General features: G+C 48.8%; 1 protein-coding gene across 1 annotated transcript; it reads left to right on the forward strand.

Annotated features, from left to right (window-relative positions):
* The first annotated feature begins 19,259 nt into the window (after positions 1-19,259).
* Positions 19,260-229,477, forward strand: SLC35B2 (solute carrier family 35 member B2). Its single transcript, XM_086925858.1, has 4 exons — positions 19,260-19,504; positions 111,377-111,570; positions 187,978-188,138; positions 226,634-229,477. The coding sequence occupies exons 1-4, from the start codon at positions 19,473-19,475 to the stop codon at positions 227,570-227,572; spliced, it is 1,326 nt and encodes a 441-aa protein (XP_086781984.1). The 5' UTR covers positions 19,260-19,472; the 3' UTR covers positions 227,573-229,477.
* Positions 229,478-288,358: the final 58,881 nt, after the last annotated feature.

Here is a 288,358-nt window from a genome sequence, read left to right on the forward strand (position 1 = left end):
AGTCAGATACACATACCAGCAGAGGCGGGCTGAAATGGTTAGGCAAGCAAATGCTAACTTTCTAAAAGTAGCATTTGCAAACACAGGATACTAAAATAAACTTTACTAAAAGAAATATTTTATCATCCTGAGTTCAGGCATACTAAACACGACCCTCTACCATGCTCCCTGAGCCTGCTGGGATTATAGGGTGTAATAATTCCAGCAGTCCATTCTGGCCTAACGGAAGCAGGTAGCCTTACAATAGTGAAATACGAATTTAGTTGTAAGTCACTACTAGGACATGCCACACACATCAGGGCTTGTCCTACCTTACACCTACAATGCACCCTGCCCGCAGGCCTACCATAGGGGTGACTAATATGCAGTCAAGGGAAGGTTCAGGGGCTGGCAAGTGGGTGCACTTGCCCAGCCGGCATGACAGTACGAGACTGCACGCGGGTTCTGCGGTGGCAGTCCCCAGACACATCTTACGGCTGCTTCTGTGGGTGGTGCAACCAGCGCTGCAGGCCCACTAGCAGTATTGGCATTCACAAGCCCTGGCACTCCTAGTGCACTTTACTAGGGACTAACAGTAAATCCAATGAACCAATCATGGACATCAATCACATGTACAATTTACAGTAGGGAGCACTTGCACTGCGGCACGGGTCGGCCGTGGCGCAGTGCCCTGAGTATCGGAAAACCAGCAAAACATCGGAGGCACACCAGCAAAAAGTGGAAGGGAAACTCACGCCAAGGTGCCAGGTCTAACAATCTTCAATATCAATTAGCATTATTTGAGCTACTTCTTTATGAAGCATTATTTTATCGTGAGCAAGAGCTCGTCTTGATGGTATGCAAGCCAATAAGCACATGGAACATAAGGCTGGGCCACATTGTATACATAAGCATACGGAAAACAATATCCCAACAATAATACAGAAAATCGTTAGCAGTTTCCAACCCCAAGTGGTAAGCATTGACCAGAACCACCCTGAAAGAGTCCAAGTTCCATTGTCCGGGTGTATTTCGGCAGCTATCTTGTGCAATTTCGAAATAGCATCATAAACAGATGGTGAATTATCTGGTACGTATACACAACAGCTACTTCCGATGATTCTACATGCCCCCCCACGGTCAGCTAGGACCACATCTAGAACGATTCTATTCTGGAGCGTAACAATCCTAGAAATCTGAAGTTCTTCGGTAATATTTCCTAGGGCAATAGCAGTATCATTGGCTACAGCCTCAACAACACGGGTCAGTCGTATTTTCCGACTATTCAAAGCAGCCCCCACAAAGGAAAACAGTCCCAAATTGAAGTCCACATATTGTTGTAAAGCAGTATCAGTCTGATCTATTTCATCTAAAACGACAGTACGCTTAACACGATTCAACACGAAATCGTGATAAAGGACATAATCATTATGATACATTGGCGGGGCGATGAATACAGGGGGCAATACAAAGGATACATAACAAGTGCCTAACCATCCCAACGGGAGCTGATGATAACCCTTCGTTCCACAAATAAAATAAGTATTGCGAGATGCTACAAACGATATGCCATTTGGGCTGTCAAATGTAAGTGTAGTGTTGCATTCACTTTTCCCCACCGGAATTGTACCTTTATTGCGTATACACAAATCAGCTTTAGTGGCAATAACATTAATAACATGTGAGCTGGATACATTGATGTTCCTCTGGTTGCTGTAAACACGTGGGGCAGATGCATTATCGGGGCGGTACTCCTCCCATTCAAATCGAGTACCCTCAGCTCGTGGATACCCATCCCGGTCATGGTAACAAATTTTATTCAAACGGAAAAGCACCCCCCCTTTTGTTGGCCATCTCAAAGTGAAGAGAAGAGTGTACCAGGCATTGCAGGATCCATTATGTGAGAACGGGAGTGGAATGAGTGGAGTGCCCCCTTTCTTCTGGTGCCCAGGCAACATCCCGCACACCCAACAATTAGACGTATTTGTCATGTAATGCGTATGATGCAGGATCTGAATAAAACTATTGTTCAAATAAGTCTGTCGATGTCGTTCTTCATGGTAAGGCAAGGTAAAGTGGAAATGTTCAGATGGAGCCGGGATAGTCGGCAGCAAATGTTCACGTGCAGGCACCACAAGTTCAACTACCCACGCTATTACCGCTATTACCACAATTGTCAAGACAAAAAGGATGGCACCAAGTATTCTTTTGTCTCGTGATGCAGAAGACGCCATAGTTCAAAAGTTCTTACTGTCTCAAATAGTTCAAAAGTTCACACAGTCTCAAATGTACATATATATATATATATATACCTAAAAAGGAAAAATACGGTGCTGAGCTCCGAGGTAGCCGTTGTTTTCTTCTCCGGGGTCAAGACGGGTGTCGCTACTCTTGGCAGAACTGATCCCCCCCCCCCTTGAGATTCCCGGTTTCCGTTTCACAAACCCCAGAGCGGTAACCAACCAGTCTCGAAAACCAAAAAAAATCTTCTCCTTATCGTGGCCGCAGATCGTAGCGCTGTTTTCCAGAAGCAGTGTGGTCCGGGAAGGCTCCCTCGACTTCGGCCGATGTCACAGCTGGGCTCTTTTCTTTTTCCAGAATCTCCTTGTAGTCAGTCAGCACGGCAGGATTCACCAGGTCCGGAGAGACACGCCGGCAGTGAGTTGAGTGCACCCACCGCTTTCTGTTGGTCACTCGTACAGCTGTTCGAGTAGCCAGGAGGACCTGCTCAGGGCCACGCCACCTCGGTTCCAAGCTGCTCGCCCTCTCAAACGATCTGACCATGACAAAGTCGCCAGGGCGAAGATTGTGAGCCTCTCCAGTCGAGTTGTCAGGGAGCGCTTCTCGAACCTGTTGATGAATAGAAAGCAAATCATTTGTTAATCGTGCCAAATAGTCATTCATCATTATACAAGGCACATCATGTATCAATCGCGGCTTAGGCACTCCCCAAATATTCATAGGCCTTCCAAACACCACTTCATACGGTGTGAGGCCTGTTCGAGAGTGGGGCACTGATCTGAGAGAGAGCAATGCTAACGGTAAAGCATCCGGCCACTTCAATGACGTAGATGCTACAATCTTAGCCAGTTTTAGTTTCAACGTGGCATTGTACCGCTCAACAAGACCTGCTGACTGAGGGTGGAACACAGCATGAAACTTCTGCTGGATCCCCAGTCCCTTTAGCACATACTCCACAATTTTCCCAACAAAATGAGGCCCATTATCGCTCCACAAAAATTTGCAAACTCCAAAGCGTGGGAAGTACTCCTTAAGCAACACCTTAGCTGTTGTCAAAGCAGTATTGTCTTTCGTGGGGAAGGCCTCAACCCATTTGCTAAAAGCACACACCACCACTAGGACATACTTAAGGTTATTGCAGCGCTCAAGCTGGATATAATCCATTTGGAGTACCTCAAATGGTGCAGAAGGTGGAACGAACCCTCCTTTCGGAGTATGGGTCCCTTTCGCAGGATTGTGCTGTAAACATATCAGACAGGTCTGCACTACTCTCTTGGCTGTATTGGCAATCTCGGGATGCTCCCAGACTCGTGATAACAATCGAGTGATCGCAAGAGCTCCCACATGTGCTAGTCCGTGAGTCATCTGAACCATCGCTTGCAAGTAAGCTGCAGGCAATTTCCATTTCTCCATGTCTTTGCTTCTCCAACAACCCTCGTCATCTAGCACCCCATCTGCTGCCCATTCCGCAAGTTCTGCTTCAGTCGCTGATTTTTGGATATCTAATATCTCCGCTCTAGCATCATACCATCGCTCAGCTTGTGATTTTGTTACATACATGGGGGAGTCAGTTCGGGACATAGCCGTTTGTCTCGCTATGCTATCTGCAAAGGCATTTCCTTGACCCACTTTATCAGTGATCTTTTTATGGGCACTGCATTTAATGATCGCTACTTTCTTTGGACAAAGCAACGCGTTTAGGAGATCACGCACCAATTCTCCGTGCATAATGTGTACTCCATGAGAAGTCAAAAACCCCCGCTCTCTCCAGAGTAGCCCGAAGTCGTGTGCTACTCCGAAGGCGTACCGGCTGTCTGTGTATATGTTCACACATAGGCCAGCACTCAATTCGCAGGCTCTCGTCAAAGCTATCAGCTCTGCTGCCTGAGCTGACTTTTGTGGTATTCGTGCTGTTTCTACCACTGTTCTAAGTGTCGTGATCGCGTATGCTGCGGAAGTCGTACCATCTGGCAGCCTCAAACACGATCCATCAACCCACAGCTCCCCGTCCACATCTGGAAGTGGCATATCCTGTAGGTCAACACGACCCTTTGTCTGTTCCTCGGTCAGGAAAACACAATCATGATGTTTTTCTTCCTGACCCTCCTCAACCGGATAGGGCAATAAAGTGGCAGGGTTCAGGGTAGCGCATCTTTTCAGTGTGATATGTGGCGCCAGAAGTGTGAGCTCATATCCTGTCAAACGTGCACTCGTGAGATACTGGGTTTTCGTTTGATTTAACAGGGCATCAACTGCATGAGGAACTAACACCAATAATTTGTGCGATAACACTATTCCCTCACTCTGCCGTATAGCTACCGCTGTTGCTGCAACTGCTCGAAAACACCCAGGTAACCCTCGTGCTACAGGATCAAGAATGGCTGAGAAGTACGTGCATGGCCTCTGCTTGTCCCCGTGTGCCTGCACTAACACTGATAACGCGCACCCATCTTTCTCGTGCACGTATAATGTAAAAATCTTTGAATAATCTGGTGTACCTAACAGGGGTGCAGAGCAAAGGGCCTGTCTCAATTGTTCAAAAGCATTCTGACATTCATCTGTCCATTCAAGGGGCATTGGTGTAGTTTTGGACAGCAACGCTAACAAAGGTTTGATAATATGCGAAAACCCCATAATCCACTGTCTGCAAAAGGACGTTAAACCTATAAAGGCACGTACATCTCTCTGTGTGCGGGGGCCTGGTGTATCTAAAATCGCCTGAATTCGATCTGATGTTAATGCACGCCCCTCCTTAGACAAAAGATGACCGAGGTAGGTCACCTTGGGTCTACAGTATTGAAGCTTTTTCTTAGAAACTTTATGATTATTCTGAGCCAAAAAGGAAAGTAAAGCAAGCGTACTTTCCTCGCATTGAGCATAAGTATCAGCAGCCAACAAAAGATCGTTGACATACTGAATAAGGGCAACTCCCGATTGCAATTGAAAGGAATCAAGCTGTCTTTTTAAAGCCTGGCTGTAGATACTCGGACTCTCAGTGTAACCTTGAGGAACACTACAAAATCTATACGATTTATTATTTAACGTGAAGCCAAACAAATATCTGCTATCAGGATGTACAGGGATAGAAAAGAACGCATTTTTCAAGTCAATAACACTAAAGGTCGTTGCCGTCGGTGGCACCAGTGTCAGCAAAGTCGTAATGTCGGACACCACTGGGTATTGGGGAATGACAATTTTGTTAATTTCTCTCAAATCAATAATAAACCGATAGACTTTGTCGTCAGTATTTTTCTTAAGGATCGGGAGAATAGGGCTATTGCAAACATTATAGGGGACTTCCTCCACTACCCCTGCAGTGATCAAATCTTGAACAATGTGTGTCAGGGCAATTTCACCTTCCCTAGAGATCTTATACTGTGGTACACGTGGCAAAAGTACTCCCTCCTTTACAGTAATGCGAATAGGTGGAATAAGCATCTGTCCCACATCCGTATCTGAGGTCGCCCACAACGTGTGAGGGAGGGAGGCCAATGCTTCACAATCTTGTATAGAAAAAATCTGTCTGAATCTGGATAGTTATCATTCAAAATAACTCGCACTCCCTCCGGAGCACAACGTATCGTCGCTCGAAAATATTTGAGCAAATCAATGCCCAGAATATTATCAGGAGTATAAGGCGACAACAAAAATTGGCCAAAACTGAAAAATTTATCAAGACAAAGTGCAAGAGGCTTTGATAATGGGCTAGGAGTGGGTGTGCCATCAAACCCTATACATGTTATCATATCGCCAGACAGGGGAGCCCTCGGAACCAAGTTTTTAGACAAAGCGCTACGAGTAGCTCCTGTGTCGACTAGAAACTGATCAGTAGAACCCAAGATGCCCGCTGATACATATGGACCACTCTGATCTACTGGCACTTCAACTGATTCCGTACCCCATCCTACGCAATCCTATGCATGTACATAATCCTGATGTTCCACATTCTCACCCTCCGATATCTGATACTGGTTCCGTCTATCAAAAGTATTACGCTCATCCTGGCCACGGCCCCTCTCTTCAAACCTACTACGGTCACCTCCGCTGCCTCTCGCCCCCGAATAATTTCCTCTCGACCGTCCACCTCCACGACCACGCTGGCTACGCTGCTCACGAAGTACCGGACAATCATCAGCCCAATGTCCAAACTCCTTACAATAAGCACATTGATCCTCCGCTATATCCGTACGCCCGTACGACGCATTGCCCCCTCCTCGCCTGCCTCTATCATTCCCTCTAGATTGCGTTCCACGAACCTGTGCCAACATCACCTTCGTTTTCAATTCCTTCGCTTTCTTATCAACACTTTCTTTAGCCTCCAATTCCTGCCGCTCATAATACTGAGCCATAGTTAACAAAGACGCAGGGGTCGCCGTGGTCCAGGAACTTTCGCTCGCTTTCAATCGCTTGGCAATCTCCGGTAGGAGATTAGCCACATACTTATCGACAAACAGATGCCTACCCGTATCGTCCGTTAATGATTGCCCACTATAATCATGAAAAGCTTCTTCAAAACGTGTAAACAAATCAGATACCGATTCATCCGGCTTCTGTTTACATGAAGCCAACATGGTCCAATCAATCTTTTTAGGAGGTACCAGAGTTTTTAATTTAGTCAAAATAGCCGTCGGGAGATCTAGAATCAAAGCACACGGTTTACATGCAGGTTCCCTTTGTAAGTCAGCCTGCTCTAAGTCCTTCCAAGCAGCCCCAAAAGTCGTTTGATCATTAGTTTTACGAATCAACCTCCACATATCAGGGGGAAGAATTAACCCAAAAAACAGATCTATATCAACAAGGGTCATAACACAAGAAGAAATGGCCCCCTCAACCCCTTCATAGAACGCAGCGGGATTTTTACGAAGATCGGGCAGGGAGTTCTTTAACGCCATAACATCTGCTCTATTCCAAGGCGTATATACCCAATTATATATAAAGTACCCTTTCGCATCCTTCGACATTTTATCGTCATCCGTACCCTCTCCCTTTGGAGGAACATACAAAGGCGCAGCTTCACGCATAGGCATAACATGCATTTTGGTATTCTTATCTGAACCCCGGAGGGAACACTCTTTAGATTCCTCCATCGACCCCGGCACGGACCCTGTAGCATTTTTCTTTTCATCCCGCAATCTGGTCGCCTCATCCCGCAGATGAAGTAGTCGTGTGAAAAGGTTGTCAGTATCTGAAAGAGCAAATAAACCTTTATCCAAGTTCTCACAATAAACTGACACAGCTTTGGGTTCTAAAGTCTCCGAATATTTACGAAAACGAGCAACAACTTCATGCGCTAAAGTATTTATAAAACACATTAATTCTCGATCTGACCACAATTTCCTTTCAGCTAAAATCGTTGCTACAGTTACATGGTTCAAATTTAATTTTCTAGCAAGACCACGCAAATCGGCGGCTCTGTCCGCAGATAACCTGACACTCGAATGGTCCTTTCCATCTGACTTATCCTGACCTTCATCACCAGAGTCCTCGAACGGAGCCGTAGGGTGGGCTTACGGAGGCGGAGAGCGATCTAGTAACGAAAAATCATCAATTTCATTATTAAGGACAGGATAAAGCGGACGATGAATAGGAAATTGACCGGCCGTTTGCAAGTTACGTTCCCGTTCCTCCCTTTCTTTCTTCTCCTGCGCTCCCTTTTCCTCAAGCTGTAAAGCCTTATCTCGAGCAGCCTTGCGCTGCTCTTTGTCCGCCAAGGCAATTTCACGTTTCATACGTTCACGCACTGCTTTCTCCCACATTCGTACACAATCAAACATATTCTGTCTAGACCTGCGTTGAAACAAACACTGTTCCACAAATTGAACCTTTCGCAAATCGAACGACCCATGTAGTGGCCATTGCAATTCAGGATCTGTTTTTGTATATTTATGCCATAATTTACTGTACATTATAGGGGGAAGGCCGAATTTGATATACATCTCACGGTTTGGAGTTCCTTCTGGAGGAGCCGGCTGTGATTCCGCTAACCTAATTGAGGTACCATTTCCAAGACAGCACATCCCTCGGAGTGTGCTTAAAACAGGCATGTTCGAAAAGTACCACGAAAGCGTGATACCGTATAAACTGGCACTTACAGTACTTCACACAAATGTGCCGCTCAGAGGAAAAAAAACAAAATTAGAGAAACATCTCTACATGCCTGCCTATGTGGAGTGCACTACACATATAGATTCAAAGTTCACAAATTCACAAATGTTAGCTAACTCAAATCAAAGTCATAGGTCATAGAACTTCGGCAAGCGTCCGAGGACTACCTTACCGATCACAAATCATAGAACTTCAGTAAGCGTCCGCAGACTACCTTACCGATCACAAATCTTACCCAAAGTCTCAAAGGTCCAGATTCCAACTGCCAAGGTCTTTTAATCGAATCAGCCAAACGGCACTTTATCCAGCAACGCAGACGATCAAGAACTCAGTCGGAGACCGGCGCCACCTGGAAGGTCAGATTGGAAGGAAGGGAAGAAACACCGTGGGTGCCAAGACTCGGGTCACTCGGTGGCAGCGTACGCGTCCATGGCGAGTTTCCAAACCTTCGTCACGACCTCTCCTTCGGGCATCCGAGTCGCCGATGAGTCCCTTCGTGGTCGCCAATTTGTAGTATCGGGTTCCCAAGGCCTACATGCTCCAAAGATAACCCACTTACATTGAAAGAACTGTTGGCACGGAAGCTGAAAAATTCAAAGAACAAGTTTATTAAGACCCCATGGGGTGGTGGTACATTCCTACAGCACTCTTCGGCAATGCAAGAAGTATCACACCGAACATCGGTGTGACCCGTTCTTTTATACAATTTGCAGGTAATAAAAAGATAGGTGGTACAGAGTTACAGAGCGTTATGTACATATATGGTCATTTTTGGAACACAGCCAGCTCATTGGAGGGGTTACAACCCCGCTGGTCAGTTTGGCGGCACATTCCTGAGGGACGACTGGTCAGTTGGGACTGCGCATGCACAGGCTTGACCGTTACTAAAAATAGCCTGTTGCTGGGCAAACTCGAGTGGTCAGTGACACGAACAACGGACTAAAGGGCACGCTGGCCACGAGGCCGCTCATGATCTAAGATGGCCGCCGTAACACACAAGATGGCGTTTCCAAGCATAGCCAAGTTAAGCGGAAAAACATGTAGCACAGCTAAGCGCTAACCCGGCCATTGTCAAATTACGACACTAGCATGTTCTCTGTACTTCTATGTGGTCGAGCAATTTCTCCTAATCCGTAGGAATTGTCCACACAGTAAATTCTCGCTGAGGGATTTCGGATGGTAGCTCTGATACGAAAGCAGGGAATTCCTGGCCATTGGTTTTCTGTACAGTTCTGTACCTAGACCAGCACCTTCATGAAAAATATGGATGTCCAGAAATGGCAAGCTGATGTTAGTGAATTCCAAAGGGTTTTATTAAAGATTAATTTCTGGTGTCCAACCACATTTCTGATGTGCCTCTCCATATGACGAACACATCGTCAATGTAGAGTTTCCAAACACGAGTATGTTCTCTGTACGGATTGTTCTCCTGCAGGATCCCAGTTTGTTCAAATTGACGTACGTAGAGATTAGCCAAACTAGGGGCAAAAATGCTGCCCATAGATGTCCAAGACGTCTGTGGGTAGAGGTCTTCTTGAAACTAAAAAAAAATTATTTCATGGCTAGGCAAGCACAAGCCATGAAAAAATGCCCTGGAGTAATGGTGTCCATAGTTCTGGTATTCAGTAAGGCCTCTATTGTATTCAGTGTCTCATCTTGAGGTATGCAAGTATATAGGGACTCCACATCGAAGGAAACAAGGTAGTCCTGGTTCACATCAAAAGGAATCTCTGCGAGGAGACGCAAGAGGTCTTTGGTGTCTTGAGTGTATGTCGGCATCTCCAATACCAAAGGTCGAAGGAAGAAATCCACAAAGGTGGAAAAAGGTTGAAGAATTGAACCAATGCCAGAAATGATAGGTCTCCCCGGTGGTGGTCGCTGTTTTTTATGGATTTTCTGCAATACATAAAAATAAGGAGTGACAGGGTAGGAAGTAACCAAAAATGAAGCCTCCTGATCGGTGATCCGCCCTTCTGCCTTTGCTTCGTCGACCATCCTTTTGATTTTTGAGGATAGTCGTTTCGTGGGATCCATTTTCAGAGGTCTGTAAAACCTCCTGTTCTCTAATTGATTTAGACATTCAGCTCTGTAGGTGGCGGTATCAAGAATAATAACTGCTCCACCTTTGTCCGCTGGCTTAACTATGACTGATTCATCATCCGCCAGTCTTTGTAGTGCAGATTGTTCCCGTTTTGAAAGATTCTGGAATGGTCTAGTATCGTTGTCGAATATATTCATCACGTCTTGTAAGACAGCTTTCTCAAAAGTGCAGATTTGTGAAGGGATGAGATGTGTAGGTAGATTAAAAGTGGACCGCACCCTTAGTCCAGTGTTCTTCGTCGCATCGTTTTGTTCCGTCATAGGTTTATCCTGAAAGAACGCCTGCAGGCGGTTCTTCTGAAAGAATGCAGCAAGTTCCTGTCTAATGTGAGAGGTGTCCCCTTTGTAAATAGGCAAAAACCCAATCCTCTTTTGAGAACTGTTGCCTCACCTTCTGTCAATCAGCAGTCCCTCAAATTAACCACTAGTTGCTTCTCCCAGGTTGGGCAGGGGGTTTGGTCATTCTACGTGTTGTCCTGGGGGACGGTGGCGGACTCCAATGCACATGTGCCTGCTGGTTTCTTCTGGGTCCTCTTGACCTCCCTCTGCCATACCCTAAACAAGCATTTGCAATACAATTGGTCTCGCATTCACACAATTTTGAGCTATTGGCATTGTAAATGACACTGCCTTCTATTTATGTTTTGGGTTTTAAAACATAAATACAAGGCATTGTTATTTCCAATACTGATAGCTTAAAATCGTGTGAATGCGAGATGTACTGCCTTGCAAATGCTTGACAATATTGTATGATAAAATAGTGAAATACAACGTCCACAAACTGCACCTCATATTTGTTATTTTCTCCCCAAATAATTTAATTTACCCTGCTGCATAACTTGTTCTTCCATTGCTGCATAATTTCAGTACCCTTGCATATAAAGAGAAAGCGAGACAGGCATCTCAAGAGATAAGAGTTCTATTTATGTGCTGACTAAATCACATCCACATCACACCCATGCTATCCACCCTCCGCTGGCTTCCCATCGAGGCAAGATCTATCTACAAGACTTCTTGTATCACCCACAAAGCCTTGCACTCCTCCTCTCCTTGCTACCTGGTGAATAAACTGAAACTCCCTGGAGGCTCTAGACCATCACGTAATGCGGAAAATTTTCTACTTGAACCTTCCACTTTCAAGAAGGAAAGATCGATGGCCCAATCCTTTTCTGGCAACGCGGTGAGAATCTGGAACTCACTTCTGCCTCAGTTCAGGACCACCACCTCCTTCCAGGCCTTCAAAACTGACCTCTAAGTTCTTCTTTCAAAGACACTTCCAAATGTAATTCACGCCCTCTCTATTATCTGAAGGAAGACCCTCCATTGTAGAGAATACAGCATTTGTATGAACCCCCTGAGCTATTTTATTAGGAATGAACATCGTGGCGGGCGCTACAGTGCCATCATTCTGCATGGACAGACATGCCTTCCCAGTGTGTTCTGCCAGTTATTGCAGTATTATCCTATTACCTGTGTTTGGTACTCGTTTGTAACTTGCACATGTCACTTTTCTCTTGTAACACACTGTTTGCTACCTCCTACATTGTTTGCTTTAGAAACTTGCACAAGTGCCACCATTGCCTACGTAGCGTTTGCTCTTGTGCTTGAGTGTCTGCCATTTATTGCAGTATTATACCGCTACTTGTACTTTGTACGCTTTTGTAACCTGCACATGTCACTTTTTCGTCCTGTAACGCACCGTTTGCTACCTCTTGTATCTTGTTTGCTCACAATTGTCACTTTTGCCTCATGTAATGTAAGGTTTGCTTTTGTAATTTTTCACTTTTAATGTTCTCCTCATGTATCAGTTCTGTTCCTTTTGTGAAGCGCTCTGACATCTTCGGGTAAAGTCTGCTTTATATAAAAACGCATAAAATAAATGAATAAATAGCAGGTCATGCATTCAAGCGTGGTCTAAAGGAGGCTCATGCATTTCTGCAATCATTGTACAGCCGTGCCTCCCCCAGCAGTTCTCCTCCACTCTTCAAAGGACCACCCGAGCGGTGGTCCCACCGGATTATTGTGGAGCCCAATAAGTACTCTCAAATTCACAAATAGAAACGACACTAACACCAAACCCCAGTCAGAACAGGAACTGGAACAAGCATTAGAAATGCAATAGGTCTCGCAGCATTAGAGTTAGTGCTTTTAGAATTGTTAATAGGTTTTTTGTTGTAAATCTTTTGCATTTTATTTTTTTGTAGGCAATGCAAAAGAATTACAAATCAAAAAAGCAATAAGCAAATGTAAAAGCTTTAACTAAAAATCCTGCGAGACCTATTGCACTGTGTGAGGGTGAGGGGTTGAGGGTGAGTGAGGGTGGGGGTGAGTGAGGAGTTGAGTTTGAGTGAGGTGTTGAGGGTGAGTGTGAGTGAGAGTGAGTGAGGGTGAGGGTGAGAGTGTTATTGTGAGTTAGGGTGAGGGGTTGAGGGTGGATGAGGGTGAGGGTGAGGTGTTGAGGATGAGTGAGGGTGAGTGTGGGGTCGAGGGTGAGTGAGGGTGAGTGAGGGTGAGTGAGTGTGAGTTATTGTGAGTGAGGATGAGTGAGGGTGAGTGAGGGTGAGTCAGAGTGAGTGAGGGTGAGGTGTTGTGGGTGAGGTGTTGAGGGTTAGGTGTTGAGGGTGAGGTGTTGAGGGTGAGGTGTTGAGGGTGAGGTGTTGAGGGTGAGGTGTTGAGGGTGAGGTGTTGAGGGTGAGGTGTTGAGGGTGAGGTGTTGAGGGTGAGGTGTTGAGGGTGAGGTGTTGAGGGTGAGGTGTTGAGGGTGAGGTGTTGAGGGTGAGGTGTTGAGTGTTATTGAGTGTGAGTGAGTGAGGGTGAGGTGTTGAGGGTGAGTGAGTGAGGGTGAGGTGTTGAGAGTGAGTGAGGTTGAGGTGTTGAGGGTGAGGATTTGAGGGTGAGGGTGTGAGGTGTTGAGGGTGAGTGTTTGAGGGTGAGGGCGAGTGATGTTGAGGGGGTGAGGTGTTGAGGGGGTGAGGGTGAGGTCTTGAGGGTGTGTCATTGAGCGTGAGGCTGAGGTGTAGAGTGTGAGTGAGAGTAAGAGTGAGGGTGATTGAGTGTTTTAGTGTTAGTGAGGGTGAGGTATTGAGGGTGAGTGAGGGGAAGGGTGATTGTGGGATTGAGAGTTAGTGAGGGTGAGGTGTTGAGTGTTAGTGAGGTGTTGAGGGTGAGTGAGGGTGAGTGAGGGGGAGGGGGAGGCGTTGAGGATGAGTGAGGTGTTTAGGGTGAAGTGTTGAGGGTGTGGGTGAGGAATTGAGGGTGAGGGAGGGTGAGTATGGGTGAATGTTTGAGGGTGAGTGATTGAGGGTGAGGTGTTGAGGCTGATGTTTTGTGGGTGAGTGAGGGTGAGATGTTGATGGTGATTGAAGGTGAGGTGTTGGGTGAGGCGTTGAGGGTGAGTGAAGTTGAGGGTTGTTGAGTGAGGATGAGTGAGAGTGAGGGTGAGTGAGTAGTTGCGGGTGAGGTGTTGAGGGTGAGTGAGTGAGGGTGAGATGTTAAGGGTGAGTGAGTGTGTGGTGTTGAGGCTGAGTGAGGATGAGTGAGAGTGAGGGTGAGTGAGCATTTGAGGGTGAGGCGTTGAGTGTGAGGCGTTGCGGTTGAGTGAAGGTGAGTGATTGAGTGTGAGTGAGTGTCAGTGAGGGTGAGGTGTTGAGTGTGAGTGAGGATGAGTGTGAGTGATGGTGAGTCAGGTGTTGAGGGTGAGTCAGGTGTTGAGGGTGAGTGAGGTGTTGAGGGTGAGTGAGGAGTTGAGGGTGATTGATGTTCAGGGTAACTGAGGGTGAGGGTGGATGAGGTGTTGAGGGTGAGGTGTTGAGTGTGAGTGAGGGGTTGAGGGTGACTGAGGGTGAGTGAGGGTGTGCAGTTGGTTGAATAAGTAAGAGAGCCTGGTAGTAATGCAGGTTATGGCTTCCGGTAAGCTGGAAGCTTTGAGTAACTCTGCGGGTCCCTCTTTGGTATTTCGCTTCCACATTGGTCCTAGGCAGGCACATGTTGGAGGGAGAGAGGTGGGAGTGGCCAGCCTTGTTGACGTTTGGTGTCCAGGTCTGCGTTCAAGTGAAGAGAGTTTATCTGCGCTCCAAATCAGCCACATTCAGCACCAAGCAACAGCGCGCGCCGCCTCCGACGACAACACTCAACACGTCTCTGAACAATAAAAGCAACAACCATCCTGTGCAGGAAGAGGTTTCCAGGGCAGACCGGCTGCGCCCGAGCACGGCCAGCGCCGACATGTTATCTACGGCTGCTCCCAATGTGGTTCCAATCAGGGCTTGAATGAATCACGCCAGTGTGGGAAACCGGACCCGGGGGCTGTTTCTTTCATTCACAGGGAGTCCGGCCCTGCTGCCGCCTGGACAAAGACACCCCGCCCACCAGACCCCCGGAGCAGGACCACTGGGCGGCAGGGAGGGAGCCAGGAGCAGCACGAGGGAGCGTCTGCAGTAAGGGAAGGAATGGGACGCCCTTTGTGTTCACTGGGGGCTGAAAAGCATTAGACAGCTCCCCCCCCCGGAACATAACCGGGGAGCGGTGTAAGCAACAATCACAGGCAAAGTGTGGTTATGGAAAAAAATGCATGTTTATTATACACAAATCCCAGGATGGGAGGGGGGGGGTGGATTTCAGTGAACACAAATACACGTGAAATTGTGCCGTCTATGGGCTCATACATAATTGAGGCTCAAGTATAAAAAGAATTCCATAGCGCGTCGCCCCTCTGTTACAGTTCTGTCTCTAGCGCCATGAGGCAACTGAGGCATCTTGCTCCGCTAGATATGACTGAACTAATTCAATAACCTTGACGAGTTCGTCTCACATGCGGCGATAGTTTTAATATAGAGGTAAAGAAGACTATTGCAGAGCATGCGATTCGATGTGTCCTCGAGGGAATGAAGCGCTAAACACTGATGCAAAGCAGACCTACGAAAATGACGGCGTGACATGCGATTCGATGTGTCCTCGAGGGAATGAAGCGCTAAACACTGATGCAAAGCAGACCTACGAAAATGACGGCGTGACTTTACGACAACTGACAGGATAAAAACAAGAAAGGGTGGAGGGGGCAGGGGAGGAGGGGTCCGGGGAGGAGGGAAGGGCCAGAGGGACTTGATGGGAGTGTGAATCACGCCAGTGTGGGAAACAGGACCCGGGGGCTGTTTCTTTAATTCACAGGGAGTCCGGCCCTGCTGCCGCCTGGACAAAGACACCCCGCCCACCAGACCCCCGGAGCAGGACCACTGGGCGGCAGGGAGGGAGCCAGGAGCAGCACGAGGGAGCGTCTGCAGTAAGGGAAGGAATGGGACGCCCTTTGTGTTCACTGGGGGCTGAAAAGCATTAGACAGCTCCCCCCCCCCGGAACATAACCGGGGAGCGGTGTAAGCAACAATCACAGGCAAAGTGTGGTTATGGAAAAAAATGCATGTTTATTATACACAAATCCCAGTATGGGAGGGGGGGGGGGTTGATTTCAGTGAACACAAATACACGTGAAATTGTGCCGTCTATGGGCTCATACATAATTGAGGCTCAAGTATAAAAAGAATTCCATAGCGCGTCGCCCCTCTGTTACAGTTCTGTCTCTAGCGCCATGAGGCAACTGAGGCATCTTGCTCCGCTAGATATGACTGAACTAATTCAATAACCTTGACGAGTTCGTCTCACATGCGGCGATAGTTTTAATATAGAGGTAAAGAAGACTATTGCAGAGCATGCGATTCGATGTGTCCTCGAGGGAATGAAGCGCTAAACACTGATGCAAAGCAGACCTACGAAAATGACGGCGTGACTTTACGACAACTGACAGGATAAAAACAAGAAAGGGTGGAGGGGGCAGGGGAGGAGGGGTCCGGGGAGGAGGGAAGGGCCAGAGGGACTTGATGGGAGTCTCAGAAGTGGTTTGATACCTTGAATTACCAAGTTTGGTAGTCCCATTCAGAAGTTACCACAGCTGAGGTGTTCAGCGTGTAACTCTGTACTCGCTTATGGGGCTAAAAATCTCCCAGTAAAAACGACAATTGCAGACTTTTAATGCTAGAATATGTTAAACATGTTCGACTATACTAATATGCTGCACCCTGACATAAGACTCTATAGGCTTAATACATAAGACTGCTGTGGGGGTGAGTTACACACATTAGAAGGGGAGTTTGGTCTTTGCCATTGCTTAGAATAACAAGGTCGAGTTAGCAGTTTAAAACACCCCTTCCAGTATGCAGTGGCAGACTGGGAGTCACGTTTTACCTTATCCCACTCAGGGTGGTACAACAAGAGCTGCAGCCCCCGAGGGTACACTTTAACTTACAGGCCCTAGGTACTTCCTGGTACCATATAATAGGAACATACAAGGAAATTTGGCTTTTCCAATTTTGTTTAAGCCAATCAACCATACACTATTTTAAGGGTCAGACCATATGCACTAAATCTTGATTAAAGCATTTCAGGCCCAGTAGAAAAAATGGGGGAAATAGTGGGGGTGAAACCTGCAAAAGCCTGATTCCTCACAAAGCAAAACTGAAATGATGGTAATTAGGTTTTGAAAATGTTGACTGGTGGTATTTGTGTTGGACATTTGAGGTATATAAGTCAGTTATGTTGCAGTTTCTATGTAGCATACGTTCAATTACTTGGCTTCTTATGTATCTCACATAGGCTTGTAAACCACTAGTGTTGCATTGTGGTCTCTTTTGAGTGACGTTAATCGTGGCTGGGTAAATTATAGAGTTGTACAACAGTAAATTAAGGCATACAGGGGGGCGGAACTTTCTCGGGAACGCAATGGCCACCTAGACCCGGAGCTCCGCCGAATTCATGCACATATCCGATTAATTATCATGCCGCTGAGGTGCATGTGCGATAGAAAATAGCCGCAGGACTGCCGGAGATATTTTGGTGACCCTGGGGAGTGCTGGTCCCGCGGTAAAGTGCTAAATTGCAGCGGGAGGAGACGGACTAGGCCGCGAATCCCCGGCCCACTGTTGTTCAAGGGGCTGGGCGGCGTGACGCGATGTGCGGTGGCTGGGGAGGCCCTGTCCCGGTATGTGTGAGGTGGCGGAGGCTTGGCGCTGGCGTTCGCTGCTTCCGTTCGGCCAGAGACGGGAGGATATTGTGACCAAGGCGGCTGGAGAGCGGGGACGCAGCGTGAAGCCTAGGTGGTGGCCTGCACCCCGTGAAGAGATATCGTGTGTGACCCGGGAGCGGTGGTGAAGACATAGGAGCCTAAGGAGGCGAGCGCTGTCCTGGTCTGATCCTGTATTGCTCACAGTCCAGCCCCAGGCTTTGAGGAGAGATTGCTGTGTATATCTTGCATGGCCTCAACTGTTCATAGACGTGCCCTGGATATTTAAGAGACCACACTCGATAACCATTGACAAGTGCAGGGAAGGAAGTGCCGGGAGCGCTTGTGGTCAAGTGTACCCCTCCGGTCTGCTGTCGCTGGCGCACTCTGTGCCTACACTCGCTTGGCTGGCGGTGGGCCTACCCCTAGACAGTGAGGCATTGTTGGTTCCTTATTTGACTGGCCCCTTTGAAAATCGGAGTCCTTAAGTAGTGGCAATGGAGGACGGAGCAGTGTCTGGTGATGTGAGCACCTGCGTAGTGATATGGGCTTATTGACGCGGCCTTGTTCCGTTTCTGTTGCGGGCGCATGAAGAGGTGGACCCCGCAACTAAGTGTGGCGACGGCCCTGTAGCGTGACGGAGCCAGGCTGGAGTTTCACAGACCGGCGGAGGCAGTATAGCCGGGGTGGCTGGGTCTATTAACGGTCCGTTCCTCTTTCAAAGAACTTGCTGGCTGGACACTTGCCTCAACTCTGCTGGTCTTGCGTCACGGGTCTCCAGAGACTCTCCATTACCCCAGACATGGGCAAGGAAGACAACTGACAGGATAAAAACAAGAAAGGGTGGAGGGGGCAGGGGAGGAGGGGTCCGGGGAGGAGGGAAGGGCCAGAGGGACTTGATGGGAGTGGTGGGGAGGAGGGGGAGGGTATAGAGAGAGAGAGGAGGAGAGACAGGACAGGGGGAAGCAGCAGAGACACGGCGGGTAAAATAAACAAACAAGCCTTAGGGAAGAGAGGGGAGGGGGGAGGAGAAATGCGACACGGCGGGAAGGGGAGGGGGCGGAACGGGGGCGGAGAGGGGAGAGAGAGAGTAGGCAAGGGTAAACAAACACGGACGTGCACGCGCCCGTGACTTTTAAGGTCAATGCGCATGCGCATAAGCTTAATGCGCATGCGCATTGACCTTAAAAGTCACGGGCACTGCAAGGAATCGCCACGATTCCTTGCAGTGCAGATAAAGTGTGGATAACTCGCAATACTCTCGCCTTGCTCGATGCGCATGCGCATCGACAGGCGAGACCTAAAAATCGGGTAAAACCGGTATGTATTGCTGTTCACAGTGAGTGTTGGAAGAGTTTGAAATGAGGTCAGCAGCTGTCCTGATGAATCCCTGGCTGAGGAGTAAACAAAGGCAGAGAGGCCAAGCCCAGAATGGGCACGGAGGGCTTCACATAAAGTTGCACTTAGAAGCACCTCGGGCCTTCGCAGCGTCCGCAACACGTGCACATATGTGCCCTATGTACGGGCGGGTGAACATGCCGGGCCCCCCAGGAGCTCCCCTCCACCGGACCCGGTTTCCCCGAAGCAACAACCTGAAGAGCCGACGTGGAGCCTCACCGGGGCAGGCTCTGGAGAGGCTGAGCAGTCCCTTCCGGAGCAGAGAGACGTCGCTTCCGGGGTGGGGCGGAAGGCGTGCTGCGTCGGACGCGTGCGGAGGCGGTACTTCCAGGGCGGGTGGTTTCTCTTATCCAATGGGTGTCTCGGTGGGCGGAGTCTCGACAGGCCCCGCCCCTTGCTGTCACTCCGCGGCGTTCCCTCCGGGCCCTTCTTCCAGTGGAGCCGCCGGAGCCGGAGCGGAGGCCGGGCCTGGGAGGGAGGAGAGCCCCGTGGAGCCGCGGCCGGAGGGAGGCAGAGAGGGAGGCATGCCAGCCCGCCGAGGGCGGGACTGAGGCCGGGCCGCACTCATGGACTGCTGAGAGCCGGGGAGGACGAGGACAGCATGGGGCCCCGAGGAGGCGGCGCCGGGAGCGGGTATGTACCGGCCTCGGAGCGCGGACACCCAGCGCAGCCCCCCCCCCCCCCCACCGGACTGATGCATATCACCCCAGACCGTCAGCTACCCCCCAGGCCCCCTCACACAGCTCTGCAGGGGCCCCCAGCCCTTGACTGGAGGGGCCCCTGTGTGCACTGATAGGTCCAGCACAGCTCTGTTGATGCACCCCAATCCAGACCTGCCTGTCACTGAGACCCTCGCACACCTCTGCCTGTCAATGAGACCCTCACACACACCTCTGCCTGTCACTGAGACCCTCACACACACACCTCTGCCTGTCACTGAGACCCCCGCACACACACCTCTGCCTGTCACTGAGACCCCCGCACACACCTCTGCCTGTCACTGAGACCCTCACACACACCTCTGCCTGTCACTGAGACCCTCACACACACCTCTGCCTGTCACTGAGACCCTCACACACACCTCTGCCTGTCACTGAGACCCTCACACACACCTCTGCCTGTCACTGAGACCCTCGCACACACCTCTGCCTGTCACTGAGACCCTCACACACACACCTCTGCCTGTCACTGAGACCCTCACACACACCTCTGCCTGTCACTGAGACCCTCACACACACCTCTGCCTGTCACTGAGACCCTCACACACACCTCTGCCTGCCACTGAGACCCCCGCTCACCTCTGCCTGTCACTGAGACCCTAACACACACCTCTGCCTGTCACTGACACCCCCCACACACATCTGCCTGTCACTGAGACCCCCGCACACCTCTGCCTGTCACTGAGACCCTCACACACACCTCTGCCTGTCACTGAGACCCTCGCACACACCTCTGCCTGTCACTGAGACCCCCGCTCACCTCTGCCTGTCACTGAGACCCTAACACACCTCTGCCTGTCACTGAGACCCCCACACACCTCTGCCTGTCACTGAGACCCCCACACACCTATGCCTGTCACTGAGACCCCCGCACACCTCTGCCTGTCACTGAGACCCCCACACACCTCTGCCTGTCACTGAGACCCCCACACACCTATGCCTGTCACTGAGACCCCCGCACACCTCTGCCTGTCACTGAGACCCCCGCACACCTCTGCCTGTCACTGAGACCCCCACACACCTCTGCCTGTCACTGACACCCCCACACACCTCTGCCTGTCACTGACACCCCCACACACCTCTGCCTGTCACTGACACCCCCACACACCTCTGCCTGTCACTGAGACCCTCACACACCTCTGCCCGTCACTGAGACCCCCACACACCTCTGCCCGTCACTGAGACCCTCACACACCTCTGCCTGTCACTGACACCCTCACACACCTCTGCCTGTCACTGAGACCCCCCACACACCTCTGCCTGTCACTGAGACCCCCACACACCTATGGCTGTCACTGAGGCCCCCGCACACCTCTGCCTGTCACTGAGACCCCCACACCCCCCCGCCTGTCACGGACACCCCCACACACCTCTGCCTGTCACGGACACCCCCACACACCTCTGCCTGTCACGGAGACCCCCACACACCTCTGCCTGTCACTGAGACCCCCACACACCTCTGCCGGTCCCTGACACCCCCACACACACCTCTGCCGGTCCCTGACACCCCCACACACCTCTGCCGGTCCCTGACACCCCCACACACCTCTGCCGGTCCCTGACACCCCCACACACCTCTGCCGGTCCCTGACACCCCCACACACCTCTGCCGGTCACTGACACCCCCACACACCTCTGCCGGTCACTGACACCCCCACACACCTCTGCCGGTCACTGAGACCCCCACACACCTCTGCCGGTCCCTGACACCCCCGCACACCTCTGCCGGTCCCTGAGACCCACACACTCCTCTGCCTGTCACTGAGACCCCCACACTCCTCTGCCTGTCACTGAGACCCCCACACTCCTCTGCCTGTCACTGAGACCCCGCACACACTCCTCTGCCTGTCACTGAGACCCCCGCACACACACCTCTGCCTGTCACTGAGACCCCCGCACACACACCTCTGCCTGTCACCGAGACCCTCACATAGCTCTGCCAGTACACATCTGTGCCGACCTGCTGGTACCCCATGTCTGTATTGTTAGGGTGTAACTGAGGTTACTCGGCTACATCGGTCAGTCCCCCTTAACCCAGATATACAGGTACCTTGCCTGTGCTGCTTGGAGTGACTTCAGACCTGCAGGTATCTAAAGCCTGTATAACTGAGCTTGAACACGCGCTCACTCCTACCTCTCTCACTGCACCTCAGCCCACACCTGCTGTACACTCCTGAGGTCTCACACACCTTTCACTACACCCGAATCCAGAACTGAATCTCCTGATGTTATTTACTGCTGTAGTTCTTGCACAGCTGTGGACATGCAGCTTTATTGTTTCACTGGTAAGGGTGCACTCCGGCAGCAGCTGATTCACACAAACACTAACAATGCATCACAACAGCTAATGGTACTCCTGTGCCCAGAGCTAGTGCAGCTTTGTCAATGCAGCTTCTTACTGTTCTAGAATTGCCTGTTGTATTTCACCCATGAGGCCACACATAGCTTAGTCAATATTGGCATTTCGAACGTCAACTTAAAAAATAGCTGCTTGTCCATGGGACAGGTTGCTTCATAAATCTACGTGTTCTGTAAACAAATTCTCTTGTCCCTTTGGTACCACGTAGTGCGGCGATAAATTATGGAAGCAATCTCATTATATAAGACCACTTCTAAAAGGTTCTCTGATTATGCTAGGGCTCATACTATAGTAGGGTTTGAATTTTAGCAATTCCTGTATTATGCCACCTTTCTACAGATCTACATACTGGGACTGGAGGTAGTGTTCAGCAATAGTTCCAGGGTTGGAATGCACTTTGGAGTCCCTGCAAATCTGCTAACTTGCATGTTTTAGGGATTTCCCCAGCTTTTCTCTGATCTTTTCCCATACTGAGAATGTTTGGGAATTTACTCCTGTCAAGGACATAAGTAAAACTTCTTCCACGGTTGGGTAAAAAGTGGTTGGAGGGAAAGTGAACTTGCAAACGATCAACAGATGTTTGCATGAGCAAAATCTACCCGTGCATATTTGCACTTACTAAAATGCAGTTCACAAATATTTTCTAGGAGTACGATTTCCATGCAAACTTATTACTCCTAGTTATGGTGAAATCAGGAAAACTGTAAATCTGCTCTAATGCAAGGACATATATCATAGGTGCACTTTTGTGATTTAAGAATTGGCCCCCTAATTGGGGTCTCTCTCCTTCACTGTGAGTGACAGCATTCTGCTCTTTCACAAGTAGCACATCAGCACACAAATAGTTTTGTTCAGTACCAGAGACTACTGTGGCAATGTGTGTTTTTGAAACCCAAACATGTTAGCAGTCTGGGGGAATTATACCTAGCCTTATCGTGTTAAACTTTTCAAACGTGTGTACATGGTTTTTGTACTGAGGCCACTGTCAACAGTGCAGTCTGAGCTTAAAACATTACTTTAGAGTGCTCACCCTAATACTAAAGAAAGTGCATTAATGAACCGAAAATACAAGTTAGAACAGCATTAACATATGGACACAAATATTACCTTAACTGCAGATAATCCCCTTTCTTGAGCCATAATGCGGTACTGTAAACTGGCAGCCAAAGGGTTTATGCTGTGGGGTGGGGGGCGGGGGTTGGGTCTCCTTGTCCCATGGACAAAATAAACATGAAAACATGTTGTCCTTGCTCCCAAAAAATATGTCCTGGGGGTCATTAGGAATCCCACAACCCTGTCTGATGACATACTCCCCTCTTCCTGTGCACTTCAGAGTCAAGCAGTGCCCGACCTGTGCACTTGTCTTCACCTGCTGCACGCCCACTGTTCCAGTACTGAGAGCGAACACATCTCTCATGATGCAACTCTATGCTAACCCCGTTACCCCAGCTTGACCCACACAGTCTGCTCCTGTACCCTTATTCTCCTCTACCTTGCTGAAGTACTACTTGTATTTCTTTATTTAGACTTGCACTTAGCTTTCCTAATGCACTTCCTCCCCGAGCTGTAACAATTCCACTGAGAGGTGGTTTTGACTCCTTTCTAAATGCTGATGAAGTGTCTGCAGAGACCCCTAGGGAGGATACACTAGAAGTTTGGTTTTAGGCCTCAGGAGGTCCCTGCGGAAGCTTTCAGGCAAACCTATGGATGTCAGACAGTACAGTGACCTTGCTACAGTCAGTGGGAGTTACAGCTCAAGCAAGAAAGTACTCCCATGGGTGTAAGTCTCCATCTGTCTGACAAGGGTGGCTTCAGGGTGGATCTACTGGTTTGGGGTATGGTGACGATAGACACCTCTTTGGAACCCTTTTAACATTTGGTCCCGTTTTCATGCGCTTCCATTTTTGTAGCAATTTCTGTTTCGCAGTCAGACATGATTGCCTTATGAGCCTCTGCACACAAGCTGCAGGGAGTAAGTATCTCGCCAGGATAGAACCGCTTCGGTTTCAGCTCGGAGAGATGCCAGTTTCTGCATTTTGTTAATTAACAGCTGTTTTTCGTAGCGATAACGTCTTGACTTGTGCATGTTTCTTTCCAATTTTTGTTTACAGCTTCTTGTTAATTGGGGGAAATGTTGCAGATGCGAACGTTATGTACTAGTTTCACCTCTTGTGCTGTGTCTGTCCTCTGAAGAGTGCCCACGAGTGGCAGTGATTTCAACTGTTGTTTTTAGCCGTGGTTACTGGTGCAGAGGCTGGGCAGACTTACTGTTCTAACTCCACTCAAAGCCAAATGTCGAGCTTGTTGTTCTGGTTGGTGGAAATGAGGACAGGTGAAGTGATTGGGCGCACGAGGATTACATGCATCCTTTCCTTTTATTCCCTGAAGTCAGGCCAGTGGGGCACCAGGGCACACGTTAACTAGTATTTCCTGTTGTCGTTGGAGTCACTAGATCCAAGTACCATTGCGACCTTAGTGAATGGGATTTGGGTTTCAAAAGGTACCGTGGTGGAATGGTTCTGGCGAGAATATGTAGTGAAAATGATCTGTTACGCGTACAATGGCTCCTTTAACTTTCAGTAATTGAGAGCAACAGCATGGCACATTATTGCTACCCAATGGGACAGCAGCATCAGCTCAATGAATGAATGTTGGATTTATAGAGCGCGTGGTTACCCTGGAGCGTCCCAGCACTGTACCACTGGGGAACCCGTCCTGGCTTTCCCTGTGAGATGGTCCCTTTACTGGGCATCCCCAAGGTGCAGCCAGGCATCCCCGGCGGTGATGGGGCCGGAGTGGAGATTAAGCAAGCTATTGCCCAGAGTAGCAGCGTGGGACCCCATGGTTGGAGTGGCACCGAGGCTAGATTTATCGGGCCCGCTGACATTGGTCCTGCACCCGGCCGTGTCGGGAATTGAACCCTGGTCCCGGGCCGACCTCTGCCTCCGGGTCTGCCGCCTCTAACCGTTGAGCCACACTTCTCCACATGATGGTCCTAAGCTCAGTGTCAAGTCTGTATGAGAAAGCAACACATTTAGCACAGCTTTCCACATTCTTACTCGCTTCCCTCCTCCTTGCCGGTGCGTCACTGTCTTCTGTTAGTATCACTTCCATAGTTGGGTGCTCTGTTGTGGGTATCAGCGGTGGCATGCAGCTGGGTGTCCGGGACCTACGGGTGGAGAAGTGCCTGAAGGTAGACTTCTGCACCATTCTAGGTGGATATGCAGGTATATATTATTACTGGTGTGGTGAGTGTTTACCCTTGGCCACATACAAAGGGACAAGTTGGCCACTCCATGGGAGAGTAAGTAATACCGGAAGCGGGCTACTTCTTCAGTTGCCTATTTTAAACAACAAGGGGACCCCAATTAGTATCAGCGAGGGACCTCGGGGAGCTTATCATATAAACACAACAATAGTCCCTGGCAAGAAGATAGAAAAGTGCCAATGAATATAGACTCAATCAGTACTATATTGGTGAAAACGTACCCAGCCGGGCAGAGGTTTTCAAAGTTTATATTTCAGTCAAAAAAATGTCAAACATATAAACACCTTCAACAAATCACGTAGGTGGGGCACAAGCCTGTACCCAACCACGAACATACATAGACAACAACATACACAAAGGGCTTGCAAGGCAAAACCAACAGTCTCCAAACGTATATGGTACACAGTGGGTCGACGACGTTTCGGACCCCCTTGCTAAGGGACTTCTTCAGTTGCAGCTCAAATAAGAATCTTTTAAACTTTTCTCTTGAGGCTGAATTTAATGTCAGTTCTTGTTTTGTTTCATTCTCACAGATTGCAGCTTTCAGATCTGGATCACAGTAACAAGTGTCTGGTCTTGGCATCTCCCCAGAGACATGGGTCTTCATATCAGCACAGGATACAACTGGGCCTGTATTTTTGGGGTAGAATTAAGGCAGTTTTGTCAGGGTATCAACCGTCTTCTTTTCAGGCCAAAGCAATACCGAGCCCTTGTCCTCAGCCCTGGAAAATGTTCCTAATTCCTTTAGGGATGACAGCCATGCTTCCTGCCCCTAGACCAGTCCCGTCCTTTGCATTGGTGTGTAGAGCGCTTTGCAAATTGGATAGCGCCCAATTCTATCTTAAATTTCAAAACAGTGGTATTTAGGCGATCCAACTGTCCTGTTCAATTCAAAGTTATCACAAAACATCTGGAGGAACCAGTCTTTGCCATTGCATCTTACTTTTGGTGGTGTTCAGTTCCATGGAACTTAGTTGAGGTAACCAGATGTCCTCATAGATGACAGGCATCCAATAATGGGCACTGGTGAAAAAATACTCCCCACACAAGTGCTTCTTCATTCAGTCTGCACAGGTTTTACTAGGGAGAGGCAGCAGTGGAGGTAAAAAGACCAATATATTTACCATTAGAACATCGCAGAACAGTAGTCCAGGCAATGGTTATTAGTCGACTTGACTACGGCAACACCCTGTTGGCTGAAGGAGGGGTGACAACCAGGTGATCCAGAACACCGCCAAAAGGATGGTTCTCAGCCGCCCCCCAGGCTCCCCATCCCTGCCCTTACTAAGACAGCTGCATTGGCTCCCGGTGAAAAAAAGATCGTTTTTTAAGATCTGTTGTCTTTCCTTCAAAGCACTCAAGGGTCTGGGCCCCCGCTACCTGAAAGATAAACTTTTCAAACCGGTATCTGAATGCAATTTAAGAACGAATGCCTTGGCCATCTTGATGGTCCCTCGTATCCGGCTAAGTCGCACAGGTGGCAGAGCCTTCTCTTATATCGCTCCCAAATACTGGAATTCGCTTCCAGAGGCCCTTCGTAAATCTACTTCCTATCTGTCTTTAGGAAACAATTAAAAACTTTCCTGTTCTGAATCTGGTCTCTCCTATATAAACTTCTCCGGAGCCCTTTCTGGTATCCCCCAAGAACTCATAACATAACAATATCCCATCCGTCTAAAGCTGCTGCCAGCAACCATTAGGTTGTCATGGTTGCAGTAGTCACCCGCTATGGAGCGAGTTGTACCATGGGTGGAGTCTAGGACTAGGGTGGGCATAACTTGCGTAATTTGCGGTAGAATATTTTGTCAAAATTACAGCAAAATTATGCAAGGCATTGTAATCCAGCATTTAGCAATATTTTCTTAGCACAAAATGTACCCTCACATCCAAAATAGAACTGATGAATCATTTTTCATAATAGTGCCAAATGGAACATACAATGAACAGCAGCTGCTGGCGCTCGTTAAGTTAGTTGATCCTGTGCTACTCTTGTAGGATTGTTTTGGCAAATTACTCCTAATTACACAAGCAGGCATAATCACTTAATTTTTTTTATCATTTTGTGTCAAAGTTACGCGGAATTACTCAGACTTAATTCAAATTTTGCCCAGGCCTATCTAGAACTCAGCTGGGGAGACTCCTAAAATTCCCATCGAGAAGCTGTGACACTGGCCCTCCGCACAAGAGAGCGGACCAGGTAGACAGTAGGATAAACTGAGGCTCAGGACACACATGACTATCACTCCAGGGATGTTCAATCCCACACCGAGGGAGCGAGAGAGAGTTGATCAGTGCTATGGAGGTGACCCCATTTTGTACTGAACACCAGATAATGTGCCACCAGTAGGTAATGTCCTTTCAAATAAATAAATACATATTTCTGTGTAGGACCTCACATCCACCTGTACATGTAGCAGCTGTAGCCGGGCTTCACACAGTGAACCGAAAGCCTCCCTCCACTAACCAGCCAGCACCTGAAACTCCTTCACTAGGGTGAATGGACCTGGGGCTGAGTTTGAGCTCTGAGGTATTCATTCAGAGCACTTGTGTTTTGTAGACCAGTTGTCCTAGCTTATTCTTTAGTCTGTTTAGTTGTGAAAATGACTTTAAGGAGCTGTGAATTTATTTTTGAAACTCCAGCAATACTGCTAGCTTGCATGCCACAGGTAGTAGTGTATATTGGGACCACTAGCTGCAAGTGGCCATCTGAGAGGTGTCACTGCTGGTGTGATTTGGCTGTGAGCCAAGCTTTGTCATTCTAGAGATAGCTTTCACTTTTCAGGGTGTCCTCTAGGGCGGTGCACTTTGTGTAGTGCCGAGGTATATTTCTCTATTTCAAGATATGCGACACATGAATGGTTTGTCTGATTGTTTTCTTGAAGGCATATTACCCTTTCCTTGAGTGTGTGGCTGAGGCGCCTTGCTGATGACTTCTGTCTGTAGTAATATTAATGCCCTTCGGCCCTCGCCTACCTTTGGCACCGCTCACGAGGCGTGAGGATGGGTTGGTGGGCATGCTGGCCCACGACAGACCTGCGCACAACCTCAGCAGTCAGTTAATTATAGATGGAGCGTTGAATTGAAAGTCTATTTATAAGGGATGGAAACAATGACCCTACCCTGCTGCTGTAGCAGTACATGTTTCTCGTCTCTTTGTTGGCTCAGATGGAGTACAGCTGAATACCCTAGGGTGCTCCCCTTGGAGCATCTGGGAAGCAAATGGGGCTGGGCCCTTGTTATGCGGAAGGAGAGGCTGTGGGCCCTTGTTATGCGGAAGGAGAGGCTGTGGGCCCTTGTTATGCGGAAGGAGAGGCTGTGGGCCCTTGTTATGCGGAAGGAGCGGCTGTGGGCCCTTGTTATGCGGAAGGAGCGGCTGTGGGCCCTTGTTATGCGGAAGGAGAGGCTGTGGGCCCTTGTTATGAAGGAGGCTGGACCTCAAAGCTCGTGCACAGAAGAGGTGCCTCGGTCGCTGTCGCCTTGTTTTGGGTCTTCAGTAGTTTGATTATGTCCAAGTATCAGACAGACAGTAGGTCTTCTCTGCCCATTGCCTAGTTCGTTCTTGTTAATGCCCTTTTCTTACCGTGGCTGTGAGTTCTGAATTCAGGTCTTGTATTCCTTCGGTTTGCAACGCCTCATAGAGATGCAAGTGCTGTGCCTGGTCTGTTTGGTACTTTGTAAAATGCATATATAGTTCTAGAGTTGGAAGAAGCGGCTGGCCATTCGGGGAGGCTCGCACTCCAGAGACGTCCCTTGAGTCCAGGCACAGAGGTGACCCTCGAGGCTGACCCTTGAGAGGTCTCCTGTGTGCTGCAGAGAGGCGGGAAGCTCGTGGTCTGCACAGTGCTGTGCCCATGGGAAGTAAGCTCTCACTGGCCAGGGCAGCTTGGGTCTTAGTGTAACCGACCCAGACACAGCCCGGTGCAGGGAAGGGCACGGACGAGCCCTGGGGGGCGTTCCGGAGACCCAGGATTGAAGGTCTCTGGCTCCAGCAGCTTTACAAGACTGCTTCTTGCCATAAGCGTTGACTCTCTAACGGAATCTGTACGACACCCCCATCCCTCCCTGCTGCAGGGAAAGCACTCTCTGTCCCTGGAACTACAGGATGGGTGTAGATGGGGCACATCCCTCCCTGCTGTAAGGGACCACTCTCTATGTCCCTGAATTTACAGGATGAGTGTAGATGGGACACATCCCTCTCTGCTGTAAGGGGTCACTCTCTGTCCCTCAATTTAAAGGATGGGTGTAGATGGTTCACACATCCCTCCCTGCTGTAAGGGGTCACTTTCTGTCCCTGAATTTACAGGATGGGTATAGATGGGACACATCCCTCTCTGCTGTAAGGGGTCACTCTCTGCCCCTGAATTTACAGGATGAGTGTAGATGGTTCACACATCCCTCCCTGCTGTAAGGGGGTCACTTTCTGTCCCTGAATTTACAGGATGAGCGTAGATGGTTCACACATCCCTCCCTGCTGTAAGGGGTCACTTTCTGTCCCTGAATTTAAAGGATGAGTGTAGATGGGACACATCCCTCCCTGCTGTAAGGGACCACTCTCTGTCCCTGAATGTAAAGGATGGGTGTAGATGGGACACACATCCCTCCCTGCTGTAAGGGGTCACTTTCTGTCCCTGAATTTACAGGATGAGTGTAGATGGGACACATCCCTCCCTGCTGTAAGGGACCACTCTCTGTCCCTGAATGTAAAGGATGGGTGTAGATGGGACACACATCCCTCCCTGCTGTAAGGGGTCACTTTCTGTCCCTGAATTTACAGGATGAGTGTAGATGGGACACATCCCTCCCTGTTGTAAGGGGTCACTTTCTGTCCCTGAATTTACAGGACGAGTGTAGATGGGACACATCCCTCTCTGCTGTAAGGGACCACTCTCTCTGTCCCTGGATCTACAGGATGAGTGTAGATGGGACACATCCCTCTCTGCTGTAAGGGGTCACTCTCTGCCCTTGAATTTACAGGATGAGTGTAGATGGTTCACCTATCCCTCTCTGCTGTAGGGGGTCACTCTATGTCCCTGAATTTACAGGATGAGTGTAGATGGGACACATCCCTCTCTGCTGCAGGGAAATCACTCTCTGTCCCTGGATCTACAGGATGAGTGTAGATGGTTCACACATCCCTCCCTGCTGTTAGGGGTCACGTTCTGTCCCTGAATTTACAGGATGAGTGTAGATGGTTCACACATCCCTCCCTGCTGTAAGGGGTCACTCTCTGTCCCTGAATTTACAGGATGAGTGTAGATGGGACACATCCCTCCCTGCTGTAAGGGGTCACTCGCTGTCCCTGAATTTACAGGATGAGTGTGGATGGGACACATTCGTAACTCCTGTAAGGGACCACTCTCTGTCCCTGAATTCAAAGGATGAGTGTAGATAGGAGACATCCCTCCCTGCTGTAAGGGACCACTCTCTCTGTCCCTGGATCTACAGGATGAGTGTAGATGGGACACATCCCTCCCTGCTGTAAGGGATCACTCTCTGTCCCTGAATTTACAGGATGAGTGTAGATGGGACACACATCCCTCCCTGCTGTAAGGGATCACTCTCTGTCCCTGAATTTACAGGATGAGTGAAGATGGGACACATCCCTCTCTGCTGTAAGGGATCACTCTCTGTCCCTGAATCTACCGGATGAGTGTAGATGGGACACACATCCCTCCCTGCTGTAAGGGATCCCTCTCTGTCACTGAATTTAAAGGATGGGTGTTGGGACACATCCCTCCCTGCTGCAGGGAAATCACTCTCTGTCCCTGGATCTACAGGATGAGTGTAGATGGTTCACACATCCCTCCCTGCTGTAAGGGGTCACTCTCTGTCCCTGAATTTACAGGATGTGTATAGATGAGACACATCCCTCCCTGCTGTAAGGGATCCCTCTATGTCCCTGAATTTACAGGATGAGTGTAGATGGGACACATCCCTCTCTGCTGTCAGGGGTCACTCTCTGTCCCTGAATTTAAAGGATGGGTGTAGATGGGACACATCCCTCCCTGCTTTAAGGGGTCACTCCCTGTCCCTGAATTTAAAGGATCGGTGTAGATGGGACACATCCCTCCCTGCTGCAGGGAAATCACTCTCTGTCCCTGGATCTACAGGATGAGTGTAGATGGTTCACACATCCCTCCCTGCTGTAAGAGGTCACTCTCTGTCCCTGCATTTACAGGATGAGTATAGATGGGACACATTCGTCACTCCTGTAAGGGACCACTCTCTATCCCTGAATTTAAAGGATGACTGTAGATGGGACACACATCCCTCCCTGCTGTAAGGGGTCACTCTCTGTCCCTGAATTTAAAGGATGAGTGTAGATGGGACACACATCCCTCCCTGCTGTAAGGGATCACTCTCTGTCCCTGAATTTACAGGATGAGTGTAGATGGGACACACCCCTCCCTGTTGTAAGGGGTCACTCTCTGTCCCTGAATTTACAGGATGAGTGTAGATGGGACACATCCCTCCCTGTTGTAAGGGGTCACTCTCTGTCCCTGAATTTACAGCATGAGTGTAGATGGGACACATCCCTCCCTGCTCTAAGGTATCACTCTATGTCCCTGAATCTACAGGATGAGTGTAGATGGGACACATCCCTCTCTGCTGCAGGGAAATCACTCTCTGTCCCTGGATCTACAGGATGAGTGTAGATGGTTCACACATCCCTCCCTGCTGTAAGGGGTCACTTTCTGTCCCTTAATTTACAGGATGAGTGTAGATGGTTCACACATCCCTCCCTGCTGTAAGGGGTCACTCTCTGTCCCTGAATTTACAGGATGAGTGTAGATGGGACACACATCCCTCTCTGCTGTAAGGGGTCACTCTCTGTCCCTGAATTTACAGGATGAGTGTAGATGGGACACATCCCTCCGTGCTGTAAGGGATCACTCTCTGTCACTGAATTTACAGGATGAGTGTAGATGGGACACATTTGTCACTCCTGTAAGGGACCACTCTCTATCCCTGAATTTAAAGGATGAGTGTAGATGGGACACATCCCTCCCTGCTGTAAGGGATTACTCTCTGACCCTGAATTTAAAGGATGGGTGTAGATGGGACACATCCCTCCCTGCTGTAAGGGGTCACTCTCTGTCCCTGAATTTACAGGATGAGTATAGATGGGACACATCCCTCCCTGCTGTAAGGGATCACTCTCTGTCCCTGAATTTACAGGATGAGTGTAGATGGTTCACACATCCCTCCCTGCTGTAAGGGGTCACTCTCTGTCCCTGGATCTACAGGATGAGTGTAGATGGGACACATCCCTCCCTGCTGTAAGGGATCACTCTCTGTCCCTGAATTTACAGGATGAGTGTAGATGGTTCACACATCCCTCCCTGCTGTAAGGGGTCACTCTCTGTCCCTGGATCTACAGGATGAGTGTAGATGGGACACATCCCTCCCTGCTGTAAGGGATCACTCTCTGTCCCTGAATTTACAGGATGAGTGTAGATGGTTCACACATCCCTCCCTGCTGTAAGGGGTCACTCTCTGTCCCTGGATCTACAGGATGAGTGTAGATGGGACACATCCCTCCCTGCTGTAAGGGATCACTCTCTGTCCCTGAATTTACAGGATGAGTGTAGATGGTTCACACATCCCTCCCTGCTGTAAGGGATCACTCTCTGTCCCTGAATTTACAGGATGAGTGTAGATGGTTCACACATCCCTCTCTGCTGTAAGGGATCCCTCTCTGTCCCTGAATTTACAGGTACCCGTGGTCGGGTGCACCCTCTGATGGTACCAGTGGTCCGGTGAACCCTCTGATGGTACCTGGGGTCCGGTGCACCCTCTGATGGTACCCGTGGGCCGGGGCACCCTCTGATGGAACTCGTGGTCCGATACACCCTCTGATGGGTCCCCGTGGTCTGGTGCACCCTCTGATGGGTACCCGTGCTCCGGTGCACCCTCTGACGGGTACCCGTGGTCCGGTGCACCCTCTGGCGGGTACCCGTGGTCCGATGCACCCTCTGGTGGGTACCCGTGGTCCGATGCACCCTCTGGTGGGTACCCGTGGTCCGATGCACCCTCTGGTGGGTACCCGTGGTCCGATGCACCCTCTGGCGGGTACCCGTGGTCCGATGCACCCTCTGGCTGGTACCCGTGGTCCGATGCACCCTCTGGCGGGTACCCGTGGTCCGATGTACCCTCTGGTGGATACCCGTGGTCCGATGTACCCTCTGGCGGGTACCCGTGGTCCGATGCACCCTCTGGCAGGTACCCGTGGTCCGATGCACCCTCTGATGGGTAACGTACCCGTGGTCCGATGCACCCTCTGATGGGTACCCGTGGTCCGGTGCACCCTCTGGCGGGTCCCCGTGGTCCGATGCACCCTCTGGCGGGTCCCCGTGGTCCGATGCACCCTCTGGTGGGTACCCGTGGTCCGATGCACCCTCTGGTGGGTACCCGTGGTCCGATGCACCCTCTGGCTGGTACCCGTGGTCCGATGCACCCTCTGGCGGGTACCCGTGGTCCAATGTACCCTCTGGTGGATACCAGTGGTCCGATGTACCCTCTGGCGGGTACCCGTGGTCCGATGCACCCTCTGGCAGGTACCCGTGGTCCGATGCACCCTCTGATGGGTACCCGTGGTCCGATGCACCCTCTGATGGGTACCCGTGGTCCGGTGCACCCTCTGATGGGTACCCATAGTGAGATTCCCTCTCTGGGTTACCCACGGTCCCGTGCATGCTCTGATGGGTACCCGTGGTCCGGTGCACCCTCTGACGGGTACCCGTGGTCCGGTGCACCCTCTGACGGGTACCTGTGGTCCGGTGCACCCTCTGTTAGTACCTGTGGTCCGGTGCACCCTCTGTTGGTACCTGTGGTCCGGTGCACCCTCTGTTGGTACCTGTGGTCCGGTGCACCCTCTGTTGGTACCCGTGGTCCGGTGCACCCTCTGTTGGTAACCGTGGTCCGGTGCACCCTCTGTAGGGACCCGTGGTCCAATGCACCCTGTGACTGGTACCCATAGTGAAATGCACCCTCTGGGTATCCACGGTCCTATGCACGCTCTGACGGGTACCTGTGGTCTGATGCACCATATGACTGGTCCAATGCACGCTCCTTTGGTCTCTGTGGTCCGATGTACCCTGCGATGGAACCCGTGGTCCTATGTACCCTGCGATGGAACCCGTGGTCCTATGTACCCTGCGATGGAACCCGTGGTCCTATGTACCCTGCGATGGAACCCGTGGTCCTATGTACCCTGCGATGGAACCCGTGGTCCTATGTACCCTGCGATGGAACCCGTGGTCCTATGTACCCTGCGATGGAACCCGTGGTCCTATGTACCCTGCGATGGAACCCGTGGTCCTATGTACCCTACGATGGAACCCGTGGTCCGATGCACCTTCTGACTGGAACCCGTGGTCCGATGCACCTTCTGACTGGAACCCGTGGTCCGATGCACCTTCTGACTGGAACCCGTGGTCGGATGCACCCTCTGACGGGTACCCATGGTCGGATGCACCCTCTGACGGGTACCCGTGGTCGGATGCACCCTCTGACGGGTACCCGTGGTCGGATGCACCCTCTGACGGGTACCCGTGGTCGGATGCACCCTCTGACGGGTACCCGTGGTTGGATGCACGCTCTGACGGATACCCGTGGTTGGATGCACGCTCTGACGGATACCCGTGGTCGGATGCACGCTCTGACGGGTACCCGTGGTCCGATGGACCCTCTGATGGTACCTGAGGTCCGGTGCACCCTCTGATGGTACCCTTGGTGAGATGAACCCTCTGATGGTACCCGTGGTGAGATGTACCCTCTGATGGTACCCCTGGTCTGATGCACCCTCTATTGGTACCGGTGGTCTGATGCATGCTCTGATGGTACCTGAGGTCGGGTAAACCCTCTGAAGGTACCCTTTGTGAGATGTACCCATGGTGAGATGTATCCTCTGATGGTACTCCTGGTCTGATGCACCCTCTATTGGTACCGGTGGTCCGGTTCACCCTCTGATGGTACCCTGGTCCATTGCACCCTGTGATGGTACTCCCTGGTCCGTTGCACCCTCTGGTGGGTACCTGTGGTCCGACGCCATGGTATGATGCACTCTGATGGTACCCCGTGTCAGATTTGATACTTTTTTGATACTTCTAAATGCTTTACACATTTTTCTCTAAATTAAGCTTGTCTTCTTTGACATCACTTCCAGGGGTAGCGCTCAGGTTTAAATTATTGAAACCTTTGCCTGGACCTAAATGATTAGTGACTTCATTATTTGTGGTAGGCTACTATACACGCCCATTAATAGTTCACTTTCTTACAGCGTAATTATGTGTTTTTCTGGGAAAGCTATTAAAAATACACATAATAATTTGTTATGCAAATCTATCATTTAGCACTCTATTTTAGTGTGAAATGTGTCCTCGTCCATTTTTGACGCAAATAGTCATTCAGAGCTAATTAAAGGAATCAGAAAAACTGTTTGGAGGAAGACAGCTGCTTACTTTCTGGTTGTTTGTGTTGTTCCGGCGCTATATTTTTACTGCGTAGGGCTGTGTATTTACACTACTGGCGCAGCAGCATAATTTAGGACATTTTGTGTAACAAGCAAAATTCATGCAATTGCATGAATTACACTGGCATAATTTCAATTTTGCCTGGGCCTAGTATCCTGTTAATTTTAATGAAACTTGTTGAGCGCATAAGTACCCGGGGGTGTCTTGGCGCTATTGACTGTCATAAATTCCTCCTGGTCACTCAGTTCTGAAAAAGCCAGGTTTTCAACTTTCTCCTAAAAATGGTAAGGGAAGCAGCTCCTCTCAGCTCGGCTGTAAGTGTGTTCCACAGCTTTGCGGTACCATAAGAGAGACTCCGGCCGCCCCAACCCAAAGTGTGTATTCTAGGTACCTTGATCAGTCTAGTCCCTGAGGAACTCAACTGTCTGGCCGGCTGGTACCAAACAAATAGCTCGTGTCCGCTTTGGTACATGCTCTCTCGGGTGCAAACCTGGAGTGACATGTTGGTGTAATGTGAGACTGAGACCGATTAATGGGCATTTTCTATTCATTTTTGGCTGTGTAATGGGGCTAGTACAGCACTGACTGGTCACCAGTCCAGGGTATAGTCTGAAGTTACTACTACAGCCTTTAGGAGCGTGTTTTGTGAGCACAGGGGACCTGGTAGTCCTTGAAATAAAGCTGTTTGCACTCAATGCGACTTGCGCAGCTCCCACTGAACATGGCAGATTAAGAATTAATTTCTACTGGGGCGAGGTGTAAATTGAGTACGTGGTGTAGTCCTAGTAGTACATCTAATCACCATTTATGGCATTGTTCATACCGAAGTGAGTATTTCAGTTATGATCTTAAATGTGGTATCTCTTGGCACGTTTATGCACAAGCGGGTAGATCTGATATGGTTTTGTCTGGGTGCGGGGGCGCATGCAGTTTTATACAGACCAAGACGTGTACATCAGGTCAGCTGCAATTTCATCTCAGGTGGGCTGCAACATTATGTAGTAATTTAGTGCCTAATCTCATAGGTGAGGTGAAGTCGATTCATTGATATAGTGGTAGCACTACAATGGATTACTCATTATGGAGATGGCATTGTATCTACTGACCTGTATTACACCCCAGTTTTGTTTCACGTCTGCCATAGGTTGGCTAATACACGTGTATATCAAAATACCAATCCGTATAGGCCTGGGTGGTGAACTTCGCTCCGTTCGTGGAGTTTGCAGAGTTTTCTGCACTCTGCAGAGCTCGCGGAGTGCAGAAAACTCTGGTTTCTCGATGTGAAGCGAGCGGTAAATTCGTGAACGTTCAGTTCGCAAGCGCGAGCTGCCACTCGGGTAGAATTTCTACCCTAGCGGCAGGAATACTAGCACAAACTGCAGTTCGCACTGCACTCTGCCATTCGCAGAACTTCGCTGAGTTTTTTTGTAACTTCGCGGAGTTCCCCGTAGCAAAACTACGCCCAGGCCTAATTCCGTAATGCTGTTAAAACTGTTTCCGGTCTTCACTGTTGCTCCAGTTTCACACTTGTGGAAGATAGTCCAGACCTTCTCCTCTTGTTTAGGTCACTTTCTCCCTCTGAATCATTTATTCCTTGAGGCAAAGCGTTTTATTCTGTAGCCGGTGCACTGTAAATCTCTGAGATTTGCAGAGTAGTTATCTCACTTTTGTTGACGTTGGCAGGAACTGGGAACCATCTGATGCAGTAACTGCCCAGTTCCTGCAATGTCAACAGAAGTTTGTTTAAGTATCAAGAGTTGCAATAACTATAGCGTCTGCCCTGTGATGTCTATCCACCCAGAGCAGCTTGGGCGTCATGGTCGCTTCTTTCTGTTCCCATGAGATGCATGCGGTTTACCGGATCAGCTCGGAGAGCACCAGGTCCTCCCCAACTTCCTGAATTGCAGGTGCTTTTCAGTGATTCTTGTTTTTGCAGGAGAGGTTCCAGAATTTAGCTGCCAATTTGTTCCTTGTAAGGAGTGCTGGCCATCTGTGGTACCGGACTGGGTGAAGCTTTGTTCGGTGTACATCTTCTGAGATTTGCTCGGACGAAAGCTGGGCCTTTGTCAATAACCGGTGTGTCAATAGGTAGCCCATAAAAGTGCTTCAGGAGCCAGTGTGCTGTGGTTATGTAGTTGACTTTTTAGATGTTCTCTTGCTGTAACGTTCTACAGACTCTGCAGTCAGAGTAATGGGAAAGCTTGTTAACATGATCAGTATGTGACTTAATGAGGCAGGTGGTGACTTGGAGCTTCTGTGGGGATCCTGTACTTGAGAAATATCATCTTAAATTAGGTGTGATGCAGAAGGTGCTCCTTGTGACATGGTTTACGTGGGAAGCCAGAGTCGGGAGTAGATGATCACTCCCAGGTCTCTCACTTCTGTCAGTGCTGTTAGCAGGGCTACAAGTTCCTGGAGCTAGATTGATGAGGGATGTCTGTTATGCCCATCTCCGCATGTCAAGGTCTCAGTTTAAGGCGAGTGGCTAGCATCTCATAGGCGTAATCTTGATAAGGTTGTAACTCCTCCTAAACTCCTTCGATGTACCATTTTAGGAGAACGTTACAAAACTTCTCCCTTCACTTTGGAAAGAGTTTAAACTGAGAGACCTCATACTCTCAAGCCTGGTTTGCAGATCAATGGGAAATGTATCCGAGCTTCTCTGCGCTACATTGTGGGTGTAGAACCACTGGGCGACCAGTTGAGTCTGGAGCTCAGAACTCTGGATCCGTTCTAACTTGTCTTTGGATTCCACCCAGTTAATGTCCTTCACTGATCTTTTATTCCAGGGGTACTCTTAACAATTCACTTTTTTTTGTTGCAAGTCTTCCATCTTCCACAAAGCACCAAGTAGAATATTGAATATATCGCACTGTGTTATAGCATGGTCCGCCTTGAATCCAAAGAGAACAAGAAGATGGCGTTGCTTGACTACTTGACCAGTGACATTAGAACCAGATATCTTCAGAGTACTCTAAAACGAGTCTAGAACTGGTCAGGAAACAAATATATGGACATCTTTTGCCTCTTGCAATATCCCTCTAGGAATTCTTAGATATTTGTAAAGGGTTTTTGGCATTCAGTATAACCTGTGGAGCATAAAAAAAATTGTTCCTTAGTGTGGCAGGCCTTCCAAACAACTAGCATTTTCCAGTTTTCGTCACTTGTTCTGCAAATCCAGCATCAGTAAGAAACCGGCACATACTTGCTCCAGAGTCCTGCTTTCCCCCACAGCTTCACAGAAACATTCATGCCATCTGCATGCTTACTTTTAGATGGTAACAAGACCTAACATTCTCTGAGAAGCTGGTAATAGTTTGTGATTTCAATTGTTCATGTTCAGAGTGAAGACCAGGAGATTTCCTGAAAATATTTAAATCTAGGCAGTCTCCCAATATCCCACAGGCTATTCTGTGGGAAGATTCCCAACTCCTAGGTTGGCTATTTTATATCAGGTCACCAATAAAAGTAATCCAGACGTACGAAGCTGAAGAGACTAATTACTATTTAAGCAAAGCAATCGGGAGTGCACAGAGCGTCCCTAATCTGTTTACCTAGTACATAATCCTCATGTTCGAAATATAGACCAGATTTTTAAAGCATTCTTGGTTATTTCTAACCGTACCTTTAGCAATGTCAGTAGGTCTAGCTTTAATGGGATGTTGTGTGGCAGTAAAGAACAGTAGAATATTATTGGTGCAGGTTAAAAGCTCAAGTGATAGTTGTACTAGCAAGCCAGACCTAAAAATCCATATATAAATAGTCACAGCTGCATGGAGGGCAAGCTCTTTTTTGTGGAAGCACACAACGTTTGCCCAATCAAAACATGTCTTCCTGGCTCCCAACATGTGGGCAGAGCCAAACCCACTCTTTAGTGATGTTCACATAATTGCCTGGCGACAGATGTGCTCTCAAGGCAGACCATAAAAAGTACTTGACGCCAGAATTTATACAAAAAACCTTCCCTTGTATGATTCCAAGGAAAAAGTTAAAGGCTGGCCCATTTTTTTCATCTGGATTTGTTGCTAAAGTTACGTGCTTCTTCAACTGAAAGGCCTAAAAGTAAAACTTAAGTTTGACCATTCCAGCCGGGCTTTTCCTAAAAGAAGGTTCTCAGAACTTCTTCCTGCACAGCCTCTAGCCTCTCCCTTCTCGATGCCTACCCAAGCATGCCTCGGATATTACTTGGACATCTTGAGAAATCAAAGAAAAGGTTGTATTTTTAAGGTTTGACATGTTTTAAATCCGTGTAAGTGATACATTTGGCCATCTTTGATATTAATAGGCAGGCATTTTCACATTTTCGATGTAGTCACACTCCCTAGATACCATATCTCAGTTCAGAGCTGGGGTGGGTCATGGGTAGAGTTTTATGTCCTGACATTTAACTCACTTTACTTGTCATGATACCCGGAGATCCCACCAAATTCGCTCAAAAGCCTGTCCGAACGGGTAATAAAACTGTTTTGAGATATAAAACATTAAATCGTTAGCATAGAGGGAAATTTAAATAAAATACTCTGTATTGCAAATCATATAACGTCCATCACTCGGTGTGCTTGTCGACCTAGTGCCTTAAATAAAAGCGCTTGATTTTACAACTCTCTGTTAAGTTTCCAAAACCTTGGCACATGGGTGATAACCTTAAACGCTGACATTATATGGGCATTAAACAAAATACTCCAAGGCACTCTATAGAAATGTCCACTTGAGCCTATCAAAGTCTTGGTAGCACCAAAGTTGTCTGTATAGCTAGAAGCGCCTTATTATATGCGGCCAAGTTGATTGAACAGATCTATCTAATCTGAGCATGTTGACACACTAAGCTGCCTCTCGTTAATAAACCCTTTGCAGCCATCTTGCATTAGGCTATTGATGCAAGTGTTTACCCTGGCTGCTAGAACATGGCAGCTCTTTGGTGGCACAAGGACCTAGGCCTACATGGGCCTGATGGAGCTTCTTGCCAGGATGCAGGGATCTGGTTGTCACGGGATGATATCAAACATGTTGTGCCACATTGGCATTACATACCCACTCAACGTTTGTAAACCTCCACCAGTATTCCACCCAGACCATCCACCCTCCATTTCTTCAAACTATTGATCTTGACAAAAAAAACAGGGGTTCCAATTCTTCATTTTGTTGGGGATACTAAGAGGGCTAAGTCTCCCTCACCAGGAGTTCATGATGGCTGTATCAGGAGCTAACTCTTCTGCACAGACTCCCTCTCTGGCCTCCCACGAGCTTAAGAGGTCCTCAAGGCCTGCCTGCCTGCCCTCTTTCATGCTGAGAGGACCACTTGCTCCCTCTGGTGTAAGTTGTGCACTTTACCAGCCGCCCATCTCTTCCAAAATTCATTGCTGTCCAGCGGCTTTAGGTTTTCTACTTTGAGAAATATCTGATTGTCGTTGGTGTAACTGCAGCAAGTCACGTTGAAGGATTTAATCAGATCTGGTAGTCACAGAAGAGGAATGATTCGTCCTTGTGGTGATCTGCTGGATGTTGATAAGTAACCGCCATTGATTACCGAATTCCCGCATGTTTCTTACATACGTGTCTATAAGCATCAAACCTACTGTCATTTCACACTGCTTAGAAGACCACATCTATCCAGCTCACGGTTCACACTCCTCACAAGAGAGCATCTATCCAGCACACGGTTCACACTCCTCACAAGAGAGCATCTATCCAGCACACGGTTCACACTCCTCACAAGAGAGCATCTATCCAGCTCACGGTTCACACTCCTCACATGAGAGCATCTATCCAGCACACGGTTCACACTCCTTACATGAGAGCATCTATCCAGCTCATGGTTCACACTCCTCACAAGAGAGCATCTATCCAGCTCACGGTTCACACTCCTCACATGAGAGCATCTATCCAGCACACGGTTCACACTCCTTACATGAGAGCATCTATCCAGCTCATGGTTCACACTCCTCACATGAGAGCATCTATCCAGCACACGGTTCACACTCCTTACATGAGAGCATCTAACCAGCTCACGGTTCACACTCCTTACATGAGAGCATCTAACCAGCTCACGGTTCACACTCCTCACATGAGAGCATCTAACCAGCTCACGGTTCACACTCCTCACATGAGAGCATCTATCCAGCACACGGTTCACACTCCTTACATGAGAGCATCTAACCAGCTCACAGTTCACACTCCTTACATGAGAGCATCTAACCAGCTCACGGTTCACACTCCTCACATGAGAGCATCTAACCAGCTCACAGTTCACACTCCTCACAAGAGAGCATCTATCCAGCTCACGGTTCCCACTCCTCACAAGAAAGCATCTAACCAGCTCACGGTTCGCACTCCTCACAAGAGAGCATCTAACCAGCACACGGTTCACACTCCTCACAAGAGAGCATCTAACCAGCTCACGGTTCACACTCCTCACATGAGAGCATCTAACCAGCTCACGGTTCACACTCCTTACATGAGAGCATCTAACCAGCTCACGGTTCACACTTCTCACAAGAGAGCATCTTCCAGCTCATGGTTCACACTCCTCACATGAGAGCATCTAACCAGCTCACGGTTCACACTCCTCACATGAGAGCATCTATCCAGCACACGGTTCACACTCCTCACAAGAGAGCATCTATCCAGCTCATAGTTCACACTCCTCACAAGAGAGCATCTATCCAGCTCATGGTTCACACTCCTCACATGAGAGCATCTATCCAGCACACGGTTCACACTCCTTACATGAGAGCATCTAACCAGCTCACAGTTCACACTCCTTACATGAGAGCATCTAACCAGCTCACGGTTCACACTCCTCACATGAGAGCATCTAACCAGCTCACGGTTCACACTCCTCACAAGAGAGCATCTATCCAGCTCACGGTTCCCACTCCTCACAAGAAAGCATCTAACCAGCTCACGGTTCGCACTCCTCACAAGAGAGCATCTAACCAGCACACGGTTCACACTCCTCACAAGAGAGCATCTAACCAGCTCACGGTTCACACTCCTCACATGAGAGCATCTAACCAGCTCACGGTTCACACTCCTTACATGAGAGCATCTAACCAGCTCACGGTTCACACTTCTCACAAGAGAGCATCTTCCAGCTCATGGTTCACACTCCTCACATGAGAGCATCTAACCAGCTCACGGTTCACACTCCTCACATGAGAGCATCCAACCAGCTCACGGTTCACACTCCTTACATGAGAGCATCTAACCAGCTCACGGTTCACACTCCTCACAAGAGAGCATCTAACCAGCTCACGGTTCACATTCCTTACAAGAGAGCATCTAACCAGCTCACGGTTCACACTCCTCACAAGAGAGCATCTAACCAGCTCACGGTTCACACTCCTCACAAGAGAGAATCTATCCAGCTCACGGTTCACACTCCTCACGAGAGCATCTAACCAGCTCACAGTTCACACTCCTCACAAGAGAGCATCTAACCAGCTCACGGTTCACATTCCTTACAAGAGAGCATCTAACCAGCTCACGGTTCACACTCCTCACAAGAGAGCATCTAACCAGCTCACGGTTCACACTCCTCACAAGAGAGCATCTAACAAGCTCACGGTTCACACTCCTCACAAGAGAGCATCTATCCAGCTCACTGTTCACACTCCTCACAAGAGAGCATCTAACCAGCTCACGGTTCACACTCCTCACGAGAGCATCTAACGAGCTCACGGTTCACACTCCTCACAAGAGAGCATCTATCCAGCTCACTGTTCACACGCCTCACAAGAGAGCATCTAACCAGCTCACGGTTCACACTCCTCACAAGAGAGTATCTAACCAGCTTCAGTTCACACTCCTTAAATGAGAGCATCTAACCAGCTCACGGTTCACACTCCTCACAAGAGCGCATCTATCCAGCTCACGGTTCACACTCCTCGCGAGAGCATCTATCCAGCACAAAGTTCACACTCCTCACAAGCGAGCATTTGTCTGGCTCACGGTTCACCCTCCTTACAATATAGCATCTCCAGCTCACTGTTCACACTCCTCACAATAGAGCTTCTCCAGCTCACTGTTCACACTCCTCCCAAGAGAGCATCTATCCAGCTCACTGTTCACACTCCTCACAAGAGAGTATCTATCCAGCATACGGTTCACTCTCCTCACAAGAGAGTTTCGATCCAGCACACGGTTCACTCTCCTCACAAGAGAGCATCTATCCAGCACACGGTTCACTCTCCTCACAAGAGAGCATCGATCCAGCACACTGTTTACACTGCTCACAAAAGAGCATCGATCCAGCACACTGTTCACACTCCTCACAAGAGAGCATCTATCCAGCTCACTGTTCACACTTCTCACAAGAGCATCTATCCAGCTCACGGTTCACACTCCTCATAATAGAGCATTTATCCAGCTTCAGTCCACACTCCTCACAAAAGAGCATCTAACCAGCTTCGGTCCACACTCCTCACAAGAGTGCATCTGACCAGCTCACGGTTCATACTCCTCACAAGAGAGCATCTAACCAGCTTCAGTCCACACTCCTCACAAGAGCATCTAACCAGGTCACACTCCTCACAAGAGCATCTAACCAGCTCACGGGTCGAACTCCTCTCAAGGGAGCACCTAACCAGCTCAGGGTTCACACTCCTCACAAGAGAGCATCTATCCAGCTCATGGTTCACCCTCCTTACAATATAGCATCTATCCAGCTCATAGTTCACTCTCCTCACAAGAGAGCATCTATCCAGCTCACGGTTCACTCTCCTCACAAGAGAGCATCTGTCTGGCTCACTGTTCACCCTCCTTACAATATAGCATCTTTCCAGCTCATGGTTCCCACTCCTTACAAGAGAGCATCTATCCAGCTCACGGTTTAAACTCCTTACAAGAGAGCATCTAACCAGCTCACAGTTCACACTCCTCACAAGAGAGCATCTAACCAGCTCACTGTTCACACTCCTCACAAGGGAGCATCTATCCAGCTCATGGTTCACACTCCTTACAAGAGAGCATCTATCCATTTCACGGTTCCAACTCCTCACAAGAGAGCATCTATCCAGCTTACTGTTCACACTCCTCACAAGAGAGCATCTATCCAGCTCACGGTTCCCACTCCTCACAAGAGAGCATCTATCCAGCTCACAGTTCACTCTCCTCACAAGAGAGCATCTATCCAGCTCACGGTACTCACTCCTCACAAGAGAGCATCTATCCAGCTCACGGTTCACACTCCTCACAAGAGCATCTATCCAGCTCACGGTTCACACTCCTCACATGAGAGCATCTATCCAGCTCACGGTTCCCACGCCTCACAAGAGAGCATCTATCCAGCTCACAGTTCACTCTCCTCACAAGAGAGCATCTATCCTGCTCACGGTACTCACTCCTCACAAGAGAGCATCTATCCAGCTCACGGTTCCCACGCCTCACAAGAGAGCATCTATCCAGCTCACAGTTCACTCTCCTCACAAGAGAGCATCTATCCTGCTCACGGTACTCACTCCTCACAAGAGCATCTATCCAGCTCACGGTTCCCACTCCTCACAAGAGCTTCTATCCAGCTCACGGTTCACACTCCTCACAAGAGAGCATCTATCCTGCTCACGGTACTCACTCCTCACAAGAGAGCATCTATCCAGCTCACAGTTCACTCTCCTCACAAGAGAGCATCTATCCAGCTCACGGTACTCACTCCTCACAAGAGAGCATCTATCCAGCTCACGGTTCACACTCCTCACAAGAGCATCTATCCAGCTCACGGTTCACACTCCTCACATGAGAGCATCTATCCAGCTCACGGTTCCCACGCCTCACAAGAGAGCATCTATCCAGCTCACAGTTCACTCTCCTCACAAGAGAGCATCTATCCTGCTCACGGTACTCACTCCTCACAAGAGAGCATCTATCCAGCTCACGGTTCACACTCCTCACAAGAGCATCTATCCAGCTCACGGTTCACACTCCTCACAAGAGCTTCTATCCAGCTCACGGTTCACACTTCTCACAAGAGAGCATCTATCCAACTCACGGTTCACACTCCTCACAAGAGAGCATCTATCCAACTCACGCTTCACACTCCTCACAAGAGAGCATCTCCAGCTCACGGTTCACACTCCTCACAAGAGCATCTATCCAGCTCACGGTTCACACTCCTCACAAGAGCATCTATCCAACTCACGGTTCACACTCCTCACAAGAGAGCATCTATCCGACTCACGATTCACACTCCTCACAAGAGAGCATCTATCCAGCTCACGGTTCACACTCCTCACAAGAGCATCTATCCAGCTCATGGTTCACACTCCTCACATGAGAGCATCTATCCAGCTCACGGTTCACATTCCTCACAAGAGAGCATCTATCCAGCTCACAGTTCACTCTCCTCACAAGAGAGCATCTATCCAGCTCACAGTTCACTCTCCTCACAAGAGAGCATCTATCCTGCTCACGGTACTCACTCCTCACAAGAGAGCATCTCCAGCTCACGGTTCACACTCCTCACAAGAGCATCTATCCAGCTCACGGTTCACACTCCTCACAAGAGCATCTATCCAACTCACGGTTCACACTCCTCACAAGAGAGCATCTATCCGACTCACGATTCACACTCCTCACAAGAGAGCATCTATCCAGCTCACGGTTCACACTCCTCACAAGAGCATCTATCCAGCTCATGGTTCACACTCCTCACATGAGAGCATCTATCCAGCTCACGGTTCACATTCCTCACAAGAGAGCATCTATCCAGCTCACAGTTCACTCTCCTCACAAGAGAGCATCTATCCAGCTCACAGTTCACTCTCCTCACAAGAGAGCATCTATCCTGCTCACGGTACTCACTCCTCACAAGAGAGCATCTATCCAGCTCACGGTTCACACTCCTCACAAGAGCATCTATCCAGCTCACGGTTCACACTCCTCACATGAGAGCATCTATCCAGCTCACGGTTCCCACTCCTCACAAGAGAGCATCTATCCAGCTCACAGTTCACTCTCCTCACAAGAGAGCATCTATCCTGCTCACGGTACTCACTCCTCACAAGAGAGCATCTATCCAGCTCGCGGTTCACACTCCTCACAAGAGCATCTATCCAGCTCACGGTTCACACTCCTCACAAGAGCATCTATCCAGCTCACGGTTCACACTCCTCACAAGAGAGCATCTATCCAGCTCACGGTTCCCACTCCTCACAAGAGAGCATCTATGCAGCTCACGGTTCACTCCTCACAAGAGAGCATCTATCCAGCTCACAGTTCACTCTCCTCACAAGAGAGCATCTATCCTGCTCACGGTACTCACTCCTCACAAGAGAGCATCTATCCAACTCAGGGTTCACACTCCTCACAAGAGAGCATCTATCCAACTCACGCTTCACACTCCTCACAATAGAGCATCTCCAGCTCACGGTTCACACTCCTCACAAGAGCATCTATCCAGCTCACGGTTCACACTCCTCACAAGAGAGCATCTATCCAACTCACGGTTCACACTCCTCACAAGAGAGCATCTAACCAGCTCACGGTTCACACTCCTCACAAGAGAGCATCTAACAAGCTCACGGTTCACACTCCTCACAAGAGAGCATCTATCCAGCTCACTGTTCACACTCCTCACAAGAGAGCATCTAACCAGCTCACGGTTCACACTCCTCACGAGAGCATCTAACCAGCTCACGGTTCACACTCCTCACAAGAGAGCATCTATCCAGCTCACTGTTCACACGCCTCACAAGAGAGCATCTAACCAGCTCACGGTTCACACTCCTCACAAGAGAGTATCTAACCAGCTTCAGTTCACACTCCTTAAATGAGAGCATCTAACCAGCTCACGGTTCACACTCCTCACAAGAGAGCATCTATCCAGCTCACGGTTCACACTCCTCGCGAGAGCATCTATCCAGCACAGAGTTCACACTCCTCACAAGCGAGCATTTGTCTGGCTCACGGTTCACCCTCCTTACAATATAGCATCTCCAGCTCACTGTTCACACTCCTCACAATAGAGCTTCTCCAGCTCACTGTTCACACTCCTCCCAAGAGAGCATCTATCCAGCTCACTGTTCACACTCCTCACAAGAGAGTATCTATCCAGCATACGGTTCACTCTCCTCACAAGAGAGTTTCGATCCAGCACACGGTTCACTCTCCTCACAAGAGAGCATCTATCCAGCACACGGTTCACTCTCCTCACAAGAGAGCATCGATCCAGCACACTGTTTACACTGCTCACAAAAGAGCATCGATCCAGCACACTGTTCACACTCCTCACAAGAGAGCATCTATCCAGCTCACTGTTCACACTTCTCACAAGAGCATCTATCCAGCTCACGGTTCACACTCCTCATAATAGAGCATCTATCCAGCTTCAGTCCACACTCCTCACAAAAGAGCATCTAACCAGCTTCGGTCCACACTCCTCACAAGAGTGCATCTGACCAGCTCACGGTTCATACTCCTCACAAGAGAGCATCTAACCAGCTTCAGTCCACACTCCTCACAAGAGCATCTAACCAGGTCACACTCCTCACAAGAGCATCTAACCAGCTCACGGGTCGAACTCCTCTCAAGGGAGCACCTAACCAGCTCAGGGTTCACACTCCTCACAAGAGAGCATCTATCCAGCTCATGGTTCACCCTCCTTACAATATAGCATCTATCCAGCTCATAGTTCACTCTCCTCACAAGAGAGCATCTATCCAGCTCACGGTTCACTCTCCTCACAAGAGACCATCTGTCTGGCTCACTGTTCACCCTCCTTACAATATAGCATCTTTCCAGCTCATGGTTCCCACTCCTTACAAGAGAGCATCTATCCAGCTCACGGTTTAAACTCCTTACAAGAGAGCATCTAACCAGCTCACAGTTCACACTCCTCACAAGAGAGCATCTAACCAGCTCACTGTTCACACTCCTCACAAGGGAGCATCTATCCAGCTCATGGTTCACACTCCTTACAAGAGAGCATCTATCCATTTCACGGTTCCAACTCCTCACAAGAGAGCATCTATCCAGCTTACTGTTCACACTCCTCACAAGAGAGCATCTATCCAGCTCACGGTTCCCACTCCTCACAAGAGAGCATCTATCCAGCTCACGGTTCACACTCCTCACAAGAGCATCTATCCAGCTCACGGTTCACACTCCTCACATGAGAGCATCTATCCAGCTCACGGTTCCCACGCCTCACGAGAGCATCTATCCAGCTCACAGTTCACTCTCCTCACAAGAGAGCATCTATCCTGCTCACGGTACTCACTCCTCACAAGAGAGCATCTATCCAGCTCACGGTTCACACTCCTCACAAGAGCATCTATCCAGCTCACGGTTCACACTCCTCACAAGAGCTTCTATCCAGCTCACGGTTCACACTTCTCACAAGAGAGCATCTATCCAACTCACGGTTCACACTCCTCACAAGAGAGCATCTATCCAACTCACGCTTCACACTCCTCACAAGAGAGCATCTCCAGCTCACGGTTCACACTCCTCACAAGAGCATCTATCCAGCTCACGGTTCACACTCCTCACAAGAGCATCTATCCAACTCACGGTTCACACTCCTCACAAGAGAGCATCTATCCGACTCACGATTCACACTCCTCACAAGAGAGCATCTATCCAGCTCACGGTTCACACTCCTCACAAGAGCATCTATCCAGCTCATGGTTCACACTCCTCACATGAGAGCATCTATCCAGCTCACGGTTCACATTCCTCACAAGAGAGCATCTATCCAGCTCACAGTTCACTCTCCTCACAAGAGAGCATCTATCCTGCTCACGGTACTCACTCCTCACAAGAGAGCATCTATCCAGCTCACGGTTCACACTCCTCACAAGAGCATCTATCCAGCTCACGGTTCACACTCCTCACATGAGAGCATCTATCCAGCTCACGGTTCCCACTCCTCACAAGAGAGCATCTATCCAGCTCACAGTTCACTCTCCTCACAAGAGAGCATCTATCCTGCTCACGGTACTCACTCCTCACAAGAGAGCATCTATCCAGCTCACGGTTCACACTCCTCACAAGAGCATCTATCCAGCTCACGGTTCACACTCCTCACAAGAGCATCTATCCAGCTCACGGTTCACACTCCTCACAAGAGAGCATCTATCCAGCTCACGGTTCCCACTCCTCACAAGAGAGCATCTATCCAGCTCACGGTTCACTCCTCACAAGAGAGCATCTATCCAGCTCACAGTTCACTCTCCTCACAAGAGAGCATCTATCCTGCTCACGGTACTCACTCCTCACAAGAGAGCATCTATCCAACTCAGGGTTCACACTCCTCACAAGAGAGCATCTATCCAACTCACGCTTCACACTCCTCACAATAGAGCATCTCCAGCTCACGGTTCACACTCCTCACAAGAGCATCTATCCAGCTCACGGTTCACACTCCTCACAAGAGAGCATCTATCCAACTCACGGTTCACACTCCTCACAAGAGAGCATCTATCCAACTCACGATTCACACTCCTCACAAGAGAGCATCTATCCAGCTCACGGTTCACACTCCTCACAAGAGAGCATCTATCCAACTCACGATTCACACTCCTCACAAGAGAGCATCTATCCAGCTCATGGTTCACACTCCTCACAAGAGCATCTATCCAGCTCACGGTTCACACTCCTCACGCTCACGGTTCACAATACTCACAAGAGCATCTATCCAGCTCACGGTTCACACTCCTCACAAGAGAGCATCTATCCAGCTCACGGTTCACACTCCTCACAAGAGCATCTATCCAGCTCACGGTTCACACTCCTCACAAGAGCATCTATCCAGCTCATGGTTCACACTCCTCACATGAGAGCATCTATCCAGCTCACGGTTCACATTCCTCACAAGAGAGCATCTATCCAGCTCACAGTTCACTCTCCTCACAAGAGAGCATCTATCCTGCTCACGGTACTCACTCCTCACAAGAGAGCATCTATCCAGCTCACGGTTCACACTCCTCACAAGAGCATCTATCCAGCTCACGGTTCACACTCCTCACATGAGAGCATCTATCCAGCTCACGGTTCCCACTCCTCACAAGAGAGCATCTATCCAGCTCACAGTTCACTCTCCTCACAAGAGAGCATCTATCCTGCTCACGGTACTCACTCCTCACAAGAGAGCATCTATCCAGCTCACGGTTCACACTCCTCACAAGAGCATCTATCCAGCTCACGGTTCACACTCCTCACAAGAGCATCTATCCAGCTCACGGTTCACACTCCTCACAAGAGAGCATCTATCCAGCTCACGGTTCCCACTCCTCACAAGAGAGCATCTATCCAGCTCACGGTTCACTCCTCACAAGAGAGCATCTATCCAGCTCACAGTTCACTCTCCTCACAAGAGAGCATCTATCCTGCTCACGGTACTCACTCCTCACAAGAGAGCATCTATCCAACTCAGGGTTCACACTCCTCACAAGAGAGCATCTATCCAACTCACGCTTCACACTCCTCACAATAGAGCATCTCCAGCTCACGGTTCACACTCCTCACAAGAGCATCTATCCAGCTCACGGTTCACACTCCTCACAAGAGAGCATCTATCCAACTCACGGTTCACACTCCTCACAAGAGAGCATCTATCCAACTCACGATTCACACTCCTCACAAGAGAGCATCTATCCAGCTCACGGTTCACACTCCTCACAAGAGAGCATCTATCCAACTCACGATTCACACTCCTCACAAGAGAGCATCTATCCAGCTCATGGTTCACACTCCTCACAAGAGCATCTATCCAGCTCACGGTTCACACTCCTCACGCTCACGGTTCACAATACTCACAAGAGCATCTATCCAGCTCACGGTTCACACTCCTCACAAGAGAGCATCTATCCAGCTCACGGTTCACACTCCTCACGCTCACGGTTCACAATACTCACAAGAGCATCTATCCAGCTCACGGTTCACACTCCTCACAAGAGAGCATCTATCCAGCTCACAGTTCACTCTCCTCACAAGAGAGCATCTATCCTGCTCACGGTACTCACTCCTCACAAGAGAGCATCTATCCAACTCAGGGTTCACACTCCTCACAAGAGAGCATCTATCCAACTCACGCTTCACACTCCTCACAATAGAGCATCTCCAGCTCACGGTTCACACTCCTCACAAGAGCATCTATCCAGCTCACGGTTCACACTCCTCACAAGAGAGCATCTATCCAACTCACGGTTCACACTCCTCACAAGAGAGCATCTATCCAACTCACGATTCACACTCCTCACAAGAGAGCATCTATCCAGCTCACGGTTCACACTCCTCACAAGAGAGCATCTATCCAACTCACGATTCACACTCCTCACAAGAGAGCATCTATCCAGCTCATGGTTCACACTCCTCACAAGAGCATCTATCCAGCTCACGGTTCACACTCCTCACGCTCACGGTTCACAATACTCACAAGAGCATCTATCCAGCTCACGGTTCACACTCCTCACAAGAGAGCATCTATCCAGCTCACGGTTCACACTCCTCACAAGAGAGCATCTAACCAGCTCACGGTTCACACTCCTCACAAGAGAGCATCTAACAAGCTCACGGTTCACACTCCTCACAAGAGAGCATCTATCCAGCTCACTGTTCACACTCCTCACAAGAGAGCATCTAACCAGCTCACGGTTCACACTCCTCACGAGAGCATCTAACCAGCTCACGGTTCACACTCCTCACAAGAGAGCATCTATCCAACTCACGATTCACACTCCTCACAAGAGAGCATCTATCCAGCTCATGGTTCACACTCCTCACAAGAGCATCTATCCAGCTCACGGTTCACACTCCTCACGCTCACGGTTCACAATACTCACAAGAGCATCTATCCAGCTCACGGTTCACACTCCTCACAAGAGAGCATCTATCCAGCTCACGGTTCACACTCCTCGCAAAAGCCTGGTTATGCAGTTGAGCCTGTGCCTGTGCCGGCTCCACACCTCCTTCTCCCGAACCGGTCAATGCTCTGCCTTCATGCTTGGAGATTGTGCGCAACAGTTGCAGCTTTCAATCTTCCGCCCGAAGGCTGCAATGTTATCTTGGCAGCCATGTTTCCCCCCCTCCACCAAGACTGTGTAGACCTGGCACTGGAGCAAGTTTGTGGCATGATGTATAGAAAAGCAAGTTGACACCCTTTCTCTGGTTCTTCTGCTTACTCTTTCTCTCGCCCTGCAGGGCTCCGCTTTGGGCACCTTAAATGGCTATCTTTCTGTTATCTCAGCCTTTCTGTGGTTGTCTTATCAGCCATTATTGTTCAAATTCCCTGTTGTAAATTGGATTTTGAAAGGTCACCTGGATATATTTTCACCTTCACCCTTTATCATTCCTCAGTGGGACCTCAATCTTGTACTTAGATTCCTGATGTGCGCTCCCTTGGAGCTGCTCCATAACTGTCCTCTCAGGCTCCTTACCACCAAGACAGCCTCCTAGTGGCAATAAAATCTGCCCAATGGGCCAGTCAGTGAGCTTCAGGCTTTGTCATCTAAGCCCCCATTCCTAACCATCTTTCAAGACGAGCTGTTTTTTTGCATTAGAGCTTCTGCTCTGCCAAAAGTTGTCGCTACCTTTCATGTAGGCCAGTCCATCACCCTTCCTACCTTTTTATGTTCCGCTGCATCTCTCCAAGGAAGAGGAGTAGCTCCATCGACTGAACCCCAAAAGTGTTGACATTCTGCATTGAACGCACAGAAGAGTTCCGGGTGGACTAATAACTCTTCATGGGGTTAGTCGGAGCCAAGAAAGGGAAGGCATTGCAGAAACGGACCATCTCTCGATGGTTCATGCTTTGTATTAAAATCTTCCATGCACTGGTCCGAAGGCAACCCCCATGATGGTTGATGGCATGCTCATTACACCAGAGCCAAGGCTGCGACCACTGCGTTAGCACATGGAGTTCCGGTCCTGGACACCTTCCAAGCAGCAACATGGGTATCTCTGCATTTGTTTACCCAGTAAGACTGCCAGGATAGTTGGGTCTGTTGGGATTGGCCCTTTGCTCGTTTGGTCCTCCATGACTTTTTAGTGTGAAACTCTTTGAAGACCCACTTCCGGGAAGATATCGCTGTGGCCAGAAGTCGCTATCAGATGAACAAATTACTTACCTTTGGAAATCCTTATTTGATGGAAACTCAATCTAACCACAGACTCCTTACGGACCCATTCATCCTCCCTGCCAACACATTTTTAGGGTCAAAGCCATTCTTTCCCTTCAGGGCCTTAGTCTTCCACAACAGTAGTCAATGTTCTTCATGGGTCCGCACTCCTGGCGTGGAAAGTCGTGAAAAAAAACTGACGTCAGTGTGCTGGGGTGATGCTTATATAAGCGCTGCGCACGTCACTTCTGGCGCGGACAGAATGGTGTCACCTACTGGGACACAGGGGTACTGCTCACGAAAGATTTCCGGATCCAGTTTGATACTGAGGATAATTCTACAGTAAGGAGTCTGTGGCTAGATGGTCTTTACCAGATAAGGCATTACCAAAGGTAAGTAACTTGTTCTACATTGCTTAAATGTTCTTGGCAGTAATTAGCAAATTTGTATATGTTTGAAAATAAATGAAAACAGTTGCACATTTGCTAAGGTCGGACGTATTGGCTTTGCCAGTGCTTGTAAGGTCTGTGCTCATATGACCTGACTGCAGCCAGAGCAGGAACAGGAGCCTCTCTGTCGCTCCTCTTCTTGGGCTTTACTGCCCAACCTTCCTGCCTCTGGCTCTGTGTGAATAAATAGAATTAGTGAACGGGAGGGAGATGACATCTAGGGGCCTGGAGTAAAAGGGCACATCTGTCCACAGCTGTGAGGCTGACCTACTACCCTGCCAGCTCCCTCACTAAGCTTCAATCAGTAAAAAAGACCCCGGGTAGGTAGTCTTCAAGTCAGAAAATGGAGTCAAGCTCACTCCAGCTCCCACCCAAGGTTGTGGACCTTCACCCCACTCACGTCCTCGGATTTGGGTCACTTCTCTAATGAACCTCTACAGTACCGGTGCCCTATTAGAAAGCCATATTTCCATCCAGGGAACATTTCTTCCATGCAGAACTGTTCAATGCCTCTCAGACGTCACATGTTTTATTCCCCAGAACAGAGATTACCTAAAGTGCTTACCTTGGGGCCTGGGTTTTAATCTTGGCATCAGGTCTAGGAAAATAGTGTGACTCTGGGCAGATCATGTGTTCTCTCTGCAGTTTGGTACCACGTGCTGTCTGATATTGGTTCCAATGACGCCCTGTTCCCCACCTCCATGGCACCCACGTCCAAAGCCAACATCATACCACATGTACAGCTCTCCTGCTACAAGAAAAATGCTCTGCTCCCACTTGAGCTAAATGTGCACTCTATCCAATGAATTAAATCAGTACAAAAAGCTGAATATTTAGCTTTTTCTCAAAGTGAGTTGTTGGATTTTTATTTGTGGTAGGCGACTGCCCACTTCAAGGAATAATCACAGCCCTTGTGAGGGTGAACCCTCCAAATCACTGAATTACCCTGAGCTGACTCCCTTAGTAGCCAGGGTACAGAGCAGACAGACTCAATGTGTAAGTATTTTCCCATTACCAAAACAGTAATAAAGTCAGATGCAAAACTATATAAATCACAAAACAAATTTGAAAAAACCGAGAACAATTTCATAAATAAAAGTACACCAAAATGACAAAAAAATACCAATAAGGGGAATTAGAGACATAATTTTTAAAAGTTTCAGGTCACTGTGGATCGGGACCTAGGTGCGATTTGAGGCTGACTACAATGTAGCGCGGTTAATATACATCAACCAGATTCTCCCTGGTCAAACATTTTACTTCTTGACTTAGTCTTTTATGTCCCAATGAGCCACAAGAGTACACTTCTAAAGCCCCCCAGCACCTAAGGGAAGCACCTAGAAACTCACATGGTGTCAAGCAGAGGCCACAGCAGGGTCCAGTTCAGGTCCTGGTGCCACTGGTCAGCTGGATACTTCCAGGAGAAGGCCTCTTGCAGTTTGTTGTATCCCTGTTGCCATCCAGGTAGTCAGCCAACTGACCCTCGGAGTCTGTTTTTTTTGTCCTGGGTACAAGAGGGAGCGGCCTGTAGTCCTCCAGGGCTCCTCTTGGGCCACACTCAACAGGTCCAGTCCTCTTCTGATCTACTGCAAGGCCCAGAAAGTGTTATGAAGAGAATGGCTGCGGATGGCACATTTATATCTAGCAGCAGATTGTGGGTGGCGGTAACTCTGAACTTTTACCTCACTGGTTAGTGAAAGGTACAAAGGTCCAGGCTTGCCTTCTTTTGCAGTAGTTCCTGTTTCCCATACTGCAAACAGACCCCCAAATGCTACGTGTTAGGACTTTCTAACATGGCAAAAGTCTTCAGCCACACTAAACTTGGGGTGTGAGCGGGAAGTGTACTAGGTAATCCGAACGTTCTGCAACATCTGACACTAAAATCCAGTTTGAAGCAGTTGCAGTACCCTCAACAAACCCAGAGACTGAATTCTTGTAATACAAAATCAGTGTCTTTCAGCAACCAGACAGGGGATCCATAAAAATTGTCTTGCCATCTGGTTCGCTCCTTTTCAAGTTCTCCCCTGGTGTCCCATGTGGCTCAGCAGACCTGCCAGGCAGGATTTGGCACAGTGCTGTGGGAAGGAGGCCCACAGCTTCCACCCTGCATTTTCTGTTGAGCTTGGAGTAGTCGAGTCTGTTCTTTCGGGTTGGCCTTTTGTTTGCTCCTGGGATGCATTTCGCACGTCATTCACACCTATTCAAGGCCGAGCACAGACTGAGAGCTGGCAGAGGCTTATGCTAATAAGCCCTCTGACAGTTAAGGCAGGTTAAGGATAATGACTTTCTAAATGTTACTTTTCCTTAATAGTTATTAAATATTGGACTTTACTGTTAATTTGGATTTTTCCTTACTAATTAAAATCGTTGTTTATTTCTTTTAGCTGGTCCCATAGCCGATATATATTATTAGTATTTAAGTCTGTACTCTGGTTTTCTACTGCCAGCCAGGCCTGCCACAGTAGCAGTAGATTTTTTGGCCCCACTGCTTGCCTTGCTGGGATACGTTAAACCTCTAAATGCGGGGGTACGCCGCTTTACTGCCATCGCCTTTCTTCTTGCCAAGAGACACATTTCCAAACACTGGTGTTCCCCCACTGTCCCTACAACCAAGGCCTGGATGCGGGACCTAATGTACTGTGAAACTACTACCATTTAAGCCTACCTAAAGGAAGAGCACAGGTACTTTACTGTAGATAGCAGAGCTAAGGTGCAAAGCGTTCCAAAGCCAGCTACATGATGAGGTCCAGCTTAAGGCGAAGAATCTAGGGTGACCATGAAGAAAAGGTGGATTTTCTACACCTAGCTGAGCTCATCGCCTTCCTCGGGTCTGTCCAGGGGGCTTCGGCTAAAGTCTCTCCTTCGTTTGTAGAGAGTGTCAATATTTTTCCACAGCTCCTCAGTGGCGGATGTGTACAGGTGATATTTCCCAGGTTAAATAACTGATCTAGTATTTGTGTAAACTTTGCTTCATGTCATGTTACCACTACCCTGGAGTAAGACAGTGAGATGTGAGGAAGAGGTTACCTACCAGTTCACCCATGGTATATGTGACCCTCTGTGGCCTGTATCTTTCTCTACTCCAGGCATCTCTATTGCTCCCTGTGTAATTCTAAATTCACTCGCATTAAAATACCCACCGTTTGATGTGTAGCGTGCAAGACCTTCCATGCCAAATGCCACAGGCCAGTTCTATTTATAACCATAACTGCAATAATTATATAGTTTCAAGTCCTATTTCGATTCCTAGTAAAACACTACAGTCTTCCACACTCGGAGTGTTCCTGTGTAATGGCTTTTGTGGTAATGTAGCAGCCTGCGGGCGGGTGTTTGTGTGTTTGAGTGATGATTTTCTGTCTCCTCCACAGCATCTCTTCTTTAATTTTTCTGCTTCCTAGAAGCAGTAGCTATTCCTTGTTCCTACATGTGGCCTCTGGTAGTTATCTCACTTGCATCCCAGTTGTTCATTCTTGTATTGACAATGGACGTAAATAACACATTATTGTGATTCTCTGACTCATGGGCTGCAGGACCGTTTCCGGAAGTCTCCAAATCTTGCTGACTTGAATGGTACCTTTCTGGGTCAGCCCTCTTCGGTTGAGGAAAACCTATATGAAAAGGTGCTCCCTTCAACCTGTGAAGGGATACAGACCCATACAGCACAGGGTTCTATCTCATAAGGCCCATTTGATTTCCATGTCCGGGAATCCAAGAGTACCCTGATCCCAACCCCTCCAGAGTACCCCGACTCCCCCATCCACCTCCAGAGTACCCTGACCTTCCTTCTGGAATACCCTTATACCCCCTCCAGAGGACCCTGACTCCCCCACATCCCCCAGACTACCATATCCAGAGTACCCTGACCCCCCAACCCCCCAAATGAGTGATTCCCACCCCCCTTTTTTCTGCGGTACCCTGATTTCCCCCTCCTCAAGATTACCCTGAACCCCTGTGTAGATATCCCTGATCCCTTCAAGACTGCCCCAGTCAGATACCTTCATCAGCCCGGCTGACAACTCTCGCCTCAGTAGCTTCACGTTTATTAGTACAATCCCAAACCACAACCCTGTTGCACAATAACTTATTTTTTCACTGTAAGTTGTTCAAGGAGATTAAGCATGAGTTTGTATGAGCAACTCCCTGCATTGCTGGGTGTATAGGTTAATGGAGTTTATTGAACCACGGCATCTTCCTTGCATATAATCTGTATACATGCGAACATGTTTATTCTGGTGCGCAACACATGCTTGTGATTTATTTATTTATTTTATTTATTTAATTTGTATGGCGCGTTATAACCACAGGGGTCTCTAAGCGCTGATCCCTTCCAACCGCAGCCAAGAGCCTTTATCCAAGATCCGTCGCAGTGGATGAATCCATGATTCTTTGATTCGTATCTTACCGTACCATGTCAAAAGCAGCCAAGAGCCTTTATCCAAGATCCGTAGCAGTCGAACTACTGATTCTTTGTGTCGTATCTTTCCGTACCATGTCAACAGCACCATGAGCTGTCTGGCTTGTGAAATCACCTAGTGACATTTTTCTGAAGTTGATATTTTGGCACCTGACTAGCTCTTGAGAATGGAAGTTTGGAGAACCTTTAATTTTTAAATCTTTCTTATGAGCAACACTGAACACCGACTTATCTATACATCGCCCATGGGTTGAGAGAAGCAGAGCAGGCACTGGTGAGAAATCAAACCGCCTGGAAGCTTGATCGCTTCTTTGAGAGGATGCAGCTAGGGAGAAGGGAATGGCGAGTCGCAAACTTTCGCTTAGCCCAGGTCTACTACGTAAAATATCTTGTCCTCATACTGGACACATAAAGGAGAAGAATGAAGTCCGTATGAGCTACCCTATGCAGTAATCGAGATAGACATTGTTTCTGGTGGTTAAAGCAGGTCCACCCCACCATGATTTGAAAGGGAGGTGCACACTTAGAAAATATTCTGCCCAATAGAGACAATGCACTCTGTTCGATTCCCTTGGGGTGGCAGGAGGGGGAATCTGCTTTATGAAGTTGAACTGTGTGAGCGGGGCATCCAGTACCCGATACCATTCTGTGGGCTGTGGAAAGGAATCTGCAACTTTATACTTCAAAGTAAACTCCATGTGTCTCAAGCCCATTCAAGAGGCCTTTCTGCATCTCCATCACAGATCTGTTTCCACGTATTATCTGTGCATGTGTTATTGGTGATGGGCGAAAGACCTCTGTGAAGATGGCAGCCTTGACCATGGCACTCGTACACTAGAAGCATCCCTCCAGTTCATGCTGAGATCCTTTGAAGGTCCTCAGACCCCCCACGGTGGGCACCTCCCTGAGACCGCTGGATCACAAGACTCTGATAAAAGATTGAAACCAGCTGGACGTCCATGAACGCCCCTATAAAGACATTACAGAGCTTTTGGGACCTTGGTGAATTCTGAGGCTGAACACAACCAGAGATAATGGACCAGAGAGGGAGGGTGAGCGGTCTCCACAAGGACCCGGCTCCAGATGATAGTCAATGCAAGGTCTCTGCTCCGTCTCAGATACCCTTCTGCTTTGACAAACCCACTCCCTGACCCAGTGCTTCTGCCTAGAGTCGGCCGTGCAGTTGGTGTAGAAGAATTGAGTGATCATGGCTGGAACAGAACCACTTTGATACACTTCACAGGAGGTCCGTACAGATGAAAGGAGGCTAACGCAATCTGAGAGACACAACAGAGTGTGTTTTTTGATGTTTACCGTGATTCATTCGTATTTTTTTCACAACAGGTACCTGTACTGGGCTTCCTGTCTAACCCTGATTGGGCATTCACCTGTGTTCAGATGCATTTCTACCTCATTATTTTTTTTTTTTTGTGCAAATTTTTTATTTTGCAATGAACATAAAGAATAAGAAACACAATAAGCCGCACCGGGGCGTCACACATGTTCCCACACAGTGGGAAAGGAAGCAATGTAAGACGGTGGCAATGTCACAACACTAAGAAAGAGATTAGGCAATGAGTCCGAGCACCTGTAGGAAAAGACAAATCGTAAAGAATGCCCCTTAGGAGCTGAGTCTTGCAAAATCAAATGGTCCCTTCAGGCAGGTCTTTGAGCAAACCAAAGATCACAAAAATGCCCCGTCCGATGAGATGAGGTACCTCGGTTGCAGCATTAAAAATAAAGAAAAAAAGAACAACTCCCCCACCCCCCCCCCCCTCGTGACGGCGACACAGACAAACCACAATCATTCGGCAGGCACACTAAAGTTGGAAGAGGTGTAAGGATCGTAATGATGCCGGGCAAACCGCTGAGGGCAGGCCAGTAGATAGGAAGGTTACCAAGGGGCCCCACACATGCTTAAAGTTCTTGTAATTACCGAGGAAGATGTCCGCCATTCTCTCCATGCTCCGGAGTCTCCAGAGCCTCGCGTGCCAAAGGGAAATCGCCGGTGCCTCCTTCCGTTTCCAAGCCGACGCCAGCATAAGCTTGGCTGCTCCCAAGCACAGCCATAGGATTTTCTTATCCGCGCGTGTCTGGTGCTCAAGACCGGGGTCCCGTAGGTCCAGGAGCGCAAAGGCCAAAGAATTCTCAACAGGGTATCGTAGGATATCCTTGATATGGGAAAGAATTTCATCCCAGAACGGCCTGATTATTGGGCAATCCCACCAAATGTGGCGGAAGTCCCCCAGAAGGCCACAGCCCCTCCAGCATTTGTCCGAGGTAGCCGGGTAGATACGATGGAGCCGAGCCGGCACCATATACCATTGCGTGAGAGTCTTGAAATGAGCCTCCCGTAAGTGGATCGAATGATTGAATTGGGTCATATCTCTCCACAAAGCTGACCATTCGGCGTCGGCGATATCCCTCCCCACCATCTCCTCCCACTGTTCCATGTAACGCGGCCTAGGAGACAATTCAGATTGAAGCAGCAGTTGATACAGGAAGGAAATGGCTCCCTTCATGGTGGACGTCCTGAGCAGAAAAGCCTCAAAGTTTGAAGGGGGCCTCGTGGCTGCCTCCAGCACACCTGGCGACGTAGCCCAATGTAGTAGTTGTACATGCTTATATCTATCAGTTTGCGGCACCTGGTAATCCCGCATGCAATTAGCAAAGGTCAAAGGATCAGAGCCGTGAAACAAGTGAAGCAGCGCCCGACATCCACCCTCCCTCCATGCTTCAAAGGGCCCCTCGGTAAGCGCCGGCGGGAAGGCCGGATTAAAATGCAATGGCGTGAACGGAGATGGGAAGGTCGTCCACCGCTCATCGCCAGCCAAGGTGTCCCATACCTTCAGTGTAGTGCCCGTGGGGGTACTGATGTAAGCATTCACGGGGCCATCTTTCTTCGGTTTCCAGGCTAAATCCCAGATGGACCGGCCCGCCACGCTTCGGTCCATATGCAACCAGTGCTTTTTAGAGAGCTGCTGCGACCATTCTACCATGACCCTCAGTTGGGCAGCCTTATAGTAAAGGCGCAGGTCCGGGAGACCAACCCCTCCTTCCGACCGAGGTCGGCGAAGAACCGCGAAGGATAGACGCGCTCTGCCTCCTTGCCAGACAAATTTCAATACCATCGTTTTGAGTTGCCGGAAGTAAGCGCTATCCAGCGGAATAGGCAAGGCTTGGAATAGGTACAGGTATTTGGGGAGAAGGACCATTTTGACCGCATGCACCCTACCTAGCCAAGACAGGAATTTGGGTTTCCACCTTTCTAATTCCGCCCGGGTCTTCGCCATGAGTGGCGGGAAGTTGGCCGCGAATAACTTGCCCACCGTCTGAGTCAGGTGGACTCCCAGATAGACAATCAAACCTGAAGCCCAGGCCAACGGCGTCAGTGCTCGCACCTGAGCAAGATCAGCCTGCGATAAAGTCAAGTTCAAAATGTAAGACTTGCCATAATTTACTTTAAAGCCAGCCACATCCTCAAATTCAAGCAAGATGTCCCTAACCCAGGGCAGAGAACTAGCCGGATCAGCCACCGAGAGCAGGACGTCGTCCGCGAAGAGAGAGATTTTGTGTTGTTCTCCCGTGAACGGTATGCCCTTCACACCTTCGTGCTCCCTCACCGCCATCGCCAGGGGCTCAATGCTGAGCGCGAATAACAAGGGGGAGAGGGGACACTCCTGTCTGGTGCCCGCGAGTGTGCGAAGAAGGCCGACAGGTGGCCATTCACTGCCACCCTCGACCGTGGGCTGCAAAAGTTCGCCTGCACCATGGTAATGAAGTTATCAGAAAAGCCGAAAGCACGCAGCGTGTTAAATAGAAAGCCCCAATCCACGCGGTCGAAGGCCTTCTCCGCGTCCAGACCCACCAACACAGCAGGGATGCGGAATCTGTCCGCCTTTTCAATGAGGTGAACCACCCTACGAGTATTATCGTGGGTCTGGCGACCCTTAATGAAGCTGGACTGGTCTGGGTGTATGATCGCCGGCAGCAGATCTTGTAGGCGGCCAGCCAGAATCGCTGAGTACAGCTTCGCGTCAATGTTGAGCAAGGCTATGGGACGAAACGAGGCACATTGCTCCGGATCCTTCCCAGGTTTCGGCAAGACCGTAATCACCGCCTCCGCCAGGGTCCCCGCGTTCACACCAGACGCCGCCATATCATTAAAAAGGGCAACCAGAAAGTCACATAGCTCAGTAGCATACGTCTTGTAAAAGACCGCAGTGTAACCATCCGGACCCGGAGCTTTGTGTAGCTTCAAATTTTTGATGGCGGAGAGAACCTCTTCTCTCGAGATCGGTGCTTCTAACAGCTCGTTCCATTCCTTAGACACTCGGGGCAACGGCAAGCGCTGTAGGAACTCCCGCTGGGACTCCGCGTCCAAGGCGTCGCCCGCATACAATTCAGCATAAAAGCTCCCAAAAATATCCGCCTTAGCTCCATCCCTGTGGTGCAACACCCCTGCGGCATCTCTGATCCCTCCAATGTATTCCCGTTCCCTCCTGTCTCGCAATTGCCGCGCTAAGTGTCTACCAATCTTGTTGCCGCATGCATACGAATGAGGCCCTAGCCGCAGAAGCGCAGGCTCGGCCCTATTGGCATAGTGTGCCTTCAATTTGCCCCTCACTGCCGTCAACGGGCGGAGAGTCACTCTCGAGGGGTTGAGCTTGTGAGCTCGTTCCAGCTCAACCACCTCAGCCTCCAATGCCTCACGTTCCTTCCTCCGTAATGCGTTAATCTGTGAGTTAAGTCCCAAGCACGTACCCCTGATCGTGGCCTTAAAGGCGTCCCACGTGGTCGACAGCGAGGTGTCCGATGGGGGATTGAGGTCGAAGAATTCCCGGATAGCAAGGCGTAATGCCTGATTAGAGACATCGTCCCTGACCACCGACGCCGGGAAATACCACTTCCTATGGGATGCATCAGGTGGCGACCAACGAAGATTAAGCACCAAGAGACTGTGGTCCGATACCGAGATCGGGAGAACGGCGGCATCCACCACGTCCCCGTGTAGGGACTGACTAAGGAAAATGAAATCCAAACGGGAGTAGGAATGATGCACGTGGGAGAAAAATGTGTAATCTTTCGTGGTAGGATGAAAAAAAACGCCAGCCATCAACAAGCCCTAAGTCCCCCACCCCTTGCTGTGCCGAATCAGAAAACACTCCCGTGCCCGCCCTATGTCCCCCTGAGCTATCCAGATCCTTGTCCCACACCAGATTGAAATCCCCCAACAGGAACAAATGACCTTCTGCAAAGTCCCCCACCTTCACCAACAGATCCTGCAAATACTTATTTTGACCAACATTGGGTAAATACACCACCACGAAGGTGCACAATCGACCTTGCACAAGCCCCTTGACCATCAACCAACGGCCCTCCTTATCATGACGGACCTCCACAGGCTGAAAGTGCAGCGCAGCCCGGAAAAGGAGTGCCACTCCCCTGTGTTTCGTAGCAGCGGAAGACCTATAAATAATGGGATAGGCCCTATGTCGGAGCCGCATCTCGTCTTTCCGCGCCAGGTGGGTTTCTTGCAACCCAACAATGTCAAGGTGGTGGTCCACTACATACTTCAAAACCTTCTGCCGCTTCTGTGGCGAATTCATGCCCTTAACGTTCCATGTCCTTATGCTAATCGGCATAGCCAAGACTAATCCCGAAATCTGCTCTCATCACCCCAGGTGTCCCCCCTCCCCACACCTAGGCCAGCACTCAAACCAGAAACAACCAACACCCACCCTCCAACCATTGCAGTGATATCTACAACGCCATTGTATCCACGCGCCCGCAGCCACACATCAATCATCCCCCCCATTCCAACCGTCACGAGTCCCACACCCCAAACTCCCCAACTCCCACCCCTCCTTCATTGGAAACACAACCAAAAACCAGAGCAAAAGCAACAATATGAAAGCAAGTACAGTACTCATCGTGTCCAGAAGACCGGAGTCCGTAAGAGGCCTTCCTTCCAGGAAGCAGGCCGGGGGGACTAATACACTATCCCCCATGGCCACAGTCGAGGGTGTCTCCTCCAAGAGTACATTCATACCCCCAGACCAGAAGGCCCGATCCCCTCCGGCGCCGATCCATCAATGAGAAGGAGGTCACGCAGCTCCGGAGCTGTGCTGCGTATCAGCCAATGTGGCTGAAGCCACCGAAGCCACAGCGTCGTCCCGCTCCTGCAAGCTGGTAGTGAGGTCCGGCCGCCGCCGGTCAGGAGAGGCGCCCACCCTATGCCAGGAAGACGAGCGGTGGCGCCTCCGAGACGGAGAAGTAGCTGTGTCCTGTTAGGGTGGCACATCCTCCAGGCCCAGAAGGTCTTTTGCTGCCTGAAGCGTGCGAATTTGTGCGAGACGATTCTGCCACCGAAAGATGATTCGAAATGGATGCCCCCATGAGTAAGCGATGCCCCGTTCTCGCAGAAAGGCGGTCACTGGGCGGAACTCCCTTCTCTTCCTCAGGGTGGAGGCCGCCAGGTCCTGGTACAATTGGGGGTGGTGGTCACTAAACTGCAATGACGTGAGTGCTCTGGCCTTGCGGAGGATCCGTTCTTTCACCTGGAAATCATGTACGCACACAAGGATATCGGGGGGGGGGGTGGGCCCCTGCGCCTGGGCAGCCCCACTCTATGCACTCTGTCCATTTGGATTTCCCGTGTATCCTCCTCATCCAGTATTTGGAGGAACAGTTCTTGGACATAACCACGCAGGTCCCCCGCCTCACCATCCCAGGGCACAGCCCGGATACGAATGTTATTCCTGCGTGAGCGGTTTTCCAGATCCTCTGTGTGCGTTTGTAAGTCCAGGTTCTGCTCGGTGAGGCGGATGATATCCTGCTGCAGCAAGTGCACGTCGTTAGCCATACTTAGATCATGGTCTTCCAGGGTTGCCACCCTCTCACCTAGACCGTCCACATCCCTCCGCACCTCCCGCAGGTCTGAAGCCAATTGCGCCCGCAGCTCGGAGATATCTTCCTTGATAGAGGCAAAGAGTTCGGTCATGAAAGCTTTCGTCGCCGGCGCTTCATCGTCCGACTGCTTCGACGATCCACTAGCTCCCGGGGACGCCGGCTGTTGGGAAGATTTCGAAGCGCCATCCTTCCCCAGGCGCCCTTTGCGCTGCGCGTTACACATGGCGGCAAGCAACTCTCCACTCGAGCACCACGTGGTCAAGCAAGATGGCGGATCTTGTCGCTCGGCCTACGATCTCAAATGCCAGGCCTCAAACTATAGTCCGCAGCACCCCTGGCATGACCGGCATGACAGATATGACGTTCACAACATATACTGCGGCTTGTGTCCTAGGTTTCACAGGTGCACGGGGCAAAGCTCAGCCCCGTGGATGAGCAGGGGTCCAAAGGTGGTCATGAACGCCGTCGCTATCCCCCAAACTGCTTCCATCCCACACATGGTCCGGGCTTCGCCGGGATCCGCTGACTCGGCACCGCTCACCACCACCAGTCTCGGCTAGGGAAACCGCTACCGCCCAGTGTCACCGCCTCCGGCCTTCAGTCGCCTCGGTCCACCACACGGCGACCATCACCAGCCGTTGTGGAGCCTTCTCAGCCGAGCTCCGCGGGTCCGCCGCACCTCACAATCCAGGAGACTCCAAGCCACCTCCGCAGCGAGATCCGCCGCTTCGCAGATACAACGCGACTCTCCACCTTCCGCAAGCTCTGGGGACTCCCGGTGGGTTCTCAGTAGCTCCGCCCTCCTCCTACGCCGGCCACCGAGATCAAGAGAGGCCGGGGTCGCGCAGGCCGCGGAGTTCAGTCAGTCTCGTGGGCGATCTCGGTGTTTTTCCGCCCCTCCGGCGGCACCAAACCACTCCGCTACGCTAGGTAGACATCCACACCACTTTTGAAGCGGGGCTGCTCCCTCAGGACCGTGCTATTAGATGCTTTTGCTGGATCGGCGCCGGAGCGGCTCGGAAAGGCGTCCTACTCCGCCGCCATCTTGGCCACGCCCCCCTCATTCTTTTTTTTTTTCTGGTTTTGGTTCATAAACATGCCTTGCTGAAGAAGCCTGAACAGTTTCGACCACTCATAAAAGAATAACCGCAGACCATGGCTTCCCAAAGGGGGCATGAACCCGTTCTGGGGACCCTGTGACTCGACATCACTCCTGGAGTAAAGTATGCCTGCTGTGAAGGTGGTCTCGGGGACCTACCACTCTCCGCAATCTGTACACTATGAATCCTGTTGTAGGTTTACAAATAAGGAGGAGGATATTGTCCTTGTGTCAGAGGGGGGGGGATTTGAGAGCCCCTCATTTCATGTTTCTGGATTATGTTGGGCTATTTGCTCTCAGCTTTGGTTGATGATATTTATAATTTACTGAGTTACAGCCGCAACAGACCATAGTTTGTAGGCCTTCTGTGACAGTCCTACATTTCTTGCTGCCGCATGCTAGACCACAGACCGGACAGTGTGCCAAGTGTGTCTTAATACTGTGCACGGGTGGATGCATGTTCTGCTTGCTCCTCTGCCTTGTCTTCTGCTCTCGGCATTGCCTTTGAGTGTGGTGTGATCTGTGTCCGTGTGGCCAGCAGGCTTCATCCTGCAAGGCTGCTTCACTGCTCCTGAAGGCAGATCTAAAGCTGTAGGCGCTGCTGCAGGCTGCTAACACCCAGGAGAGAGCATAGGGCTCTGAGCATCAGCAGGTGGTGTGGTACCGGGGAGAGAGTGGGCTGTACAGGGCTCTGAACATCAGCAGGTGCGGTACCCGGGAGAGAGCGGGGTGTACAGGGCTCTGAACATCAGCAGGTGTAGTACCTGGGAGAGAGAGGTGTGCAGGGCTCTGAGCATAAGCACACGTGATTCCTGGGATAGAGCGGGGTGTACAGGGCTCTGAACATCAGCACACATAATACCCGCAATAGAGTGGGTGTACATGGCTCTGAGCGCCAGCACGCGTGCTAACCAGGAAAGAGGGGGGTTTGCAGGGCACTGAACAGCCACAGGTGTGGTACCAGGGAGAGAATGGGATGTACAGGGCTCTGAGCACCAGTACGCCTGGCATCTGGTAGGGAGTGGGTTGCACAGGGCTCTGAACATCAGCACAAGCGATATCCTGGACAGAGCAGGGTGTACAGGGCTGTGAGAGGGCTCTGAGCATCAGCAGGCGTGTTACCTGGGAGAGAGTGGGGTGTAATAGGCTTTGAGCACCAGCACACGCAATAACCAGGTTAGTGCATGGTGTACAGGGCTGTGAGCAGCAGAGGCAAAGGGCCGTGATGTGTCACGGTACTGAAAGAGTTGTAGGTGCTGCAGGTCAGTTTTGAGGTGCCTTGGCAGAGAGCAGGAGGTGCTGCGGGTCAGTATAGATGTTCCATGGCAGGGCTCTGTGCTAGTGCTTGTGATGGATTGTTGCGGTACTAAAAGAACAAGGTGCTGCTGGTCAGTTTTGAGGTTCTCTGGCAGAGCTCTGTGCAAGTACCCATGATAGAAGGTTGCAGTACTGAAAGAACAGGAGCAGGGCTCGAAATATCCACTCGCCCGCTCACATTTGCGAGCTAAATTCAATTAGAGCGAGCTATTTTTTGGTCCTACTCGCCCTTTCCGGTGAGTAGGAAGACAAACAGACTTTTGACCTCTGTCTCTGAAAGCAGAGAAAATGTGACAAGATGGCAAGATTTAAAGGCATCTTTATTGCTCACAAAGTGAATGAGTAATAAAAATGCCTTTAAATCTTGTTAACTTGTCAGATTAGCTCCTCTTCCAGAAACTGAGGTCAAGTGCATTTCAGTTAGGTCGAGTACATTTTCTAGGTTACTAGACCTATATGTTTAGTAAAAATTTATTTTTAGAGCCCTGAGGGGATGCTCTGGGGCAGTATGGGCGTACCGTGGCAGAGAGCAAGAGGTGCCCTTGCTCAGCAATGCTAATTGTTGAGTCTGTCCACACTAAAACTTCTTTCCCTTCAACAGTTCACTCAATGGATGTGACATGTATGCAAAGTCCTTCACAAACTTTGCATAGTACTCCAAAAGGCAAATGAACAACCTCCGCCTATACTTGTCATCAGGAATTTGTGCATTAACTATTGCACTGACTATATTTATCTTGGGCCTCGCTCCTTCGTCTGTAACAAGATACCTAGGATTTTCCACCTCCTCCACCAAGATTTTGCATTTTTCTTCACACAAAGTCGCCCCAGCGTCAGAAATTTGAGCTAGGACTTCTCGCAGTGCAATGTTATGGTCAACAGCATTTCCCCCCAAAGACTAGTCTATCGTCCTGGAAGAAGACTATATTCTTAACCCCACACAACAGCTTAGCAATCAGCCTCTGAAAAACTCTTGCCGCTGATGAAAGTCCAAACGGCAGTCTGTTGAATTGGAAGACACCTTCCATTGTACTGAATGCTGTCCAGTGTTTAGAGTACTGATACAACTTCACCTGGTGGTAGGCACTCTTAAGATCCAACTTTGGAGTACTTACACTCTGACAGTTGAAAAATCAGTTAATTGATGTTTGGTAGTGGAAAGCAATCCATGACTACAGCGTGACTAAGGCTTCATAAGTCTATACAAAATCTCAGTGAGCCGCCCTATTTCTTTGTTAGGACAGGTGGGGACAACCATTGTGTCGCTTCGACTGGCTCTATAACTTTATCTTGAATCATCTGCCCCAGTATGGTTTTTACCTCTGTGCATATCGTCAATAGCACCTTCCTTGCTCAATGCCTTACAGGCAAAGCGTCTTTTCTCAGGATTCTTTTGTGCTGAAAATCCTTTGCTTTCCCTATTCTGTTTAAAAAAAAAACTGTTTTTAAATCTTTGAGCAAAGCGTCCAGCTCTTCCTCATCGACCACGATCACCTGGTTGGTTGACCGGGGATTCACTACTATGTGTAAATCATATTGCTGCGACCAACTTAATATCGGTGGACCATCAGCAGTCACATACACCTTTCCGTGTATAGCTCCACCCATGAATTCAATTTTTGCAGAGAATTATCCCATTACTCCAATATCAGCTTCCTGATATCTTTCCAGGATTACATCTGAAGCTTTCAACATACCCCCTGGCCACGTGATATCAAATAGTTGTTTTGGTGTGACATATCTGCCATTAAAACGATATGCTTGTCATTAATTCTGAATACTGCCTTGGGTTGTATGTTTCTTTTTTCATCTTCATGCTTTGCAGGCATTAATCCATCACTTATCGCCAACACCCTATGATCCACTACCTCTTTTTCCTCCTCAAATCCTGAGACTTGCTCGTTTAAAGCCCTGCACACATATACAAAGTGATCTTTTTTCTCACAGATGTGACATTTCTTCCGTATTGCATAACAATTCTTCAAATCACCCAGATGGGAATAGCTGCTGCACCTGTAACATGAGCTGTTGTTCTGCGGTTTCAGCAAAGAGCTTGAAGGTCCGCCAACTTTTTCTTTGCTTTCTTTAACTTGCTTGGCACTTGTCACACAAGATTTTCTCTTCACATCATTAACCAATTCAAACTAGCTATCCACCTTTGCTAAATCACTGTTACCTTTATCTTCTATCTTCTGCATCTCCTTAATAAATTTTTCCAGCGCCTGTACCACTTTAGCTATCCTGATGGCGTCTTTGAGAGTGGGGTTGTTAGCAGTCCAGAGTCTCTCTTGCATCTTTTTACTACTGCACTGAACTATCAACTGGTCCCTTATTAGAACTTCAGTCATCAAACCAAATTTGCATTTTGCTGCCAGCTCTTGAAGCCTAGCCAAACAGTTATCAACAGACTCCTTATGGTTTCTGCAGTTGCGTATAACATTTATGGTGCTACATGACCATATTTATTGTTTTGGCAAATCGATTTTGTAACCTTCACTTAGCTTCTTTGTGCAAGTCTTCAAATTCATCCTCACTTTTCTTATATACTTGTGGCAAGTACTTGAACCCATACTGGCTTTCAGTGCCCAAACAACTCGTAAGCAGTGTCTTTTTTAGGTCTCGCCTTTACCATTCCGCAGGAATGGGAAATGGGGAGAATTCAAGTCGGCAAAATCATCTTCAAACCAAGGGCTTTCAGCACCGCGGTTTTCTTGCAGTTCACGTGAATCACGTGAGCAAACATGCACGAGCATTCACGGCCAGGGCTTCTCCTCCCCTAGCAGCACTCCTCCCACACCAGCAACTCCCCCCTCCCACACCAGCACCTCCCCTCTCTCTCTCCCCGCAAACACAGCCTTGCCGTAGCAGCACTCCTCCCACACCAGCAACTCCCCCCTCCCACACCAGCACCTCCCTCTCTCTCCCCGCAAACACAGCCTTGCCGTAGCAGCACTCCTCCCACAACAGCAACTCCCCCCCCCCCCACACCAGCACCTCCCCTCTCTCTCCCCCCACAAACACAGCCTTGCCGTAGCAGCACTCCTCCCACACCAGCAACTCCCCCCTCCCACACCAGCACCTCCCCTCTCTCCCTCCCCGAAAGACAGCCTTGCCCTAGCAGCACTCCTCCCACACCAGCACCTCCCCCTCCCACACCAGCACCTCCCCTCTATCTCCCCGCAAACACAGCCTTGCACGTACACCTATTAACTACATCCGTTTCCTTAGCAGCATTCGTGACCTTCCAAACTGCCTGCAGCAGTCACTGTTCTTTCCCTTCATTTGTTCATTCTGGTACTGTTCTCATGTACTCGCCTGTCAGAGTATTTCTAACTCTCCCTTCTTTTCTTCCTACATCTAACACCAGCACCTCCCCCCTTCCACACCAGCACCTCCCCTCTCTCTCCCCGAAACACAGCCTTGCCCTAGCAGCACTCCTCCCACACCAGCACCTCCCCTCTCTCTCCCGGAAACACAGCCTTGCCCTAGCAGCACTCCTCCCACACCAGCACCTCCCCCCTCCCACACCAGCACCTCCCCTCTCTCTCCTCACAAATACAGCCTTGCACGTGCTGCGCTTCTCTCGCTCATTCACTTTGTTTCTCCATCGCCTCCCACGACCTCTCTCTGGTTGTCCTCGCTATACACACCCTTACCTATAGACAAACATCGCAGGAAAAAAACCTCGCTACTGACACGGAGCCGAGGAGTCCTATTTAGAGAGCTGCCTCCTGAAAACAAGTATCGAAAGTGGAGCACTTGACTAATAATTAAATATATCTATGGCAGCGCCCCGGTACGCGCACCGGGGTGCGCCCCGGGCGCGACACGCAAGGTGCGCACGGAAATCTGATTGGCTCTCGGGTGTCTGTAAACATTCGAAACAGTCCGGAGCGGCCGCCATCTTGTGTCTCGGTAGGATCGAGACACAAGAGGTGGCCAAAACAAAGGGGAAAATGACCCTAAGGGGGCAGGGTAGACCCCCCAGGTTTGATGTGGGGGCTATAAAAGGGCCCCGCGGGGCAAAACATTTTTTTTTTTTTTTTTCGTTTTGCACGGGGGAAGCGCCCGGTACGCGCACCGGGGAGCGGACCGGGGAGCGTACCATGAGGAAAAAAGAATGACAGAGTTTTTTAAAAATGAAGCCTTTTTTTTTATAAATTGGAGGTAGTTCTGAAATAATTGTTTTTTTCTTCTTTTGTTTTCTATGTTTTTTTAATGTTTTTTGAACATTTTGTACTTTTTTTGGCTTTTCAAAACAGTTTTATATTTTTTTTGTATTTTTTTAGGGGGAGAAACAAAAAAAGGGAATTGAAACTGGCTCAACTGGAGCAAAAAAACAAAAAAAAAAAAATACTTATTTTTTGGGCACTTGTGATTGTCACCTGCAAGGACGATGAGCTTTACGCTCTTTTCACCATAGGCGATAAGCTTGCCACATGCAGTACAAGTGATTTTAAAATCAGCAAATCGTTGCTGAATACAAGGCATCATCTCTGATGTTTCTGGTCCCGAAGAAGTGGGTTCGTTTCTTTGGGAGGTGGTCCTTGATGACTGGGGGGGGTTACTGGCCAGTTCCCTGAGCTCTGCACGAGAATAGTTGTTAGGGTGCTTACGGATCATATGTCCCTTGAGAGTTGTTCCTTACAGATTAGGCAAGTTACCTTGGCCGCATTCACTTTTTTCTTTCCCTCTGGGAGTGAAAAAAACTCCCATACAATGTGTGACTTGGGCTTGTATGGGGTATTTTGTTCAGGCAGCCATCTTCTCCCATCCTTCTCTTCCTCCTCCTCTTCTTGACCACCAATGTACTGTTGTGGTGGTCCTCTTGGTGGTGGTGGTGGTGCAGATGCTCCAGCTGATGCAGCTACAGTAGCCATTAGAAAGTACAAAATAGTTCTCTCTCTATTACTGAAACAGGTCTTCCTCAGTCAAAGGACAAAGTCAGAATAAGGAAAAAAGGTGGGGTCTTTCATCATTTGGAAAAAAAAGGCCTGAACCAATGAGAAGTGTTATTTTCAGGTCACAAGACCTGGGATTTCATCATTATGAAAGTAAAACTGTTCTGCACCAATTAAAAGTGTTATTTTCAGGTCACATAACCGACTCGCTTACGCGACGCGCCCGCGGCCTGCCCCGGGTCGCGTCACGTAAGCGCGTCGGAAGTTTACGTTGCACGATCGTATTCGCTAGAGTGCTTCCGGGTGCGATTACACCGTGCGTATGACGCGGCTACGCGATACGTCACGATCATGTTTTCGTTCGCGACATTGGCGCTAACGGGACGCTTCCCGGTTCGCGCACCGGGGCGCTTCAAACGACTACGCACTCCGGGGCGCTCACCAGGGCGCGCCCCGGGAGCACTCCAGGGTCAAGAAAAAAAAAATTGTTTAAAATACAAATAAAATATAGGATTCAATCATTTTCAAAAATATTACATTTCATAGATATAGACATTTGCTATTAACCAAATTTTGAAATTCGAAGAAAAAAACATAGGTTTGGGGCCTTATATATAGTTAGGAATTAGCATTTAAAAAACCTATGAAATTCACTGAAAAAACCATAGGTTTCACACCAGTTATAGTTAGGAATTAGCATATAAAAAACCTATTAAATTCACTGAAAAAAACATAGGTTTCACACCAGTTATAGTTAGCTGCAAATTTTACTGACATAAAACCATTGAAATTCCACGTTCTAGTTAGTTGGACTCACTATAACTTGCGCGTGTAATGCACTGCTGATGACGTCACATATTACATCACTCATGACATGGTCAGTGACATCACTCATGACATCACTGATGACACCATCTTTGTGACAGAGTGACAGACCTCCTTTCAGTGTAATGTAACCCTTGAAACACGTATTCAAAAATAGAAATTAACATTTTCTAAAAAAAGGAGATATCCATACCAGTTACAACAACCAATTCAGTAATACCACCATCTATATACACATCCACTCATTCACCAACAGTTCTATATAGTCACTCATATGTATACTCACTCATCATATGTAGTGATACACCAATACATCCTGTTACACACCGACAGTCATCCAAAAGTTAATCACACACATACTCACACATGGAAATAAACTATTGAACATCCATTTATTTGCATTTACAACTATACACACACTACCACCTTACTTCTAAGGAAACTTACACATACTTACTCTCTTAAACAATCACTTATAGAAACACATACTTATTTAAACAGGAACTCTTACAATCTCACATATACTCGCTTATAAACATCAATACTCACATATACTAGATTAAAACATATGTCGTTACTGATAAAGACACTAGTGAGACAGTCATTCACTCACTAGCACACACATATACACACTCATCCACCCATATAGTCCTGCACATATGCTGTCTTCAAAACACATACAAACAGTGAGTCAGTCATTGATGCATCTATGTGCTAAGTAACACCCCCACCAAACCATACAGACACTCCTACTGATACTAAAAAAACATCTAATAACCCATATACACACACATGTAGCTACTCACCAACCCATGTAGCCATTTATTCACAAAGTGAAACACTTATACATATATTTAAATATTTTAACATTACTCGCTAATATATGTATTCACTAAGATACACTTAATAAGCCAGTTAACCAATTTTTTTTAAACAAACATTCATTAAAACATTTATTTAAACATTTATTCTTCCATCGACCTTTACATATACATATATAAAAAATATTTATTTTTCAGAAAGATACACATTCACTGGATGGTGTCATCAGTGATGTCATGAGTGATGTCACTGACCATGTCATGAGTGATGTAATATGTGACGTCATCAGCAGTGCATTACACGCGCAAGTTATAGTGAGTCCAACTAACTATAACGTGGAATTTCAATGGTTTTATGTCAGTAAAATTTGCAGCTAACTATAACTGGTGTGAAACCTATGTTTTTTTCAGTGAATTTAATAGGTTTTTTATATGCTAATTCCTAACTATAACTGGTGTGACACCTATGTTTTTTTCAGTGAATATATATATATATATATATATATTTTTTTTTTATTTCAGTTGTTAATTTTTGTATACAGCGCAGGTAGGGGCTCGAACAAAGCACTTCCTTGGTTCTCCTGTCAGTCATCAACGTGCAGTGGCACTTACCAAATTTAACGGCCCACAATGACTGCTTCCTTGTTCACAGCGCAGCGTGACAGCCTCAAAGGGGTGAAATAGGCTATTCTCTGCTCACTCTCCTTCCTCAGGTGTCTGACAGTTCCATCCTGGTCTCCAGGAAAAGTGTTGTAATCACTATCCAACGCTTGTGTAGCTCAGTGACGGCTGGTGCAGGTATGAGTGGTGAGGCGGCGGGGGAGTCGACAGACAAGGGAAAATGAAAACCACTTACCTTGTGCTCGCTGCATCAAAAAAAACCACTTACCTTGTGATTGGCGATGCTGCGAATGCAAGGTATGTTTTTTTTTTAAATTTTATTTTCCCTCGTTATCAGCTGTCCCACCGCCTCACCGCTCTGACCTGCATCAGCTGTCACTGGTTTAGCTTCTTCTAGTTTATCTGCAGGAGAATAGCCGGTGCCTGAAACGCCGTGCACCATAACCAATCTCTCACCCATCTGCCACAGAACTCAGCCATTTCCAGCCCAGAATACCTGCATATCACACATTACCTACATAACGTTCCACCATGACATCACAAACCCTGGTGGATGGATCCCAGATGTAAACCCTCATTGTAATAGTGCTACCTATGATGGTGCTGCTTTTGACCTTCTGACCTGCCTCCAGTATGACCAATCTGGGGATCCCTTAGTGAGACTGACGCCACAACGGTCACCCCGCCCTAAGCCTCTGGCCTATTTAATTGGGCTCCAGGGCTTTGGACATTCTTTGTGTTTTGCCCCTGCGCACTCAATTGCAAAGTGTCCAGTGCAGCTGAAGATCGAGAAAGAGGAAGCTGTATTGCTGCCGGTAGCAGTAGTGGCAGATGCTGTATAGGGGTGGTGGGGCAGTGGGAAGTAAAAAAAAAAAAAATGAAAAAAAGGACTTACCTGGAAGAGCTGGCTGCTGCCTCTCCTCCGTCCTCTTCCTTCTTCCTGTCTCCAGTCGTGTCCGGCAGCAGGAAGCACCCGGGCACACGGGCTCCCCAGAGCCAATCCGTTGTGATTGGTCTGAGTGCTGTGGTTCGGTGCTCAGATGGGGACAGGGAGCCGGTGCATGTTCCTCACCAGCCTGTAATTGAGCCTGGTGGGGAGCATGCAAAGTGTTCATGACTGTTTGGCCGGTCCAATAGGGCAGGCAAAACAATCCTACTCACTTAGGGAGTGCTCTGGCCAGCCCCGCCCCGCCACGGAGTGTAATAGGAAAAATAAAATAATAATAATTCTACGTTTTCACTTTAGTTTTCCTTTTGATTAGTGGGGCGATGCTCCCCTGCCTTAGCGGAGGAGCTGCACTGCCGGAAGGTTGCCTCCTGGATGAGCACCAGGACCTCCACATGCCATCCCCTTGGCTAGCAAGACCAGGCTCTGGGGTGCCCAGTGCCCACAACCCTCCTTAGTCCTATTCTGCCTTAGTCCTACCCCGCTTGCTGCCTTGAGGTGAAGCCCTGCAGGGCTTCCATTTATGCTGACAGTGTGCCACCTTGCTGATACCTGCAGGCTACCACTGTCTGGTATGCAGTGCACCCAGGTATTCTCCACGACCGGTCCAGTTTAAACGGGGAGAGTGATGCTTTTCTGTGGATCCAAAATTATGGGAACAGTGACTACAAAGGGCCTGCACCCCTTACTTCGACAGCACCAGAGGAAGCCAGCCACCTACCATGCATCTTCTCGAAGCCTGTCCCTGTAGTAAGACGGACGGACTCGCCACGATGATGTTTGAACAGGGTTTTATTGTCAGAGTAACGCACCCATGACCGGGAGCGTCCCACACCTATGAGTCTCCTCTGCAACTGGATTAACGTTGCCATGAGTTTTGCAGATGCCGTTTCAGCACCTGAGCATGGAATCCAGGCTTTACAACAATAGAAACCCTTGTGAGAGTAAGTACCTGTGCTGCCTCGTGAGAGGGCGAAGCTACTTACAGCCTGTTATAAGTTCCCTTGTACTTCTGCCGTCACAGCAAGGCGCAGGCATTTTCGATCTACACATGCCCAGGGCTAGCTCACTGCTGTTCTGCAGCCTATGAAACCAGCATTGGCATAGCCAATAGGTCTCGCCCTTGGGAGGTGTGTAAGTAGTTTTGCTGTATGTAGGAGTTCATAAGTTATAATTTGCAGTACCCACCTGTAGCAGTTTTCTGCTTTACTTTTGTTTAGTTGAAGGCCTATTAAAGGGAGTTTGTTTCTGCTACTACTATTATGCATTAATAACAGTAAAAACAATGGACTCATTTTTTTTGTATTCAAAAAGCAAATATACCTTTATTACACACACACTATTAAATACTATGCTGTAATTTCTAAATATTTGCAATACGCAGTTTGAATCACGTTTGGTGACATCTATAATTATATTTTATTATGACAATTTGTTATCATAACAACACGCAGGGCAAGGCTATTGGCTTTATGAAGGAGTTACCATATTAGAATATAAAGCCAGGCAATTGTTTTGTGAAGAGGGCAGAGAAATGTGCCTATTACATAGTGGGGAAAGAAGAAGTGGACTGTTTATTTATTTATTTATTTTTTTTTTTTTTTTGAAGCGGTCAGGCTGAAATGAAATAAGATGAGGGTGTTTCACAGCGTGGAGACAGGGGGTGTATGTGAAGGAAAGAAGAGGGCAGAGAAAGGGGCCCATTACCTAGAGGGGAGAGAAGAAGCGGAGGTCACAAGTCTGTAAGATAAGGGAAAGCTGAAAAAAAGAAAGCCTGGGTCAATTAGTAACATGATCCAAGAAAGCAAAGAATTCAGCTGGCACCCTGCTTGCTCCTGAAACCCAAAGGCCATGGGAGTGAACGTTTACAGAAAAGGTGGGACATGCACCCGTCTTTGGCCATTTGCGCGCTTTCATTGTTGAAAGCCACACGCAAAGGCCAATAAAATGTGACAACCACACACTCGAGCTTTAAGAAAGTGTGGAGTCTTTCCAAGAGGCCCTCTCCTAGAGCAGCGCATGCGTGCGGCACTAGGCTCGACCTAAAAAAAACATGCTCCTGGACACAAACCTCTCTTCCCAACACACGCTATTGAGCCATGAAACTCTCCCTGCCTTCTGTGACTGCCCCGCTCCCTCCATAGCCTACCTGTAAGCTTCTGCCTACTCTCACTGCCCCAGTCTGTCCACCGTGGACCTGTCGGCCCCGTCCTTCTGTGACTGCCCTTCTCCGTCGGTAGTGGACCTGTACGCTCCTGCCTTCTGTCACTGCCCCAGCCCATCCATAGTAGACCTGAAAGGGCCTGCCTTATGTCACTGCTCCAGTCTAAGAGAAAGGAGCAGGGAGAGGAGGAGAGAACACATCTGTTTCAGGGCTCCCAGCCCCAGGTGAGGCTGGGCCCAGCTTTAAAGGGCTCTCTGCCTCTGCTGCCAGCCATATCTAGATTGTGTTGTGCTTCGCTCCCACTTGCAGGGTTTACTATTAGACCAGCTCAGTATTGCTCATGTTATCAAGCTTGGAAGGATGAAAAGCAGATCTTGCACCGCTTCAAACCTGTGACCACCAGTTTGTTTGTCCTTTGGCGGCAGGTGCATTGACCCCCATAGCTCTCGTACATTGGTTGTGTTGGGTGAAGTTTGTCTAAAATATCTCGTATTTCTCTTCACAGCTCTGTAATTGACAGGTTTATAGGCCCACGGGGGTTCTATTGGGTCAATGAAAAGTCTCCAAGACTGCCCTTGCCCCCTCCCATCAAAGTTACTGTCTCCTCCTCCCAATCTCTCTTCTCTACCTGCCCCCTCGCCTGTCCTCAAATACCCCCACCCTCCTCCCCCCTGTAATCGACCTGTCCTGTCATCGGCCTGTACGCATCAGCGTAGGAGCCGAGGGAGGGACAGGGAAAAGATTTCCCCCTGCTCCACCACCCAGATCTTGTAGTCTGGGCATGTGGAGGACACCGAGGCACTGACAGCAGCCGGATAAGACACCGCAGACCCTCGCCTTCCCCCTCCCTCTCCAGCGCCCTGCGCTGACCAGGACCCTGTGATTTCTCATTTTAATGCATGTTTGTAGGTATTTGCCCTTTTCAGTAGCAAGTGGACAAGCAGTTTCAAGTTTGTTGGCCTAGACGGCCCAGCCCCTCTCAGACTGCGTGTGTCCTGTCCCATGCCTGCCCCTCTCAGACTGCGTGTGTCCTGTCCAATGCCTGCCCCTCTCAGACTGCATGTGTCCTATCCCATGCCTGCCCCTCTCAGACTGCGTGTGTCCTGTCCCATGCCTGCCCCTCTTAGACTGCGTGTGTCCTGTCCCATGCCTGCCCTTCTCAGACTGCGTGTGTCCTGTCCCATGCCTGCCCCTCTCAGACTGCGTGTGTCCTGTCCCATGCCTGCCCCTCTTAGACTGCATGTGTCCTGTCCCATGCCTGTCCCTCTCAGACTGCGTGTGTCCTGTCCCATGCCTGCCCCTCTCAGACTGTGTGTGTCCTGTCCCATGCCTGCCCCTCTCAGACTGCGCGTGTCCTGTCCCATGCCTGCCCCTTACCTGCTCTTCTCGGCCTGGCCTGCTTTCCGTCCCTCCTAAGCATGCTCCCTGCCTTCCCTCACCCTCCTGCTCTCTCCACGGCCTTCCCTCACCCTCCTGCTCTCTCCACGGCCTTCCCTCACCCTCCTGCTCTCTCCACAGCCTCCCCTCACCCTCCTGCTCTCTCCACGGCCTGACCACCCTCCTGCTCTCTCCACAGACTTCCCTCACCCTCCTGCTTTCTCCACGGCCTTCCCTCACCCTCCTGCTCTCTCCACGGCCTTCCCTCACCCTCCTGCTCTCTCCACGGTCTTCCCTCACCCTCCTGCTCTCTCCACGGCCTTCCCTCACACTCCTGCTCTCTCCACAGCCTTCCCTCACCCTCCTGCTCTCTCCACAGCCTTCCCTCACCCTCCTGCTCTCTCCACAGCCTTCCCTCACCCTCCTGCTCTCTCCACGGTCTTCCCTCACCCTCCTGCTCTCTCCACGGCCTTCCCTCACACTCCTGCTCTCTCCACAGCCTTCCCTCACCCTCCTGCTCTCTCCACAGCCTTCCCTCACCCTCCTGCTCTCTCCACAGCCTTCCCTCACCCTCTTGCTCTCCCCACGGCCTTCCCTCACCCTCCTGCTCTCTCCACGGCCTGACCACCCTCCTGCTCTCTCCACGGCCTTCCCTCACCCTCCTGCTCTCTCCACGGCCTGACCACCCTCCTGCTCTCTCCACAGCCTTCCCTCACCCCCCTGCTCTCTCCACAGCCTCCCCTCACCCTCCTGCTCTCTCCACAGCCTCCCCCCACCCTCCTGCTCTCTCCACAGCCTTCCCTCACCCTCCTGCTCTCTCCACAGCCTTCCCTCACCCTCCTGCTCTCTCCACAGCCTTCCCTCACCCTCCTGCTCACCCTCCTGCTCTCTCCACGGCCTTCCTTCACCCTCCTGCTCTCTCCACGGCCTTCCTTCACCCTCCTGCTCTCTCCACAGCCTTCCCTCACCCTCCTGCTCTCTCCACAGCCTTCCCTCACCCTCCTGCTCTCTCCACAGCCTCCCCCCACCCCCTGCTCTATCCACTGCCTTCCCTCACCCTCCTGCTCTCTCCACTGCCTTCCCCCACCCTTCTGCTCTCTCTACTGCCTTCCCCCACCCTTCTGCTATCTCCACGGCCTTCCCTCACCCTCCTGCTCTCTCCACAGCCTTCCCTCATCCTCTTGGTCTCTCCACTGCCTTCCCTCACCCTCCTGCTCTCTCCACACCCTTCCCCCACCCTCCTGCTCTCTCCACAGCCTTCCCTCACCCTCCTGCTCTCTCTACGGCCTTCCCTCACCCTCCTGCTCTCTCCACGGCCTTCCCTCACCCTCCTGCTCACCCCCCTGCTCTCTCCGCAGCCTTCCCTCACCCTCCTGCTCTCTCCGCAGCCTTCCCTCACCCTCCTGCTCTCTCCACGGCCTTTCCTCACCCTCCTGCTCTCTCCACGGCCTGACCACCCTCCTGCTCTCTCCACAGCCTTCCCTCACCCTCCTGCTCTCTCCACAGCCTCCCCTCACCCTCCTGCTCTCTCCACAGCCTTCCCTCACCCTCCTGCTCACCCCCCTGCTCTCTCCGCAGCCTTCCCTCACCCTCCTGCTCTCTCCGCAGCCTTCCCTCACCCTCCTGCTCTCTCCACAGCCTTCCCTCACCCTCCTGCTCACCCTCCTGCTCTCTCCACGGCCTTCCTTCACCCTCCTGCTCTCCACGGCCTTCCCTCACCCTCCTGCTCTCCACGGCCTTCCCTCACCCTCCTGCTCTCTCCACAGCCTTCCCTCACCCTCCTGCTCTCTCCACTGCCTTCCCCCACCCTCCTGCTCTCTCCACTGCCTTCCCCCACCCTTGTGCTCTCTCCACTGCCTTCCCCCACCCTTCTGCTCTCTCCACGGCCTTCCCTCACCCTCCTGCTCTCCCCACAGCCTTCCCTCATCCTCCTGCTCTCTCCACTGCCTTCTCTCACCCTCCTGCTCTCTCCACACCCTTCCCCCACCCTCCTGCTCTCTCCACGGCCTTCCCTCACCCTCCTGCTCTCTCCACGGCCTGCCCACCCTCCTGCTCTCTCCACGGCCTGCCCACACCCTCCTGCTCTCTCCATGGCCTGACCACCCTCCTGCTCTCTCCACAGCCTTCCCTCACCCTCCTGCTCTCTCCACAGCCTCCCCTCACCCTCCTGCTCTCTCCACAGCCTTCCCTCACCCCCTGCTCTCTCCACAGCCTTCCCTCACCCTTCTGCTCACCCTCCTGCTCTCCCCACAGCCTTCCCTCACCCTCCTGCTCTCTCCACAGCCTTCCCTCACCCTCCTGCTCTCTCCACGGCCTGACCACCCTCCTGCTCTCTCCACAGCCTTCCCTCTCCCTCCTGCTCTCTCCACAGCCTTACCTCACCCTCCTGCTCTCTCCACAGCCTTACCTCACCCTCCTGCTCTCTCCACGGCCTTACCTCACCCTCCTGCTCTCTCCACGGCCTTCCCTCACCCTCCTGCTCTCTCCACGGCCTGACCACCCTCCTGCTCTCTCCACGGCCTTTCCTCACCCTCCTGCTCTCTCCACGGCCTGACCACCCTCCTGCTCTCTCCACAGCCTTCCCTCACCCTCCTGCTCTCTCCGCAGCCTCCCCTCACCCTCCTGCTCTCTCCACAGCCTTCCCTCACCCTCCTGCTCACCCCCCTGCTCTCTCCGCAGCCTTCCCTCACCCTCCTGCTCTCTCCGCAGCCTTCCCTCACCCTCCTGCTCTCTCCACAGCCTTCCCTCACCCTCCTGCTCACCCTCCTGCTCTCTCCACGGCCTTCCTTCACCCTCCTGCTCTCCACGGCCTTCCCTCACCCTCCTGCTCTCTCCACAGCCTTCCCTCACCCTCCTGCTCTCTCCACAGCCTCCCCCCACCCTCCTGCTCTATCCACAGCCTTCCCTCACCCTCCTGCTCTCTCCACTGCCTTCCCTCATCCTCCTGCTCTCTCCACTGCCTTCCCTTACCCTCCTGCTCTCTCCACACCCTTCCCCCACCCTCCTGCTCTCTCCACAGCCTTCCCTCACCCTCCTGCTCTCTCCACGGCCTGCCCACCCTCCTGCTCTCTCCAAGGCCTTCCCTCACCCCCCTGCTCTCTCCACGGCCATCCCTCACCCTCCTGCTCTCTCCACGGCCATCCCTCACCCTCCTGCTCTCTCCACAGCCTTCCCTCACCCTCCTGCTCTCTCCACGGCCTTTCCTCACCCTCCTGCTCTCTCCACGGCCTTCCCTCACCCTCCTGCTCTCTCCACGGCCTGACCATCCTCCTGCTCTCTCCACGGCCTTTCCTCACCCTCCTGCTCACCCCCTGCTCTCCCCACAGCCTTCCCTCACCCTCCTGCTCTCTCCACAGCCTTCCCTCACCCTCCTGCTCTCTCCACGGCCTGACCACCCTCCTGCTCTCTCCACAGCCTTCCCTCTCCCTCCTGCTCTCTCCACAGCCTTCCCTCTCCCTCCTGCTCTCTCCACAGCCTTACCTCACCCTCCTGCTCTCTCCACAGCCTTCCCTCACCCTCCTGCTCTTTCCACGGCCTTTCCTCACCCTCCTGCTCTCTCCACGGCCTTTCCTCACCCTCCTGCTCTCTCCACGGCCTGACCACCCTCCTGCTCTCTCCACGGCCTTTCCTCACCCTCCTGCTCTCTCCACGGCCTGACCACCCTCCTGCTCTCTCCACAGCCTTCCCTCACCCTCCTGCTCTCTCCACAGCCTCCCCTCACCCTCCTGCTCTCTCCACAGCCTTCCCTCACCCTCCTGCTCACCCCCCTGCTCTCTCCGCAGCCTTCCCTCACCCTCCTGCTCTCTCCGCAGCCTTCCCTCACCCTCCTGCTCTCTCCACAGCCTTCCCTCACCCTCCTGCTCACCCTCCTGCTCTCTCCACGGCCTTCCTTCACCCTCCTGCTCTCCACGGCCTTCCCTCACCCTCCTGCTCTCTCCACAGCCTTCCCTCACCCTCCTGCTCTCTCCACAGCCTCCCCCCACCCTCCTGCTCTATCCACAGCCTTCCCTCACCCTCCTGCTCTCTCCACTGCCTTCCCTCATCCTCCTGCTCTCTCCACTGCCTTCCCTTACCCTCCTGCTCTCTCCACACCCTTCCCCCACCCTCCTGCTCTCTCCACAGCCTTCCCTCACCCTCCTGCTCTCTCCACGGCCTGCCCACCCTCCTGCTCTCTCCAAGGCCTTCCCTCACCCTCCTGCTCTCTCCACGGCCATCCCTCACCCTCCTGCTCTCTCCACGGCCATCCCTCACCCTCCTGCTCTCTCCACGGCCTTTCCTCACCCTCCTGCTCTCTCCACGGCCTTTCCTCACCCTCCTGCTCTCTCCACGGCCTTTCCTCACCCTCCTGCTCTCTCCACGGCCTTTCCTCACCCTCCTGCTCTCTCCACGGCCTGACCATCCTCCTGCTCTCTCCACGGCCTTCCCTCACCCTCCTGCTCTCTCCACGGCCTGACCACCCTCCTGCTCTCTCCACAGCCTCCCCTCACCCTCCTGCTCTCTCCACAGCCTTCCCTCACCCTCCTGCTCACCCCCCTGCTCTCTCCACAGCCTTCCCTCACCCTCCTGCTCTCTCCACAGCCTTCCCTCACCCTCCTGCTCTCTCCACGGCCTTCCTTCACCCTCCTGCTCTCCACTGCCTTCCCTTACCCTCCTGCTCTCTCCACAGCCTTCCCTCACCCTCCTGCTCTCTCCACAGCCTTCCCTCACCCTCCTGCTCTCTCCACAGCCTCCCCCCACCCTCCTGCTCTATCCACAGCCTTCCCTCACCCTCCTGCTCTCTCCACTGCCTTCCCCCACCCTTCTGCTCTCTCCACTGCCTTCCCCCACCCTTCTGCTCTCTCCACGGCCTTCCCTCACCCTCCTGCTCTCTCCACGGCCTTCCCTCACCCTCCTGCTCTCCCCACAGCCTTCCCTCATCCTCCTGCTCTCTCCACTGCCTTCTCTCACCCTCATGCTCTCTCCACACCCTTCCCCCACCCTCCTGCTCTCTCCACGGCCTTCCCTCACCCTCCTGCTCTCTCCACGGCCTGCCCACTCTCCTGCTCTCTCCACGGCCTGCCCTCACCCTCCTGCTCTCTCCACGGCCTTCCCTCACCCTCCTGCTCTCTCCACGGCCTCCCCTCACCCTCCTGCTCTCTCCACGGCCTTCCCCCACCCTCCTGCTCTCTCCACGGCCTTCCCTCACCCTCCTGCTCTCTCCACGGCCTTCCCTCACCCTCCTGCACTCTCCACAGCCTTCTCTCACCCTCCTGCTCTCTCCACAGCCTTCCCTCACCCTCCTGCTCTCTCCACGGCCTGACCACCCTCCTGCTCTCCCCACGGCCTGCCCACCCTCCTGCTCTCTCCATGGCCTGACGACCCTCCTGCTCTCTCCACGGCCTCCCCTCATCCCCCTGCTCTCTCCACAGCCTTCCCTCACCCTCCTGCTCTCTCCACTGCCTTCCCTCACCCTCCTGCTCTCTCCACAGCCTTTCCTCACCCTCCTGCTCTCTCCACAGCCTTCCCTCACCCTCCTGCTCTCCCCACTGCCTTCCCTCACCCTCCTGCTCTCCCCACTGCCTTCCCTCACCCTCCTGCTCTCTCCACAGCCTTCCCTCACCCTCCTGCTCTCTCCACGGCCTTCCCTCACCCTCCTGCTCTCTCCACGGCCAGACCACTCCCCTGCTCTCTCCACAGCCTTCCCTCACCCTCCTGCTCTCTCCACGGCCTTCCCTCACCCTCCTGCTCTCTCCACAGCCTTCCCTCACCCTCCTGTTCTCTCCACGGCCTTCCCTCACCCTCCTGTTCTCTCCACGGCCTTCCCTCACCCTCCTGCTCTCTCCACGGCCTTTCCTAACCCTCCTGCTCTCTCCACGGCCTTCCCTCACCCTCCTGCTCTCTCCACGGCCTGACCACCCTCCTGCTCTCTCCACCGCCTTCCCTCACCCTCCTGCTCTCTCCACGGCCTGACCACCCTCCTGCTCTCTCCACAGCCTTCCCTCACCCTCCTGCTCTCTCCACAGCCTCCCCTCACCCTCCTGCTCTCTCCACAGCCTTCCCTCACCCTCCTGCTCACCCCCCTGCTCTCTCCACAGCCTTCCCTCACCCTCCTGCTCTCTCCGCAGCCTTCCCTCACCCTCCTGCTCTCTCTGCAGCCTTCCCTCACCCTCCTGCTCACCCTCCTGCTCTCTCCACGGCCTTCCTTCACCCTCCTGCTCTCCACGGCCTTCCCTCACCCTCCTGCTCTCTCCACAGCCTTCCCTCACCCTCCTGCTCTCTCCACAGCCTCCCCCCACCCTCCTGCTCTATCCACAGCCTCCCCCCACCCTCCTGCTCTATCCACAGCCTTCCCTCACCCTCCTGCTCTCTCCACTGCCTTCCCCCACCCTTGTGCTCTCTCCACTGCCTTCCCCCACCCTTCTGCTCTCTCCACGGCCTTCCCTCACCCTCCTGCTCTCCCCACAGCCTTCCCTCATCGTCCTGCTCTCTCCACTGCCTTCTCTCACCCTCCTGCTCTCTCCACACCCTTCCCCCACCCTCCTGCTCTCTCCACGGCCTTCCCTCACCCTCCTGCTCTCTCCACAGCCTTCCCTCACCCTCCTGTTCTCTCCACGGCCTTCCCTCACCCTCCTGCTCTCTCCACGGCCTTCCCTCACCCTCCTGCTCTCTCCACGGCCTTTCCTAACCCTCCTGCTCTCTCCACGGCCTTCCCTCACCCTCCTGCTCTCTCCACGGCCTGACCACCCTCCTGCTCTCTCCACCGCCTTCCCTCACCCTCCTGCTCTCTCCACGGCCTGACCACCCTCCTGCTCTCTCCACAGCCTTCCCTCACCCTCCTGCTCTCTCCACAGCCTCCCCTTACCCTCCTGCTCTCTCCACAGCCTTCCCTCACCCTCCTGCTCACCCCCCTGCTCTCTCCACAGCCTTCACTCACCCTCCTGCTCTCTCCGCAGCCTTCCCTCACCCTCCTGCTCTCTCCGCAGCCTTCCCTCACCCTCCTGCTCACCCTCCTGCTCTCTCCACGGCCTGCCCACACCCTCCTGCTCTCTCCATGGCCTGACCACCCTCCTGCTCTCTCCACAGCCTTCCCTCACCCTCCTGCTCTCTCCACAGCCTCCCCTCACCCTCCTGCTCTCTCCACAGCCTTCCCTCACCCTCCTGCTCACCCCCTGCTCTCTCCACAGCCTTCCCTCACCCTCCTGCTCACCCCCTGCTCTCCCCACAGCCTTCCCTCATCCTCCTGCTCTCTCCACTGCCTTCTCTCACCCTCCTGCTCTCTCCACACCCTTCCCCCACCCTCCTGCTCTCTCCACGGCCTCCCCTCACCCTCCTGCTCTCTCCACGGCCTTCCCCCACCCTCCTGCTCTCTCCACGGCCTTCCCTCACCCTCCTGCTCTCTCCACGGCCTTCCCTCACCCTCCTGCTCTCTCCACAGCCTTCCCTCACCCTCCTGCTCTCTCCACGGCCTTCCCTCACCCTCCTGCTCTCTCCACGGCCTGCCCACCCTCCTGCTCTCTCCATGGCCTGACCACCCTCCTGCTCTCTCCACGACCTTCCCCCACCCTTCTGCTCTCTCCACAGCCTTCCCTCACCCTCCTGCTCTCTCCACAGCCTTCCCTCACCCTCCTGCTCTCTCCACAGCCTTCCCCCACCCTTCTGCTCTCTCCACAGCCTTCCTTCACCCTCCTGCTCTCTCCACAGCCTTCCTTCACCCTCCTGCTCTCTCCACAGCCTGCCCACCCTCCTGCTCTCCCCACAGCCTTCCCTCACCCTTCTGCTCTCTCCACGGCCTTCCCCCACCCTTCTGCTCTCTCCACAGCCTTCCCTCACCCTCCTGCTCTCTCCACAGCCTTCCCTCACCCTCCTGCTCTCTCCACAGCCTTCCCTCACCCTCCTGCTCTCTCCACAGCCTTCCCCCACCCTCCTGCTCTCTCCACTGCCTGACCACCCTCCTGCTCTCTCCACGGTCTTCCCTCACCCTCCTGCTCTCTCCACGGTCTTCCCTCACCCTCCTGCTCTCTCCACAGCCTTCCCTCACCCTCCTGCTCTCTCCACAGCCTTCCCTCACCCGGCTGCCCTCTCCACGGCCTTCCCTCACCCTCCTGCTCTCTCCACGGCCTGACCACCCTCCTGCTCTCTCCACGGCCTTCCCCCACCCTCCTACTCACCCTCCTGCTCTCTCCACGGCCTTTCCTCACCCTCCTGTTCTCTCCACAGCCTTTCCTCCCCCTCCTGCTCTCTCCACAACCTTCCCTCACCCTCCTGCTCTCTCCACGTCCTTCCCTCACCCTCCTGCTCTCTCCACGGCCTTCCCCCACCCTCCTACTCACCCTCCTGCTCTCTCCACAGCCTTTCCTCACCCTCCTGCTCTCTCCACAACCTTCCCACACCCTCCTGCTCTCTCCACGTCCTTCCCTCACCCTCCTGCTCTCTCCACGGCCTTTCCTCACCCTCCTGCTCTCTCCACTGCCTTCCCTCACCCTCCTGCTCTTTCCACGCCTGCCCACCCTCCAGCTCTCTCCACGGCCTTCCCCCACCCTCCTGCTCTCTCCACGGTCTGCCCCCCGCACCCCCTCCCTTCCCTGCGCACCCCCTCCCTTCCCTCGGCCTGCCCTCCTCTGGGAGCCCCCACACAAGCCCCCTTTGAGTCGAGGCCCCCATGCCAGGCCTGTGCACTCTGCCTTCAGGTGGAGTCTGTGTACCTGGGCACAAGCGGCCCTGTGTGGGAGGCAGGGCCGCTGGCACACAAGGGGTCTTTGTGGAGCCTGGCAGGACCGCGGGCAACAAGGACTGGATGTCGGACCCCTCCCTGAGTGCCAGACCCCCACACCAGCTCCAGAGGACAGACACATGGACGCACTGAGCCTGTGCACGGACAAGAAGACTATCAGACAAGCCCAAAGACGTAGGCCAGCAAGCTAGCAGGCATCCCGTGCACACAGGCCAGCAAGCACGCAGGCATCCCGTGCACACAGGCCAGCAAGCACACAGGCATCCAGTGCACACAGGCCAGCAAGCACAGATATCCCGTGCGCACAGGCCAGCAAGAACGCAGGCATCCCGTGCACACGGGCCAGCAAGCACGCAGGCATCCCGTGCACACGGGCCAGCAAGCACGCAGGCATCCTGTGCACACAGGCATCCCGTGCACACAGGCCAGCAAGCACGCAGGCATCCAGTGCACACAGGCCAGCAAGCACGCAAGCATCCAGTGCACACGGGCCAGCAAGCACAGGTATTCCGTGCACACGGGCCAGCAAGCACGCAGGCATCCAGTGCACACGGGCCAGCAAGCACGCAGGCATCCTGTGCACACAGGCATCCCGTGCACACAGGCCAGCAAGCACAGAGGCATCCAGTGCACACCGGCCAGCAAGCACGCAGGCATCCAGTGCACACCGGCCAGCAAGCACGCAGGCATCCAGTGCACACCGGCCAGCAAGCACGCAGGCATCCAGTGCACACGGGCCAGCAAGCACGCAGGCATCCAGTGCACACGGGCCAGCAAGCACGCAGGCATCCCGTGCACACTGGCCAGCAAGCACGCAGGCATCCCGTGCACACAGGCCAGCAAGCACAGAGGCCAGCTAGCACAGAGGCAACCAGTGCACACAGGCCAGCAAGCACGCAGGCTTCCAGTGCACACAGACCAGCAAGCACGCAGGCATCCAGTGCACACCGGCCAGCAAGCACGCAGGCATCCAGTGCACACCGGCCAGCAAGCACGCAGGCATCCAGTGCACACCGGCCAGCAAGCACGCAGGCATCCAGTGCACACCGGCCAGCAAGCACGCAGGCATCCCGTGCACACAGGCAAGCAAGCACGCAGGCATCCTGTGCACACAGACCAGCAAGCACACAGGCATCCTGTGCACACGGGCCAGCAAGCACGCAGGTATCCCGTGCACACAGGCCAGCAAGCATGCAGGGATCTGTGCACACAGGCCTACAAGCACGCAGGCATCCCGTGCACACAGGCCAGCAAGCACGCAGGCATCCTGTGCACACAGACCAGCAAGCACACAGGCATCCTGTGCACACAGGCCAGCAAGCACGCAGGCATCCTGTGCACACGGGCCAGCAAGCATGCTGGTATCCCGTGCACTCAGGCCAGCAAGCTTGCAGGGATCTGTGCACACAGGCCTACAAGCATGCAGGGATCTGTGCACACAGGCCAGCAAGCACGCATCCCGTGCACACAGGCCAGCAAGCACGCAGGCATCCCGTGCACACAGGCCAGCAAGCACGCAGGCATCCCGTGCACACAGGCCAGCAAGCACGCAGGCATCCCGTGCACACAGGCCAGCAAGCACGCAGGCATCCCGTGCACACAGGCCAGCAAGCACGCAGGCATCCCGTGCACACAGGCCAGCAAGCACGCAGGCATCCAGTGCACACAGGCCAGCAAGCACAGATATCCTGTGCACCCAGGCCAGCAAGCACGCAGGTATCCCGTGCACATGGGCCAGCAAGCACAGGTATCCCGTGCACACGGGCCAGCAAGTACGCAGGCATCCCGTGCACACGGGTCAGCAAGCACGCATGCATCCGGTGCACACAGGCCAGCAAGCACGCAGGCATGCGGTGCACACAGGCCAGCAAGCACGCAGGCATGCAGTGCACACCGGCCAGCAAGCACGCAGGCATCCAGTGCACAAAGGCCTGCAAGCACGCAGGCATCCACTGCACACGGGCCAGCAAGCACGCAGGCATCCAGTGCACACGGGCCAGCAAGCACGCAGGCATCCAGTGCACACGGGCCAGCAAGCACGCAGGCATCCCGTGCACACGGGCCAGCAAGCACGCAGGCATCCCGTGCACACAGGCATCCCGTGCACACAGGCCAGCAAGCACAGAGGCATCCAGTGCACACAGGCCAGCAAGCACGCAGGCACACCGGCCAGCGATGCCGCAGGCATCCAGTGCACAACGGCCAGCAAGCACGCAGGCATCCAGTGCACACAGGCCAGCAAGCACACAGGCATCCAATGGACACGGGCCAGCAGGCACAGGTATCCCGTGCGCACAGGCCAGCAAGCACGCAGGCATCCTGTACACACAGGCCAGCAAGCACGCAGGCATCCCGTGCACACAGGCCAGCAAGCACGCAGTCATCCCGTGCACACAGGCCAGTAAGCACGCAGGCATCCCGTGCACACAGGCCAGCACGCAGGCATCTCGTGCACACAGGCCAGCAAGCACGCAGGCATCGTTGCATACAGGCCAACAAGCACGCAGGCATGCAGTGCACACCGGCCAGCAAGCACGCAGGCATCCAGTGCACAAAGGCCTGCAAGCACGCAGGCATCCACTGCACACGGGCCAGCAAGCACGCAGGCATCCAGTGCACACGGGCCAGCAAGCACGCAGGCATCCCGTGCACACAGGCCAGCAAGCACGCAGTCATCCCGTGCACACAGGCCAGTAAGCACGCAGGCATCCCGTGCACACAGGCCAGCAAGCACGCAGGCATCCCGTGCACACAGGCCAGCACGCAGGCATCTCGTGCACACAGGCCAGCAAGCACGCATGCATCCGGTGCACACAGGCCAGCAAGCACGCAGGCATGCAGTGCACACCGGCCAGCAAGCACGCAGGCATCCAGTGCACAAAGGCCTGCAAGCACGCAGGCATCCACTGCACACGGGCCAGCAAGCACGCAGGCATCCAGTGCACACGGGCCAGCAAGCACGCAGGCCTCCAGTGCACACGGGCCAGCAAGCACGCAGGCATCCCGTGCACACGGGCCAGCAAGCACGCAGGCATCCCGTGCACACAGGCATCCCGTGCACACAGGCCAGCAAGCACGCAGGCACACCGGCCAGCGATGCCGCAGGCATCCAGTGCACACCGGCCAGCAAGCACGCAGGCATCCAGTGCACACAGGCCAGCAAGCACACAGGCATCCAATGGACACGGGCCAGCAGGCACAGGTATCCCGTGCGCACAGGCCAGCAAGCACGCAGGCATCCCGTGCACACAGGCCAGCAAGCACGCAGTCATCCCGTGCACACAGGCCAGTAAGCACGCAGGCATCCCGTGCACACAGGCCAGCAAGCACGCAGGCATCCCGTGCACACAGGCCAGCACGCAGGCATCTCGTGCATACAGGCCAGCAAGCACGCAGGCATCGTTGCATACAGGCCAACAAGCACGCAGCCATCGTTGCATACAGGACAGCAAGCACGCAGGCATCCCGTGCACACAGGCCAGCAAGCACGCAGGCATCCCGTGCACACAGGCCAGCAAGCATGCAGGCATCCTGTGCACACAGGCATCCAGTGCACACGGGCCAGCAAGCACGCAGGCATCCCGTGCACACGGGCTAGCAAGCACGCAGGCATCCTGTGCACACGGGCATCCAGTGCACACAGGCCAGCAAGCACGCAGGCATCCCGTGCACACAGGCCAGCAAGCACGCAGGCATCCTGTGCACACAGGCATCCAGTGCACACAGGCCAACAAGCACGCAGGCATCCCGTGCACACGGGCCAGCAAGCACGCAGGCATCCTGTGCACACAGGCATCCCGTGCACACAGGCCAGCAAGCACGCAGGCATCCAGTGCACACAGGCCAGCAAGCACGCAAGCATCCAGTGCACACGGGCCAGCAAGCACAGGTATTCCGTGCACACGGGCCAGCAAGCACGCAGGCATCCAGTGCACACGGGCCAGCAAGCACGCAGGCATCCTGTGCACACAGGCATCCCGTGCACACAGGCCAGCAAGCACAGAGGCATCCAGTGCACACCGGCCAGCAAGCACGCAGGCATCCAGTGCACACCGGCCAGCAAGCACGCAGGCATCCAGTGCACACCGGCCAGCAAGCACGCAGGCATCCAGTGCACACGGGCCAGCAAGCACGCAGGCATCCAGTGCACACGGGCCAGCAAGCACGCAGGCATCCCGTGCACACTGGCCAGCAAGCACGCAGGCATCCCGTGCACACAGGCCAGCAAGCACAGAGGCCAGCTAGCACAGAGGCAACCAGTGCACACAGGCCAGCAAGCACGCAGGCTTCCAGTGCACACAGACCAGCAAGCACGCAGGCATCCAGTGCACACCGGCCAGCAAGCACGCAGGCATCCAGTGCACACCGGCCAGCAAGCACGCAGGCATCCAGTGCACACCGGCCAGCAAGCACGCAGGCATCCCGTGCACACAGGCAAGCAAGCACGCAGGCATCCTGTGCACACAGACCAGCAAGCACACAGGCATCCTGTGCACACGGGCCAGCAAGCACGCAGGTATCCCGTGCACACAGGCCAGCAAGCATGCAGGGATCTGTGCACACAGGCCTACAAGCACGCAGGCATCCCGTGCACACAGGCCAGCAAGCACGCAGGCATCCTGTGCACACAGACCAGCAAGCACACAGGCATCCTGTGCACACAGGCCAGCAAGCACGCAGGCATCCTGTGCACACGGGCCAGCAAGCATGCTGGTATCCCGTGCACTCAGGCCAGCAAGCTTGCAGGGATCTGTGCACACAGGCCTACAAGCATGCAGGGATCTGTGCACACAGGCCAGCAAGCACGCATCCCGTGCACACAGGCCAGCAAGCACGCAGGCATCCCGTGCACACAGGCCAGCAAGCACGCAGGCATCCCGTGCACACAGGCCAGCAAGCACGCAGGCATCCCGTGCACACAGGCCAGCAAGCACGCAGGCATCCCGTGCACACAGGCCAGCAAGCACGCAGGCATCCCGTGCACACAGGCCAGCAAGCACGCAGGCATCCAGTGCACACAGGCCAGCAAGCACAGATATCCTGTGCACCCAGGCCAGCAAGCACGCAGGTATCCCGTGCACATGGGCCAGCAAGCACAGGTATCCCGTGCACACGGGCCAGCAAGTACGCAGGCATCCCGTGCACACGGGTCAGCAAGCACGCATGCATCCGGTGCACACAGGCCAGCAAGCACGCAGGCATGCGGTGCACACAGGCCAGCAAGCACGCAGGCATGCAGTGCACACCGGCCAGCAAGCACGCAGGCATCCAGTGCACAAAGGCCTGCAAGCACGCAGGCATCCACTGCACACGGGCCAGCAAGCACGCAGGCATCCAGTGCACACGGGCCAGCAAGCACGCAGGCATCCAGTGCACACGGGCCAGCAAGCACGCAGGCATCCCGTGCACACGGGCCAGCAAGCACGCAGGCATCCCGTGCACACAGGCATCCCGTGCACACAGGCCAGCAAGCACAGAGGCATCCAGTGCACACAGGCCAGCAAGCACGCAGGCACACCGGCCAGCGATGCCGCAGGCATCCAGTGCACAACGGCCAGCAAGCACGCAGGCATCCAGTGCACACAGGCCAGCAAGCACACAGGCATCCAATGGACACGGGCCAGCAGGCACAGGTATCCCGTGCGCACAGGCCAGCAAGCACGCAGGCATCCTGTACACACAGGCCAGCAAGCACGCAGGCATCCCGTGCACACAGGCCAGCAAGCACGCAGTCATCCCGTGCACACAGGCCAGTAAGCACGCAGGCATCCCGTGCACACAGGCCAGCACGCAGGCATCTCGTGCACACAGGCCAGCAAGCACGCAGGCATCGTTGCATACAGGCCAACAAGCACGCAGGCATGCAGTGCACACCGGCCAGCAAGCACGCAGGCATCCAGTGCACAAAGGCCTGCAAGCACGCAGGCATCCACTGCACACGGGCCAGCAAGCACGCAGGCATCCAGTGCACACGGGCCAGCAAGCACGCAGGCATCCCGTGCACACAGGCCAGCAAGCACGCAGTCATCCCGTGCACACAGGCCAGTAAGCACGCAGGCATCCCGTGCACACAGGCCAGCAAGCACGCAGGCATCCCGTGCACACAGGCCAGCACGCAGGCATCTCGTGCACACAGGCCAGCAAGCACGCATGCATCCGGTGCACACAGGCCAGCAAGCACGCAGGCATGCAGTGCACACCGGCCAGCAAGCACGCAGGCATCCAGTGCACAAAGGCCTGCAAGCACGCAGGCATCCACTGCACACGGGCCAGCAAGCACGCAGGCATCCAGTGCACACGGGCCAGCAAGCACGCAGGCCTCCAGTGCACACGGGCCAGCAAGCACGCAGGCATCCCGTGCACACGGGCCAGCAAGCACGCAGGCATCCCGTGCACACAGGCATCCCGTGCACACAGGCCAGCAAGCACGCAGGCACACCGGCCAGCGATGCCGCAGGCATCCAGTGCACACCGGCCAGCAAGCACGCAGGCATCCAGTGCACACAGGCCAGCAAGCACACAGGCATCCAATGGACACGGGCCAGCAGGCACAGGTATCCCGTGCGCACAGGCCAGCAAGCACGCAGGCATCCCGTGCACACAGGCCAGCAAGCACGCAGTCATCCCGTGCACACAGGCCAGTAAGCACGCAGGCATCCCGTGCACACAGGCCAGCAAGCACGCAGGCATCCCGTGCACACAGGCCAGCACGCAGGCATCTCGTGCATACAGGCCAGCAAGCACGCAGGCATCGTTGCATACAGGCCAACAAGCACGCAGCCATCGTTGCATACAGGACAGCAAGCACGCAGGCATCCCGTGCACACAGGCCAGCAAGCACGCAGGCATCCCGTGCACACAGGCCAGCAAGCATGCAGGCATCCTGTGCACACAGGCATCCAGTGCACACGGGCCAGCAAGCACGCAGGCATCCCGTGCACACGGGCTAGCAAGCACGCAGGCATCCTGTGCACACGGGCATCCAGTGCACACAGGCCAGCAAGCACGCAGGCATCCCGTGCACACAGGCCAGCAAGCACGCAGGCATCCTGTGCACACAGGCATCCAGTGCACACAGGCCAACAAGCACGCAGGTATCTGTGGACACTGGCCAACAAGCACGCAGGTATCTGTGGACACTGGCCAACAAGCACGCAGGTATCTGTGGACACTGGCCAACAAGCACGCAGGTATCTGTGGACACTGGCCAACAAGCACGCAGGTATCTGTGGACACTGGCCAACAAGCACGCAGGTATCTGTGGACACTGGCCAACAAGCACGCAGGTATCTGTGGACACTGGCCAACAAGCACGCAGGTATCTGTGGACACTGGCCAACAAGCACGCAGGTATCTGTGGACACAGGCCAACAAGCACGCAGGCTTTGTTGCACACAGGCCAAGAAGCACGCAGGCATCTTCGCGCACAGGCCAACAAGCACGCAGGCATCGCTGCACACAGGCCAACAAGATCCTGAGTGCCATCGACCTTATCCAAGTGACCCAAAAGTTTTGCCTGAACCCCCAGAGCCTGCTGGTTCAAGCTTCATCATGCCTCCTCCTTGAAACTAAACCCCAACTTCACACCTTCTGTATGACTCCACTAGACCCGAGCCAGTTCAAACACCTTACAAATGTACTACTTTTTTCAAGGCAGTGGCGTATCAAAGTATCACTAATCCATCTGCTGCAGACCCAGTTACCTATCTGCTGCCTCAAAGCTCTGACCCCCTCTACTTACACCACCATCTTCAACGCGGGTGTCTCTCACACTGTTCCATTATTTGGTAGTTGATCACGATAGAGAATTTTGTCATCCAGTTAATCTGCAAGGGCTAAACACTACCCTGTGTGTCCCGCCCCCTGGACTGTTCTCCCTTTGCCAGGCTTTGCTTTCTGGCTCTCGCCTCAGTTGTGGGGTCAGAGGGTCTTGCCCTGCTGAACAAGATGGGGGCTGCATCAGCAGCCCTGGAGGAAGGGAAACAGTGTTCCTTTTACTTCTTTGTCGCCAAGAAGAATGGTGATCTGCGACACATCCTGGATCTCTGCCTTCTGAATCTCTTCATTATACACAAGGATCCCAGGAGGAAATCTATCAGAACTAGCCTGCATACAACTCAGTGTGACTTCCTGCAGACTGACTACCAGACTGCGGTGCTGTCTCACACTATGGCTGTTTCAGAATAGGCCTGATCCGAAGCTGCACTTGCCCCCCACTCACACAATCACTTTGTACTTCTCCCAATAGTTCCTATCTCAAGATTTGGCTTGGAGATGACAGATGCGAGACTGGCCTGCTGGTTACCAAACTCTGTGGGTTTGTTGTCAGTTTCTTACCAAAGGAGGCTATTATATTTGTGTTTTAGGATGCCTGGGACCACACCCACTGTGAAGGAGACATTCCCATGGTCTGTGATGTTGGACACGAAGAATCAATCAATCAATCAATCATGGACATTTATATAGCGCACTACTTACCCGGAGGGTCTCAAGGCGCTTGGGGGGGGGGACGGGGTGCTGCTACTGCAAGAATTGTATCATTCAAGATGCTAGACTTGGCTCGGCCAGTAGTGTTTATACTTTGGTTTTTGAGTGACCTTCCTCAAATCCTCCAGTTCAGTTGAAAGCAGATGCTATTCTGTCGGGGGCATTCGAATGTGGAAAGCTACAAGGACGCCTCTGCCAGATTTGTGCTATTTTGGATTCGAAAACTGAAATGGGTAACTTCAATAGTGATATTTATAGTGGCTGCATAATCTTCCTGCAGATTACTCACGGGTAGACTATTTTCAAGGTGTCAGACTGGCCTAGAAAATCCTTCATGGAGCAACGGCTCTGCAGTGCTGCCGGGTGTGAGGAGGGGATCTACTGATGAAGCGGGTCACCCTTTGGTGAGCGAGGGTTCTCGTCCTTAAAAAGGATTCCTTCGATCAATCAAAGCATTAATATTCCATGGAAACTATTTCATCACATCACACACTAATTTATAATTTCTGATGGGGCACATCCCTGGCCTCTGCCCCTTAGAGTATCACTACACCAGGCGTACTTAAGTGTGAATATATGTAATGGTGCCATGCAGTCCCAGACGCAACTTCACCCCCTGGAAATTTCACCCCCATGTTTAATAAGGACCATGCTGACACCAGATTCTCATACCTTATCCACACCTCAGCGAGGCATGGGAAAAGGAGATAGCATCAAAAACTGCAGCAATAAGCGCACAAAACACGTTTGCGCAATTGAGAAATATATGCAGCTCTGACTCCTCCAAGAGGAGGCAGGGTGGTCGGAATCTGCAGGAAGATTATCTATCCACTAGAAATATCATTGCGAGTGTAAGTAACTTTTACTACAGTACGACAGATCCCCAAAGCATTACCCTTCAAGAGTGGACAGTAAGTAGTGCTGATTAACCAAGAAAGTCATGCAGCACAGCCCTGGTAAAGCTGCATTCACTACGTGCTTGGGTTTTGAGGTAGTAGTGTTTGGAAAACTCTTGATGGCCGCCTAGCAGATTTCAATCACCGGAACAACTTTTGACGATAGCTAGGGAAGCGGTCAAGAACCTACAGGCATGAATGACCTCCAGGTGGCCTTTCTTGACCCGAGTGCAGCAGAACTTGATTGACAGACCAACCTAAAGCAAAATGGTGCATTTGGCCACTCCCTTGTCTTTGGCAAAGCCAACAAAGATCTCTTCACCCACTGTCCTGTTTAGTACAAAACTCTCCGATATCCTTCGGGGTCTTGTTCGCGCTATATAAAACTTTATAAATAAATAAATCATAAATCAACCACTCACCTGGAATCCAGTGTAAGCAGTCGCTCCTCCTTGGGGAGATAAGAAGAAGAAAGCAAGTTTGAAGAATGATCGACTTGGCCATATGAAAGGACGAAACCCCATTGAACAAGTGGGCTGAACTGAGAGGGCATGTAGGTATCCACGCCACATGCAAGCGTTGTTACATTGAACAGCTGGCTCCAAAGTAAGAATTCACATTGGACAACTGGGCATCAGATCCAAATGTAGCACTTCAAATCCTGCACAAAGAGTGAGAGGAAACAGGCAAAGCTTAATTTGAAGCCGCGGTTGCCAGAGGGGCCACTGGCACTCATTTTTGGGGATCGCAATTTACTTTTCCTGTGATCTGTGGAGCCCATTTTCTATGTTGGAGTGATGCAAGAATTTTGGATATTGATGGTAAAGAACAATTTGTGACGAAGGCTCATTGTGCGCCAAAGATATTCCTTGACCTGCGTCTTTGATTCCGCTTTTACCAGCTGAACATCCAAGAATGGACATGTGTGGGGTCCAGAGCAAGGCTCGGTCAAGCCACCCCAACAAAACAATGTGCAGGCATTGGCCTGAACTACAAAGCTGCAAACTGGCAGTGTTGGGACTCCGTAAAGACCCTGCGGTGACACCTGTGAGCCGGGAGAATTGGAAGCTAAATGCAGACATCTTGGAATACAGGGGCGCCAACCGGAGTCCCACAGGTTCAGGGCCAGCAGCACCTACTCCAGCAGCAGTCTGAACTTGTCCTGTAGATCCCTGGTCTAATGATGCGAGCACTCGACCAAAAATCCAAAAGCGGCCCACTCCAAGTAACAAAATCGAGTTTATTCCACAATATAGTTCAAAAGGGCTCGATGATATCCTGAATAGAGGGGCCATTTTAAGACTTCTAGAAGAAATTCCAGGCCTACGTCACTTAAAATCAAGCGACCTCGAATGAATAGAGTTCAAACCAAACCCTCTGCAATCAGGCTCAGACTCGACGATAACAACTTGGACCAATCATACCATCACAGATCAAATCTCTCTCACAGGGAGGTTTTCGCTGCATGGGGTATTGAACTAAAAAAAGTGGAGCCTGCACGCTATCCCAGCCCGCTGCGGAAACAAATCACAAAAACAAGCCTTTTAAAAAATGCCAAAGGGCCAGATCCAAGAAGCAGCACCAAAGCGGAAGTGCAGCGACTTAGACAATTTACAATCACTTTCGCTCACCAAGAGGCAGATACGCCTGAAAGACCTCAACACGCTATTCGGGCTCAATCCCATAGGAACGCAGCTTGAACTGTTAGTAGATCAACGATGCGGGAAAAGCAGGGTTGCAAGATCTGCTCATGGAACATCAATGGCTTGAACACAAAGATGGAGGAAGACGACTTCATTGAGTTCATAACTCAATTAAAAATACTACTGTTCCAAGAAACATGGCAGACTAAAAACTCGCCTTTAGTAGGATACAAAGAATTCTTTGTCCCAGCCCAGAAGGAGGGACGTTCCGGAAGGGCCAAAGGGGGTCTATCCATCTTTATATCAACTGATTTCACCTGGTCACCAACTTGCATCGACTTAGATTCAACATGGATGCAATGCATCAAAGTGGAAGTTTCCCCCAACTTGGGACTCCTGATCGTGAACCTCTACTTGCACCCTAGCGGAAAACACAAAGGAAAAAGGATAAAACAACTAGTCGCTACAATTAAGATATTGTAATCAACCTACCCAAGCGAAAACATGATTATAACGGGAGATTTCAATCTGAACCTAACTCGCGGACAGGAGGGAACCCTCCCCGCTCATATTGAGCCACGGCAGGGCAATCAATGCAGACAAAGTGCATTGGGAAGGAAATGTGCCTCTGAATTGGAAGCTCTCCACCTGTATACCCTAAATGGGAGAGGCCATCTGGTCAGACCAGCCGCCCTAACGAGGGTCTCTAAGAACTCAGGCTCTACCTTAGATTATACTCTGGCTGACCCCGACCTATTCCACCACATAAGTGACTTCCGGATACAGGAACGCGTAGAAAGCGATCATTTTCCTCAGACCCTCACCCTGACCATTCAACCCACAAAGTCGGAGAAGGCGGCGCCATTGACCTTGCATACACAAATCTTCAATTTAAAACGGCTAAACTGGAACAAAGGAAATCTCTCCACCTTAATGGCATCATGCCACGATCTGTTCCTACTATCAGAAACATCAAGCGACAAAGTCAAAACGTGGGAAAACTTTGTAATGGAGATCAATAAAAAACGTCAATCCAACAACAGAGGAGGCAAACCCATAAGAAAGGGAGGTGGGGAATGGTACACACCGAAACTGCGTCAACTAAAAAGGCAAATAAATGCTTTCCTCCGGGCCGAACGCAAAAAAGATCCCCAGCTCTCACAACCCGTGCTGAATACAATCGAATCTCTAAAAAAAGAACTAAAAAGAGAGACCAATTTGGCAAAGCAAATGCACAGGGAAAAACTAGCATGTTCCATACTTCACGCATTAGTATAAAAAACAGTTGGTCCTTGACATAGTTATAACATATGAAGTAATTCTAACATTCGATTAAATTAATCTTCTTTGAGAAAAGACTGAATCTATGTCGGTAAATCAATAGGTAATACTAGCCCACATTTACAGGATATCTTACAGTAAGTGCCACCAAACCATCAGAAATGATAAAAATCCAATCAGGTCTATCTGTTTAATGTACAATATAACAAGATTTCGAAATTCAACATATCTTTATACATATATTTACATAAGTAATAAAACAAGAGTTATTTCTATATTCAAAGAAGAACGTGCACAGAGAAAGAGTGAAAGTAAAGTGTGTGCTCAAGTGAATGATCAAGATGATCAGAAGAACATGGTGTGAATCATTTATATACACAGAAAACGAGCCTGCCCTAGATTACGCTTGTAAAAAATGTACTTCTTTTTTACTCGCTTATAAACTATATACAATTCCGCAGTCCTTAGTTTGCACAGGTGGCAAAGGGATTTTTGGAAATGGGGCACGGGACAGGGGTCAATAGGTGCAGGCTCCCAAGAGGGAATGTCGTCGACGTTTCGACCCAACCATACAAAGGGTAGTTTTGATCCTCAACAACGGGTCTTCATCAGGACGTGATGATGGGGGAGGGGGGGGTATACTTTCAAAGTGCACGTCGTTTAAAAACTAATCTCATAAGGCACCCTTTTGTGGTGCATCAATATCGGTGCGACGTTTGGAATGCATTCCAAAACGCGAGGTGTAGCGGAAAGCCGTGCGGCGCACTGAGCGAAGGGATCTATCGAACAGTGCTGGACATAGCGGTACGGGCACTGTGTAAAGTCAAGACTCTTTGGGATTATCACCAAACCAACGTGGTGGTAATTATTTGTGAATTAAAAAACGTCGCACCGATATTGATGCACCACAAAAGGGTGCCCTATGAGATTAGTTTTTAAACGACGTGCACTTTGAAAGTATACCCCCCCCCCCCCCTCCCCCATCATCACGTCCTGATGAAGACCCGTTGTTGAGGACCAAAACTACCCTTTGTATGGTTGGGTCGAAACGTCGACGACATTCCCTCTTGGGAGCCTGCACCTATTGACCCCTGTCCCGTGCCCCATTTCCAAAAATCCCTTTGCCACCTGTGCAAACTAAGGACTGCGGAATTGTATATAGTTTATAAGCGAGTAAAAAAAAAGTACATTTTTTACAAGCGTAATCTAGGGCAGGCTCGTTTTCTGTGTATATAAATGATTCACACCATGTTCTTCTGATCATCTTGATCATTCACTTGAGCACACACTTTACTTTCACTCTTTCTCTGTGCACGTTCTTCTTTGAATATAGAAATATCTCTTGTTTTATTACTTATGTAAATATATGTATAAAGATATGTTGAATTTCGAAATCTTGTTATATTGTACATTAAACAGATAGACCTGATTGGATTTTTATCATTTCTGATGGTTTGGTGGCAATTACTGTAAGATATCCTGTAAATGTGGGCTAGTATTACCTATTGATTTAACGACATAGATTCAGTCTTTTCTCAAAGAAGATTAATTTAATCGAAATGTTAGAATTACTTCATATGTTATAACTATGTCAAGGACCAACTGTTTTTTTTTATACTATTGAATACCCAGGTCCTTTGACTGCACTGGGTCAACCCCTGTTTTGATAACCATACTTCACGCAAGCAAATTGCAGAACTCGAAAGACTTTTGGGCAAAAATAAACTTCATGCTAAATGGCAAACATCGCCAGTTTAACTCAGACATGACTGACAATCTCTGGAGTAGTCACATCGACCAATTATATAACTCCTCGTACAATTCATGTAAGGACAATAACATCGAGCATCTTGTGGAGCTTTCTCGGTCTAGCCCGAGTAAAATGCCAGTTCCAAAAATCACTGGGAATTCACAGATATTAAAGGCTACAGGAGACACGGAATTGTTCTCATTAAAGCAGGTCTCAAACACCATAAAATCACAGATGGAGCGCCCGGTCCAAACGGACTTCCCAACGCCTTATTTAAGAAAGACCCATCATTTTGGGCCAGTCAACTAACACCTTTGTTTGGTCAGAGCCTACAGACCGGGAACATCCCCGAATCATGGAGAGGCAGTATTCTGCATCCAATCTACACATCTGGGCTCAGGTCAGACCCCAACAACTATAGGCTTATAGCCTTAATTGACGTGGAGGCTAAGATCTACGCTTCCAAAGTGTTGGTAGAACTGGAATCCTAGGTGAGCAGTACTGGGATCATTCCCCGGACACAAACAGGCTTTCGGCCAGGCCTGGGCACCTTGACCAATCTATCCGCGTTAACCCTCCTTGTTAACAAAGCTATCTATAACTCCACCCCGTTGTATACTTGTTTTCTGGACCTAAAAGCGGCTTTCGATAAAGTGCCTAGATCAAGTCTTTGGGCAAAAATGAAAGCCTGGGGCGTGCCGCCAAAGTTGCTGGGAGCAATTATTGAGCTCTACACAGATACTTGGGTCCAAGTGAAAAAAGGAGATGGTCGACGCCTGACCAGGAAATTCCACACAACTAACAGTTTAAAGCAAGGCTGCGTTCTGGCCCCAAGCCTCTTTAACATCTACACTGCGGACCTAGAAAGTGTCTTAAGCACCATCCCGGGAGATCCACCAAAATTGGCCCACTCGCCTTTAACAAGTCTCCAATACGCTGACGACATTGTTCTCCTTTCAAAAACCCCCATCGGTCTACAACGTTCGATCTCTAAACTGTCGCAGTACCTTGTTGAACGCACAACTGACTATAAACATAAAGAAAACCAACATCATATGCTTCTGTGGCTCTATAAAAAAAAAATTGTCTTGAGGATTAATTCTACCCCTCTAATCCAGGTAAATCATTATAAATACCTGGGAATCTTACTAGACCACCGATTAAAGTTTAAACAGCACCAAGACCAGGGGGAATCCAAAGCAAAGCAGCTCCAATTTTCCTTCAAAACAGTCCAAAAGCAATTAAAAGGTCATTCCACTGGCCACATTCTCAACATCGTAGCTGCCAAATTTTTGCCATCATTGACATACGGTTCCGAACTACTGGCAACCCGGGACGCTACAGCGTTAAATCTCGCCCAATCTAGGCTGTTCAAAACTCTTTTCTCAATTCCGAGACACATTTCGCAAGCCCAAATTCGTTTGGAGTACGGTCTCACTAACCAGCTCCCAGCAAGACAAGGAGCACTCGTCAAATATTACTGGCGCATGAGGGAGGCAGAAGAGGAATCCCTGGCCCACCTTTGCTGGTTAGAAGTCGAAAAACAGGCCGGGCAGCCAGACTCAATATACAAGATCTTGAGGCAAGCGCTGGAGGCATTAAAACTAGATGAATCTTGGCGTCTGCCCACGACATATTCTGCCTTCAAACTGCTAACCAAGAAAGCAGTCAAACAATCATCACTATTCATGGACCAAGCAGCAGTGGCTGGCAAAAGCCATGCCTGGATCGTCTTGCCGTCATACACCCACCTAAAACCACAGGATTATTTGAAAGAATGCTTCAGGGACCACTATAAAAGGAAACTAAGCCTTCTAAGGTTGGGCTGCTTCTCGTCCAAAGACCTCACATCCAAATGGCTACGGCAGTGGGCAACTCCCGATTGCCGCCTATGCGGCAACAGCGCCAAGTCTTTACTGCACCTCATATGTATATGCCCGGCACTCCAAAATCTAAGAAAAACGCTCCTTCGATCTCCCTTAAGAGAAGCCCAGGTGAGAACTTGCAGGGCGGCGGTGATAAGATGCCTAAGTGGTTCTTGGATAGAACTATCATGTAAAACAATAACATTTTTTAACCTTGCCGCCATAGAGCTGGAAAAAAGAGCACCATCCAAAGAGGTTCCTGGACAATAGGTCAGGCTTTGGCAGACCACAGACTCTTCCTCCCTTCTTTCCAATGGTTGCTTTTACGCAGCACGAGTTAATAGTAACGAGCCTCTTGTTTGAATAATCATTATTTGTTAGACGGACCGGGAGGGTCGGCCGAGGATAAGGGGAGAGGTCTCCGGGGAGAGCCGTCTCCAGCGATCGTACAGACAAGTAACTTCCCCCCCACAGACGAACACCACACAAGGGTAAAGTTCAACAAAACTTTATAGGCAATTCTTTAAGGTTACGATGGAATGGTACAAGGAGGTCTGGACTCAGGGGTCCCCTCGGTTCTGGTCTCTGGCTTGGGAAAAGGGTAGCGGGACAGTCTTGTTACCAAAAGATGAAACTAGCTCTCAATCCTCGAGCTCGGCGTTCTAGATGATCGGGCCGCGGCGGAGCCAGCAGGTCCCGAGATGGACGAAGGAAACGACGGTCCGCGGCGGAGCCAGCAGGTCCCGATGAAGATGGTGAATGCAAACGGTCCGCGGCCACGCCAGCAGGTCCCGACGACGATGAAGGATATGAAGGTTACGAAGGTTGCGGCAGCGCCAGCAGGGCGCCCAGAATGGGCGCGCAGGCCGGCAGTGAATCAGGCCCACGAGGTCGACATGTTCGAGGGTAGGGGTCCCGGAGGGGACGGAGGACGTGTAATGGTGGTGTGTGGTACCTGCGTGACCGGGCTCGGGCCTGGTCGGGCCGGGGGAGAGTGGCCCTTCATGTGGCCTGTCCAACATTATTCTTTTATACTTTTTCTTCTCTTCTTAGACCTTTTTTTTTTCGCCACTCTTGCAGAGTATGTCATTAATTTTTAACTCGACTCAAAGTTTATTCTGTGTTGTTTTTATGATGTAAATATATCTTGCATGGTGGTAAGTCCACCCTTTTATGATTTGTTTTAAATCAAATAAAGTATTATTATACTTATACTGAACTTGTCCTGTAGATCCCTGGTGGGGTGTAGTTACTTTTCTCTTTATTTTTCCAATTATGATTTTGTTTTATTTACATTGCATGTCTTGAAATAGGAGTTGCATGAGAAACAAATGTCCTATAACTACCTGAACCAATTTTAATGATTACAACTATCATGTTCTGGTGTCACAAGTATGGAACGGTTGAGTAGGAGTGGAAGACGAGTGAGAGAGAGAGATACTGATTGATTATTCTGATCACAGAGCTCCTCTCTGATAGATTTGAGCTCTTCCAGACTCTGTTACTTGAGGTGGTAGTCCAGTGCGACACAGAGTGTAGGGAAGACCTCCCTGATTAGGAAGGATATCTTCCTTTTCTTGCACATAGCCAAATTAGAAAGTGTCCTGAGCATCGGGCAGAGTGTGTCCTGATTCGAGCGCCCAGGTTCGAGATCACGCGTCTGGGTCTTGCGATTGGATTATTATTATTGAAGATTATAGAGCGCACGGCTACCTCCAACAGATGTGTCCCTGCGCTGACAGTGCATTAAACCTTTAGGGAGAGGCCAAGACTAGGCCATGGGCTCAAGGTGAGGACAAAGAGCCAGGTTTTTAAAGCTTTCTTAACCCCTTCGATGCTCATGACGAGCTCAGCTCGTCATGAGGCACAGTGGAGCTGTGCTCGTCATGAACAATGGGATTTCCAACAAGTCCAGCACCGGAGGAAAATCTCTCTAGCAGCGATGGTGTTAAACATAGATTCCAACTTGGTCTTCCTGAAATGCTCCAGTATAGAGTTCCATAGTGTAGCAGTTGGATCCAGCTAGTTCAATCATGTTTGACTTACAAGAGCTCAGGGTCCCAGCTGGAAATATAGGCTGGGAACAAGCCTACATTTTTGGGTAGTAACCCTCCTGTGCTTTGAACAAGAAGTTTGAAAGTTATTCTATGTGCAGTAGTTACTGAAGTGCTTTATGTGTGTTTTACTTCAGATATAGTCCGCTATCTCCTTTAAAAACCTGCTTTAAAAAAACGACAACATTTGTGTACAGGCACACCCACACTGTCATACTAACCATTTCTTTAGAGTCAACTTACCCTGTTCTTTTAAACAAAATAGAATAAACCTGCTTACCAGGACTCGGGAGCCGGGAGAGAGAGGGCAGACACGCCGACACCGCCAAGAGTCACCATTTCCAGTCACACGCACACCGCGGCCCCGGGACTGCATTTCCCGGCAGGCTGAGCGGCGGACTGTCCCTCCCACTGGGAAACCGCGCCAGGAGGCGCATTAAAACAGCACGACCCCGGCAGAGCGGGGGGCGCCACTTACCAGGACTCTGGAGCCGGGAGAGAGAGGGCAGACACGCCGACACCGCCAAGAGTCACCATTGCCAGTCACACGCGCACTGCGGCCCCGGGACTGCATTTCCCGGCGGGTTGAGCGGCGGCGCGTCCCTCCAACCGGGAAACGGCTCCAAAAGGCGTATTAAAACAGCGCGACCCCGGCAGAGCGGGGGGGGCGCCACTTACCAGGACTCGGGAGCCGGGAGAGAGAGGGCTGACACGCCGACACCGCCAAGAGTCACCATTTCCAGTCACACACGCACCGCGGCCCTGCGACTGCATTTCCCGGCAGGCTGAGCGGCGGCGCGTCCCTCTCACCGGGAAACAGCGCCAGGAGGCGCATTAAAACAGCGTGACCCCCGCCTCGCGGGACGCGGGCGGGCTAAGCCCGGGCTAAGCCCGGGCAAAGGGCGGGCCCTCTGTGGCCGGAAGAGGCAGGGCAGGGCCACCCCACCTGTCTCTTGCCTGCTTACTGCTGGATAAAGAAGGTACTCTTTTTCTGCTACCATAGATCCCTAACAGATTTTGCCCCGTTTACTTTGGTTGACATTCAAGGATTATCATGGTTGCTATGTAATACGTTGGTCTATCGCCGGAGTCTTTTTATACCACATACGCAAGCCGCATCATGACTGGCAAAGAAGGTATACAAAATGTTAACTCCCAGGGGGGGCCTCGGAAGGGGACTCTGGACAACTTCCTAATCAGGGTTACATCGGACATTCAATGCGAACTAGAGAGAGTTGAACAAAGTCCTTTAATAGAAGCCATAGACAGTTCCCAATCCCCTCTAGCGGTAGCAGACCGATGCCAAAATCTCACCCTATTGGACGAACTTAATCAGCTCTGCAAAACTGCGTATGTCGATGTTGACGAGGGAAACAAACAATCGAGTGCTTCATTCATACCTAAAGCAAGTCTCCCGGGAACCCCCCTTTTTTCTCCTGCAAAAGACAGCACTCATTCAATAACAAACCCTAAAATTCCTTCTATTAAAAGAAAGCATAGAGGTGTCAAACTAAGGGGCAGACTATCAAAAAAACAAAAATTGTATTCTAGTCCCCCCCTCCCCCGCCCCCTAATTAACAGCAACACCTCAAAATTACCCAGGGCTTGCTCAATTCTAAATTCCCCCTTATCTACCTTATCACCTGTCCTACTGGACCAGATCGAACTTCTTGTCAACTCCTTATTATCCCCACTGGTAAAAAGAACCATGGTATTAGGGGATAAGGTCAATAGTATAGAAGAGACAACGAAGGAGAACCTGAAACTCTTAAAAAGATTAGCGGGATCGAAACAGGTAGAACCTCTAGTCACTACTGAAGTTCCCAAGCTTCTGGTACATAGCGTTACTCACTCCGCCAAGTTAGTTGCCCTAAAAACACCAATAATAACAAATACTTTTTTTTTTTTTTTTTTTTTTAAAGGAGTTTGTAAAGCGCCTGGTGACGCCTCCCGGCGTGTCCCCGCGCTGTGGAGAGAGAGTATAAAAGTAGAGAGATGAACCATTCACACTGTAAAGAGGCAGGTTTTCAACTTCTTTCTAAAAGAGGATTCATTACTCTCCAGCCTGATATCCAGAGGCAGGAGGTTCCAGTGCTTAGCCGCTAAGGTGCTAAATGATCTGCCTCCCATTCTAGCTTTTTTGGGGCAGGCAGTTCTGAGCAGACCCATTCCTTTTGATCTGAGAGATCTGTTGGGTTCATACACAGATACCAGACCCAACATATAGGCCGGTGATCTGTGATGAATTATCTTATGGCACCAGAGCATAGCTTTAAAGACAATCCTCTTACTGATAGGTAACCAGTGGAGGGCTGCTAGAGAGGGGCGTGAAGGGGCTCGGCGGGGAAGCCTTAACACCAGGCGTGCTGCCGAATTTTGTAAAACCTGTAGTTTTTTAATGTTTTTCTCCGATGTACCCATGAGCAGCACATTGCCGTAATCTATACGGGACGTTATCAGTGCCTGCGTCATGGTATGCCTGGAGTTGATAGGTAGCAGGTCAAGGGTGCGATTGAGTGTTTTCATCACCCCAAAACCTTTGCCTACAGTTTTTTTTATGTGGCTATCAAAGGACAGCTTATTGTCAACCCATACGCCTAGATTCTTCGCCTCTCGTGTGGGAGAGGGCAGAGATCCCAGGCAACTGGGCCACCACTCTGCCGTCCATTTGACCTCATTGCCTCCAATAATGAGGACCTCCGTTTTTGTCCCATTAAGTTTCAGACAATGCTCAGTCATCCAAGTGGCCAGTTTGGTCATACAGGCATTAAAGTTATCAGCTTCCTTAGATGGAGCTTGGGTCAGAGATATGAGAAGTTGCGTGTCGTCGGCGTAGGAGACAAGCTCCACACCGAATGATTGCACCACCTCTGCCAGTGGGGCCATGTAGAGATTAAACAGGGAGGGACTTAGGGCAGAGCCCTGAGGGACCCCCTGTTCAAGCATCACCCTGTCTGAGAGGAATGTCCCTCTTTGAACTTGGAAGCTCCTGTTAATCAAGAAGGATTTCAGCCATCCCAGTGCCTTGTTGGTAACTCCCGCTTTGTTTAGACACTGTAGCAGGATGGAGTGTGCTACAGTGTCAAATGCGGCACTGAGATCGAGCATGATGAGGGCCATGGTCTTTCCCTCATCTGCTCCCTCTCGTAAGGATTCAGTGGCCCTCAGGAGAGCAGTCTCCGTCCAGAAGCCAGATCTGAAACCCGACTGGGATTTATGGAAGACATTATGGGTCTCAAGATGTTCCATAAGTTGATTATTAGCGATTTTCTCCGCTAACTTGGCCACATAGGGTAGCAAGGATATTGGTCGTAGGTTATCCATTATGTCTTGGCTGATGTTCGGTTTTTTCTTGATGGGTAACACTATTGCCTGTTTCCATTCCTCCGGAAGGCAGGAGGTGGTAAAGGAGATTTGTAGTAAGTGCCTGAGGTGAGGTTCTAATACAGAAAAGGCTTCAGCTAAGATTTTCGGGGGCGCCGGGTCCCGAGGAGATCCCGATTTGATCTTGTTGCACAATTTAGACAAGACTTCATAAGAGGGAACTACAAAAGATTTAAGACATTCAGGTGTATTTACAAGGTTGTCATTTTCAATGAAATCCATGGCCGGCTCTATCTGTTTGGAGAAACTAGTATAGATTTTGTTGATTTTACCTGCGAAGTATTGTGCAATATTATTACAAGATTACAAGAAAATACTCGGTACCCAATACGAAACTCGGTACTACTGCAGAGAACAGTTAGCAGAGTAGGGCTGACAAATGCTCCCACGCCCTTAGAGGGGACTTTTCCTAATCATGGCTATACGCAAAGAAAGTTTACCCACATTGACCTACCGCCGGAGGCCGCCCCTTATGTGAGTATTCTCTCAAGCGTGCCCGAATTAACCAATGGAAAGATTGAAGGTCAAGGGGAACTGGCAAATAAGGTATCCTTCTGGCTAACCAAGAACAGGCCCCTTCCACCAAACATTGAAGGGAAAATTGTAAACGTTAGAAGGGTGAAGTGGTTGGGACCTTTATCTAAAGATACTGTGGGTGATCAGATTATTGTAAACTTCAGGGACCCCCGCGTGGTCCAATATTTGCAAGGCTGTCAGCCACAAGTAGGAGACGGCCCTATAACTGTTAGAGCACTGAGAGATTTTTATCCTAGAACCGCATACTTGCCCCCTGTAAAGAACTATGGTAGAGGCTATAGAAGCCACATATCCACCACCTCTCACATACCCACCTGTAATCATTTTTTCAGAATGGCCCGTTAAAAATGACTCTTAGCCTGGGCTTAGCCTTCACTTAAATAAGCTTTTATGAAATCTGGAATCCCGCATATTCTGAAGCCCATTTGTAATACTGTGATGAACTTATTGTCTACACTAGGAGAACTGTGGAGGAGACAGTATTAAGTGTGGAAAAGTCTTTATGATTAGATCATTCTCAACAAGAGACATTGAGGGTTGCTTCTCTTTTAACTTTATCGTTCCTTGATACAGTATTTCTCTTTTATTATGTATTGTAATGAATGTATTTTAACTTTTGTATTGTGCTTTTATGGTTGTTTTGTTTCAACCGAATAAAGCTTGTTGATTGATTGATTGATTGAATAAACCTGCTTTCAAATAAATGCTCCCAAGCAGCTGTAGTTTACTCTCCACCGCCCAGATGTTGCATTCGAGTACGGCCTGAGAGGTGTACGTCGCTGCTCTGTATTCTTTATTCTTTGACTTTAGTTTCCAGCATTACTCCTATCTATTTATTCTGCAATCATTCTTGCTGTGCTCACCTGCATGTCCTGAATACTGTTTTTCATTCATTCGCTCTTTTTTGCAATATTAAGAATCTGTAGGTGTGCAGACACCATTATCATGATTACTTTAGAAAGACTGCCGCTTCAGCCTGTAATCAGGGACTTTTGTTTGCCTTGGTGACGTCCCATTAGTTTGCAGAAGTCAGCGAGTAAATGAAGTAGTGCTGGTATAGGAGCTGCCTTGTGATTGGCTAATCTCTCTTCAGTGTCTTGTGGGATGACCACCATCGCTGGCTGCCATCTTGTGACTTCCATCTTGTGACTTGCCTCGTCTCCTCCTTATTCCCACAGACTCCGCCTCGTTGTGGTCATGGTGCTGCTCGCTGTCACCTCCGCGGATGAGAACCCACCTCCTGGGGCGCTGGACCTCTGGGGGGATGTCTGGCTCTTCCGCTTCGTCGTCAACATCGCCGGATACATGACCATCATGGTGCCAGGCTTCCTACTCATCCAGTACTTCAGACGGAAGAACTACATGGAGACAGGTGAGCCTGGGGACACCTGCTTATGTATTTAGGTACAGTTTGCACCCACCCAATTTAGAAGTGTGCAGAGGTGGTATCTGCATAGTGCATGGGGGCAGTGAGGGCAAATTGAGTGAGAGTTGTGTTCAGCTTTCCGTGTCTGCAGACTGATCAGGGGAAGGGGGTATGTACTGTTGGTTATTGCTTGGTTGTGTTCATAAGGAGTGCTGGCGGCCCAATGTGTGAAGGAAGGAGAGCTGTCCACGGCTACATATGACTGAGGGCCCCTTATGACATGACTCGGCCAGCTGTCCATGGTACATATGACTGAGGGCCCCTTATGACATGACTGGGCCAGCTGTCCATGGTACATATGACTGAGGGCCCCATATGACATGACTGGGCCAGCTGTCCATGGCTACATATGACTGAGGGCCCCTTATGACATGACTGGGCCAGCTGTCCATGGTACATATGACTGAGGGCCCCATATGACATGAGTGGGCCAGCTGTCCATGGTATATATGACCGAGGGCCCCTTATGACATGACTGGGCCAGCTGTCCACAACTTAATGACTGAGGGCCCCATATGACATGACTGGGCCAGCTGTTCACAACTACATATGATTGAGGGCTCCATATGACATGGCTGGGCCAGCTGTCCATGGTACTTATCACTGAGGGCCCCATATGACATGACTGGGCCAGCTGTCCGTGGTACATATGACTGAGGGCCCCATATGACATGGCTGGGCCAGCTGTCCACAACTACATATGACTAAGGGCCCCATATGACATGACTGGGCCAGCTGTCCATGGTACATATGACTGAGGGCCCCATATGACATGACTGGGCCAGATGTCCATGGTACATATGACTGAGGGCCCCATATGACATGACTGGGCCAGCTGTCCATGGTACATATGACTGAGGGCCCCATATGACATGAGTTGGCCAGCTGTCTACAACTACATATGACTAAGGGCCCCATATGACATGACTGGGCCAGATGTCCATGGTACATATGACTGAGGGCCCCATATGACATGACTGGGCCAGATGTCCATGGTACATATGACTAAGGGCCCCATATGACATGACTGGGCCAGCTGTCCATGGTACATATGACTGAGGGCCCCATATGACATGACTGGGCCAGCTGTCCATGGTACATATGACTGAGGGCCCCATATGACATGACTGGGCCAGCTGTCCATGGTACATATGACTGAGGGCCCCTTATGACATGACTGGGCCAGCTGTCCATGGTACATATGACTGAGGGCCCCTTATGACATGACTGGGCCAGCTGTCCATGGTACATATGACTGAGGGCCCCATATGACATGACTGGGCCAGCTGTCCATGGTACATATGACTGAGGGCCCCATATGACATGACTGGGCCAGCTGTCCATGGCTACATATGACTGAGGGCCCCTTATGACATGACTGGGCCAGCTGTCCATGGTACATATGACTGAGGGCCCCATATGACATGAGTGGGCCAGCTGTCCATGGTATATATGACCGAGGGCCCCTTATGACATGACTGGGCCAGCTGTCCACAACTTAATGACTGAGGGCCCCATATGACATTAGTTGGCCAGCTGTCCACAACTACATATGATTGAGGGACCTATATAACATGACAGGGCCATCTGTCCATGGTACATATGAATGTGGCCCCCATATGACTTGGCTGGGCGAGCTGTCCATGGTACATATGACTAAGGGCCCCATATGACATGACTGGGCCAGCTGTCCATGGTACATATGACTGAGGGCCCCTTATGACATGACTGGGCCAGCTGTCCATGGTACATATGACTGAGGGCCCCTTATGACATGACTGGGCCAGCTGTCCATGGTACATATGACTGAGGGCCCCATATGACATGACTGGACCAGCTGTCCATGGTACATATGACTGAGGGCCCCTTATGACATGACTGGGCCAGCTGTCCATGGTACATATGACTGAGGGCCCCTTATGACATGACTGGGCCAGCTGTCCATGGTACATATGACTGAGGGCCCCATATGACATGACTGGACCATTCCTTCCCCATTCGCTGACTCTGCTGCATGCATATCTAATACATTTGAAATGTTATCCTTAAAACGAGACACTGCTGGTAACCCTCAGAAAATGTCTTGCATTCTGCCCAAACATAGTGTAGTTTTTAGACTCCTGCAGAAAATACTCTCATTGATATCGAACACTCTGTCCTTCTGGTTCATTGATACAGACTTTCTGCAGTCTTGTCATAAGGTGTTCCTAGGTTGGTCCTATCACAACCTTTCCATTCCCTAATGGCGCTTTATTTACTTTGTGGTGCCTTGAATCGACAGCTCTGTTGCATTGCGCTAATACAGCCTTTACTTGGTGGGTACTATAATTACTGGGGTTCTTGAGTGTGAAGCAGTAAACACGGCATTTATCGGAAAATGGATATCTTGTTTGTCGCTTACTATTCGATATCCCTAGAGGATCAGAGTGACTGCCTCCTCTGATTTGAAACCAGCCCTCCTGGCACTTCCAGCAGCCTTGTACGAGGAGTAAGTCTTCTCCTGCGGAAGGATGGAGGGGGACTGGCCTTTCTTTTGTGCTGGAGTGGCCCACCTCTGCCAGTTGGAGGCGGCAGTGGGATGGAAACCAGAGCTGGACCTTTTTAGGCCTCGCAGCTAGACCGCTTGAACATTGTCGACGTTTCGACCCCAAAATAAATATGTGGGTAACTCTGATCCTTACAACGGGGGCCTTCCTCAGGACTGTGTGTAGGGCACCTATGCCACCAACAACTGAGTGGTAATATTTGTAAAGCTGGGCTGGAAACGCCGAACATGTTCTTTATGTCCGTGTGGGCAACAGTGAAGCGCACTGTGTCCGTTCACCATACACAATGGCAATCCAATGATATAATCATTTGGCAGGCTGGACAAGCATTTTCGTTGTAAATATTACTGCGGATGTATATATTGTCACTACCTTTCCTTCTCTCACTTCTTGCACCCACGAACACTTTCCCGTTTCCATTTGGGGCACCATCAAACGGTTTGCTATATATGTTCCAGATGTATACTGGTTTTCCAACATCTTATGGATGTTCGCTATGAAATAAATAATATCGAACAAGACATTTCAATGTAAAGAATTGAATGCACGCTTGCGTAATCTAAATTGTGTATTTTGAACTTGTCCTACTAGGACCCCTCCCCCCTCCTTTTTGTACTGCTTCTTATTGGTCAGCATCATTGTCAGATTAATTTGTAAACTTATTTTGTGGTTTTCCTTCCTCCTCTCATCCTTCCCTAATACCTAGCTTCTAAGCAGGTTCTTGATTGAATGACTTGTCCTTCCACTGCTTTCTTTCAGGGAACTTTATTTTTCTTTTAGCACTCCATGAGAGTGCATGTGTTTGCTTCCTCTCGCTCTCGTGTGCTACTTTCCCCTCCCTGGGTGTTTCATGTGCCCCCCCCCCCCCCCCTTCAGTGTTACCTTCCCCTGTTTTTTTTTTTTTTTTGCTTTGAACTTTTTTATATGTCCCCCAGACCTCATACTTCCCGTTGCTCCCCTGCTCACTTCCCATGTCTCTTCCCCTTGCGTTGACTTCTACCACACCTGCTCCCCTCTGCCCTACCCCCCTATTCTTCATTGTCTGAATGATATTTAAAGTACCAGGGGGTGAAACCCATGTTGAAAAAGGAAACCGCTGATTTTATTTAAAGTTTATCATGTTTGCACCTTTGAGAATCTTAAAACATGAACAAATGACCAGTATTTTTCTCTGGAATGGGTGTCTACCCTGTCCACCTCAGAGCACCATTCCATCTCTGAATCTGTTGTGCCTCTTTTAGGAGTCTCCCCTGGGGCTTTCACAGTCCTAAGAGGTGCCAAAGCATTGTCTAATCGGCACCTCCGTTGAGCCCACAGATGTGAACCTAGCCCAGACAGTGGCAGTCTCACATTCTGCACAGATCCTCTCTGGGGCTAGTGCACTCTTCAGTGATGGGCTGTGAGTGGTGCCCGGGGTGTACCTCTATCGCAGTCTCAAGCTGATGGCTGGGAGTGGTGCCCGGGGTGTACCTCTCTCACAGTCTGAATCTGATGGGCTGTGAATGGTGCCCGGGGTGTACCTCTCTCTGTCTCCTCAAGCTGATGGGCTGTGAATGGTGCCCGGGGTATACCTCTCTCACCGTCTCAAGCTGATGGCTGTAAATGGTGCTCGGGGTGTACCTCTCTATGTCTCCTCAAGCTGATGGGCTGTGAATGGTGCCCGGGGTGTACCTCTCACCATCTCCTCAAGCTGATGGCTGTGAATGGTGCCCGGGGTATACCTCTCTCACCGTCTCAAGCTGATGGCTGTGAATGGTGCCCGGGGTGTACCTCTCTCTGTCTCCTCAAGCTGATGGGCTGTGAATGGTGCCCGGGGTGTACCTCTCATCATCTCCTCCAGCTGATGGCTGTGAATGGTGCCCGGGGTGTACCTCTCTCTGTCTCCTCAAGCTGAGGGGCTGTGAATGGTGCCCGGGGTGTACCTCTCTCTGTCTCCTCAAGCTGATGACTGTGAATGGTGCCCGGGGTGTACCTCTCACCATCTCCTCAAGCTGATGACTGTGAATGGTGCCCAGGGTGTACCTCTCTCTGTCTCCTCAAGCTGATGGGCTGTGAATGGTGCCCGGAGTGTACCTCTCACCATCTCCTCATGCTGATGGCTGAGAGTGGTGCCCGTGGTGTACCTCTCTCTGTCTCCTCAAGTTGATGACTGTGAATGGTGCCCAGGGTGTACCTCTCTCTGTCTCCTCAAGCTGAGGGGCTGTGAATGGAGCCCGGGGTCTACCTCTCTCTGTCTCCTCAAGCTGATGACTGTGAATGGTGCCCGGGGTGTACCTCTCTCTGTCTCCTCAAGCTGATGGGCTGTGAATGGTGCCTGGAGTGTACCTCTCACCATCTCCTCAAGCTGATGGCTGTGAATGGTGCCCGGGGTGTACCTCTCACCATCTCCTCAAGCTCATGGCTGTGGATGGTGCCCGGGGTGTACCTCTCACCATCTCCTCATGCTGATGGCTGAGAGTGGTGCCCGGGGTGTACCTCTCTCTGTCTCCTCAAGTTGATGACTGTGAATGGTGCCCGGGGTGTACCTCTCACCATCTCCTCAAGCTAATGACTGTAAATGGTGCCCGGGGTGTACCTCTATCTGTCTCCTCAAGCTGATGGGCTGTGAATGGTGCCCGGAGTGTACCTCTCTCTGTCTCCTCAAGCTGATGGGCTGTGAATGGTGCCTGGGGTGTACCTCTCACCATCTCCTCAAGCTGATGGGCTGTGAATGGTGCCCGGGGTGTACCTCTCTCTGTCTCCTCAAGCTGATGGGCTGTGAATGGTGCCCGGGGTATACCTCTCTCACCGTCTCAAGCTGATGGCTGTGAATGGTGTGTGGGGTGTACCTCTCTCTGTCTCCTCAAGCTGATGGGCTGAGAGTGGTGCCCGGGGTGTACCTCTCACCGTCTTTTCAAGCTGATGGCTGTGAATGGTGCCCGGGGTGTACCTCTCACCATCTCCTCAAGCTGATGGCTGAGAGTGGTGCCCGGGGTGTACCTCTCACCGTCTTTTCAAGCTGATGGCTGTGAATGGTGCCCGGGGTGTACCCTCACCATCTCCTCAAGCTAATGACTGTAAATGGTGCCCGGGGTGTACCTCTATCTGTCTCCTCAAGCTGATGGCTGTGAATGGTGCCTGGGGTGTACCTCTCTCTGTCTCCTCAAGCTGATGGCTGTGAATGGTGCCCGGGGTGTACCTCTCTCCCAGTCTCTTCAAGCTGATGGGCTGTGAGTGGTGCCCGGGGTGTACCTCTCTCACCGTCTCTTCAAGCTGATGGCTGTGAATGGTGCCCGGGGTGTACCCTCACCATCTCCTCAAGCTGATGGGCTGTGAATGGTGCCCGGGGTGTACCTCTCATCATCTCCTCAAGCTGATGGGCTGTGAATGGTGCCCGGGGTGTACCTCTCACTGTCTTTTTTCAAGCTGATGGCTGTGAATGGTGCCCGGGGTGTACCTCTCTCTGTCTCCTTTAGCTGATGGGCTGTGAATGGTGCCCGGGGTGTACCTCTCACCATCTCCTCAAGCTGATGGGCTGTGAATGGTGCCCGGGGTGTACCTTTCACCATCTCCTCAAGCTAATGACTGTAAATGGTGCCTGGGGTGTACCTCTCTCTGTCTCTTCAAGCTGATGGGCTGTGAATGGTGCCCGGGGTGTACCTCTGTCAGTCTCCTCAAGCTGATGGCTGTGAATGGTGCCTGGGGTGTACCTCTCTCTGTCTCCTCAAGCTGATGGCTGTGAATGGTGCCCGGGGTGTACCTCTCTCACCGTCTCTTCAAGCTGATGGGCTGTGAGTGGTGCCCGGGGTGTACCTCTCTCACCGTCTCTTCAAGCTGATGGGCTGTGAGTGGTGCCCGGGGTGTACCTCTCACCATCTCCTCAAGCTGATTGCTGAGAGTGGTGCCCGGGGTGTACCTCTTACCGTCTTTTCAAGCTGATGGCTGTGAATGGTGCCCGGGGTGTACCTCTCTCTGTCTCCTCAAGTTGATGGGCTGTGAATGGTGCCCGGGGTGTACCTCTCTCTGTCTCCTCAAGCTGATGGGCTGTGAATGGTGCCCGGGGTGTACCTCTCACCATCTCCTCAAGCTGATGGGCTGTGAATGGTGCCCGGGGTGTGCCCTCACCATCTCCTCAAGCTAATGACTGTAAATGGTGCCCGGGGTGTACCTCTCTCTGTCTCCTCAAGCTGATGGGCTGTGAATGGTGCCCGGGGTGTACCTCTCTCTGTCTCCTCAAGCTGATGGGCTGTGAATGGTGCCCGGGGTGTACCTCTCACCATCTCCTCAAGCTGATGGGCTGTGAATGGTGCCCGGGGTGTACCTCTCACTGTCTCCTTTAGCTGATGGGCTGTGAATGGTGCCCGGGGTGTACCTCTATCTGTCTCCTCAAGCTGATGGCTGTGAATGGTGCCAGGGGTGTACCTCTCTCTGTCTCCTCAAGCTGATGGCTGTGAATGGTGCCCGGGGTGTACCTCTCTCACCGTCTCTTCAAGCTGATGGGCTGTGAGTGGTGCCCGGGGTGTACCTCTCACCATCTCCTCAAGCTGATGGCTGAGAGTGGTGCCCGGGGTGTACCTCTCACCGTCTTTTCAAGCTGATGGCTGTGAATGGTGCCCGGGGTGTACCCTCACCATCTCCTCAAGCTAATGACTGTAAATGGTGCCCGGGGTGTACCTCTCTCTGTCTCCTCAAGCTGATGGGCTGTGAATGGTGCCCGGGGTGTACCTCTGTCTGTCTCCTCAAGCTGATGGCTGTGAATGGTGCTCGGGGTGTACCTCTCATCATCTCCTCAAGCTGATGGCTGTGAGTGGTGCCCGGGGTGTACCTCTCTCTGTCTCCTCAAGCTGAGGGGCTGTGAATGGTGCCCGGGGTGTACCTCATCATCTCCTCAAGCTGATGGCTGTGGATGGTGCCCGGGGTGTACCTCTCATCATCTCCTCAAGCTGATGACTGTGAATGGTGCCCGGGGTGTACCTCTCTCTGTCTCCTCAAGCTGATAGGCTGTGAATGGTGCCCGGGGTGTACCTCTCACCATCTCCTCATGCTGATGGCTGAGAATGGTGCCCGGGGTGTACCTCTCTCTGTCTCCTCAAGCTGATGGGCTGTGAATGGTGCCCAGGGTGTACCTCTCACCATCTCCTCAAGCTGATGGGCTGTGAATGGTGCCCGCGGTGTACCTCTCACCATCTCCTCAAGCTGATGGCTGTGGATGGTGCCCGGGGTGTACCTCTCTCTGTCTCCTCAAGCTGATGGCTGTGAATGGTGCCCGGGGTGTACCTCTCACCATCTCCTCAAGCTGATGGGCTGTGAATGGTGCCCGCGGTGTACCTCTCACCATCTCCTCAAGCTGATGGGCTGTGAATGGTGCCCGGGGTGTACCTCTCACCATCTCCTCCAGCTGATGGCTGTGAATGGTGCCCGGGGTGTACCTCTCTCTGTCTCTTCAAGCTGATGGGCTGTGAATGGTGCCCGGGGTGTAACTCTCATCATCTCCTTTAGCTGATGGGCTGTGAATGGTGCCCGGGGTGTACCTCTGTCTGTCTCCTCAAGCTGATGGCTGTGAATGGTGCCCGGGTGTACCTTTCTCTGTCTCCTCAAGCTGATGGGCTGTGAATGGTGCCCGGGGTGTACCTCTCACCATCTCCTCAAGCTAATGACTGTAAATGGTGCCCGGGGTGTACCTCTATCTGTCTCCTCAAGCTGATGGGCTGTGAATGGTGCCCGGGGTATACCTCTCTCACCGTCTCAAGCTGATGGCTGTGAATGGTGCCCGGGGTGTACCTCTCTCGGTCTCCTCAAGCTGATGGGCTGTGAATGGTGCCCGGGGTGTACCTCTCACCATCTCCTCCAGCTGATGGCTGTGAATGGTGCCCGGGGTGTACCTCTCTCTGTCTCCTCAAGCTGATGGGCTGTGAATGGTGCCCGGGGTGTAACTCATCATCTCCTCAAGCTGATGGCTGTGGATGGCGCCCGGGGTGTACCCTCACCATCTCTTCAAGCTGATGGGCTGTGAATGGTGCCCGGGGTGTACCTCTCTCTGTCTCCTCAAGCTGATGGGCTGTGAATGGTGCCCGGGGTGTAACTCTCACCATCTCCTCAAGCTGATGAGCTGTGAATGGTGCCCGGGGTGTACCTCTCTCTGTCTCCTCAAGCTGATGGGCTGTGAATGGTGCCCGGGGTGTACCTCTATCTGTCTCCTCAAGCTGATGGGCTGTGAATGGTGCCCGGGGTGTACCTTTCTCTGTCTCCTCAAGCTGATGGCTGTGAATGGTGCCCGGGTTGTACCTCTCACCATCTCCTCAAGCTGATGACTGTAAATGGTGCCCGGGGTGTACCTCTCTCTGTCTCCTCAAGCTGATGGGCTGTGAATGGTGCCCGGGGTGTAACTCTCACCATCTCCTCAAGCTGATGGGCTGTGAATGGTGCCCGGGGTGTACCTCTCTCTGTCTCCTTTAGCTGATGGGCTGTGAATGGTGCCCGGGGTGTACCTCTCTCTCTCTGTCTCTCTGTCTCTCTGTCTCTCTGTCTCTCTGTCTCTCTGTCTCTCTGTCTCTCTGTCTCTCTGTCTCTCTGTCTCTCTGTCTCACAGTCTCCTCAAGCTGATGGGCTGTGAATGGTGCCCGGGTTGTACCTCTCACCATCTCCTCAAGCTGATGACTGTAAATGGTGCCCGGAGTGTACCTCTCTCTGTCTCCTCAAGCTGATGGCTGTGGATGGTGCCCGGGGTGTACCTCACTCTGCTCAGGTGATGGTTGGAGGCGGTGCCCTCTCAGAGGAGGGGCTGTGAACAGAGCCCAGACTGCCCCTTCCTCACTCTGCCCTCAGGTGATGGGTGAAGGCGGTGCCCTCTCAGGTGAGGGGCAATGGACAGAGCCTAGGCTGCATCTGTCTCACTCTCTGCTCAGGTGATGGGTGGAGGCGGTGCCCTCTCAGGGGAGCGGTAATGAACAGAGCCCAGGCTGCACCTGTCTCTCTCTCCTATCAGGGGCTGGGTGAAGGCGGTGCCCTCTCAGGTGAGGGGTAATGAACAGAGCCCAGGCTGCACCTGTCTCACTCTCCCCTCAGGTGAAGGGTGAAGGCGGTGCTCTCTCAGGTGAAGGCTGTGAACAGAGCCCAGGCTGCACCTGTCTCACTCTCTGCTCAGGTGATGGGTGGAGGCGGTGCCCTCTCAGGTGAGGGGCTGTGAACAGAGGCCAGGCTGCACCTGTCTCACTCTCTGCTCAGGTGATGGCAGGGGGCAGTGCCCTCTCAGGTGAGGGGCTGTGAACAGAGCCCAGGCTGCACCTGTCTTACTCTCTGCTCGGGTGATGGCAGGGGGCAGTGCCCTCCCAGGTGATGGCCCTCAGGCTGGCTTACGCTTAGCACCTGGCACTCTGTACACATTGCAGGCTGGTATCTGAGCCCCACCCTCGCATCCTGTTCCAGCTCCCTCCACGGTGCATCCGGATTCCTCCTGGCCATAACCGAGCGGTGCGTAGAGGTCTCTTTGTCTGCCATGTTAGCTGTCACTAGTAGTTTACAAATGTCAACAAACAGGTGTTTGAACCAAGGCTATTCTCTTGTGTCGTGAAGTACCCAGGTAGGCCGCCATCTGCCTTGTTTGCACGAGGGGTGTGGTGACATTTCTGCCTGAACGTGCAGTCTCTCTATGCACTGTCCGATGTCCAGCCATGTGTCCCCTGAACATGAGGTCTCCTCTCTTTACTGCCAGAGATATACAGCAATGTGTCTTTCTGATTCCCATAGCTGAGATGTACAGTCATGTGTCTGCCAGAACAAGCAGTCTCGCCTCTGTCATTGTGGATATACATGTACAGTCGTATGTCTCCTAAACATACTGCTCTATTCAGTCATAGATATACAGCTATGTGTCTCTTGAATATGCTCTTTCCTCTCTCCAGTCTCATAGATGCCGGATTTGGTGACTAATGCATCCAGTGTAGCGGCCTGTGTTTAACCTCATGGTCACTGCTTCAAATCCCAGCAGGGCCACCCCGCCTTTCATCCTTCTGAAGTCGATAACAATAAACATCTGTTATTCAGCGCCAAGATACCCTTGGGTGAACGTGCGCTTTACAAATGTACACCTTATGTTATGTTCAGACTTGTCTCCTGAACATGCTCTCGCCTCCCCTCCACAGAGAGCAGAGATATTCAGCATGTCTCATAATCATGCTGTCTTTTCACTGAGAGCGGACTTGTGCAGTCATGTCTCTAAAGACGGATGTGTCTCTTAAACGCTGTTTTTTCACCGTGAGATGACGTATACAGCCATGCGCTCTCTTCTTCACCAAGAGTATTAATGTACATCCATGCATCTCCTGAACACGAATGAACGGGTGACCGATAGAGAGAAAAAACAAAGCGCGGATCATAGGCGAAAGCCACCGCAATACATTTGGAGGCAAAAAAGAAAATTTAATGATTGATTCTTCGACTGGATACATATTCGAAGTCCCCCGTAGAACCCATATGCGGGTTGGAATTATCACTGCATTACACTAAAGAAAATACAGATCTGGAAATAGCCTTGAAAAAGTTGTGGGTTACATTCCCAATTACGACGAAACACATGTTGGCTGTGTGAACGCTTTCCAGTGATCAAGAATAAAACTTGGAATTGAATTACGAGAACAAGAACTCTAATCTACTTTTCCTGCAAGAACCGGTGGAAACACTGATACACATGAACTATATTATAACTATACGTGTGCTAGGGAGTGTTGTGTCTCCTGAACATACCCTGCCCCTGCTGCGAGAACATAGGCGAGTCATGGCCACTCTTTCTACGGTTCGGCATGTAGCTTTGGCTCCGGAGTGACGTCACCCATTACATCATCGTCCATTGTGGTGGGTAGGTTTATTTCTAGTCCCATAGCCAAACTCTTTAGTTTAACTGTACAAGTACCACAGATGATTCGAGTAATCTGGCGTTCACGCTGCCTAACACCAGATCAAAGGACTGGGTTAGATGGATGGATGGATGGATGGATGAATGAATGAATGAATGATATGTAGGGTGAGCAGACGTCCCAGATTTCTGTTCAACAGGAGGAAGAAGAGGAGGCACCGGCAGCCCACGAGAAATCCTTGTCCATTCATGATTCGGACTCTGGTTCAGGCATGGAACAATTTTCAGCCATTCTCCAGTCTGCTCAGAAACATCAGACTGTGAGTAAAACTGTCCCAGATCCAAAGACCAGAAAAATTGCTCCATCCTAAAACACTTGTTATCGTTTGGCAACCACTCAGCGAACATCCACCTCCGTGACAAAAGTCTTGGTGCTTTCGGTGCTACTAAACCAAAACTTTCTTTGGCTCCGAAATGGTACACATTCAGACCAAAAATTCCACCTGAAACAGTCCTCGATGTTATGCCGGAACGCCTCGATCCAAAGCAAAAAACATTTCAAATTCAATTGGGAACTAAGAAAATAATTTTTCAGCCGGCTAAGCCTCAGTCCTCTAAAAGACGATTAGCTTTGGAAGATGCTAAAGACATTCCTTTACAACATCTCAAAAAGAAGAAAATGGACATTGCTACTAGCCCTTTCCACATTCCCATACCTACCTCTCCAAACCCACCAACACCTCCCCCTGCTGCCTCTCAACTCCTGATTCACCACAAGATTCTGAAGCGGGCACATGTCCCCTCATTCATCCGTCATAGATGAGGTTGATAATGTACAAGAGGACACACATCCTGGGGATGCTTATGATATAGATTCACAAGGGGATACAGAACCAGACCTTTATCCCACACGTCCATCCCCACTACGTGATGCCTCTGCCTATTAAGATCTAATATCCAGAGCTGCAGCTTTCTATAACAGACCATATTTTTTGAAACACTATACACTGCTCAAAGAGGTTCATAATATTTACCACTCCCTAAAGGAATGCTACGTCATGTGGATGAAATGTTTGAGGACCCTGTAAAAGCACGAATCATAACCCCACGAGTGGACTAAAAATGTAAGGCTACACCTTCGGATCCTATGTACATCAGAGGGCAATTAACACCAGATTGGCTGGTAGAGGCTAATGCACACAAAAGGACTCGCCTCCCCCAGAAATGGAGTCAACGTTGATTGACGCCTCCGGTGAAAGGATGGTACACATGTCTGAACTGGGGTGGCAGAGTGGGCTAAAGAACGGTGATGGATTAATCCCAGATCTTTTGACTGGTGGTGAGTGTTTGATTGGTTCAGATGCTCCGTCCATCACCACCCCCTTTTGTACCACTTTTGGCTGCCATAAGTGTGGCAGGGTATGCTCAGACGTGAGTCCCTTGCTCACTTTGCCACTGGATTCAAGCAAGCCGGGCTGAAAATGGCTGGAATGCCAGAATCCTGTCCTCGGAAGCTTGTTTCCGGTCCAGGGAAGACATGGCTTGGCAGTTCGGGCTGGACTGTTCCCATGAGGCACAGGGTCAGACTGATTTGCATATAGCCATGTCTGAACTGGGGTGGCAGAGTGGGCTAAAGAATGGTGATGGATTAAACCCAGATCTTTTGACTGGGTGTGAGTGTTTTTTATTGGTTCAGATGCTCTGTACATCACCACCCCCCTTTTTTACCGCTTTGCTCGCCATAAGTTGGCAGGGTATGCTCAGACGTGAGTCCCTTGCTCACTTTGCCACTGGATTCAAGCAAGCCTGGCTGAAGACGGCTGGAATGCTAGAAACCGGTCCTCGGAAGCTTGTTTCCGGTCCAGGGAAGACATGGCTTGGCAGTTCGGGCTGGACTGTTCCCATGAGGCACAGGGTCAGACTGATTTGCATATAGCCATGTCTGAAGTGGGATGGCAGAGTGGGCTAAAGAACGGTGATGGATTAAACCCAGATCTTATGACTGGGTGTGAGTGTTTGATTGGTTCAGATGCTCCGTCCATTACCACCCCCTTTTGTACTGCTTCCGGTGAAAGGATAGCAGCACCATTTGCTAATCAGTGTGGTATTGCCAACAGGCAGGCTCTTTTAGCTCCTTACACCAAGGCTAATTGGGATGAAATGGAGGGCTCCTCCAACATCTCCCAGAAAACTACAAGGAAAGGGGTTCTGTAATTGTTAACAAGGGGAAACTAATCCCCAATAACTCAATAAAATGTGCACTACGCTGCGGACACTGCGGCGAGAGGCATAAACACCATCCTTCTTTTACGTAGTCCTGCTTGGCTCCGTGTCTCCTGTTTTAAACCTGAAGCGCAACAAACCATTCTTATTCTCCCGTTGACACAGAGCACATCTTTGGCCCTCAGGAAAACGCAGCCCTTGTAAAATTAAACTAGGAAATAACGCACACGAGCTGCGTGGAATTCCTATGTCCATTTTCAAAACCCCCGAGAAAAGGACTCTGGGCTGCGCGACACTGGATGCCCAGTGTACGGTAGGCCCGAGACCTAAAAAGGACACGGATATCGCTAATTTAATGGGGGCCTTACAAACTACCACATATTGGGGGTCCTTTCGTAGACCCAATTTCAAACACGGTGCTAGCTCTGCCTCCACTGATAACCACAGGGACTTCCAACAAAAATTGAGGACAGCCCTTAACTGGTAAAACCTTTCACAGGGTAGCATACAGAGGAGATGATTTCAAGGGCAGTGGTCACAGAAATAATACCTGGACCGCAAATGCAAACACCAAAAAATGACTTTCTTACCATTGCCCCCCCCCCCCCCCCCCGTCCACTTAACACCTGTCGGTGGACACCTTTAAAAAATGTTATTGTCATGAGAAAACATCACAACAGATCAGTGGGTGTTGGACATTATCCAACTTGGCTATTGGCTGGAGCTCATCACAACTCCTCCAAATATTCCACCACACCAACTATCCATACAACACCAATCTCTCCTCCAACAGGAGATAGCCGCTCTATTACTCAAAGGGGCTATATAACCAGTCCAAAGACAATCGCGTAACAGGTATATTCACCATACTTTTTCATTACCAAAAAAGATGGCTCACGAGCCATTCTCGACCTCAGCCCACTCGGTCATTAGATCGTATCGGAAAACTCCCACATGGCCACTCTCCAGAAGTGAATCCACTATTGCAAAAAGGCGGCTTCATGGCCGCTTTAGACCCAAAGGATGCCTTTTTCCACATACCCATACATCCCTCACACTGGAAATACTTCCAGTTTGTCTTGCTAGGAAAACATAGTGGAGTGGTGTGGCTCACTGGTTAGAGGCGGCAGACCCGGAAGCAGAGAACGGCCCGGGACCAGGGTTCAATTCCCGGCGCGGCAGTGTCGTGGACCAGGGTCAGCGGACTCGATAATTCTCACCTCAGTGCCTACTCTAACCAGGGATCACACTCGGCAACTCTGGGCATTAGCTTGCCTCATCTCTACAACGGCCCCCCACATACGCCGGGGATGCCTGGTTTCACCTTGGAGATACCCAGCAGGGACCATCTCACAGGGATAGCCGGGACGGGTTCCCCAGCGGTCTACAGCGCCGCGACGCCTCAGGGCAGCAGTGCGCTTTACAAGACCACATACATTACATACATTACATTACATTATCAGTTCAAAGTTCTTTCCTCTGTAGTTCCCTCCGCACCACGGGTATTACCAAAATGCCTAGTACTAGTGGTGTCACACCTGCGCAAGCAACACATACATTTGTTTCCTTATTTAGAAGATTGGCTCATAAAAGCAAACAGCTACCAACTTTGTAAACCGCATACACAATAAGTGCTCATCCTATTGCATCACCTAGGGTTTACCATCAATCTACAAAAATCGAACCTTCAGTGATCTCCACTACAGTCATATTTAGGAGCTATATTCACCACACACTTAAGACTAGCATACTCAAATGCGGCTAGGATACAAAACATTCTCTCTCTAATGCAACACCTTCAACCTCTGACCCAAGTCAAAATACTTGTGCAACTTTTAGGCATGATGACCTACTGCATATCAATAGTTCCACGTGCCCTGTTACATACGAGACCAGTGCGAGAATGTCTCTTGCGTCCATGGACAGTCATAGGGTCAACTACACGATCTAGTGTTGGTAGACAGCCACACACATCACTCTCTGCAGTGGTGAAATCCACAACCCTATCCAAAGGGCAGTTGTGTCTAGACCCAGTTCCCCAACCCATTTTTACATCAGATGCATTCCTGACTGGTTGGAGAGCTCACCTGCAGAATCTTATAATTCATGTGATGTGGGACTCCACACACAGGAGTTTCCATATCAATTCCCTAGAGCTTCAAGCTGTTGACCTTGCATTGAAAGCATTCCTATTTCACCTACTGCACAAAGTTGTCCTAATTTGGATGGACAATATGACAACAATGTTCCATCTACAAAAATGGGGGAGGGGAATGCACGCTCTGAAATGATCCCACTTAGCTCAAATCATTTGGCGCTTTGCGATACATCACAACGTTCATATTCAGCAGAACCTGCACCAGGGATAAGCAATCACTTCAATTGATCTCAACAATGAATTGATATTCTTACACAAGCTTGCCTTCGGATACACCGGCTACCTTTACTTCGAAAACTTATAGTGGAAAATCTATTTTAGACCATGTGGTACTGTGAAGTACCTCCATCTTCTTATTGAAAGATCTAAAGGTCTTTAATTCTCCCTATAGTTACCACAAAGTACTAACTCTTACCGTAAATCTAAATTTATCTTCGAACGATCCATGGGCACTAAACGGTGAATCTGTTAGTTTTGCTAAGAAAACAGGGTGATGTCATTGGGATAACAAAGCCATCTTGGGCCTGGACAGTGTTCTAGAGGCCACTGTAGAGAACTTGTCTAGTTGAAATGGAATAGAAATTGCCAGTTTTAATGCATTTATGTTTAAAGAGATAGAAATTGCGAAGAAGTTGAATCAAAGAAAAAGTACTAAAGTAGTCCCCAGAACCCTCCTGCCTCTTAACCCTTTGCAATTCAGAAAAGGGGGTGGTGATGAACAGAGTGTCTGAATTAAGCAGACCACTCTTACCCAGTCCAAAGATCAGGGCTTGATCCATCACCGTTATTTATCTCACTGCCCCATCCCAGCTCAGAACCTGGCTATATGCAAATCAGTCTGTCCCTGGCCCAGTGCATCATGGGAACAGGGCAGACTAAACTACCAAGCCAATTCTGCTCATTGCACCATCAGGATTCAAGCAAACCGGGCTGAAGACGGCTGTAATGCCAGAAACCGGTCCCCGGGAGCTTGTTTCCTTCCCAGTGTAAGAATTGGCTTTTGTAGTTTGGTTTGCCCTGTTCCCATCATGCACTGGGACAGGAACAGACTAATTTGCATACAGCCAGGTTCTGAAACTGGGATGGTGCAGTGAGCTAAAAAACGGTGTTGGATCTAGCCCTGATCTCTTCACTCTTCGCTTTTGGGCTGAGTGGTCGCTCCCCAGCGTGGTATCGTTCTGCAGCGCTTTGCTTTGCTTTTAAAAGTGCCTCGTATTTATTGCCTACTGTTTGCCTTGGTTGCCGCTTTATTTGTATGCACTTTGGTTTTTCCCTGTGTCACTTTCACGCTGATTGCGCGTTTTCCCCCTAGCGCTCCGCTCTGCTCACCCCTCCGCCTCCATTTTATTTGTTGTTGTGCTCCTCTGTAGCCCGCCCCGCCTCCCAGCTGAGACGCCCTCCCACTGTCTACAAACAGCGCTCCACTCCCTGGAAACGCTGTGATTCACTCTTCGCTTTTGGGCTGAGTGGTCGCTCCCCAGCGTGGTATCGTTCTGCAGCGCTTTGCTTTGCTTTTAAAAGTGCCTCGTATTTATTGCCTACTGTTTGCCTTGGTTGCCGCTTTATTTGTATGCACTTTGGTTTTTCCCTGTGTCACTTTCACGCTGATTGCGCGTTTTCCCCCTAGCGCTCCGCTCTGCTCACCCCTCCGCCTCCATTTTATTTGTTGTTGTGCTCCTCTGTAGCCCGCCCCGCCTCCCAGCTGAGACGCCCTCCCACTGTCTACAAACAGCGCTCCACTCCCTGGAAACGCTGTGATTCACTCTTCGCTTTTGGGCTGAGTGGTCGCTCCCCAGCGTGGTATCGTTCTGCAGCGCTTTGCTTTGCTTTTAAAAGTGCCTCGTATTTATTGCCTACTGTTTGCCTTGGTTGCCGCTTTATTTGTATGCACTTTGGTTTTTCCCTGTGTCACTTTCACGCTGATTGCGCGTTTTCCCCCTAGCGCTCCGCTCTGCTCACCCCTCCGCCTCCATTTTATTTGTTGTTGTGCTCCTCTGTAGCCCGCCCCGCCTCCCAGCTGAGACGCCCTCGCCCCTCCCCCTCCACCATCCATATATGACCGGAGTTCCCGCGCGCAGCGTTCACGCGCAGCGACCGCGCCCAATCCGCGCCCAATCCGCGCCGAAGGTGCGCCAAAGGTAAGCCCGTCTACGCCCGTCCGCGCCTGGACCGCGCCCAGCGCCAGACCCCCTGCCCCTCGCGCTGCCCAGCCCTCCTGCATTACCTACGATGCCGCCACCCTCCTAGCCCTTAACCCCGGTCGCGCCCCCAACTGCGTCCAAGCCGCTCCTGGACACACCCATGGACCTTTCTCTTGCTACTCCTGTAAATTCAGCGGCACCGACAACATCTCCGCTACGACCACACCACAGATTCCCGACCCCAACCACCTACAATGCATCCTTCTCAACACCCGATCGGTCCACAGACACGCCATCGACCTATGGAATCTACTAGACACCATCTCTCCAGACGTCGCCTTCCTAACAGAAACATGGATGAACGCCTCCTCCGCCCCAGACATCACCATTGCCATCCCTGAAGATTATAAGATCACACACAAGGACCGTACCGGCCACACAGGAGGAGGAATCGCTATCGTCCATAAAAAATCAATCCACATCTCAAACAGCTCTGACGTCAACCTCGCCAACTCTGAACACCTTCACTTCCAGATCCACATCGACCCCAAGACCACACTCAGAGGCACCCTCCTCTACAGACCACCAGGACCCCGCGCAAAATTCAGTGAGGACATCACGGACTTCATCACTCCACACGCGCTCCCCTCCAAAGATTACATCCTTCTGGGAGACCTCAACTTTCACCTTGAAAAGAACAACGACCGCAACACCACCACCCTCTTGGACAACCTCGCCAACCTCGGACTTAAACAACTGGTCACTTCCCCCACCCACATCACAGGTCACACACTCGACCCCATCTTCACCTCCAGCAATCATGTCTCCTTCAGCCACACTACGGATCTCCTCTGGACTGACCACAGCTGCGTTCACTTTACCTACAACAAGCCGAAACCCACCAACCACCTCCAACCAACTCTGCAAAGAAACTGGAACAAAATCACCATCGACCAGATCTCCTCATCGCTCCTTCTAAACACCCCAGCCCACTCTTCTAACCCAGACCAAGCCGCCGCCAACTTCACCCTATGGCTATCCAACACCGCCGACATTCTAGCACCACTGAAAAAACGTCAAAGCAAACCTGGCAGCTAGAAGGCCTCATGGTTCAACGATGATCTTAAGAAGTCCAAGAAACTCTGCCGCTCCCTTGAAAAGGCCTGGAAAAAAGACCCAACCACTAGCACCAAGGACGCCTTCAAAAACGCCACCCGCACACACCACCAACTAATCCGAAAGGCCAAGAAAACAGCATTCAAGGATCGACTAGACAGCAACGCCCACAACAGCAAGGAACTCTTCAACATCGTCAAGGAATTTACCAACCCCTCGGCCAACTCCAACGACATCACCCCCTCTCAAGCCCTCTGCGACTCCCTGGCTTTATTCTTCCACAACAAAATTGCAGACATCCACAACAGCTTCGACAACCAACCCGGAGACCAACCCACCCAACCATATGCTGAACATTCTCCCCCCTTGAACACCCTCAACGACTGGAACCCAATCTCCACTGAGGACACCATCCGCCTGATGAACTCCATCCACTCAGGATCCCCCACAGACCCATGTCCTCACCACATCTTCAACAAAGCAGACTCCGTCATAGCACCGCACCTCCGAGACGTCATCAACTGCTCCTTCAACTCCGCCACCTTCCCGGAAAGCTGGAAACACGCTGAACTCACTGCCCTTCTGAAAAAACCCACAGCGGACCCCACCGAACTAAAAAATTACCGCCCCATATCGCTCCTTCCTTTCCCGGCCAAAGTCATCGAGAAAGCTGTCAACAACCAACTCGCCGCTTTCCTCGAAGCCAACAAATCCCTCGACTCCTCACAATCTGGCTTCCGAGCAAAACACAGCACTGAGACCGCCCTCATCGCAGCAACAGACGACATTCGAACTCTACTGGACAATGGAGACACAGTCGCCCTCATCCTCCTCGACCTCTCTGCAGCCTTCGACACAGTCTGCCACAGCACCCTTTTACAACGCCTCAGAAACATCGGGATACAAGGAAAAGCACTTGAATGGATCACCTCGTTCCTCACCGGAAGAACCCAGAGAGTCCGCATTCCACCATACAAGTCCGAGGCCACTGAAGTCATCTGTGGCGTACCACAAGGATCCTCACTCAGTCCCACCCTCTTCAACGTATACATGAGCCCCCTTGCGGCCATCGCTCGCCAACACAATCTCAACATCATCTCCTACGCGGATGACACTCAACTGATCCTTTCTCTCACCAATGACCCCAGCACCGCCAAAACCAACCTACACGAAGGAATGAAAGAAGTTGCCGAATGGATGAAACACAGCCGTCTGAAACTGAACTCAGATAAAACAGAAGTCCTCATCTTAGGTACATCCCCCTCTGCATGGGACGACTCTTGGTGGCCGGAAGACCTTGGAAAAGCACCCATCCCGACAGACCACGCACGGAACCTAGGCGTTATCCTGGATTCTTCACTTTCAATGAACAGACAAGTCAGCGCCGTATCCTCATCCTGCTTCAACATTCTTTGCATGCTCAAAAAAACATTTCGCTGGATCCCCACCGAAACCAGAAAAACAGTCACCCATGCTCTGGTTACAAGCCGACTGGACTACGGAAACACCCTCTACGCAGGTACTACCGCTAAAATCCAGAAGAAACTCCAACGAATCCAAAACGCCTCAGCCAGGATCATATTAGACATCCCGCGTAACGAACACATCTCTGGCCACCTGAAAGACCTCCACTGGCTACCCGTCAATAAGAGGATCACTTTCCGACTGCTAACCCACGCACACAAATCACTCTACGACATCGGACCAGAATGCCTCAACTCACGACTGTCCTTCTACACCCCCTCCCGCCAACTACGTTCTTCCAGCCAAGCCCTCGCCACTGTACCCCGCATCAACAAGACCACCATGGGAGGAAGATCCTTCTCATACCTGGCAGCCAAAACATGGAACTCACTCCCCACTTACCTTCGCCTTACCCAGAACCACCTAGCATTCAGAAAGCAACTTAAACGTGGATATTTGACAAGTAATCCTCCTCCCCTCCCTAAGCGCCTTGAGACCCTCTGGGTATGTAGTGCGCTATATAAATTCTTTGACTTGACTTGACTTGACTTGACTGGGTGAGAGCTTTCTGCTTAATTCAGAGACTCTGTCCCTCACCACCCCTTGTTGTAAATATTTTTGTCCACCCTAAGCGTGGAAGGGTATTCTCAGATGTGAGACCCTTGCTCATGGCACCATCAGGATTCAAGCAAACCGGGCCGAAGACGGCTGTAATGCCAGAAACCGGTCCCCGGGAGCTTGTTTCCTTCCCAGTGTAAGAATTGGCTTTTGTAGTTTGGTTTGCCCTCTTCCCATCATGCACTGGGACAGGAACAGACTAATTTGCATACAGCCAGGTTCTGAAACTGGGATGGTGCAGTGAGCTAAAAAACGGTGTTGGATCTAGCCCTGATCTCTTGACTGGGTGAGAGCTTTCTGCTTAATTCAGAGACTCTGTCCCTCACCACCCCTTGTTGTAAATATTTTTGTCCACCCTAAGCGTGGAAGGGTATTCTCAGATGTGAGACCCTTGCTCATTGCACCATCAGGATTCAAGCAAACCGGGCCGAAGACGGCTGTAATGCCAGAAACCGGTCCCCGGGAGCTTGTTTCCTTCCCAGTGTAAGAATTGGCTTTTGTAGTTTGGTTTGCCCTGTTCCCATCATGCACTGGGACAGGAACAGACTAATTTGCATACAGCCAGGTTCTGAAACTGGGATGGTGCAGTGAGCTAAAAAACGGTGTTGGATCTAGCCCTGATCTCTTGACTGGGTGAGAGCTTTCTGCTTAATTCAGAGACTCTGTCCCTCACCACCCCTTGTTGTAAATATTTTTGTCCACCCTAAGCGTGGAAGGGTATTCTCAGATGTGAGACCCTTGCTCATTGCACCATCAGGATTCAAGCAAACCGGGCCGAAGACGGCTGTAATGCCAGAAACCGGTCCCCGGGAGCTTGTTTCCTCCCCAGTGTAAGAATTGGCTTTTGTAGTTTGGTTTGCCCTGTTCCCATCATGCACTGGGACAGGAACAGACTAATTTGCATACAGCCAGGTTCTGAAACTGGGATGGTGCAGTGAGCTAAAAAACGGTGTTGGATCTAGCCCTGATCTCTTGACTGGGTGAGAGCTTTCTGCTTAATTCAGAGACTCTGTCTCTCACCACCCCTTGTTGTAAATATTTTTGTCCACCCTAAGCGTGGAAGGGTATTCTCAGATGTGAGACCCTTGCTCATTGCACCATCAGGATTCAAGCAAACCGGGCCGAAGACGGCTGTAATGCCAGAAACCGGTCCCCGGGAGCTTGTTTCCTTCCCAGTGTAAGAATTGGCTTTTGTAGTTTGGTTTGCCCTGTTCCAATCATGCACTGGGACAGGAACAGACTAATTTGCATACAGCCAGGTTCTGAAACTGTGATGGTGCAGTGAGCTAAAAAACGGTGTTGGATCTAGCCCTGATCTCTTGACTGGGTGAGAGCTTTCTGCTTAATTCAGAGACTCTGTCCCTCACCACCCCTTGTTGTAAATATTTTTGTCCACCCTAAGCGTGGAAGGGTATTCTCAGATGTGAGACCCTTGCTCATTGCACCATCAGGATTCAAGCAAACCGGGCCGAAGACGGCTGTAATGCCAGAAACCGGTCCCCGGGAGCTGGTTTCCTTCCCAGTGTAAGAATTGGCTTTTGTAGTTTGGTTTGCCCTGTTCCCATCATGCACTGGGACAGGAACAGACTAATTTGCATACAGCCAGGTTCTGAAACTGGGATGGTGCAGTGAGCTAAAAAACGGTGTTGGATCTAGCCCTGATCTCTTGACTGGGTGAGAGCTTTCTGCTTAATTCAGAGACTCTGTCCCTCACCACCCCTTGTTGTAAATATCTTAACCCTTTGCATGCTCATGACGAGCTGAACTCGTCATGGCACACAATGCTTGTGTGCTCATGACGAGTCCAGCTCGTCATGAAACATCGCATTTTAAATCCCTCTGGTGCGGGCACCAGAGGGATTCCCTTTTCTCCCCCAAAGCCTCTGGAGCTGGGAAGAGCTTCCCCAGCTCCCGAGGACCCCCCTGCCTCCCGCTTTCCCTGAGATGATGATCTGCGCGCACGTCGCGCTGACGTAATTTCAGTGAAACCTAAACTGATATGAGCCAAGAGGCTCATTTCAGTTTCAGTTCCTACGTGCTCAGGGGGCTACCTCAGGAAAGGTATCGTTGGAAAGGGGAGAATCTTCCCTTTCCAATGGTACCTCCCACTAGTGGATCCCTGCTTGGGGATCGCCCCAGGGGGCAGAAAGCCCACTAAACACCAGGGATTTTGTTTTTGCACCATTTTTTTTAGGGTGGCGGCTGCCTGAAACTGGCACGCCAATGCCCCCACCCCGTCACCATTACAGCCTTTCTTCCCCCCCCCCCCCCAGTAGCTCCCAATCTGCTCCCCCCGGGGGGTAAAAAGACCACTAGACTCCAGGGTTATTTTGGGGCAAATCTGAATTAGGGTTGGGGCTGCCCAAAATGGGCATGCCCATCCGCCTCCCCGCAAAAATTACAGCCTTCGTGCCCCACCCTTGGGCAGAAAGGGCAGGAGCCCCAATCCGCCCCAAAAAGCCCACTAGACGCCAGGGATTTTTTTGTGCAAATTTTCATTAGGGTGGGGGCATAGGCATGCCTGTTTTTGGCAACACCCACCCTAATTAAAATTTGCTCAAAAAATCCCTGGCGTCTAGTAGGCTTTCTGCTCCCCTGGGGGGCAGATGGGGGTATTAGCCCCCAATCTGCAACCCCGGGGGGGGGGGGGGGGGGCAAAAAGCCCACTAGTCTCCAGGGATTTTGTGGGAGCGCAGGTTTGATATACAAGCGAGGAGGCTGTATATATTTGCGAACAGGTTGAGGATTATTTTCAGTAGGTTTATTTTCAGGAGAAATAAATGATCGTGCGTCACAATCTTCTTCAGGTGGCTCTTCCTCTTTTAATGATGGGGTGGAGGGCGATGTTTTCAGCTCCTCGTCTTCGGAGTCCAAGGGGTTTCCCCCGAGGCTCATAAAAGAGGAAAAAGAAGGGGCCGTCCGAACACAAGTTTCCTGAGTAGCTAAAGGGTTAACCAGTCACCACACCTTGAAGTGTTCCAGCACTTTAACAAAAGGAAGTTTCTTTGGGTAAGTGGGTCGTGTCGTGAAGTAAGGATTAGTGTGCTGAGGGTACAAGACTAAGTGAAGGAAACACCAAAAAAACTATAACCGGAGTTAAAACAAGGTAATATCTCCGTTAACAATCAAAGTATAGTACGAAGTCTTTAGGCAGTAACATGGGTCAGGGTACTGCGGGTCACGGTTGAGCTATAGGCTCTCTGGTAGATTCCCCACCCGGAACTGTAGAATACACAACCAGCAGAATACATAACCAGCACTTTGTGTTAAATTTCACCTCTCCCACAACCCTCGGTTACCTACCCGCTCCCTGGTTCCACCCTCCAATTCCCGCGGTACACCCTCACTCACTACTGGCCCTGCCGCAAATTCTCCAGAGTTTGTGGCCGATCTTCAGCATCCTCCGGAGGACTCCACCACTCCTCACACCAAGGCTCGCCGGGTTCCTCGTCCGCGGCGTCTCCTCTCCTGGGCTCCTTCGCACTGGCCTCTCCGCAGGAATTCTTCACTTCCGCATCTCCTCCCGATGTCTTCTCCCCGTCTCCAGCTCCATACGAGTGAACGCCTTCCTCCTCGCAGTCCGCTCCTTTCATTGGTCTTGCCCGATCGCCTCTGGTGTCACTTCCATCTCCTTCCGGGTCCTGGCTGCCGGCTCTCTGCAGAGAGACGGTAAAACGGCATGGATGTGTTTTTTCTGGATCGGGAGTTCTCCGGCCATCATAAGTCCCACGATTACCAGGCTGACCACGGAGAACCTCTGCCCATGGGGACACACCGGTGAGTCCCTCCTCACAGATTTTGTTTAGGCAAATTTGAATCAGGGTGGGGGCTGCCCAGAACAGACATGCCCATGCCCCCACCCCCGCAAAAATTACAGCCTTCCTGCCCCCCTGGGGAGCAGATGGGGCAGGAGCCCCCAATCTGCCCCCCCCCCCCGGAGGGGGCAAAAAGCCCATTAGACCCCAGGGATATTTCGGGGAAAATGTTTATTAGGGTGGGGGCATTGGCATGCCCATTTTGGGCAGCCTCCACCCTAATTAGTAGTTAGTTTGCCCAAAAAACTCCCTGGTGTCTAGTGGACTTTCAGACCCCTGGGGGGCAGATGGAAGCATAAGCCCCCAATCTGCCCTCTAGACAGCAGTTTTTTTTGGGGGTAAATTTGTCATTGGGGTGGGGGCTACCCAAAATGGGCATGCCCATGCCCACACCCCTCCCCAGCAAAAGTTAGACTCCCTGCCCCGGGGGGGGGGGGGGGTGCAGATGGGGCAGTAGCCCCAAATCTGCCCCCCCACCCAGCGCAAAACACCCACTAGACGCCAGGGATTGATTTGGGCACATTTTTTATTAGGGTGGGGGCATTGGAATGCCTATTTTTGGCAACCCCCACCCTAAGTAAAATTTGCTAAAAACAAACCTTGGTGTCTAGTAGGCTTTCCATTGGGGCATTAGCCCCCATCTGCACCCCGGAGGGGGGGGGGGCAAAAAGCCCACTAGTCCCCAGGGATTTTTGGGGGGCACATATGAATTGGGGTGGGGGCTGCCCAAAACAGGCGTGCCCAAGCCCTCACCCCCTCCCCGCAAAACTTACAGCCTTCCTGCCCTTCCTGGGGGGCAGATAGGGGCATTAGCCCCCAATCTGCCCCCGGGGTGACAAAAAGCCCAGTAGACGCCAGGGATTTTTTGGGCAAATTAGGGTGGGGGCATTGGCATGCCCGTTTTGGGCAGCCCCCACCATAAATAAAATTTGCCCAAAATACTCCTTGGCATCTAGTGGACTTTCAGCCCCCAATCTGTCCGGCCGGGGGGTGGGGGCAAAAAGCCCTGTAGATGTCAGGGTTTTTTGGGGGGCAAATTTGAATTGGAGTGGTGCAGCCCAAAACTGGCATGGGCATGCCCCCACCCCCTCTCCTGCAAAAATTACAGCCTTCCTGCCCCCCCCGGGGGAAGATGGGCCAGTGGCCCCCAATCTGCCAAATCTGACAAAAAGCCCACTAGACGCCAGGGATTTTTTGGGGCAAATTTTTATTAGGGAGGGGGCATTGGAATGCCTGTTTTTGACAGCCCCCTCCCTAATTAATATTTGCTCAAAAAATCCCTGGTGTCTAGTGGGCTTTCTGCCACCCCTGGGGGGGCAGATGGGGGCTTTAGCCCCAATATGCACCCACAGGGGGGGCAAAAAGCCCACTAGGTGCCAGGGAAGATTTTTGGGGCACATTTGAATTAGGGTGGGGGCTGCCCAAAACAGGCATGCCCATGCCCCCACCCCCGCAATAGTTGCAGCCTTCCTGTTCCCCCTGGGGAGCAGATGGGGCAGTAGCCTCCAATCTGCCCCCCGGGGGGGGCCAAAAGCCCACTAGATGCCAGGGATTTTTTTGGGGAAATTTGTATTAGGGTGGGGTAATTGGCATGCCCGTTTTTGGCAACCCCCAACCTAATTAAAATTTGCCCAAAAACTCCCTGGTGTCTAGTGGACTTTCATCCCCCCATGGGGGGCAGATGGGGGCATTAGCCCCAATGTGCCCCGCCGGGGGGGGGGGGGGGCAAAAGCTCAGTAGATGCCAGGGTTTTTTGGGGAGGAAATTGCAAACAAAAAAGGTGATGGACCGAATGTGGATCAATGTTACACATTCACCCCAGTCCGAAGATCTGGGCCCAAATCCATCGTTTTTTTGCACTCCACACCACCCTGGGTTAGACAATGGCGATATGCAAATCAGCTCTGACCTTGTGCCCCATGGGAACAGTCCAGTAAGAACTACAAAAGCCATGTCCTTCCCAGAACGGAATCAAGCATCCGAGGACCGGACCGGTTTCGAGGTAACACCTCATCAGCCCGGCTAGCTTGACTCCAGTGGTGTGGAGTGCCTGGGACCCACGTCTGGGCATCCCCAGCGCACTTAGGTGGATTGATTTAGGCCCAGATCCTTGTACTGGGGTGAATGTAAGACATTGATCTACATTCTGTCCATCAAATTGTTTATTGTAATTTTCTCCCTGAGTGTACTGGGGTAGCTCAGACGTGGGTCCAGAGCCTCCACACCACTGGAGTCAAGCTAGCCGGGCTGATGAGAGGTGTTACCTCGAAACCGGTCCGGTCCTCGGATGTATATATTTATTTTTATATATATATATCTCCCGATTCCACTCTCGACGCCGATAGCACCACTGCGTCCCCAGAACAATGAGAGAGACGGACTCTTCGTATAAACAGCAGCCGCTGCAATATTTTATTTTTTCATTATTTTAAAGTGCATTACCGTGCTTCCCCAAACGCGTTTCGGCGTACCTGACGCCTTGCTCGCTGGTGGTAAATGTGAGGTATATATATATAAGCTGTTATTGAACAAAACTTATTTTAAGGTGTTAAATATCTGTGAAAAATTTATTTATACAGTTACTGGTATTTTTTCCATGTCGATCACCTAATTGATGCACTAGCACTTTAAAAATGGGTGATGTAGTATGCATGGTCAGGCGTCCTGACATTCGTGTGAATAATAAAATAATGCTGCACTAAAGTTTGGTCTGCGCCCGTGATTCCGCGTTTCAAGCGGTGAAGAATTGCGAGTTGTTGCTCATATTTACCAGCATTGGATTGCTGCCGGTTCGCAGACCCCCTCCCATGCAAGAAGGCTTCACGGCAAGCAGTCTATCTGCCCGACGAGGCTCCCGTACTGCGGGCGCGTGGTGTTGACTTGGCAGGGACCCCTGGGGCACTGTGTGGAGTTCCTGGAAGGGAAAAGGGTGGAACCCCCCGAAGCCGCCGAACTACTGTTTAGATCCGGGACAACAAGTGTGCAGTGTTGAGGAACGAGGACGGGAGCGCTGCTTCACGTTGGTGGGTGCCGCTCGGCTGAGCAGGCATTCAACAGAGGGACCACTCTGCATCTCTTCAAACTCATCCCACGCGGTAAGGGAGAAACGGCAATTGGCAACATTGTAACGGCTCGGGTCGGGAGGTGTGCACACACTGGAGAGAAGAGCTGATTATTAGTGGGTGTATTTAGTTTTACAGCGACGAGGAGTCCTGTTTGACATTTAACCCGCAAACAGTGTAAATAGTGTAATTTCAGTGTGGGGCAGGCATATTTTAAATTGTATCCACAATATGTCTAATGACGTGCGTAGAGCCCGTGAGCTAGCTGCGGATGAAATGTTTTCAGATGCCTTAGAGAATGAGGCTGCTGCAAATACGGAACCAAATAGGGAGACTGGAGCTGAATCTGCTGGTCTAAGGTACTCTTATAAACTGCTGGAAAAGTACAAAAGACAAGAGCAATCCAAGGTGTGGAATCCCTAGGGGGCTGCGCATTATGCTAGCTCCCAGTTATGAGGCGCCAAATCCCCTGATGATGGCAGAATGGGGTGAGTGTAACCGCAATTCATCAAGACTCTTAGTACAAATCCTGGTTAAATATGCAGAGATTGATGGGGCTGATCTGCAAACAAAGATTGATGCCCTTGAAGCGAGTATAAGACAGCAGGGAGGGGAATCTCGCCAGGAAGCAAAAATGAGGAAAGATATGACCAGTAGATTGGCGAAAGAAGAAGAAAAGATTAAAGCTCGTAAAATCTACAAGTTCAAACGAGATCGAGATGACTATGCCAATGGCCAGATCTTCACGTTCGCTCGCCTCTATGATTCCCTGAGGGCAGCTACAGCGAATAAACGTGGAGCAGGCAATAAAGGGACACAAAAACAAAATGTGGAAACTTCCTCAATATCGAGTTCGGCACCAGAAAGTGAGTCTGATAATGAGGGTGCCAGAAAAACAACTGGAATCAGGCTGACTTTGGGGGAAGAATTGGACATTCTAAAACAAAGCCGGAGGGACACGCTGAGACCGCGCCTTCAAGGAACAGTGGCAAAACAAAGTGCCAAAGGAGAAGGGGGAGACGGCAGGCCCGCAAACAATGGAGAGCAAAAGAAGCGAGGTTGGGGTCGGGCCCGGAAGAACCAGTAACCGAAGGCAAAGAAACCATAAGCCCAAACAGCAAAGTGGAAACCCGGGAAACAAAATCTATTATTAACCTGGGAAATATCGACTTATCGGAAGCAGAAAAGCAACTGCTTTGCTTTGGCCTAAGTTTCTGTCCTGAATCCAGCTTTTCATGCACCAGAAGAAGGGAGAAGGTAGTAGCACGCACGCGCGCTATACTGCTGATTTGTTATCTTCAGCGCTGCTGTTATTTTAAAATACCGCTTTTGTATTTGTGTTCATCTAATTTGCATTTCCCCTGATTTTAAATGCAATCTTTGTCTGCCCTCTCACTTGCACCTTAAATTGGGCCCCCTACCGCGCTTTTTGCGGATCTGTCACACTTTTCCTTCTGCCTTCGTGTTTGGCGCTGGGCGCCATCTTGGGGGTGTTGTGTTGCGAGTGTGCCACCTGTTTGAGCGCTCTAGCGCTCACTTGGAACACAGGTGAGCCCTATTTAATGCTCGCCTCCTGCGCGCAGCGGTGACGCGCAGCGGTAGCGCCGGACTCTCGCCGGAGTCAAGCCAGAGTCCTGCCCGTCTGCGCCCGTCAGCGTCCCGGAGGCGGTCGGAGCGGCGGGTGGGACTCTACCACCAGGGATGTGTCCCCCTGGGGCCCCTGTCCTGCATTATTCCCCTCTTGCACTTCGTTCTCTCAACCCTCAGGGCTCAGGCTGTCGCACTGTCTTTCCCGGACGTCATCTTGGGAAATCCTGCTGCCCGGGCTGTGGTTGGCGCCCGACCCGCTCGGTTATAACATCTTCAGGAGGGATAGAGCCAAGGGAAGGGGCGGCGGAGTGGCACTGCTGGTCAGGAAAGGCACCCCGTGTGCGATCCTACCAGTAACGGACATCCGAGGCTCGGAGACCCTAGCCTTTTCTATTATTCTATCGCCGCATCAATCCTTCAAGGGACTGCTCGTGTATAGGCCACCTGGTGCACCCGGCACTTTCTTTGAAGATCTGGATTCGGTGCTGGTGGGGCTGGCCCTGAAAGCGGAACACTGTATCGTGGCAGGGGACTTCAACTTTCGGATGGATGATCCATCCGACCCTGCTGCCATTAAACTTTCTGAGGCGCTGACCCCGCTGGGGTTGATCCCCTATGTACAGGAGCCTACGCACGAGAAGGGGCACACTCTTGACCAGATATTCTCGTCCTCCCCTCTTGAGGACATAGAGATTACTCCCGTCTTATGGTCAGACCATTTTCTTGCCAAATTTGTGATTAAGGGCATAGTCAAACCATTGCCTATCTTGGCACTTCAACAGGGTCGTGTCCATAGGGCATATCACCGAGTAACCCCAGAGATGCTGGCTCAGGCAGCAATGGTCCATCCTTGCCCCCTCTCTGGCGATCTGGACAGGGATCTGCAGACCCTGCAGGACTGGCTTTTTGACAGGCTAAATGATCTTGCCCCGGAATTGACATCTCGCCCGACACCGAAACGGGTCTCTGCGCCTTGGTTTACCGCTGCACTGTCGGCTACGCGGCAGCAGTGCAAGGTAGCCGAAAGAGCCTGGCGGGCACAATATGATACTGGTGCCAAGCAGACCTACAAAACGGTGGTTAAGGCTTATCACCGGGACATCCGCCTGGAAAAAAAAGCATATTTAGCCAGGAGAATAGAAGCTGCTTCAAACTCCTGCAAGGAGATTTTCTCCATTGTGAGAGAGTTCACTTCTCCATGGTCGAACACCTCGGACGAGAAGCCATCAGGCACCTGGGCTACGGACCTTGCTGATTTCTTTACGAGCAAGATCCAACGCATTCAGGAGGCATTCCTGACACCAGTGTCCACGGTTCAGATTGAACCTGACATCACCGCATCACCATCGGCCAGGCCAGGTGTGACGCTGAGTGTGTTTCCACCGATCTCTGCTACTGACTCCTTAGCTATAATGGGCAATTTAAAATCAGGCTCACCCCTTGACCCATGCCCGGCTAAATTTCTAGCGAAAGTGGCGGAGGTGATTAATCCACTGGCCAACCCGCTGTTAAATCTTTCGCTGAAGCATGGAGTGGTCCCACAAGCTTGGAAACAGGCGATGGTGATTCCCTTGCTTAAAAAGCCTGGCCTAGATCCGAAGGCCCCAGTTAATTATAGGCCAATCTCTCTGTTGCCGGCTCTCACGAAGATTTTGGAAAAACACGTACAAGGTGTGTTGTCCAATTTTCTTGAAACTAACGAGATCCTGCATGCCACCCAATCGGGCTTTCGTCCCCATCTTAGTACAGAGACTGCGCTCCTCGAGGTCTCAGAAACCATTAAAGGAGTTCTGGACACGGGGGGCAAAGTCATGCTGGTAATGTTAGATTTGTCGGCGGCGTTCGACACCGTTCCCCATGATGGCCTTCTCGCCAGACTCTCTGAGATAGGCATACGGGGGACGGTGTTCGATTGGTTTTCTTCCTTTCTAGCCGGCCGCCGGCAAACGATCTGGGCCCCGCCGGATTCCGCCGTGATGCCGCCTCTGGGAGTCGGGGTCCCTCAGGGCTCTATTTTGAGCCCGACCCTCTTTAATATCATTATGACCCTACTGGCGGCGCTGGTGGAGTCATTGGGTGCCCAGATCGTATCCTACGCGGATGACACCCAGCTCCTCTTCTCTTGTAAGAGAGGAGGTGACTTTGATGGGGAGAGTATTCGGGATTGCCTTGGGGCTGTTTTTCACTGGTTCCATCTGAACAGCCTCAAGTGCAATTCCGATAAGTCCGAGGTACTTTTCTTTGGGTGTGACACAGAGCCAGACTGGCAGGCCTGGTGGCCAATGAATATGTTCCCTCCGTCTCGTTCCTCTCAGGTTGCCAAGAATCTGGGGGTCAAGATGGATAATAGGCTAACCTTGAAATCTCAGATCTTGGGGGTGTCGGGCACTTGCTTCGGCATCCTTAGGATGCTGCGAAGGTTTCTGCCCCTGCTTTCCGAGGAACACAGGAGACTGACAGTCCAGGCTCTGATTGGGTCCAGGTTGGATTATTCCAACATTCTTTACCTGGGCCTTCCAGAGTACTTGCTGCAGCGGCTTCAAGTGGTGCAGAATGCCGCTGCAAGGGCAATTTATGGTCTGAATAGGCGTTCCAGTGCCTCGGGCCTGTTGAAATCTTTGCACTGGCTTCCCATCCGCAAGCGGATCGCCTTTAAGACTCTCACCCTGGCCTATAAAGCTCTTCATAAGGTGGGTGCTAAGTATCTCCAAAAGAGACTGGTCTTTTATCAACCGACCAGGTCTCTGAGGTCAGAATCCCTGTACCTGGCAGTTGTTCCACGTGTAAAGAAAGCGCGCCTCGGAGGCCGCTCTTTTGGATTGTTGGCGCCACAGCTGTGGAACTCTCTGCCGCTTGCTCTGCGGGGAGCCACTAGTCTGCTGGCCTTTAGAAAAGCCCTTAAAACTTGGCTGTTCACTCAGTAGTCTGTCTGTTGTGAGTTTTTTGTCTGGCACTCCGGTTTTTTCTTTTATCTGGTGTTATGTTATTATGTCGCAGTTTTCCTTTCTCCAATAAAGCGCCGGGACACTCTTTTTGAGTAGCCGAGCGCTATATAAATGCATAAATAACATAACATAACATAACAGAACAAGAGCTGATGTATGCCAATTTATCCGCAAACTAAAGCTTAAAAAGTTACATCTGCAAAAACCTGCCATGGAACATAAAACAATCTCAACAACCGGCAATGAGGTTCCAGGTCTTGTGATCTCCGACCTGAGTGTATACAAAGATTTGTATCAATTAGCCTCAGGAGAAGAGATCAATACACAAGAAGTAGCTGTAACTCTGGGGCAAAGTAAACCTAAAACCCCGTTTAAGCTCAAATCAAAATTTATCCCTTTAGTTGCACACGATGGGCTGGACACTTTCAGTGAACATGTAGTGACACAGATCAAAAAATTGACCCACGCAAACAATAGAACAAGGAAAAAATATTCGAACTCTGAAAGGAAATATCAATTGATTTTAAAATTGCGGAAGGCTGATTTGGTTATACATAACTCGGACAAAGGTAGAAATATTGTCCTATGGCCAATATCGGATTATCTAAAAGAAGGGTACAGCCAATTGAACGACGTGACTTGTTACAGAAAAAGCACTCCATTGAATTACAAAGCAACGCAGGAGGTGTTATTTAAAAGCCTGCTGGGTTGGAAAGGGTTGGGATACCTGAGATGGGACGAATAGTTTATCAAAAAAGAACATGCGTTGGTACCTTACATCTACTTCATACCTAAGGTCCACAAAAGCTTAGTCGCCCCGCCAGGAAGACCTATTATTGCGGCCTGTGGGGGACTCTTGGAAAATCTTTCTCAATATATTGATTACTTCCTACAGGCCCATATGAAGAACCTTGACTCCTATGTACAGGACACCTGTGATTTCCTTGGTAAAATCAAGGACATACCATGGGGTGCTGATTTACTATTAGTGACATTGGACGTTAGTTCACTTTATACTTGTATAAAGCATAGAGATGGGCTTAGGGCTGCAGAATATTTTCTGAACACTAGACCGATGGAATATGCAGAACATACCAGGATGTTACTTGATATGTTGTTTAGAGAATAACTATTTCCTTTTTAATGGCCAATGTTATCAACCGATGCAGGGTGTAGCCATGGGGGCCAGTTTCTCCCCTAGCTTTGCTCGTCTCTTTATGGGCTGGTGGGAGGAACTGGTCTTTAGGCGAAAGTATGAACAGATCTGCACCGATAATATAGTCTCCTGGCTGCTTTTTGTTGATGATTTATTTATTGTTTGGCGTGGAACTGAAGAGAGTGTACTTAAATTTGTAGAGGATATCAATCACAATGATCTTAATCTAAATTTTACCTTTACCATCAGTAGGTACTCGTGACATTTTTAGATGTACAGGTTTTAATACAAAATAACATTTTAACTACTACCCTTTTTAGAAAACCTACGGCGGGCAATACACTATTACATGCCACAATTACATGCCACAAGTGCACATCCCCCACATTTAATAAGAAGTATACCTTATGGGGAGATGCTTCGCATCCGTCATATATGTAGGGATCCCTTGGATGCGAAGGAAAAACAGATGGAGAGCTTGGTAAGGTTTTTAGATAGAGGGTACAGCCATAAAGTAGTGGAGGCCGCCATGAAAAAAAATCCCAATTAAAACCTAGGGAGGAACTCCTCCAATACAGAGTCAAAAACAGCCAAGGAGTAGAGAGTGAAAAGGTGGAGCCGGTTCGTTTGATTTTAACATTTTCCAAACAAGAAAAAGAATTGAGGAGTATTATAATGCGAAATTGGCACTTTATCCAGGATGATCCTGTGACTGGTGACCTTATGCCCTCAAACACGGCTATTACCTTCCGAAAATCTAAGAGTATGGGCAATACGTTGGCCATCAACAGTAAGGAGAGTATCCGGAAAGAAAGTTGGCTGTCCTCTAGAAAGGGATTTCATAAATGTTTAACCTTTCGTGCATGCCAGTTTGGTGCCAATACTAAAACGTACAGGACCACTTTCTCTGATATCATGAGAGAAATTAAACAACATCTCACATGCAAGACTGAGTATTGTTTATGTCCTGGATTGTGAATGCCGTTTGAAGTATATTGGCAGCACCAAACTGGCAGTACACAAACGTATTCTACAGCATTTAAGAGCAATTCTAAATAAGGACCAGAATTATCCAGTTGCCAGACATTTTCAAACAGTACATAACAGTGACCCCAAATTTCATGGATACTATGCCATAGATTCAATTCCCTCAATGAAGAGAGGAGGGGACAGAGAAGTTAGTCTTCACAGATTGGAGACACGCTATATACTTGAGTTTGACTCCAAGTGGCCGGGGGGTCTCAACGCAACTGAGGACCTTCATACTTTCTTATGAGAAAACAACTATCCATTGAAGGTCCTTTAATTGTAGATTGGCCTTATTTACTTTTTGAAACTGTTTATGTAGTATGTTTGAGTACCAAATGAAAAGTCAGAATCTATCATTTCTGCACTTGTTGGAAAAGGAATCCCAGGTGGAATACTACATTAATTTGAAAGTGAAGCCCGTATGCACAGGTGTCCCGAGGGGGCTGTTTGATTTCGGTCACTGTTTTAAGTATATCCTCTAAGTAAAGATTTCCATGCTGTGACAACAGGGCATGTGAAATAACGCTCTTTCGATGTAAATCTTTCCAATTTACTTCCTTGTCTGTACTGTATAGGCACCAGTCACTTTAAAATTTAGCACTAAGGCATAAGTCACTTTAAATACGTAGTACTGTAGCACCAAAGCACTTTATTCAATGAATTTTCAATTGAATGTTTCTCTAATTATAGGACTGTCTCTATTTGACAGAATTAGTGAAGGTCGCGGGTGCATTAGGATGTGTCTAGTATACATTCTTTAAACTTTGTTGTTGATAATTCACCAAGGATTTGCTTGCAGTTCGATTTGATGGCAGAAAAAATTAAATTATGCAATGTTTACTACGCAAAAAAGCAATTAAGTGACTGTATGACACTGTTTTTAAGCATTTACACTATAAATTTTTTAGATTTAATTTTTTCAACTTTAATGGTGAGCACATAGATTTAAGGATTAAGACAGTGCATCAAAGTCGGCTTAGGAGAAATGAAATAGAAAGCATTTAAGCAGTAATGTTTGCCTTAATGGCAAATTGTTGATATAAATTTTAAACACTGAACTGATTGTTTTTTAAGCTTTTAAGTTGTTATTGAACAAAACTTCTTTTTTCAGGTGTTAAATGTCTGTGAAAAATGTATGTTCGAGGCATATGGGCTGCAGATGGTACATTATGAATAGATCGCCATCTGGTGTTGGGCTCGGATGATTGCACTTTGTTTTTCTCTTGGAGAGTCTTTTGTATCTTGGTGACTCCTCCCTTGGTTGGTAGTGCGCATGGGCATCGGCTCCATCCTTAGATTGTTTTTTTCCGCCATCGGGTTCGGATGAGGATCGAGACGCTCCAGATCAACTTCAGAGAAAAGTGATTAATCAGCGCGTATTCCCTTTCCAATTCGACGGTATTGTTATCGAACGCGTTTCATTTCCATTCCGACGCGTTGCAAATTCAAAATCGAAGAAAAAACTTAGACCTACGTCGACGAACAGGAGAACTTTCTCGACGCAGTCAAGCCCGGAGTCCATGGAAAGGACTCCATTCAAGAAATGTCCAATGTGTGGTGCTAAGTTCCCACACAAGGACCTACACGAGGTGTGCAACCTCTGTCTATCGCCTGAACACGAATCCAGGGACTGCGAAGCCTGCGCAGCATTCTCCTCCAAGCTAACGATTAGAAATCGTCGAGCTCGAAGACACGAGGTTTCAAGAATGCAGTCGGAGGCGATCCCGGACCTGTTCGGAGACGAGCTAATGGAAGAAGAAGAGGATCAGTCGGGGTCGGAAGGGGACCAGTCGGAGGTTGAAGAACTCAACAAGCAACAAACTGTGAGTGACGACGTCCCCTTACCGAAAAACCGACCCCGTGCGGTAACGACCCCGCCTTTGAGCCCGGTCAAACCGCAGAAAAAAGTTTCCGACGCCCTGCCCTCGGGCCCGGCAACGAAACCGAAACTGACACCGAAACACTCGGACTCCCACCATGTCGGATCCGAGAAAAGGGCGACATCGACTTCGACACCGAGGCTACATACAAGGGAAAGCTCGGTACCGAAACATTCCATGTCGAAACATAAACATGGTTCGTCGTCCAAGATTCACTCGATACCCAGGAAGTCGGAATCGAGTAGACACTCGGTGCAGAAAGCACCGAACACTGACGATCGAAAACATAAGCACCTTTCGGAACCAGGGCCTTCGGTACCGATTCAGGAGCAACAGACAGATCCCAAACAAAAGATCTTGTTTATCGATCCGCAAACTGGCAAAGTTGTGACGAAGAAGAGAAAGAATGAACAGACCGAAGATAAATCTCTTCCTTCAAAAAAGAGAACACTGGGGACAAATACAACTCCTCCTACTTCTCCTAGACATAAAGTCACACCCTCTTCTCCTATTCCTCACACTATGCCAAATATTCCTACACCTTCCACACCAAGACCATCTACACCTCAGTCTGATGTAGACAGTGATCTAGGGGAGGGAGAACCTCAAGGGGATGACGAAACCATCCCAGATGAGGAGGACCCATGGGAAAACTATGACGTAGGGTCAGATGAAGACAACGACCCAGAGTTATATCCCTCAAAGCCTTTACCACCTGATGATAACACAGGGTTTGCGCAGCTCATTAATAGGGCAGCAAAATATCATAAGGTAGATATACATACAGAACCCCAAATAGAGGATTTCCTGTTAGAGACACTACCTAATGCACAAAGAACATCAGGTACTCTTCCTATGTTGAAGGGTCTCCTCAGTCACACAGAAGAAATATTCAAAGACCCAGTGAGGGCTAGGGTGTTAAACCCAAGAATTGATAAAAAATATAAGGCGGCTCCAAAGGATCCAATCTTTATTAAAGGACATGTACCCCTGGACTCGCTGGTGGTCTCAAACGCTCGTAAAAGAGCAAACTCATTATCTACAGGAGAGGCTCCTCCACCTGATAAAGAGTCAAAATTAATAGATGCATCAGGCAAAAGAGTAGCATCACAGGCGGCAAATAGCTGGCGTATAGCCAATACACAAGCATTACTCGCACGTTATGACAGGGCACATTATGATGAATTAGAAAAACTCATCACACATCTCCCCAAGGAACATCAGAAAAAGGCAGATCAGTTAATACAGGAAGGTAAAATAATAACTAATACTTCCATTAAGTGCGCCCTAGACGCAGCAGACACTGCAGCAAGATCCATAAACACCAGTGTAATGTTGAGGAGACATGCATGGCTTAGAATCTCAGGATTCAAACAGGAAGTACAAACGGCACTACTGAACAAACCATTTGATCAAAAGACACTGTTTGGTTCAAGCACAGATGAGACCTTAGAGAAAATGAAAAAAGATACGGAAACGGCTAAGTCAATGGGAGCATTGCAACAGCCAACACAAAGAGGTTCCTTTCGTAGATCCACCTATAGAGGGGGCTCAAAGAATACAGGAACAGCTCAGCAATCCACCTCTTTCACACCAACATCACCCAGAGGTAATTCAAGAGGAAGTTACAGAGGTAACAACAACAAGGGTAGAGGCCGCGGAAATAATAACAACCGCAACGCCTCAACCCCAAAACAGTGACTTCATAGAACTCCCCCCAGACCACATAACACCGGTCGGGGGACGTCTAGCACAGTTCCTACCTGTCTGGGAAAACATCACATCAGACAAGTGGGTGAGACAAATTATCCAACATGGTTATTGCCTGGAACTCACAGCTACCCCACCAAACATCCCCCCCAAACAGCGTCCAATGAGTCAAGATCATCTGACATTATTAAGAGAAGAAGTACTAGCACTTCTACAAAAGCATGCAATAGAGAAGGTCCCAAAAGATCAACAGGGAACAGGAGTATACTCTCTATACTTCCTAATCCCCCAAAAAGACGGGTCCCTAAGACCAATATTAGACCTCAGACCTCTCAATGCTTACATAAATTCGGAGCATTTCCACATGGTCACGCTCCAACAAGTACTCCCTTTACTGAAGAAAGGGGACTTTCTTTCTACACTGGATCTAAAAGACGCTTACTTTCATATCCCAATTCACAAAGCCCACAGAAAATACCTAAGGTTTGTTTTAGAAGGACAACACTATCAGTTCAAAGTCCTTCCGTTCGGTGTCACAACAGCACCGAGAGTGTTCACAAAATGCCTAGCTGTGGTGGCAGCACACCTAAGAAGACAACAAATACATGTCTTCCCATACTTGGACGACTGGCTAATAAAGGCCAAGTCAAAAGAGGAATGTCTTCACAACACACAGAAGACAATTCAATTGCTGCACCACCTAGGGTTTACGGTGAACTACAAGAAATCACACCTGCAACCAAACCAGATTCAGCAATACCTGGGGGCTACGATAGACACAGAAAAGGCAATAGCATACCCCAACCCAATCAGGATACAGACAATGGTCGGGTTAATACAAAGATTTCAACCACAACACTCACTACCAGCACGAGTGTTTATGCAACTATTAGGCATGATGTCCTCCTGCATACTGCTAATACCACATGCCAGGCTACAAATGCGTCCACTACAGGAGTGTCTAGCAACACAGTGGAATCAGGCTCAAGGTCAGATTACAGATCTGGTATTGGTAAACGACAGGACGTATCGCTCTCTGAAGTGGTGGAACACAGAAAACATTTCCAAGGGACGGTCGTTCCTAGAGCCAATTCCACAAGTGATAATAACAGCGGACGCATCGCTCTCCGGATGGGGAGCGCATATGGACAAATACACAGTGCAGGGGAAGTGGAGTGTGCAGCAAAAGAAACTGCACATCAACTACCTAGAATTATTAGCAGTATTTCTAGCACTAAAAGCTTTCCAAATACAAATAACAGGCAAAGCAGTCCTGATCAGAACAGACAACATGACTGCAATGTATTATATTCAAAAACAGGGGGGGACACACTCTCTCCAACTATCCAAACTAGCACAGGACATATGGAGATGGGCCATTCCTCAAAAGATCTACCTGTTAGCGGAACACCTACCAGGAGTTCAAAATCAGATAGCAGACATCCTAAGCAGACAGTCAGAACAGGTACACGAATGGGAGCTGCACGACCAAATACTGCAGCCATTCTTCCAAAAATGGGGGCAACCAGAGATAGATCTGTTTGCCAATCATCAGAACGCAAAATGCAAAAACTTCGCATCCAGGTACCCACACCAACGGTCCCAGGGCAATGCACTATGGATAAATTGGTCCAACAAATTTGCTTACGCGTTCCCTCCTCTACCACTAATTCCGTTACTGGTTCGGAAACTGCAGCAACACTCAATGACAATGATACTAGTGGCACCCACGTGGGCAAGACAGCCGTGGTTCACCACGCTGCTACAACTCTCACAAGTACCACATCAAAAGCTAAAATTATTACCCATGCATCTTACACAGAACCATGGAGAAATAATGCACCCAGATCCCAAACAACTGAACCTAGCGATCTGGCTCCTGAGGTCATAGAGTTTGGATATTTAAATTTACCTCCAGAATGCATGGAAATCATTAAACAAGCAAGACGTCCTACCACCAGAGCATGCTATGCAGCACAATGGAAGAGGTTTGCTATACACTGTAACAGTAAGCACATCAACCCTCTGGACGCATCCACTAAACAAATCATTTGCTATTTACTACACTTGCAGCAATGTAACTTAGCATATACCTCTATCAGAGTTCATCTCGCAGCCATAGCGGCGTACCTACAAAACAGGCAACATCTTTCACTGTTTAAAGTACCAGCAATTAAAGCTTTCATGGAAGGACTCAAAAGAGTCATTCCACCAAGAAGACCACCTTCCCCAGTCTGGAATCTCAACATAGTACTTACCAGACTAATGGGGCCACCATTTGAACCTATGCATTGGTGTGAAATACAATTCCTCACATGGAAGGTGGCATTCCTCATAGCTATCACGTCACTTAGAAGAGTAAGTGAACTGCAGGCTTTTACGATTCAAGAACCATTTATGCAGTTACACCAAAATAAAGTGGTTCTTAGAACAAACCCAAAATTCTTACCAAAGGTAATTTCAGCATTCCACATCAATCAGTCAGTGGAATTACCGGTTTTCTTTCCAAAACCACAAACGGTAGCAGAAAGAGCCCTACATACATTGGATGTTAGAAGGGCCATATTGTACTACATAGAAAGGACACAAACTTTCAGAAAGACAAAACAGCTATTTGTTGCGTTTTCTCCTACACATAAAGGCAATCCCATCTCTAAAGCGGGCATTGCCAGATGGATTGTAAAATGCATTCAAATATGCTACTTAAAGGCAAAGAGAACATTAACTGTTCCTCCTAGAGCTCACTCTACACGTAAACTAGGAGCATCTATGGCATTTTTGGGAAACATTCCACTAGATGACATATGCAAAGCAGCTACCTGGGTTACACCGCACACCTTCACAAAACACTATTGTGTAGATGTGCACACAACACAACAAGCTAGAGTGGGACAAGCAGTATTAAAAACCTTGTTTCAAACAGTTGCAACAGACACGGGCGACCACCGCTAGGGAGAGAACTGCTGTATAGTCTATTCATAATGTACCATCTGCAGCCCATATGCCTCGAATGGAATATGCTACTTACCAGTATGCATCTGTTCTTGGCATAGAGGGCTGCAGAGTGGTACATGCCCTCCCAGCCTCCCCGGAAACCTGTGTCTGTTCCAACATTATCTTATTTAGATACACTTACATGGGCATTCTTATCTGTATTCTACTATACTACTCCATCTAACCCTACTATGGCAAAACAATCTAAGGATGGAGCCGATGCCCATGCGCACTACCAACCAAGGGAGGAGTCACCAAGATACAAAAGACTTTCCAAGAGAAAAACAAAGTGCAATCATCCGAGCCCAACACCAGATGGCGATCTATTCATAATGTACCACTCTGCAGCCCTCTATGCCAAGAACAGATGCATACTGGTAAGTAGCATATTCCTTATACAGTTACTGGTATTTTTTCCATGTCGATCACCTAATTGATGCACTAGCACTTTAAAAATGGATGATGTAGTATGCATGGTCAGGTGACCAAAGCCGCTTGGACGGCCAAAACTCGTCCTGACATTCATGTGGATAATAAAATAATGCTGCACTAAAGTTTGGTCTGCGCCCGTGATTCCGCGTTTCAAGCGGTGAAGAATTGCGAGTTGTTGCTCATATATCTCTATCTATCGATCTATCGATCTATCTATCGATCTATCGATCATCAGAAACGGCACCTTCCACAGGATAATATATATGTATATAAAAACAATACCCTTTCAGGGATAGAGTGGCGCATAAATTATGCAACAAAGAAGCAGAGAACTCTGGGTAGTTCTCAAGTTTAGGTGGAATGCAGCTCCTTTATAGAGCACCCCTCAACACCAGCGACACTCTAGATCTGCTCACCTTAAACGTCTGCTTTTCTATCAAAATCTTTAAGCATAGGATTAACACAGTGCCATCCATGCAGAGATAGAAAGGGACAAAGTATTTTGCCATTTCTACAGCAAAGACTTTAAGCACAAGACTAGCACAGTGCTGTTCATGCCGAGCTGCAAAACGAATAAAGCCTTTTACCACTGCAGGCACAGTATTACAGCTTTGAATTGGTAAAATACCAACCAAGCCAACATGAAATGACTAAAAGCAACCCCTAACACGTGTTTCACTCTCATTAGAGCTCTTCAGAGAGGTATAGGAGGTATTGCTTTGTCAAGACACAAGGGAGCACCCAGTATAAGTCAAAACAATACCCTTTCAGGCATAGAGTGACAAATTATGCAAAAAAGAAGCAGTGAACTGTGGGTAGCTTTGAAGGTTTGGTGGAAAGCTGCTCCTGTTTAGAGCATCCTCAACACCAGCGACACTCTAAATCTGCTCACCTCAGATGTCTGCTTTTCTATCAAAGTCTTTAAGCATAGGATTAGCACAGTGCCATCAAGCCAAGATAGAAGGGACAAAGTCTTTTACCATTTCTAGAGCAAAGTCTTTAAGCATAGGACTAGCACAGTGCTGTCCTTGCGGAGCTGTAAAAGGACAAAAGCCTTTTACCACTCCAGGAACAGTATTAAGCTTTAGTTTGTCTCTCTCTCTCTCTCTCTCTCTCTCTCTCTCTCTCTCTCTCCCTCTCTCTCCCTCTCCCTCTCTTCCCTCTCTCCCTCTCCCGTCTCTCTCTCTCTCCTCTCTCTCTCTCTCTCTCTCTCTCTCTCTCTCTCTCTCTCTCTCTCTCTCTCTCTCTCTCTCTCTCTCTCTCTCTCTCTCTCTCTCTCTCTCTCTCTCTCTCTCTCTCTCTCTCTCTCTCTCTCTCTCTCTCTCCTCCTCTCCCTCTCTCTCTCTCTCTCTCCCTCTCTCTCTGTCTGCCTCCTCTCTCTCCCTCCTCTCTCTCTCCCCTCCCTCTCTCTCACTCCCTCCTCCCTCCTCTCCTCTCTCTCTCTCTCTCCCTCCCTCTCTCCTCACCTCCCTCCTCTCCTCTCTCCCTCTCTTCACCCTCCCTCTCACTCTGTCTGCCTCTCTCTCTTCACCTCCCCTCTCCCTCTCACTCTGTCTCCCTCCCTTTCTCTCCCTCTGTCTCCCTCTGTCGGTCTCCTCTCTGTCTGTCGCCCTCTGTCTCCCTCTCTGTCTCTGTCTCCTCTCTCTCTCTCTCTCTCTCTGTTCTCTCTCTCTCTCTCTGTCTCTCTCTCTCTCTCTCTCTCTGTCTCTCTCTCTCTTCTCTCTCTGTCTCTCTCTCTCTCTGTCTGCTCCTCCCTCTCCCTCCCTTTGTCTCCCCCGACTCCCTCTCCCTCCTCTCCTCCTCCTCTGCCTCCCTCTGTCTCTCTGCCCTCCCTCTTGCTCCTCTGCCTCCCTCTGGTCTCTGCCTCCCTCTCTCTCTCTGCCTCTGCTCCTCTGCCTCCCTCTCTCTCTCTGCCTCCTCTCTCTCTGCCTCTCTCTGCTCCTCTCTCTCTCTCTCTGTCTCCCTCTTGCCTCCCTCTCTGCCTCCCTCTCTCTGTGCCTCCTCTCTGTGTCTCCTCTCTGTGCCTCCCTCTCTCTCTCTCTCTCTGTGCCTCTTCTTTCTCTCTCTCTCTCCCTCTCTCTCTATGCCTCTCTCTCTCTCTGCTTCCCTCTCTCTCTCTCTGCTTCCCTCTCTCTCTCTCTCTGCTTCCCTCTCTCTCTGCCTCCCTCTCTCTCTCTGCCTCCCTCTCTCTCTATGCCTCCCCCTCTCTCTCCCTCCCTCAGTCTGTCTCCCTCCTTCCCTCTGTATCCCTGTCTCTGTCTCCCTCCCGCCCTCCTTCTGTCTCCCGCCCTCCCTCTGTCTCCCTCCCGCCCCCTGTCTCCCTCCCGCCCCCTGTCCTCTGTGCGCATTACTTTACACGGCGTTCAATGGAGGAGATTGTGCGCATTACTTTACACGGCGTTCCATGGAGGAGATTGTGTGTATTACTTTACACGGCATTACATGCAGGAGATTGTGCGTTTTACTTTACACGGCGTTCCATGGAGGAGATTGTGTGTATTACTTTACACGGCATTACATGCAGGAGATTGTGCGTTTTACTTTACACGGCGTTCAATAGAGGAGATTGTGCGCATTACTTTACACGGCGTTCCATGGAGGAGATTGTGTGTATTACTTTACACGGCGTTCAATGGAGGAGATTGTGCGCATTACTTTACACGGCGTTCCATGGAGGAGATTGTGTGTATTACTTTACACGGCATTACATGCAGGAGATTGTGCGTTTTACTTTACACGGCGTTCCATGGAGGAGATTGTGTGTATTACTTTACACGGCATTACATGCAGGAGATTGTGCGTTTTACTTTACACGGCGTTCAATGGAGGAGATTGTGCGCATTACTTTACACGGCGTTCAATGGAGGAGATTGTGCGTTTTACTTTACACGGCGTTCCATGGAAGAGATAGTGTGTTTTACTTTACACAGCGTTCAATGGAGGAGATTGTGCGCATTACTTTACACGGCGTTCAATGGAGGAGATTGCTTATACTGCATTACTGGGACAGGTACAGACTAATTTGCATACAGCCAGGTTCTGAAACTGGGATGGTGCAGTGAGCTAAAAAACGGTGTTGGATCTAGCCCTGATCTCTTGACTGGGTGAGAGCTTTCTGCTTAATTCAGAGACTCTGTCCCTCACCACCCCTTGTTGTAAATATTTTTGTCCACCCTAAGCGTGGAAGGGTATTCTCAGATGTGAGACCCTTGCTCATTGCACCATCAGGATTCAAGCAAACCGGGCCGAAGACGGCTGTAATGCCAGAAACCGGTCCCCGGGAGCTTGTTTCCTTCCCAGTGTAAGAATTGGCTTTTGTAGTTTGGTTTGCCCTGTTCCCATCATGCACTGGGACAGGAACAGACTAATTTGCATACAGCCAGGTTCTGAAACTGGGATGGTGCAGTGAGCTAAAAAACGGTGTTGGATCTAGCCCTGATCTCTTGACTGGGTGAGAGCTTTCTGCTTAATTCAGAGACTCTGTCCCTCACCACCCCTTGTTGTAAATATTATACTGCATTACGCAGCATCATGTGAAGGAGTTCCCTTGGATCCGTGCTTTGCTTTCCCCTGCGCTGAAGTATTTCTTTATACTACATCAGGTTACAAATGGAGATTCAGATCTTTATGAATCTCAATCTTACGCACTAGTTGAAGTTTGCATCTTCGAAGCTGGACAAGCTTCCTCAGAGAGAGCGAAAGAGAGAGAAAGAGAGACTGAGTCTGTCTATGGGTGTTTGTGCCTGGGTGTGTATGGGTGTACATTTATATTCCTAAAAATAGAGAGCTGAGTTAGCTACCATCTTTTTCATTCTGACTCGTTACTTAAGTTTTTGCAATTTACTACATTTTATATCTTTCATAAATGATGAGTAAACATTTGTAGCCAGCAACAGATTATGTATCATACTGTTTACACTCGTCTGTGCGAATGCAAACATAATTTTTACGACACTCATTGCAAAACGTTTGCAATTTTATGGGTCATCGAATGGTTGTGATTTCAGTCTAAAGGGAAAATAACTTAATTCAGAGTAGTAAACTAGACAATCACAAGAAGGTGACTCTCCTCAGCACTCGAGAGGAGCCCTGCACCTTGTTTGCATCCACTGGTATTGTTGCACTATTCACTGCTTGAATCTAGCTTGAAAATGTAAAAGCTTCTCAGGCCCTCACCTTACACTCCTGTCATATCACTGCAGTAGTCTGCTGGGGTGCCACAGCGGCTGATCCTTGCTCCATATTGCAGTTTCTTAGGATCCATTGACGCTTTTGCTGATCCGTGTTACTGTAACATCTAAAGTAGTGTGAAAAGTACTGCAAAATCCGGGTTTTATATTGGTTTCTCCATCTGCAGTGATGTCATTTCTAAAATGGTGTCTAGGATGATCCACTGTATTTGTTTAGGTAGTGCGGATCCCAGGCAGCATATTTAGGTAGTATAGTACAGCAGATCCCAGAAACGATCCACAGACCCTGCAAATACATATACACATACATACTGGGTGCTCCCTTGTATCTGGATAAAGCTTAACCTCTCTGAAGAGCTATAATGATAGCGAAAAACATGTCAGGGGTTGCTTTTATTCATCCCACGTTGGCTTGGATGGTGTTTTACCAATCCAAAGCTGTAATACTGTGCCTGAAGTGGTAAAAGTATTTTGGAATTTTACAACTCTGCGTCAATGGCACTGTGCTAGTCCTATGCTTAAAGACTTTGCTGTAGAGATGGCAAGAGATTGTGTCCCTTTGTAGCTCGGCGTGGATGGCATTGTGCTAATCCTATGCTTAAAAACTTTGATATAAAAGCAGACATTTAAAAGGAGCGGATTCAGAATGTTGCTGCTATTTTAGGGTGCTCCAAAAAGGAGTTACTCCATCTAAATTGGTGAACTACCCAGAGTTCTCTGCTTCTTTTATGTATTTGTGTGTATAAATATACATATTTAATGTGTATACGTGTGTGTGTGTGTGTGTATACATATATATATATATATATATATATATATATATATATATATATATATATATATATATATAGCAGCTCCGTCTCTCTCAGTTTTTTCAGAAAGAAAGTACGGCACTCGCAGGGAAAGTGTTCGATATGTTTTTAATCAAAACACTCAGCAGACAAACGCGTTTCGGTTTTCCTTCGTCAGTGTCTACCATTGACACGGAAGGAAGCAAGTTTAAAAGCTCTACAGCGCCTTGTTGCATATACATAGAAAGAGGACTGACGTTTACCCCCGTGATAGACAATTTCACTTAGTACATTACTTTTTGCTTTAACATTCAGAGAAAACACGTTCACGAAAGGCACTGTGAAATACATTTCAACCAATAATTTCAAGTATTTAACATTTCTTATTTACGAAATTAATTACATTTTGTGTAAATTATATTCGCCTTTCGTGTGTGGTGTAAGTTATTCAGCCGTGGATCGGCATTGCTCACGGGGTGTAATGAATTAGTTACAGAGTTTATGCTTTTCCTAAATGGGAAGCTAATTCCTCATTCCTGTTTAATCCCAAAGGGGCCTTTGTCTGGAGGTCTATTATGTAGCGGGATTCAAGTCTTCTTAATTTCCGCAACCTGTCTCCACCCCTAGGGTCCACTGGTATATGATCTAGCGAAAAGAATTGCAGCAGTTCCCTATTGCTGTTGTGTCTAAGGGCAAAATGTTTTGCTACGGGATAGTTGAAATCCTTATTCATGATAGCACGTTGGTGCTCTAATACACGTAACTTGACGTTTTTTACTGTGCTGCCTATGTATTTTAAACCACATGGGCACATTAGGCAGTAGACAACATGGGTGGTATTGCAAGTGAGAAACTTAGATATTCTCTTGCTATGTCCTGACCCTGGTATTTCATATGTAGTTCTTTTCTTACTCTTCTCGCAGGCTTTGCATTTGCCGCAGGGATAGAATCCTGGCATGTCCCTAATTCTGCCTGTCGTTGTGATTCTGTCTGGCAGATGGCTGTGTACAATTTTATCCGATTAAAGGAAAAGCCGGAATCTCTTTTCCAATGACCTGATCCGTTTTTAGGATATGCCAACTCCTCTTTAGGATATTTCTCAGATGATTAGAGTCTTCTGAGAAAGTGGTTATTAGTCTGAATTTTCCTTCATTCAGACTTGATTCTGTGTTCTTCGTTTGTTCTTTTAGAAGTTGCTCTCTAGGGATTCTTTCTATTCTTTTTAGAGTGTTTTCCAGAAGTAGTTTGTTATATCCTCTGTCTTGAAATCTATCAATGCTTTCTCTAGCGGCTTTTGCAAAGTCTGCCTCTCTTGAGCAATTTCTCTTTATCCTAAGAAGTTCTCCGTAAGGGATACTTCTAATTAGGGTCGGGGGATGGCTGCTTCCGGCATGTAAAACTGAATTGCCGGCTGTTGTCTTTCTAAACAGTTCTGTCTCAATTTTTCCACCGGTCAAGTTCACTTTCAGGTCCAGATAATTCACTGTTGATACGCTGATTTCTTTCTGAAAAAACTGAGAGAGACGGAGCTGCTATTTCTCACGTGGGGCGCCACCACGAGAGGCACCCGCCTGCGAGTGACCCGGATCTTTGGTGCAACGGAGCTGCAATATATATATATATATATATATATATATATATATATATATATATCTTTATATCTCTATCAAAGAAAAGCGACCCGTCTACTGAAGTCCAGGGCCTGTTGACAGATGGCGAGCAAACACCGAGCGGATCACTCGGTAATCAATTCCACACAACAATCCTTCACAGGAAAGCTTGCACTCAGGATAAATTTCACCGCAGTTTATTCAAGCAAAGTAACGCGTTTCAACAGCAAAAGCTGTCTTGTTCACACACTTGCATATTGGAACAGGAAGTCCATACATAGGTATACAATATAAAAGAAGGACTAAAAGTTTGATAACTGGTGTACAAGTCCTAATGTGGCGGCCATCTTTGAATGGTATATATATAGAAGTGGTGATACCAAATTAAATATGTACATGGTCATTGTGTATAAAAGCCATTTCACATATGTACAGACATATATACATATATTTACAAATAGTGATAATCCTGAGTGCGAGCTTTCCTGTGAAGGATTGTTGTGTGAAATATATATATATATATATATATATATATATATATATATATATATATATATATATCCAAGCCAGATAGAATACAATCTATTTGTACATTTATATCTGATTACAAAGATTCTGAGTAAATCAAATTTTAATTTACAGGTGAATTGTTAACAACTACCCTAATGCATTTATTTTAACACTTGCTGTCAATCTGTAATTCATTCATGCATTTGGGAAGCTATTCATTATATTTGCCTTTGTTTCGGGACCATTTACTTTAGCTATTTCAAATCTGCCATTTAAATCAAAATGTGTAGTTTTTACCTGTTAATATTTCTTCACTATCGATTGTAATTGTAGTTTTCACTATCACGTGATTGTGACACCTGTGTATTTAATCCCATTCACAAAGCAATGCGGGTATGTGAGCAAGGCCACCCCGCTGGCCGAAATGCGTCATCTTGTCCGTTATATTTGCGCTGATGGCTGAATAAAAAGTCACTGTTGCCAGCAGTGAACGAAAAGGCATTTCAAAGTGTCCATTTTTCTCTACAAGGTGGGTTCAAGCACCAGCTGGTAATTGGATATATATATTACCTACTGGCGGTCGCCAGTAGGTAGTTATAGTTAGGATTTTTTTCAATGCAAAATCTCAAAATTCTATTTGGAATAACTTTGGCGCCGGTTGACGAATCTGCCTGAAACTTTCCTCAAATTTGCCTCGCGGAGCGCCGGTCCTTCCTTGAAAGTTTGGGGGGGGGATTCGTCTAGCGGGGCCGAGATAAAAGGGGGGTCCCAAAACGTGTTTTCCCCATGTTAATTTCCATAGGGCGGTCGAACTCACTTTTAGCCCGAACGGCTGAATGGATTTCCACCAAACTTGGCAAAATTGTAGGGACTTTTAGCCCGATGTGCCTTTGCTATGTCTCAAGATATGTACTCCAGTAGATTTTGAGTAATTTAGGTTCAAAAAAATATATATATCTATAGGCGCGCTCCGGGGAGCGCACCGGGCGTGCAACGCGACTTGCGCACGGAAAGCTGATTGGTTCACGGGTGTCTGTAAACATTCGAAACAGTCCGGAGCGGCCGCCATTTTGTGTCTCGGTAGGATCGAGACACAAGAGGTGGCAAAAAAAGGGGGAAATGACTATAAGGGGGCAGGGTAGACCTCACCCCCCCCCCCCTCCCCCTGACCCCCTAGGTTTGATGTGGGGGCTATAATAGGGTCCCGCGGGGGAAAAAGAAAAAAAAATTCGATTTGCGCTGGGGGAGCGCCCAGTACGCGCACCAGGGAGTGGACCGGGGAGCGAAGCATGGGGAAAACCCAGTTTATTCACTGTGTCACCTCTACGACCCTTTCTTGCGTCAATACGTCCCTTTTGCATACATTACACCTGAAGTAGGTATAATGTGGCGCAGGGGCTAACAAAGTGACCCATCTACCTTAGATGCGTCACTTTGTAAATATGACTGAATAAGGTGCATTATTTACAGCACTAGTGCGTCACAAAAAGTGATGCACCGGTGGCGTTAAAGTAACGCATGGCATCATAAATGAGGCCTTCAGACTTCTACTCATGCGTCAAATTAAATTTATGACGTATTATGTTGGAAGTTCTTACGTACGTATCTGTAAGCGCAAAAGTGATGCATTGCTGGAGTGTGTCTCAAAAATGAAGCAACTCCAGCAATGCATCCTTTCACATGGGGCCAGGCCCCATGTGAAAGGGCCTGCACGCCTGCTGTAAAACAGGCGTAATATTTGGAAGCAACAGCGTCATAAAAGTGACGCAGTGATATCTCATAGATTTCACTGCGTCACCTCTACGACCCTTTCTTGCGTCAATACGTCCCTTTTGCATACATTACACCTGACGTAGGAATAATGTGGCGCAGGAGCTTAGAAAGTGACGCATCTACCTAGATGCGTCACTTTGTAAATATGAATGAATAAGGTGAATTTTTTACAGCACTGGTGCGTCACAAAAAGTGACGCTCCTGTGGCGTTAAAGTGACGCATGGCCTCATAAATGAGGCCTTCAGTCTTCAACTCCAGCAATGAATCTTTTCTTACCCTTCCACACCCCCGTTCCTTTTCAACATTTTCTTTGAATATCCACATTCCCCATATTCACTCTCCTTCTCCTTACTTTCCTTCCCAACACTCACCTTCTTTCAGTCCCCCTACTTCACTTCCTTTCTCCTCTCATACCTTTCTGTTCTTTCTTACTCATTTTCCTTTCCATTATCAATGCACTCCACTTCACTTACTCTTTTTCATTTTTTTAAGAATATAGCTCTTTGATGAGAATTGGAGGTAGTTCTGAAAATAACTTTTTTTTCTTCTTTTTTCTTTTTTTAGAACAAAAACAGGGAATGTAAACTGCTCAACAGGAGCAAAAAAAATTAGGGCTGGGAACGACAGTGATGGTTCTCCAATGCTCGAACCATGAGCAGGACACTTTGCTCCCCATAGGTAAGGAGTTGATCGCAGTATCTGCATTTCAGGACACCTTTGTTGAAAGCAGGTTGTATATTTGGAACCAGCTCCTGCGATCGCCCCCTCACTGAAGTAGTTGCTCCTCCGGTGGATGTAGAGGCCCCATCACTGGGAACCTCTTGTGCCAGAGCCCTGACACTTTCTCGGGCAAAATTCTGGGGGTCCCTCCTCTCCACATGGCGTATCATTGTGGAGTTCCCAAAAGAATATTTCTTTTTGGGGTCACCCCGTGACAGGACGTTTTTGCAGATCCTGCACTCCACTTTTGGAGCATTCACCTTTTTCTGGTCAGCTGGTATTGAAAAAAAATTCCAAATGAAATGCTCCTGCACCTTTGGCTGAGGAGGCTCTTCATTGATGAATTCAGGCTCATCTTCACTGCTGGATGGTCTGGCAGCCATGATTAACCCAGAAAGATGCTAGAGGCAGGTCTTTCAGTCACAAAAGTGAAAGAAGAAGTGAAGGAAATGGGTGGAGATTTCATTCTTTGTAAAAAAAAACTGTTAGCAACCAATGAAAAGTGTTATTTTAAGGTCACATGACTTGACGCGCTGAAGCTGCGTGCACCGGAGCGCTTCCGGGTGCGCATACGCGGCGCGAACGTAGGTGCTTCCGGGGCGCATACGCGGCGCGAACGTAGGCGCTTCCGGGGGCGCTTACGCAGCGCGCCGAAGTGACGTTTTGATAGTTTCACGGGCATGCAAAATCATTTTCTTTTCCTTATTAAAAAAAACTGCTTTTATATGTATGGTACTAAATGTCTTGCGTTATTATTTACTTTTCATTCATATTTTTTTTCACGAACGAAAGTGGCGCTCTGGGTGCGAACGTAGGCGCATACGCGGCGCGAACGTAGGCGCTTCCCGGACGCACACGCGGCACGAACGTAGGTGCTTCCGGGGCGCATACGCGGCGCGAACGTAGGCGCTTCCGGGGGCGCTTACGCAGCGCGCCGAAGTGACGTTTTGATAGTTTCACGGGCATGCAAAATCATTTTCATTTCCTTATTAAAAAAAAACTGCTTTTATATGTATGGTACTAAATGTCTTGCGTTATTATTTACTTTTCATTCATATTTTTTTTCACGAACGAAAGTGGCGCTCTGGGTGCGCTTTCCGGAGAGCTTACCGGAGCGCGCACCCTGAGCGCCCCAGGAAAAAATGATTAAAAAAAAAAATATATATATATAATAATTAATACTTACACAAAACAGTAAATTTATAAATAAAAATCGTAGGTTAGAAACTCGATATAGAAAGGAATTAGCATTTAAAAAACCTATTAAATTCACTGAAAAAACCATAGGTTTCACACCAGTTATAGTTACCTGGAAACTTTACTGACATAAAACCATTGAAATTCCACGTTATAGTTAGTTGGACTCACTATAACTTGCGCGCCTGCAATGCACTGCTGATGACGTCACATATTACATCACTCATGACATGGTCAGTGACATCACTCATGACATCACTGATGACACCATCCAGTGAATGTGTGTCTTTCTGAATAATAAATATGTTTTCCATATGTATATGAAAAAGGTCGATGGAAGAATAAATGTTTAAGTAAGTGTCTAAATGGATGTTTTTTTTCTAAAAAAAAATGATTTAACTGCCTGATTAAGTGTATCTTAGTGAATACATATATTAGCAAGTAACTTTTAAAAATTGAAATATATGTATCAGTGTTTCACTTTGTGTATAAGTGGCTGCATGGGTTGGTGACTGACTCACTGTTTGTATGTGTTTTGAAGACAGCATATGTGCAGGACTGTATGGGTGGATGAGTGTGTATATGTGTGTGTTAGTGAGTGAATGACTGTCTCCCTAGTGTCTTTATCAGTAACTAGCAGCCCGTCCCGACGTTGTCCGGGTATGAATTGCTGCCGGCCAGTAGTATATTGTTTTGTAGGATTTCGTTTTGATAGCATTTCTTATCTGTGACTGGCCTGTGAAACGCTCCGATTCACAGTGCACTGCTGATGCACTTAAGAGTGCGCGTTCAGTAGTGTGTGAACTCGAGTTTCCCTACTTTATTTTTCCTTGCAATATTATATAGCACGAACTCAACAACATGGCATGAGCACAATTTACATTACAGAAAAACACATTCATTTGTGATAGGCACGGGGAGACAAAGCGATTTGCCTGGAATCAAAGGATGTTGAGCTGATGCCGAGATTCGAACGCAGCTCCCCAGCTCTAAAGTTAGCAATTCTAGAACTTGTGGCGGGAGGTGTGTCTAAAAGTGTATGTCGGTGCTGGCCATCAATGAGAGAGACCTGTGCATTTTTAGGTCTCGCGACCTATCAATGCGCGCAAGTGCATTGAGCGGAGCGAGAATTCAAGTGCTCAAAATCCTCGTCAAACCAAGGGCTTCTTGGTGCGGTTTTCTATGAGTTCACGTGAATCACGTGACCAAACAAGCACGCGCATCAGCCTCCCTCCCTCCCTCCTAATTGCATTTTTTCACGGCCGCACAGCACATCAAAGGGCTTCTCCCAGCGTGTGCTGTGCGGCTTCTCCTCCCCTAATTATTCATGGCTGGCCGGCCGGCCGTACTTTCAGTTTCCCGGCCGCTCATCTTCTCGCTTGTTTTTTTATTTTCATTCCCGTTCGCCAATGCTTGTTTTCTCCTTATACCTCCACCCAACTGTTTGCTCTCTTTTCTCAAACCCCTGCTTGCAAATCATTTCTGCCCCACTCCCCAATTCTCTGGCTGTAGTTTGATATTTTTTTTTATTTATTTACATATTTCTTACAAGAAATGAGCTGCTGACAAGTTTTATTTTTATGTCCTTGTGTGCATGTTTTTTATTATAAAAATAAATTTCCATGACGTTTAGCATGTTGAAACGATACATTTAGAAGGCCACCATGTGTCATGAGGCTTGCGCTCAGATGCGTCACAATCCAAACAAGCAAACACTTCACAGCACATGCACGCCTATCAGCAGCCATGCTGAAAAGGAATTCCTAAAGTAGAAATGGCCGGCCGTACTTTCAGTTTCCTGGTCGCTCATCTTCTCGCTTGTTTTTATTTTAATTTCCGTTCGACAATGCTTGTTTCCTCCTTATACCCCCACCCAACTGTTTGCTCTCTTTTCTCAAACCCCTGCTTCCAAATCATTTCTGCCCCACTCCCCAATTCTCTGGCTGTAGGATCGAGGGGATACTGTGAATGCTCTCTAATATTTTTTGTCGTCCAGGTTCCGCTGCTTGTTTTATTTTCATGATTCCTCGCAATGTGAAGCGGCTAATTTACCGATGTTTTTTATGTACAATACTTATGCAAGTACGGTACCCGCATTCGAAGACACGCAGTTGTAAATATAATCTCACCGAATAATGAATGTTCTGTAATTATGACCACGTGTAAAAGCACCACAGTGCAAGTCAGAAACAAAATACCTTTCTTTCCACCCGCCACGTGAAAGACGGTGGGATGTCGCATCACCGAGGTGAAGTATCAGAAGGTAACTGCGTCATTGGTGTGGGGGGATGGAACAGGGTGGGGTTGGGATGTTGCGCTCACGAGCAGGCGCCATGATTCCTCGCAATGTGAAGCAGCTCATTTACCGATGTTTTTTATGTACAATACTTATGAGTTTATTTTAAAGCAGAGCTCGCTCCCATTAACCGCCTTCCTTCTGATACCAAGTACACCATTTTTAAAGTATTATTTTCAGATACCTCATGACTGGACTTTCAGGAAAATATATGTATCTGCCTAGCACCGTCTTACCGGTTGATGCATATTGTTTCATCAGTTATGAATGGTCATTCAATGGAAAATGCAGGATCGAGGGGATACTGTGAATGCTCTCTAATATTTTTTGTCGTCCGGGTTCCGCTGCTTGTTTTATTTTCTCAGTATGCAGCACACATCGTTCTGGCATTCGTTTCTTTCCAGGTTGTGCATCTGAACTGGCTGTCCAAGAACATATTAGTCAGGCGATCACCCCACTTATAGCGCTTAATGGACATTTTGAATAGCCACACGGTGTTCCATCACTTTTACAAGAGCACCGGATTACATTTCACCAGGTCAAATTCACTTTTTCAGATACAGGCAGGTCTTAAGTTACATTTTGCATGGGAATCATTCTTTCTGTTAAAGTGCAAAATGTTCAGCGCAACATACACTCCAAATACCACTCAGTGCCACATAGTTACACGCCACATAATTACACTGCACTCAATGCAACATACACTCCAAATACCACTCAGTGTCACATAATTATATGCTACATAATTACACTGCACTCAATGCAACATACACTCCAAACAATACCACTCAGTGCCACATAATTACACGCCACACAATTACACTCTACTGAATACAACATACACTCCACACAATACCACTCAGTGCCAAATAATTATATGCTACAAAATGACACTGCGCTCAACACCACATACACTCTAAATACCACTCAGTGCCACATAATTACACGCCACATAAATACACGCCACATAATTACACTGCCCTCAACGCAACATACACTCCAAATACCACTCAGTGCCACATAATTATATGCTACATATTTACACTGTGCTCAACGCAACATACACTCCAAATACCACTCCGGGCCACATAATTACACTTCACTCAATGCAACATACACTCCAAATACCACTCAGTGCCACATAATTACACGCCACATAATGACACTGCGCTCAACGCAACATACACTCCAAATACCACTCAGTGCCACATAATTACACACCTCATAATTACACTGCACTCAATGCAACATACACTCCAATTACCACTCAGTGCCAAATAGTTACACTGCATTCAATTCAACAGACACTCCAAATACCACTCAGTGCCACATAGTTACACGGCACATAATTACACTGCACTCAATGCAACATACACTCCAAAAACAACTCAGTGCCACATAATTACACGGCACATAATTACACTCTACTGAATGCAACACACACTCCACACAATAACACATAATTATATGCTACATAATTACATACACTCAATGCAACATACACTCCAAACAATACCACTCAGTGCCTCATAATTTTTTGTGTACAATACTTATGCAAGTACGGTACCCGCATTCGAAGACACGCAGTTGTAAATATAATCTCACCGAATAATGAATGTTCTGTAATTATGACCACGTGTAAAAGCACCACAGTGCAAGTCAGAAACAAAATACCTTTCTTTCCACCCGCCACGTGAAAGACGGTGGGATGTCGCATCACCGAGGTGAAGTATCAGAAGGTAACTGCGTCATTGGTGTGGGGGGATGGAACAGGGTGGGGTGGGGGTGTTGCGCTCACGAGCAGGCGCCATGATTCCTCGCAATGTGAAGCAGCTCATTTACCGATGTTTTTTATGTACAATACTTATGAGTTTATTTTAAAGCAGAGCTCGCTCCCATTAACCGCCTTCCTTCTGATACCAAGTACACCATTTTTAAAGTATTATTTTCAGATACCTCATGACTGGACTTTCAGGAAAATATATGTATCTGCCTAGCACCGTCTTACCGGTTGATGCATATTGTTTCATCAGTTATGAATGGTCATTCAATGGAAAATGCAGGATCGAGGGGATACTGTGAATGCTCTCTAATATTTTTTGTCGTCCGGGTTCCGCTGCTTGTTTTATTTTCTCAGTATGCAGCACACATCGTTCTGGCATTCGTTTCTTTCCAGGTTGTGCATCTGAACTGGCTGTCCAAGAACATATTAGTCAGGCGATCACCCCACTTATAGCGCTTAATGGACATTTTGAATAGCCACACGGTGTTCCATCACTTTTACAAGAGCACCGGATTACATTTCACCAGGTCAAATTCACTTTTTCAGATACAGGCAGGTCTTAAGTTACATTTTGCATGGGAATCATTCTTTCTGTTAAAGTGCAAAATGTTCAGCGCAACATACACTCCAAATACCACTCAGTGCCACATAGTTACACGCCACATAATTACACTGCACTCAATGCAACATACACTCCAAATACCACTCAGTGTCACATAATTATATGCTACATAATTACACTGCACTCAATGCAACATACACTCCAAACAATACCACTCAGTGCCACATAATTACACGCCACACAATTACACTCTACTGAATACAACATACACTCCACACAATACCACTCAGTGCCAAATAATTATATGCTACAAAATGACACTTCGCTCAACACCACATACACTCTAAATACCACTCAGTGCCACATAATTACACTTCACTCAATGCAACATACACTCCAAATACCACTCAGTGCCACATAATTATATGCTACATATTTACACTGTGCTCAACGCAACATACACTCCAAATACCACTCCGGGCCACATATTTACACTTCACTCAATGCAACATACACTCCAAATACCACTCAGTGCCACATAATTACACGCCACATAATGACACTGCGCTCAACGCAACATACACTCCAAATACCACTCAGTGCCACATAATTACACGGCACATATTTACACTGCACTACATGCATTATACACTCCAAATACCACTCTGTGCCACATACTTACACACCTCATAATTACACTGCACTCAATGCAACATACACTCCAATTACCACTCAGTGCCAAATAGTTACACTGCATTCAATTCAACAGACACTCCAAATACCACTCAGTGCCACATAGTTACACGGCACATAATTACACTGCACTCAATGCAACATACACTCCAAAAACAACTCAGTGCCACATAATTACACGGCACATAATTACACTCTACTGAATGCAACACACACTCCACACAATAACACGTAATTATATGCTACATAATTACATACACTCAATGCAACATACACTCCAAACAATACCACTCAGTGCCTCATAATTATATGCTACATAATTACACTGCGCTCAATGCAACATACACTCCAAATACCACTCAGTGCCACATAATTACACTGCACTCAACGCAACATACACTCCAAATACCACTCAGTGCCACATAAGTATATGCTACATATTTACATATGCTACATATTTACACTGCACTCAATGCAACATACACTCCAAATACCACTCAGTGCCAATTAGTTACATGCCACATAATTACACTCTATCGCATCACCACAGCATCACTCAGCACCACCAAGGGGCACCACCACATCACTCAGCGCCACCACAGCATCTGTGCAACCATTCAACAACAACTGGTTCAAATATGTTCACTCAATGCTTCAAGCTTTATTACAAATGTCACATAAATATGTTAATATTTCACTTCTGTTCTTGGATTTTCGTCACAATAAAATACACTGAACATAATCTTCACAAAAGTTATTTACAAAAGTTTAATCTATTGCCATTATAAATTACAATAACTTTTATTAATTAAAAAAATTAAAATCAATGGTTATTCGTAATATCAATACATCCAAGTCACGTAAATACAACACATATTGCATTACAAATGCTATAGGTATCACATTTGCGAAAGTTAAAAGTATTGTCTTTGTAAATGACAAAGCTATTAATTTAGCTATTTTCAAAACCAACACATAAATAAAAAATGTGTCATTTACAACACCAATAGCTCAAACTTTCCTAATGCGAGACCTATTGGCAACGCCAGTGCTTGTTCAAATCGGTGGTGAAAAAATATGAGTATGTTGCTGGAGATGTGGGCCGCCGTGCCACCAATGTACTTACCGGGGGAGGGTAAACACCCATTATTCCGCAACTTTCTTTCCGCATACCATCACTCCGCATACTTTCATTACGAAAGTACCATGACTCCGCAATGCCATTATAACGCATGGCATTACATTTTATATGCTTTTACCACGCATACATTTACAACAAAATTCGTTGTAAATGCATGAATGGTAAAAGCATGGTTTTTTTAATGTTTTGATAAGGTAAGTATGGGTATAGGGGTATATGTTTTGGGGTACTGAGGTATATGTTTTGGGGTGTATGGGTATTTTAAGGGTTCAGATATAGTTTTGGGTTATGGGGTACAGGGGTATTTTTAGGGTTCAGGGCTGGTTTTGGGGTATAGGGGTATTTTTAGGGTTCAGGGCTAGGTTTGGGTTTGGGGTACAGGGGTATTTTTAGGGTTCAGGGATAGGTTTGGGGTATAGGGGTATTTTTAGGGTTCAGGGCTAGGTTTGGGTTTGGGGTACAGGGGTATTTTTAGGGTTCAGGGATAGGTTTGGGTTTTCGGGTACAGGGGTATTTTAGGGTTCAGGGGTAGGTTTGGGTTTTGGAGTACAGGGTTATTTTTAGGGTTCAGGGCTAGGTTTGGGTTTTGAGGTACAGGGGTATTTTTAGGGTTCATGGGTAGGTTTGGGTTTTGGGGTACAGGGGTATTTTAAGGGTTCAGGGCTAGGTTTGTGTTTTGGGGTACATGGGTATTTTAGGGTTCAGGGGTAGGTTTGGGTTTTGGGGTACAGTGGTATTTTAGGGTTCAGGGCTAGGTTTGGGTTTTGGGGTACAGGGGTTTATTTAGGGTTCAGGGGTAGGTTTGGGTTTTGAGGTACAGGGGTATTTATAGGGTTCAGGGCTAGGTTTGGGTTTTGGGGTACAGGGGTATTTTTAGGGTTCAGGGGTAGGTTTGGGTTTTGAGGTACAGGGGTATTTTTATGGTTCAGGGCTAGGTTTGGGTTTTGGGGTACAGGGGTATTTTATGGTTCAGGGGTAGGTTTGGGTTTTGGGGTACAGTGGTATTTTAGGGTTCAGGGCTAGTTTTGGGTTTGGGGTACAGGGGTTTATTTAGGGTTCAGGGGTAGGTTTGGGTTTTGGGGTACACTGGTATTTTTTAGGTTCAGGCTTGGTTTGGGTTTTGGGGTACAGGGGTATTTTTAGGGTTCAGGGGTAGGTTTGGGTTTTGAGGTACAGGGGTATTTAAAGGGTTCAGGGCTAGGTTTGGGTTATGGGGTACAGGGGTATTTTTAGGGTTTAGGGATAGGTTTGGGTTTTGGAGTACAGGGTATATTTATAGGGTTAAGATGGGTTAGTGTTTAAGGGTGTTGGGGTATTTTAAGGAGTGAGGGTGGGTTATGATTATGGGGTGCAGGGGTATTTAAAGGGAGCAGGGTGGGATTAGCACACAATATGAGACATCGCATGAAGGGCGGAACGTACCACACGCCCCCAGCGTTTGTCACGCCCCCAGCACACGCCTACAGCACAACACAGACACGCCCACAGCACAACACAGACACGCCCACAAGGGACTACTTTGCTGGCACGGTTCTTTTACCTTTTACATGTACATGGTGGGCGTCTGCATAGCCTATGTCCTTCTGCTGCAACTGCCCTTTCCAACGCTGTATTGGGTTTTGTGATTGGTGCTGCGGTTCCTGAGATTACCCGCCTCAAAGGTTTGGGCTCTCTCTTTATTATATTAGTATGGACTACATATGTTTTAATCTAGTAAGAGCAAGAGATTGTAAGAGTTCCTGTTTAAATAAGTATGTGTTTCTATAAGTGATTGTTTAAGAGAGTAAGTATGTGTAAGTTTACTTAGAAGTAAGGTGGTAGTGTGTGTATAGTTGTATATGCTAATAAATGGATGTTCAATAGTTTATTTGCATGTGTGAGTATGTGTGTGAGTAACTTTTGGATGACTGTCGGTGTGTAACAGGATGTATATGTGTATCACTACATATGATGAGTGAGTATATGTATGAGTGACAATATAGAACTGTTGCTGAATGAGTGGATGTGTATATAGATGGTGGTATTACTGAATTGGTTGTTGTAACTGGTATGGGTATCTCCATTTTTTTCAAAATGTTAGTTTCTATTTTTGAATATGTGTTTCAAGGGTTACATTAAACTGAAAGGAGGTCTGTCACTCTGTCACAAGGATGGTGTCATCAGTGATGTCATGAGTGATGTCACTGACCATGTCATGAGTGATGTAATATGTGACGTCATCAGCAGTGCATTGCAGGCGCGCAAGTTATAGTGAGTCCAACTAACTATAACGTGGGAATTTCAATGGTTTTATGTCAGTAAAATTTCCAGCTAACTATAACTGGTGTGAAACCTATGTTTTTTTCAGTGAATTTAATAGGTTTTTTAAATGCTAATTCCTAACTATAACTGGTGTGAAACCTATGTTTTTTTCAGGGAATTTCATAGGTTTTTTAATAGCAAATTTCTATAGCTATGAATTGTAATATTTTTTATAATGAATCCTATAATGTATATTTATGTAATACTATATTTTTATGTATATTGTTCATTTTTTTTTTTGTTTGCCCTGGAGCGCTCCCGGTGAGCGCACCGGAAAGTGCAGTCTTGCGGCGCGCTCCAGGGCGCGTACCGGTGAGCGTCCCGTTAGCGCTTTTGCCGCGAACGAAAACATCATCGTGATGTATCGCGTAGCCGAGTCCACGTGATACGCACGGCGTAAACGCACCCGGAAGCAATCGAGCGCATACGATCGCGCAACGTAAGCATCCGACGCGCTTACGCGATGCGCCCGGGGGCGTGTAGCGTAAGCGCGTCGGGTCATGAGACCTAAAAATAACACTTTTTATTGGTGCACGACAGTTTTGGTTTCCAAATGATGAAAGCCCTGGTCATGTGACTTGAAATTAACACTTTTCATTGGTTCAGGACAGTTTTTTTTCCTAATGATGAAAGCCCCCACCTTTTTTCCTCATTCTCACTTTGTACTTTGAGTGAAGAAGACCTGTTGAAAGACCTCTCTGTACTTTTTTGGACTGAAAAATGGCTTCAGCAGCAGCAGGAGCATCTCAGCCACCACCACCACCAAGAGGACCACCACAACACCACACTGGTGGAGATGAAGAAGAGGAAGAGGAGGAGGAGGAAGAGGAGGGGAGGAGCACATTCCTGCCAGAAAACAATACCCCATATAGGCCAAAGCCACACATCGTATGGGAGTTTTTTTCCATCCCAAGTGGCCAAAAAAAGGTGAATGCGCCAAAGGTGACTTGCCTAATCTGTAACATGGAACTTTCAAGGGGGAACCCTAACAAAAAATACTCATTTGGCAATAACACCATGATTCGCCACATGCAGCGCAGGCATCCCAACAACTATGCTGCGGCAGAGGTGAGAGAACTGGCCAGTAACCCTCCCCAATCTTCACCCAGCACCTCAAAAAGAAAGCAACCCACTCCATCGAGACCAGAGACAAGAGAGATGGTCCCAAACATTCAACCCCAGTTTGGGAAATACAAGATCACTTGTATTTTTTGTGGGAAAACCATCATCTATGGTGAGCAAAGCATAAAGCTCAACTTGCGGGTGACAACCACAAATGCCCGAAAAATCCATAATTTTTTCCTGTTTTTTTTTTTTTGCTCCATATGAGCCGTTTTCAATTCCTTGTTTTTTTTCTCCCCATAAAAATAACAAAAAATATATAAAATAGTTCATAAAAGCCAAAAAAAGTACAAAATGTTCAAAAAAAACATTAAAAAAATATAAAACAACAAAAAGAAGAAAAAAAACAGTTCTTTTCAGAACTACCTCCAATTTATAAAAAAAAGGCTAAATTTTTTTTAAAACTGTCATTCTTTTTTCCCTATGGTACGCTCCCCGGTGCGTGTACCGGGCGCTCCCCCGCGCAAATAGAAAAAAAAATTTATTTTGCCCCGCGGGGCCCTTTTAGGGCCCCCAAATCAAACCTAAGGGGTCAGGGGGGGGGGGTCTATCCTGCCCCCTTTTGGTCATTTCCCTCTTTGTTTTTGCCACCTCTTGTGTCTCAATCCTACCGAGACACAAGATGGCGGCCGCTCCGGACTGTTTGGAATGTTTACAGACACCCGAGAGCCAATCAGCTTTCCACACGCGAACTCGCGTAGCGCGCTGGTTGGCGCCCCTGTGCGCGTACCGGGGCGCGCTTATATATATATTTTTTTAAACCTAAATTACTCAAAATCCACTGGAGCACATAACTTGAGACGTAGCAAAGGCACATCGGGCTACCAGTCCCTACAATTTTGCCAAGTTTGGTGGAAATCCATTCAGCCGTTCGGGCTAAAAGTGAGGTCGACCGCCCTATGGAAATTAACATGGGGAAAACACGTTTTGGGGCCCCCCTTTTTTCTCGGCCCTCGCTTGACGAATCCCCCCAAACTTTCAGGCAAGGACCGGAGCGCCGCGAGGCAAATTTGAGGAAATTTTCAGGCAGATTCCTCCACCGGCGACTAAGTTATTCCCAATAGAAGGTTGCGATTTCCCTATTGAAAATAATCCTAACTATAACTACCTACTGACGACCACCAGTAGGTAATATATATACATATATATATATATATATATATATATATATATCTATCGAAGCTCCAACCCCATCTTGAACAGGTTTCGCTGAACTCTCAAGGCGGGTGCGATAATTTTCGCGATTACATAATAGCTTCAGTGCATGCGATGAATTTAGAGGGGGGGACAGAGAGGGGATGTTGCGCAGGTTGGAGACTCACTATATTCTTTTATTACACACCAAGCAACCGAATGGTTTGAATATGGGTGAAGATCTGCATACATATTTGGATTAAATACATGTAAGAATACCTATAGGAAGTGCAATGAGATTAGATTATGTATTGTGATTGTTGATGTTCCAATCCTATTAACATACTGACGATCATGTTATCAGGTTCTGCAATATTACTGTTAAAGTATGTGTAGAAAAAATGAAATAATCGGAATTTTTATTGCAAATAGAGATATATATTTTTGTACTATGGAACATTTTTGTATTCGGATTTTAGGATTTCTTAATTATTTATGAATGAATTAATGGATAACCTGAAGGTGTATATGATTAATTGTGGGAAGCATTCATTACATATATGGAATTTGAACGAGGAAAATTTGTTTCCATAGGATACAAGTTAGCATAAGCTATGGTGGTCTCTGGAGCTAAGTGCTTTGCATTAGTGCCTTGATGACTTTCATGTAATTAGTTAGAAATGATTTTAATTTAATTTAACACGGTTAGGGAGCACTGTTTCATTGTTTGTTTAACAAGAATATATAAAAAAAATTAAAAAATATTTTGTATGGGTGGGTTCTTGGGATTCACTGTATATGATTTTATAGGCATTAGATTAAATACACCCAATGAGACATGAAACATTTGATGCAAGATAAGGTCGATTGATTGACACCGAAAGAGGGTAGGTGTCAATGTTGGATTCAATCCAGGAAACAAAGAAACTCTGAAATATGACATCAATAATACAACAAATGTCAAACAATATTTATGAGTCTTGGGCCAATGCATTTAAGCACGTATGTTTTTTTAATCATTTTTTAACAGAAACTTGGATTATGTATTTTACAATGATGTTTAGTGAAGAAATACTCAAAGTATTTTCTTTATGCCTATTATAGCACTGTCACTTTAAAATGAGGTGTATCTCACGACACTGTTGTCATGTGATCAAGGCAGGGATCTGCCGAAACGTGTCGTGACGATATGGCAAGCATAAGAATAAATATTTAAAATTGCACTGAACCTGGGTCTTCCTCGTCTTTTCAAGTTTGTGAAGCAGGACGAGCCTTGCAGTGTATAAATCTCCCCTCTAAGGTCTGGTGGTCCTGGTGTGTGTACACTGTCTCCTTATGTGGCGGAGACCATGACCATCTCCTAAAGGGGTGGCCACAATAGAAAATATTCTGTTGTGCCCGGCCAATTAGAACACTCCGTTATGCAGGTCTTTCTTTGGATCAGAAGTTCCAAAACAAATGACGGGCTAAAAAAAAACTCCCTTGACCAATAGGAGGCCTTTATTTTTTTAGTTTAAGATTCATGGATCTGGTTTTCTAAGCCTTAACTAATAAAATGGCAGAGCTACAGAAAAATTATTACCTTTTAAAACCCACCTGGCACCTTTTTTAAACACTTATCTCAAAAACTACTGAATACATTTACACCAGGCCAAAAACACCCTTTCTGGATTAAGTTTATGCCAAGATTAGTGAAATCTGTTAGGTGGTTTTTGCTGTAGGTGCATGCAAATTTTTCAATGAGAGCAAAAATGGAAAAATTTCTTTTTTTAACTCCTCCTCCCCCCGTCTTACATATTACAAATTGTCTGTAGTCACTCTGTAGTTCAAGTTAGGGTTACTGGAGATGGGATTTCTTCCGATTTTTCACCATTAATACATTAGAATCCTTTGATAAATCTTCACAAAACTTTCCAGACCTAATGCTTTTTCTACATTGGCGGAGGATGCAAAGTTTTGCAGTGATTGGTCAAGGGTCGCAAAATATGGCGGGGTAAGGGCAGAGGGAAGTCCCAAAACTTGTTTGGGCTCAATGCTTTTTTCCTTAAACGTTATACTTGCGCATAGCTGTAAAACAGTCGGATTTTCATGAAAATGACAGGATTATGTATTATGATGAAGGCTCCTTGTTTTCCGTTTTAACTGATTTTTACAGATATATACGGACAGAACGCCATTTTTTTTCGTCTGCATTTATTTTTATATGTGGATAAAAATGGAAATGGTGTGCTTCTAAATACTTTGCCATGACTGCCAGGCCAATAACTGTGTTGACTGATATGTAAGGGGGTTAAATAAGAAAGGAATTTTAGTAAAGCGTCTTTAACAGCAGTGGCAGATGAGACTGAAATTTGCTTATTTTCATTTAAGTGAATTGATTGATCTCTAGGGGTGTTCATATCACTGAAACTTGGCAGTTATCGAAGCATGACTGCATATTTATTGGTTAAATAAATGTGGAAATATACAAGTTGCACATGTTTTTTCTTTTTCCACAAAACCCATAATAAATATGGATTAATACAGACGGATATGCCACATAAATAAAAAAACATAAAACCCGGAGCATTGATTATGATGTGCAGATGTTCCTTGTGGGGTACTACAGGTAAGTAGGTTAAGTATTTTTTAAGTTATATGGCATTTTAACTCTGTTATGTCTGTTGTTGCAGTACTTAGGAGAAAATGTATGGAATTCCCACAGTACATAGCAAAAAGGACAGCCGTTCATAGACCCGGTTCCACAGATAGCACTGACAGCGGATGCACCCCTCACTGGCTGGGGAGCTCATCTACAACAGCACACACTGCAAGGCTTGTGGAGCCAGCACCAGAGGTTGCTTCACATCAATCACCTAGAGCTGTTTGCAATATTCCCAGCACTTAAGGTGTTTCAAACTCACCTTGAGGGAAAAGCTGTTCTAATTTGTACAGACAACATCACAGCCATGTATTACATACTACAACAGAGGGGGGAAGCAGGGGGGTGAGACACACACTCTCCAACTGTCCAGGTTGGCCCAAAACATCTGGAGGTGGGCCATTCACCACAAAATGTATCTCCTAGTGGAACATCTCCCATGAGTCAACAACCAGATTGCAGATCTCCTAAGCAGGCAGAGACCGCAAATACACGAATGGGAACTCCACCCTCAGGTCCTCCCTCCATACTTTCAACGTTGGGGAATCCCTCTCATAGACCTGTTCGCCACATACCAAAACGCAAAATGCCCAAACTTTGCGACAAGGTATCCACACCCATTGTCCAAAGGCAATGCACTATGGATCAATTGGTCAGGGATATTTGCGAACGCTTTTCCGCTTCTCCCACTCATTCCATTAGTGGTTCAGAAACTCAAACAAGCGTCCCTGACACTAATCCTAGTTGCTTCCACATGGGTATGGCAACGGTGGGTCACAACCCTATTGGAACTCTCACTAGTTCTTCACCAAAAATTACGTCTTACACCCAATCTTCTCACACAGAGCCTGTAGACATAAGATATCCGGACCCCAGTCAACTCAATCTGGCGGTCTGGCTCCTGAAGACTTCGACTTTGGCTTTCTTAATCTACCACCAGACTGCATGAATATTATCAAAGAGGCTAGACATCCTACTACAAGAGCCTGCTATGCAGCACAGTGGAAGCGGTGTGTAATATACTGTAATAACCACATCAACCCGCTTGATGCTTCTGTACAAAACGTTATATGTTATTTGTTACATCCACAGTGGTCCAATTTAGCGTACACTTCCATACACTTACAGCTGGCTGCAATAGCTGCATACCTCCAGAATAGACAACATCTATCTCTTTTTAGAGTGCCTGTCATCAAAGCCTTTATGGAGGGACTTGAGTCATTTCCCTGAGGTGTCCACCTGCTCCAGTGTGGAATATCAATATTGTTCTCACAAGACTAATGGGTCCACCCTTTGAGCCATTGCACAAATGTGAATTACAATTTCTCACATGGAAAAATGCTTTCCTTGTATCTTTCGCATCACGAAGAAGAGTGGCTGAGCTTCAGGCTTTAACTACTGAAGAACCTTTTTTACAAAGGCACCAAAATAAAGTGGTTCTTCGGACTAATCCTAAATTCCTTCCTAAAGTCATTTCTGCCTTTCACATTAATCAATCTGTTGAGTTACCCGTGTTCTTCCCTCAACCAGATTCAGTAGCAGAACGTGCCCTACACATTAGATGTAAAGAGAGCATTGCTGTATTACATAGAAAGGACAAAACCTTTCTGTAACACAAATCAACTTTTTGTTTCTTTTTCTCCACCACTCAAAGGTAATCCCATATCAAAATCAGGAATTGCAAGGTGGATAGTCCAGTGCATTCAAACATGCTACGCAAAAGCAAAACTGACATTAACAGTTCCCCTTAAAGGACACTCTACACGCAAACTGGGGGCTTCTTTGGCATTCTTAGGAAATATACCCATAGATGACATATGCAAAGCCGCAACATGGTCTACACCTCACACATTCACAAAACATTATTGTGTAGATGTGTTAGCAGGACAGCTAGTGAGCGTGGGCCAGGCAGTATTACGTACACTATTTCAGACCACTACAACAGATACAGGTTAGCCACCCGCTTTGGGAGATATCTGCTATATAGTCTATGCATAGCATATGATCTACAGCTCATATGCCTCAAACCTACCCAGTATGCATCTGTTCTTGGCATATAGAGCTGTAGAGTCATATGTGCCCACCCACTTCCCCTGGTACCTGTACCAGTAACATCTTATTTAGATACATGCATTCATGGGCATCTCCTTTTGCTACTCTTACTAACTCCATTATCACCCTCTGCGGGAAAACAATCTAACAATGGAGTCAATGCCCATGCGCACGGTCACCAAAAGAAGGAGTCGTCTACCTCGTGACTGGAAAGACTACTTCGAAGAAAAACAAAGTGCAAACATCCGAGCCCAACATCTATGCATAGCATATGATCTACAGCTCATATGCCTCAAACCAATATTATAGCATATGACTGTACATCTCTTTATGCCAAGAACAGATGCATACTGGGTAAGTAGCATTTTCCATCCTCGATATGCACCATACACGTTCTTTCCAGCAGGCATATTAACCCTCTGCGCTACCATAGATAAGTAAAAACTGCTACTAGACAAAACTCCCATCATACTCCTTGAGGTACATTAATAAATCACCAGAGTTAACTTAACACTTTTATTTTTTGCCTGAAAACTGCTGAATATACAATGAATTTTGCAGTGCTTTTAAAACCACTGCACTGCTACAAAACCGGCCCCTAGTAACAAAACCTACCCCCACCCTTCCAGCCCTCTGGGGAAAAACCAGCCCGAGGCCCGGTACGGCCACTTCGGCCTTGGTGGCGTTCAAAACAAACAATGTCTCGTTGGCCAGTCCACCAGCACTGTGTATCAAAAATGATTTCATAAATTAGATTCAAACCAAGCCCACGATTGCAGCTCCAGTTCAATAAATGTACATACTTCTACTCCTAACCATGTCTGAAGCATTTAGGGCAGGGTAAAATGTCCCAAACTACAACGCCTGCTAATCTGTACCACCACCCCAACTAATGAATGCATACAAGGCTATGGCAGTTAACCATTCACCCGTTTATGCATGCACCCGTGTGTTTATTCGCTAAGCGCAGACATAGATAGCACCCACCGGCCTCTTCTGGACGATTCTGCACAAGTGACTGTGTCGTAAATAATCAAAGGACATCAGTCAATTTTGTTTTGAAAATCCCTAATCTTTCCTAATTCACCAGAAAACACATGGGGAAATGTATTGATAAGACCTTCAAGATCTGGGTTGTCTCTTATGTCAAGAACCTGTTCTGTTGCTGCAGGTCTAAGCACCGTTCCAAATAGTCCCTGGTGGAACCCACCCAAGATGTTCAACCCTTTGTGCGCAACATACACTTTTCCAGCAATCCTCCTCCCCTTGAACTCCATAGTCTCTTCAATATAACCTGACGGAGTGATCGCTCGTCCCTCGTATGAGACGGCCTTCGGATCAGGGGGTAGCGGGGGTCTATTTGGCCAGGTCACATCATAAGTGCTTCATGTGATCATAGAGATACGAGTGCCGGAGTCAACCAGAAGTTTTAGGACTTGTTCTCCCACCAATATCTCTACAAAAGGATCAACGCACAATTCAGGATTACCCCTACTGATCCCAGAGACATTCTAAGCAAGCATAGGCTGCTGCAGACTGGAATACCAGGGCATCATTGACACGTGTGTCTCCAGAAACCAATAGGATGTCAGGATTCAGGCCTGTCCCAGACCTGGGGGTGTGAGGGGTGAGTCCAGCGGCAGCTCCAGCCTCCTCTTACAACACACTCCAAGTGCAGCAACACCGGACAGCAGCAAGATGTTTAGGGTCTTCAGCCCCCCCCCCCCCACCCCACCCCCGTGATTTTGTAATGGTTCTTTTATCTACCAGGACACATGGACTTAAAAGTGTTTCCTTAAAGAGAATCATATAAGCTATTTTGGTGCCTGGATAAGCATAGCATCCTGGGGCCCGTTCGAGCGTTTGTGGAGATATATGGAATGGTGTTACAATTAAAAAGTTCGCACGGAGCCCACTGAGGGTAACAATTTTTCCAATTCGGACTACATGTCCCAGCATGCATCACAAGGTTACCGCTAATTGCGTGGCCCACTGGGGGTTAGTACATAAAGCAGCATGCAGTTAATGAAGGAATTGTAATTTCTGTGCCGTATTTTTCAATTGGCCTAGAAGAGGAAACGCGTTGGCAGTAAAGCATCTTGAGCCTGGAATGCAGATGCCGGGTTTCATTTTTAATTAAACCGGGAGGTTGACATTGGCCGTTGAGTGCGCCCTTAAGCTTTCGGGAAATGTGTTCAACAAATAAGCATGGTGCAGGAAAGCCTTGTTTTTCTGCAACAGAAAGTCCTGTTTGCGGTGTTAATACCCATCTGCCAGGGGCCGTTGACTATTAGACACGCAGAGTCCTGGAGAAGCGGCGGCGCCACCGACTTTAAAAGCGGAGCCCCCACCACCCTCTGACCGCTCACACTTGTCCATCAGGGCTTGTTTTTCGACCAGTGCGGCTTGACCATAAACCTGCAATGTGTACCAGTGTCTGTCCGGGGGATTACTCACCAGGACAGAGTCAGACTGAACCCTACAAATGACCCCATTGTGCAGTTGGAGGGTTTTTCCAAGACCCCGTCATGGGGTGCACTGCTGACCGCGGCGCTACAGCGCCCATGGTGGGAATACGTGTTTTTTTCTGAAACAGTGAAGCTAAAAAGAATGGTATGTTAAACTGCCACCACCCGGGGGTTAATGCAGACTACACACTACCGCCGGACTGCTTTCGTCTGCCTCTGTGTATCCGGGAGTTTGTGCATTTATTTCTGTGTGTCCCAGCGTGTTGCATTCCTGTGTGCACTTTGGTGCTTGTCTGTGTGCGTGGTTGAGTAAGCGCCTGTTTCTGCCTGGGCGCATCTTACTTTGCACTCTGTGTGTTACTACACAGCATATTGACCTCTTTTGAAGCCTTTTGTAAGCTTCGAGGGTTCAAGATGAATGCAGCTGAAACCAGCTCCTGATTTTGAAGCAGCGCAGATCTCATAGGGGTGGAACCATCGTGGAGGGTGTGCACCCCCCAGAGCGAGGAGAGGCCTTTACTTCCATAGGCATGAGCTGGAGGCCTCATATGCAAACCTCGCCAGCCAGCAGGAGCTCTAATCATGAAGTTAGAACTGCATCCCTGACAAAGCCAGTAGGCCCAGCACTGCAGCCTTAGAACGCCAAGGTGGCGAGTTCGGTCTTGTATGGGTCGGAAGGAACCGTCCAAGCTAGCTTTTGCAGAGAATAAATTCCTGTGAACACGCACCAGTCTACCTCCAAGCTCCCCAATCCTTCCATTGCTTAATGACGTAGCAAGGCATCCTATGAATGATAAAGCTCGGCTACGTCCTCTCTTATATTGGCGTGGAGTATGGAGTACCCCGGAACTGAGTTCTTATGCAAATGAGGCTGACCGTTTTCATCAAATAGGTTGGCTATGTGATATTAAAGGGGCGCTGGTTGGTATGGGATTGTCTAATTTGTGGGAAAAATCTAGTACCCTGCACTTAGCTAAAGAATTCATAAACCGTGGGACAAAACATCTCACGAACAAGCGATAGCTCTACTTTGACAGGGAGTTTTTAGGTTCAAAGGCTTGTCCTGGCTTTGAACACTACTGGGATATAATAACAAAACGCCTTGACCCTAAACTTTACTTTTAAATTAGAGTGGGTACCCTTTAAAAACCTTAACGGGTAAATGGTCTCCATTGGGAAATAACCAATGTCCCGTCTGCATGGAGCACGCAAAAACCTATCTTCCTATTCTGTTTGCCTGCCCTGCCTATATAGCTCCCCGCAAGGAGTGGCTAGCACAGACTTGCAAGAATCTGGGTACTAGACAAAGTAGAATCCTGTCCTCGACCCTTCATCTTGCTATGCAATCCCCCTAGCCAAATTCCGACGGTGGATGTGGTGTACAAGATCAACAAGCCGGGAGCTTTGCTCTTTTAAAATTGTATCTCACACTTTTTAGAAAACTTAGTTCCTTTGTTTGTCACGCTGCCCTGAGCACTTCCCACCTCCTTTTCCAAACACTGTATTCACGCCGCGCAGCCGATTGAACGCTGCAGCGGGCAAACCAGCTGCTGCCAATTACGAGGACAGTGGGACACGCCCACCGCCCTGAGGCCACGCCCCCTCCTCACCACTATAAAATATGTGCCTGGGCCGGACGCGCGCAGCGGACGCTCCGCCTGCGCGCCAAAGGCGCCCCAAAGGCAAGCCCGTCTGCGCCCGACCGGGACTAGGGGCTATACCCCCTGCAAGCTCCATCCAAAATTTGCCGACGCCCATTCGCTATTCACGAAGCAAACTATTAGCTCTTCATAAAGACAACAGAGGTATAAAAACCCATCTATGCACCCAAACGGGACCAGGTATTTCCTATGGACCTATCTCCTGCCTCGCCCGTCACTGGTCCAGTATGGGTCTAACCCCATCGGACAACCATTCACCTTACGAGAAGAACAACCTGTCATTGAATTGTTTATATTTCAATGCCAGATCCCTACCTGGACATGCCCTAGACATCTGGGATCTAATTACATCTAAGATCCCGGACCTAGTTTTCATAACTGTAACCTGGCTATCCGAGACCAGTGCTCCAGACTTAGCAATTGCCCTCCCCCCTAACTACAAAATCATTTCACAAGATAGGGTAGGAAAAAGAAGAGGAGGAGGGGTAGCTGTAATATTCAGGGATCATCTAACATGCTTGGCTGAACCAATGACTGCACACACTGAACACGAGATCTGGCCTTTTAAAGTACTCTTAGATGGTCTTTCCATTCTAGCCGGTGCAGTGCTCTACAACCCCCCTGGACAACAAGCCAGTATTGGTGCTAAACTTTTAAATCAACTTCTGCCACTGTGCTTAAAACACATAAACTATGTGATAGTCGGCGACTTTAATGTCTACTATGAAAAAATGGATGCTTTGGGAACCTCCCAATTGAAATCCGACATGGAAATTCTCCAACTCAAGCAGTGGATTGTGGGCCCCACACACTCTGCCGGCCACACACTGGATCTATTATTCACCAACATAGAATCCACTAGCCTAAAAGAGGTCAACCCACTACCCTGGTCGGACCACTTTCTTATATCCTTCTCACTCACCCTTCCTGGCAGACCTCTAAAACCTAAGACTGCCCCCCATATTTCCAAACGAGCTTGGAGGTTGATTAACGAATCCAACTTCGAATTAAACTTCCCAAAAGATAAGGTTATATTTTCAGAGGATTCCCCTATCTGTAACAATGTCGCCTTATTAGACGAGGGTATATTGCAAACACTAAACACACTAGCCCCATTGAGGAAAGCCAGAACAAAAACCATAACAGAGAAATGGTATACTCCCTGTCTAAAAAATCTTAAAAAGGAATGCCAAAAAAAGGAACATCTATGGAGGCAGTCCAAAGACAGTGAAGCAAGACAAATCTATGTCAATAAACGGAAGCAGTATATTCTCGCCATTAAACAGGCAAAAAAGGACTATTTTACACAGTGCATCCAAGATAACTGCAATTCTGCAAAAGAACTATTTAAAATAGTGAAGGAACTCGGCAAACCTTCTAGCACCTCACAAACACGTACTCCTTCAATCGAGGCCTGTGAACGAATTAGCACGTTCTTTTCGGAAAAAATCAGGAAAATATACTCCACTTTCACCCCTCAAAATATCAGCCACCCAGACAACCCACCTAAAGTTGTCTCTTCATCAGAAGTGTCTACAGATCCATTAGACCTAGGAACTTTACCTCGTCTCACCAGCTTTGAACCACTCTCTACAGAAGAGGTCTGAACAGCCCTGAACACAATTAAATCTGGATCCCCCTCTGATCCCTGCCCCCATTTTGTGTTCTCGAAAACTGCACCTACCTTCTGTCCCTTAATTACTCAACTTTTCAATAAATCATTAACCACTGCCACCTTCCCTGATGCTTGGAAGCATGCTTCTGTGACCCCTCTTTTGAAGAAAGCGGGAACTGATATTCTCAACCCTGAGAACTATAGACCCATCTCTCAGCTTCCCTACCTCTCTAAAGCATTGGAGAAACTGGTCAACACAGAGCTGACCAGGTACCTCGAAAGCAATTCCCTCTTGGACCCATCCCAGACTGGGTTCAGATCCAACAATAGCACCGAAGCAACGTTGCTGGCAGTGTCGGACAGTATCAGATCCTCCACCGATCAAGGTGGAGCGGTGGCACTGATACTGCTCGACCTGTCAGCGGCGTTCGATACGGTTTCCCACGATTGCCTGCTACACATACTCCGGAGTAAGGGAGTTCAATCCATAGCTTTAAATTGGCTACACTCCTTCCTGACCAACCGTACTCCGGCAGTACATATGGGACAGTTCCACTCTAGACCTAACCCCATCGGCTGTGGGGTGCCACAGGGCGCCTCTCTGAGCCCCACCCTTTTCAATGTCTATGTTTCATCTCTGGCTGACATTGGAAGGAAGTGGGGCATTGGTGTCGGCTCCTATGCAGACAACACACAGCTGGTGGTGGCTATGGACGAGGGACCCGAGGTAACCAAAACCAAACTACACAACTGCCTGTCAGAAATGGTACAATGGATGCACAAGCACTTTCTGAAACTGAATGCAGGCAAATCGGAGACCCTCCTGTTCGGGGGAGCAAAACACGTGTGGGACGCCACATGGTGGCCACCCTCATTGGGAACGGCCCCTATCCCTAAACAACATGCCAGGAATCTGGGAATCATCATGGATGACGCACTTTCCATGAAGGACCACGTTCAATCTCTTTGTGGCAAGGGTTTTGCTATTCTCAAACTTCTCGCTAAAATATTCCCCTGGATACCCCTGGACTGCAGACGGTCTGTTACGCGGGCCTTACTGGTAAGTCGCCTGGACTATGGCAACCCACTATTCAACGGGATGAATGAGCAGTTATTCTCCCGTTTACAGATTGTGCAAAACCAGGCGGCCAAACTTATTCTCAATAAAGGCAAACGAGACTCGGCATCAGAGTGCTTAAAAAAACTGCACCGGCTCCCGATGCGCCAGAGGGCTGCTTTCAAACTACTCAGCCATGCTCACAGAACCTTACATAGAACTGGCCCCTCGATACTCTAAGGGAAAATCGAATTCTATGTACCCAACAGGAACCTACGATCATGCCAATCAGCCCTGGCGAAACCTAAGCGCATCTATAAGGTCAGAACAGGCGGACGCTCCTTTTCTGACCTTGCAGCAAAAAGGAGCTTCCTTCCGACCTGAGACACACCACCAACTATCTCCAGTTCCGAAGGAAACTCAAAACGCATCTCTTCCCTAAACTGTAAATTTCTCAGCCACACCCCAGCAGCGTCCCTGGTTTTCAGCGCCGTGATATCCCTTGGGATGAGTGTCGCGCTTTATAAAAAAACGCAAATAAATAAATAAACATTTGTCGCAAATTGGATTCATCCAGCATGAAAAGACCATGGTTAAATCTCCGCATCATCTCAGCTTACCTGTGATGCTACCAGATCGCCCCCTGAGCTCTGGTCCTGCATACTTATCGCAACCTTTATACCACCCAAGCCTTGCTGTCCGTTACTGGATTTATGATATGATGTGACGTTTTAATGTTTTATGATGAATGGATATATTCTGAATCTTGGCCTCACTCCTGCTCTAAGGGGTGCTACCAGCATGCCTTTTATTCTCCTCTTTGAGCCCCGAGCAAGTTAATTTATTGTTCTGCCTGCATCCTCTATATTTGCGGTTTACTGGTGTTTTTAACTATATGATCCGAATTTTAAGTTTTCTTTGGTGAATTGATATGGATTCCTTCATGCCTCTTTGAGGCCTGGTTCTTCTCATTCTTTGTAATGTTCTCACCACCCATATTTGCTTCTGCAGGCGTTTTATCCACGTGACTCAACTATTAACAGGTTTCTGATGAGTTGATATTTTATCAATAATGTATACGTAATTATGATATTTTTAATTGTTCATATTGTATTTTATGTAGCATTTTTTTGATGACCAGTATTGTCGAAATAAAGCTATTTGCATTGAAAACTACACAGGCATGTTTGGGTGTCTTTCCATTAGTGCTGGATCACGTCACCGGCGACACAGCCGTGTCACTGCAAATGTGGTCATGTCTCTGGGTACAGGGGTTTATATTTTATCGCAAGAGCCATTCCTGAGAGTTTCTCTTCTTCCCTCTAGGGCGTGGCGTTTGCTTCCCCCTGGTGCGCACATGTGTCTTCGGCAACGAGGCGAAATCTGGGCACGCAGAGGACACATCGGCGACATCGAGGAGTGAGGCGACGGACCCCTCCACGGCCAAGCAACTCCTAAAACTTCTCTTCTGCGGAGCCGGACTGCAGGTAAGAACCATGACTGTGGAACCAGCGGCGATAAAAGACCTCTTCTTTGGGGTCACGGGTTAAGACTGTTCAGATGGGAGGAGAAAAGATGATTATTATGTCAATTGGTTGATAATGTCAGACTCTTGGTATATGACATCACCTGTTTGGTCATGACCTGCCTTCTGTGACCTCACATTCCACTTTCCTCTGGAGTGTTTTCTAGATAGTTGATTCTCTAACCAGGACACATATCCTAAAAAAAGAAGTGGAGGGAGTAACCTAGTTAGGCAGTATGCAAGTGACATGGCACGCAACATCACACATGGCATCACAGGAAGTGACATCATAGAAAGTGGCATCACAAGCAATGACTTTACAGGAAGTGGCATCACAAGAAGTGACATCCGATCGAAAGCCATCACATATATGTTTAGCAAGTCTATCATGTGTACGTTTGAGCGCATCGCGAGGATAATAGCACAGTGAGCTGTGGAAGATGATATGTAACTTATACACCTTGCAATACCATAGTTTTATGTAACACATCCTGTAAATTCATTTACAAACTTATATAATTTATTATACATGTAATATGCAGTTGTTGATGAAAAGCGCTCTGAGACCCTGCATTGGAATGAGTAGGGCTATACTAAAAAAATAGTGCTACTTAAATTATTTCAAAGCCTCCTCCAGTGTAGAAAGCTCTATATAAATGCAATTTGCTCTGTGTAAATACTGGGAAAGACCAACACATCTGACATTCTTACAGTGCATGCAAATCTCCTAAACCGGGACTGAACAAAGTGAAAACTGCCTCTCTGAAGTATGTGTGAAGTGCTAACAAGGTGTGAGCCTTTGTTTCCCCTCTGCTTCATTTGCTTCAGGTGTGAGGCTCCTGACTGCCCCAATCCAAGAGACTCAAACAAAAGGAGGCCTGATGACTCCTCAAATTTGGTCTTTAGTATGGGCCGAGCAGGAGTCTTAAATAAGAAAGCCCCGTCCCTGCCTGCACGTTGTTGCTTGTTGCAGATGGAAAGCAGACAATGTTCAGGCGCTGCTGAAAGTATACCGGTGTTTGAAAACTACACCGGGACTAGTTCAGCACATTATTCAGTGGGGCCCAAATTCTTGGCAGGGTGGACGGCGTTCAGCCTGTAAAAATAGTGGGTGGACGCTGCCCACCCGCATGTACCCCGACTCGTGCCCTGCCTGTAAAACTTTATACTCCATTGAGGTGCTTCTGGCTATCAGATATTTTAAGTACTCAGTACTCCTGAAAACGCTCCCACTCCGAATCCATGAACAGGGCTCCCTTACCTGACCCCGGTATTGCTTCCTCTGCTGGTCTGCTTAGTGATTCCGTCCCAACCGACCACCAGAAATGCTCTTTAACTTTATCCCCCTCTTGACCCTCCAGTATTGCTCCTTTACCTGACTTCGAGTTAAGACCCCCTGTGCAGCCCCCAATTATGCTCCTTCACCTTTCCCCAGTAATGTTCCCTTATCTTCAAAATGTACCTGCTCCTCACCCTAAAATAATGCACTGTCACTTCGCCCCAAAAATAATCCCTCGTTTTACCCTCTACAACGCTTTTTCCAACCACATCACACGATGTGTCTCATTGATACTTCTCCAGTAATACGCACAGGACTTGTCTACTTTTTGTGACTCCCTTAGTATTGATCTCTGACCAATGGAGAAGCATGCAAATTACATCTGGCCTTCTCCTGATAAACTCTGGTGATGTGCCTCTAAAGTTGTATTAACTCTGGCTGCCTTGTTCCTTGGCCAAGCAGGGTTAAAAGTAGCACTGCAGGCCCCCAATAATTTTCATTGAAGCTTCATCGTGGCACAGATGTTGATGGTCCCTCGTGTCCTCCTGTGACTCTTCCCTCTAAATCCCACTAATGCTTGATTGTGTGACACCCTATGGTCTCATATCCTTCTGTGACTCTTCCCTCCGCTGTCTTCTACTAATGCTTTGTCATATGACACCTGATGCTGGCCCTCATGTTCTTCTGCTACTCTTCCCTCCGCTGTCTTCTAGTAATGCTTTGTCGTGCGACACCTGATGCTGGTCCCTTGTGTCCTCCTGTGACTCCTCCCTCCGCTGTCTTCTAGTAATGGTTTGTCGTGTGACACCTGATGCTGGTCCCTTGTGTCCTCCTGTGACTCTTCCCTCCGCTGTCTTCTAGTAATGCTTTGTCGTGTGACACCTGATGCTGGTCCCTTGTGTCCTCCTGTGACTCTTCCCTCCGCTGTCTTCTAGTAATGCTTTTTTGAGAGAGACCCGATGCTCGCCCCCCATGTTCTTCTGTGACTCTTCATACTGCTGATTTCCAGTCGTCCTTCATCGCGTGACACCTGATGCTGGTCCTCATGTCCTCCCGCTACTCTTCCTTCCGCTGTCTTCTAGTAATGATTTGTCGTGTGACACCTGATGCTGGTCCCTTGTGTCCTCCTGTGACTCTTCCCTCCGCTGTCTTCTAGTAATGCTTTGTCATGTGGCACCTGATGCTGGTCCCTTGTGTCCTCCTGTGACTCTTCCCTCCGCTGTCTTCTAGTAATGCTTTGTCGTGTGACACCTGATGCTGGTCCCTTGTGTCCTCCTGTGACTCTTCCCTCCGCTGTCTTCTAGTAATGCTTTGTCGCGTGACACCTGATGCTGGTCCCTTGTGTCCTCCTGTGACTCTTCCCTCCGCTGTCTTCTAGTAATGCTTTGTCGTGTGACACCTGATGCTGGTCCCTTGTGTCCTCCTGTGACTCTTCCCTCCGCTGTCTTCTAGTAATGCTTTGTCGCGTGACACCTGCTGCTGGTCCCTTGTGTCCTCCTGTGATCTTCCCTCCACTGTCTTCTAGTAATGCTTTGTCGTGTGACACCTGATGCTGGTCCCTTGTGTCCTCCTGTGACTCCTCCCTCCGCTGTCTTCTAGTAATGCTTTGTCGCGTGACACCTGCTGCTGGTCCCTTGTGTCCTCCTGTGACTCTTCCCTCTGCTGCCTTCTAGTAATGGTTTGTCGTGTGACACCTGATGCTGGTCCCTTGTGTCCTCCTGTGACTCTTCCTTCCGCTGTCTTCTAGTAATGCTTTGTCGTGTGACACCTGATGCTGGTCCCTTGTGTCCTCCCGCTACTCTTCCCTCCGCTGTCTTCTAGTAATGCTTTGTCGTGTGACACCTGATGCTGGTCCCTTGTGTCCTCCTGTGACTCCTCCCTCCGCTGTCTTCTAGTAATGCTTTGTCGTGTGACACCTGATGCTGGTCCCTTGTGTCCTCCTGTGACTCCTCCCTCCGCTGTCTTCTAGTAATGCTTTGTCGTGTGACACCTGATGCTGGTCCCTTGTGTTCTCCCTCTACTCTCCGCTGTCTTCTAGTAATGCTTTGTCGTGTGACACCTGCTGCTGGTCCCTTGTGTCCTCCTGTGACTCCTCCCTCCGCTGTCTTCTAGTAATGGTTTGTCGTGTGACACCTGATGCTGGTCCCTTGTGTCCTCCTGTGACTCCTCCCTCCGCTGTCTTCTAGTAATGCTTTGTCGTGTGACACCTGATGCTGGTCCCTTGTGTCCTCCTGTGACTCTTCCCTCCGCTGTCTTCTAGTAATGCTTTGTCGCGTGACACCTGCTGCTGGTCCCTTGTGTCCTCCTGTGATCTTCCCTCCGCTGTCTTCTAGTAATGCTTTGTCGTGTGACACCTGATGCTGGTCCCTTGTGTCCTCCTGTGACTCCTCCCTCCGCTGTCTTCTAGTAATGCTTTGTCGTGTGACACCTGATGCTGGTCCCTTGTGTCCTCCTGTGACTCTTCCTTCCGCTGTATTCTAGTAATGATTTGTCGTGTGACACCTGATGCTGGTCCCTTGTGTTCTCCCTCTACTCCTCCCTCCGCTGTCTTCTAGTAATGCTTTGTCGTGTGACACCTGCTGCTGGTCCCTTGTGTCCTCCTGTGACTCCTCCCTCCGCTGTCTTCTAGTAATGCTTTGTCGTGTGACACCTGATGCTGGTCCCTTGTGTCCTCCTGTGACTCTTCCCTCCGCTGTCTTCTAGTAATGCTTTTTTGAGAGAGACCCGATGCTCGCCCCCCATGTTCTTCTGTGACTCTTCATACTGCTGATTTCCAGTCGTCCTTCATCGCGTGACACCTGATGCTGGTCCCTTGTGTCCTCCCGCTACTCTTCCCTCCGCTGTCTTCTAGTAATGCTTCGTCGCGTGACACCCGATGCTGGTCCCTTGTGTCCTCCTGTGACTCCTCCCTCCGCTGTCTTCTAGTAATGCTTCGTCGCGTGACACCCGATGCTGGTCCCTTGTGTCCTCTTGTGACTCTTCCCTCCGCTGTCTTCTAGTCATGCTTTGTCGTGTGACACCTGATGCTGTTCCCTTGTGTCCTCCTGTGATCTTCCCTCCACTGTCTTCTAGTAATGCTTTGTCGTGTGACACCTAATGCTGGCCCTCTTGTTCTTCTGCTACTCTTCCCTCCGCTGTCTTCTAGTAATGCTTCGTCGCGTGACACCTGCTGCTGGTCCCTTGTGTCCTCCTGTGACTCCTCCCTCCGCTGTCTTCTAGTAATGCTTCGTCGCGTGACACCCGATGCTGGTCCCTTGTGTCCTCTTGTGACTCTTCCCTCCGCTGTCTTCTAGTCATGCTTTGTCGTGTGACACCTAATGCTGGCCCTCTTGTTCTTCTGCGACTCTTCCCTCCGCTGTCTTCTAGTAATGCTTCGTCGCGTGACACCTAATGGTGGCCCCCAATGTTCTTCTGTGACTCCTCCCACTGCTGCCTCCCAGTTATCCTTCGTCGCGTGACACCTGATGCTGGTCCCTTGTGTCCTTCTGCGACTCTTCCCTCCACTGTCTTCTAGTAATACTTTGTTGAGAGAGACCCGATGCTCGCCCCCCATGTTCTTCTGTGACTCTTCATACTGCTGATTTCCAGTCGTCCTTCATCGCGTGTCACCTGATGCTGGTCCTCATGTTCTTCTGCGACTCTTCGCTCCGCTGTCGTCTTGTAATGCTTTGTCGTGTGGCACCTGATGCTGGTCCCTTGTGTCCTCCTGTGACTCTTCCTTCCGCTGTCTTCAAGTAATGCTTTGTCGTGTGACACCTGCTGCTGGTCCCTTGTGTCCTCCCGCTACTCTACCCTCCGCTGTCTTCTAGTAATGCTTTGTCGCGTGACACCTGCTGCTGGTCCCTTGTGTCCTCCTGTGACTCTTCCCTCTGCTGCCTTCTAGTAATGCTTTGTCGTGTGACACCTGATGCTGGTCCCTTGTGTCCTCCCGCTACTCTTCCCTCCGCTGTCTTCTAGTAATGCTTTGTCGTGTGACACCTGATGCTGGTCCCTTGTGTCCTCCTGTGACTCCTCCCTCCGCTGTCTTCTAGTAATGCTTTGTCGTGTGACACCTGATGCTGGTCCCTTGTGTCCTCCTGCTACTCTTCCCTCCGCTGTCTTCTAGTAATGCTTTGTCGTGTGACACCTGATGCTGGTCCCTTGTGTCCTCCCGCTACTCTTCCCTCCGCTGTCTTCTAGTAATGCTTTGTCGTGTGACACCTGATGCTGGTCCCTTGTGTCCTCCTGTGACTCTTCCTTCCGCTGTCTTCTAGTAATGCTTTGTCGGGTGACACCTGATGCTGGTCCCTTGTGTCCTCCTGTGACTCTTCCTTCCGCTGTCTTCTAGTAATGCTTTGTCGTGTGACACCTGATGCTGGTCCCTTGTGTCCTCCTGTGACTCTTCCTTCCGCTGTCTTCTAGTAATGCTTTGTCGTGTGACACCTGATGCTGGTCCCTTGTGTCCTCCCGCTACTCTTCCCTCCGCTGTCTTCTAGTAATGCTTTGTCGTGTGACACCTGATGCTGGTCCCTTGTGTCCTCCTGTGACTCCTCCCTCCGCTGTCTTCTAGTAATGCTTTGTCGTGTGACACCTGATGCTGGTCCCATGTGTCCTCCTGTGACTCTTCCCTCCGCTGTCTTCTAGTAATGCTTTGTCGTGTGGCACCTGATGCTGGTCCCTTGTGTCCTCCTGTGACTCTTCCTTCCGCTGTCTTCTAGTAATGCTTTGTCGGGTGACACCTGATGCTGGTCCCTTGTGTCCTCCTGTGACTCTTCCTTCTGCTGTCTTCTAGTAATGATTTGTCGTGTGACACCTGATGCTGGTCCCTTGTGTCCTCCTGTGACTCTTCCCTCCGCTGTCTTCTAGTAATGCTTTGTCATATGACACCTGATGCTGGTCCCTTGTGTCCTCCTGTGACTCCTCCCTCCGCTGTCTTCTAGTAATGGTTTGTCGTGTGACACCTGATGCTGTTCCCTTGTGTCCTCCTGTGATCTTCCCTCCACTGTCTTCTAGTAATGCTTTGTCGTGTGACACCTGATGCTGGTCCCTTGTGTCCTCCTGTGACTCTTCCCTCCGCTGTCTTCTAGTAATGCTTTTTTGAGAGACCCGATGCTCGCCCCCCATGTTCTTCTGTGACTCTTCATACTGCTGATTTCCAGTCGTCCTTCATCGCGTGACACCTGATGCTGGTCCTCATGTCCTCCCGCTACTCTTCCCTCCGCTGTCTTCTAGTAATGATTTGTCGTGTGACACCTGATGCTGGTCCCTTGTGTCCTCCTGTGACTCTTCCTTCCGCTGTCTTCTAGTAATGCTTTGTCGGGTGACACCTGATGCTGGTCCCTTGTGTCCTCCTGTGACTCTTCCTTCCGCTGTCTTCTAGTAATGCTTTGTCGTGTGACACCTGATGCTGGTCCCTTGTGTCCTCCTGTGACTCCTCCCTCCGCTGTCTTCTAGTAATGCTTTGTCATATGACACCTGATGCTGGTCCCTTGTGTCCTCCCGCTACTCTTCCCTCCGCTGTCTTCTAGTAATGCTTTGTCGTGTGACACCTGATGCTGGTCCCTTGTGTCCTCCTGTGACTCCTCCCTCCGCTGTCTTCTAGTAATGCTTTGTCGTGTGACACCTGATGCTGGTCCCATGTGTCCTCCTGTGACTCTTCCCTCCGCTGTCTTCTAGTAATGCTTTGTCGTGTGGCACCTGATGCTGGTCCCTTGTGTCCTCCTGTGACTCTTCCTTCCGCTGTCTTCTAGTAATGCTTTGTCGGGTGACACCTGATGCTGGTCCCTTGTGTCCTCCTGTGACTCTTCCTTCCGCTGTCTTCTAGTAATGATTTGTCGTGTGACACCTGATGCTGGTCCCTTGTGTCCTCCTGTGACTCTTCCCTCCGCTGTCTTCTAGTAATGGTTTGTCGTGTGACACCTGATGCTGTTCCCTTGTGTCCTCCTGTGACTCTTCCCTCCGCTGTCTTCTAGTAATGCTTTTTTGAGAGACCCGATGCTCGCCCCCCATGTTCTTCTGTGACTCTTCATACTGCTGATTTCCAGTCGTCCTTCATCGCGTGACACCTGATGCTGGTCCTCATGTCCTCCCGCTACTCTTCCCTCCGCTGTCTTCTAGTAATGATTTGTCGTGTGACACCTGATGCTGGTCCCTTGTGTCCTCCTGTGACTCTTCCCTCCGCTGTCTTCTAGTAATGCTTTGTCATATGACACCTGATGCTGGTCCCTTGTGTCCTTCTGTGACTCCTCCCTCCGCTGTCTTCTAGTAATGGTTTGTCGTGTGACACCCGATGCTGGTCCCTTGTGTCCTCTTGTGACTCTTCCCTCCGCTGTCTTCTAGTCATGCTTTGTCGTGTGGCACCTGCTGCTGGTCCCTTGTGCCCTCACGCTACTCTTCCCTCCGCTGTCTTCTAGTAATGCTTTGTCATGTGGCACCTGTTGCTGGTCCCTTGTGCCCTCACGCTACTCTTCCCTCCGCTGTCTTCTAGTAATGCTTTGTCGCGTGACACCTGCTGCTGGTCCCTTGTGTCCTCCTGTGACTCTTCCCTCTGCTGTCTTCTAGTAATGCTTTGTCGCGTGACACCTGCTGCTGGTCCCTTGTGTCCTCCTGTGACTCTTCCCTCTGCTGTCTTCTAGTAATGCTTTGTCGTGTGACACCTGATGCTGGTCCCTTGTGTCCTCCTGTGACTCCTCCCTCCGCTGTCTTCTAGTAATGGTTTGTCGTGTGACACCTGATGCTGTTCCCTTGTGTCCTCCTGTGATCTTCCCTCCACTGTCTTCTAGTAATGCTTTGTCGTGTGACACCTGCTGCTGGTCCCTTGTGTCCTCCTGTGACTCTTCCCTCTTCTGTCTTCTAGTAATGCTTTGTCGTGTGACACCTGCTGCTGGCCCTCTTGTTCTTCTGCGACTCCTCCCTCCGCTGTCTTCTAGTAATGGTTTGTCGTGTGACACCTGATGCTGTTCCCTTGTGTCCTCCTGTGATCTTCCCTCCACTGTCTTCTAGTAATGCTTTGTCGTGTGACACCTGCTGCTGGCCCTCTTGTTCTTCTGCGACTCCTCCCTCCGCTGTCGTCTTGTAATGCTTTGTCGTGTGACACCTGATGCTGATCCCTTGTGTCCTCCTGTGACTCCTCCCTCCGCTGTCTTCTAGTAATGGTTTGTCGTGTGACACCTGATGCTGGTCCCTTGTGTCCTCCTGTGACTCTTCCCTCCGCTGTCTTCTAGTAATGCTTTGTCGTGTGACACCTGATGCTGTTCCCTTGTGTCCTCCTGTGATCTTCCCTCCACTGTCTTCTAGTAATGCTTTGTCGTGTGACACCTGCTGCTGGCCCTCTTGTTCTTCTGCGACTCCTCCCTCCGCTGTCTTCTAGTAATGGTTTGTCGTGTGACACCTGATGCTGTTCCCTTGTGTCCTCCTGTGATCTTCCCTCCACTGTCTTCTAGTAATGCTTTTGTCGTGTGACACCTGCTCCTGGCCCTCTTGTTCTTCTCTGACTCTTCCCTCCGCTGTCTTCTAGTAATGCTTCGTCGCGTGACACCCGATGCTGGTCCCTTGTGTCCTCCTGTGACTCTTCCCTCCGCTGTCTTCTAGTCATGCTTTGTCGCGTGACACCTGCTGCTGGTCCCTTGTGTACTCCTGTGACTCTTCCCTCCGCTGTCTTCTAGTAATGCTTTGTCGAGTGACGCCTGATGCTGGTCCCTTGTGTCCTCCTGTGACTCTTCCCTCCGCTGTCTTCTAGTAATGCTTTGTCGTGTGACACCTGCTGCTGGTCCCTTGTGTCCTCCCGCTACTCTTCCCTCCACTGTCTTCTAGTAATACTTTGTTGAGAGAGACCCGATGCTCGCCCCCCATGTTCTTCTGTGACTCTTCATACTGCTGATTTCCAGTCGTCCTTCATCGCGTGTCACCTGATGCTGGTCCTCATGTTCTTCTGCGACTCTTCGCTCCGCTGTCGTCTTGTAATGCTTTGTCGTGTGGCACCTGATGCTGGTCCCTTGTGTCCTCCTGTGACTCTTCCTTCCGCTGTCTTCTAGTAATGCTTTGTCGTGTGACACCTGCTGCTGGTCCCTTGTGTACTCCTGTGACTCTTCCCTCCGCTGTCTTCTAGTAATGCTTTGTCATGTGGCACCTGATGCTGGTCCCTTGTGTTCTCCCTCTACTCTTCCCTCCGCTGTCTTCTAGTAATGCTTTGTCGTGTGACACCTGATGCTGGTCCCTTGTGTCCTCCTGTGACTCTTCCCTCCGCTGTCTTCTAGTAATGCTTTTTTGAGAGAGACCCGATGCTCGCCCCCCATGTTCTTCTGTGACTCTTCATACTGCTGATTTCCAGTCGTCCTTCATCGCGTGTCACCTGATGCTGGTCCTCATGTTCTTCTGCGACTCTTCGCTCCGCTGTCGTCTTGTAATGCTTTGTCGTGTGGCACCTGATGCTGGTCCCTTGTGTCCTCCTGTGACTCTTCCTTCCGCTGTCTTCTAGTAATGCTTAGTCGTGTGACACCTGCTGCTGGTCCCTTGTGTCCTCCCGCTACTCTACCCTCCGCTGTCTTCTAGTAATGCTTTGTCGCGTGATACCTGCTGCTGGTCCCTTGTGTCCTCCTGTGACTCTTCCCTCTGCTGCCTTCTAGTAATGCTTTGTCGTGTGACACCTGATGCTGGTCCCTTGTGTCCTCCTGTGACTCCTCCCTCCGCTGTCTTCTAGTAATGCTTTGTCGTGTGACACCTGATGCTGGTCCCTTGTGTCCTCCCGCTACTCTTCCCTCCGCTGTCTTCTAGTAATGCTTTGTCGTGCGACACCTGATGCTGGTCCCTTGTGTCCTCCTGTGACTCCTCCCTCCGCTGTCTTCTAGTAATGCTTTGTCGTGTGACACCTGATGCTGGTCCCTTGTGTCCTCCTGCTACTCCTCCCTCCGCTGTCTTCTAGTAATGCTTTGTCGTGTGACACCTGATGCTGGTCCCTTGTGTCCTCCCGCTACTCTTCCCTCCGCTGTCTTCTAGTAATGCTTTGTCGTGTGACACCTGATGCTGGTCCCTTGTGTCCTCCTGTGACTCTTCCTTCCGCTGTCTTCTAGTAATGCTTTGTCGGGTGACACCTGATGCTGGTCCCTTGTGTCCTCCTGTGACTCTTCCTTCCGCTGTCTTCTAGTAATGCTTTGTCGTGTGACACCTGATGCTGGTCCCTTGTGTCCTCCTGTGACTCTTCCTTCCGCTGTCTTCTAGTAATGCTTTGTCGTGTGACACCTGATGCTGGTCCCTTGTGTCCTCCCGCTACTCTTCCCTCCGCTGTCTTCTAGTAATGCTTTGTCGTGTGACACCTGATGCTGGTCCCTTGTGTCCTCCTGTGACTCCTCCCTCCGCTGTCTTCTAGTAATGCTTTGTCGTGTGACACCTGATGCTGGTCCCTTGTGTCCTCCTGTGACTCTTCCCTCCGCTGTCTTCTAGTAATGCTTTGTCGTGTGGCACCTGATGCTGGTCCCTTGTGTCCTCCTGTGACTCTTCCTTCCGCTGTCTTCTAGTAATGCTTTGTCGGGTGACACCTGATGCTGGTCCCTTGTGTCCTCCTGTGACTCTTCCTTCCGCTGTCTTCTAGTAATGATTTGTCGTGTGACACCTGATGCTGGCCCCTTGTGTCCTCCTGTGACTCTTCCCTCCGCTGTCTTCTAGTAATGCTTTGTCATATGACACCTGATGCTGGTCCCTTGTGTCCTCCTGTGACTCCTCCCTCCGCTGTCTTCTAGTAATGGTTTGTCGTGTGACACCTGATGCTGTTCCCTTGTGTCCTCCTGTGATCTTCCCTCCACTGTCTTCTAGTAATGCTTTGTCGTGTGACACCTGATGCTGGTCCCTTGTGTCCTCCTGTGACTCTTCCCTCCGCTGTCTTCTAGTAATGCTTTTTTGAGAGAGACCCGATGCTCGCCCCCCATGTTCTTCTGTGACTCTTCATACTGCTGATTTCCAGTCGTCCTTCATCGCGTGACACCTGATGCTGGTCCTCATGTCCTCCCGCTACTCTTCCCTCCGCTGTCTTCTAGTAATGATTTGTCGTGTGACACCTGATGCTGGTCCCTTGTGTCCTCCTGTGACTCTTCCCTCCGCTGTCTTCTAGTAATGCTTTGTCGTGTGACACCTGATGCTGGTCCCTTGTGTCCTCCTGTGACTCCTCCCTCCGCTGTCTTCTAGTAATGGTTTGTCGTGTGACACCCGATGCTGGTCCCTTGTGTCCTCTTGTGACTCTTCCCTCCGCTGTCTTCTAGTCATGCTTTGTCGTGTGGCACCTGCTGCTGGTCCCTTGTGCCCTCACGCTACTCTTCCCTCCGCTGTCTTCTAGTAATGCTTTGTCATGTGGCACCTGCTGCTGGTCCCTTGTGCCCTCACGCTACTCTTCCCTTTGCTGTCTTCTAGTAATGCTTTGTCATATGACACCTGATGCTGGTCCCTTGTGTCCTCCTGTGACTCTTCCCTCCGCTGTCTTCTAGTAATGCTTTGTCATATGACACCTGATGCTGGTCCCTTGTGTCCTCCTGTGACTCCTCCCTCCGCTGTCTTCTAGTAATGGTTTGTCGTGTGACACCTGATGCTGTTCCCTTGTGTCCTCCTGTGATCTTCCTGTAGGAGAGTAGGGTCTGCTATCCTATGGTCACCCCAAAATTTTTGCTTTTTGCTTCACTGGTTTCTGACTTAATGTGGCTGTGGGCCTGCTAATCAGACCCACAGCCTGCTGTTCTCTCTCTAAATTACTGCCAATGCACTCTAGGTGCATTACGAATTGGAACTGGTTCACCTTATGAGCCCCTGTAATAGTGCACCCTAGGTGCCCAGGGCATAGGTGTATCCAAGGCCTACCAGGGGCTGCAGCACGTATTGTGCCACCCCTGGCCTGGCCTCCACATTTGACACAACTGGCTGATCACTCAGCTGGGGTAAGTCGGTGTAACCACCTCTTACTTAGGTACAGTATGTCTGTGCCTAACCCTAAACTGGACACATATGTTCCTATCAGCCACTCCTATGGAAGGCCTCATCAATCCTGGAGGCAGAGTGCTTGGAAATATGTGAGATGGTGCTCTAGCATGAGCTGAGCCTGTCTGCAGCTGTCGGGAACAACTCCCTAAGCTGTTCCGGGATATTGCCATACCATATACTCTTAAGTGCATTATAATCCTCGCGGTTAAATGCTATCTTTGGTTTGGCTTTATCAAAACATGTCGAGTAAGGTGTCATACGAATTGGAATACTATCCCCTCGCCAATTCTGGCGACGGGGATAGCATTCCACCCTTCTAGAGGGACACGACATGTGTGTAGCCTTAACCCCGGTTAAAGTTAAACAGAGCCTCAGCTTCACAAAATGGACGCTGCCACCACAGACACAAGTCTGGCCTCCTGCTGCTGACCGAAACTCGGCAGATGGTGGCCTGGACAAAGGGTTTCCTGCCTTGGGAGGTGCGAGCACCACCCCAGACAGGATTTTGTGTATTGGGTAGGACAGGGCTGAATAGAATCAGACATGCCCGGGGCACACAAGGTGTCCCCGTGCATAGGCCAGTCCAAACCGGTTCTGGGGCCTTCCAGCCCCAGTCCTGGCGCGGAGCTGGACAAAGGAAAAGGGGTGTAACCGCCCCCCTTCCTGGTTCCTCCCAGAGGAGGGACCTAGTAGGTGATCCACCCCCAGTTTGGGAATAAGAGGGGGAGCAGTGCCATTGCACAGCAGATCATCCCGAAATCAACTTTAAACAAGAAGAAGACTGGACTTCGACATTCTGCTGCACAGAAGACTGAAGAGAATCTCCCTTGTGGCCTAGGAGTGGCCACCCTGTGAACACAGGTACCAACCAGCAACTCGACGTCTGCTTTGCCGCCGCCTCCCGCCGGAGACCGAGCCCAGAGCCCGACAAGAACCAGACTCCCAGACCTCTCAGAGCCCGATCCACAGTCCCTGCAAAGAAGGGACCCGTGGAGGCACCGAGTGACGTGGGACCGGACCTCTTGAAAGACACTCGAAAAGCTGACTGCGCAGCTTCTGAGGCATCCTCGACGTTGTGCTTTGGGGATTGAGAACCCCCACCACCGAGCAGCCCTTGCACCGAAGAGCAGCCCTCCAGCATCTCCACGATCTGCGTGGGGCCCTTTTGCACCGTGCCACTCGACGCGCCATCCCGGCCACTAGCCACGTGGTCAGCGGCCATCTTGGCGACGAACCCGAAGATTTACACAGCAGGTCTGGTTGCTCCAGACCTACCCAAGCTCCTGTGAAAAGGAGCACCCGCTCTGACCTTGCTGGTCCGAGTGAACAGCATCTTTCAACTTCTGCGTGGCTTGCATTTGCCAAGGCCTGTTTGCTCCGATCAGGTCGCCGACACCGCCAACAGCGAGAAGCCTACGTGGGACAGCTCGTGACCGACTCCTGGACGTCCTCGACCCCGGGTATCCACGTGGCTGCAGAAAGAAGCTACCCGACAACGCCTGTTTGCACCCGACATCGCCTGGTTCCAATCTGGTTCCACGGTAGTCACTGGCTAGTGACTTTGAACACTGTCCCCTCTGCTTTCAGGTCTTCACATCTTCAGATCCACCCTTGGATCCACCGGAACTCTTCTCATCGAGCCGCCTGCAGCATCTTCAGCTCCAAGCACCATCGACCAGCGTGACGAAACCCGACACAACTTCGACCCTGTGCACCCGCTTCCTGTGGGTGAGGTAACTCAGCTCCGCCGGTGCTCCTGCACTGGTACACATCCCAAGGGCCTGTGTTTTAAGTTTCAGCTCCGTAGGTCACTCGGAAGGTTCCTAACTTTCTAACTTTGTGCTTTTTACGCACCATAGACTTTGTATTGAGAAGTGCGTGCACTTTGAACACTGCACCCGAGTCCCGTGGGCCTTTCCTGACTTAGTCATTGCCAGTCTCGAATAGCTCCAGCGATTCCCAAGGCCCTAGGCCTCTTCACTTTCCTCTTGGTATCTCTTATACCACTTTCTTAGTATATGGTTTAGGTGGCCCCTAGGGCTCATCCATATAGTGCAACTTTTGTGTATTTTAAACTGTCTTGTGATTTAACGCTTGTGCTTCTGTGCTCATAAAGAGTCCAGGGGATTGTATAGTTAATAAATCAATATATATTTTCAATATATATCTGTGTGGTGTCCCTTTCATTTGGTATTCAAGGGGGTTGTGTATGGTATAACAGCTGGCTTCACATGCCTTTCAGAGTTTAGCCTAAGACTGCTTTGTCCACGTTACCACTAGGATAACTGGTCTACAAGGTTGAATTACAACCATCATCATAAGGGTTGCTTGGCATGGTACAAAGTGATCACTAGAATTAGTGAGCATTATATACCAGGCCAACTTCTCACATTGGTGAGCAGCGGATTGGGATCTGAGCTTGCTGTTGTTTTACCATTACAATCTTTGAGATTATCATTTGAAAGATCATACAGGTACCTGCTAGGTACATATAAAACAAGACTAGTATACTTAAGTTCTACTGAACTTAGTTGTTGTAGAGCAAAGGGAGTAGCACACCATAGCTACAACTACTAGATAGGTTTAGTAGGTAAACACCAGTGTAGGTAGATTGCAACACATCCACCCACACTAGAGCAATGTCTGGAGCAGAGGGGTCCAGTGGACTTACTCCTGTTGAGAGTGACCCTCCAAGGGCACCATCCAAATTTGCTATTTTTCCCTTTAAGGAATTAAGACAGCTTTGTGTCTTAAGGGGTCTGAAGACAGGGCCTTCCCCTACTACAGACCACCTAAGAGAGCTCTTGGATCAGTCTGAGGCTCTAAAGCAAACCCCACAGGGGATGCTGAAGGAGGCCATCCTTCAGAGGATGACACTGTAGACACCCCTGCCCCTATCATCCTGGTAGATGAGGAAGCCTCCACCACTGGAGCTCCTCAGGTAGATGAAGAGGAAGAAGAGGAGGAGGAGGTGGAAAGCAGTGAGTCAGATGATGACAGAAATAGTCAGGTGCTGGTCAGTAGACTGAACCAGGCTAACTTAAGTCAACTTGGGAATGAATCAGGTAACAACCCATTCAGACCCCCAGGTGGACTTAACCAGGAGCCTAGGAGGAGAAGGATTCACTCAGGTGACTCTGACAACTCCTATGCTTCTAGAGGTTCTCATGGTCACTCCAGAAGGAGGATGACTAGCCCTCAGAGAAGGGAACATGAGACCAAATTGAGAGAATCTCAAATTAGAGAGGCTGAATTGAGAGTCCAGAGACAAGAGTTAGAGATTGCCCTGGCCCAAGAGAAACTTGCTAGAGCAAGACAGCCTAGAGAGAGTGGGGTAATAGAACCCACTGGTGGCAGCAATATCCACAAGGATAAAGACAGGTCTTTTGATAATAGAAACCTGAGTAAGATTGTGCCCCCCTACAAAGCTGGGGATGATATCCATAAATGGATTACTGCAATGGAGAGAGCCTGCAGAGTACAGCAGATCCCTCAGGAGCAGTGGGCAGCAATCTTGTGGCTCTCCTTTGAAGGTAGAGGCCGAGACAGACTCCTCACAGTTAGTGATGGGGATTCTAGAAACTACCTGGTCCTGAAGAGTGCTCTGATTGATGGGTTAGGCTTAACCACTGAACAGTACAGGTTAATGTTCAGAGATACCCAGAAGACACAGACTCAGGACTGGTCTGAATTTGTTGAGTGTGCCACTAAGGCTCTGGAGGGATGGTTGCTGGGAAGCAAGGTTACAGACTATGAAGGATTGTATAATTTGCTGATGAGAGAACAAATTTTAAATAATTGTCAGAACCAGCAGTTGCATCAACATTTGGTTGACTCAGATTTGACCTCTCCCCAAGAATTGGGAAAGAGGGCAGATAAATGGGTAAGAACCAGAGTTAAGCAAAAGAACCAGAACCAGAACCAGGGATGTGACCAGAAGAAAACAGACCAGAAGGGTGGGGAGCAGAAAGCTAAAGACCAGAAGTCTTCAACAGGGCCCCAAACTGAGACAGAGGGTGGGTCCCAAACTTCCAAGAAGAAAAAGAAAGAAGGTCAGAAGAAACCCTGGTGTAAAACTTGTAAGAACACCTCTCACTGGACAAGTGAGTGTAAAAAGGGTGGAGCCCCCAGCACTGCAGCCCCTAAGGCACCTGCACCCACTAGTACAGTTAGCAGTGCTGGTCCTCAAGCCAAGGGATTAGTGGGAATCACTTTGGGAACTGAAGGAGATTCTGACCTAGTCAGAACTCTTACACAGGCTGTTCTGGTTTGTGAAGGGGACATAGATTTGACCCCTGACATAAGTCCCAGTAACCTGGGCAAATACAGACAGACACCTTTGATTAACAACAAAGTGGCTCAAGCTTACAGGGACACATGTGCCAGTGTCACTATGGTGACACCTAACTTTGTGGACCCTGGACAATACATGCCAGGCGATGATTACCTGGTGACCAATGCCAGCAATGTCACTACTACACATAGTGTGGCACTTGTTAACTTTTCCTGGGGAGGGGTAACTGGCCTAAAGAAAGTTGTGGTTAGTGCTGATCTCCCAGTAGAATGTTTGTTGGGCAATGACCTGGAGAACTCTCTATGGTCAGAAGTTGAGTACAGGACTCATGCAGAGATGTTAGGGATATCATCACATGTCCTTGCTGTGACCAGGTCACAGGCCAAAAAGTGCCTCTCTGAACCTCAGGTCTTGGATCCTGGAACAATGGACCAAGTACCTCCCAAGAAGAAGAACAGGAGGGTTAAGGCTGCGCCTTCCCAACTGCCTCCAAGTGAGGATCAGGCTTCACAGGAAACTGATCTTGAGACCCCTGAAGGAACTGTCCCTGAAGAACTTGAACCTGATCAGGTTGAGTTTCTGGGGACAGGGGGACCTTCTAGGGCAGACTTGGGGCAGGCTCAGTTAACCTGTCCTTCTCTTGAACCCCTCAGACAGCAGGCTGCTGCTGAGGCTGCTGGGAATGCTCAAGGTGCCCATAAAGTATATTGGGACGATGGACTCCTTTATTCAGAGGCTAGAGACCCCAAGCCTGGTGCTACCAGGAGGTTGGTTATACCTCTGCAATTTAGGGGCTTCCTACTCACCTTGGCCCATGATATTCCTTTAGCAGGACACCTAGGCCAGAACAAGACTTGGGACAGGCTTGTCCCTCACTTTCACTGGCCTCACATGTCTGAAGACACCAAGGAGTTTTGTCGCTCCTGTGAAACCTGCCAAGCCAGTGGTAAAGCAGGTGGAACAACAAAGGCCCCCCTGATACCACTACCTGTGGTGGGGGCTCCCTTTGAGAGAGTGGGGATTGATAGTGTTGGTCCAATGGATCCCCCTACAGCATCTGGGCACAGATTCATACTGGTGGTAGTGGATCATGCCACCAGGTACCCAGAGGCAATTCCCCTTAGGACCACAACAGCTCCTGTTGTGGCCAGGGCCTTACTTGGAGTTTTCTCCAGAGTGGGGTTTCCTAAGGAGGTAATATCAGATAGAGGTGCCAACTTCATGTCTGGATATTTGACAGCTATGTGGAAGGAATGTGGTGTAAACTACAAGTTCACCACTCCTTATCACCCACAATGCAATGGGCTTGTTGAGAGATTTAACAAGACCCTAAAGGGCATGATTAAAGGATTACCTGAAAAGCTCAGGCGAAGATGGGACATCCTTCTGCCCTGCCTTTTGTTCGCTTACAGAGAGGTCCCACAAAAGGGGGTTGGCTTCAGCCCCTTTGAATTGTTGTTTGGGCACCCTGTAAGAGGACCCCTGTGTCTTGTGAAGGAAGGATGGGAGTTACCTCTCAAAAAGCCTAAACAGGACATAGTGGACTATGTACTTGGTCTCCGCTCCAGGATGGCAGAGTACATGGAAAAGGCATCCAAAAACCTTGAGGCTAGCCAAGAATTACAAAAAGCTTGGCATGACCAAAAGGCTGTCCTTGTTGAATTTCAGCCGGGACAGAAGGTATGGGTGTTGGAGCCAGTGGCCCCAGCAGCACTCCAAGACAAATGGTCTGGACCCCATAAAATTCTGGAAAAGAAGGGAGAGGTTACCTACTTGGTGGACCTAGGAACTCCCAGGAGCCCCCACAGGGTGCTCCATGTGAACAGATTGAAGGCATATGTCAGCAGGGCAGACATGGGCTTGCTCATGGCTACAGATGAGGGACAGGAGGAAGAGAGTGACCCTCTCCCAGACCTGCTCACTGAGAACCCCGAGGATGGCTCAGTTGATGGTGTGGCCTTAGGTGGCAGCCTCACTGAACATCAGCAACATGACTGCAGACAAGTTCTACAGGCATACAGGCATATGTTCCCCTTGACACCCAGTCAGACTAACTGGTGTACACATGTGGTGGACACTGGTGACAGTCTTCCTGTAAAGAGCAAAATTTACAGGCAACCTGACCACGTCAGGGACTGTATAAAGACTGAGGTGCAAAAGATGCTGGAATTAGGTGTCATTGAGCCTTCAGAGAGCCCCTGGGCTAGCCCAGTAGTTCTGGTCCCCAAACCTCACACCAAAGATGGCAAGAGAGAGATGAGGTTCTGTGTGGATTACAGAGGACTCAATGCTGTCACCAGGACAGATGCACACCCTATTCCAAGGGCAGATGAGCTCATTGACAAGTTGGCTTCTGCCAAATATTTGAGCACATTTGACTTGACAGCTGGCTACTGGCAAATCAGGTTAGCTGAGGAGTCTAAAGCCAAGACAGCATTTTCTACCCCTAGTGGGCATTATCAGTTTGTGGTAATGCCCTTTGGTTTGAAAAATGCACCTGCCACCTTCCAAAGGTTGGTGAATCAAGTCCTCACTGGGTTGGATGACTTTTGTGCAGCTTATCTGGACGATATTGCTGTCTTTAGCTCCACCTGGGAGGATCACCTGGTCCACCTGAAGGAAGTGCTTGAGGCTCTGCAGAAGGCAGGCCTCACTATCAAGGCAACAAAGTGCCAGATAGGGCAGAGCAAGGTTGTATACCTGGGCCACCTTGTAGGTGGAGGCCAAGTTCAACCACTGGAGAGTAAGATCCAGACCATCAAGGACTGGTCCCCTCCAACTACCCAGACTCAGGTCAGAGCTTTCTTGGGCCTGACTGGGTACTACAGGAAGTTTGTTAAGAACTATGGGTCCATTGTGACTCCTCTTAATGATCTGACATCCTAGAAGATGCCCAAAAAGGTTCAGTGGACAGAAATCTGTCAAAAGGCATTTGATGACCTGAAGAAGGCCATGTGCTCTGCACCTATCCTGAAGAGTCCTGACTACTCAAGAGAGTTCATTGTCCAAACAGATGCTTCTGAGTTGGGAGTGGGAGCAGTGCTTTCACAGCTTAATGTAGATGGCCAGGACCAGCCCATTGCTTTCATTAGCAGAAGGCTGACCCCCAGAGAGAAACGTTGGTCAGCTATAGAGAGGGAGGCCTTTGCTGTGGTGTGGGCCCTGAAGAAGTTGAGACCATACTTATTTGGCACTCACTTCAAGATTCAGACCGACCATAAGCCCCTCCTATGGCTTAATCAGATGAAGGGTGAAAACCCCAAACTACTCAGGTGGTCCATTTCCCTACAGGGGATGGACTTTACAGTGGAGCACCGCCCAGGGACTGACCATGACAACGCAGATGGTCTCTCCAGGTACTTCCACTTAGAACATGAAGACACAACTGGTCAAGGTTAGTCTAATGTCCCTGCGTTTGGGGGGGGGGGTTATGTAGGAGAGTAGGGTCTGCTATCCTATGGTCACCCCAAAATTTTTGCTTTTTGCTTCACTGGTTTCTGACTTAATGTGGCTGTGGGCCTGCTAATCAGACCCACAGCCTGCTGTTCTCTCTCTAAATTACTGCCAATGCACTCTAGGTGCATTACGAATTGGAACTGGTTCACCTTATGAGCCCCTGTAATAGTGCACCCTAGGTGCCCAGGGCATAGGTGTATCCAAGGCCTACCAGGGGCTGCAGCACGTATTGTGCCACCCCTGGCCTGGCCTCCATATTTGACACAACTGGCTGATCACTCAGCTGGGGTAAGTCGGTGTAACCACCTCTTACTTAGGTACAGTATGTCTGTGCCTAACCCTAAACTGGACACATATGTTCCTATCAGCCACTCCTATGGAAGGCCTCATCAATCCTGGAGGCAGAGTGCTTGGAAATATGTGAGATGGTGCTCTAGCATGAGCTGAGCCTGTCTGCAGCTGTCGGGAACAACTCCCTAAGCTGTTCCGGGATATTGCCATACCATATACTCTTAAGTGCATTATAATCCTCGCGGTTAAATGCTATCTTTGGTTTGGCTTTATCAAAACATGTCGAGTAAGGTGTCATACGAATTGGAATACTATCCCCTCGCCAATTCTGGCGACGGGGATAGCATTCCACCCTTCTAGAGGGACACGACATGTGTGTAGCCTTAACCCCGGTTAAAGTTAAACAGAGCCTCAGCTTCACAAAATGGACGCTGCCACCACAGACACAAGTCTGGCCTCCTGCTGCTGACCGAAACTCGGCAGATGGTGGCCTGGACAAAGGGTTTCCTGCCTTGGGAGGTGCGAGCACCACCCCAGACAGGATTTTGTGTATTGGGTAGGACAGGGCTGAATAGAATCAGACATGCCCGGGGCACACAAGGTGTCCCCGTGCATAGGCCAGTCCAAACCGGTTCTGGGGCCTTCCAGCCCCAGTCCTGGCGCGGAGCTGGACAAAGGAAAAGGGGTGTAACCGCCCCCCTTCCTGGTTCCTCCCAGAGGAGGGACCTAGTAGGTGATCCACCCCCAGTTTAGGAATAAGAGGGGGAGCAGTGCCATTGCACAGCAGATCATCCCGAAATCAACTTTAAACAAGAAGAAGACTGGACTTCGACATTCTGCTGCACAGAAGACTGAAGAGAATCTCCCTTGTGGCCTAGGAGTGGCCACCCTGTGAACACAGGTACCAACCAGCAACTCGACGTCTGCTTTGCCGCCGCCTCCCGCCGGAGACCGAGCCCAGAGCCCGACAAGAACCAGACTCCCAGACCTCTCAGAGCCCGATCCAAAGTCCCAGCAAAGAAGGGACCCGTGGAGGCACCGAGTGACGTGGGACCGGACCTCTTGAAAGACACTCGAAAAGCTGACTGCGCAGCTTCTGAGGCATCCTCGACGTTGTGCTTTGGGGATTGAGTACCCCCACCACCGAGCAGCCCTTGCACCGAAGAGCAGCCCTCCAGCATCTCCACGATCTGCGTGGGGCCCTTTTGCACCGTGCCACTCGACGCGCCATCCCGGCCACTAGCCACGTGGTCAGCGGCCATCTTGGCGACGAACCCGAAGATTTACACAGCAGGTCTGGTTGCTCCAGACCTACCCAAGCTCCTGTGAAAAGGAGCACCCGCTCTGACCTTGCTGGTCCGAGTGAACAGCATCTTTCAACTTCTGCGTGGCTTGCATTTGCCAAGGCCTGTTTGCTCCGATCAGGTCGCCGACACCGCCAACAGCGAGAAGCCTACGTGGGACAGCTCGTGACCGACTCCTGGACGTCCTCGACCCCGGGTATCCACGTGGCTGCAGAAAGAAGCTACCCGACAACGCCTGTTTGCACCCGACATCGCCTGGTTCCAATCTGGTTCCACGGTAGTCACTGGCTAGTGACTTTGAACACTGTCCCCTCTGCTTTCAGGTCTTCACATCTTCAGATCCACCCTTGGATCCACCGGAACTCTTCTCATCGAGCCGCCTGCAGCATCTTCAGCTCCAAGCACCATCGACCAGCGTGACGAAACCCGACACAACTTCGACCCTGTGCACCCGCTTCCTGTGGGTGAGGTAACTCCGCTCCGCCGGTGCTCCTGCACTGGTACACATCCCAAGGGCCTGTGTTTTAAGTTTCAGCTCCGTAGGTCACTCGGAAGGTTCCTAACTTTCTAACTTTGTGCTTTTTACGCACCATAGACTTTGTATTGAGAAGTGCGTGCACTTTGAACACTGCACCCGAGTCCCGTGGGCCTTTCCCGACTTAGTCATTGCCAGTCTCGAATAGCTCCAGCGATTCCCAAGGCCCTAGGCCTCTTCACTTTCCTCTTGGTATCTCTTATACCACTTTCTTAGTATATGGTTTAGGTGGCCCCTAGGGCTCATCCATATAGTGCAACTTTTGTGTATTTTAAACTGTCTTGTGATTTAACGCTTGTGCTTCTGTGCTCATAAAGAGTCCAGGGGATTGTATAGTTAATAAATCAATATATATTTTCAATATATATCTGTGTGGTGTCCCTTTCATTTGGTATTCAAGGGGGTTGTGTATGGTATAACAGCTGGCTTCACATGCCTTTCAGAGTTTAGCCTAAGACTGCTTTGTCCACGTTACCACTAGGATAACTGGTCTACAAGGTTGAATTACAACCATCATCATAAGGGTTGCTTGGCATGGTACAAAGTGATCACTAGAATTAGTGAGCATTATATACCAGGCCAACTTCTCACACTTCCCTCCACTGTCTTCTAGTAATGCTTTGTCGTGTGACACCTGATGCTGGTCCCTTGTGTCCTCCTGTGACTCTTCCCTCCGCTGTCTTCTAGTAATGCTTTTTTGAGAGAGACCCGATGCTCGCCCCCCATGTTCTTCTGTGACTCTTCATACTGCTGATTTCCAGTCGTCCTTCATCGCGTGACACCTGCTGCTGGTCCCTTGTGTCCTCCCGCTACTCTTCCTTCCGCTGTCTTCTAGTAATGATTTGTCGTGTGACACCTGATGCTGGTCCCTTGTGTCCTCCTGTGACTCCTCCCTCCGCTGTCTTCTAGTAATGGTTTGTCGTGTGACACCCGATGCTGGTCCCTTGTGTCCTCTTGTGACTCTTCCCTCCGCTGTCTTCTAGTCATGCTTTGTCGTGTGGCACCTGCTGCTGGTCCCTTGTGCCCTCACGCTACTCTTCCCTCCGCTGTCTTCTAGTAATGCTTTGTCATGTGGCACCTGCTGCTGGTCCCTTGTGCCCTCACGCTACTCTTCCCTTTGCTGTCTTCTAGTAATGCTTTGTCATATGACACCTGATGCTGGTCCCTTGTGTCCTCCTGTGACTCTTCCCTCCGCTGTCTTCTAGTAATGCTTTGTCGCGTGACACCTGCTGCTGGTCCCTTGTGTCCTCCTGTGACTCTTCCCTCTGCTGTCTTCTAGTAATGCTTTGTCGTGTGACACCTGATGCTGGTCCCTTGTGTCCTCCTGTGACTCCTCCCTCCGCTGTCTTCTAGTAATGGTTTGTCGTGTGACACCTGATGCTGTTCCCTTGTGTCCTCCTGTGATCTTCCCTCCACTGTCTTCTAGTAATGCTTTGTCGTGTGACACCTGCTGCTGGCCCTCTTGTTCTTCTGCGACTCCTCCCTCCGCTGTCTTCTAGTAATGGTTTGTCGTGTGACACCTGATGCTGTTCCCTTGTGTCCTCCTGTGATCTTCCCTTCACTGTCTTCTAGTAATGCTTTGTCGTGTGACACCTGCTGCTGGCCCTCTTGTTCTTCTGTGATCTTCCCTCCGCTGTCTTCTAGTAATGCTTTGTCGTGTGACACCTGCTGCTGGCCCTCTTGTTCTTCTGTGACTCTTCCCTCCGCTGTCTTCTAGTAATGCTTCGTCGCGTGACACCCGATGCTGGTCCCTTGTGTCCTCTTGTGACTCTTCCCTCCGCTGTCTTCTAGTCATGCTTTGTCGCGTGACACCTGCTGCTGGTCCCTTGTGTACTCCTGTGACTCTTTCCTCCGCTGTCTTCTAGTAATGCTTTGTCGAGTGACGCCTGATGCTGGTCCCTTGTGTCCTCCTGTGACTCTTCCCTCCGCTGTCTTCTAGTAATGCTTTGTCGTGTGACACCTAATGCTGACCCCCAATGTTCTTCTGTGACTCCTCCCACTGCTGCCTCCCAGTTATCCTTCGTCGCGTGACACCTGATGCTGGTCCCTTGTGTCCTTCTGCGACTCTTCCCTCCACTGTCTTCTAGTAATACTTTGTTGAGAGAGACCCGATGCTCGCCCCCCATGTTCTTCTGTGACTCTTCATACTGCTGATTTCCAGTCGTCCTTCATCGCGTGTCACCTGATGCTGGTCCTCATGTTCTTCTGCGACTCTTCGCTCCGCTGTCGTCTTGTAATGCTTCGTCGCGTGACACCTGCTGCTGGTCCCTTGTGTCCTCTTGTGACTCTTCCCTCCGCTGTCGTCTTGTAATGCTTCGTCGCGTGACACCTGCTGCTGGTCCCTTGTGTCCTCCTGTGACTCTTCCCCCTGCTGTCTTTTAGTAATGCTTTGTCGTGTGGCACCTGATGCTGGTCCCTTGTGTCCTCCCGCTACTCTTCCCTCTGCTGTCTTCTAGTAATGCTTTGTCGTGTGACACCTGATGCTGGTCCCTTGTGTCCTCCTGTGACTCTTCCCTCCGCTGTCTTCTAGTAATGCTTTGTCGTGTGACACCTAATGCTGGCCCCCAATGTTCTTCTGTGACTCCTCCCACTGCTGCCTCCCAGTTATCCTTCTTCGCATGGCACCCGATGCTGGTCCCTCATGTCTTCCCCCAATTCTTTCCTCAGTTGACTCCCAGTAGTACTCCTTCATTTGACTCCCTCAACTAATACAAATGACGGACAACTCTACAGGGAAGACGCCATGCCTGTTCATTGGCGCACTGCATCCTTTCATTGCAAGAAGGATAGAGAAGCAAAGAGATGGAGAGCAACATAGCATTACGTAATAGAAAAGATTCCTGAGGATGACCACGCAACCCAAGAATCTCCTTTGGGATCACCTTAGCCTATCGTCATCTGGAGGAGACCAGCGCTGTAGGTTTGTAGTCGGTGCCTACTGAAAATGAATCTGGACCCATAGGAATTCAGTCTCTGTGGGGCATGGACATGTGGCATGGTTGTCTTCTGAACCGAGGAAACAAAAAGGGGTTCAGGGAATGTGCTCGCAGGGAACTCTTCAGCCCTGGGACCAGTGTCCTCACCATTGAGTGGTGTGTCCAGGTTGTAAAGCTTCTTCATTCTCACCTTCTTAATGTCATAAGCAGGCTCTTCGTTGACAGATATTTCACCTTGAGTAAACTGCAGGCCACTTTGAGGGACCCTGCTGGGCTTCTGAGGGAGTCTCCTCACAAAACGTTAGTAGGATCCCGCATGTCAATGGCTGAGATCGTAGTTTGGATACAAACAGGGGTCCAGCAGAAACTTGCTGTTTGAGGCATATGAACTGTAGATCATATGCTTTAGCAGAGATCGCCATCTGATGTTGGGTCTGGATGTTTGCACTTTTTTTTTCTTCAGAGAAGTCTTTCCAGTCACGAGTTAGGTGACTCCTCCTTTCGGTGGTAGTGCGCATGGGCATCAACTCCATCCCCAGATTGTTTTTTTCCGCCATCAGGTTCGGTTGTGTATTGCTGCTCTCCGGTTCGGTATTGTTCTCGAAAACATTCGATGCACAATCCTCTACCCTGGACAGTATTGTCTTTCTATCGCAGTTTCCCATTCGACGCGTATCATTTAAACTGAGAAAACCTTTGATCGGGAACTTCAAGGCAGCGCCGTCGGGCCTACCCGTGCCGACCACGTGAGAAGTCGATGGAACGGACTCCATTTAAGCAATGTCCCGGGTGTTGTGCTAAATTTCCATACACCGATTTGCAAGAGGTCTGCAACCTCTGCTTATCCATGGAACACAACGAACAGGACTGTGAAGCGTGTCGATTGTTTGACGCCACAAGATGCAACGCGGTAGCAGCTCCATACCGGACATCTTCGGAGAAGATTCAGATTTCCGCTGCCCAGCTGCCTTAACTGAGGACAAAGAACTGGTCTCTGTGTCCGATGCCGACTCCGACATGGAAGAACTGAACATCACTCTGAGTCAACATACCGTGAGTACAGATCCCCATGTGCCCACTCAACCAAAATCTAAGGCTCCTGTATCACCTTCGCCCTCGATCTCAGGTCGGCACCGAGAAAAAGTTTCAGATGCCCCGCCCTCCAGCCCGGCTATGAAACACAAAGACAAGCCTTCCGGCTCGGGCTCCATCCGGCCCCATTCCGGTGCCGAAACAAACTCCTTCGGCACCAAAACAAAGACAAAACATTTGTCAGTCTCCACGCCACCGGCACCGAAGACCCCTTCGAAACTGAAGGCCTCGGAGCCAAGATCTTCCAAACTTAAAGTTTCGGAGCGGAGATCTTTCAAACCTAAAGCTTCAGAGCCAAATCGTCCAAACCAAAAGCTTCGGAGCCAAAATCCTCGACACTGGAAGGCTCGGAGCAGAGATCCTCTGCGCTGAAAAGTTCAGAGCTGAAACCTGCTACTCCGAAAGCTTCAGAGCCCAAACCGGCTAAAACCAAGCAATCGGATTCAAAACATTTGGCTCCCAAAGACTCTCGGTCCAAATCTTCAACACCAAAAATCGACTCCTGAAGGAAAAGATACTCTAGCCAGCCACCTTTGGATCGAAAACAAGAGACTAAGTATTGACCCTAAAACTGGACACCACCTGGCCACTCTTCCTAAAAAGCGGAAGCTGGATCTCTGAGGATTGCCCTATACCACTAAAGAAAATGGACTTGGGTCCTAACCCTTCTGCCCCTAACATACCTCCCTCTCCTCCTCCTAACCCAAATTTAATCATTACACTATCAAATTCACCACCACCCCCACTGTCGCCTGATTCACAGGATGAAGGTTATGGGGATGAGGATGAACAGCAGGATATGCTAAACGATCAGGACATACCACAGGAAACTGACCCATGGGAGAATTAGAATAAGGAAGCAGATCAAGACAATGACTCCGACCTGTATCCCTCCAGACCCTCCCCACCTGATGACAACATTGGCTATGTCCAGCTTATCAACAGGGCTGCTCAATATCACAGGGTGGTACTTCATACAAACCATCTAGAAGAGGATTTCCTTGTTGAGACACTAACACAATCACAAAGGTATACTAATACTTTACCAATGCTCAAGGGCATGTTGAAACACACGGATGAGGTATTCAAAGACCCCGTTAGAACGAGAATACTCATAGCTAGAGTAGATAAAAAATACAAGCCTGTTGATGCAGACCCTGTATATATAAAAGGTAAGTTGCCTTTAGACTCTCTTGTGGTATCTAACGCCCGCAAGAGAGCTAACTCTCAAACCACAGGCGACGCCCCTCCTCCTGAAAAGTAGTCTATACTCATTGATGCCTCAGGCAAAAGAGTGGCTTTGCAGGCGGCTAACCATTGGCGTATTGCCAATGCTCAAGCTCTCTTAGCACGCTACAATAGGGCTCACTACAATGAGTTGTAACAACTCGTGGAACATTTGCCAGATGAGTATAAAACCAAAGCTTATGACCTCATTCAGGAAGGGAAGCTCATTACCAACACTTCCATCCAATGCGCACTCGATGCGGCAGACACAGCATCTCGTGCAATCAACACTAGCATACTTTTGCACAGACACGCTTAGCTTAGAATCTCTGGATTCATTCAGGAGGTACAATCCTCCATACTTAAGCAGCCTTTTGATAAGGAGCATCTTTTCTGGCCAGCTGTCGACACTTCCCCAGCAAAGATGAAGAAAGACACAGAAACTGCGAAGTCCATGGGGGCCTTACAGTTACCTTCTAGCAGGGGTTTCCTTTGCCGCTCCTTTTTATAGGGGTGGCTCAAAAACTGTGTCCACAGAGAATCCCTCCTCCTCTTATAAGGGTAACAACCGATCGACCTCCTCCAAAGGTTATTTTCGAGGACGCTACTTAAGAAATAATAACACAGGAAGAGGCAGAGGTAACTCCACCCGCACTTCTCGTGCCAACAAACAGTGACTACCCCCCCAGATCATCCCACTCCTGTCGGGGGACGTCTCTCACAGTTCCTACCTGTCTGGAAGTCAATCAGCTCAGACACGTGGGTAATATAAATTATCAAGTATGGTTGCTGCCTGGAACTTACCTGCACCCCCCCAACTATTCTACCAAGAGAACGTGCAATGTCACTAGAACATCTCACTCTCTTAAAACAAGAGATTCTCTCTCGGTTACAAAAACATGCGATAGAGCCAGTCCCATTACATCATCAAGGGACCCGGGTGTACTCCCTGTGATTCTTAATTCCAAAAAGGGATGGCTCTCTCAGGCCTATACTAGACCTCAGACAGCTAAAACTCTACATTCAGTCAGACCACTTACACATGGTCACCCTCCAACAGGTGCTCCCATTGCTTCAGCAAGGCGACTTTCTATCGACCCTAGATTTAAAGGATGCCTACTTCCATATTCCCATTCACTCGGCTCACAGTAAGTATCTCAGGTTCGTGGTGGACGGACAACATTATCAATTCAAAGTTCTTCCGTTCGGGGTAACTACAGCACCCAGAATCTTTACTAAGTGTCTGGCTGTAGTCGCAACTCATTTAAGAAGACTACATATTCACGTCTTCCCTTACCTGGACGACTGGCTAATAAAAGCCAGATCACAACACAAATGCATACATCATACTCACAGTCCAGCTGCTTCACAACTTGGGATTCACTGTAAACCTCACCAAATCTCACATCCAACCGCCCAACACGCAAGAGTACCTGGGAGCCACAATAGACACTTGCAACGCGCTAGCATACCCCAACTCAGTCGGAATACGCAACATACAAAATCTGATATCCCAATTTCAGCCTCAACACTCATCACCAGCCCGAGTGTTCATGCAATTGACCTGCATGATGGCTTCTTGCATTCTAATCGTTCCTTACGCAAGACTTCAAATGCGTCCCCTACAGGAATGCTTAGCACGTCAGAGGAACCAGGCTCAAGGTCCGTTAACAGATCTGGTGTTGGTGGACGGCCGCACCCATCGCTCTCTGCAGTGGTGGAATACACAAAACCTTTCCAAGGGGTGGCCATTCGTCGACCCGGTTCCACAGATAGTGCTAACAGCAGACTAATTCCTCACTAGTTGGGGAGCTCATCTTCAAAACATACTATTCAGGGCATGTGGACCCTACAACAAAACAACTCCACATAAACCATCTGGAGCTACTAGCAGTTTGTCCGGCATTCAAAGCTTTTCAACTGCATCTAGTAGGCAAAGCTGTCCTAGTTTGTGCAGACATGACAGCAATAGATTACATACAAAAACAGGGGTGGGACACACTACAGCTTTCACAACTATCTCAAACCATATGGAGATGGGCCATACCTCAAAAGATATATGTTCGAGGCATGTGGGCTGCTGAATTAATATCTTCGCATAGATCGCCGCCTAGTTTTGGGTGCGGATATTTGCACTTTGTTGTCCTGGAAGAGTCTTCGAAGTATCACAAGATATGTGAATCCTCCCCGGGACTACAGTGCGCATTGGCATCTTCTACATCTTCAGATTGTTTTTTTCTGCCATTGGGTTCAGATGCTATTCCTCAACTCCAACTTCGGAACCGAAACTTTTCAACTTTCTAAGGCCAAAAGGCCTTCTACCTCGACGGTATTGTTCTCGTTCGGTAAACCTTTACTCGATAACACTTTCCATCTCGATCCGGTCGTCTACGCGGGCCGTTGGGTTTTTTCGACGCCATATGGGCCTGCTGCAGATGGAAAGGACCCAATTTAAAAGGTGCCCACAATGTCACTCCAAGCTCCTACATACTGATATACATAGAGTATGCAACAAGTGCCTCTCTCCTGAGCACAACGAGGAAAACTGTCCAGCTTGTGCTCAGTTCCGGTCGAAGAAGACTATCCGGAACCAAAGGGTCGCTAGACAGGAGATGCAGCGGCTGGCACCGGAACCGGAGAACATTTTCGAAGACGAACATGACCTCCCAGAAGCGGTGGACTCCGACCTAGAAATTGTCACTGTAGAAGACCAGTCGGACTCCGATGACCAGATCACACCGGGGTAAACCGTGAGTACCACGCCCCCTACCCCGCTTTCATCTCAAGACAAGGCTCCGGTCGAAGCATCGCCTAAAGGCCTTAGCCGAGATCTACAAACTCCTTCAGAGACCCCGCCTTGCAGCTCTGCTCCAAAGACCAAACCCAAGCCTTCTGAGACCCTGGAAACTAGCTACACTCTTCCCAAAAAGGCAGCCGAACCGAAAAAGGTTGTTGAGCCGAAGAAAATCATCGAAACAAAAAAGGTCGTCGATCCCAAGAGAATAGTTGACCCGAAAAAGGCTGTGGAGCCGAAAAAGAGCGTTGACCTCCCAAAAACAGGTCACACTAAAATTCCTGGTGACCCGGAGAAGGCAGCTGAGTCGACGAAAAAAATGGTTGATCTGAAAAAGGTTATCGAACCGAAAACACCAGTCGACCCGAAGAAAGGTATCGAACCGAAAACACCGGTCGATCCGGAAAAGGTTATTGAGCCAAAAAGCACGGTAGATCCGAAAAAGGCCGTCGAAGCAAAGAAGGTCGCCGAACCAAAAAAAACAGTAAAGACGAAACCCGTCAAACAAAACAGTCGCCGACCCGAAAAAGGTCACCGACCCGAAAACAGCAGTCGAGCCAAAAGAAGCTCCACAGCCGAAGGCCCTCGGGCAAAAGACTCATAAACAAGCAACTAAGCCAAAATCATCGGCGCCAAAACCACAGACAGTTGAGGAAGAACTTTTCCACCCTGATCCAGTGGAGGAAGAACAACCTAAACTGTATATAGACCATAAAACAGCCCGGGTGACAGTTTACCACAGGAAGGAAGAGACCTTTAGACACTGACACTTCTTCCCCTGTTCCTCCAAAGAAGAAAGACTTTGCAACATCTCCCTCAAGGCCTTTCACTCCTCCTCCTTTCTTTCCTGACATGCCTTATGTACCTTACTCTCCTTCACATTATGATGAGACAGAAAACATAGGGGACGATCCTCAAGATAACTTTGTAGACCCTACGAATCAGGATGTACAGGATAACACCTGGGATGACCAAAATGATCCTTATGATACATACGACCCACAACCCATCCCTGACACCTCTACATATCCCACAAAGCCGTCGCCTACTGACGACACCATTGTCTTTAACCAACTATTGGATAGGGCAGCTAAATATCATAATGTAGACATGCACACTGACCCAATAGAAGAGGATTTCCTATTCAACACTTGTCCTACTTCAGAAAAAAGCGTACGTACACTCCCTATGTTAAAAGGGGTACTAAAACACGCACCAGACATATTTAAAGATCCAGCCAGAGCGCGTGTCCTCAATCCCAGAATTGAGAAAAAGTAGCCCCTACAGATCCTTCTTATATTAAATCACAGTTGCCTTTAGACTTATTAGTGGTAGCAAACACACGAAAGCGAGCTAATTCACAGACATCAGGAGATGCTCCCCCTCCTGACAAAGAGTCAAAGATATTAGAAGCCTCAGGCAAAAGAGTGGCATCCCAAGCAGCAAACAATTGGAGAATTGCAAACGCACAGGCTCTATTAGCACGATATGATAGAGCATATTATGACCAGCTGGAAGGTTTACAACTACACCTGCCAGAACCATTCAAATCTAAAGCTAACGACCTAATACAGGAAGGCAAATTTATAACAAATGCTTCCATTAAATGTGCACTTGACGCAGCTGACACAGCAGCTAGGTCTATTAACACTAGCGTATTACTACGCCGGCATGCGTGGCTACGCATTTCCGGATTTAAAAATGAAGTGCAGTCAACCATCCTCAACCAGCCAGTTAACAAAGACTTTGTTTGGTCCTGCAGTAGATACCATCTTGGAGAAGATGAAAAAGGATACTGATACTGCTAAGTCAATGGGCGCACTTCAGTTCCAACAATCCAGAAGTTCCTTTCGTCGCTCCTCCTTTCGAGGCTCAGGTAGAGGCAACACATCACAAACTTCCTCTACATTCAAAAGTAATACCCAGAGCACCTTTAATAAAGGCTCCAACAGAGGAGGTTATAGAGACAATAATAACTAGGGCAGAGGACTTGGTGGCAGCAAAACCAGAGCCTCCACCGCCACCAAACAGTGACTTGCTCACACTCCCTCCAGACCACTCAACACCGGTCGGAGGAAGACTAACACAATTCCTACCAGTCGAACGGAATTACCACAGACAGGTGGGTGAGACAAATTATCCAGTATGGTTATTGCCTGGAACTCACTTCTACTCCACCCAACATACCACCCAACATACCACCCAAACACCATCCTATGTCCAAGGAACACGTCACGCTGTTACAACAAGAGGTATTATCCATGCTAGAAAAGGGAGCCATAGAGCCAGTCCATTTTCAACACGAAGGGACAGGAGTATACTCCCTCTACTTCCTTATTCCCAAAAAGGACGGGTCCCTCAGAACAATATTGGACCTCAGACCTCTGAACCAATACATACTCTCAGAGCATTTCCATAGGATCACTCTACAACAAGTACTCCCGTTACTCCAACAAGGCGACTTCCTCACTACATTAGACCTCAAGGATGCATATTTTCACATACCTATACATCCAGCTCACAGGAAATACCTCAGGTTCACGATAGGTCAACACTATCAATCCAAAGTTCTCCCCTTCTGGGTTACTACAGCACCAAGGATTTTTACAAAATGCCTAGCAGTAGTAGCAGCACACCTAAGAAGGCAACACATCCATGTGTTCCCCTACCTGGACGATTGGCACATAAAAGCCAACTCATACGCACAGTGTGCAAACCACAGATCCCAGACAATTCAGCTGCTGCACAGTCTGGGTTTTTCCATAAATTACACAAAATCACATCTGCAGCCCTCCCACATACAACAATATCTGGGAGCAACAATAGATTCCTCAGTGGCAAAGGCATATCCAAATCCAGCCAGGATAGCCAACATGCAGTCTCTAATTCAAAGATTTCACCCACAACACTCCTTGCCAGCTCGAGTGTTCATTCAGCTCATAGGCATGATGGCCTCCTGCATATTCATTGTCCCTCATACCAGACTTCAAATGCGTCCATTTCAAGAATGCCTAGTACGGCAGTGGAACCAAGCTCAAGGACAACTGGAAGACCTAGTGTTGGTAGACAGTCGCGCTTACAACTCTCTGCAGTGGTGGAACCCGCAAAACCTTTCCAGGGGACGACTGTTCCAAGAGCCGGTTCCACAGGTAGTGCTAACAGCGAACGCATCACTGACAGGTTGGGGAGCCCACCTATTTCAATACACAGTCCAAGGGCTCTGGACAGTCCAGCAGAAGACACTGCATATAAACCACGTAGAGTTGCTAGCAGCATTTCTAGCAATGAAACCCTTCCAGAAATATTTGTACAACAAGGCTGTATTGATCCGGATGGACAACATGACAGCCATGTACTACACACAGAAACAGGGAGGGACACACTCTCCGCAGCTGTCTCACCTAGCACAGAGCATATGGAGGTGGGCAATTCCAAAAAACTTCTTTCTCCTGGCAGAACACCTCCCAGGAATAGACAATCAGATCGCAGATCTACTAAGCGGACACAGCCAACAGGTACACGAATGGGAAATTCACTCCCAAGTCCTTCAACCATTCTTCAAAAAGTGGGGGCATCCAGAGATAGATCTGTTTGCCACAAAAGAAAACTCAAAATGACTGACTGACTGACTGAAATTCTTATAAAGCGCACGAATGCCGCGGCGTCTTGGTGCTGAGAGTACTAAGAAGCACAATGGGGCAGATTTAGGACTGGGTGAAGAGCCAGGTTTTTAAGGACTTTCTAAAGCTCATTTTAGATTTTTGTGCGCACAACAGGGGGGGCAATGAATTCCACAATTTTGCCGCTTGATGGGAGACGGATTTTCCGCCCCATCAAGCTCTGTTTATTCTGGGCTGGCACACTAGGTCTTGATTGGTTGACCTCAAAGTTCTGGAGGGTACATAACGAGGTAGAAGTTTGATGAAATCATCCGGTCCTTTACCATACAATGACCTGTGTACCAAACAGGGGGCCTTACACTGAATGCGGCGCCTAACCGGGAGCCAGTGAAGCTCCCGAATGGCTTTAGAAGTGGGGTGCCGCTTGGGGAGATTAAGCAGTACTCTAGCCGCTGCATTTTGGATTGCCTGCAGTTTGGACAGTTGTTTCTCTCCTGCTCCCAGGTAGAGGGAGTTACAGTAATCTACCCGGGACATAACCAGGGCTCCTATCACCGTCTTTCGTAATGCAGTTGGAATGTAAGGCAAGATTTTTCTAAGCACCTTAATGCTATAGAAGCAGGCAGATGTCACCTGGTTGATCTGAGCCTTGCCTGATAGATCCTTGTCGAATAGGAAACCAAGGTTCCTGTCCTTATCAACTGGGGCAGAGCAAGACCCTTCCTAAGAAGGCCACCATAGATCACTCCAGATGGACGGCTTCTGGCCAGTCCTTTGCCGCCAGGTTACCACACCCGTTGTCACAGGGCAATGCGATATGGATGAACTGGTCAGGCAGATTTGCGTACGCTTTTCCGCCAACCCCACTGATACCAGTAGTGGCACGCAAACTAAAGCAACAGACCCTCACAATGATCCTGGTTTCTCCCACATGGGCAAGACAGCCATGGTAAATGACACTCCTGGAACTCTCAGTAGTTCCTAACCAAAGACTGCGCCTTTCGTCACAATTGCTAACGCAGAACTATGGAGAAATCAGGCACCCAGATCCCAATCAGATGAACCTAGCGATCTGGCTCCTGAAGTCTTAGAGTTCGGATATCTTAACTTGCCTCCAGACTGTATGAACATTATCAAGGAAGCAAGACTCCCAACTACTAGAGCATGCTACGCAGCTAAATGGAAAAGATTTGTAATTTACTGTAATATTAACCAAATCAATCCATTAGATGCCTCCATCCAAAACATAATATGTTACTTATTACATCTTTAAAGATGCAATCTAGCATACTCTTCCATAAGGCTACACCTTGCTGCTATAGCAGCATATCTGCAGAACAGACAACACCTTTCACTGTTCAAAATACCACCTATCAAAGCTTTTATGGAAGGACTTAAAAGAATTATCCCTCCAAAACAGCCACCTGCGCCAGTCTGGAACTTAAACGTAGTACTTACCAGACTTATGGGGCCACCTTTTGAACCACTCCATTCATGTGAATTACAATTCTTAACATGGAAGGTGCCATTTTTAGTTGCCATTACCTCCCTCAGGCGAGTGAGTGAGCTACAAGCACTAACAATTCAAGAACCTTTCATGCAAATACATCATAATAAGGTAGTGGTCCGTACTAACCCTAAGTTCATGCCAAAAGTTATATCAACGTTCCATATCAATCAGTCAATCGATCAGTCAGTGGCTGAAAGAGCCCTACAAACAATAGATGTAAAAAGAGCTCTGTTATATTACGTTGACAGAACTAAAGCTTTCAGAAAGACAAAACAAATATTTGTTGCTTTTGCTCCACAACATAAGGGTAACCCTATTTCAAAAACAGGAATAGCCAGATGGATAGTTAAGTGCATTCAGATATGCTATCAAAAGGCCAAGCGCACTCTAACAGTTCCCCCAAAAGCCCACTCAACGCGCAAAAAGGGGGCATCAATGGCTTTCTTAGGAAATATTCCACTAGAAGACATATGTAGGGCGGCTACATGGTCTACCATAAACACTTTCACTAAACCCTACTGTGTAGACGTGCAAGCAAAGCAACAAGCTGCTGTAGGCCAGGCTGTCCTCAAAACTCTTTCAAACTGCTGCAGCTGGTACAGGTAACCACCGCTAGAGGAGATACTGCTATTCAGTCTATGCAAAGATATGAATTCAGCAGCCCACATGCCTCGAACGGAAAATGCTACTTACCAGTATGGATCTGTTCTTGGCATGTAGGGCCGCTGACATTCAAATCGCCCACCCTCCTCCCCGGTGCCTGTCACAGCTGCAGTCATTCTTTTTACATACATTTACATGGTCATCTCTTACTTTTCTATACTCCATCTTTGCCACAATGGCGAAAAACAATCTGAAGATGGAGAAGATGCCCTTGCCCAAGCTTTGGTAACATTGTAGGCTGGAGGAGGTTCAAACTGCCCTTAGTGCGGCGGGTCTGAGAACCTATATTGCAGTGTCTTTATAAACTGTAGTGTGTGCCATCCAGAGTACGCGGAAGGAAGCCTTCCCAAATATGTGGGAAAGGGTTTTTATGTGGTCATATAGGCACCGGTAGTCAGAGGCTCTACAAAGTTTGCGGTGTGGCCTATGTAGCTATAAAAGTAGCTATAAAGAGTGCAGCAGCACTTTGTGCTCTTTTGGCAGTGTGGCCCCTGTTCCTACAGGAAGTGCAGAGCAGCTTTATAAACTATAATTAACAAGCATTGGCCGTGAAAGAGACACGGCCGTGAAAGTGCGGCCTTGAGACGTGGTAAAAGCTTGCGGGAATGAGGACAAAAAAAGCTCTTGGCATTGCTCTGGTGGGGGTGTGGGGAGGGCGTTTGAGCTCATTCTTCTGAAGTCTGATGGCGGGGGAGAAGCAGCCTTTTAAGTGTGATGCGAGGCTCCAAATGGTGGGTTGTGACGTGGCTGGCCTCGTGCACGCGCATGTCTGACATGAACTGGGTGTAATCCGCCGTTGTTAGACTGTTCTTTTTCCCAATTACTATAATCTCGGCCAGCAATGCGCAAGCGCATTGGCAGGCCGAGACCTAAAAAGTGAGCAATCTGCAGTTAGATAGGGGTAGTAACTTGTTCTTCAACACTTCTCTTGCCTGCTGATCTTTCAGTATTGCTTCTTAGAACCTGATCAATAATGCCTTAACCAATCTATAACAATGGTCTGTGTCGTTTTGGCAGTGAAATGACCATATGCAAATCGGTTTTGGCCCCTCCCCAGCTGGAGTATTATGTCTCGCCTACCATACATCTTTTACCAGTCTGTAGGCAAAAGCTTGTTGCAGACTATACCAAAAACGTACAGCAGGGTTAGAGCCCGCTCATTGCTTGCCGTTTGTCAGCTTTGGCGCTCATTGCTTGCTTCTTGTTTAGTGGCTTTCCTTTTTCTGGTTCTGCCACCCCTCGCGCATAGCTTTGATTGGCTGACTTGTATTATTCCACTGCTCACATTTTATTGATCTACTTGTTTTCTTTTTCTTTAGCACTCTATTAAGAGTGTTTGTTTTCCAGCTCTTCCTTGTGTTTTACTTACTCACCCACAAATACCCACTCAACGGCGCTCAGTGTTACTCCTCACACTTACTCTCTTCCTTGCGTGATGTTTAACCTCATGAATACCTGTCCTCCACCCTACGTGCACAATGTTGTTCTCTTTCCCCCAACTTTTTTTTGTTTGTTTTCCTCCTTGCTTTCCATCTTATCCGCTCCTTCCTTACTTCCTTTATCTTTCATGGTACTTGAAATACTTATTTTTACTTGGCCTCAACAGCTTTGATATGGTGCAGGGCCTCTCTGTTTATTTATTTATTGAGTGTTTTATAGAGTGTGAACCAGACCCGTGAGGGTATCGGAGCGCTTTACAGTAGAATCAGGTGGAATATATAACAAAGGGGGAGGAGAGTCCAGGGATAAGGGATCAAATAGAAGCAGTATATGGTAAAACAAAACAATCATAATAATCGACTACTATAAGGGATAGGAGCAAAAACGAGGCAATAAACTAGAAAAGCAGTAGGATTGTTCAAAGTTTTTACAGAAATTAAAATGAGTTTTTTTTATTTACTGCTCTAAATGTCATATCCCATCATGGATCAGTAATAAAAATAGAAACACAATAATAAAATGATGCCTTCATCATTCAGTAGGCTTGTGCAGTGACGCATCTGTGCCTCTACATTATCACGCAAACATACACCTACTGAAAGACACCACTCTCTGACATCAGGACCCACATGCACTGCCTGTCGCAAAGCTGACTGTTTGAACTCGAGACCTATTGGCTTTTCCAGTGCTTCTTGACTGAAACATTTCCACCCATTACTTTTTTGTGGTGTTATGGAATGAGTCTGCGTCTCTCACATAATCCTTAACATGCACTGCCCTCACAGGGCTCCTATGAACTCCCCCCTACAGAGCTTGTATCTGTGTCCCCATTAATCTCCCTTCTCCTCACGTTCTGGTTTAAACACATGCAACCGAAGCTCCCTAGTAATCTTGCCTGCCCTTTTCTTGCCTGGTCTTATATCTGATGAGGCTCTCTTCCCCTAACCTCCTTGTGCCTGAGCACCCCCTGCCCTATTCTCGTCAGATCTATATTACAAGTCTGTCTTCCTGTAAAGTCCTGTGTCTACCATCTGCAACTGAAGCCCCCTAGTAATCTTTCCTGTTCTTTTCTCTCCAGGTCTCCTATCTGACATGGGGAATTCTCCAGGAGCGAGTGATGACTAGGTCCTATGGAGCCACCAGCACCAACCCAGGAGAGAAGTTCCGCGACTCTCAGTTCCTGGTCTTCATGAACCGAATCCTAGCCTTTACAGTGGCAGGCCTCTACTGTGCCATGACGAAGCAGCCTCGCCACGGGGCACCCATGTACAAGTATTCCTTCGCCTCGCTGTCCAACATCCTCAGTAGCTGGTGCCAGTATGAGGCCCTCAAGTTCATCAGCTTCCCCACCCAGGTGCTGGCCAAGGCTTCCAAGGTGATCCCAGTCATGCTGATGGGGAAGCTGGTGTCGCGCAAGAGCTACGAGTACTGGGAGTATTTCACTGCAGTGCTCATCTCCGCCGGAGTCAGCATGTTCCTGCTGTCAAGCGGCACAGACCATCATCCATCCACAGTCACTACCTTCTCCGGTGTCGTCATCCTAGCCGGCTACATCGTCTTCGACAGCTTCACGTCCAACTGGCAAGACTCCTTGTTCAAGTACAAGATGTCGTCCGTACAGATGATGTTTGGCGTGAACCTCTTCTCCTGCCTCTTCACCATGGGCTCTCTGCTGGAGCAGGGCGCCTTGCAAGAGTCTGTACACTTCATGACGCGCCATTCCGAGTTTGCACTTCATGCCATGCTCTTGTCCATCTGCTCAGCCTGTGGCCAGCTCTTCATCTTCTACACCATCAACCAGTTTGGGGCAGCGGTCTTCACCATCATCATGACACTGCGCCAGGCTTTTGCTATTCTGCTTTCTTGTCTCATCTATGGCCATGCAGTGACCGTGGTAGGTGGGCTGGGCATAGGCGTGGTTTTTCTTGCTCTCTTTCTGCGAGTGTATGCAAGGAGCCGCATGAAGAAGCGCGTCAAAAAGGCAGCTGTTAACGAGGTGCCCATCCAAAAGGTTTAGGACCAAACAAGTGGCTGTTACGGAATGGTTTTGTGTCCTGCAAGTACCCTATTTTTATACACAAAGGGAAGGATCATTTTAACAAGACTTTTTACCCAAAATGAGAATCGAACTGAGAACACTTCACTGCAGCGTGGACCTCTGTTGTGCCTTAATAGGTCTTACATGCTGTTTTATGTAGTATAGATGGGCAGGTTCCCTGCCCACTCTCTTCCAGTTGATCTCCCCCCCCCCCCCCCCCCCCCCCCCCCCCCCCCCAACAACATAGGTCTAAGACCATCACCGTGACACTATTCAAGAGTAAAGCAATGAAAGTTGAGGCGTAAACTGCTGAGATGGTTCCAGAAAGTCACTGCATAGTGTAATGCAGGAATTCAGGTTATTGGAGGAGTAGGGACATGCATTTGCTGTAGTCCCTAACATGTGTATGCTACAAGGGAAACAGCTGTGAAATAAGGCAGATGTCTGTAGTGTATGCTGGGAGTACAAATGGCATGTGTCCTCCGTGTTAAGTTCCAAGGATGCTAGGATATCTTTTTGTGCCTCCAGCCTGCCCCTGCAGAGGAAACTCTAGTTAATACTGCTGAAGCAGCAACTTTTCTGGGAAATCATTACTCACCTGTCCCTGTAGGAGGCACTGTTGGGATTGTAGCCTGTGGGGAGGAGCTTCTTTCTCTTAAATCTTACCCAGTCCAGCAGGAGGCACTATTGAAGGCCTACATTGAAGTTGTTCGACATCATGTGACTGAAGAAGCCTGGATTTTGAGTTGCAATTTAAAAATCCTTTTCCTGACCCCTTAAAGTTGTTGTTTAGTTTTCTGTTCCTTTCTTGCTTCCAAGTCCTCCTTGTTGGGTATTAGCGATCACACGTGGGTAAAAAAAGAGATCAGACCTCCAACGAGGGATTGTTTCCCAGATCCCAGCACTTGGTGTCCTGTTCTATACTTATACCGCCTGGAGCAGGACCATGCCTCTCGGACCCCTGTGACTTACTGCGTGTGGAATCTATCTCAAACACGGTTTATTCAAAGCTCCTGATGAAGATGGCCGCCATTTGGTGCAGCATAGAAATCCCCAGCGAGTCTTCTCGCGAGTCTGCTGTGCTGTGACTAGACTGGCTGTTGATTCGCACCTCACTAGGAATTAGCCAGACTCTTGAATGAATGAAATAATGGTCCACCATTTCACTGCTTGTGTACCTCAAAGTCCTGGTTGCAGACACAAATGTTACAGATGTTCACAAGAACATGTTGTGGTACTACTTACTGGCTTAGCATGGACAGAATGAAGCTGGCAGGGTCTTGGGCGCTCTAGGCCTTTTGAGTAATTTCCTTTGGCTGCTTGCCCAATGTAGAGCAGCAGATACTGAGCCCAAGGCCCCACCCATGAAGGGAAGCCAGGAGGTGGCATTTGGGGCCAGTGGGCAGTATTTTAGTGCTGTGGCCCGTTGCCTGATTGTGGCGGATGTCTCTAACCATTTTTGTAATGGAAGAGTCTGTAGTTACGACTCTGTCTTTAAAGAAAAAAAACTGCACATTTATCGTCACTTAAAAGAAGAAGCACTTCTTAGCAGATTTTGTAATTTTATTTTTGGGAATGGAAGGGGCTATGTCACTTTCCTATGGTGCACCCAAATACATTTGTAGGCAAGCCCCATGATTTCAAGCCCCCTTTCTATATGTGACAGGAGTAAGGGCCTATATAGGACTTGGGGCACACCACCTTTTTGTGCCCCTTTATTTAGAGACTTCCAAGAGGCAGAGGGCCTCAGTTTCCCAAAATCTCTTTACTTGTGTCTTTTTATGTCCATCTCTCGACTATATAACTTGGCTTTCAAAGATGGAGATGTTTTGTTTTCCTGTATTTTGCCTATTTTTATTTAATTAAAGGGACGTAGTGCACCGATCTGCTGTGGTTTTTCATTTTCTTGTTTCATACAGTCAGTTGCTATAATTAATAAATTTTCTATTTCCTGTGGTATTGTCACCCACTGCTAAGTAGTGGGAAGAAATTTAAAGAAGGGTCAATGTCTGTTTTTTTTCTGTCCGCTCAGATTTAGGGCAAAATATCTTTCATTATTGACAGTAAGCAAGCCAGAAACTACTTTTAGATTTGAAGACGGGCGTTGCTAGCAGAATAGGGGGTACGCCGGTGCAGGAGGAATCCATTCTAGATTCCTTTCGTTTTGTCATATTTATTTCGGCAACTTGCCATAAAAGGACAGAATTATAAATACATACAAATGGAATAAAATGATATAAAACAAAGCTAAAAAAACAAGATATTCGTCCTGTAACAGCATAATTCATGAAGTGCTTTTTTTATCAAAGATAAGGACCCAGGCATAAACAACCATATATGTGTGTGTATGTGTATATATATATATATATATATATATATATATATATATATATATATATATATGACGCTCAGTCTTTTCTTTCAATTCAAAAGAAACATACAGCACTCAAGGGAGTCGTGGCAACCACAAATGATTTATTTGCGGGGGACTTGTGTGTGTGTGTGTGTGTGTGTGTATATATATATATATATATATATATATATATTCACTGAAAAAACCATAGGTTATAGACCATATATAGTTAGGAATTCGCATTTACAAAACCTTATTTTACTCACACAAAACCATTGAAATTCCATATATAGTTAGTTGCACTAACTATATATCGCGCACCCGCAATCCACTGCTGATGATGTCACATATTACATCATTCATGACATGGTCAGTGACATCACTGATGACATCACTGATGACATCTGAAATGACATCACTGATGACATCACTGATGACATCTCATTTGACATTACTGATCACATCACTGATGATATCATTCATGTGATAATACGATGAACCTCTTCAGACTCTAATATAACCTTAGATACAATCAGTGTAAACAGACACTCACAGACTGTCACTCATCCATGGAGTTACTCACACACCTAGTCAGTCATGCAAAGAATCAATCACACCTCCATTTCCTCAACTATACAGTTATACAAACTTTACTTATTCAAACATATACTAACACATATTTACTCTCTTATACAATCCCTGATACAAGTTCACAATGATCCATACAGCCACTCACACATTCACTGGCTCTTATGCACAGTTATTTATATATGTCAACTCTCACATGTACTGTGTTTTACATATGTACTTACTTTGACATGTAGCACTGAGATCCATTCACTCACCAATACACTCATGCACACAGTCAACCGCCCATACAGCTGTTTCCACATGCACTTTTGAAACCATACATCTAGTGAATCAACTGCTCACACATCTATGCACAGAGTCATACACCTCCCAGCCACCCACACACACACTCAGTCTCCCATACAAATACTTGGGCAACCAATCAATAACCCATATAGTTACTCATATAGCTACTTATCAACACATGCAACAGTTTACAAAACAACAGACATAATGATGCACAAATTAAGACAGTTTAGTCACTAACCCATGCACTCAGTGAGACACATTTAATCACTCACTCATACAGTCAGTCATGCACCTACTAAATCCTTCATCCAGACACTTATACATCCAATCATTCTTCAATATGTAAGACATATTTTAACTTTACAGAAACATACAGTCACTGGATGTTGTCATCAGTGATGTCATCGGTGATGTCATTTGAGATGTCATCAGTGATGTCATCAGTGATGTCACTGACCATGTCATGAATGATGTAATATGTGACATCATCAGCAGTGGATTGCGGGTGCGCGATATATAGTTAGTGCAACTAACTATATATGAAATTTCAATGGTTTTGTGTGAGTAAAATAAGGTTTTGTAAATGCGAATTCCTAACTATATATGGTCTATAACCTATGGTTTTTTCAGTGAATTTTCAAGGTTTTGTAAATGCTAATTCCTAACTATATATGGTCTATAACCTATGGTTTTTTCAGTGAATTTTCAAGGTTTTGTAAATGCTAATTCCTAACTATATATGGTCTATAGCCTATGGTTTTTTCAGTGAATATATATATATACATACATATATAAACATATATCATCTGTATATCTATATAAATACAAACATAAATGCATGCATACATATACTTATATGCATACAGATGCATGTTATTTACATGAAAGTTGAAAAAACACTAATAAAAGCAAAGCTAAAAAGCCACCTTATTACAAACAGAATGGCTTTAACTTAAACGAGGGCGAGATCTATTGCATTTTCAATGCTGGTTTACTTTGGTTCCATCAAGAAGGCATTCAGATGTGTCACACATTTGCCATACATTCTGAATGTTAGCACTCTAGTTGCACATTAAATCACTGTAGTAAAGCTACTGCTCACCAGGGACGTCTGCTGTTGGTATTCAAAGTGCATGTTTCAGTCTGCATGTCAGAATTTTTTTAATGAAATAGAAGAGGATTTGAGAAGTCACTCAAAATGATCCCTAATTTTTCTTTCTGAAGCACTAATCATACTTTCTATGGCAAAATTAACCCCCTCATGTTGTTCCTTTTTAAATTGAGTGTTTTCAGACTTACCACTTCATTCCAATCAAGAAGACTGTTAGCGCTCTAGTTGTTCTTTAGAACACTCTGGGACATTCTGTCATTGGGCTATACTTGGGGTACATCTGGGTGATATTTGGGCTACATTTAGGCTCTTTTGTCTCTGGTGGCCATCTTGGGAGACTGTATGTCAGAATTTTTTAATGAAATTGAAGAGGGTTTGAGAAGTCACTCAAAATGTGCCCTAATTTTTCTTTCTGCAGCACTAATCATAATTCATATGGCAAAATATACCCCCTCATTTTGTTCCTTTATAAATTAAATGTTTTAAGAGTTACCACTTTATTCCAATCAAGATGGCTTCAGGTGTGCCATACCTTTGTAATAAGTAGGACTGTTAGCGCTCTAGTTGTTCTTTAGAACACTCTGGGACATTCTGCCATTGGGCTATACTTGGGCTACATCTGGGTGATATTTGGGCTACATTTGGGCTCTTTTGTCTCTGGTGGCCATTTTGGGAGACTGCATGTCAGAATGTTTTAATGAAATAGAAAAGGATTTGAGAAGTCACTCAAAATGTGCCCTAATTTTTCATTCTGCAGCACTAATCATACTTTCTATGGCAAAATATACCCCCTCATGTTGTTTCTTTTTAAATTAAATGTTTTAAGAGTTACCACTTTATTCCAATCAAGATGGCTTCAGGTGTGCCATACCTTTGTAATAAGTAGGACTGTTAGCGCTCTAGTTGTTCTTTAGAACACTCTAGGAGGCTGCAGTAGAACACAAAGGAATCAACTGACAGTCTCTGTCCTTGTTGGATGTACATGTTTTACTGAGAATGTCAGACTTCATTTTCACATGACTGAGAAAGATAATGTGAATTTACAGAAAATATGCTTTCAGTTTAGCTTATAGATCCCCTTCCAAACCACTGTGGGAAAATCATGAGATATTAGTTTTCTTTCAAACAATATTCATGATATCACAGCAGAAGGTTTTTTCACATGGTAAAATCACCTTAGAACCCACCACAATTCCTAAAACGAGTATGGTACCATCAACAAATGATTTATAATGTAACTAAAGTCCTAACACCCTCTATTAACTACAATGCTTTTTAATGAGGTGCTATCATGTATATTGGTCCCAAGATGGCTGCCAACACTTCTTGGATGAAGTGCTGACAGCCAATCAGATCAGATGTGTGGTTAGGCTCCGCCCAGATATATATCTTTTTTTTGAACCTAAATTACTCAAAATCCACTGGAGCACATATATTGAGACCTAGCAAAGGCACATCGGGCTAACAGTCCCTACAATTTTGCCAAGTTTCGTGCAAATCCATTCAGCCGTTCGAGCTAAAAGTGAGGCCAACCGCCCTATGGAAATTAACATGGGGAAAATGCGTTTTGGGACCCCCCTTTTTTCTCGGCCCCCCCCTTGATGAACCCCCTCCAAATTGGCAGGGGCTGCTCAGAAACAAAATGTTCAATTTTCCTGAAAATTTCAGCCAATTCCGTTCACAAACGCCAAAGTTATTAGACATAGAATTTTCAAAAATCCCATAGAGAAAAAATCCTAACTATATATACCTACTGGCGACCGCCAGTAGGTAATATATATATATATATATATATATATATTCAAACAAGTCCAATAATGCGCTCTCTCAGGAATCTTTGCAAAAAGGAATATTTATTCCAGGTTACGCGTTTCGGAAGCGAACTTCCTTGTTCACACGAGGAACCATAGACCCAGTGTGGTTTACATAGTAACGGTACAGGAAATGGAAAGCAGGCTACTGGGTCTGTAGTCAGTGGCCATCTTGAAATGTGCACATTTACAAATCAAAGTGAATTCATGCATATTTACATCGAAATCCTATGTACATATTTACAGCAATTAATAATTCAAATATTTCAAAACCGTGTTACGGCGGAGAGTGGCACGCTTGTATATGGTTATGGAAAGGTGCCTATAAACAAATGTGGAATAGCAGGTAGTGCCTTCAAATTAAGACAAGGCTGCAGTGTATGAAAGGCAACCTTGCTCCCATAATGTGTTCATGCTGCTCGGTCAAGGTAACCGGTCTCTTGGGCTATTCAGAGAACAATTCTAATATGTATATTGTGACTGCCTTGTACCGCTTAACGTTGATAGGTGCCTTTACCCTGATGTCGGCATGCGTCTCCAGATTGCCTTAGTGGTACTCCAATACTATATAGGCATCATGGATCACACACGGGTTCTTGCCGTACAATAACTGGAAACCCGTAGCTATAAAAAGAGCAGAACTACTGTACTTAAAGTGATTACTTGCAGCGTAAGTGCGTATTAATCCTAACAGTATACTGAAGGATTTTATGATTCTGCTCGTGTGGCATGAAAAATAACCTTTAAAGGGATCATGCTGTAATATACAAGAAACCAATACTGGCGCCAAGTGGCAAATTTTACGGCAAAACCAACCAGTTCCTGTTACAAACAAGGCTTTAAGAAAAAGTGACATAAAGTTAAAAAATTATATACTGAAATCAAGTCTTATCTATGCTTCTGGTGGTGCATTCGTGGTGATGGTGAAGATAAGGGTAGGTGGCCCGTGATGTGCACAAAAGTGTTTGGTGGGCCCCTTCCTTTCCTCCTGTGAAAGAGAGAAAAAGAATTAAGGTTAAAATTGTGAGATATTAAAATATAACTTGCGTGTATATATATATATATATATATATATATATATATATATATATACACGTTATAGAAAATATTTGAGACAAAAGTTATACATATGCAACATAATAAATTCAAACATGTATGCAGCTACATTGACCATACAGCCCTGCCGACTACCCCTTTATTTTTCAAACACATGGGTTGCCAGTTCCTCATCCACATTATGGCCATAAGGGTGCCTTGTCTCTAATTCTAGGATCCACTTAGACTCCCTTTTCCTGAGTTTCAGTTAACGATTGCCACCTCTATGACTTCCTGGTACTTGTTCAATGATAAAGAAACTAAGAAGTGAACTGTTTGCTAGGTGGTATTCAGCGAAATGTCTAGCTACTGGGTACTGGGGATTCCTGTTGTTAATGGCCCTAAGATGTTCAAGTACTCTTTTCTTTGCCATGTCTGTGGTGCTCCCTACATAACGTTTTTCACATGGGCATGTCCGGTGCTTAATTTGTGCCGGTGCTTTCCGGTGCTTAGCACCGGCACTTAATTATCAGGGCCGGGTCTATCTATCTGCTGCGCACGCCCACATTGATTGATGTTTTTTAAAATGTACCTTTGTACTCGGTGCAGCCACAGGCTTGCAGCGTGTTGTACATGTATCCCGCCGTGTGAGAGTCACAGCATTCACTTGCGACTCCACTCTTAATCACTTAGCCTGCAGGCAGCCCTGCCCAAGTCCAAGAAAATATATATTCAAATGAATAATAAATCTAATATGTGTTATCATCATGGCGGCCGACGGCCAGCCCAGCCCTTCTTAGTTTATGCATACTCTGTGTTGACTGTCTGTTTGCCACTTGACTTGCCAGTGGGCGGGCCGCGGAAGTTCGGAACACACACTCAGTACTGAACACACTAATGTATGTGGGCGGGCCGTGGGGCCTGACTGGAGGGTACTGATGGGGTAGGCAGGGGCTGTGCGCGCGGTAGCGCGCGCACATTTTTTCACTTTTACCACGCCCAGCATACCACCACAGCAGCGCAGCTTCATCGTGGATTTTAAGTTAGCCCTGCAGCTCCGGCCCGACCGACGACGACGATAAGGGCAGAGCTGGGCAGCAGGCATCGATCAACTGTCTGGCAGCCAGTAAGTAGTACCGCATGACAGTATTGACGGTCTTGCAGATTGCGGTCTGGACTGGTAGTACTGTGGCAAGCAGGCAGAACCAGGCCGCCGCAGCCGAATCAATCTTAGTACGTACGTACTAATTAAATAAAAAAAGGCAGTGGCAGTGCAGCCATTCTTGAAAGAGCTTCATAATGCAGATAAACTCACTCAAATCGGAGTTGAAATAGCATACGGGAGCCTTAGCTTGCAGTATATGTACTTCACTGCACTCAGTTGGAAAAACCGCTCTAGATACTACAGGTAACGTGCCCTCGGAACTGAAATAAGCACGCGCTATTCCTGCACCACCGAGCCCTCTTGCCGCGTTTCTAAACAAGTGGGTCCACTTCTTTCCCAAATCAACGCAGGGCCCGGCCCGTCTTCAGAAACCCTGTGTGCCGCAAACTTGGGCGAGAACGCCGCCTGCCTCTCAACACAAGCGGGAACAACAGGTGGGTGCTGGGTAAATGTGTGTGTCCCTGCCGACCGGCCCCACGCGATTTACGGTAACATTAGAAGTTAAGAAGTCATTGTAAAAGTAACTAACTTTAGTACTGGTAGCTAAGCGAAGGCAGCTAACTAGGGATGAAAATGCTATGCAGTCACCAACCGTGCCAAAACCAACGCTGTTTTTTTTGGGTAGCGTGATGGCATTGGTCCTGTTCTAACTTGTATGATCACCGGCATGGACAGTAGGGCTTGAGGCAGGCAGGCTGCAGGCAGCTCACCTCTGGCGACTCCATAATATACGAATACGACGATTATAGGACCCTCACAGTCAGAGTCCGATGTCTGTGATTCATTCAGTTTCACTGTCTGAATGCCAGATCAGTGCCTGCCTGCCTGGCCTAGTGGCGGTACGCTTTAACTTAAAATAGCAATCAGCAGGCCTCGGGTGTATTTGGGCCATTGGCTGGCTCTCATAGAGGGAGTGGTGGCTATGTGGTCCTACAGATGGGCGGCAGTGTCGAGTGCAGTGAGATCCGGAATTTTCAAGCGCAGCTAAAAGGGAAATGTTGTTCCAGGGAATCCTTCAATTCCGCCATATGTTGTTTCTTAGTATACCGTGTAAATGTATGGATAATGGGAATGACAGTCATTCCAATATGCTTGTGATAAAACATGCATATCAATGAGGTGGCATGGAAATTAGCCAGGGCAAATTAATGTGGGTGTTTTTAGTGCTCAGAAAGGATTGGGCACTGTAAATTCCCTCTGATAAGTCCCCTCTGAATCCTCGTCTTTCTGTGACCTTTTTGCTAGCGTTTTTAATTGTGTCTGCGCAGGAGTGTGTGCGTAGGTCCAGTGAATGTACAAACTTTGAAGGTACCTAGCGGAAACACTGCCTTTAGAAAATGCAGGCTTCTTTGATTTTCTGCAAAAAATTATTACTTCATCTGCTCGTGTTTGCTATTGTAACAGTTCTGTAATACAGCAAGTCTAGGAAATTTAAGTCCAAGAAAATGTATTTGATTCTTTCAGGCAACGTCTGGCATTTAGTAAGTAAGTAAGTAAGTAAGTAAATGCTTTATTATACAGTTAATAAAAACCATTACAAATAGCTATTAGTAATAAAAGAAAATGATCAGTTAAAGGAAAACAGTTAAAAAGGTCGGTCTAATACCATTAAAAGTGGGACAATGATCATCCAGCAATAAATACAGGTAAATTTCTGTTTTAGATAAAAAATTGTGTGTATGTCCTAGCGCATGCTTTCGACAAGTGGGTTTTTCTATATCCTCCGCTCCCCTTCTGACCGGCTTCTCCCAGAGTGTTTGTGCTTCATGGGGAAGGTACTTTAATGTTCTTGGTCAATATGGGTCTCTTACCCGGTCTGAGGACTGGAGGCGGATGATGTTATATAGGTGATGTCAATGTCCGCTTGTGCTCTCGTCATTTTAAGCCTGGTGTCTGCCAATCGTAGGTATTTTACCAGTCGGCAGGCCATTTGCACGTCGTCTCCTCTAAAACAGCTCAAGACTGCTTCTCTGCAAGACCTGATTCCTTTGTTTACAAACAAGGGTCTCAATAGGTTCTTCCGGTCTTGCTGCAGCTCTTTGCAGATGGTTATGAGATGTGTGATATTTTCCTCATGCATTCCGCACAGGCGGCATTTTGCTGGTTTTGATGGTCGCAGCCACGGGGCCATGTGGCCCGCTGCTGGTAACACTCCTAGTCGTAGTTTTAAAAAGGATTCTTTTGTTGTTTTGGAGAAACTGTTCACTAGGTACGCCTGAGGAGTAAGTTTGTTGTATGTTTGCACAGTCAGCCAGCCATGTGCTCTCTTGGCTAATGAGGCTTTGTCTTGCAAGAGGGATTCTTCCTTGACTATTTTATTAATAGTTTTTTTGAAACCTGACGGGCTCCCTTGAAGGTCCCATAGCTGCCTTGCCCCAAGATGATTGATGGCATCCTCCAGGAAATGTCTTGCAGGACAGTCATTTTTGCTTTGTAGATCTTTCCAGAGGAGAGCGTTAAGGGTATTTTCTTCTCCTCTGCTTATCTTGTGCCAGGTCTTAAGGTAGGTTCCCTTTCGTGCGAGTTCTTCTTTGGCCAACCCAAATTCTAGGCGGATCTGCGCCGGTGAAGTGTATTTCGGAAGACTGAACATGATCCGCATTGCTTTTGAGACTACTCTGTTCAGGGTTCCCGTATCCCTCCCTCTCATTGCTTCACTTCCATATGTGATTGATGGAATCAGCTTGGCTTGAATCACTTGTAGGAGCGGAGCAAGGTTTGGGCCAACGATTTTGTTTTTGAGGTTCCTAAGTGATACTGCTATCATTAGGCCTCTCCTCTTGATCTCCTCCAGTTGTGGTTTGAAGCTACCCCTTTCGTCTATTGTCACTCCCAGGTAGCAATATTTATTTGTGATTTCCAATTTGTTCAAGTCCAAGTACCATCTGAATGGTAGTTTTTGCTTGCGATAATTAAGGGGCATGATTTTTGTTTTACTGTAGTTGATGCAGAGTTTATTAGCTTTAGAGTATTCCGCAGTGATGTTGAGGAGCCGCTGTAGCCCAATCTGGGTCCGACTGATCAGCACCAGGTCGTCGGCGTAGAATAGGCAGGAAAGCTGTTTGCCCCCTAATTTTGGAGCGTGCGAATTGTTAGCGTTAAGTTTTGTACAAAGGTCGGCCATAAAGAGGTTAAATAGGGTTGGCGCTAACACACAGCCTTGTTTTACTCCTGTGTAGGTTTGAATTTTCTTAGTTAGGTACTCTCCAGGGCCTAGTTTGACCTGGACCCACGTGTCGCTGTGTAGGAGAATTAGTTGGTTCAGTAGATCATCTGGGATGTTCATTCTTTTCAGTTTTTTCCACAACAGATTTCTGTCTACCCGGTCGAATGCAGCACTATAGTCTATGAAGCAGAGGTACAAGGGATAGTTTTCCTCTTGGGCTGAGTCGATCAGTAGTGACAAGGCTAGGATGTTGGTAGATGTCCCCATGTTTTTCCTGAAGCCGGTTTGGTTAAACGGGATTGTTGAGGTTTCTTCTGCCCATAGAATTAGTTCCTGAAGTAGGAGGCCTGCGTAGTACTTTGCCTCATTGTCTAGAAGGGCTATTAACCGGTAACTTTTTGGATCTTTTCTATCTCCTCTTTTGTAGATTGGGGATATTATTGCCCCCCTCCATGATTGTGGGATTGTAGATGATTGCCAGATTTTTTCGAACATTGGTTTGAGGTTAGTTGCCCAATATTTTGGGTCCTGCTTAAATACTATTGGTGGTATTCCATTTGGGCCAGGGGCTCCATCTCTTCTACCTTTTGTGATCCTTTTAATTATTTGTTCAGTCGTGATTATTACAACCTCATTCGTTCTCAGGCATTCTTGATGTAGGGGCAGATGTTCATCCATCTTTCCATTATCGGTGCCTATTTCTTTCCCCCGTTCTTTAGTCTCACTGAAGTGAGTGCTGAAGTGGATTATCCAGTCGTCTTCTGTCACCTGAGAATCAATCCCTCGGTTTTTCCCATTGGTCTGAGCATTGATCTTTTGCCAGAACTGAGCGCTGCGATTTGTTTTGGCGTCATGTAGGAGTTTTCCCCAAAATGCCTCTTCTTCTTCCCTTTTTTGCTGCCATATTAATTTCTTACGCTCTCCTTTTAACTGTCTAAGCTCTTGGAGGAGGGACGGATCTGTTTTTACTCTTCGTAGAGTCCGGTTAATCGCTGTCTTCAATATTTTTAGCTTTCTGTTGTTTCGGAAGTAATTGCATCTTTTCTGTTTCGTGTTGCAAATATTTCTTGTTCGTGTTACAGGGTCTTTTCTCTGCGCGTTGTCTCTCATCCGTTTTACAAACGCTTCCCAGCTTGTTATCGGGTTATGCGTGGTGCGTTGAGCTTCATTGAGTGTGCGTATCGCTTGCTCTAGTAGTTTTTCTGGGTTAGAGACTTTGCATTGTACACGTCTTTCATTTGATGTAAAGTCTGTGCCTACGTTATTTGAACTGGGAGGCTTTAGTGTCGCTGATGTATTCATTACTGTTTCCTGAGGCAGGTGATCGCTGCAATCAGTGAGACCGATTCTAAAGTCTACAACCCTTTGGTATAGACTACGGGATACAAAAGTAAAGTCAATGGTGGAGCTTGCCTGGGTACTGTGGAAAGTTGCTGACTGCGGTTGATCCCCTGGAAATCTACCGTTAAGTGCTCTAAGTCCTAGCTGAGGTACGGTCTTGGCGATTGAGTTCCCAGGCAAATGGGTCCTCGTCGTATTTGGTGCCCGTGGCTGCTTCGCTCAGCAGATTTAGATTGAAATCCCCTGAGATGATGTTATTCGTGTGCTCGGCCTTCACCAGTTTCACAAGTTCTTCCTTCAATTGTCGCACTCCCTTCTTTTTCTCCCTGGGGTGCAGGTAGAGGTTTATGAAGATTATATCCTCAGTTGGATTTTGCACACGAGGTGACAGTCGTAGAGCTAGCATTGCATTTGGGGCAGGTAAGTTGTAGTCTAGCTGTTCTGCTTTTAGTATCGCTGTTAATGCACTATAAGTGGCAAGGCCTCCTTTCTTGTGGCCGAAAAGCGAGCTCTGGGTAGGCGGTAGGAAGTTCAGTGTATACCCTGACAGAATTGGAGGTGATTCGGTCCAGGTTTCTTGCAAGGCGATGATGTCAAATTTTGTCAGGTGGTTGCATAGGTCAATGTCTGAAACCTTATCGCCGGTGCCATTGATGTTCCATGAACATATACTTAAGGTGTTAAGTTTGTTGACTCTTTTTAGTTTTGTTTGTCATTGGCTTGTCTCTTTCGCATTTAGGGACTTTGCGAGCCAGCTCCAGTTGGGGGAAGCCCTCTTGTCATTAGTCAGTGATCTTGTTTCTTCCAGACTCAAGTGCGAATGTCTCTCTGGCGTTTTACTTCGGGCTCCTCTTAAGAAAGTTCTTTTAAGAGTCGTCTCCTTGGGCTTCTTTTGGAGACTTTCATGTAAGAGGGGCTCCGGGTATCTTGTGGGCAAGAGAGTTTGTAGTTCTATCCCCCAAGAGTCAAATCTTTCCTTTTCTTTTAATATTCTCTCCGGAAATTCTCCTGTGGTCCATATGGTTTTTGTCGATTCTACCCCGGGGTGGCTCCGAGATTCAATAAATTCGACGGATTCCAGGTCTGCCGATGTGATAGTTTTGAGGCTCTCTACTGTATTTAATAGCCGCAAGATGTTTCCCCTGTTTAAAAAGTCCATTGAACCTCTAGAGTGGTATTCAGGATGGAATATTACGGTCGTTGTTGAGCCTTCTGGCCCACTCTCTCTTGACTTAGTGTTTTCTTTGTCAGCAGGTTTGGTTTCCCCTTGACTGGGGGTTATCTTTGGCACAGTTTTTTTGGGTTGGTCAATTTTTTCGGTGCTTTCTCGACAGTTCCGGCCTGGGAGATTTAGCCTTGTTGTTATGATCAACTTGGGGCTTCCTGGGATTTGTGTTTCCTCCCGGTTTTCAGGGCAATTTTTGGTGAGATGTGACGTACTCTGTTTTGTTCTTTCTTGTGTATCTCTGTCAGGTGAATCTGAAGTTATTTGTGAGTTATGCCCCTTGTCGTTCTCCGCGGGCCCTATATTTGTTCCCCCTTTTAGTGTGCTCAACATGTCTTCCTGGGTTTTGGGTGCTGGGCAAGTGGTTGAACCACTGGGTAGGGCAGGGCCGCATCCAGATTTATCCACTGGGCCGGTGTTTTCACTGTTGGTGGTCATGGTGTTTATTTCTTCCCTCTCCCTTGTTGCACTTGCTTGTGAGGTGTTGGTTGCTGTTTGATCGCTGTTGCGGGCCTTGCCCCAGGCTAGGCACCCTGTCAATTTCCTTTGGTTTCTTCCCTTCCTTTTCTGTTTTCTTCCCACTTTTCCTTGCGATGGTTGGTGGGAGATTGCTCCCCCATTTGGGTTACTTTTGTCTAAGTCTGGTATGGATGCTGCAGAGTTTTGCTCTCGATCAGTTTGATGACTACTGGTGATCAGTGCCTTCATTTGAATTATTTTGTCCATTGTCGGGTGTGAGTTGGTAGGCGTCTTTGGGGGCTCTTGCTGTATTGTTTGTGGATCGTCTTGCCCGGTAGTTGTGTATAATTGCTTAACCTCAAGTTGCTTGAGGGGATGGCTATTTTTAACTACTGTCCTGAAATCAGATAGGTTTCCCAGTGCTGTTGGTAGTGTTGCTAGTTTGTCCACTATGGTGATGCAAGGGCAGTTAGATGCTATCAGCTGTGTCTCTGCTTGCGCCCTTTTTATCAGGTCATTCAGGTCTGCTAGCTTGCCGTCAATGTTTGCCACGTATGTGGCCAGAGTGTTGAGGACAGAAAGTTGCAGATCCATCTTGTCGGATTGGTACTGGATGGCGTTTACTGAGGATTGCATTGTCTGCAGGAGGGATGCCCAGATGTCTGCATTCTTCTTAGATTTTTCTTTTTCCGGCCTATCGCTTGAGCCGTTTCTTTGCTTTCCCTGCTCTGGTTCCACTGGATATGATGCTACCAGGTCTTCCCACTCTTCCGGCGTGAGGTACGAGGTGTTCAGGTCGAGCGGCATGGGAACTATGGGTCCTGTTCTATGCGGTGAGGACGTGTCTAGTTGAGACCAAGTTTTTATGCCTGGGAGTTTTGATGCTGGATCTCCCCCCGCCTTTTCTGGGTTGATTTCTTCAAGTTGTTCCAGGTCAGTGATGTGGGGGGGGTGTGATCATAGTCCCGTTGCTCCTGAGTAGTTTTATCCTTTACTTGCCAGGCCTTGTCAGCAACGTCGACAACGTCTGCTGTTCTTGGGCCATGCTTGTCGCCAGGGGCTATGTTCGCTTGTGGCCCCGTTGCCAGTTTCCACATGTACTTGGGTGGTGATGATTCTGTTTGTCCCACTTGTGCTTTTATTGTTTGGGCTTTATTTGTCCTTTCCCTTTTTTTTGCTTGGTCTGCCATTGTGTCTGCCGTTGTGTCTGGACCGCCACTATCCTCGCAAATTCCCTTTGGTTCCTGGGAATTCAACTGGAGTGCTGGTGGATCGCATTTCTCACCCTCCTTCCCGTTATGGTTATCTCTTGATCTTGCTGGACTTTGGAGGGTTGTGTGGCTTGTGTTGTGACGCTCCTCGGTTCCTATTGCTTCGTGGTTTACAATTCGGTCCCCCCCCCCGGATCTCCGAATTCGTCGGGTTCACCATTGGGACCACCGTTAGGCCCTCCTTGTCTTCGTTTTTTTGATTAATATGCGCTTCTTCCGTTATGGTGGCTTCTTGATTCCTCCTCTCTGGATTTCTTCTGTTCTCTAGTGCTAGTCCTAGGTCCGATTGACTTTCCTGGAATCCCGGGATTGGTTCTAGAGATCCCGGAGAGGCCCCTTTTTTTGAGTTCTGGATATAACTCGCCTCTGATACTGCGCTTTCTGGCCCATGCTCGGTGGGGGTCAACCTGTGTGGTTTGATTGGGTTGAGTGGGCTTGGTAGATTGGTTTTATTAACATTGTTGTTCAGGTAGAGGAGCATACTGGGATCTTTAATAAATGCGAATTTTGTGTAGATTTTTGGTTGTACAGACGGTTTGCTAATAGTTTGGCTATGTCGGTGTCCTTGCACCTCTGAGCCTCCTGGGCTGACGAGTCCGGGGAGCAGAGGAAACAACTGAGAGGGTACTTCCTCTCCTTTATTCTCTTCCCTGTCCCCCCTGCTCTCCCAGCTTGCGTCACTCGTGTCCATCAGGTCCTTCTTTTGCTTCTTTTTTAACTGCCTGGGCTTTCTCGTATGTTTCTGGGGTGCTATATGGCCCGTGTTGTCCCTTTGCCTCCCTGACCTCATCCTGTGCCCCCTCCGCTTTCTTTTTTTGAAGAGAGGGCGATTTGGAGATCCTGTGGTAGCAGGCAGGGAAGTGAGGTACAGTGGGTACCGAAGGTACAGTGGGGGAATGGTGAGAGGGCTGTGAGTGGGCTATGAGGGTGGCTAGAGGGGGGGCTGAAAGGGGCTGGAAGCAAACCCTTAGAAACAGCTGGTAGTGAGCGGAGCGCTGGGGGGGACCTTCGGGCAAGATAGGACCTAGTCAGATCTGCCTGGGTCAGACCCCCGGCTCTTACTTGGCGGCTGCCTCTATCGGCAGCCACGCTCACGTCCTTCGTCCTGCCCTCTGCAGCAGCCTGCAACAGCCTCGCCTCGCTCACCTCCTATGTGTTGGTAATCCGATGATCCGATCCCGACGCTGGAGCCGGTGCGCTGAGGACGGACGGCAGATGGCGCTGCAGCTGCTTGGTCCGAAAATGCAGAGATGTGCAGAAAATCCCTCCGCGCTAAGGCTGAAGCCGACGCTGGTGCGTGCCGGTGCCTGCCAATGAGTGTAGAAGAACTGCAGCCTTCTCTCTACCTCACAGCTCAGCTCAGCAATGGCCGCGGCTTTCTCCGGCTTCCCAAGGTGTCCCTTGACTCATTCAGCATTTGGCCCCTTCGACCTTCAGCAGCTCTGCGTAAGTGCAGCGTAGTCCGTTTTCCGCTCTCCTCCTCCTCTTCCGGTCAACACCGGCCTCTCTTGGTTTTCGCGGCTTCTCCCGGTTTTTCGCGGCTTCTCCCGGTTTTTCGCGGCTTCTCCCGGTGCCGGTGGCCGATAACCAAAGCCCAGTGCCCTCCGAGGCTTAGAGCCTGAAGACCGGGCTCACTGGGGTTCACGGCTTGTCCGCGGCTTTTTCCGGCACACACGACTTGCATCTACACCGAGGCTAGCTTCGGTGGTGCTCCGGCGATTCTGGTGAATGACTGACGATTCAACTCTCTGGCACCATCTAGCGGTCAGTTTGACACATTGGCATTTGTTTTTCAAGATGTTTTGATTACAGGTCATCTACAAATGTTTTTAAGTGTCTAACCTACTTTAAAGGGGAAATGTTATTTCTCAAATTTGTATTGTAATTTTGTATATTTGAGTTAATGTACTAAAGAATGTATTAATTCAAGCAAAAACATGGTGGATTTTGACTTTGCAAATCCATGCATTACAGTGAAGAAAACCGTTCTGTAGTGCTGTGATGCTCTTGTTCAATGTTAGTCGCTTAAGGGATCATTATGCTACATTGGTAGTCGCGTAGTTAGTTCAGGACTTCATATTACTACATTGAGGATGGATGAACAGGAAAGAACTGTTAAATAAAGACCTGTATTCACAGTTCAGCGCACATATTGCTTCGTATTTACCTGGGAAGACTAGAATATAAGCGACTTGAATAAGAATGTGCTCCAGTCCATTTGCCAGTTCATTGGTTGAAACCAGCATGAAGTCCTCTCCTCCACATTTGGTTTTGGGGTAGTGGAGGTGGCATTGCCCTCAAGTCTGGTTAGGCTCATTAGTTAACCTGTGCGTTCACATGCAGACTGGCCCTGAATTTGTTACCCCAAGAATCTTCCTTTCAATTCCAATACAGCCTGTTGTGGCTTCCATCACTAATATTGAGGTTAAAATGCCTTGTGCAAATACTTCATTTGGAATTTTTAACTGTAGTTTCTCATGATATACATTTAATTATAATTTTTTTAACCCAATGCACTCAGTGCATTTTACACCACCTTGGTGCTGCTTTAGGACTTATGAGTACATCTGTGGTATCTCTTTTAGTGAGTTTCTTGTGGCTGTAAGATCCCATTGGGAGCGCTGTATTATCAGAACGTCGTGCTTGTTTAATCTGCGCGCAGTTAGGCAATAATGTTTAAAGCCAGACTGCATGTGTGATTTGAGGCAGCTGAAATATTGAGCGCCAGGTTGCCGGTACTAGCCTGGATGTACCTAGAATACCTTTGGATTGCTGGGCTGGATTAAGGTTAGACCTTCACAATGGTTAGACAACCAGGAAACCCAGATTGGGTGTTTTCCTGCCCCACCACAACATAAAATCACCCAACATCACTGATCCTTCTAGCACCACAGGCTCTTCCCTTAGATGCTTACCTATGAGGAAGTCTCTCTTTCTGAAATTCAGATCGGGTATTACATCTGACTTATAGCAGTGCCAATTGACGATGTGGGTGGAGCTAATAGAGTAAATGGGTGGAGACAGTGGGTGGAGCCAGAGAAAAGTAGGTGTGGCCTCCGACAGACATCTCAGCACCTGCACTTCATATTTTACAAATTAAGCACTGCCAGTACATTAATGACCTAGTCAGTATTGCATGTGAGAAATTGAGAAATTGTTTTCTTTCTATCAGTGTGGGGCATACTGAAATCTTTGACCATCTCGCTGGATCGACCCGCTTTGCAATGTCCGCAAGGCTAAAAACCTTTGAGGTTATGGGTGCTAGTAATAGGGGCAGTTGTAATGTCACCCCGCATAAGCATGTCTCTAAGACTGCGGCTTTTGCGATGGGTAATACGGGGTCTTGTACTAATGCTGGGTCCTACGATGTTATCACTTTTCAAAATTTGCCAGTTGTCATTGAGAATTTTTTGTATTTTATGAGAACTGTTGTTATAGGTAAAGATCACCCTCGTTTCAGGTGGGTCGATAGCCCTTTCTTTCTCAGCAAGGGTGGTACATCTATCAATATTTTTTATTTCATTTATCGCTCTATTCAACACCCATTGAGGGTATCCTCTCTCTCTCTAAAACGGTTGTGCATGATTTTTTCTTCTTGCTGGTAGTTCTCTTCTGTGCTACAGTTTCTTCTCGCTCGCAGCAACTCACCATAAGGACTACTCCATTTAAGATTGTCCGGGTGTTTGCATAGAGCGTGAAGGACACTGTTGCCCGCTGTATCCTTCCTGAAAAGCCTAGTTTCAAGTTTCTGATCTACTGCTCTGATTTTGACTTCAAGGAATTCAATCTCTTTTTTGTTGATGTGTTGGGTGAGTAGTATGTTGTAGGTATTACTATTGAGTTTTTTAACAAACTCATTAGCCTCTTCCTCACTGCCTTCCCAGATGACAAAAAGATCATCTATGTAACGCATCCAAGTTTTGACCTTCTTGAAATCCTGAGAAAGACTTGCGTCCTTCCGGATTTCTTCTTCCCATAGGCCCAGGAACAGGCAAGCAAAACTGGGGGCCAAGCATGTTCCCATTGCAGTCCCCAGTATTTGCTTGAAAAGTACCCCATTAAACATGAAGTTGTTATTCTGTAAACATTGATCTGAAAGAGACAAGTTAGTGATAGATTCCTTACCTTAGAATATCCCCAGGCGTCAGACTGGATCTGGAAATTTTTGCGTAGCAGTACCCTTGCGCGTCGGTAGGCGTCGTCTGCGGCTCCGCGTCCGTCGTGGGCGCCGTGATGAAGTCGTCGGAGTACTCGTGCTGACGTCAGTTCTTTTTTCTGCGCCAGCAAGCGCAGATCTGGAAAAAGCAGTACTTCTAGTCACTTTTTGGCTAACTTTTTGGATCATTTTGATCATCTTTTCGAAGTCGTACAACTCCGATCGGTGCCATAGGGATGCCTGGATTTAAACACTGCGAGGATTACGACCGCATGTTGTCGGTCACGGATCCTCACCACCTGTGTCTAACTTGTCTAGGCGTCGACCATGACGACAAGGCCTGCTCCGACTGCCGGGCCCTCTCTTCGAAAGCCAGACGGGAGCGGTCCCGCAGACAACTCTAACTCCAGCAGGCGACTCGAACTCCAGCAGTCGGTCCCGAGCCGCGAGAGGTCCCGGTCCCACGGGAGGTCGGGTGGACAGGTCGCAGGCTCGGAGCCACCACAGCTCCGATAGTCGGAACCACTCCTCCGGGTCGAAGTAGTCGTCACGTAAGAAACATAAGAAGTCGAAGAGGTGTCATCGCTCTCCTGACCCAACTCCCCAGCCCCCCCCCCCTCCTAACCGACGCTCGCGCAACGCGGCTGGGAGTTCAGGTGACACAGCCCACGCAGCTCCGTCGGAGTCGCGGGCGCCGCGTCCTGCTCCACACCTTCCGGTCCCTGGGCGAGACGCGACGCCGGAGGAGATAGAGCGCTTCCTCATGGCCATGAGGTCCCTCTCTCCTCCGACTGGCTCCGCGAGGCCTTCGGGCCCAGCGGACCCGTCTGGGGCCCCTAGCGGGTCGGGGGCTTCGGTCCCGACGCCGTCGAGTGCTTCGGCCCCGGCGCCGCAGGGCCCCACGGTCCCGATGCTGTGGCGCCTTAGGGCCTGGCGCCGCAGAGCCCAACGGTCCCGACGGTGGAGCTTACGACCCCCCCCGGAGTCGGTCCGTCAGGTGTCACCTCCGGCGCCGTCCTCGGGCAGCGCCGTCCCTGATGCCTCCCTCGCTCTGGTTCCGACGTGGCGCCGCTCTCGATGGCGCTTGGGGAGTTTTACTTCAATGAACTGGCCCCATTAATTGACAACCCTGAGTATCAGGAGATGGGTGATGAGGAGTATTGGGAGGGGTCTGAGGACCCTCTGACCCGAGAGTGTCAGTCTCAAGAGGACTGGACAGGGGAACTTGGGGATGCCAGTGGTCTGGACACCTCTCCAGACACTGGTTTTGTCTCGCCTCCTACCGTGGCTTCGGAGGAGGGGGCAACCTACAGTGTGTTGTTGATGAGGGCTGCCAAGGCCTTGGGCCTTGAGCTCCCCGTCGCGGCCGTGAGGACTAACCACCTCACTTAGGTCCTTAAACCGCAGTCATGCCCGACAGAGCCTCTGCTGCCGTTTAATGAGGCCTTGACCGACTTTCTTTTGGGCACTTGGTCCAGGCCCGCTACGGGTTCGCCCGTAGATAGGAACGTCGCCAGACACCACCGCCCAGCCCCGTGTGACCCAGTTTTCCTGTCCACCCACCCCACCCCCGAAAGCCTGGTCATCCAGGCGTCCACTTCCCAGACCGCATTCCCGTCGGCTCTGCCGGACAGGGAATCCAAGAGGTATGAGATGTACGGTAAAAAGGTCTTCTCCTCCCTTAGTCTGGGACTGCGTTCTTCAAACACCGCATGCCTCTTGGGCCGCTACACCCACTCTCTGTGGGATACGGTCGTGGAATTGCTGCCAGAGTGTCCGTTGGAGGTACGGGCCAAACTCGGTCAAGCCCTTGTGGAGGGCTGGGATGCAGCCAGATATTCTATCCGGTGTGGGCTGGATACCACTGACTCACTAGGTAGAGCGATGGCAACGACGGTGGCGATTGAGGTTCGCCAATTTTTCGGCCGATGTCCAAAACACATTGATGGACATGCCGTTTGATGGCCGTCTCCTTTTTGGCGACAAGGCAGACCATGCGCTTGAGCGCTTTAAGGATTCCAGGGCTACGGCCAAGTCCTTGGGCCTCTCCGCCCCGCGCCAGAAAACGGGCGCCTTTCGCTCCTTTCATGGCCAAGGAAAAGGCACCCCCACACGTGCTGCCAGCCACACGCCGCAGGCTAACATCCAGCGCGGTGGCGGCCGTGGAAATCGCTGTGGAGGCGGTCGGGGACAACGGTGAGGCCAGTCCACACCCTCCCCCGCAGCATCCGCCTCTAAACCCTCCTAGTCCGTGCTTTTCGACCCATGTGACTTCAGTGGGGGGCAGGGTTCGCCATCCCCAATCTCACTGGCGCACTGTCACTTCGGACAGGTGGGTGCTGCAGATCGTCCGAAGGGGCTACTCCCTCCCCTTCGAGACGACCCCTCAAGCCATGCCACCGCAACACCACCGCATATCGGGGGATAATTTGCGGCTTCTGCAGGAGGAAGTTTCGGCCCTCTTGGCCAAGGGGGCCATCGAGCGCGTTCCTGGGCCAGAAGTAGGACGTGGTTGCTACTCCCACTACTTTCTGGTACCCAAGAAGGGCAAAGGGGGCCTGAGCCCTATCTTGGACCTATGGAACGTCAACGGCTTCCTCCGGAAGGAGAAGTTCAAGATGCTGACGCTGGCTCAGGTCTTAGCTGCCCTGGACCCAGGAGACTGGATGGTAGCGTTGGACTTGCAGGACGCTTATTTCCACATCCCCGTACTGCCGGCCCACCGGCGTTACCTGTGGTTCACGGTAGGCCACGAGCACTTTCAGTTTACCGTGCTCCCCTTCGGCCTTACCTGCGCCCCGCGGGTGTTCACAAAGGTGATGGCGGTGGTCACAGCTCATCTGCGCAGGTTAGAGGTTTCAGTCTTCCCTTAACTCGACGACTGGTTGTTGACGGCGGGCTCGCCCCAGACAGTCGTCAGCCACCTCCAGACGACGGCAGACCTCTTGCACCAGCTGGGGTTCTCCATCAATGTGCCGAAGTCACACCTGTGCCCCTCTCAGAAGCTCCTTTTCATCGGAGCGGTTCTCGACTCGGCGCAGTTTTGGGTTTACCCACCCGAACAGCGGGTTCGGGATATACAGGCTTTGATTCCAATCTTTCAGCCTTTATCCCGAGTTTCCGTCAGGTTGACGCTGTGGCTTCGGGGGCTGATGGCTTCCTGCATCCTTCTGGTGCATCACGCCCGTTGGCGGATGCGGGCTCTGCAGTGGGACCTGAAGTTTCAGTGGGCCCAGCATCAGGGCAACCTGTCCGACAATGTCCTGATCTAGGAGGGCACTGCGAGACAGCTGCAGTGGTGGCTCACGGACCGCGATTGGGTCAGCGGCAGATCCCTCTCCCTTCCCCAACCGGAGCACGTAGTTGTGACGGACGCGTCCCTCCAGGGCTGGGGAGGCCACATTGGAGAGGCGGAGATCAGAGGCCTCTGGTCTCCGGCGGAGTCCTGGCTCCATATCAACCTTTTGGAGCTGCGGGCGATTAGTCTAGCACTGAAGGCATTGCTCCCCTCTGTCCGAGGGAGTGTAGTGCAGGTGTTCACGGACACCACCGCCATGTGGTACTGCAACAAACAGGGCGGGGTGGGGTCATGGATCCTCTGCCAGGAGGCTCTGCGCCTCTGGCAATGGCTGGAACATCAGGGCGTGACCCTGGTGGTTCAACACCTGGCAGGTTCTCTGAACGCCAGGGCGGACGAACTCAGCCGCCGGTGCATGATGGATCACGAATGGCGTCTGAACTCTGACGTGGCGCAAGGTCTCTTTCTGCAGTGGGGAGAGCCTTGGTTAGATCTATTCGCCACCGAAGAGAACGCGCAATGTCATCAGTTCTGCGCGTTGGAATTTCCAAGGCGGCACTCGCTCGGAGACTCTTTTCGTCGCGAGTGGAGTTGCAGTCTGTTGTACGCCTTTCGTCCTATACCACTTCTGCCCAGAGTGCTGAAAAAGATCAGGCGCGACAGGGCACAAGTCATCCTTGTGGCTCCGGACTGGACACGAAGGTACTGGTATCCCGAGCTACTCAGTATGTCAGTCGATCCCCCGGTTCTTCTGCCTCTTCAGGAGGACCTTCTGTCGCAGCAGCAGGGGACGGTCCTCCACCCGAACCTGTCAAGTCTCCACCTCCATGCTTGGAGATTGAGCGGCGACAGTTGAGGCCATTTGACTTGCCTCCTGAAGTCTGTAACATCATTCTGGCAGCCAGGCGTCCCTCCACAAAGTCGGTATACGCCTGCAGGTGGAACAGATTTGTGGCATGGTGCATAGCAAAGGCTGTGGATCCTCTCTCTGCCCCTCTTTCTGAGGTTCTTCTCTTTCTTCTTTCTCTTGCCCAGCAGGGCTCTGCTCTGGGCACTATCAAGGACTACCTTTCTGCTCTTTCAGCCTTTTTGAGGCTGCCAGATCAACCTTCTTTGATCAAGTCCCCTATTGTTAATCGATTCTTGAAAGGCATCACGCATACATTCCCTCCTGTGCCCTTTGTGATGCCTCAGTGGGACTTGAACTTGGTTCTTACTTTTCTGATGTGCGCTCCCTTCGAGCCACTTCACAACTGTCCTCTCTGCCTTCTTACTTTGAAGACTGCCTTCCTGGTAGCCATCACCTCTGCCAGGAGAGTGCGTGAGCTCCAGGCTCTATCCTGTAAACCTCCTTTCCTTTCGGTCCATCTGGACAAGGTTGTGTTGCGGACAAGGCCCTCTTTCCTGCCCAAGGGAGTCACGGCCTTCCACATCGGGCAATCCATCACCTTGCCCACCTTCTTTCCGCCTCCGCATCCCTCGAGAGAGGAAGAGAGGCTCCACCGTCTGGACCCAAAACGTGCGCTCTCGTTCTATCTGGATCGCACACGCCAGTTCCGGGTGGATGACCAACTCTTTGTTGGTTACGTGGGTGCTAAGAAGGGGAAAGCGGTGCACAAGCGTGGATCATCTTGTGTATCCAGGCGTGTTACTCCTTGGCTAAGAAGGAACCCCCTGTTGGGCTGAGGGCTCATTCCACTTGGGCCACAGCGACTACAACTGCCTTGGGCCGAGGAGTGCCCTTGCAGGACATTTGCCAGGCGGCTACGTGGGCCTCGCTGCACACGTTTGCAAGACACTATTGCCTGGACAGCCAAGTCCGGAGGGATGGCTTCTTTGGCCGTTCCGTCCTCCATGACTTTCTGGTCTGATTATTGGTTCGCAGACCCACCACCGGGGTTGCTGGGGTATCTATTTTAAGGTAAGGAATCTATCACTAACGTGTCTCTTTCAGATGCACAAGTTACTACTTGTGTAACAATATATCTGTAAGAGACATTAGTTAGTGATAGATTCCTTACCGACCCACCCATCCTCCCCGTTCTGTGAACCGATATCTAGGGTTAAGGTCATCCCCTTTCAAGGCCCTAGTTTCTAGGCACCAGTGTTGGTTTTTAGCATAGCTCTGCGTTTCTGGTGCGGAAAAGCTGTGTCTAAGAACTGACATCCGCACGCGGATGCGGCGTCTAAGTACTCAGACGTCATCACGGCGCCTACGACGCCGACAACAGATGCGGAGCCGCAGACGACGCCTACCGATGCGCAAGGGTACTTCTACGCAAAAATTTCCGGATCCAGTCTGACACCTGGGGATATTCTAAGGTAAGGAATCTATCACTAACTAATGTCTCTTACAGATATATCGTTACACAAGTAGTAACTTGTGCGTTCATCATTTCCATTAGCATTCTAGTGTGGTCAAGATATGCTAGATTCCTATCATTTAAAAAATGAATATATGCACAAATGCCCTGATCATGGTCAATAATGGTGTAGAGACTAGAGACTAGAGACTAGAGACATCCACGGTGATAAATAAGTCATTGGATGTCCAGACTGTCATTGATTTTACATAAAAAATCTTTGTTGTCTCTGATATATGATGGTAGTAAAGTCACACATGTCTGCAAAAAGTGGTCAACGTATTTAGAAATGTTTTCAAAGACACTCCCCCCACCCCCCCAGCGATGAAACAATAGGTCTTTCAGGAGGTACCTGCGGATCCTTGTGGACCTTGGGAAGAAAGTAAATAATGGGTAATTTCGAGTAGTCTTTTTTTCAAAAAAAAGGTATTCCTCCCTTGTAATTAAACATTCTTTCTGCCATCTGGTAAGTTTATTCCAGATTTCAAGGATACCATCATTGTACGTTTTAGTGTAAATGTAAAAAATGTAAATTGATACTTGTATAGGGCACTACTCACCCGCAAGGGTCTCAAGGCGCTTGTACGAATACCACTGTGGAACCCATCCTGGCTTTCCCTGTGAGGCTTATTATAGGCAACAAGGGTCCTAGGGATTTAGGATGTAACAAGAGATGCTAATATAGACCACAATCAGTACTATATTTTTTATCGCCCAGCCGGGCGTAGAGAAATTTATTGAGAATAACATAGAATTTACATTGACCAGGAGAAGGTCAAAATATGAAAAACAAGATAGGGTACAGTCCTGTACCTATCCCGCAAAGTTGGAAAACCAATAGAGTCAAGCAAGGTAGAAAAAAGGAAAGAGGTTTTTCAGGCAAGAAAAGATTTTTGGAGCCAAAGGATGGCTTGCGATTTCAATGGATAGTTTCGCAAAATACATCCAACAGTGTCAACAGTAAATTATACACATTAGATCATATGTAACACTGTTCAGAGCGTCGACGTTTCGATCCCTAAGGGCTCACAATAAAATGGGATCATCATCAGGACAATTTACAATCATAGCCTGAATTACAATGCGAATGCCTGTAAGGAAAAAAGTGGGGGGAAAAAATAGAAACATAGAGTAAGGCATCCGCCTGAATAAATAAGAATTTAGAAACAATTCGACAGGGCACAAGTGCTATTTATAAGGCCATTGCTGTGTTGCTACTCGCGGACACTTGAATAATGTGAAGGTGAGTAGTGCTATTCAGAACATTTAAAAACCGGGTGAAGAAACGGCGCAGTGGCATGGTGATAGATCTGTATCAACGAAGATGGTGAACTCTTCAATGTGCTTAATTCGTGAGGCCGTGGCTCCATGTGTCGGTTTTTGAGCATGTTTGGGTTCAGTTGACATGCGGTGGTAGTGAAAGTGAGTGAAGGATACAAGTGGGCAAACTGACTGTCAGTAGGCAGTCATCAAGGCATGGTCAAGAAAAATACCTTCACAAGTCCAAGATCAAGGTCGTGATGGCATGTTTGTTTCTTAGTTGGAGAGGAATTCTCTTTCCGACTCTTATGATCTGATTGCTGTATGGTAAAAGAACATTACCATGAGATGGTTGATGAGAGCAAGAGTGCCGGGGTTGAGGGGGTAAGGATTGAGGCTTACCTGGCCGCACTTTGGGCAGCCGTGGGGTGGAAGTAGAACACGATGGTTTCTTCCCGTTTTAAGAGTAGGGTTGACTCCTTTGTTTTGATCCGCAGACTCAATACTAAATGACAAGGATTAAAATTACGACAAGCCCCAGATTGGCAATAGGGTGCTGGTTGAGCTGCGTTTGGGAGTGGGCTTACCTGACTTCTCGGTGGAAGTGGCGGTGGGGTGGTGGGAGAAACTCGATGGTCTTCTCCCCCTTCAATGGCAGCGCGAATCCGCTGTGCAGAGGTGTCTGTGGGCTGTTCTATTTAAAGCCGGAAATTGATAAAGGAAGGACTAGGTACCACTTCCTGTGTTGGCGGCCATCTTGGAGTGGCAAGGTCGGGATGACCAGAGTGCAACTTGGTTGTGTTTACAGTGGCCATTTTAGAGGGGCGTGGGTGATAACGAACAATTAAAGTGAATGGATTGTGCAGTTTTGTGCTCTTTACCGCAAGTAGTGAAGGCCGTCTGTGCTCCTCATTCATACACATCAGAATTGGCAGCAATTTAAGAACACATTGGTTGAGTCTTTACATTTCAAACTCTCAAAGACTTTTCAGTTTGTGGCAATATAAGAAAGTCACATATGGGCATCCAGTTGCGCATTCGTAGTAGGGATGTCCAGTCCTCTGTTCGATTCAGTCCTTTGCGAATAGAGTCTAGCAATATGATACATTTCAGTTCTTCTTTGTTCAGGAGACTGGTCATGCTCCCGCCTCTCTGGGGAAGTTTCAGTGCTTTTAGTACTGTCCAACGGATGTCATCCTCATCATGGTTGTTCTCCAGGAAGTGTTCCACCAGAGGGGCATTTTGTGTGCGGCACCTGATGCGGCTCCTATGTTGGCAAATCCGGGTCTTGATTTTTTGAGATGTTTGCCCAACATAATTTTTGTTGCACGGACATTTGATCAAATAAATAACATTGCTAGTGTTGCAATTTGTAAGTGTTAAGTCGCACACTGTACAACTGCCACATTTAACGACAATGGGGGACAGACCCCATGCTGACTCAAGAGTGGAAGAATTGGTGGGACTGGGTAGTGCTGCACGAACCAGATGGTCCTTTAAGTTCTTGCTCTTTTTAAATGCGAACAAGGGACGTTCGATCTCTAGAATTCCAGCGTTGATTACTGGCCAGTGTCTTAGGATCATTTTCCTCAGATTGTTGGAAATGGGAGAGAATGTTGTCACACAGGCTATCCTTTCCATATTTTTCTTTGGGTTTGGGACAAGGAGTGTTTCACGTGGGCGGTACCAAGCTCTTTTTAGGGCGTTTTTGACTATTTTCCTTGGGTAGCCCCTATTCCTTAGTTTGTGAGGCGTCCACTCCTGGGCACCCCCAAGGTGGAGGCCAGGCATCCTTAGCGTTGTGGGGGCCGTTGTGGAGATTAAGCAAGGTATTGCCCAGAGTTGCAGAGTGGGACTCCATGACTGGAATAGGCACTGAGGCGAGAATTAACAGGTCCGTGGAATTTTTTAGCCCAAGACCCGGGCTCAATTCCCCGCCGAGGCAGGGAATTGAACCCTGGTCCTGGGCTAGACCTCTGCATCAGGGTCTGCCGCTCTAATCATTGAGCCACACTTCTGCACACGTTCTGTTCTTATGTAAAAGGACGTATTGTTCAGCTGTCTGAGCCTCAGTTATGTACATATTTTTACTCAAAAGTACTATATATACATATATATGATTCGCCATGAGGAGAGGAGGCACCCCCAGAATTTTGCCCGGGAAAGTGTCAGGGCTCTGGCACAAGAGGTTCCCAGTGATGGGGCCTCTACATCAACCGGAGGAGCAACAACATCGGTGAGGGGGATATCGCAAGAGCTGGTTCCGAACATTCAGCCTGCATTTAACAAAGGTGTCCTTAAATGCAGAGACTGTGATCAGCTACTTTGCTATGGGGAGCAAAGTGTTCTGCTCATGGTTCGAGCATTGGAGAACCATCGCTGCCGTTCTCAGCCCTAATTTTTTTTATTTGCTCATGTTGAGCAGTTTCCATTCCCTGTTTTTGTTCTAAAAAAAGAAAAAAGAAAAAAAAGTTATTTTAAGAACTACCTCCAATTCTCATCAAAGAGCTCTATTCTTAAAAAAATGAAAAAGAGTAAGTGAAGTGGAGTGCATTGATAAAGGAAAGGAAAATGAGTAAGAAAGAACAGAAAGGTATGAGAGGAGAAAGGAAGTGAAGTAGCGGGACTGAAAGAAGGTGAGTGTTAGGAAGGAAAGTAAGGAGAAGGAGAGTGAACATGGGGAATGTGGATATTCAAAGAAAATGTAGAAAAGGAACAGCGGTGTGGAAGGGTTAGAAAAGATGCATTGCTGGAGTTGCATCATTTTTGTGACACACTCCAGCAATACATCACTTTTGCGCTTACAGATACGCCTGAAATACTGACGTATCTGTAAGTACTTGCGACATAATACGTCATATATTAAATATAACGCATGAGTAGAAGACTGAAGGCCTCATTTATGAGGCCATGCGTCACTTTTACGCCACCGCTACGTCACTTTTTGTGACGCATCAGCAGCGTAAAACATGCACCTTTTGAGTCATATTTACAAAGTGACGCATCTAGGTAGATGCATCACTTTGTAAACTCCTCCGCACATTATACCTACGTCAGGTGTAATGTATGCAAAAGGGGCGTATTGACGCAAGTAAGGGTCGTAGAGGTTACGCAGTGAATGAACTGGATTTTCCCCATGCTACTCTCCCCTGAACGCTCTCCGGTGCGCGTACCGGGCGCTCCCCCCGCGAAAATCTAATTTATTTATTTTATTTTTTTTTGCCCCGCGGGGCCCTTCTATGGCCCCCACATCAAACCTAGGGGGTCAGGGGGGGTCTACCCTGCCCCCTTTTGCTCATTTCCCCCTTTGTTTTTGCCACCTCTTGTGTCTCGATCCTACCGAGACACAAGATGGTGGCCGCTCCGGACTGTTTGGAATGTTGACAGACACCCGAGAGCCAATCAGCTCTCCGCTCGTGAACTCGAGTAGCGCGCCCGGTGCGCGTACCGGGGTGCGCTTATAGATATATATATTTTTTTGATCCTTAATTACTCAAAATCCACTGGAGCCCATATCTTGAGACATAGCAAAGGCACATCGGGCTACCAGTCCCTACAATTTTGCCAAGTTTGGTGGAAATCCATTCAGCCGTTCGGGCTAAAAGTGAGTCCAACCGCCTTATGGAAATTAACATGGGGAAATCACGTTTTGGGACCCCCCTTTTATCTCGGCCCCTGCTTCACGAATCCCCCCAAACTTTCAGGGAAGGAGCGGAGGTAAATTTCAGGCAGATTCCTCAACCGGCGCCAAAGTTATTCCCAATAGAATGTTGCAAAATCCCTATACAAAATAATCCTAACTATAACTACCTACTGGCGACCGCCAGTAGGTAATATATATATAAATAAATACTACGGCAAAACATAATTAGGACCCCCCGCCCCCCAAAACATCCTGCTATACTAAAGCAAGTTTGTAAAGATAAGTTAAGGGTCCTTACTAGAGGCCTTGCAAATGCACACCATAGAGATTCACATGCTGTGCATGTTTGTACAGTCTAGCTGTTGGCTGTAAATCTGCAGCATGAGGATTTTTTTTTGTCTATCATTGTGGGCTTGGACGGGGGCAGGTCTTTAAAGACACTAACATGACACCGTCCTGTGCTATTCAGTGGCTCACTTTTAAGTGCTTTTGTTAAATTGTCATGTTTTTTCATTTTTGGGTCGATCCTAGAGTTGAAATTATTTGGGTTTAACAGCGGCTTCAGACCTTTACGATGTAGTAACGGATTTTTTCAGGATTTGACAACAGATCGGTGGGATCAGGATTCTTAATGTGTGTGAAGTTCAGAGGGTTATTGGAGCTGGGAGCACCCTGGGAAAAAAACTCATAAGTTCTAGTCGTATTGCATTATGGGCTGAGGTGAGCATGACATTGAGGTGGAAGTTTGGAGTAACAAAAGCTGTCTTAGATCCCAAGATTCATCTGACTCCTAAAACTGGGGAGGGCCTCTGGAAAAACAAAAGCTGTGGAAACTGTCCCTCGGGAGAAGGTTACCGTCCCTGAACCTGGAGTCTCCTCAAGACCTCCAGCTGAAGCATCCTTCTCTGAGCCGAAACCCTTAGGTAGGAAGACGCAAAGAGAGGAGCAGGCTACGCGCCTCGAAGGGTTGGACTCTGAGGGTCTGAAGCCATTACACGTCCGGCGCCCTCCAGTGGTGCCATTGATGACCAGCTCAAATTCACAGCAGCAGCACAGATGGAAAGTTCACCGGTACTCAAAATCAAAACGGGTAGAGGTTTCGGCACAGAAAGTGTTGGTGTTTAAGAAGTGATTGAATGTGGGTGTTCTCCACAATACGGAGCCGGCTCTAACTGCTTTTTTGAAGACTGATTATTGGATACTGGAGCACTGTGGTTACAACTTTTCTGAATATAAAAAAAAGACCGAGAATTCGAAAGGCAATCTGGGATCATGCTGGATGCCATTGGGGAGAGACTTAAAACGTTTGCCAAAGACTAAAAAACATTATCTTTCTGCCTTGAAGAAGTCCGTGAAGGTCCAAACGTGTTGGCTACGGCTACAGTCTTTTAATTGAAGAAAAAAAAGTGTTAGTGATCGAGGCCCTCCTCCACCCGCAGGTTTCCCTGCGCCTCATCCCTGGTGGTCCAGTGGACCTCTGTCTCCTTTCTCTCACTCTGCTCCTTCACTCGTTTTTCTACCCTTTCTATCTTTCACCTTTCTGCACCTCTGCTCTTTTTTGCCTTATTTCTGCCAATTTTCCCTTTCTCTACCTCTGCCCCTTCACTCGTTTCCACTCGTTTTTCTACCCTTTCCATCTTTCACCTTTCTGCCCTTTTCTGCATCTCTGCTCTTTTGTGCCTTATTTCTGCTTATTTTCCCTTTTTTTTTATCCCTTCTTTCCTCCCTTTACCTTTCCCCGCCGCTGCTGCCCCCGCGGCCCCTCCCCCCCAGCGCGACCGGCCCAATCCAGCTCCTCTCCCCGCTCCCGCCTCCCAGCTGTCCAGCCCTCCCCGACCCCTACTTAATGGCGGCCACTGCGCGGCCACGCCGCTGGTGCACCGAAGGCGCGTCAAAGGCAAGCACGTCTGCGCCCGCCCGCGACCAGCACCAGGAACCCTGGACCTCCGCCCCGCCAACGCTACGACCCAGCAGCACTCTACGCACTCAACCCAGGCTGCAACAACAACTGCAAGCTAGCATCACCAGCCGACACCCATGGACCCTTCAGCTGTCACCGCTGCCGGCACACCTGCAGCACCGCCAAGAACACGGATCCAGCACAACCCGCCCACAAGAACACAACCGAACCGAAGACCCTGCAATGCATCCTCCTCAACGTCCGATCCCTCCACAAACACGCCACAGAAATCTGGGACGTCCTCAACAGCACCACCCCGGACGTAGTATTCTTCACCGAAACCTGGACCAACGCCACCTCAGGACCGGACATCGCCATCGCCATCCCCCAAGGCTACAAGATCTACAGGAAGGACCGCCCCACCCACCCAGGAGGAGGAAGAATCGCCATCGTCCACAAATCCAGCCTCCGCCTGAGCACACTCCCTGACGAGTCCACAGAACTGATGGAACACCTTCACTTCAAGATACTGGCCAGCCCCACTGCCGCCCTCCGAGGAACCCTCATCTACCGACCCCGCGGACCCTTCGCCAACTCCATCACGGACATTATCTCCCCGCAGGCCATCGCATCCACCAACTACACCCTGCTGGGAGACCTCAACTTCCACCTCGACAATCAACTGGACCCCAACACCACATGCCTCCTGGACAACCTCCACAACATTGGACTCTGCCAGATCGTGACCGAGCCCACGCAATTAGCAGAACACACCCTCTACCCCCTCTTCACTACAGGAAACTCCATCACCTTCAGCCACACCACCGAACTCCCATGGACCGACCATCGTTGCGTCCACTTCACCTTCAGAACACCCACCATCCACAGACACCAGCACCTGCTCCCACAAAGAAACTGGACGAAAATCACAGATGACCAGCTCACCTCCTCACTCAACAACTCCACCCCAACCATCGCGGAAAACGACGACCCCAACACCGCAGCCCGAACCCTGCATAGATGGATCTCGGACAGCACCAACACCATAGCCCCCCTCAAGAGAAACAACAATACCCGTGCCAAGAAAGCCAGATGGTTTACCACCGAACTTCGAGAGTCCAGGCGCACATGCCGCCGCCTCGAATAGGCCTGGAGAAACACCAAATCCACAGAAGCCCACAACCACTTCAGAGCCGCCACCAACGCTCACCATCAACTCATCAGAGAAACGAGGAAAAAAGCGATTGAAGACAGAATCTCCACCCACGCACACAACAGCAAGGAACTCTTCAGCATCATCAAGGAGTTTGCCCAACCCACCAGCAAGTCTACCGACATCCCTCCCTCACAAAACCTCTGCGACAAACTCAGCACCCTTTTCCACCACAAAATCAAGAGCATCTACGACAACTTCGACGAAGACAACCAACACACTGAACCCTCACCAACCACCCCCGACACCGGAAACCAGCGATTGATGACTGGACAGCCCTCACCACCAAAGACACACTGAAGACAATGAAGTCAATCCACTCAGGGGCCCCCACGGACCCCTGCCCCCACCAAATCTTCAACAGAGCCGCTGACACCATCGCACCCATGCTCTGCCACACCATCAACCGCTCCCTGGCGACCGCCTCGTTCCCCGATGACTGGAAAGACGCCGAGGTCAACCCCCTCCTGTAGAAATCCTCAGGGGACCCCACCGACCTCAAAAACTACAGACCCTGCTCCCGTTCCCAGCGAAAGTCATCGAGAAAGCCATCAACAGCCAACTCGCCACATTCATTGAAGAACACAACATCCTCGATTCCTCCCAATCCGGCTTCAGAAAAAACCACAGTACGGAACCCGCCCTCCTCGCCGCAACAGACGACATCCGCACCCTACTGGACAAAGAAGAAACAGTAGCCCTCCTCCTCCTAGACCTATCAGCCGTGTTCGACACAGTCTCCCACCGCACCCTAATACGCAGACTCTACGACGCAGGATCTGCTCCTTCCTCTCCGGCAGGACGCAACGGGTCAGACTCCCCCTTTTCCTCTCAGACCCCACACCTACCACCTGTGGAGTCCCCCAGGGCTCCTCCCTCAGCCCGACGCTCTTCAACGTCTACATGGCTCCACTTGCCCCCATCGTCAGAACCTACGGACTCAACACCGTGTCATACGCAGACGACACCCAGCTCATCCTCTCCCTATCCAATGAGCCCAACACCGCCAGACGCAACTTTCGAGAAGGCATGGAAGCCGTCGCCAAATGGATACAACTAAACGCCAACAAAACAGAAGTACTCATCATGGGCCCAAACCCCGACGCCTGGAGCGACACCTGGTGGCCCACCGCCCTCGGAAACCCGCCAACCCCCACAGACCACGCACGCAGCCTAGGAATTATCCTGGACTCCGAGCTCAAAATGGACCGCCAGATCAACTCTGTCTCATCTTCCTGCTTCCACACCCTCCGCCTCCTTCGTAAGACCTTCAAATGGATCCCCCTCGAACACCGAAAGACAGTCAATCACGCCCTGGTCACCGGCAGACTCGACTACGGCAACGCACTCTACGCCGGAATAAACAAAAACCTAATCCGCAAGCTACTGAACATCCAGAACGCCGCCGCAAGACTGGTCCTCAACCTGCCAAAACACTGTCACATCTCCCAGGACCTGCGCACACTCCACTGGCTCCCCGTCGAGGCGAGAATCACCTTTAAGATGCTCACCCACGCACACAAGGCCCTCCACAGCACCGGACCAGCATACCTGAACAGCCGGCTCAAATTCCACGCACCCCAAAGGACCCTACGATCAGCCCAGCTCTCCTACACCGAGGTCCCTGCACCAGAAAGACCAGATCGGGAGGCTGCTCCTTCTCCTTCCTCGCGGCCAAAGCATGGAACGCCCTTCCGCTCCACCTCAGACAGACAACATCGCTCCCCATCTTCGCAAGAAACCTCAAAACCTGGCTCTTCGACAGACCCCCTCCTTGATGGAATGGAACCTGCACCCACCCCTAGCGCCTTGAGACCCTTACGGGTGAGTAGTTCCGCTTTAACAAACTCCTGATTGATTGAGTTGTGAGTAAGACATTTGTCTTAGGAGGGTTATGGACTTGTGAATCTCCGGTCCGTGGCACCTAGAAGAAGTAAAAAACTCCTACTTACAACACTCTGGATAGGTGCAATCGCGTCTTACCCCATTCCCTGTTCTCTTTTTGCAAATGTGCGTGTTCTCTTGAAGGCCTCTGTTCTTTCACTTCAGGTTTTGGAGCCTGCGGTGCAATTTCTCCTCAAACCTATGAAGAAGGCGGCATGTTTTTCACACCTAACATATTTTTGTTTCACACTTGGTTTCAGTACCGAAGCCACCGCTTTCCTCAAAGTATTTTTTGATCCAAGGTATTGGCTTCTGTGCAGAAGATGTCTTTCGGAAGGCTATGAAGTCCCATTTGGGGCCTACGGAGTCCACATTAGGGGCTTCGAATGAAGCATCACAACCGCACAGCTTGAGGTGAGACTGGTCTTGCTGTACCTGTTGGAGAACAGTATCTTGAAGCCCTTATGACGGATGCACCTCTGGAACAGGACCCCTGCCCAGAGCCATCTCTCACAATGGGCATCTGTAGATGGGCTGGAAAGTGTACCGTGGTGTGCTCCCCACAAGAAATTTACGGAACGTTTAATGACGTCAGTGAGGCGCTGCTCATCATAGAAGTGGAGGAGGGAATGTTTTAGTAGTGGCATTTCAAGAGGCGCAGATATCTGATACTTGTCAGCACTGAAGGGGGTTGTAAGAGCCTGAAGACTCCTTACTGAAGCCAGACAGATCTAACTTTGTCACTCCTGGGACGGCGAGAAAGGCAACCCTGTGCTTTAGGATCCATGTACATTCTGGGATGTCCAGAGGCACCCTGTCACGGGGTACCAGCATGAATTGTGAAGCCTCATCAAGATCGCCTCTTGTGAAGGAGCCAAGGACAAGATGCAGTTGGTAAGAAGGTTGCCACTGCGTCTTATTACGGCAGGAGAATTGCTGCCGCCTTACTTGCATGTGATGATCATATTGTCACACGCGAGAAGTGATCGTGCACCTCACACGAGCATTGCAATGAGCACTAGATCAGTTATGAAGGACAAAGCATTGCGAACTTCATCAGGACTTTCCTGGGTAAGCCCGAAGAAGTCATCCGGACCTTCTTGGGTCAGCCCGAAGAAGTCATCCGGATCTTCTTGGGTCAGCCCGAAGACGTAATCCTGACCTTCTTGGGTCAGCCCGAAGGCAACATCTGGACCTTCCTGGGTCAGCCCGAAGGAGTCATTAAGACCTTCATGAGTCAGCACAAAGGCCTCATCTTGACCAGCTCGAAGACATCACCTGGCCCTTCCTGGGTGAGCCCTAATACGTCACCCGGTCCTTCCTGAGTCAACCCTAAGACGTCACCCGGACCTTCCTGGGTCAGCCCAAAGAAGTCATCAAGAACTTCCTGGATCAGCCCAAAGACAAAAGCAAAAAGAACAATTGATGGACAGAATGCAGGACAATGTCGTAAATTCAGCCCTGTACAGAGATCTGGGCCTAAGTTAATAGTTTTTTTGCTCACCATGCCATTCCAGTTTGGACCCAGCCATATGCAAATTAGTCTTGACCCTGCGTCCAATTGGAACAGTCCAGCAGGAACTGCCCAGCCAGGTCCTCCCGGGAGTGGAAACAAGCATCCTAGGACCGGTTTGGGGCTTTCAGCCCTCATCAGCCAGGATAGCCTGACTCCAGTGGCATGGAGAGCAGGGGAAACTCGTCTGGGCATGCCCGTCTCACTCTGGGTGACAAATGCGAAACGAACAATTGATGGACAGAATGCAGAACAATGTCATGCATTCACCCCAGTACAGAGATCTGGGCCTAAATCCATAGTTTGTTTGCTCACCATGCCATTTCAGTTTGGACCCAGCCATATGCAAATCAGTATTGACCCTGCGCCCAATGGGAATAGTCCAGCCGAACTGCTAGGCCAAGTCTTAGGACATCATCAAGACCTTCCTGGGTCAGCCCGAAGACTACAGGCATTGGAATACAAGCATTGCGTGATTCAGATGTGTGGCATATTCACCAAGAAGTGCATTTACAAGGGAACCACATGGCTTGTGGAGGCGCCTGCTCTTGCGGGCGGCAAGTAGATTAACCCATTGAAAACAATTATAAGCAGAGCAAGACTGCACACCCCGTGGGGTCTTACCCAAGAGCGGACCAATGAGGAGAGGGCGTCAGTCTACTAACTTTGTCCGCCACAGGCATCCCTTTAAGAGGTCCAGATGCACACAGAAGGATCTAGACACGATACAGGCGAGGCAAGAGATGGAGGTGAGAGGGAGTGATATCACCAGTCTCACACCTACAGTGACCACACCACCTGATCAAGGCGTGGTTACGTTTTTCCCCAGTACAATGGCAGTCAGTACGCGCAGACACAGTGGGGCATCGACTTCAAAACCAGTCCGAAGCCTGCATCACCATGGATGACGATGAAGGCGGAGCCCTTTCCCTCTGCTAGAAGTGCACGTGTCACACCACGAATCAGTGGACGGTCCCTTTAGCAAAGGCACAAGTGACTCCATTGGTTTCCTGGTGCCCCAGAACCGTGCGGGCGGAGGGCACCTGCAGCCAACTCTTTCCGCTGGCCAGGATGCAGAAGAGCAGTTTATTTGGGAAATACTTGAATGCTTTCTTTTGGTGAGGCGTTGAACTCTCCATGATGTTGAAATTCATACATTCCTAGGCAAGACAGGTAATTCACGCGCTCAGACCCCACAGGGTACTACCACAGTCCATACAGTTCAGTTCATAAACTTTTATTTGGTTGCATGTAGCGTAATCATAAAAAGTACAAGTATAAAATGTTACAATGCATATAAAGAACTCAATGTATGTTACATGTAAAAAACAATAAAAAGACTATTTGACATTAAAAACCATTGGTTTAAAAACCATTCGTTGGGATACCAAACAGGGAGACAGGTAAATAAAAAACTTCATTTTTTGCAGCGGATTTTTAGGCATGATTTTAAAAAGCAAGCTACACATTTGGCGATATATTGAGAATCCAGAAACTGCAGAGCCAAATAGGCAGGCCGACATGTTCTCAAACCCAGTTTCCGGAGTATAGGAATGATCCAGCGCTTGCAAGGAATCTCATAGTATCTGCAGAACAGTGTTACATGGATTGAGGATTGGGATGATATACCATCGCAAGGGCATTTCATAAGAATATGCGACCAGTCCTTCACTGTCGGAAAAGTAACTAGGCGGAAAAAAAGGAATCAAAGCGAGACCTAGTCAAAACATACTTTTCATGATTAGTTTGGTGGAAAGATAAATACGGCTGAATACCAAAAACAGTCTGGACCGAAAGAATCTGTACATTTGAGGATGTCATTACTTCTTGTGAGAGGCGTAATTCTCTCAGATGGGTTAGGCACAGGTTTTTCAGGTCTTTCCTGGTAACATCTACCAGTGTGCTAGGCTCTGAGAAATAAGATGTACAATTCAGGTCCTTAAGGAAGTTAGAGACGTAGAAGAGCCAGGGGATTTTATTCCAGTTTGCCAAGGACAAGCAGTCCGTTATCAGAGAACGGGTGAGATGACATTTAGTTTTAGACCAAATACGGTGCCATAACAGAATCGGCTGGCATTTAATATTGTCTGTCAGATAATCGACACCCAGCTCGATGTGGCATCCGTACGTTGGGGCACTTTGTGGTAGGGCCAGTAGATATTTTAGAAACCCATTCTGAACCGTCTGCAAAGTGTCTGTAGGAGCGTAACCCCAAACCCCTGCGCCATAGGTTGCTACGCTATGGCATTTAGCGTGATAGATTTTTAGCAACTCTGCTGGGGCAGGTTTACCCAGTTTCCTTGAAAAGGAAACTAGGGCTGAGGTTGCTCTTTGAAAGAGTAGCTTTTTACTTGACATGGCTTGTTTCCAAGAAAGTTTGTCATCCACTAAAATTCCTAGGTAGGGATATTCTCTAGTTCGTTCCAACCTAACTTGGTCAATAAAAACTGACTTGGGGTTCTTCGCCTTGGGACCAAGGTGCATAACAAAAGTTTTGTTTTTATTCACTTTTAGGCCTAAAGAGAGCATGAATTGGCAATATTTATTTAGCTGTTTTTGTAACTGGTTTAATGTTCTGGCTAGGATTACTGAATCATCCGCGTATAACAAGGCGGGAATGGGGCGTTGTTTAATAGATGGAAGATCATGGCTCCCTTCAAGCATGGCTGCTTCCAGGCTGTTGGTGTATAGGTTGAAAAGGAAGGGGGCCAGGACACAGCCCTGTCTAACTCCTTTAACAACAAGAAATGATGGAGTTAATGCGCAGCCGATCCCATATCTGACGCACGCGGTAGCGTCAGAGTAGATTTCGCGGAGAAATTGAATAAGAGGGGGATCTACCTCCAAGTCGCCAAGAATGGACCACAGCCTGGAATGAATAACGCAATCGAATGCTGCGCTAAGATCAACATAAACTAGATAAAGGTTGCCTTTTTTAGCCCCCACATATTTGCCAATTAGAAGGGCCAAGTTCAGTGCCTGCTCAACAGTGCCAAGTCCCTCCTGGAAGCCGTACTGGAGATCTGTCAAGATGTTATTAGAGGATGCCCAATCCTGGAGGCGTTCCAAAATCAGCCGGCCAGCGACTTTCCCCAAGGAGTCCAGGAGGGAGATATGCCTGTAGCAGGCAGGTTTGTTACGATCACCCTTCTTGAATATTGGGAGTAAGATAGAGGTGGACCATGAGTCTATTAGGCCAGTTTTAGTGATTGCTGACATGACTTGTGTAACCAGGGGTGACCAGAGTTCTGGGTTATAAGCAAAGATATCTAAAGGGACCCCGTCCGGTCCGGGAACTTTACCGGTTTTAGAAGATGACAGCGCGGTAATGACCTCTTTGTGATCGAAAAGAAGGTCGATGGGGAATATGGGGTCCACGGGAGGGTCACCTGTCAAATGTACCTCTCATGGACCACCGAAAATCTTAGAGAAATGGGCCATCTACTCGTCTGCTGCACTGCCACATCTACATGGTGAGAAGAGGAGGCATCTAGCAAAAAAGGAGATTTTACTGTGCGCCAAAACAATGAACTGTCTTTACATAGGCAGCTCTCGTGTAGTTGGGCCCACAGGTTCTTCTTAATTTCTTTTCTGCAATTTCGGAGTCAAACCAGCCTTTAATTTCAGGGTTTCTGAGTTTTTGGTTACAAAATAGTTTGCCTCGTATAATTGTAATAATTTCCAGGAAGCTGCTTAAAATCAGCTGGGGAGAAGAGTCTAGTGCTAGACAGTTGTTCATCCATGGAAGAGCTCTGGTTACCACTTTGCTAGTTATTGTTTCTGGGTCAATTTTGGACCATTTTACAGAAAAGCGGTTTACTCTGTCCATAGACAGTGATTGTTGATTCAGTAAACTGGCCCTAGATAAGTGAGGTAGAGGATTTTTAAGTGATAAACTAACACTAATGGGATAATGGCCACTAGAAATATCAGAGCCTATATTAAAAGTTTTAAGTTGACCCTTTATTATCTGGGAACATAGGATATAGTCTATGATGCTTGAAAGACCCCTTCCATGAAAAGTCGGCAAAAAATCAACGGGTGGAACTACAAGGTCATTCGCATATTCCAGCGCCAGTGAAAACAAGCAATCATTTAGACTGTTTCCTAGCTTCGTGTGAGTGAAGTGGGTCATAGGGCATCCGTTTTCATCCTGGAGACCACAAGTACCGTTCTTATAGTTGTGGCATAATGGTGCATTAAAGTCTCCCCCCTCAAGGTGAGGGGACAACAGGAAGAAATGGAGGTCCGAGGACTCTTATACACACACACACACACACAGTAGAACTCATCTCAGAACACAGACTCACACTTTAGAACACATCTCCGAACATACACAGTGGACAACCATTCTGAACGAAAGTGAAGCCACTGTAATAGTAAAACACCTCTCCCGAGTATGTCCTAGATCATAACATCTAGGAGATCGTCCATCAACGAGCAACCTCCAACATAGACTTGTTGCTTGCCAGGGGAAACAGAAGAATGCCAATCTGTGCATCCAGGAACCACCAGAAAGGTCCCAGGGAGCTCTGTGGCAAGGTTGGGACCAGATATTGGCTGTTCTTACCACCTCTTAGCTGGTCAGTCGTGGTTCAGAAGATTCATTGAGTCAAGAGGTCCTGTGTGACTGGAATACTGATCACCAGCATGCCCAATACACCATAGGTCCCTGTGGGGCCGCTCCAGAAACGAAACCTACATTGCGAGCTACTAGCCATGAGAGGGGCAGACTCTGACCCACATCTGCCCGCAGTCACTGAACCTAGCAGCCTGGCTGCTGGGGGCTGCTGGTTTGGTTTCGAGACGGAAGCAGGCTGTTCACGGAAAGGAAAATGGTTTGTTCTAGAGGCATGCATTCAGATCTGTTTATTGTTTGCAAGGTGAAAGGCCTTATAATTTACCTCCTAGACAGACGTAAAACAGCAGCACTGACCTATACAGAGAGACAACATAAAGCTCTGACTGTATACATAGAGACAACAGAAAGCGCTGACAGTATACAGAGAACAGAAAGCGCTGACAGTAAACAGAGAACAGAAAGCGCTGACAGTATACAGAGAGACAACAGAAAGCGCTGACAGTATACAGAGACAACAGAAAGCGCTGACAGTATACAGAGAGACAACATAAAGCTCTGACTGTATACAGAGAGACAACAGAAAGCGCTGACTGCATACAGAGAGACAACATAAAGCTCTGACTGTATACAGAGAGACAACAGAAAGCGCTGACAGTATACAGAGACAACAGAAAGAGCTGACTGTATACAGAGAGACAACATAAAGCTCTGACTATACACAGAGACCACAGAAAGCGCTGACAGTATACAGAGAGACAACAGAAAGCGCTGACAGTATACAGAGAGACAACAGAAAGCGTTGACTATACAGAGAGACAACATAACGCTCTGACTATACATAGAGAACAGAAAGCGCTGAAAGTATACAGAGACAACAAAAAGCGCTGACAATATACAGAGACAACATAAAGCGTTGACAGTATACAGAGAGACAACATAAAGCGTTGACAGTATACAGAGAGACAACATAAAGCGTTGACATTATACAGAGAGACAACATAAAGCTCTGACTGTATACAGAGAGACGACATAAAGTGTTGACAGTATACAGAGAGACAACATAAAGCGTTGACAGTATACAGAGAGACAACATAAAGCGTTGACATTATACAGAGAGACAACATAAAGCTCTGACTGTATACAGAGAGACGACATAAAGCGTTGACAGTATACAGAGAGACAACATAAAGCTCTGACTGTATACAGAGAGACGACATAAAGCGTTGACAGTATACAGAGAGACAACATAAAGCTCTGACTGTATACAGAGAGACGACCTAAAGCGTTGACAGTATACAGAGAGACAACATAAAGCTCTGACTGTATACAGAGAGACAACATAAAGCTCTGACTGTATACAGAGACGACATAAAGCGTTGACAGTATACAGAGAGACAACATAAAGCTCTGACTGTATACAGAGAGACGACATAAAGCGTTGACAGTATACAGAGAGACAACATAAAGCTCTGACTGTATACAGAGAGACGACATAAAGCGTTGACAGTATACAGAGAGACAACATAAAGCTCTGACTGTATACAGAGAGACGACCTAAAGCGCTGACAGTATACAGAGACAACATAAAGCTCTGACTGTATACAGAGAGACGACATAAAGCGCTGACAGTATACAGAGAGACGACACAGAGGACTCACAGTATACAGAGACAACACAAAGCACTGACTATGCTGTTGTGTAGTTCCTACCAATCTGTAGGGGCTGCTCATTGTTTGGACCAGAGTAATTCTGGACCCCCCCGCAGGATATGTTGACCTATAGACCAGATAGTTTACAGTGCCACCATAAGCCCCCCTAACCTACAAGGTAACGATTGGTTTTCTGGCAACCACTGAGCATGACAACCCTGACCCCTCCAGTATCGTGTACACAGTACGGAACCTTAGACGTGGCCACTGATGCTCACTTATTCTCAGAGAAATATACAGAGAATACATATTGGGATGTTTTCGATAATATTTATTGAACCAACGTTATTCTTGCATAAACTACAGGTGCTACTATGATTAGTAGACAAAAGTCGACAAATGGGATTACAAGCACCAAAAGCGTAAATAGTAGATATAGTTCTACCATGGTGCTAAACAATGTATATATTATGGCATATAAACAAGACAGTAATCTAGTGAACTCCTACTATGCGGACCCTACTCTAAGTGTACTTAGAGTGTATGTAGATGTAGAGCTAAAAATCACCCTGAGGGACAATCCAACCCCATTACCCCACCAGATAGAGTGAAGGACCCCGTCTTGGTCACGAACTGGGCACCCCTCACTAGATGTCCGACCTCTGCCTGGTGATTTCTCAGCTTGTACGGACCCTCGGTGCTCATCTTTGATGATAGAAAGCAGCTTTGTGATGTACGCATAGATTAGTGATGTTATGGATATATAGATAGCCCTTTCGCCCCGTGGATGAAGATCGTGATGACATTAGTATGTAGTGCGAAACGAGACCTTGTACATGATGTTCAAGGTGATAATGTTGTGTGAAGCTAGATATAAAAAAAGTTTAGTTTCAGAGAAACTAATCCAACATTCTCATGCGTGCAAATATGTGCAAAAGGTCACTGCTAAAAAAGTTATTTGTGAAGAAATAGGCTGCTAGGCTACTTTGGCCTAACTCGGAAATATAACACCCTCTCCTTGTACTAAAGGTCAATATCTAAAAAGCGATCTAAAAACCCCAGCAGCCAACTTAAAAAAACATGAAACTATTTTTTAAAGTATCTAAAAGCAGGCTTCTCATTAAAATATTGTTAGAAACGGGGTAGCGTGGTGCGGAGCGGGTCGGCCAAACTCCAGGGCATTGTGTAAAGCATCTGCGTAGCACACTCACAGGTGACACACTGGACACACTACAAAACGAGACCTCACCAGGTGATGTGAAAATAACTTGTGTAGTGTGAAATAAACCCACCAGAATGTAATCACAGTTGCATATACATTGTGCCAACCGGCACTGGTAATCATATACAGGGGAGACTATTTACAGGGCAGGGCCAATCGGGCCGATGCCAGAACCATCGCTAAGCACAAAGAATAAATGTAAGTAAATTAGCAATAAGGGTGTGAGGGCCAGTAGCTACTGGCACAATCATGCACTGAGCAACATCGCATTTTCATGAATCCCTTTAGCATGGGGCATAAACACATTAGGTCATGAATCACAGCACATTCAGCATAACCACGTGAGATCAGGCATGAATCTAGAATATCTGAGCACCTCATTAGGCATAAAACATATTATGTGTCCTCATTAGACCTAAACATATGCATGTGGCATCTCAATAGGCATAAAAGCACCTTAGGCACAACAATAGGCATAAATCTCATCAACAGCCTGGGGCATGGCACATTATGCGGAACACCAACCTGGTAAGCGTTAGGGAAAAATAAACCATTAGCATTATAAACACATGCATTAGGCATAACACACGAGGCATGTCAATAGGCGCATGAGCATGAAAAATAAAACATCTTATGCATAATCTCAGCATCACATTGACCGGGAAAGACATTATGCATGACAGTGAGCATAAAAACCTCATAAGCATAAGTGCAGTGTCATTAGGCATAAATCCTGAGGCATCATAACCTGACATTAAGCTTAGGCCCAAAATCGGAAACAGGCATGAGTCCTGAGCATGGAGCATAATCATTAGGCAGAACACCAACAGTATAAGCCTTGGGGGAAAAAGAACATCAGGCCTCAACCTTAGGTTTTGAAACACATTACGCATAGCATTAGCCTGCAGCCACCTTATGCAGTAAAACAGATGAGGCATAAATGCAATATCATTAGTGTAAAGACGTTAGGCATACATCATGCATCATCGAATACAATTGGCACCAATCCTGGGGTATGAACACCGTAGGCATGAATCTTTGCAGGTACATTAGGCATGATTAGGGCATTTTTCATTAGCATAAGAGCATAGACATCATGGCAGGATTAAACTGGGCGTGGAAATGCAATAGGCCTCCAGTCAGAAGGGCGAACCTCATACATGCACACACGTTGCAAAGATTGTCACCACTCCCTGGAAGTAGATGTCTCTCAAGTGGGCAGTATAGATAAAGTGCTCTCCTCATGCAGGAGTAAAGTTGCAGCACTAAGTCCAGGAATGCAGGACTAAGAGTCCTGGGGGCTGGAAAACAGCTGTAGCACTTCACAAGGCGCTAGAAAGCAAGCAGAGCACAGTCAATGCAAATATAGCACTCTGGCAGCACAGCGCTGCAGGACCCATGCACCTTCCTCTCCTGGGGAGGGGCTGGAGGCGGCGCTCACGAGGCGCTAGATGGCTCACAGTCCCAGAGTCCCCCAGAATAAAGTAGCGCTGCAGGCGTCACTCCTCCTCTGGCAACCAAGAAAATAGTCCCTTCAAGACACTAGGGAGCTGGTGAGGATCCAGAGTCCCACACAAGACAGTAGTGCCCACAAGGCGCTACGTCCCAGGAATGCCGTCAGGGTCCTACAGAATCCATCTGCAGTAAATATGCAGGGAATTGTATATGTAGTGCTTTAGCAGCACAGCGCTGTATTGACAATAACCAACTCTCACCGGCAGCACGCGCAGCAGGTCCCACCAAATAAAGCTGCAGTCCTCACAAGGCGCTAGGGATCTGGCGAGGATCCAGAGTCCCACACAAGGAAGTAGCACCCACACTCCTCACCTCCTTGGAATACAGGCAGTCAAAGTATAGCGTTCACAAGGCGCTAGGGGAGCAGGCAAGGCTGGGCAAGATCAGCAGACAGTGGGCACTCATCAGTACAGGACAGCAGCTCCTAGAAGCAGTCATCTCCCATCAAGTGGCACTCCTCCTGACATATCAGTCTTCACTACAGCAAAGGCTCTCACTGGCCCTGTGGACAGCAGAGGGGTACAGATGGGCTCAGGGACCAGCACACAGGCCCATGTGGCGGTACCTCCTGGCAGAGTGTCCCCTCTCAATCAAGTCCACGTTCAGTCTGAGCACAAGGAGGCACAGCCCCCCTTCATATACACCCGCACCCCACCTACCAGAAAGATCCAGAAGCTCCCAGAAGGTCCCTGGCAGTTCCAGCCTCAACTTTCACTGGGGGAGGTGTAGAGCACCCTGCCAAAAGCTGGGGGTGCTGGGAGACAGACAACTAGACCGCCAACCCACCTCAGGCAGGCTGTACAAGCAGACAGAAATGGTGTCGATTTTAAAAGTAACATTTCTGCAATGGTGAAAATAAAGTTGCGTACACCATTGCACAGCATTGATTATTTTCCTCTTATACCACACATGACATATACATTTCCTACCATGGGGGATATATCCCCTAAAAGGGGGGGGGTCCTAATATAGCCTATGTAATGCAGAAAGCACACACACTTTGCACTGCTAACCAGTGTCAAAGTGTCCAACATCCTGAACCCACAATTCCATTACAGCGAAAGGGCTAGGGGAAAGCCAAAAAGTTTCGGGATGACCCTGCAAGCAGGGCGAAGTCCAACAGATATGTAGTAAAAAGTCTCAAAAAGTAATTATATTATTTGAGATCCCAAGCACGCGGAAAGCCATGGTGCCTAGAAAAAGGAAAGGCTGTTGATACATTTTGTTTTTAAAGAGAGGCCAAATTGTTCCCACACTGAAAAGGCCAATTGTTTGTGTTCTGAGTGGTAGATGCAGCATTTCTGTTGCCCACACCCGCAGACGTTCCCAGGGGTGCATCTTGTAGCATGTTTATGGCGCAAAGATGATTTAATTCATGCATTCATCATCAATGGAATACACTGCAGTAATATGCATGAGCCTTAAAGGGGTCCATCAGTAGTTCAGTGTCCGGTGGCGCAACCAATTCTGATCCGAGACATGTATCTAGGACGCATTCATGGCTGCAAAGCAGGCAGCGGAAGACAGGTTGATGACAGTCAAGCCAGACCGGCCTGAATGACGAGAACCAGTGCTCATTTAGTTCTCGAAGCCAAGGTGGGCCGAAGCAGTGTATCATGTGCTCATGGCACCACCCTCCAAAAACGCTACCCAACACGGAGTGTATGAAAGATGGTATACCTCTGAATATCTTCTGAAAGGTGCTAACCAAACCAGAGCAGACCTGTTTAAAAAGTGCACTATTCCTTTTGTATCAGACATGTTAAAGATACGATGGACCAGTTCCCCAAATTGCAGGGGAAGTTAGTGTGGAGTGGTGTCTGCTTCTCAGACAAGGACCTTGCAACCTAGAGATCGAACGTCTTTGGCTGAATTTAAGGACACATCTTTTTGCAAAAGCATGGCTTTCAGTTTGCTTAGGAAATCAAATTTTATGTTGCAAACATTTATCAAAGGCCATAGCGCTGCCTCCCTAACTGTGCGGGTAGGTGGAATCAGTACTTGTGTACAACAATTGACTATGGAATTAAAAGTCACTAGATAAGCAATGCCCGGTTCCATCCCACAGCAACCTTGATTTCTTTTGTGCAAATCTCTTTATTGATTTTATATTTTAAGTATACACAAGTTCGAGGCATATGAGCTGCAGAATTCATACTTGTGCATAGATCGCCATCTGGTGTTGGGCTCGGATGCTTGCACATTGTTGTTGTCTTGGAAGAAGTCTTTGTAGTCACAAGATAGGTGACTCCTCCCTTGGACGATAGTGCGCATGGGCATCAACTCCATTCTTAGATTGTTTTTTTTCTGCCATCGGGTTCGGATGTGACTTGCTGCGCTCCTGGTCGGTGTCGTTATCAAACCCACTTTCGACGCGCAATCACAGCTAACTGACTGTATTGTCTCGATTGCATTTTCTTTCTACGCGCACCCTTGACTACATCTCCGAAAAACGTTGACACCTGCGAACTTCGACGCTGGCGGTTGTGCCTACCCACACCGGTAAAGACGGACGTCGATGGAACAGACTCCCTTTAAGAAATGTCCTCAGTGTGGTGCTAAACTTCCACACTCCGACCTCCATCCTGTTTGTAACCTGTATCTCTCTCCAGAACACCGGGAGGACGACTGTGAAGCTTATTTATCCTTCAAGTCCAAGAAAACCATCAAGGATCGTCAAGCTCGACTCCACAAGATGTCGAGAGGCACAGGCTCCATTCCGGACATCTTCCATGCAGGCCCCGAAAGCCTTCCAGAACAGGCAGAACAGGTCCCGGACCCCGAAGTAGACGTTTCTGACGCCAAAGATGACATCACCCCGGCTCAAAGGGATGGGAGTACTGAAACCCTCGCCCTACCCGGGCCCATAACAAAGGCTCTGGTTCAGGTCCAAATCATACAAAGACTTTGAGCGCCCCGCCTTCCAGCCAGGCGCCGAAAGACAAACAAAAGCCTTCTGGCTCGAGCCAACATCCGGTCCTGAAAATCCATCTTTGGCACCGAAGCAGCCAGAGAAGACCTCGGCACCGAAGCAACCAGAAAAGCTCTCGGCACCGAAGCAGCTGGAGAGGATCTCTGCACTGAAACAGCCAGATAAGCCCTCAGCGCCAAAACCGCCTGATAAATCTTCAGAGCCGAAATCACTCAAGGACAAGCCTCCTATAACTAAGCCACCTAAACAAACACCTTTGGAGCCTAAACAACCCCCACCGAAGGTCTCGGAGCCAGGGAAAGCTTCCATACCGGACAAGCCAAAACCAGTTTTTAAGGTGAAATCTTCCACCCCAAAGAAAACTATTGATACCAAAGAACTTTATCTCCCTGATCCAAAGCAAACTACCATATTAATCCATCCAAAGACTAGTCACATAATTACCAAACCACCTACAAAGAGGGAACCAGAACTTTTACCATAGGCACCAGTTTATCCAAAGAAATTATATATGGCTACTAATACTTCACCACCACCTTCACCCCCTCCACCAATTAACCCTAATCTGCTCATTTTACCACTAATTCCCCATAACCACTGGATAGTGATGATGCACATGGGGATGGGCATGTAGATTAAGATATAGTGGCATTAGACACTGATCCTAATGATCCACCACCGGAACCAGACCCATGGCATTACTATCATACGGATCCTGATCTAGTTAGTGATCCGGACTTCTATCCCTCAAAATCATCTCCACCAGATGAACATGTGGGTTTTGCCCAACTAATCAATATGGCTGCAACATACCATAAATGGAAACTACACTCAGACCCTGTAAAAGACTACTTTCTTTTGGAAACTTTTGACCAGCCACAAAAATCTACTCACATCTTGCCAATACTTAAAGGGCTTCTTAAACACGCCCCTGAGGTGTATAAAGACCCAGTTAGAGCTAGGGTTCTTAACCCCAGGACAGATTAAAAAATACAAGGCAGCTCCCACTGACCCCATATACATCAAAGGTCAGCTTCCCTTAGATTCCTTAGTTGTAGCCAATGCACTTAAAAGAGCACATTCTCATGGGTCAGGTGACACACCACCTCCTGATAAAGAATCTAAATTACTAGATGCGTCCGGCAAATGTATGGTGTCTCAAGCCCTTCTGGCAAGGTACGACAGGGCTCAGTATAATGAGCTAGAAACCCTCATCCAACACCTAACACAAGAATATAAGGACAAAGCCAATGACCTTATACAAGAAGGCAAACTCATTACCAATACATCCATTAAATGCGCTCTCGACGCAGCAGACACCACGTCCCGCGGCACTAAATACCAGTGCCTGGCTCAGGGTATCTGGTTTAAAACAAGAGGTATAAAATACCATCCTTAACCAACCTTTTGACCAGGAGCTCCTATTTGGCCCTGTAATAGATACAAATTTAGAAAAGATAAAAAAAAGACACAGAGACTGCCAAGTCTATGGGAGCTTTACAGTTACCTTCTAACAGAGGCTCCTTTCGGCATTCCTTCTATAGAGCAGACTCCAAAACAAATACAACAGAACACCCTTCCTCATCCTACAAAAGTCCCAACCAGGCCTCCTTTACCAAAGAATACATTAGAGTAGGTTATAGGGGGAACAACAACAAGGGCAGAGGCAGGGTTAACAACACCTTCAGCTCCCCAATACCAGTGACTTCACCACACTTCCCCCAGATCATTCCATTTCTGTCGGGGGATGCCTCTCACAGTTTTGCAGCGTGAATCTTTCTGGATTCACTATGCTGTGCATATTCCGTCATCTAGTGGTTGGAGTTTGGGAAGTGCTTTGTATTTTTTTTTTTTTTTTGCTGTGGGAGGTTGCGAAACCTGATCCCCCAGGTGAGGCTACAACCCCCATCGTGTGTGTGCAGGCTCTCAGATTATTTTTTCCGCCATGGAGATTGGAGGTGCGCTGCAGCACAGCAGCAGACATAGAACAGAAGAGAGAGGCCACCAGAACTCCGAGGAGAGAGGTGGCATCAAGGAATGTTGCAGAAGGGGAAACAATTTTCAGCAAAGCAGTGGGTTACCACTGCTCGCCCTTCTCCTCCTCATTCATCAGAGTGAGCACATTGTACTGTGGCAGAACAACCTACAGGTATTCAGGGGGAGTACTCTGCAGTGTGAGGATGCTTCATCCTCAAACAAGGTAAGAAGAGCTTGCTCTTTCATTCATTTTATGTGGCAGCAAGAGCACGGATGGAATGCTCCATGTGTTTTACAATGTTTAAGGTAGGACCAAGAGCACAGGGTATTGCCCCATGTGCTACCGTAACATTGAAAAGGGCGCAGCACAGTCAATGGTTAAACCTACCAGGCTGGAAGGTTAAAAGCATGTCTACCAGAATGCGCTTACAGCAAGTGGGTCAAGGCGCTGTTTTTAGGCACTTTTAAATACGGTGTAAAAATGTCTTAAGACTATTCACTTAGTCTTTACTATTATTGTGTAGTGAGGGACGTAGGTGCCTCTTCCTTACACCACAGTAATGCAGGGAAAAGGAATATTCAGGAATTCCTTATTCCTTCTAGTAGCTAATATAGCTAAAGCAGAAAGCACACCACGTTTTTAAAACGTTACAAAGGTACGCTTTTGGGCATAAAAGGAGATTCTAAGGATCTTTTATAAAATATGCGAACCTACGGTAGGTTCTACTTGCAAAACCTTTTGTATTGCACAAAATGCAATTGTTACGCCTTTTAAAAAAAGAGTTATGGCGGGCGGGAGTCAAAGCCTTTCCCTTCCTGGGGTTTCAAAAGCTGGCCACAACACTTTTTTTTTTTTTTTAATTTTGGGGTTAAGATGCAATAAAAGGACATAACACTTCATTTAGAATAGACATACAAAAAGCCGGGACGCACGCCCAACATAAAATTGATACCAATATACACCGGATTAGCAATAACAATCAAAGAATAAATGCACATTTGATAGTAAAGGCATGATGATAAAAACCAGTTACAATAGGCCAACCCGGCTAAACATTCTTATAAAAACCATTGTCCTACTGCCTCTTAAATCACAATCTTGCTTCTCTCCACTTTGTAATGGGGCCCAAATGCGTCTTCCCATCTCCCGTTTTTTAACACCCTTCACTTCATATAAACTGGACTCAACATTATGTATACCCAATAATCTACAGAGCCACATCTGGAAGGAGGGAGCAATAACATCTTTCCAGCCTGCCGAGATTAAAATCCGGAGTACAGCAACTGACGTAAAAACTAAGGCTTCCTCATCCTTCCCTAGGTTCAGCTTAGAATCCGTTCCCAGTAACATCAGGGTAGGGGATAGATCGATCTTATGACCTAGCAGGCCCTCCCAAAATTTCATTATTTCATCCTTAATTGTGCCCGGCAGATTACAGTTGAAGAACATATGTAGAATATCTGCTTGGCCGACATTACATCTAGGGCACCTGTCGTCTTCCCTTACCCCCCAGGCGAATAATTTTGCCGGAGTATGATAAAGGTTAAAGACCATTTTATAGTGCTGGCCCCGTAGGTTAGAAGCCCGAAATATCTTTTTATTCAGGCATATGGCAAGATCCAAGTCGACATCTGGATTCCCCAGTTTTGTAGCCCAATTACTTTCCGTCTTCTCGATATCATCTTGGATCCTCGTTAGAAGAAGATTATACACTACTTTAATCTTCTTGCACCCTCTAGCTAGTACCTCGACTACGGGAAGATCCACCGGGGGCGGGAGCTTTGGTCTTAGGGCCTTAAGAGTTCGAACTATTTGGCCATACAGAAGCCAGTGGTCGGCTGGAATACCAAAACCTACTTTGTAAAACATCAAACTCCGCTATCTTATCACCCTCCATAAAATCCCCACGGGTCTTGACTCCCAATCCCTTCCAGACCTGAAGATTCCTGTCTGCTCTCAGCTGGGGAAGGAGGCTAGAATTACCAAGATGTAAATATGAATTTATCTTTGGGGCATTAAAAAATTTCAAGATAGATTTCCAGACTAGCCAGGCCCCATACAGAGTCTTAAATCGGGCCTTTTTATAGTATCTCCTTTCCACTTCACACAGCAGCAGAACAGTTGCCTTTCCCCCCAACAGCATCATAAAAATCGGGGGAGGGCTCTGTACTTTCCGCCCCAGGGTCCACCTCACAATGGAAGAAAATAGACATTTGGATCAGGAGGCAAGACCAGTGATAGTCTAAGATTCGGGAGTGCCACCCCCCCCCCCCCCTTTCCCTGGGTAGTGGCATAAGGCTGGTAGATCGCCTGACCTTGCCGTACTGCCAAATGAATCTTATAAATATGGACTCCAGACTTTTCATTATTATTTCATTAATGAATAATGGTATGGCCCGAAACAGGTACAACACTTTGGGAAACATTAACATTTTTAGTGCATTGACCCTCCCTACCAACGAAAGATGCAGCACATCTATTCTTTTTAATTCAGCTTCTATAGACTTAATAAGGGGGGAGTAATTTTCTTCCACAATTCGGTCCACTGAAGCATTAATTTTCACCCCTAGATAGGTAGCAGAATCCACGAATCGAGGATCAGATTTAAGTATATTTTTCGAGCAGATTATCTGTGTTTTTGATTTGTTCAATAGGTACCCTGAGCCATTACCAAAGATCTTCGCCATCTGGGCCAGAACAGGGAGCGCCTGCTGTGGGTTAGTGGTGATAACCGCCAGGTCATCGGCATAAGCCAGAATTTTATTCACATAACCATTAAAAATCACAGGGGTTATCCTTGGGCACTCTAATATTTCCTGGATGAGAGGATCGATATAGAGGGAAAAGAGGATGGGGAGCAGGGACAACCCTGACGCGTCCCTCTCTTAATATCGATTTTGTCCGATTTCTCGCCCATAACCATCACCCTTGCTATCATATCTGAATACATGGCTTTAAGAGCTCTAATAATTTTCTCGCCAAAACCTCTCCCAGCCAGGATACCCCAGAGAAAGCTCCAAACAACACAGTCAAACGCTTTCTCTGCGTCGAGCAGGATCATGGCCATCTCCCCCCCCCCCCCCCCCCCATGGCAGCCTGGGCGTCAAACAGTGTTATTGCTCTGCTTATGTGGTCTGTCGTACCACGACCAGGGACAAATCCATGCTGCCACAGGGATACAAGACCGCCAATGATCCTGCCCAGCCTCTTAGCCCATATCTTGGAATACAACTTAGTATCTGAATTAATCAGCGAAATCGGGCGATAAGACCCTGGTTTTTCACTTGGTTTCCCCTTCTTATGGAAGATTATAATATTAGTTTCCTTCCATGAATCAGGGACCACCCCTGAGTACATAACCCCGTTAAACATATCAGCCAACAGTGGAGCGATCTCAGATTCAGTCGCTCTGTACACCTCCAGGGGGATCCCGTCTGGGCCTGAAGCCTTTCCAGGGGCTAATTCCCGCAATGCCGCTACGACCTCGCTCTGCGTAATACCTTTATCAAGTTCTTCTCTGGCGGCGTCATCCAAGCGAGGGCCCCTATCCAAATACTCACCCCCCTGATTCCTAACACAATCCTCCTCATCATAAAGCCTTTTGTAAAAGTTCTCAAACACCCTCAATATATCCTTTACTTCAGTGTATTCATTCCCATCCTCTTCTATACAAGAAATTACATTTTTAGCTTTTTCCTGCCTTAGCCGAAGGGTTAGAGCTCTACCAGCTTGCTCCCCCATTTCGTACCGTTTGGCCCTAGATGTTTGGAACTCGACGATCACCTTCTGAGTTACCTCCTTCTGCAGTGCTGCTTTAACCGCCAACAATACATTTTGGCTTTCGCTGCTATCCCCCCTGAAGCAATATCCTTAACATGCTGTTCTTCAGCACACGCTAACGTCCCCATTAATTTTTCCACCTGACACCTATCATCTTTTCTCAGCCTGGCAGAACAACTTATAGACTCTCCCCTTAAAGCAGCTTTAAAGGCCTCCCAAACCCCATTACGGGAGGTGCTATATCTGTTAGCTGCGAAAAATTCGCCAGCCCATTTAGTAAGATGTTCTACGAACCTATTATCTGTTAGTAATCTCCTTTCGAAAGTCCATCCTGTCCTTTTCCTTTCCACCCTGCCCAGATCATACGATAATACCAGAGGGTTGTGGTCTGAGATTAGTCTCGGGAGTTTTGTAATACCTACTTTTTTTATCTCAGAAGAGGAGATAAGAAAGTAATGCAGCTTTGTGTACTTCTGAGCGGGGTTTGAGAAATAAGTAAAACCAGGCTTTTGAGGTTTTTTAACACCCCAAACATCCTGCAGCCCATGCGAGCTGATAAGAGCCCGTACTACCCTAAAAACTCTGGGTTTCCGCCCAGTGTACACTGCTCCAATACCCCAATCCACTGAGATGTTTAGATCTCCAGTTACTACTAACTGGGTAGGCCAGCTGACTAGCTCTACTTCTAAGAAATCAAAAATCTCAGGATCATCTTTATTAGAACCATATATGACACTTAGTGTAAAGCCCATTTCCATTTCGGCTATTACCCATCTTCCGTTACTGTCAGCTTTGACTTTTCTAGCTTTTCCCAAAGATGATCTTACCAATATAGCAACCCCCCTAATTGTTGAGGATTGCGTTGGACATGCCACCAACTCGTAACCATTGAGGAACATCAATTTCCTCTTGGCCCATGGGAGGTGAGTCTCTTGAAGGCCGAGAGCGTCTATTCTGTTATATTTCACAAGATATGCCAGTCTCTGCCTTTTCCACCAATCATTCATACCCCCCACATTAATTGTGCAGATTCTAATGTTCGCCATCCTGCTGAGCTGGGCGACCTGCAACAAGAAACTGATCCTTAATTGTCCTCTTCTTTGATAATCTTATACTCTGTCCAATACTGCACCATTTCCCCCTTTTTCCAAGTTCTCCCCATACCCACCCCCCTCCCCCCCGACCCAGCCATCCCCTTCCACCCTCAACCCTACCCCCCCCCCCCGAACCCCTCCACCCTCCTCTGTGAGGCGCTCAGACCTAGTCTGTGCATGTGATGGAGACACGGTGATAGCGGTGAGGACTTAAAATACACCAACAATCAAGAAACAACAACCAACGTGAAGCCCTAAAGCCAAAGAAAAGAAACACAAAAGTCCAAAGATCAGCCGCCAGCCAGAATCACCCTATCCATTAATCTGTCGATATGAACCGCCCAAAGTTTCAACTTCAAGAGCGGTATCCATCCGGTATTTAGAAATTCCAATCTAGCTGCCTAAAGAGTCCAGATACTCCTTCGCCTTTATTTCTGAGGAGAAAAACAATGTCCTCCCTTCGTTGATGACTTTTAGCTGTGCCAGATTTATCAAGAATGCCTGCATCTTTTTATCCTGGAAGGGCTTGATCATTCCTCTTAATCGCCAGCATCTTTCTACAGTCGAGTGGCAAAAATCCGGCCGGACGAAAAATGAGACCCCTTCACTGCTTCGTTTAGCGTTTGGCCTGGCTAGATCCGATATAGCTTGTCTCAGAATAAAATTGCCAAGGAAAATCAGAACTGTCCTAGGTTTATCCCCCTCCTTAGTATTCCTTCTGATTTTAAAGGGGGTGCGATGTACTCTCTGCACCTCGACGGGCCAATTCCAGCTGGACAGTTCGGGGAATGCCTGTTCAAAGAGCTTGATGATGTACGCCCTAATATCTGAGCCCTCGATTCCCTCCGGCATTCCCAATACCCTCAAGTTATATGTTATATGTTATATGGGTATTTATTACGCGCACGACTACTCTTGAGTATCCTGGCGCGGTTATTCCGACGAAGCCTGTTCTCCATTTTCTCAAGCTTCCATTGTATGTCCACCACCTGGGAACATTGCGCATTAACCTTGGAAACAGCCTCAGCCACTTCCGTCTCTGTTGATACTATCCTGTCTTCTAGATTTGAGACTCTGTCCCCGGTGTTTGCACAGGCCTTTGAAAGCTTCCTGACCACGCCCTGCATCTTCCTCATTGCCGCCTGAGATTTACGATTGTCCTGGTGCGTTTCCTCCCTATGGGCGATAATTTCCTGGTGAATCGTTTCCAATAGTGACATTTGGGCAAGCTCCATACCGGGACTACCCTGCAGGGGCACTGAGGAGAACTGATCCCCGCTCAATTCACACTGGTTATATGCCAGGCCTTTAGCCACCGCTGCTGGGGCCTTTAATGTAGTTGCAGGCTGATCATTTTCCAAGTCGCTCTCAGAGTCCAAATAAGAACTGCACTCCTCATTCTCCTCGGACCACCCGACCCCATCCGAGGCCGAGAAAAAGGCTTCGCTTGGAGCATTTCCATCCCCGGCTCCAGCTCCAATAATCGCAGTACCGGTCACGGAACATTGAGTGTCTATCTCGGCAGTAACTCCCTGATCTGATGTCTCTGGATGTTCCCCCAAACCAATATCAACAACACCCTGTACCAGCAGTTGAGGACCATCCATATGCAGTCCCGAATCAGGATATCCCAAGGGCCCATCCTTCCTCCCCAATGATGCAGCGGAGTCTCCGGGGGTCACTCCCTCCGTTGGACCCTCCACTTCGCCCTGTAAATCTTCTCCCTGCATTGTGGTCTCAAGTATTGGGGGAGCCCATTGGCATCTGTAACGACTTGGGCGAACACTTCAACCTCTTTGGATATGCCCGCCGACCCCTTAGTCACCAACTCTGCCGCCTTCTCCTTACCAGTCTTGGCGAACAAGTCCGCTATTGATGCAGTGGCCAAACGGGTTCTGGCTGCAGTCTGCTGCTTCTTCTTGGACTATTCCGTCGGGGGCGTTTGAGCTCCGGGTGCCACCGCTGCGGCTTCCTCACGTTGATTTTTAATTTTTCCCCACAACAGCTTTTGAGGCTGGGTTTATTTTGGGGGCCATCACTTCCATGGGTACAGAGCCCTGCTGACCATACACACTCTGTTTTACTTCGAATGAGATCCCGCTGATGGGCTCTGCTCCGGAATCCGATCTCGAATGCCGCAGCGGCCTTCGACCCTGGCTCCGCCCTCCTGTGGACTCACGGCGTTTCAGACCGGGTGAGAGAGCCGCGTGCGTAGTCGCCAGCTCCCGCAGCAGTTATCTCGCTGATTCGCGACAGGAGAGCATCGTCGACATACCTCCAGGGATCTCTTTTTGAACAAGGTATTTTCCGCTCTAAAAACGATGTAAAAGAGCGCCCGGCTGTAGCTAAATCTCCATTGATCTCCTTCTGCTGCAAGCGCTCACCGCTCCACTGTAACAGCCACAACTAAGCGGCCACCATCTTGCCTCGCTTACCCGGATATGCACCCAAGGGGAGCAGAAAGACTGTCTGGCCACAACACTTCTAACGTGGCGCCAAATGCAGCCCACATTCCAAGGGGTTTCAAAGCGAAGGAGAAGGCCATAAACCTCCCTCCCCCGCAACCATATTAAAATTAGGACGCACAGAACAAGGAAATCCGGTGTTAGCCTACACAGAGATGAATGGGCCTAGAACGTTTAACCATTTGAATAAAATATCCAATGGGGTTGTTCCTGGTCACATCTAACATTTTTTAAACAAATACAAATTAATAGGCAAAGTAGTACGTATATGGGTATTTTCCTCAAAGGAAAGCCGTATGGATACCTACTAGGTAAACAGGTAGGCCTATACCTAGCAGGAGGGGCACAGGCCCACTCTACCAGGAAGAAGGGTGCAACAATAGCCTTCCTGGCTAACGCACCCTTTCAAGACATATGCCTGGCGGCAACATGGGCTTCAGTGTACACGTTCACGAAGCACTACTGTGTGAATATACAAATGAACAAGGAAGCACAAGTCGGACAGAAGGTGCTTCAACATATATTCAACAACCAACCCTCATCTTCCACCCATCCGCCGCAAACGTAACTAAACCGCTACGAAGTCTATGCACAGCATAGTGAATCCAGAAAGATTCACGCTGCAAAACAAATAGTTTCTTACCTGTCGGTGTAGTTTTGCAGCTTGAAGATCTTTCTGGATTCACTAGCGAACCCACCCACCTCCGCCAGAAAGATGAGGCTGGAGAAGCAGGTGGTAATACAAGGATATATAGAGATATAGATGTTTGCATACGTATGTAAACACATACATGCATAAAAAATAAAATAGGTGTGTACATGTCAATATGTATATAATATTTATATAGAAGTCACCTTTTTAAAAATGTACAAGTGTCCCTGCACTTAGCCCCTTAGGCAATATATATAGTAGACTTATTAAGCGATGAGAGAAAATCGCAAGATAGAAGGGGAAAAAATAATCTGAGAGCCTGCACACACACAATGGGGGTTGTAGCCTCACCAGGGGGATCAGGTTTCGCAACCTCCCACAGCAAAAAAAATAAAATAAATACAAAGCACTTTCCGAACTCCAACCACTAGATGGCGGAATATGCACAGCATAGTGAATCCAGAAAGATCTTCAAGCTGCAAAACTACACCGACAGGTAAGAAACTATTCGTTCCTACCTGTCTAGGATACAATCACAACAGACAAGTAAGTAAAATAAATTATCCAGTATGGTTACTGACTGGAACTTACTGCCACTCCACCCAACATATCGCCCAAAACAACGTCCAGTGTCCAGAGAACATCTGACGCTTCTCAAGCAGGAGGTTCTCTCACTGCTTCAAAAGCATGCAATGGAACCAGTACCCATACAGCATCAAGGGACAAAAGTTTACTCCCTGTATTTCCTAATTCTGTAGTAGGGGATCTATGTGAATAATCATAATCTGTGAATAGTCCCGCCCATGTGTGTGGACCCTGGAGCAATCGAAGTAGTCTCTTAAGTTGTCCTCTTCTGCAGTCCTGCATAGACACTTAAGAGAAAATCAAAGACAAATAATGCAGCCTGCAATTAACAAGGCTACACTTGCCAGAACTTCATCTTGAAGTGAAAAGGATAGCCAAATAATATTAAAATGTACACATTTTGCTAAGTTTCACACATAGAGAAACTCCCCTTCACAAAAATCCTTTGTCATGATCGAGAAGAAGGGTTGGACAGACGAGCCCCATAGGCTGCCATTATGTGTCTGAAAAAAGGATACCGTGCCTTTAAGGAACCCTCCAGAGACCCTCGGTATCCCATGATGCACAGCCAAAGGCAAGTTACTTTCAGTTTCATTTTTCCGGCTCCTGCTAGCAGGACCCTGAGCATTGAGCTTTACCTTTCTTGGTATTTCTTAAATTTTTTGAGCTTTTTTGAAAGTTTTAGTGTTTCATTCGACGTCTGGGGCCTTTCTCCATTTGCTGTCTTTTTTGAGCAGCTAAGCCACCCATTTCTTGTCAAAATGCCAGCTTTATTTGACAAGTGCCCTGAGTGTGGCAGGAAGAAGGCCAAATCAGACTCACACAGGGTTTGCATAGTCTGTCTTCCATCCTTGCATGTACCTGACTCCTGTTCCATCTGCAAATCTTTCTCTCTTTCTCCAGGAGGACCCTGCGTGACGGGGAGAAGATCTGGCTTCAAGACCTGGAGCAGAGGAGACATCAGGATGCAGGTGGGACCTCTGGGCCTGGAGGGGCTCTTTGAACTTCCACTAGCCATGTTTCGGCCTCTGAGGGGCTCCCCAGTCACAAGAAGGTCCAGAAACGGCACCGGTCCTGGTCGAAGTCGATGGCTACGATGTCGGTGTCGAAAGGTATGACGACGATGTGCTCCCCGTCGACACAGGCCATTGGGTTCGGGTGCAACTTTTGCGCTCCGGTTCGAAATCTATAGTTCAAACTACTTTGACGTGAAAAACTTCCATAACTCTTCGGATTGACTTTAACATCTTAAGCTTCGACGCAAC

The sequence above is a fragment of the Lissotriton vulgaris genome, chromosome 6 (assembly GCF_964263255.1).
Source record: "Lissotriton vulgaris chromosome 6, aLisVul1.2, whole genome shotgun sequence".
In the NCBI taxonomy this organism is placed as follows: Eukaryota; Metazoa; Chordata; class Amphibia; order Caudata; family Salamandridae; genus Lissotriton; species Lissotriton vulgaris.

Bases quoted from the DNA above. Each gene is read 5' to 3' on its own strand.
- SLC35B2 (XM_086925858.1), top strand. From the start codon at position 19,473: ATGGGGCCCCGAGGAGGCGGCGCCGGGAGCGG. The intron at 19,505-111,376 runs GTATGTACCGGC...TTATTCCCACAG, and splicing joins GGAGGCGGCGCCGGGAGCGG to ACTCCGCCTCGTTGTGGTCA. The intron at 111,571-187,977 runs GTGAGCCTGGGG...TCTTCCCTCTAG, and splicing joins GAAGAACTACATGGAGACAG to GGCGTGGCGTTTGCTTCCCC.